At 46.2% G+C, this 288,358-nt stretch overlaps 2 protein-coding genes across 3 annotated transcripts; both read right to left on the bottom strand.

The window, feature by feature from the left end:
- Positions 1–56,699: 56,699 nt before the first annotated feature.
- LOC128406135 (probable helicase senataxin) lies at positions 56,700–61,640 on the bottom strand. The gene is made up of 3 exons (XM_053373159.1): positions 61,327–61,640; positions 59,503–59,590; positions 56,700–56,893 (listed from the first exon to the last, which is right to left on the bottom strand). Exons 1-3 carry the CDS (start codon positions 61,491–61,493, stop codon positions 56,723–56,725), a joined length of 426 nt encoding a protein of 141 aa, XP_053229134.1. The 5' UTR covers positions 61,494–61,640; the 3' UTR covers positions 56,700–56,722.
- A 21,592-nt stretch (positions 61,641–83,232) lies between these two features.
- On the bottom strand, positions 83,233–260,740 carry LOC128406134 (probable helicase senataxin). 2 transcript variants are annotated; one of them, XM_053373158.1, is made up of 21 exons: positions 260,487–260,740; positions 220,293–220,470; positions 196,798–197,002; positions 194,302–194,411; positions 187,778–187,997; positions 186,808–186,927; positions 178,649–178,820; positions 142,415–142,505; positions 136,938–137,040; positions 136,053–136,211; positions 135,364–135,587; positions 124,476–124,643; positions 108,589–108,736; positions 107,569–107,670; positions 105,440–105,555; positions 104,713–104,784; positions 103,544–103,696; positions 100,497–100,604; positions 99,166–99,353; positions 85,700–85,792; positions 83,233–83,467 (listed from the first exon to the last, which is right to left on the bottom strand). In XM_053373158.1, exons 2-21 carry the CDS (start codon positions 220,467–220,469, stop codon positions 83,299–83,301), a joined length of 2,898 nt encoding a protein of 965 aa, XP_053229133.1. In that variant the 5' UTR covers position 220,470; positions 260,487–260,740; the 3' UTR covers positions 83,233–83,298. The 2 variants fall into 2 exon arrangements, with proteins under 2 accessions (XP_053229133.1, XP_053229132.1); XM_053373157.1 differs by lacking the exons at positions 194,302–194,411; positions 196,798–197,002; positions 220,293–220,470; positions 260,487–260,740 and adding an exon at positions 193,481–193,566 and having other exon boundaries at positions 83,234–83,467.
- Between the last annotated feature and the right edge of the window lie 27,618 nt (positions 260,741–288,358).

Genomic DNA, 288,358 nt, shown 5'->3' with positions numbered 1-288,358 from the left:
TTGGCAGCTATGCCAGAAGACAATTATTTGAGGCCCTAAAATTTAATAGACAGTTTTTTACACAACCAACTGTTCAGGACCTGCTGGCGGACAGCGATGATCAAATTACTTTAATAGCGGCTGAATTTTTAAGTGCTGTCCATGAAGAAAGAATGGGCCATGATAAAGAGACTTAGTGGTTTTTAATGGTAGGTGATGTTGCTGTGTTGTATTATATTATTTATGTACATTGATTTATTTTTTGGAGTTAAGAATAGGACTGGGATAAATTGTGTTCGCTGAGCCCGTATTTTATACAGTCTGTATATGATGTTTGTTTGTTAATGTGAGGTGTGATATGCCTAATAAAGGATTTTGAATTGAATTGACTAGAATGCTAGAGCATAAGAATCGTATTTTTAACAAGGCGTTGGAAGCACCTCTTACATCTCACTCACTTTTTAAACCTTTTTGTAAAAGCAGCACTAGAATTTTCACAGTTGAGTCCTCAACCCTTCATTACTGTGCTTTGCTTTCTTCAAGTTGGGCTTTGTTTAAAACTTGCCATTTAGGTTTTCAAACTTTTTTTGTAAATTCAGTATTAGAAACTGTACTTTTGAGTCCTCAATCCTTTATTACTGCGCTTTGCCTTACCTAGGTCAAGCTAGGATTATAATACTTCAGAATTTTGGGGGGTTCTACTATTGAAGTCCAATGGCGTCCGGCACACTTCTCTGCGCGACTCTGATCTTCCCCCAAAGACCTTTGACTCCAGCAGCAAGTAAACACAGCGGAACAGAAGCGGAACGTTCGTGTGAGGGCAATAATTCAGGCTGAAACGCAGGCTGTCTCCTTATCTTTAAAGTCTTTATTCCTTAGCAAAACACAACAACTATAAATCTCCTGCCTGGCGACAGAGCGCTCATGGCTGTTGCTCTCTCGACGGAGCAAACACACACACACTGAAAGAACACAGGAAACCACTCCCTTCAGTGTTCTAAACCCCTCCTCAGAATGTGAGACGTCACTCAGAACTCTTAACCCTGTGAGTTCTGAGCCTCTCTCCATACCCCCTCTCGAATCACGTTCTGAGAGGACTTCTGAGTGTTCAACACCTTTCCCATTGCCTTCCGCCCCTTCCGTATCGTTGTTAGGCACCTGTTGAACCTCACAAACCTTAGGTTCGCACTGTGCGAAACCAACCCACGCATTTGTGACCTGAAACCTCTCAGGTGGAATTCCCTTTGTAGCCCGCGATGACCGCCTGGGCACAAACTGGGGTGCTCCTTTTGACCCACTGGGGCCAGCATGTGTGTCTTCCTCATCAGAAGACTCCCCCTCTGACTTGACACGTCTGTGAGCTTTCTCCATTATGCGCACAGGAGATGAGGGCTCACTCTTGGACACTCCTTTAACAACCTGTGGAGACGCCCTACTCTGTTCAGGGACCTGGTCTCCACCAGCAGGTTCAGGCTCTGGCTCTCCCTCCTCCTCAGAGTCAGACAGACAATCTGAGTGAACATCAGAGCGCACTTTGCGCCTTGCCCAACCATCCTGCTCAAAGAACTCAGCCTGTTTACTGACCAGAAGCTTGGTCTGATCACCTTCTGGATATGCGAATCTCCACCCTTTTGTCGCAGGCTCATATCCACAGAAGATCATTTCCTGGTACCTTGGGCCACCCTCCTGCTGCAGAAACTTTGGTACAGGCACCATGGCTCTGCTACCAAAAGTGCGAAAGAAATGCACAAGCGGCTTCTGCCGATGAAGCAGGAAATACGGGGTGTCACCTACCACTGCATTGTAGCACCTGTTCATCGTGAAATTGGCTGTCTTTACCGCCTCCCCCCAGAAACTTTGAGGCAAACCAGAGTCATCCAGTAGAATCTCTGATGCTTGAACCAGAGCTTTACTCCTAAGCTCTGCCACGCCACTGTCCTGAGGAGAAGTCACCTTGTGACGTATCCCCCTCTGGCGAAAGAAACCCTTTAGAGCAGACCCAGTGACCTCTGAACCTCGGTCACATTTGAACCCCTGCACCTTGGTGGAGAACCTTAGTTCCACCTCTGCAACCCAATCTTTGATAAGTTGTGTTGCCTCCTCCTTAGTTATCAGCGTGTACGCCCATGCGTTCTGCGTATAATCATCTGTCAGCACCATCAGAACCTTGGCCTTGCCCAGACTTGGCTGTGGCATACCAAAAAGGTCTGCATGCACAAGCTCAAAAGGCTTTGTGGTTACTCTCTCCACCCTGGGATGATTAAATCCCTTGTTTCTGGCTTTCCTGCAAGCTCTGCAATTCAAAGGTTGACCACATTCTTTTATCCGGCACCCTTTGGTGCACTCTGATAACATCTGAATGTCCTCACAGGACCCATGTGACATTCTCTTGTGCCACACGCAAGCACACGACACATGAGTGTGACCAGTGGCTTTCCCAGTATTCCCCTCACCCTCCAGAGGTGTTTCCAGAACAAAGAGGTTGTTCTGATCTTTCTCAACACTTATTAGTTTCTTCCCACCTCTGGAAATTGTGCAAACATTTTTTTCAAAACTCACTGAATATCCCTCCTGTAAAAGACAAGGTACAGATAACAGGCAATGTTTTATCTCAGGCACGAAATAGACCTTCAATTCAGCCTGCAAGAAAGAGACAAACACGTTAGCAACATGGGTCACATGTCCCTGTGAACCTGTAGCAAATTTAACTGTTTTCCCAGTTGAAACAGCCTTGCAGTTCCACATTTGTCCATCAGGTGGCGCTGTTACCAGATGGGCATTCGCAGCCGAGTCAACAACCCAACGTAGGACCCTCCCCCCTCCGGAGTTGTCCTTCTTTGTTGCCTTAGCAACCGACTTCCTGCTGCCCCCGACCCTGGGGCCTTCGCTGCAGGTGTTCTCCAAAACTGCCATTGACGCAGTCAGCTGATAAGCGTTTCCTCCCCTCTCTGGAGCGCGTAGCGTCTGCGGTTTCCCACGCCTGCCTGCTCTGTTGCCATGGAAACCCGGCTGGTTCCCATGGGAAGCAACCTTGGAAACATCCTGCCCTGTCTCCCTTGCTCTCTGTGGGCAGCTGCGACGCAGGTGTTCAGAAGAAGCACAAACAAAACATCGCCGAGTGGAAAACTTTGCAAACTTGCCTTTGGTCTTCTCTGGCCCCCCCCAACCTTTCCAGCAGCACTACTTGAGGCTTTTCTGCTGTTGGGGAAATGGCCTTTGGCTTCTGCTGTGGTTTCTCTGCAAACCGCCTCCAGCTCCTGCCAAACAGCCTGGGCACTCTCAAGACCCTTGGAATGGCCTGCACCCCCAATCTCAGGTGCATCTCTCAGCTCTTCGCTAGCACGCAGCTCATGTGTAGGGGCATTCCGGCAGCCCTCCAACACAGTCCCAGCCCCCTCTGGGCCTCTTGGGCGTCCCTCAGCCCCTCCTGGGCTTCCAGCCCCCTCTGGGCTTGGTGCCTCCTTTGTGTAGCTCTCAGCCCCTCCTGGGCTTGGTGCTTCCTCAGAGCAATTCTCAGCCCCCTCTGGCCTGGCTCCCACTGCTTTCTTCAGTGCCTGCCTCCTGGCCCAGGGCTTGCTCCCGTCCACCTTATCAAAAGGGATTGACGATTTCTGGCTGTCTGCCATCTCTCCCCCGGGGCCCGGCCTACTTACAGGTAGCGGTAGTGCCTCCCGGTCCGGCAGATCCCAGCTCCTCCCGGCTGGCTCCAGCTACTCCTTAGCTGGCCTTTGGCTGCTCCTCAGCCGATTCTGACTGCAGTCACCCTTCCCAGCGTCTCATCGGCTGGCCTCTGGCTGCAGTCTCCTCACACGCACGAACGTTGCTTATCTTTATTGCTGATCACCCATAACCTGATCAGCGTGTACGCCCATGCGTTCTGCGTATAATCCATATCTCTCCATATCTACCCCCTTTTTTTGAATTTTGTTCATTTAAAGTTTATGATTTTTCTATTTCCTTCCGAGGAAACTGAATAGTTCAGTGAAACGAGGTTTGTAGCCGGCATCCCGTTAAGGCTCTGTTCAATCTTAGGTTTTTCTAATTTTTTCCTTTTTGATTTTTATTATTTAGTTTATTTCCACAAGATAATATTTCTAGTCGATTACTTCTCGTTTCAGGGATTTTCACGGTATTTCATTTGTTTTGTGCAATTTCTCAGTTCCGTGACTGTCTTTTTTCTATTGCTATCTGGTATGCAGGCTGAGACCCTCTCTGCCCATGGACTCTCTTGCCAGAGTGGTGCATGCTCTGGTTATTTCCCGCTTGGACTACTACAATGCGCTCTATGTGGGGCTAACTTTGAAGGTGACCCAGAAATTACAACTAATCCAGAATGCGGCAGCTAGACTGGTGACGGGGAGTGGCCGCCGAGACCACATAACACTGGTCCTGAAAGACCTACATTGGCTCCCAGTACATTTCTGGGCACAATTCAAAGTGTTGGTGCTGACCTTTAAAGCCCTAAACGGCCTCAGCCCAGTAGACCTGAAGGAGCGTCTCCACCCCCATCGTTCTGCCCAGACACTGAGATCCAGCACCAAGGGCCTTCTGGCGGTTCCCTCACTGTGAGAGGCAAAGTTACAGGGAACAAGACAGAGGGCCTTCTCGGTAGTGGCTCCCGCCCTGTGGAACACCCTCCCATCAGATGTCAATGAAATAAACAACTATCGGACTTTTAGAAGACATCTGAAGGCAGCCCTGTTTGTTTAGGGAAGCTTTTAATATTTGATGAATCATTGCATTTTAATATTCTGTTGGAAGCCGCCCAGAGTGGCTGGGAAAACCCAGCCAGATGGGTGGGGTCTAAATAATAAAGTATTATATTTATTATTATCAGTTAAACTCCTGAACTGGTGCCTGGAAGTGCCTGGAAGCTGTTTTGGGCTAAATGAGGGAGAACAAGCAGAGACTTTAGTCCAGACAAAATGGAGGCACTATAAGTAGGGAAACAGACTGCACGGGATAGAGGTTTTTGGCTGGTCTTAGATGGAGGTTGCACTCTCCCCTGAAGGACCAACCAAGTTTGCCCAGATGATGGCAGCCAAGAATCCTTTATAGGAGCTAGGGAAGGTATGCCAGTTGTCTCAGTTATCTATGCACTAGTGGGATCCTGACTATTGTAATGCACTGAGGCTGCCCAGACAACATGAGGTTGACTTTGAAGACGGCTTGGAAATTTCAGCTGGTGCAAAATTGTGGCCACCTAGGTACTGTTCGGTGCCAGTCAGTCAGTTCACATTATGTTTATAGTGTATTAATTATGCTGTTTGCCAGTGTATTTCCAGTCCCCATTTTAAAATTCTGGTGCTCAGAGTTACAGGTCACAGGGACAGCTGATACATGTTCAGGAGGTTTTTCCACAATAGGCATATCTCTAGCACGCAGGCAGCATTTGTGAGGGAATGGTTTGGGTGTCTAAGCAGAGTCAACATGCACAGACCCACTCTCCCACTCAGGGCTGGCCCAATACATTTTAGCACCTGAGGCAAGCCATAAAATGGTGTCCCCCACACCAGGGAAGAAGGGAGGAGTGAAGATCTACATAGAAAACAAGGGTGAGGGTCAAAGCAACTTTACCTGATGGTTGGACTGGTAATCAAAGGCAGGTGCAGAGTCCAGGAGACCCCAGAGGGCAGTCTCCATAGGAGGAAGACCAGCAGTCCCTCCTATTTGCCAAGAGGCCATTGTGGAGGCAACATTTGGAGCAGCTGCTGAGGAGGCAGCAGATTGGGCCTCCAAGGAACCCTGGCACTGCAGCAGCAACAGAGGCAATGCATTCCTCAGAGGCTTGATTTGCCACTTCTGTGGATCCTGCTGACAGAGGCAGTTGCCTCACCTTGCTATATGAGTAGGCCAACCCTGCTCCTACCTCATGTGAGGCTGGATGCCTGAATAGGCCTTACGTTGCATGTGCACTGTGTTGGGATCGTCCTACTCTCGTGTAGGACCCTGGCAGAGACACATGCCCAACTGGCAAGTTCTCTCCCTCCTGGTCTGTCGTTTGGCAGCTTCAAAAGCTTTCTTCAGCCTGAACATCACAGTGATTGATACCAAAAGGCATCAGCACACTTAGGAACCTGCAGAGTATTTGCAGTTTGCATAACGAAACTCAGTATCACAGCATTTTGGCTAATCTACTTTATTTACATATACACTTGGAGCATTCTACCTTAGCTCCTTCCTCTTTCTCATCAGACAGCAAAGAGAGAAAGAACAAAGGACAATAGTCCCACTTCACGGAACACAGTAACACAAAACATCCTGTCTCTGTCACTTCCCATACTGTGGAATGAAAACATACACCATCATGTGATAGACAACAATCCCATGACTGCAAACACGGAGCAAGAATCCTCTGTCTAGTGGAAAGGTTTAGGATTCCAGTTTAAATTTGGTTGTCAGGTATAATTCCAAGAGGAATCAGTCTAATAAAAAGGTGGACTGAATCTGTGTTTCTTAATATTTCATGTATGTTGATATTACTTGCATCCGCCAGGACCTTGATTCCACTGTTACAGCAGATGAATTTCAAGAGATGTCCAGAGTACTGTTATGTTGGAAGAGTTTCAGTTAGTAAGTTTCAAGGATGCAAACAAGGTGCTTGGATTGGTCAGGGTGACAGTTTGCATTCTGGACCCATGGCCCTCTTGGCTGAGAAAAACTTAACAGGGAAGGGACAGCTGGCTGGCCCAGGGAAGTATTAATGCTTCCTTGTGAGAGGGACAGGGCCCTGTCTGCTTGAAGAAGGCAGTGGCAAAATCACTCATTAAGAAACTCTCCCTGGATTCAGAAAATCTAAGTAATTACCAGCCAGTTGCCAATTTCCCCTTCTTGGGCAAGGTTCTTGAGCAAGTGGTCACGGGACAGATCCAGGCACTGTTGGAGGAAATTGATTTTCTTAAAAATATATATATTGCATTTTTAGGCTGCATTGAGGGTTGTATCCGATCGAGGAAGACAGTTTACCTCGCGGTTCTGGCGTAAACTCATGAGTCTGCTGCAGGTAGAGGTGAGCTTCTCGACGGCAAGGCACCCAGAAACCAACGGCCAGGCCGAAAGAGCGAACGGAATATTGCAGCAGTACCTACGCTGTTACGTCAGTGAGAGGCAGAACGATTGGGTAGAGTAATTGGCGCTAGTTGAGTTTGTGTATAACAACGCTGAACACATGTCCACGGGAATGAGCCCCTTTATGGCCAACTACGGGTGTCACCCCAGAGCCTTCCCAGGGTGCGGAGAGGAGGAATGGAGTGTGCCAGCGGCGGAGCAATTTGCAGAAGAGATGGAGGCTTTGCACCAACAACTCGGGCTAAATTTGGAAAGGGCTAAAGAAGTCTACAAAAGGCAGGCAGACAGGCACCGCAGGCCAGGGGAGGTCATACGGGTGAGGGACAGGGTGTGGTTGTCGTCCCAGGGTTTGCCCCTAAAGGGAGGTTGCAAAAAAATGCAGCCTAGATGGCTGGGGGTTAACCCAGTGACCTTCAGGCTGAAATTGCCAGACAGCATGAAGATACATCCAGTGTTTCATAGGTCCCTGCTTTCGCATTACAGGGAGGGGTGGGGCTTCCCAGGGACGGAGGAAGGGGTGCCTACCCATCCATGGGCAAAGGAGAGGGAACACTGTAATGAAGCAATGGAAAAACTTGATTCCAGGTGGAGAGGGCACCAGGTAGAGTACTTGGTGGCCTGGGACGGAGAACCCAGCTCCGAAAACACGTGGGTTCCCGCAGGTTCCATCACAGAGGATTATCTGGTGGAAGAATTCCATGGTTTGTTCCTGCATAAGCCTAAACCCCCAGCGAGGTTCTTGAAGGAGGAGTTCAGACCCACGGACGACCAAGGGGACTTCGTAGGTTTCCCTGCCTCAGAGGAGGAGGAAGGCCGCAGGGATGAGGTCGGGGAAGTGTCCGAGGGAGAAGAACCAGACTGGGAAGTCCAACCAGCGGGAAGGGACCCAAGAGGATGGCAAGCAGCTTTTGAATCCACGGAGGATGATGACGGGTCTTTCCGGGGTTTTCCTCCATTGCCGGCCGATGCTCAAGAGGAGGAGATGGTTAAAGACCTCACCAACGGGGAGGGGGGTCTTGAGGAGGGGGTGGATGTCAGGGAACTGCCATCGGCTCAGGGGCGAGAGGGGAAAAGCCGGATGGATTACAGAGAGCCCCCAAAGATTGTGGGAAGCAGCACCTCCTCAGCGGAGGGGAATAGCCATGCCTCTAGTGGAGAGGAGCTTCAGGGCTCGGAGGAGGCGAGGCGGTGCCAGGACACCTTGCCTGAGCAAAGTGGGGAGGAGAGAGGTCCTCCGTTACCCACGCCTTCCTTGCGCAGTAGGCTTCCGCGCAGAGAGGGGAGGCGCAGACTGGGCATCAAGCAACTACTCTGCTGGGGAAGGTTTAAGGACCGCCCACTCTCAGATTCTGCCAGTGAATGAGCAAGCCACGGAATAGAGGAGCTCTGCATGGTGAAGGGGTTTTTTTGCACCAATAACAAGGCTTTACAACAGACTAGGGAGGCATTTGCCTGATTGCTCTCGAGCAACCCCCTGATACCTGTAACATATATACCGTAGTTTTCACTCTATAGGATGCACTTTTCCCCCTCCAAAAATTAAGGGGAAATGTGTGTGCGTCCTATGGAACGAATGCAGGCTCCTTGGCTTCAGCGATAGCAACGCAAAGCCTCCGAAGCGCAGAGGGAGCGCTCCCTCCGCGCCTCGGAGGCTTCGCGTTGCTTTCGCTGAAGCCAGGAGAGCAAGACTCTCTCAGCTTCAGCAGAGAGGGAGAGCTGTGCAGCGCCCCTTCAGCCAAGTGGGAGGAGAAATGGAAGGGGCTCCGTTTCTCCTGCCACTTCGCTGAAGGGGCGCTGAGCAGAGAGGGGGAGAATTTTTTTTCGTGTTCTCCCCCTCTAAAACAAGGTGCGTCTTATAGAGCGAAAAATACCCTATACTGGTTTTTCCATGTATACATCCTCTAACAATATTTCTCTAACAATTTTTCATATTTCCCCCCCTCCTCCCCTGGACTTCCCTCATGTTCCCATTTTGTTTTATTTCCATATTACTCACCCTGCGTGTTGTTTCCCAAAATTTTCCCCATACATCTTACTTTTTGTTATATACAATTGTGTTTGTTTATTCAAACCCTGCCAGTGAGTCCAATTCTTTATGTTGCCTCTTCATATATGTTGTAAATGGTTCCCATTCTCTTTTAAAATCTTTGTTATCCTTTTCATGTCATTCCTGTGTTAATTTTGCCAGTTCTGCACATTCCATAAGTTTCCCTTGCCATTGTTCTTTCGTTGGTATTTCTTCTGTCTTCCAAACTTGTGCTAATATAATTCTTGCTGCTGTTGTTGCATACATAAATAATTTCCAATTTTCTTTTTTTAAATATTGAGCTAAAATTCCTAGGAGGAATGCTTCTGGTTTCTTAACAAAAGTCTTTTAAAGCATTTTTTTCAATTTGTTATATATCATTTCCTAATAATTTCTAGCCCTTTTGCACTCCCACCACATATGATAAAATGTACCATCTTTTTCTTTACGTTTCCAACAGGTTTTAAATCCCTTTTTATACATTTTTGCCACTTTCTTTGGTGTAATATACCATCATATTCAAAAAATTCTCTTTCAATAAGATACAATCTGTAAATTTTAAATTCACCTCCCACATCTTTTCCCAATCTTCCAGTTGTATATTATGACCTAAATCCTGAGCCCACTTTATTTGTGCTGACTTTACCATTTTGTTCAGCGTTTCCCCATATAACAGGAGATTATACATTTTTTTAAAGTAATTTCGTATCACTCTCAATTATCTCTTTTTGAAAGTTTGACACAGTAGCTCAAACCTTTCTTATTGTCTTCCTTAAACTGTTTGTTCAGTTGTCTATGATGTAACCAACTTTGCAATGTAGTCTTTAGTTCCTCATATTCTTTCAGCTTTAACCCTTTTTCAGCCCCTATTAATAATTCTCTGTACGTCAGCCAACTGGAGGAAATTGATTTTCTAGATCCATATCAGTCAGGATTTAGGCCCAGTTTTGCACATTTCGCTTTGGCAAGGGAAATGTGTCCCTGTTAATTCTCCCCAACCTCTCAGTGTATTTTGATACCATCAACCATAGTATCCTTCTACTTGGATGGTCCAGAGGGTGATGCTTGGTGAGTGCTCTTCGTCTCCATTTGGAACCCCAAATTTTATCCCCTGTGTTGTTGAACATGTATCTACATGAAACCTCTGAGTGAGGTCAACTGGAGTTTTGGAGTACGTTGTCAGCAATATGCTGATGACACACATCTCTATTCCTCCTTTGCATCTGCAGGTGTGGCAGTGGATGTGTTGGACCATTGTCTTGCCTCTGTAATGGACTGGACGAGAGCCAGTAAAGTGAAGCTTAATCCGGATAAGGCTCAGGCACTGTTAGTGGGTCATTCTCTGGACTGGATAGAGTGGAGGTTGCCCATTCTTGATGGGTTTGCACTCCCCCTGAGGGAATGGGTACACAGCTTGGGAGTACTCCTGGGTCCATTGCTGTCACTTGAGGCTCAGGTGACCTTGGTGGGGCAGAGTGCCTTCCATAAGCTTTGGCTGATGGTCCAGCTGCACCCCTATCTGGACATGGCTAACCTAACTTCTATCATCTGTGCTTTGGCAAGATCTAGGTTAGATTTCTGCAATGTGTTATACATAGGACTGCCTCTGAAGAAAGCTGCTGCAAAATTTGGTAGTCTGATTGCTCACCAAGGCAATTACACTTTGAGCATAAAATGCCAACCCTAACCCAACTGCACTGCGTGCAAGTTAGTTTCTGGGCCCAATTCAGAGTACTGGTTTTGACCTATAAAGCCTTAACCAGCTCAGGAATGCAATAACTCAAGGACCACCTCTCCCTATATGCGCCGTCTCTGATGCTCTTGCTTGTGTGCCTCCACCATGAGAGGTCTGGAGGGCAGCAAAATGAGAATGGGCCTCTTCTGTGGTGGCTTCCCACTTGTGGAAGGCTTTCCCCAGAGAGGCTTGCCTGACGCCATCGTTGCATACCTTTAGGCACCAGACAAAAACATTCCTCTTCTTCCAGGCCTAATTAAACAACCTATGGCCTTTTAAACTGGGGGGGGGGGTACTGTTTTTGCTTATTACTATGTTACATATTTTTGTGTTTTTATATTGTAAACTTCCCTGTAATCCTCAGATGAAGATGAAGATATACATTTAATGATGATGATATGGGACTTGTTTCTTTTTCTGCAGCTTGACATATGGTCCAAGTCCAACTATCAAGTGTTTCAAAAGGCAAGTTTCTTTGTTTCTAAATGGTGTCTGCTTTATGTTATGTTATTTTATTTCATATTTGAATATGACCTTGTATATACACCGTTTTCAAAATGTGCACATACAGTGGAACCTCGTTTTGTGGCTGGGATCCGTTCCGGAGCCCCGGTCCCTAACCAAAAATGATGCAGGCCAAAGTGCATGCACGAGCGGCAAACCTGGAAGTAACCCGTTCCTGTACTTCTGGGTTTGCTGCGGACGTTCACCGGAATGGACGCAAGCGGAGGCAGACGCAGGACGAGGTTTGACTGTACTGTCTCTTAGGTTGCATATGCATTCTGAAGTAAGTGAATGCTTGTTTAGTTAAATGTTCTGGCAACTGTTCTGGATTCCACCTTCCTCAACACACTTGGAGCTTCACAGATGTGCTAGAAGGCAAAGGTGGCCATTTTAAGAACAGGCTGCAGTAATTCTCTGCATATGCAGAGAGCTCACAATTTGGTTTAAAAGAAAACACTCAATTTCATTCTGTCTCCTGTATTACGTCTGTGAAGTATTAGGATGTTGAGTCTATAGATCCAGTAGTCAACTCTTCTAAATTCCCAAGCAAATTATAAAGCATATGTACGTGTGCATGTACTATATATGATTGGTAAAAAGTATTTATCCACCCACATGTCAGAAAAATAAATTAGATGTTTGCTGCATGTGGTGGGAATGTCTGGAAGCAATAAGGTTTTGGAAAACAATAGTCGACTAAAGGTTTTAGAATATGAGACTCCTTATGACTCGGTTTTTGTTTATTTTTGTTGAATCGTATGAAATGTTTTTCAATGGTAACAGCACCTAGAATTTTATATGCAGAAAATAGGGATTGTCAAAAGCACCATTTATTAAGGAAGGGTGTGATAAAATATAGGAACTTGTCTCAATGGGTAATTAACACATTTAAATTATATTTAAAAAATAATCATGGATTTACAGTATTTTTAAATATTACATTTATGTCAAGATTAATTTTGGTTATTCTGTTCCTAGCAGGTGGCCTATATTATCATTTTTGCCTTGAACTTCGTTTGTAAACATTGTAGAGTTGGAAGGGATTCCAAGGGTCATCTAGTCCAACCCCCTGCAATGCAGGAATGTAACATGTAACAACCAGGATTGGTTGGATGGTTCAGTTTTCATGTGAATTTTCATTTTAAGCTTCTGTAAATTTGGGGCATGATTTGTCGTTGCTGTTCTTAAACTTCATATGTAAGCTGAGCTATTGATACATACTCTCTAATACACACACACACACACACACAAATTACAAGACATTTGGTCCATTATAAGAGCTATTGAAACTGTAGTAATTGTATTGTAAATGGCCACTTGCTTGGCAGGGTCACAGTTGGTGAGTAAAGATTACCACGTGTGTACAACATGTTAGGCTTTAGCAGGTGTTGTTTACCACGTCCAAGAAACAGGTTGTCAACCCAAGGAAGGGCAGAGATCTCATCGGCACTGGGACAACAGTAAAGAAGACAGTGCTCAGGACAAAATACTCAGACTCTTGACAAGTTGCTTAGGCCCTAGAAGCTGGTTTTGAGCCTGGGGCTTTATAGGTCCTTGTTGATCCTGTTTGACCTGTGCAGCTAATAATATTCACTCTGTCTGGTTCTACATTCCATTGAGCTTTGTTTGACAGGCTTACCTGGCAAGTTAGAGTGCTGGTGACGAAGGTCCTAGTTTCAGGTGTGGGCAGACACACACATGCATCTACATGTATATGTTTAAACTTACTATTTTTCTTTCAAAATAAGAAAGATTATTATTTTAAGTGTCCATCTTAAATGTGATTTGACACAGCAGGGAGAGAAATGCTTAAATCATTCCCCTATGAACCTATACAATGTTGGTTTCTATGCCTATTTCAAGTTCTAGGGATTGATGAATGACCTAAGAATTACAAGACTTTTGGTGCATTAAAAGACCTATTGATGATGTGGTGTAAGTAACCACTTGCCTAATGGTGTCTGGGGTGTGGAGTAAAAATCACTTCCATAAGGAGACCAGGTCAAAGATGGTAGACACTAGCAGATTTGCCTCAACTGCTTTAATCCCAACCCCAAGGGGATGACTTGACATTCCAAGTTTAAGCTAAACCCATTCTCATTTTATGGGATCCAAACCTGAAGTTGAAGGAACTTAAAAAGTCCAATATACTTTGCATAATTTCCTGTCCCATTTCCCCCCTCTGGTACAGTGGCTTACAAAGTGTTCTGAAGAACCTTGTGATACGTCAGAGTGTATTGATGGTTTCTCAGTAGGAAGTGTTGGCAAGGAAACGGGGGCAGTTGGCAGGTCCCCATCTGGCTCCAGCCCACAGGCCGGTGTGCCGGGCAATCTCCAGTCCTTGGATCAGCATGAATCTGTGACCCGAGCCCAGGCTTTTGAAGACTGAGCATGCTACTCAGCAGCGTAAATGCGCAAACAGAAGTGGCAGGAGAGGTTGTGTGAGCATATTTACAAGCAGTTTATTCAGCATACATCAGGACAAAAGGAAACATGTCTGATCTCCTTTGTGTCCAAAGCAAGACAGCTAAAGCAAAAGCAATGCACAAACGGAAGTTCCCAGCAAGCTGTGCTGGACTGTAAACAGACATGTGACATGCAACAATCCACACGTCTGTTCTTAAGGTGGTACGGAATATCCAAACAGGAAGATCAGGAAGATTACCGATCTTTCCCTCCAATATATGGCTGACAGTGTTATACACTTGCTAAGGAACCTGGTTCACATGGAATGACATTGAGGGGCCTAATAGGACCTGTCCAGCATCCTATGTGACATCCTAGAATGCCACATATGGAGAAGTTCTTCAACAGATGTGGAAAATAGTTCACTAAAAGTTGAAAGTTTCGAAAAGCCATTGCTCAAGTTTGTCAAACAAATACCAGCAGGAGACTCTTGAGCTTGGGCCTGGCCTGGAGGCATTCCACTACAATTCCTGTATAGATATCTCTTGAAACTTTTGGTGCCAGGATTCTGTGTTCACCCAGAAGTAAATAATTTTGACCTGTGATGCCAGCTTCCTCCAGATCATAGAATAGCTTCAGGGAGGTAGGTATCAGCCCATTCCCTGACTAGCATTAAGAGGCAGAATAACACAGTAAGTTAGTCTGTTACCCGAGAGACAAGTGAGAATTAACAGATGATTGAGAAAAAAATGGTCAAGCCGTAAGACTGAGAGAGGGTGAGAGCTTAGCATAAGTTTACCAGACGTCCCCGTTTCCCAGGGACAGTCCCTGGATTTACAAATCAGTCCCCTGACAAAATCCATCTATTTAGTAGGAAGTTGAAATGTGTCCCCGGATTCGTTGAAAAAAGTCTGGTAACCTTAGCTTAGCAGATAAGATGGGAACTCTGGAGTGGAAATAAATGGTGTGCTGGTTAGAGTGTTGGACTAGGACCTGGGAGACCAAGCTTCAAACCCCCACTCAGGCATGTAGCTTTATGGGTGATCTTGGGCCAGTCACCATCTCCCAGCCTACCTATTGCACAAGGCTGGTTGTCAGGATGCTATGGGTTTGGGAAGAGAGAGAGTGAAAGAGAGATGCCACCCTGAGCTTCTTGGAAAATAAGGCTGATGTTTCATTTATTTGTTTGCTTTTCTCTGTTTTTACGCCACCCTTCAGCAAAGCTACCAGGGCAGTATACAAAGAAATAGTAAAACCTTTTCTTTTCTTTTTTACAATGAAATACAAAAACACAGACAAAACAGACCAGGAGCATAGAAATTCCGCAGAACAAGTAAAACCTAACCAGCCACTTTGCACATTCCATTGTGGAAGGCAAATCATCAGCATCAGCATCTTTGCTTAAAACGCAGCATAGTTGGCACTAGGCAAACCTTCTTGGAAAAGGGAAAAAGTTTTAAGGGTGCTTCAGTGCATAGTCAGAGGCTACAGGCGACCACCTCCCTTCAGGGTTACACACAGCAGCTGCTGGGTGCTATATGAATCACCCCTAGAAACACAACATGGGAGGCAGCCCCCATTCTGCATGGTGGGACCAACACAAGTCCAGACATGGGGACTTCCGGTGGAGCGCGATCCCGTCGGAAGCGAGGGATTTTTCGGTGAGAGGAATCCCGGCTATTTCGGAAGGAAAAGGGGGTGCTACAGGGCGCAGTAGCCCCCTATTAAGCCTCTGGAGGGTGTCCAGGGTCTCAGGTTCCTGGCAGTGCCCAAAAAGCTGCCCGTCCGGCCGTCAGGTAGCCTCCAAAAAGGGGTGAAGAGTACGGCGGAACGGGATAGCGGGCTATCGGGAAGCCATTGCTGCATCCGAATAGCGAAGCCCCGAGCTTGCAAGGAACAGTGCTCCGCTCTCAAAACTAAGAAATTTGGACCCAATTAAACTACAAATTAGAAGATGTGGATTTAAGGAAGGCTCCGAAATAACAAGAATTTATTTGAGTTCAGCTGCTATCTGGAATCAGCTTAGACGCAGCAATACATAGAATCATAGAGTTGGAAGAGACCACAAGGGCCATCGAGTCCAACCCCCTGCCAAGAAGGAAACACCATCAGAGCACTCCTGACATATGGTTGTCAAGCCTTTGCTTAAAGACCTCCAAAGAAGGAGACTCCACCACACTCCTTGGCAGCAAATTCCACTGTCGAACAGCTCTTACTGTCAGGAAGTTCTTCTTAATGTTTAGGTGGAATCTTCTTTCTTGTAGTTTGGATCCATTGCTCCGTGTCCGCTTCTCTGGATCAGCAGAAAACAACCGTTCTCCCTCCTCTATGTGACATCCTTTTATATATTTGAACATGGCTATCATTCATGGAACTTTGAAGTGTCAGGCATAGCTCTAATGGCTTTAGCCCAAACGTAGCAGAGTTTTCCTGCACAGCGAAGAAGCTAGTTGAGGTGGAAATGACTAGTCAGCTAGACTCAGAATAACTATTTACAGGATTTATTAAAAGGAAAAATAAAACCAGCAGAGTTTCTGCATACAAAACAAAGCAAAATAAATCCTTTCTTTCTCTCTCTCTCTTAACCATACACAGCACTCCTACTCCTAACACACCTAACCCAAACTGTGCTAGCATTCCTAGATAGCAGAGTTGAGTGCTGGTCGTTAACCAATCAGAGTAAGTAGTTTCTAGGTCAAGAAGACCTTGGCTTTCTGCCAAGAGTAAATTGACACTGCCTTGAGTTAATTGTGTGAAACCAGAATCTGTAAGTTTTCATGAGAATCAATTAACAGAAACTGAAAAATCATATCACCCCTTAACCTCCTCTTCTCCAGGCTAAACATGCCCAGCTCCCTTAGCCGTTCCTCATAAGGCATCGTTTCCAGGCCTTTGACCATTTTGGTTGCCCTACTCTGGACACGTTCCAGTTTGTCAGTGTCCTTCTTGAACTGCGGTGCCCAGAACTGGACACAGTACTCCAGGTGAGGTCTGACCAGAGCAGAATACAGTGGCACTATTACTTCCCTTGATCTAGATGCTATACTCCTATTGATGCAGCCCAGAATTGCATTGGCTTTTTTAGCTGCCGCGTCACACTGTTGGCTCATGTCTAGTTTGTGGTCAACCAAGACTCCTAGATCCTTTTCACATGTAGTGCTCTCAAGCCAGGTGTCACCCATCTTGTATTTGTGCCTCTCATTTTTTTTGCCCAAGCGCAATACTTTACATTTCTCCCTGTTAAAATTCATCTTGTTTGTTTTGGCCCAGTTCTCTAATCTGTCAAGGTCATTTTGAAGTGTGATCCTGTCCTCTGGGGTGTTAGCCACCCCTCCCAGTTTGGTGTCATCTGCAAATTTGATCAGGATGCCCTTGAGTCCATCATCCAAGTCGTTGATAAAGATGTTGAATAAGACCGGGCCCAAGACAGAACCCTGTGGCACCCCACTAGTCACTCTTCTCCAGGATGAAGAGGAACCATTGATGAGCACCCTTTGGGTTCGGTCAGTCAGCCAGTTACAAATCCACTGAGTGGTAGCAAAGTCAAGTCTGCATTTTACCAGCTACTTTACAAGAATATCATGGGGCACCTTGTCAAATGCCTTGCTGAAATCAAGGTAGGCTACATCCACTGCGTTCCCTTCATCTACCAGGCTTGTAATTCTGTCAAAAAACGAGATCAGGTTAGTCTGACATGACTTATTTTTCAGAAATCCATGCTGACTATTGGTGATCACAGCATTCCTTTCTAGGTGCTCACAGACTGTTTGCTTAATGATCTGCTCCAGAATCTTCCCTGGTATTGATGTCAGACTGACTGGGCAGTAATTATTTGGGTCCTCTCTTTTCCCCTTTTTGAAAATAGGGACAACATTTGCCCTCCTCCAGTCTGCCGGGACTTCGCCTGTTCTCCAGGAATTCTCAAAGATGACTGCCAGTGGTTCTGAAATCACATCTGCCAGTTCTCTTAATACTCTTGGATGCAGTTCATCTGGCCCTGGAGACTTGAATACATCTAGACTAGCCAAGTATTCTTGTACTATCTCCTTAGTTATTCTGGGCTGTGTTTCCTCTGCTGAATCCTTTGCTCCAAATTCTTCAGGTCGGGCATTGTTTTCTTTATCGGAGAAGACTGAGGCAAAGAAGGCATTGAGGAGTTCAGCCCTTTCTGTGTCCCCTGTTTGCATTTCACCATCTTCTCCTCTGAGTGACCCCACTGTTTCTTTGTTCTTCCTTTTGCTACGAACATACCCATAAAAGCCTTTTTTGTTGCTTTTAACCTCTCTAGCAAGCCTGAGTTCATTCTGTGCTTTAGCTTTTCTGACTTTGTGTCTACACGTGCTGGCTATTTGTTTGAATTCCTCTTTGGTGGTTTCCCCCCTTTTCCATTTTTTGTACACATCCTTTTTTAATCTTAACTCAGTTAAAAGTTCTTTAGATAGCCACCCTGGCTTCTTTAGGCACCTTCCATGTTTCCGTCTCATTGGTATTGCCTGAAGTTGTGCTTTTACTATCTCCCTCTTAACAAACTCCCAGCCATCATGAACTCCCTTTCCTTTTAGTATTACTGTCCATGGGATCTCACCCAGCACTTCCCTAAGTTTTATGAAGTCGGCTTTCTTAAAGTTGAGAAATTGAGTCCTAGTATGCTTGGCTGCTCCTTTCCGCTGTATAGTAAACTTCAGAAGAGCATGATCACTCGCGCCTAATGATCCTTCCACTTCTACCCCACTAACCAGGTCATCAACATTGGTTAGGACCAGATCTAAAATGGCTGTTCCTCTTGTTGCTTCTCCCACTTTCTGGACAATGAAGTTGTCTGCAAGGCCAGTGAGGAATCTGTTTGACCTTGGCTGAGTTTGACATCCAACAAATATCCGGGTAATTGAAGTCCCCCATTACTACTATCTCCCTTCCTTTTGCATGCTTGGCCATCTGTTCCAGGAAGGCATCATCTATGTCCTCCGTTTGGCTTGGGGATCTATAGTAAACTCCCACAATGAGGTCACTGTTATTCTTCTCTCCCTTAATTTTGACCCAAATGCTCTCACTTTGGCTTTGAGGTTCTAAATCTTGGATCTCTTCACAGGTATACACATCCCTGACATATAACGCCACTCCTCCTCCATTCTTGTCTGGTCTGTTTCTCTGAAATAGATTGTATCCCTCCATTATTACATTCCAATCGTGGGACTTATCCCACCAGGTTTCAGTGATTCCTATTATGTCATATTTAGTTTGCTGTACCAAGAGCTCAAGCTCATCTTGTTTATTTCCCATGCTTTGCGCATTAGTGTACAGACATTGAAGTCCATTAATCATTCCCCCGTGTCTCTTATTTAAGGATTTTTTCCTCCCACCACTAGGTCTGCGTGCTGTTTGCTCCATTCGGTCTATGACATTTGGATGATCATCTTCATCAATTGATAGACTCCTACCTTCAGGAGCACTGTCTCCCTCCCCCACATTAGGCAGTTTAAAGCCCTCCTGATGAGGTTTCTGAGATTTTTGGCAAAAACATTCCTCCCAACCGTTGTGAGGTGCAGCCCATCGCTTGCCAGAAGTCCATCTTCAAGAAACTGCATTCCGTGATCTAAGAATCCAAACCGTTCCTGTTTACACCATTTGCGAAGCCAGTTGTTCACTTCCACTATTTTCCCCTCTCTCCCTGGGCCACGTCGTTCAACTGGGAGGACAGATGAGATGACAATTTGTGCATTTAATTGCTTCAATTTCCTGCCCAGAGCCTCGTAGTCTCTTTTGATCTTCTGGAGGCTATTGCTTGCAGTGTCACTGGTTCCCACATGAACCAAGAGGAAGGGGTATTTGTCAGTGGGTTTTATGATTCCTTGCAGTCGTTCAGTTACATCTTGGATCTTAGCCCCGGGGAGACAGCACACTTCCCGAGACATCTTGTCAGGCCCACAGATCACTGCTTCTGTTCCCCTCAGTAGGGAATCCCCTATCACCACTACACGCCTCCTCTTAGGTCTGGTCGGGGTTCTTCCGTGAGCTGTCCATTCCAAGGTCGCCTGGACATTCCCTGAGGACTGCCTTTGCTGCTCGTCTTCATATACCTGATCGACTGTAATGAGGGAGAGATCCTCAAATGGAGTCTGCTCTTCGTCTTCCATGCTAGGGGAAAGGACCTCAAAGCGATTGCGTATTTCTAAACAATCAGAGCGAACCCTGGGCCTCCTACTTCTTTGAGTCACGTTTCTCCATATATCTGGCTCCTGTGTTGGTGAACTAGCCTCCTTCTCAGGGGAGTCCCCTGTCTCCTCCTTGGTGGAGACGGTGTGCTCTGTTGCTTCCAAGAAGAGCTCCAGCTCTCTAATTCTTTGGAGCGTAGCTACACGTTCCTCCAGTTGCTGGACTTTGTCTTTTAAGAGGGCAACCAACATGCAATTGCTGCAGGTAAAGCTGCCTGCAACCTTTGGCAAGATGGCAAACATTGCGCAGGAACCACAGGCGACTGCAGCTGTTCCCTCACCCTCCATCTTGAGAACGTGTCGTTGGGGGTGACTACAGCGGTCCTCCATCATGCAGAGCTCGAAAATGAAAGTAAGTTGCCGCTAGCGGCTATTGTCTCCGTTTCCCTCGTAACTTTTAGGAACAAAGTAAAGAAGTTAAAAGTAACTTTTGCAGAAGATATAAAGAAGTACAAGGCTACTACAAAAAAGGGGGAACAGAAAGTTATTATTGTGGCGTATAGAGGTCTTGGATGTAAAGGAGGATATATAAAGAACAAGATTCTTTGTCTCTCCACTTTCGCTTTTAAAGACAAAGAATGGAGAAACGGAAGGATAGTTTCGGACTCCATTGTTAATAGTAAAAGCTTCGGAAAGGCTGCAGTTGCAGTGAAGAGGAATTAATACATTTTTCTTTCACTCTCCCTATTAACTAAATTTATAAATTCGGCATACTAAAATTGAAAGTTGGAAATAGTTGGAGTTTGTATATTTGGACTTATTAATTTATGTCGCTCAAATTTGGACATTGATCTCCTAGTGGGACAGTACAACTTGTTTTTCATGGTTCATTTCAAGGTTAGTGGATTATTTATGAAGTGACTTTGGCTTTTTTCCCCTTCTGTGCTGTATTCTTGCGGAACGCTTCCCTTTGGAATAATATTGGTTAATTTTTGCAGATACTTTAATTCTCTCCTGGTTCTTTTTTTTTATCATCACTATTACTATTTTGTAGGGGTCATTTCATTTCATCTGGATTACAACATAATTTGAATTTGGATTTTAATGTTGTTTTTACTTCAATAAGCACACTCCTAAATCCATTTTATTTTCAAACTATAAGTTGGACGTGTTCTGGATTACAATACAAGCCCATCAGGATTACAATTTGATTTATTTGGTTTACAATTCTTTTTGGATTACAAATTTGTTCGGATTACAACCCCATTTGGATTACAATTGATGCAAGCATAAATCCAGAAAGATAACCCAACTAAGGATTAGCCCAATTGGGGGCAAGAAGATTGGAACTTTGGATTTGATTCTGATTTGACTTTTATTTCTCCCAAATTATTGAGGGAGATTAATTAAATTCTATTTTGGGGTTTAAGTTGTGAGATATCTCTATTCGTAAAAAGACTCTGTTTTTGCTATTTCTGACACTCTTCCCTTCATCCCCCTTTTCTTTTTTTCTTTTTCTTTTTTTGTCTTTCCTAAAAGTGATACATTACAATTTAAAATTGGAAAATTGGTTAAATTTTATATTTATCTGTGCTGTGATTTGACTAAGTGGGGAACATGTTACGAGATCAGTGTTAAGTGATATTTTGTCGAAAATGACGCATCAACAGAAGAAAGGGATGGATGGGGGGACGCCAACAGACAGGAGAGCATCTAAACAAGAAACAGATTTTAAAGCAGAAATATTGAAAATGTTTGCAGAAATTAGACAAAGTGAAAACAATTTGGAAACAAAATTAGAACAAGTGGATAGTAAAATTGGGGAAATGGATAAAAAAATTGATGAGACAGTTAATGAACTGAAAGGGCAAACTAAAGAGGTATCTAAGAGAACACAATCACTAGAAGAGGGGTTGAAAAAGACAAAATCGGAGATGAGGGAAGTGAAACGAGAGGAAAAAAGGATGAAGGTGGAAATGATAGAATTAAATAAATCTCAGGAGGAAATCAAAGATGCAATTGCTATGAATGAACTGAGACAGAGGGAAGTGAACCTGAGGCTGAGATCTGTGCCAGAAATACAGAATGAAAATATCAAAGAGAGATTGATAACGGAAATTGCGCAGTGGTTGGAGCTACCAGTGGAAGAAGTTGCAAAAACAGTACAAAATGCATTTAGAATGAGAGTAAGAACAACTAAGGCAAGAAAATTTCCGGGAGACTGTTTAATTATGTTTAAGGACAGAGAGATGAGAAATCTGATACTACAGAAGAATAGAGAGAAAAGACTATATATAGATGGAAACTACATAATCATTTTTAAAGACATCCCTATAAGGCTGTTGAAACGAAGAGACCCATATAAGCCACTGGTGCAGATTCTTAAGAAAAACAAGATCGACTTCAAATGGGAATTTGCAGAGGGAATTTCATTTTTCTACAAAACTAAGAAGCGCTGATTGACAAGCCCAGAAGAAATAGGGAAATTTACAAGAAGGTACAAGGAGTTACAAGTGGAAGAAGAAGAGGTCAAAGGTGCAGAAGGAGGAGTAGGATCTTCAGAATCGGGGGAAGAAGAAGAAGAGAAAGGAAAGAAGTCTGAAGAAGAAGGAGGAGGAGGAGGAGGAGGAGGAGGAGGAGGAGGAAGGTCATAGAGAAACTAAACTAAATTTATTTAATTGGAATTTAACATGGTATTAAAATTATGGAATTGGAATATTAATGGGATGAATGATAAGAAGAAACGAAATAAAATTGAACAATTCTTAAAAAAGAAAAATCTGGACATTATATGCCTACAAGAAACCCATGTGGCAAGGAAACAGGAAAATTTTGATCAACAAAAGACTTGGGAATGAATTTATATCTTCGGATAAAGAGAAAAAAAGGGGGGTTGTTTTATACATCAAAAACAAAATTGAATCCCAACAAATATTTAAAGATGAAGAAGGAAGAATCATAGCAGTCCAGATCAAATGGCAAGGTGAAAATTTAATTATTGTCGGGATCTATGCACCTAATGGAAATAAGACTGATTTTTACAAAGTTTTGGAAGAAAAACTATTTGAATATATGGATCAGAAAATCATAATAATGGGAGATATGAACGGAGTGGTTTCATTGGAAATGGATAGATTAAGAGAAGGAACAAACAAAGAAGGGAAATTACCTAAGACTTTTTTCACAATGACCAAGAATTACAATTTGATTGACATTTGGAGACTTAGACACCCATTGGAGAAGCAATTTACGTATCATTCAGAACCGAATCAGTCAATGTCAAGAATTGATCAAATATGGGTTTCGAATGAATTGACTCCAAGAATCCAACAAATTGAAATACAACCTAAAGTAATCTCAGACCACAACCCAATAAAATTGGAACTAAAAGGTTTTGAAGAAAGAACTTTCAGATGGAGAATCAACGATTATCTGTTGGATGACCAGAAGATCATAGAAAAAGCGCAAAAGAAATTAACCGAATATTTTATGGGTAACATCAATAAAGGTACAAAGATGAACATTGTTTGGGACGCAAGCAAAGCAGTCATGAGAGGATTTTTTATTCAGCAGAATTCATTGAAGAATAAAAACAGGGGAAAAGGGAAAAAAGAAATTTTAAAGCAGATTATGGACAATGAACAAAAACTAATAAAAAAACCCAATAATTTAAAAATTAAGCAAGAAATTAAGATTCTACAAACTCAATTTGCAATGATAATAAACAAAGAAGTAGAATGGAACATCAAAAGGTTAAAACAGAAAAACTTTGAATTCGCTAACAAATCAGGGAAATGGCTTGCGTGGCAAATTAAAAAGAGAAAGGAGCAGAATACAATCAATAATATTATTGTAAATGGTGAAGAGACATCCAATCCGAAAGAAATTAGAAAGTGATTCTTGGATTTTTATAGGCAACTATATAGAAATAAGGAAAGGAACAATATGAAGAAAATAGAAAGATTTCTAAAAGATAAAAAGGTGCAGAAGAAAGAAGACCAGCTGAATGCCCCAATAGAAATTGATGAGATTAAAGAGGTTATAAAAGAATTGAAGAGGGGAAAGGCCCCGGGACCAGATGGATTTACATCAGGCTACTATAAAGAAATGAGAAACGTTTTGATGACACCATTGAAAGAAGTTATGAATAATATTTTAAAAGTAAGAGAGATTCCAGAAACGTGGAAAGAAGCATTTATTACTCTGATTCCAAAACAAGATTCTGATTTAGGATAAGGATTTGCTGAACTAACAATTTGAATTGGAATACAAGAAGGGGAGGTATGAGGAGGTCAGGGAAATATGTTATTGAAAAATATGTATTGTGAACTTTATGTGTTTTTAAACTTTTTTGCTTTTTTCTTTTTGATTCTTTTTTACTGTATTAAATTTGAAAACTTTAATAAATATCTTTTTTTAAAAAAAAAACAAGATTCTGATTTAACACAAGTTAAAAACTACAGGCCTATCTCACTGTTGAATACGGATTATAAAATATTTGCAGGAATTTTAGCAAAGAGAATGAAAAAGATATTGATAAGAATCATCCACAAAGACCAAGCAGGTTTCCTGCCAGGCAGACAAATGAAAGATAACATAAGAAATATAATCAATATTTTGGAATACCTGACTGCCAGGAATGAGTAGCAAGCGATACTAATGTTTGTGGATGCAGAAAAGGCCTTTGATAATATAGTTTGGGATTTTATGCTGAAAAATTTGGAATACATGGATGTGGGGAAAGAGTTTTTCAATGGAATCAAGGCAATATATACAGAACAGAGAGCTAAACTGATAGTCAATAACGTAATTACGGAAGATATAAAAATATCTAAAGGAATGAGACAGGGGTGTCCACTCTCGCCATTGTTATTTATAACGGTCCTAGAGGTCTTTTTAAGTGTGATCAGACGAAACAGATTAATAAAAGGGGTGACAGTAGGTCAGAATGAATATAAACTTAAAGCCTTTGCCGATGATCTGGTAATAACGATTGAAGAACCAATGGAAAGTGTAAAAGTAGTATTTGAGGAAATCGAACAATTTGGAAATGTGGCCGGGTTTAGATTGAATAAGAAAAAAACAAAAATAATGGCTAAAAACATGGAGCAAAATACGATAGAAATAATGCAACAATTGACAGAGATAGAGGTGGTGAAAAAGGTAAAATACTTGGGAATTTGGTTAACTCCTAAAAATATTGATCTGTTCCAGAATAATTATGTACAGGATTGGAAGGGAATAAGGAATGATCTGGAGGTGTGGAGTAGAATGAAATTGTCCTTTTGGGGCAGAATTTCTACGATACAGATGAGCGTGCTTCCAAAGATGTTATTTTTATTTCAGACTATCCCCATTATAAAGGGGGTAGGGATTTTCAAAGAATGGCAAAGAGTGATTTCAAGGTATATCTGGCAGGGGGGAAAGCCAAGAATAAAATATAAGTTACTAACGGATGCAAAAGAAAGAGGAGGCTTTGCCCTGCCAGATATGAAATTATATTATGAAGCAGCATGCCTATGTAGGTTAAATCGAATGGATAAAACTAGAAAACAAGGAATTACTAGATCTTGAAGGTTTTGATAACAGATTTGGATGGCACGCATATCTATGGTGTGACAAAAAGAAAGTCCATAAAGGTTTTGGGAACCACTTCTTTAGGAATTCGTTAATAGAAGTATGGGACAGATACAAAAATTTATTGGAACCAAGAGTACCACATTGGCTATCTCCGTTGGAGGTTATGAGTGTAAAGAAAATTAATATGAGAAGTAAATGGATTATGTATGGTGAAATGGTAATTAAAGAAGGAGGAAAATGGAAATTGAAACCATATGAACAAGTTAAAGAGCATGTATATGATTGGTTACATTATTTCCAAGTAAATGAAATGTTTAAAAAAGATACAAAAGAAAGTGGTTATGGAGAAAAAGAATCAAAGTTTCAAACAGACATTATAAATAATGAATGCAAAATTCTGTCAAAAATGTATAAGATATTATTGGAATGGTATACAAAAGATGAAGAGGTCAAATCGGTAATGATACAATGGGCCAAAGACTTTGGGTATAATATTCAATTTGATGACTGGGAAAAGTTGTGGAAAGAAAATTTAAAATTCACTGCATGCATGACGTTGAAGGAAAATGTTATGAAAATGTTTTATAGATGGTACATCACACCGGTAAAATTAGCAAAAATGTATAAGACATGTAATAAGTGTTGGAAATGTAAAGAAAAAGAAGGAACGTTTTATCATATGTGGTGGGAATGTAAGAAAGTGAAGAGTTTCTGGGAAGCGATATATAATGAATTGAAAAAGATGTTAAAATATACCTTTGTAAAGAAACCAGAAGCTTTTCTTTTAGGGATTACAGGAAAAGAAATAAGAAGAAAGGATTGTAAACTATTTCAGTATGCAGTTACAGCAGCAAGAACTTTATTGGCCCAGAAATGGAAACAAGAGGAAATACCGACGATACAAGAATGGAGAATGAAATTGACAGACTATGCGGAACTGGACAAACTAGAGGGACCACTAGGGGCGCATCAGAAGATGGCTGACAATAACATCTCTCCGACCCACACGAGGTAAATTGGAGGCTGTGATGGGAGTAAATAGCCTCCCTACCCCCCCCTGGATTATGGTGGGGGACTGCCCTTGCCTGCTGTGCCCTATACCACCCCTGAATTTGTGGTGATGGGGGCACTAGGCACAATGCCCTCCTGTGGGATTTCAGCACTCCTGGACGCCGTCTCTGATCCGCGCCACTAGCTGCAAGAACTTCAAAAGAAATAATTTGGATGAAGCTAATGCACATATTTCAAGGAAGAAGGGGGAGTAAAGACTGCTAACAGAAGAGATCTCTGATAAAACAAGACGAGTCGGAGGAACAAGTATAGATCATGAGAAGATACGCCAAGACTCGGTATGGCAAAGGGACTGATGGGGGAGGGGGGAAAACTTTCCTTTCTTTCCTTTATGTGATTAAACAAGAATCTCCCCCACCCACAAGTCAGAAATGTCGTTTTAAGGACTTAAGCTGTGGATTTAAGGCTGTGTGGAGATAAACTTTTGAACCAGAGCATGTTTTAAGAAGAGCGTGGAATGTATAAGGACTTTGGAATGACACAGTTAAAAATACCATCGCCATATTGGGAAGTTCTGTCGGAGGACTTAAGTGTGAGAGGAGAAATAGAGCTGTTTTTATATTGTGGATGAAACTCCTCAGTGGGACTTAAGAACGACAGTTCTGCAATTAATGATGGAAAGAGCGCTGTTATCTATGAAGGCGATGATATATGGAAACCATCTCGATTTGAGGACTGGAAGAACGGAAAAACCCACACAGGATTATTATTGGTGTTTATCGGCTTAAGGAGACTATCAGAAGAGATCATAAAGAAAAAAGAGAAAATATATGAACAAGATGTGATGTGGAAACAGCAAGATAAGTCTGGATAGAATTATGAACTTTGTTTGGACTGATTTGGACATTAACACAGTAGCAAGAAGATGATCAGAATCCCCCTTCGGATCTTGAAATATGGGTTCCCTCAACAAAATTTAAAATTCGGCTTTGTAATTCGGAATTTATGTGATGTGATTTGATATGATGTGATTGGCCGGTTAATAAAAATTATTTTTTAAAAAAAAGGAACTGGACAAACTAACTGGGAAAATTAGATATCTGCGAGAACAAAAGTTCATCGAAGACTGGGGAAAGTTTGTAGAGTATCTGAAAAATGTGTGTGATGTGCAAACAACGCTAGTGGGGTTTCAAGAAGCACTGTAAAAGTTAAGATGTATTGTCAAAAAGAAATAGAAGGGGGAGGGATGCCAAATGGCAATACAATGAAGGGAATGTGTACTGAAGAATAACTATGGATTACCAGAGAAGCTGAAGGAAGTCCAAAAAAGATTTAATTTGTTAAAATTTGGATAAAATTGTATAATTGTATAATTTTGTTGGAAAATTAATAAAAATTTATTAAAAAAAAAACTCTGCAAGACACCTCCCCTACACTCTGCTACTCTGTTCTCCTGAGGAGTTGCCATGTCGGTAAGTCTATGTTTAATCCCTTGGGATCGCAACCAGTTTTTTAGGGAGCTTGCTATAAATTCTCCTCCTCTGTCTGTCTGAAAAGAGCACATCTTTTGGCCAAGCTGCCTCTCTACCCTTCTTACCCAGAACTTCAAAGTTTGGGCAACTTCAGACTTTTGCTTCAGTGGGTAGACCCAGCCGAACCTAGAATAGTCATCCACTAGGATCACACAATACTTGTTACGGGAGACACTTGGTGGGAAAGGACCAGTTACATCAGCATGAATCAACTCCAGTGGTTTTTTGGTTTCTCTCTGGCTTGCTCTTGCTACTGGGCAAGCCCTGCTTTTAACCTCCTTGCAAATATTGCAGTCTAAGTAATTATCACAACTTTTAATGTTTTTCATCCCCCCCCAACTCCAAAGTTTTGTTCAGCACCTTAAAGCTAGCATGAGCCAGACGCCTGTGCAGCAGATGAATGCACATATCATGGGGCGGGACATTTTGCACATTCACAACCTTAGACTCACACTGCAGTACATACATATTAGTTCTAAGGTTAGCATTTGCCAATACTGCCCCATTCTGCTTTATCTGGCACTGATCTCCCACAAAGTTTACTTCAAAGCCTGCTTTTGCCAAGTTATTCCAGAGTATTCCAGAGTCAGGTTATCAGTCTCTACTGTCTTGAGGGAATTGACCAGCATATCATAGCTGTCGTCAAGGGAACTCAGGACTATAAAGACTTTGTCCTCTTCCCCCACAGGCCTCCCTCTTAAGGCTAGCTCCTGGAAACAGCCTGTTAGGAACTTTAGGTGGTTTACCAGGGAGTCACCCGATTTTATCCAACACCGGTACATTCTCCTGGTCAGTGTTATCAGCGAGCCAGCTGTCCCTTGCACATGGACAGCCTTGAGCGCATTCCACGCCTCACTTGCCATCACCTTATCTGCTACGTAGACTAGTTGGCTGTCGTCCACTCCAAGGATGATCGTAGCCAAATCTTTCTCATCCTTTTCTAGCTGGGCCTCTGCTTGTGCCAGCTTTTCTAGCTGGGCCTCTGCTTGTGCCAGCTTTTCATCTTCGTCCTCATCCTCCTCAGGGGGCTGCGGTGGATCTTCCACCACTTTCCACAGTAGTTTGTGGTCATCAGCTTCTCCAGCAACATGCCAGCTCTGGACTGCTCCATACCTGCAGCTCACCTCCAGCAACCACAGCTAGATAACTGCTACCTGTACTCTTGCGCAGCGGAAGCGTGCTGGGCCCGTAACCCTGTCATGAATTCTTTGCGGCGCTTTAGCAGAAATGCTCAGAGTTCCAGGTTCTTCAGTGCAGTATATTTATTGTGAGTTATATATACAAATATCTACAGGCTATAATACACGAGCAGTTCATACAGTCAATCAGAGTACCTGGCTGCACCTTAAGGCAAATAGGAAGACCTTTCTATCTCTCTCTCTTTGACCACACTCTTCTACACCACACCTTTCCTGCTGGACAGGTTTCCCTTTTAAACCGATGACAGCCAATCAACTGTCAGCACATTACTGCTGAGTCATTCTGACCCAGCACTTCCATAGAAAGTATTGCAGGCTGATTGCATCAGCCAGTTGCATCAGCTAGCAAACTCAAGCCTGCAGACTTACTATCTCACACAGCATTCTGCACATCCCGACACCCCTTCCCTCTTGTAGATGGTACAGAGATAGATGGACCAATGATCAGGCTTTGTATAAGGCAGGTTGCTAGGTAACATTGGCTGATGGTGAAATGCCCAAGCCTCCTTGTACATTTTGTATCTGAGCTGCTGTAGCTTAGTGGGTAACAGTTTAAGCTGTGAACATGCCATGTGGCTTTCCTTGTCCCAATCCCACCTCCACATCTGTAACATGGGAATGATAATACTGGCTTACTGTATTGGGTTGGGTGCTTCTGAATGATTGCTGGCCTTTTACGTGAAGTGCCTCATGTATTTGAATTCTGCTTGCTTCTAGAGGGCATTCCGCACCCAGGGATGGCACCTTCCTCTGATCTGGATTAGTCGGGATCCACTCCAATCTCATGCTCTACAGTGGAAGGGGCCTTCCCACCCTTCAGGCCAGCCCTACCTATGACTGGAGTAGATTAGGTCTCTTGGTACTCCAAAAGAGCCCAGTTGACATCACTATTTTTTTTTGTGGTGGAGGGGGGTTGCTTCTTCTGTCTCCTTGTGTATTTTGCCTTCTGTGTTTTTGATGTGACTTGGTTCTCCATTCATTGTTGCTTTCTAGTCTGTGTTACCTTTGATCACATAGGTACTTGTGTTCAAGGGGGTAGGGTGTCATGGTATTACCAGAGAATGCAGGGGAGGAGCAGAGACAGGCAGAGGGAGGGGGGCAGGAAGTGGCGATTGAGGAAAGAGGGGAAAGCCAGGAGGCGGGACGGCTCACAGATGTTGTACCAGAGCCTCAACACCGCACAGGAAGTTTTGGCACAGACAGTGAGACAATGCCTATTCCGTCTGCCAAAGAAAGGAGGGTGTTAAAGAGGAAGGGGGAGAGGCATCACATGAAACTGTTACGATATGGATGCAATGCAGCTGCAAACTGCTAGCTTGAAAACATCACATGATGGGAATGTTGGGACTGTCTGTGGGAAACAGTGGGACAGTCAGTTCACAGGGCAATGCACTGAAATAATAATAATAATAATAATAATAATAATAATAATAATAATAATAATAATAATAATAATAATAATTTATTTATACCCCGCCCATCTGGCTGGGCTTCCCCAGCCACTCTGGGCGGCTTCCAAAAGAATATTAAAATACTGTAATACATCAAACGTTAAAAGCTTCCCGAAACAGGGCTGCCTTCAGATGTCTTCTGAAAGCCTGGTAGTTGTTGTTCTCTTTGACATCTGGTGGGAGGGTGTTCCACAGGGAAGGCGCCACTACCGAGAAGGCCCTCTGCCTGGTTCCCTGTAACTTGACTTCTCGCAGTGAGGGAACCGCCAGGAGGCCCTCGGTGCTGGACCTCAGTGTCCAGGTAGAACGATGGGGGTGGAGACGCTCCTTCAGATATACTGGACCAAGGCCGTTTAGGGCTTTAAAGGTCAGCAACAACACTTTGAATTGTGCTCGGAAACGTACTGGGAGCCAATGTAGGTCTTTCAAGACCGGTGTTATGTGGTCTCACCAGTCTAGCTGCCGCGTTCTGGATTAGTTGTAGTTTCCGGGTCACCTTCAAAGGTAGCCCCACGTAGAGCGCATTACAGTAATCCAAGCGGGAGATAACCAGAGCATGCACCACTCTGGCGAGGCAGTCCACAGGCAGATAGGGTCTCAGCCTGCGTACCAGATGGAGCTGGTAAACAGCTGCCCTGGACACAGATTTGACCTGTGCCTCCATGGACAGCTGTGAGTCCAAAATGACTCCCAGGCTGAGCACCTGGTCTTTCAGGGGCACAGTTACCCCATTCAGGACCAGGGAATCCTCCACACCTGCCCGCCTCCTGTCCCCCAAAAACAGTACTTCTGTCTTGTCAGGATTCAACCTCAATCTGTTAGCCGCCATCCAACCTCCAATCGCCTCCAGGCACTCACACAGGACCTTCACTGCCCTCACTGGTTCTGATTTGAAAGAGAGGTAGAGCTGGGTATCATCCGCATACTGATGAACACCCAGCCCAAATCCCCTGATGATCTCTCCTAGTGGCCTTATGTAGATGTTGAAAAGCATGGGGGAGAGGACAGAACCCTGAGGCACCCCACAAGTGAGAGCCCAGGGGTCTGAACACTCATCCCCCACCACCACTTTCTGAACACAGCCCAGGAGGAAGGAGCGGAACCACTGTATGACAGTGCCCCCAGCTCCCAGCCCCTCAAGACGTTCCAGAAGGATGTTATGGTCGATGGTATCAAACGCCGCTGAGAGATCCTGCGGAACTAGGAAACAGCTCTCACCTTTGTCCCTAGCCCGCCGGAGATCATCAACCAGTGCGACCAAGGCAGTTTCAGTCCCATGATGAGGCCTGACTCCCGACTGGAAGGGATCCAAATAGTCCGCTTCTTCCAGGTGTGCCTGGAGTTGTTCAGCAATCACTCGCTCAATCACCTTGCCCAAGAATGGAAGATTTGAGACTGGGCGATAGATGGCTATCGTGGCCGCATCTAAAGATGGTTTTTTAAGAAGCGGTTTAATAACCGCCTCTTTCAGCGGGTCTGGGAAGGCTCCCTCACAGAGGGAAGCATTCACCACCCCACGAAGCCCATCGCCCAGTCCTTCTCGGCTAGCTTTTATAAGCCAGGATGGGCAAGGATCCAGGAGACAGGTGGTTGGTTTCACTTGTCCAAGCAGCCTGTCCACATCCTCGGGGGTAACAGATTGGAATTGATCCCACACAACTTGACTAGACAGGACTCTAGCACTCTCCCGCCCCGGCCCTGCTCCCACGGTGGAGTCTACCTCTTCTCGAATCTGAGCGACTTTATCTGCAAAAAACTTTGCAAGGTCATTGTAGGAGATCATGTGGCCCCTACTGGGCCCTGATGGAGCAGGTGGTTCCGCTAAATTGTGAACCACCTGAAAGAGTCTCCTGCTGCTGTTTTCCGCAGATGCAATAGAGGCGGTGAAGAAAGTCCTCTTCGCCGTCGCTATCGCCACTTGGTAGGCTCGACATTGAGCTCTAACCCATGTCCGGTCAGATTTGGAATGGGTTATCCGCCAGCGGCGCTCTAGCCATCTCAACGATTGTTTCATTGCCCTCAGATCCGTGGAAAACCACGGGGCTGTCCGGGCTCCATGGAACCGGAGAGGGCGCTTTGGAGCCAAACAGTCAATAGCCCTGGTTAACTCCACGTTCCAGCGGGCCACTAGGGAATCGGCTGAAAGGCCATCAACATGGGATAAAACATCCCCTACCACTCTCTGGAAACCATTTGGATCCATTAAGTGGCGGGGGCGGACCATCTGAATCGGTCCCACCTCCCTGCAGAGGGGAAGGGTTGCGGAGAAGTCCAGTTGCACCAGGAAGTGATCTGACCATGGCACTTCTTTGGTTTCGCTTTTACTTAGTGTCAGGTCACCAACATCCATAGAGGTGAACACCACGTCTAAGGCATGCCCGTGGCTATGAGTTGGGCCAGACTTATTCAGGGACAGCCCCATGGAGGCCATGCTTTCCACGAAGTCCCGAGCGGCCCCTTGTAAGGTCGTGTCGGCATGGATGTTAAAATCCCCCAGGACAACCAAACTAGGTGTCTCCAGGAGGACATCCGCCACGACCTGAAGCAGCTCGGGCAGGGAATCCTTGGTGCAGCGGGGAGGTCGGTACACCAATAGGAATCCTGTACTGCCCCTATTGCCCAACTTCCAGAACATGCACTCAGAGAACTGGGTCTTTCCAATAGGACGCCTGGTGCAAACTAATGACTTCCTAAAAATCACTGCAACCCCCCCTCCCCGCCCAGAAGGCCTGGGTTGCTGTGCGTAAGAGAAACCTGGTGGACAAGCAGCGGCAAGGACAGGCCCATCTGCTTCATCCAACCAGGTCTCTGTCACACATGCCAGGTCAAATCCTCCATCCACAATCAAGTCGTGGATGGCAGTGGTTTTATTCATCATTGACCTGGCATTGCACAGCAACATTTTCAGGTCATGTGGGTTTCCCTTGCTGATTCCAGTATCCTTCCGGTCAGGACCAGACCTGGAGGCAGGGATAGTCCTCAGACAACGACTAAGCCTGCTTCCTCGGTAATGACATGGTCTGGTCTTAGCATAACTCCTCCTCCTACCCATGATCACTGAGATCGGTTGTCCCAGTGCATTCCCCCCTGTGGAACATGCCCCAGCCATTTTGTTTGCTGGGACCCACTCCCAGGCAGCCCTGACCCCTCCCCTTAAAATCAAATTAAAGCCTATACAAAAAACAAACTAACAGAACAATAAAACTATAAAAACAAAAAACAAAGTTACAAACACAACATAATTAAATTAAACAAATTCCCACACCCAACTAAACACCCACCCCACCCCACACACCCGAGGCCTCCCTGGAGCCCCATAAGCTGCGGAGGTGAGTATGGGACCCGCCCCCAGGCCCAAGGTGGAAAATGGGCTTCAAGGGGGAGCGGTCCTCCCCAAGACTCATAGGCAGAGCGGCAGCAGCAATGTCCCGGGCTTCCTTGGAGCCTTATATGCTGTGGTGGAGTATGGGGCCCGCCCCCAGGCCCAAGGTGGAAAATGGGCTTCAGGGGGGAGCGGTCCTCCCCAAGACTCACCGGCAAAGCAACAGCAGCAATGTCCCGGAGACTTCCGGGTTGGCGCCAGCGGTTCATGGCGGCGTCCCTCTGTTCTTCTGAGGGACGTGCTCCATGAGTTTGGGTCCTGTCCGCTACAGCGAAAGCGGGGACCGTCTTAAAACACAGGCGGGAGAAGCCTGTGACGTGGAGACTCGGCCGGCACCTTTTGCGCCCCCTCCTTCTGTAAAGAAACCCCCCTTTTTGGGAGGTTTCAGAGCGGTGAGGAGAGAGCGGCGCGGTGCTACGAGGTGATCGCTACCTCGCGGAGTGAAGCTGCATTGCCGGGACCGGAGAGCGCCAACTTCTTTCCTGAAACTAATTTGGATTATACAACTACCCGTGAGTAGAACAATTTGGAAGACTATTAAGAACATATTAAAGACTGCTTAAATCTTGGGAAGACACATAAATTTTAACCTTAATTCGGAGCTACAGCGGGAAGGCTTAAACAGGAAGTCTGCCTTCCGTTTTTGTAAATAAAACAAAGCAAAGAGGCTGCAAGCAAAGTTTTTGGAAAGTTATTTATAAACGTCAAAACCCAGTTCTTTGAAGGACTTCCCCCCCCTCTTTTGGCAGGAGAAAGAGGGGGTGCTTTTCTTTTATGGACACTTTGAATACCTGCAGGAGTTTAGTTTTTTAAACAGGAAGAAATCCACCATCTTAAACCTGGACTTGGTCTGCTGAAGGTTTGCTATATTTTGTTACTTTGTTACTTGGAATGAACTCTCTCTGGGTGAGAAAGTAAGGACTTTGTTTCCAGTGGTTCATAAACTTATAAAAAAGGCACAAAAGCAACAAATTTGGACTATAATTGAAACTTTAAAACTTTTTTTTAAAGTATCAAAAACTTTGGGAAGTATCAAAACTTTGAGAATAAATTGCAACTATCTCCCCCAAGAGGTTGGTTTTTGAAATTGTTACAAGGACTGGCATTAGGAAATTTCCATTGCCATAAGAGATCTGTGAGGCTGGGGATTTTCCACTGGTAAAACAGACTGTGAGACTGTGAGACCGTGAGACTCTGGTGTGACCTTGAAATTCCTTTTATTGTTATGGCAAAAGAGCTTCGTGAGGGAACTTTGAGATCTGGGAAACAGTGGCAACATACTCGAAGGCAGTCAACAGCAGGTCTTTCGTCATCCTCTAATATACCTCCAGCCCCAACACAACCTAAGGTAATGATTTCTTTTGGAGTTAAGAGGGGACTACTATGATCTAGTAGGCCTCTTGAGGAAGAACAAAATCAACTTTAGGTGGGAATTTCCCCATGGCCTATCTTTTACATACAAAGGAAGGAAAATTAAAATCAAATCGGTGGAGGACAAAATTAGATTTTTGGAGAAACACGAGGAAGATCTACACAAAGAGACAGGACAACAGCCGGGTGTATCTGCATTGGATGTACTGAACCTATCTTTTGGATTGAACAACAGAGTGAAACCAACAGAGGAAGAACAACTTCAAGGCGCAGTTGGAGGAAAAGCAGAATAAGTACACCATGTCGCTACAAATATTAAGTTGGAATATTAATGGCTGTAACGTCCCCGAAAGGAGAAGGAAAATTTTTCATATATTACAAGAAGAACAACTGGATGTGATCTGCTTACAAGAAACGCATGTGACTAGAATACACAGGAAACTCCTCATTAATAAAAAATTAGGACAGGAATTTATCTCATCGGACAAAGTAAAAAAAAGAGGAGTTGTGATTTATGCAAAGGAAAATCTATCACCGAAATTAAAATTTAAAGGTGAATATGGAAGAATTTTGGCAATTGAAATTCAGCCGCAAGGAGAGAGATTCTTAATTGTAGGGATTTATGCACCAAATGAAGAAAAATCGGAATTCTTTAAAAAGCTACATGAGATTTTGCTGGACTATTTGGACTATAATTTGATTCTGATGGGAGATATGAATGGAGTGGTTTCAACTAATATGGACAAAGCACAGAAACAGGTAATTACCAATGATGGTAGATTACCAAAAACCTTCTTTGAAATGACAGATATCTTGGATTTAATTGATACTTGGAGATTTAAGAACCCTCTAGAAAAAGAGGGAACCTTTTTCTCTGAGGCAAAAATGACATGGACAAGGATTGATCAAATATGGGCAACCAGAGGACTGGCTCTGAAAATTACGAAAGTGGAAATTTGTCCTAAAACTTGCTCCGACCACAATGCAGTTAAGATGGATTTGAAATTAATGCCAACTGGATCCTTTAGATGGAGAATGAATGACTCTTTATTCAGAAATGAAGATATGATTAAAAAGGCCCAAAAAACCCTGAGAGACTATTTTGAGATAAATTTGAGTACAACGGTCGAGAAAAGAGTAATATGGGACACAAGTAAAGCTGTTATGAGAGGATTTTTGATACAGCAGAACGCAATCAGGAAAAGACTACAAAATGAGAAAAAAGATAAAATCTTGGAAAAAATAAAAGAAGGTGAAAAGAAACTGAGATTGAATCCAAAATCACAGGAGATTTTGAAAGAGATAAAGTTATACCAAGTACAGTATACGAAATTGATGAATCAAGAAATAGAGTGGAAAATTAAACAAATGAGACAAAAAACCTTCGAGTCGGCAAATAAATGCGGGAAACTGTTGGCTTGGCAATTGAAAAAAAGACAAAAATTGAATACCATAACAAACTTGGAAGTGGAAGGAAAGAACATACAGAACCCAGGAGAGATAAGAAAGTGCTTCCAGAGGTATTTTAAACAGCTATATACACAGGAGCCGCAGAAAGAAATAGACATTGATTGTTTTTTGAAACTAAATGGTTTACCAACAATTTCACAAGAAAATAAATTAATGCTGAATTATAAAATAACGCATCAGGAAGTAGAATCGGCCATTCAGAATATGCAATTGGGCAAGTCACCAGGTCCGGACGGTTTGTCCGCGAAGTACTACAAATCACTGAAGGATTGGATAATACAACCATTAAAGGATGTTTGCAATGAGATACTGGACGGGAAAAGGGCACCCGAGTCATGGAAAGAAGCTTATATTACACTTATACCAAAAACAGAATCTGAAAAGACACAGCTTAAAAACTACCGCCCCATATCCCTACTTAATGTGGATTACAAAATATTTGCAGACATTTTGACTAAAAGATTGAAAAAAGTATTAGCTGAAGGAATCCATAAAGATCAAGCGGGCTTTCTCCCGGGCAGACATTTGTCTGACAATACAAGGAACATCATAAACATTTTGGAGAAACTACAAGAGGACATTAATATTAAAGCTGTTCTTATATTTGTGGACGCAGAGAAAGCCTTTGACAACATTTCTTGGAGTTTTATGAAGAAAAATCTACAAGGGATGGGGGTTGGTCAGGGGTTTGAGAATGGTATAGGTGCAATCTACTCAGAGCAAAAGGCCAAGCTAATTGTTAATAATGTAGTAACAGAAGAATTTAAAATTGAGAAAGGTACATGACAAGGATGCCCAATCTCCCCATTGCTTTTTATATCTGTTTTGGAGGTCCTGTTAAATATAATAAGAAGGGATCAATTGGTTAAAGGTATTCAGGTGGGAGCAAAACAGTATAAATTGAAAGCATATGCAGATGATTTGGTATTGACACTGCAGGAACCAGAGTCCAGTACAAAAAGAGTACTGGAATTAATTCAAGAATTTGGAATAGTAGCTGGTTTTAAACTAAATAAAATGAAAACTAAGGTGTTAGAGAAAAATTTAACAGACAGTGAGAAAGAGAAATTCCAGAGAGAGACAGGATTAACTTTGGTTAAGAAAGTGAAATATCTAGGGGTGAATTTGACAGCAAAGAATGTTAACCTATACAAAGACAATTATGAAAAATGTTGGTCGGAGGTGAAAAGAGATTTAGAGGTTTGGTCGAACTTGAAATTGTCATTGCTGGGCCGAATTGCTGTTATAAAGATGAATGTATTGCCTAGAATGCTATTTCTGTTTCAAGCATTGCAGATTATAGATAAGATGGAGTGTTTCAAGAAGTGGCAGAAAGATATTTCAAGATTTGTCTGGCAGGGCAAGAAACCCCGAATAAAATTTAAGATTTTAACTGATGCTAAAGAAAGGGGTGGGTTTGCCCTGCCGGACTTTAAATTGTACTATGAATCAGCTGCGTTTTGCTGGCTGAGGGAATGGCTACTTCTTGAAAATACGGATGTTTTGGATTTGGAAGGTTTTAATAATGCATTCGGATGGCATGCATATCTGTGGTATGATAAGGTCAAAGTACACAGAGCATTCAAGAATCATATTGTTAGAAAATCCCTCTTCAATGTCTGGATAAGATATAAGGACTTACTGGAAAACAAAACCCCAAGGTGGCTGTCTCCAATGGAAGCAAAAGCTTTGAAAAAACTCAATATGGAGGCCAATTGGCCGAAGTATTGGGAAATTTTAGAACAGGAAGGAGATAAGTTGAAATTACAGAGTTTTGAAAAGTTAAAGAGTAAGGTGCGTGATTGGCTTCATTATTATCAAATAATGGAGGTTTATAATTTGGATAAAAAAATTGGTTTTCAGATGGAAAAATCAAAATTGGAAACACAGCTATTAGATTCCAAAAGTAAAAATTTGTCAAAAATGTATAACTTGCTGTTGAAATGGAATACTCAAGATGAGAGGGTGAAATCAGCTATGATTAAGTGGGCTCAGGATGTTGGACATAATATTATGGCGGCTGACTGGGAACAGTTATGGACCACTGGTATTAAATTTACGGCATGCAATGCCTTAAGAGAGAACATTATGGAAATGGTTTACAGATGGTACATGACACCAGTCAAGCTAGCAAAAATTTACCACTTGTCTGATAATAAATGTTGGAAATGTAAAGAGGCTGAAGGTACATTCTTTCACCTTTGGTGGACATGCCCAAAGATCAAGGCCTTTTGGGAAATGATCTATAATGAAATTAAAAGGGTATTTAAGTATACCTTTCTGAAAAAACCAGAGGCCTTTCTCTTGGGCATGGTCGGCCAATTGGTGCCAAAGAAGGATAGAACTTTCTTTATGTACGCTACAACAGCAGCAAGAATACTTATTGCAAAACATTGGAAGACACAAGATTCACCCACCCGGGAAGATTGGCAGATGAAGATGATCGACTACATGGAAATGGCAGAAATGACCAGCAGAATTCGAGACCAGGGAGAAGAGAAGGTGGAAGAAGATTGGAAGAAATTTAAAGACTATTTACAGAAATACGGCAAAATTAAAGAAGTTTAGAAAGAGACTGGTATTAAATAATTTGACTTTTGCAAAAGTTGTTTTTAAGATTGTGTGTAATATATTATTATGAAAAGGCAGGTAATGTTAAATCAGAAGGATTTGCTAAAATAACAAATAAAAATAGAATGCAAAAAGGGAGGCGAGAGGAAGTCAAAGGAACAAGTTAATGAAAGGACATTTTGGAAAGTTTAATTTTATGTGCTGTCTTTTTCTTTTACGTGTTTGATTGTTCATCTTTCTTTCTTGTTTCGTATTTTTTCTTTTTTGTATTTGTGTAGTGTGTAGTGGTTTTTGTTGTTATTGTTATTGTTGAGTTTATTGTTAAAACCTCAATATTATTTTAAATATATATATATAAATAAAAAATTATTATTATTGTTGTTGTTATTATTTATCTCTGAAATCTTACACTTCATATCTAAATTCTTTTTGTCATTTTTAAAAGTTTTAGTTGGAAATATTGTAACCCATCTATTACCTTTTCTCTTACTTCTTCAAAGTCTGTAAATTTTAATTGGTTGTCAATTTCTGTTAACAGCTCTCTATATGTCGGCCAATTTATTCTCATATTTACTTTATCCAAAGATATTACTTCTAATGGGGAAAGTCACAATGGTGTTTTCTGTTCTAATAAAGCTTTATATTTCTCCAAAACTTTAAGAATCAATTATAATTATGATTATAAAAACTTTTATGAACTTTTGCCTTATGATACCATAGATAAGCATGCCTGGTGTTGCAGTTTTCAGGCTTGGGGACAGGACGGCGACTGGTTTTGGCACCAAGTTCTGTCCATAAGCCCCACTGAGTTCAATGGGATCTACTTTCAGGTCACTACTGTGCAGACCATGCCAGCCTTATGAAGTGGAGTCAGGAGCAAGTGGTTACACTTACACTCCCCAGTGCAGGGCAAGAGGGGGTGTGAGGTTTGGAGTTTACAGGGTTAACATCTCTGTGTGTCCTGCATCTGGGGAGGAGCTATCCCTACATCCAGGAAGCTGAATTCTTTTGTCTGTGAGTTACTTTCACTTTTCTGCCGAGAGACGGAGGAGCCATGTCGGCTGTCTCTGATGGTCTGTTTATTTTATCTGTCTGATGTAAATAAAGCTGTTAGTTTAGAAGAACAACAGTGTGTGGACTCTTCCTTCACTCACACAAGAAGCACTCGCTGTGCTGCTCTGCTACAAGTCCGGGAATTCTGGAGCTGTGGAAATGTACCAGACCCGAACAGAGCATTTGCTTTGAGACGCTGCAACAAATGTGGCTCCCCCTCCCATCTCGTGAGAGACTGCCCGGTAGAGGCACAGGAAGGGCCCAAGGTCATCTCCCATGGCAACCAGATTAGAGGCTCTTCCACAGCTGTGAGACGTGGGAAACCGAAGCCAAAAGCAACTGGCAGGGATGGCCCTGAACATAAACACTTGGCAGCTTCCATGGCAACAGTCAAGAGCTGTAAACAGGACACTGTGCTGACCTTCGTGATTGACTCAGGAGTTTCACACCACCTTGTGCCCTCTGGTGGTTTTTTGCAGAACTGCACCTCTGTAGTCTCTGGAAAATCCGTCTGTCTTGCAGATGGGACTAAACGTGCTCTGACACAGTCTGGCTCACTGTTTTGCTTTTTCTTACAGGACTCGATACAGGCGTTTGTCGTTCCTGGACTGTCCTGCGGGCTGCTATCCGTCACCGCTCTTATCGCTGATAATTATAGAGTCTGCTTTGAGAATAACATGTGCTCTATTTCCAGGGATGAGCAACAACTAGTCAGTATGGAATGTAAAGACAGGCTGTTTGTGCTAGAAGCTTCTCTTGCAGGTCCAGGTACCACGGAAACAGCTCAAGCACAATGTGCCAACGTTCCAGTCCATGATGCATGTGCACATCTTTGGCACAGATGAATGGCTCACGTGTCGTGGGGTTACATGAAGAAGATCCCAGAGTGCACTGAGGGGTGCAAAATGAAGTCATATGCTAATTTTCTTGAGTGCAGAGCGTGTAAGCCTGCAAAGGTGAAAATGTGCACCTACCCAAGGTCTGAAAGGGTGACCACTAGATCTTTTCAGCTGGTGCATGCAAATTTGTGTGGCCCTATGTCAGTAGCCAGTCTGGGCGGGGCCAAATATGTGCTCATGCTGATAGATGATTTCTCAAGAAATTCCTGGGTTTTCATGCTTAAACATAAGAGGCTGCGCCACTGATCAGAAACTGGATTGCGGCAGTGGAACTGCAGTTCTCCACGCATGTGTAGAACTTTCAGAGTGACCATGGTGGGGAATTCACCGGGTCTGCTCTGCAAAGTTTCTTCCAGCAGAAGGGAATACAACACAGGTTGACAGTACCATACAGTCCCCAACAGAATGGTGTTGCAGAATGCTGGAACAGAACACTGCAGGAAATGTTTGCAGCGTTGCTGTTTGATGCCGGGCTTCCCCAGCGCTTTTGAGGGGAATTTTGGAAGACGGCCAACTTCACTTTGAACAGGTTGTTTTAACTCTTGTAGGGGGACACACCCTATTTTCTGCTGCACGGCAAGAAGCCCAAGGTGCATTTCTTCCGTGTTTTTGGCTGCAAGGCTTGGGTCCTTATACCAAAGGCCAAACGCAGAAAGGGTGGCCCTAGGTCTCAAAAGATGATTTTCTGTGGGTATGAGCCAGGGACCAAGGGGTGGAGATTTGCCTATCCAACAGGCAACCAGTCCAGGATTCTGCTCAGCAACAGTGCTGAATTCTGTGAGCAGAGTGGGTGGACACGCATACATGGGAACCCTGATGTTCTTTCAGAGAGTCTGCTCCAGAGAAGCAGACACGGAGCAATGGATCCAAACTACAAGAAAGAAGATTCCACCTAAACATTAGGAAGAACTTCCTGACAGTAAGAGCTCTTCGACAGTGGAATTTGCTGCCAAGGAGTGTGGTGGAGTCTCCTTCTTTGGAGGTCTTTAAGCAGAGGCTTGACAACCATATGTCAGGAGTGCTCTGATGGTGTTTCCTGTTTGGCAGGGGGTTGGACTCGATGGCCCTTGTGGTCTATTCCAACTCTATGATTCTATGACTCTGCTGATAAAGAAGAGGAAGAGGTTGAACCTGCTGCTGAGGCACAGAGTCCTGACCCACAACAGGTAGAGGGGAGAACTTCTCCTAAAGCGGTGAAGCTTGAACAGAGGAGTGCTCCTTCCTCTCCCACAGGTTCAGCTGAGAAGTCTAGACGGTGCCGTAAGTCAGAGGGGGAGCTCTCTGATGCCAAGGACGTTCTAGCTGGCCCTAGTGAGTCAGAGGGGGTACCTGAAGTTGAGTTGAGACTTTCAACTCAGACAACAAAAGGTAAACCTCCTGACAGGTTTGCAGTCACAAGTGTGTGGGTTGGTATGGCACAGTGTGAACCTGAGTGTTTTGAGGATGTTCAGAAACTGCCTCAGGAAGAAGCCAGGAAATGGCATGAGACAATGCAGAAGGAGATGAGCTCAATGGAGTCTCTAGGTCTGTTCTCCCTCACAACGTTGCCGGCTGGCAAACAGGCTGTGAGTAGCCGCTGGGTTTACTGTCTTAAATCCACAGCAACTGGAGAACCGCAGTACAAGGCTAGGCTAGTAGCCAGAGGGTTCACGCAGCGGAAGGGACTGCATTATACTGAAGTATATGCTCCTACTTCCAGAAGTGAAACTCTGCACATGCTCTTAGCCATTGCTGCACAAAGAGGTTTGCAGGTGCATCACTTTGATGTGGATGTAGCCTATTTGAACTCAGACCTCCAGGAGCAGTTGTACATGCTCCCTCCTACAGGGTTTGAGGGCAAGGGGCAAGGCATTGTGTGGAGATTGCACAAATCGATTTATGGGCTAAGACAATCAGCCAGGAATTGGAACTTGTGTCTGAATGAAGCCTTAGAGAAGCTAGGTTTCAGGAAGAGTTTTGCTGACAGCTGCCTGTACCTTAAAGGGTCAGGAGAGTCACAGGAAATGGTTTTGGTCTTTGTTGATGACATCATTCACTTCTCAGGGGCAAACAAACGGGTGCAGAAATTTGCCAAAGACGGTGCCGTAAGTCAGAGGGGGAGCTCAAGAACCTAGGTGCAGTAAAGATCTACCTAGGTGTGCAAATAGTTAGAACTGAAAATGGTAGCTTCTTGCTCAGTCAGAAAGGCAAGATTGAGCAGTTGCTTGAGAAGTTCAGAATGTCTCATTGTGCAGGACTCAGGACACCCATGGAGACAAGCTACGTGAAAGACAGTCAGCTAACAGAACACGCTGAGTTCGAGAACACTGAGCTCTTTCAGTCAGCCCTGGGTAGTCTGTTGTATCTGTCCCAATGGAGCAGACCAGACATTGCGTTTGCTACCAATCTGCTCAGTAGGGAAGCTACGAAGCCCAGTGTAAGTCCCTGGAATGGTATCAAGCGGGTACTGTGGTACCTGCAGGATACCAAGGACTTCAGTCTCAAACTGTCAGCTGCTGGTGAGACGAAGCTCACGTGCTGGACAGACAGCAACTGGGCGAATCTGGATGACGGGAAGTCCGTATCTGGGATGGTAATAAAGGTTGGGGAATCTCTTATTGGGTGGAAGTCCTGGAAGCAAAGTCTCATTGCGCTGTCTTCTACTGAGGACAGCGCACTGTCGGATTTGTGCCGGGAACTGGAGTTCTATAGATGCCTGGTACAAGAGATCTGTGTGGATTGTAACTCTTCAAATGCTGAAATCTGTTTCTTCAACTGCAGCAAAGAGGTAAGCGTTATGATGAGACTGACCAAACGTACATTATCCTTTCAAGTTTGCCTGAAAGCTGGTTGCCCGTGATTAACAGCATGGAGAGTATGCGTCCCTGAGATCTGACCCTTGAGTATGTGGTTGGAAGATTGACCAAAGAAGCAGAAAGGAGGCCAGATAGACAGGCTGAACTCCAAGAGTGAAGGAGTTACAGCCAAGGGGGCCAGCAGCAGAATCTGCCAATGGAGCAACGCCAAGGTTTGGACTTGGCCATGGCATTGAGGAGGTGCTATAGATGCAACCAACCTGGGCATCTCCAGCGTCAATGCAGGGCAAGACTTCCAGGAGACAACATGGAGCAGAGATAGCAATCGACACAGAAATGTAAGCAGAAGGCCCAGGTGGCTGTCACCAATGGAAGCAAAGGAAGTGAAAAAACTTAATATGGAATCCAAATGGCCAAAATATTGGGAAATTATAGAACAAGAGGGGGGAAAAGTGAAACTACAGAGTTATGAGAAATTGAAGTCTAAAGTAAGAGACTGGCTTCACTATTACCAGATAAATGAAGTATTCAAACAGGACAGGAAAATTGGCTTCCAGGTGGAAAGATCAAAATTAGAAACAGAATTGTTAGAACCCAATACTAAGAATTTGTCAAGAATGTACAACTTGCTGTTGAAATGGAATACACAGGATGAAACGGTTAAATCAGCTATGATTAAATGGGCACAAGACATTGGTCATGACATTATGTTTGCTGACTGGGAGCAGTTATGGACCATTGGTATAAAGTTCACGGCATGTAATGCCTTAAGGGAGAATATTATGAAAATGATTTATAGGTGGTACATGACCCCAGTCAAGCTTGTAAAAATTTATCATTTGCCCAATAATAAATGCTGGAAATGTAAGGAAACTGAAGGTACTTTCTATCACCTTTGGTGGACGTGCCCAAGGATTAAGGTCTTCTGGGAGATGATCTATAATGAAATTAAGAAGGTTCTTAAGTGTACCTTTCATAAGAAACCAGAGGCTTTTCTCCTGGGCATGGTAGGCCAATTGGTGTCAAGGAAAGATAGGACGTTTTTTATGTACGCTACAACAGCAGCAAGAGTTCTTTTAGCAAAGTATTGGAAGACACAAGAACTACCCATGCTGGAAGAGTGGCAGACGAAGGTGATTGACTATATGGGACTGGCTGAGATGACGGGCAGAATCCGTGACCAAGGAAAAGAGACGGTGGAAGAGGACTGGAAGAAATTTAAACTTTACCTTAAGAACTGTTGTAAAATTAATGAGTGCTAAAATGTCATGGGTAAGGTAAAACAGATTTGCAGCGGTAAATGAGTGGGTAAGAGAAAAAGGATTAAAGAAAGTGAATTATAAGTAATTGAGATTAGGGGTTGCTGAAAAAGTTTAAAACAGGGATGCAGAAAAGGGAGGTATGGGGAAGTCGTTGAAATTGGGTTTAAGAAAAAGAGGTTATGAAATTATACGTGTTTATATGTTTGTTTGTCTATGTATTGTAAGTTGTAATGTGTCTTAATTTATGTTGGAAAATCAATAAAAAATTTATAAAAAAAAAGAAATGTAAGCAGAAGGGGTTCTCTTCAGGGAAGAAGAACACGCGTTCTGCTCAGTTTGGGTCTGCATTTTCTCGAGAGGAGAGGATACCTCAAGGAATGTGGTTGCTGCACTCTGGCAGCAGCAGGGTTATCTGTAACAATAAGGAGGACTTTAGGACCCTCGAGAAGCCAGTCGACAGAAAAGACTCGATCTATCTTGCTGATGGTCGTAGGAGCAAGATTGATGGCCAGGGAATATGTTTCCTGCAGTGCTTGAACACTACTCTACCAGAGACTCTGTTTGTCAGCAGTTTGGACGATTGTTTACTCTCTGTAAGCTGTTTGATTAATACAGGGTATATATGCAGGACAGATTCTGAAGCTGAGACTGCAATACTTTGGCCACCTCATGAGAAGAGAAGACTCCCTGGAAAAGACCCTGATGTTGGGAAAGATGGAGGGCACAAGGAGAAGGGGACGACTGTTAGGAGAACCAGAACTTACAGGGTTAAGAAGTTCTGAGTGACGTCTCACATTCTGAGGCGTGGCTATGTACACAGAGGGGAGTGTTTCACTGGTGTGTTTTTCTCTTTCGCTTTTGACCGAGAAGCGGAGAGGATGTCTGGTTTTTCTCCGGGCTGAAGTACGATGTTATTCTACTCATTAAAGACTGTTGGAGATAAGAGGAAAGCCTGCGTGCAGTCTGATTTATTGCCCACACAAGCAGCAGTTTCCCCCGCTGTGTAAACTCTGCTACAAAGGCCAAAGAGGCTGGGAAGAGATTATTACCGGCACGGACAGCAGTGACGCAGCTAAGAAGGGTGCCGGACGCCATTGGGCTCCATAGGTTATGGAAGTCAGCCAAGCTTTGGAAGCTGTTGCTGAGATGTGCCTGCGTGTGGGAGAAGCCAGTTGGAGCTGTGCCTAACATTTGAGGCAGAGAGGAGCTCGCTGGGAAGGATCTGCTCTTCAGAACCGGCTGCTGTTATGTGAGTAGGCTCAGCCCCGGGGGAGAAGGAAAATGGCTCAGCTTAAGCTGCCATGCCAGAAACTGACTAGCCATAATTGGCTGCAGTGGAGTTTTCAAGCAGAGTTTTGGCTAGTTGGGGAGCAGCTGTGGGATGTTGTACAGCGCCCACTGAAGGCTACTGGGAACGCAGAGACTGAAAGAGCTGCAGAGCAAAGTGAAGTTGAGAAGCGTGTGCTTGCTTTTTTGGCAGAGAATGTGGATGCACATCTGGTGCCGGTTGTCCTGGATGCTGAGAGGCCTGAGGCTGCTTGGCTAGCACTCCGTGAAGCTTGTGAAGCTGGGGTGGGAAGCAAGGGCCAAGATGGGGCTGCATCCGAAGGGGAGAGGCAAGATGGCGCCGGCCACATTCTTGAGAGCCGACACACAGCTGGGAAGAGCTGTGAGCCCTCACGGGGGGGCGAAGGGACTGTTGCTGTTGCTGTTGCTGGCAATGCTGAGCCTGGGGGCTGTGTGGATGCTGCAACGTGTCTGTGTGAGGAGCCAGGAGAGAGGCCAAGTGTTGGGAGCCCTTTACCCACCAGAGGGGGTGCAGGAAAACGTCCTGGGAGCCCCGTGAGTAGTGGGGGGGCAGTGAGCAGTGAAAGCTCAGAGACGCCTCTGAAAGCTCCAAAAGCTGCCAAGAGCTGTTTACGTCGTGAGCCTAGGAAGCTGCAAAGAGCTAAAGGCTTCAAGGCCGGCCACCTGCAGCAAGGAGAGATAAGAGCTATGGAGTTGTGTGGGAACGCTGAGATAAGTCCGGTCTCCAAGGCAACTGAGAGAGTTGCATCTACGGAAGCTGTGAAGGTCATGGGCAAGTCTTCCTGCCGGGGGGAGTCTGTTGCCGTGACAACCAGAGAGGACATCTGCAGAGGCTCCAAGGATGGGGGCGGCGAAAAGATTGTTGCCATGGCAATGCTTAGGGACAACTCCAGTGAGGAGAGAGTGCTGCGTTGGATCATAGACTCTGGAGCCAGTCATCACCTGATGACAGCGCCACCTGATGGACAAATGTGGAACTGCAGGGCTGTTTCAACTGGGAAAACAGTTGTTTTTGCTGATGGGTCACAGAGACATTTAACCACTGTTGGAAATCTGTTTGTTTCTTTCTTGCAGGCGGAGCTGGAGGTCTACGTCGTGCCTGAGATAAAACATTGTCTTTTATCTGTACCATGTCTCTTACAGGAGGGGTATAAGGTTTGTTTTGAAAAGAATATCTGTACAATTTCCAGAGGGGGAAAGCAACTAGTAAGTGTTGAGAGAAATCAGAACAACCTCTTTGTTCTGGAAACACCTCTGGAGGGTGAGGGGAATGCTGGGAAAGCCACCGATCACACTCATATTTCATGTGCTTGCGTGTGGCACAAGAGAATGTCACATGGTTCCTGTGAAGACATCCAGATGTTACCGGAGTGCACCAAAGGGTGCAAGGTAAGAGAATGTGGTAAATCTCTAGATTGCAGGGCTTGCAGGAAAGCCAAGATCAAGGGATACAGTTATCCCAGGGTGGAGAGAGTAACCACAAAGCCTTTTGAGCTTGTACATGCAGACCTTTTTGGTATGCCAAAGCCAAGTCTGGGCAGGGCCAGGTTTCTGCTGACGCTGACAGATGATTTTACGCAGAACTCATGGGCGTTCACGCTGAGAACGAAGGAGGACGCAATGCAACTGATCAAAGATTGGGTTGCAGAGGTGGAACTACGGTTCTCCACCAAGGTGCACGGGTTTAAGTGTGACCGAGGTTCGGAGGTCACTGGGTCTGCTCTAAAGAGTTTCTTTCGCCAGAGAGGGATACGTCACAAGGTGACTTCTCCTCAGGAGAGTGGCGTGGCAGAGCTTAGGAGTAAAGCTCTGGTTCAAGCATCAGAGATTCTACTGTGTGACTCTGGTTTGCCTCAAAGTTTTTGGGGGGAGGCGGTAAAGACGGCCAATTTCATGATGAACAGATGCTACAATTCAGTGGTAGGTGACACCCCGTATTTCTTGCTCAACGGAGAGAGGCCTCAGGTGCATTTCTTTCGTGTGTTCGGTAGCAGAGCCATGGTGGCTGTACCAAAGTTTCAGCAGCAAGAGGGTGGCCCAAGGTACCAGGAAATGATCTTCTGTGGGTATGAACCTGCGACAAAGGGGTGGAGATTTGCATATCCAGAAGGTGATCAGACCAAGCTTCTGATCAGTAAACAGGCTGAGTTCTATGAGCAGGATGGTTGGGCAAGGCGCAAAGCGAGCCCTGACGTTCACTCAGATTGTCTGTCTGACTCTGAGGAGGAGGGAGAGCCAGAGCCTGAACCTGCTGGTGGAGACCAGGTCCCTGAACAGAGTAGGGCGTCTCCACAGGTTGTTAAAAGGGTGTCCAAGAGTGAGCCCTCATCTCCTGTTAGCATAATGGAGAAAGCTCACAGACGTTTCAAGTCAGAGGGGGAATCTTCTGATGAAGAAGACGCACTTGCTGGCCCCAGTGGGTCAGAAGGAGCACCCCAGTTTGTGCCCAGGCAGTCATCTCGGGCAACAAAGGGAATTCCACCTGAGAGGTTTCAGGTCACCAATGCGTGGGCTGGTTTTGCACAGTGCGAACCTGGGAGTTTTGAGGAGGTTCAACAGTTGCCTGAGACAGAAGCCAGGAAGGGGCAAGAGGCAATGGGAAAGGAGTTGAACTCACAGAGGTCTGTAGATGTGTCCTCACACTTTCCCTCAGGATGCGAGACGAGAGGGGGTGTTAGGAGAACCAGAACTTACAGGGTTAAGAAGTTCTGAGTGACGTCTCACATTCTGAGGCGTGGCTATGTACACAGAGGGGAGTGTTTCACTGGTGTGTTTTTCTCTTTCGCTTTTGACCGAGAAGCGGAGAGGATGTCTGGTTTTTCTCTGGGCTGAAGTACGATGTTATTCTACTCATTAAAGACTGTTAGAGATAAGAGGAAAGCCTGCGTGCAGTCTGATTTATTGCCCACACAAGCAGCAGTTTCCCCCGCTGTGTAAACTCTGCTACAAAGGCCAAAGAGGCTGGGAAGAGATTATTACCGGCACGGACAGCAGTGACGCAGCTAAGAAGGGTGCCGGACGCCATTGGGCTCCATAACGACAGAGGACAAGATGGTTGGACAGTATTCCCGAAGCTACCAGCATGTGTTTGACCAAACTGCGGGGGGCAGTGGAAGACAGGCGTGCCTGGCGTGCTCTGGTCCATGGGGTCACGAAGAGTCGGACACGACTAGACTAAACAACAACAACAACAAATAGTGTTAAGTTCACGCAGGATGGTTGTCTGATAAAGAATGGAACACAGGTATGTGGCCATGCAAAGATGGAAAATGGGTTATATGTAATGCAGGACAAGCCTGTTAAAGCAGCCTAGGTGGTTCAGGATAATTTGCCAGTTCATAAGGGGTGTGTACGTGAATTACATAGCAAAGTGGGTCATGCAAATTTTTGTGTGCTTTCAAAGATGCAAAAGGTGTGCAAGAACCTAAAAGTAAATAGCTGTAACTGTTTCCTAGATTGCAATGTATGTAAAATGGCCAAATCTAAGAGGAAGCCTGTGGCTTCTAAAAGTGACAGAGTATCTAAAGAAGTTTTAGAACTTGTCCATTGTGACATGATAGGTCCTTTCCCACAGAAGACTGAAGGGGGCACCAGATATGCTTTTCTGGTAATAGATGATAAATCACGTTTTAGTTGGTTGCTGTTGTTAAAGCAGAAATCGGAGTGTTTCCCCACATTCAGAGAATGGGTTGCCCAAGCTGAAAAGCTCTTCGCTCACCCTGTTGTGCAGTTGCAAACAGATAGGGGCGGAGAATTTCTGAACAAACAATTTGGGGCATGGTTGCGACGTAAGGGTATCACTCATCATTTGACTAACCCTTATAGCCCTGCTGAAAATGGTCTGTGTGAAAGACGTGGGGCTGTAATAAAGTCAGTAAAGGATTGCCTGCTAGTGGATGCAGGATCAGGTCACAACCATAGGCTGCGGGGTGAGGCTTTCCTCACAGCAAACTTTCTGATTAATAGAACCTGGTCAAGCTCTATAAAGGATTTTCCTTATCGTGTGTTGTTTGGGAAAGAACCAGTGGTTGATGATCATAACTGGGGTTCTTGGGCACATGTAAATATCCCCAAAGCTCAGCACCAAAAAGGGGGTGCTAGATTGCAGAGACTGCGGTTTGTGGGGTATCAGTCCTATGGCAAAGGGTGGTGTTTCAATTTACTCCCAGGATGCTTGGTTTTGTCACGAAGTGCAGACTTCGCTCCATGCCAACCCAGATTACCTACTGCTCCTGCAAGTAAGAGAAGAGGTTTCTTCTCAGCCATTGGCAACACAGGAGCAGGAGAAGGCAGATTTTCCCAAAAGATGTGGCAATAGATAATATTTCTCTAGAGGTAGAGGAAGAAGAGCCAGAGATAAGGGAGCAGGAAGTAGTTGTGGCTAGACACTCTCAGTGTTCAAACAAGGGTGTACCTCCTCAATGTTTGACCCTAGGAGGAGTGAAAGTATGCAATGTGAGTTGTGTGGAACCACAAAGTTATAATGAAGTCTTAGACTTACCCCCTGGGGAACGTGCTTTGTGGGAACAAGCTATGAAAGAAGAAATGGACTCTTTTAAATGTAAGTCTTTGAGGTCATAATGCCGCCACCTGGTGGCAGAGTGGTGTCATTCAAGTGGGTTTATAAAAGGAAAACCCTTGCATCTGGGGAACCATGTTTTCAAGCCAGATTAGTAGCCAAAGGGTTCACTCAGATTAAAGGGGAGAGTTATGATGAAGTGTTTTATCCCACTGTAAAGAGTGAAACCTTTCATTTAATGCTTTCCATTGCTGCTGTAAGACAATTAGCAGTGCACCATTTTGATGTTGATGCTGCATATCTGCATGCAGATTTAGACCATGAAGTGTTAATGAGACAACCCCCTGGGTTTGAAGAGGGGAATGGTGCAGTTTGGCATTTGAAAAAGGCTGTCTATGGTCTCAAACAAAGTGGAAGGTGTTGGAACCAGTGTTTAAATGAAGCCCTTGTAAAACTTGGTTTTAAAAGGAGTGTGGGTGATCCATGCCTCTACACCAAGGGGACAGGCAACAAATATCTAATGCTCTTAGTCTTCGTCGATTATTTGCTTGTAGCAAGGAGTTCCACAGATGAGATCCAGAAGCTAACAAGTCAGCTGGAAAAGAGGTTTAAGCTTAAAGCCTTAGGGCCTGTAAGCAATTACTTGGGAGTAGAAGTAAGGTGGGAAGCCGAAGGAAGCTTCCTATTGAGCCAGAAGGAGAAAATTCTTCATTTGATAGAGCAGTTTGGCATGGAAAACTGCAAGCCAGTTCAGACTCCCATGACACCACATTTCCCAAAGACAGTGTGTGATGATGAATTTGATCAGCCTGAGTTGTATCACTCAAAAATAGGATCACTGTTATATTTGAGCCAGTGGTCAAGGCCAGACATTGTGTGTGCTGCAAATGTTCTGAGCCAACGTGTATCTAAACCCAGTACTGCCGATTGGTGTGCTTTGAAAAGGCTTATCAGATATCTAAAGGGGACATTAAATGTATGTTTGAAGATATCTAGTACAAAAGATGAAAAACTAGAAGTATTTGTTGATGCGAACTGGGAAAGCTGTGTAGCTACCAGAAAACCTACAAGTGGAATGGTTACGATGTTTGCCAATTCCATAATTGGATGGAGGTCAAAGAAACAAGGATTTGTTGCAACCTCATCCTGTGAGGCAGAATATGGGAGCCTGTCGCTAGCATGCAATGAAATCATGTGGTTTATACAGATACTAAAAGAGCTAGATTGTAAAGTAGATTTGCCTATCCAAGCGTATGAAGATAGTCAATTGTGCATTGAATTAGTGGGCTCAGAAATAACGAAGTCTGCATCAAAGCATATTTCTATCCGTCATGCAAATGTTAGAGATTGCGTACAGAATGGGGTAATCAAACTGGAGTATTGTCAATCACAAGATAATATTGCTGATTTGTTTACCAAGCCTTTTCCAGCAACATGTCATAATGAATTGATGACAAAACTGGGTTTATGTATATAGTGTATGTATGTTTTGTTTTCTGTTGGGGTTTTTTGCATTTAAGAAACAGAAGGGGTGTCACGGCTAAAAATTGGCCGCTGTTTCTTTAATGCTAAAAGAACTAAGTCAGCATGAGTCAACGGCCTACAATGACTCATGCAACCTTTCACCTAATTCTACCTGTATATATAGAGTGGTCAAGGTTAGTGTTGTGTTGTGTTGTGGGTTGGTTAGAGAAAGCTGGTAGTGTTGATGTGTGTACAAGCTCATCTCTAACTTGGTTTTGCGGAATTTGCGAGAGAAGCTCAGCAGCTACGGGGGAGTTGCGGTTAAGGAGATGTTGGTAATGTTCTTTCCAGCGCAGTGCAATAGCTTCTTTTATCTTTTAGAAGTGTGGTACCGTCTGTTGAGCATAGGGGGCATATGCCATGATTTATTGGTTCATAGATGGTCTTTGTGGCTTAAAGAAACTCTGTGCATCATGAGTGTCGGCTAAGTGTTGGAGCTCTTGAGCTTTTTTTTATCCAACAGGTGTTCTTTAGTTCTCTGGTTCTTCTTTGAACCTCGGCCTTAGTGTTGGCACGTTTTTACTTAGTGGCATAGTTTCTATCTCTTTGCCAGATCTGAAAGGCTTTCCTTTTCTTGTTCATAAGACGTTCAGTCTCACTGTTATTCTCATCAAACCAGTCCTGGTGTTTCTTGGTTTGGTATCCAATAATTTGTTCACAGGCTGCACTAATGGATGTTTTAGCTTGGCCCAGTGTTCCTCAATGTTATCAGGGAATTCTGAAAACAGATGGTCCTTAAGAGTTGTTTGGAAGCAATCCTGCTTAATAGGATCTTGAAGGGCCTGAGTGTTTATTTTACGCCTTGGTTTCCTTCCTTGAAGCCTGCGTTGAGGTATAATCTTGATAGCCATCATGGAGTGTCACTGGGAAACTTTTTTTTTTTTGCATTGACACCTGCAGTTGTTCTAACCTAATTTTGACGTGCTGTTTTCATATCTGAAGTTGGTTTTGTTCTGTAAGCTCTAGTTTAATTCATGTTTTTCACTTTTCACCATAAGCTTTGTTTTTCACAATGCAAGAATTCAATATTTTATTAAACACATAGCCAAAGTAGTACAATATGAGTATAAATGTAAGTGACTTATATAGCATTGAATATGTATATCTATGTACAGTTGGAGGTATGCAAAAAAATGTATTCCCTTGGGATACACAGTATACTGGGGAACAATTTTTTTTTTCATTTTCTGTTGCATGAGATTTTTCAACTGTTCTTTTATGTTCTTTCAATGCTGATTTCAAATTTGAAATCGATTTTTGTGCACGTGCTATAGTTATCTTTCAATTTCCAACTTTTGCCAATATGTCATATTTACACTGGGGATAAGTGGACACTGACACGTTGATCTAACCTAAGCACATGGTAATTATTGATTTGCAAACTTAATTTTTCTTTATTTTTTATAGTTTTGTAACCTAAATATTTGTATTTTTCAGATCGGACCATGGCTTCTTCAAGTAGACAAAAATGTATAAGCGCTAATGGAATGTGGAAAACGTCACATTGTTTTGGCAAAAACAGTGTGTGCCGGGAACAGTACAGCAAGGAGGCTTGGAGGTGGGCTGCAAAACTTTACACAACATTCAGATAAGAGTTGTGAGATGATGCCAAGGACAAGGATATGAGATGCCAAAAACACGCTAAAAACAAGGAGCAAGGAGTTGTGTAATGCCACACATCAAATGAACAAGGTGTATAAATGACAAAGCTCTCCAGCCTCAGTTGCGTGCCAGACATTTGACAGCGCTGTCGTCTGGTCACCCGTGACTCTTACTGAATCTGGCCCATTCAGTGAAGAGTGGTGAGTATGGGAGATGTATGGATGCGTATATGACTGAGTGCATGTTCCCTGTCTTGTCATGTTTGTTGATCAATAAAGCAATGTTATAGAGAAAATCCAGTATTGGTTGTCTGGGGTTTACTTGTGCCTTCCTAGAGTGTACTGGGTCTCATCTATGCTAAACATGTAAACAGATTAAAAGGACCTAATTGGTCATAACAGGTTTGGGACTGGCTTTTGGAAGGTGCCTGTTTGTGAATTTGTTTTGTGTGTGTAGATCAGTGCACGCTGACCAACGTGCAGTCTTCGCAGTAAGCCTCTATTCTGATGGCCTGAGTAATCACGACAACCAGTAGATTCTTATCTGCTGCAGCCTTCATCCGCCCTCACAGCCATTGTAGCATACCATTATCATCCGCCTGTTCTGCCGTTGAGGACTTATTGGATCATTCTTTGTCTAGCTCCTTTCCTTTGACCTTACCGCCTTGGGTACAGCACACTAAACAGCTGTAAGGCCACTGAGGTTACTTCACAAGTTGGACACAAGAGAGAGCATGAGGGAAATAGCTGAAGGGAACTCCTCTCTATTAAAAATCATCTCTGAGGCCAACACACATACAATTCAGAAAAAGCAGAACATAATGTGAAAACAATTTCTATTTCATTACTTTCGGTTTTATTTTTCTCAAAAAATGTAAATGTACTTTTAAATTTACATTTCAGCTATTACACTGAAGAAGCAGACAGTTGTACCAAAATGTTAATGCTGCTCGAACACTTTGCTGAATAGCATTTTTTGATTTCCTGTTCTATGTGAAGGAAACCAAGAATTAACTGTCAGAGTAGTAGTAGTAGTAATGATTTGATCTATATACTGCCCTTTATCAAAAGATCTCAGGGCGATGTACATTAGAAACACATTCCAAAACATCAGTGATAATCATAACAACAGTCCTCTCCAGCCTGCAAACTTCTCCAACCAGATGCTGTCCAGATGTTTTGGACTACAACTCCCATCAGCCCCAGTCAGTGAAGGTTTTGCGCTCTCACATCAGTTTCAGCGTCATACAGCTGGCCAGGGCTGATGGGAATTGTAGTCCAAAACATCTGGAAGGCACCAGGTTAGATTACAGTCTCTCCTGCCAAAGCTCATCTTGCCAGACTGCTGGATGTCAATTTGTCGGGGAGGCTGCAATGTGAGGATGCACTTGGCCCATAAGTGGCAGCAGATCCAATGCAAAAGGAAATCTTCATCTTTTACACTTGCAGAAATCTGCACAAATCACTTCTATGAAATGCCTGCTATGTTCCCTGTTGCAACATTATGTACACAGCGCCTTCTTTTTAAATTATTATCTATAAATATTTTTATCATGTATACAAAAGAATAAAAATGTGAACTAAGAAATAAGTGGTGTCGCTCTCGCCAAATTAAATTTTAGGGCCAGAAAGAAATATGGCAGCAGGAACAACTTCAGCACTCACCCAGGCGTGCTGGCCCAATGAGGGCTGGACATGCTAACCTGAGACACCAGCAAGCCAAACTCTCATGGTGAGCTGTCTGCATGTGACGAGGCACATGTCAGGACACTCACCCCAGGGGCATGTGATTTAACTGTGGCCACAGCCAGGCCTGTTTCACCTCTAAAAGATAAGTTTCTCTACATGCCGTACAAATATACACTACACCCAACATTTACAGTGTGTGATTTCTTGAAGTTTACAGCACAGGAAGCAGGCTGCCTAACTCTCCATGATATAGAAAACAATCACTCAAAATGCATTATCTTTCAGGCAGATGACCTTGCAATCCAGGAAAAGGCTGTGGAGCAAAGTACACCAGCAGCCACAATAAAAGGTTCTGAGTATACGGGAGGGACTGTGGGGCTACTGCATTGTCCTCTGTCGCTTGGCATTAAGGGGGGCCTAGATTTCCAGCAATTCATCTGAGGCCTTCACTTTCATTGCTGGATCTTTTGGCCAGCTCTTGGACAGGTTTAGCCTGTGTAGGAAAGAATGGCTTTAGGGAAGAGGAATCCTGAGATACTGGCAAGGGCCATGCCTCACTGTTTCCTGGAGCAGGAGCACCAGCTGAGTATTGTCGTCCACCAGCTGAGGTATGTCGTCCAGGAGCTCCATGCAACTCAGATGCTGCACTCACCTGTCCTTGTTTGGCTCTGCTGGACTGCCATGGGCTTCAAGATCTTCTTAGCATCACTTGCATAGCAAGGAACATTGTATTTGGCACTGGAGGTCTTGATGATGGCACCTCTTTTCTGAGCATCTTGAATCAAAGCATTCCAATCTTCATTTTCCTACAATGGTTTTTATTTTATTTTAAGAAACAATAAATTATTAGGTCAGGAGACTGGGCAGGTGCGGTAGTGACGGTTTATAAACAAGAGTTGGGAAAATTCATGGATTCAAAGTTAATCCTGCTGCCTCAAAGTAGAGGCTGTTGTAGCTTGCTCCCAGTTCTCTTTTCTTCAAAGGCAGGGACAGGAACCTGGTGACCAAATCAGTCCCCCCCAGCATTCCCAGTCAGCCCACCACCCTTCAACTTGTCAATCCCACCTGCTCCCTCTAAGGAGATTCTTCTAACTTCTGTTGCACTGCAGGAGAGGGCGAGTGTGATTGTGTGGGTCTCTGGCTCCATCTGCTTTTGGAGTATGCCTCTCAACAGCATTCCACAAGGAAAAATGGAGGAGACCTTAGCTTGAAAAAGACTGGCTAAATTAATCTGAAATACTAAAGACCACTAATAATGGGTGTCTGTCGAAATTAGGACACAGAACTTCCTTTGGATTGCACTCACTGGTAAACAGTGGCTTCTGAACACACAACAGAGAATCCCTCCAATTCATTTGTACATAGGCTACAATTATCCTTCCCTCCCCACTGCAGCTATAGAACCACCAGTGACAGAGAAACAAGTATTGTTTAATGCAAGTCCACTAACAACTCTGCCACTTTACAGGAGCAACAGCAAACCATCATCACCAGGACTTCCAAATGGAGAAATCTGGATTGGAGGCCCTCTAGTGGCAAGGTCATTGCAGTACAAGACTGACAAAAGTGACCATAATAAGACTGAGTGCATACGTATGTGAGTGATTGTGATTTCACACAGAAAAGTGGCAGGATGGGAAAGAGGGTGCTGAAGTCTCCCCCACTCCACCTACTTTTCTCCCGACAGGGCTCACTCCCAGTCCAAGAGCCTGACTGGGAGAAAAGTGTCAGGATAGAGAAGAGTCTGATGGCGCAGAAGCAACTGGCATGGTAGAGAACCTGATCCCTTTCTCTGCTTGAAATAAACCCTCCCCACCACACAGTTTGGCATTTTAAAACACTGAGACGAGTGGAGAACTTCTGTGGCCCTCTATATGCTGCTTAACTACATCTCCCACCATCCCTTGACCATTGGCTATGCTGGCTGTGGCTGATGGGAGTTGTACAACATCTGTAGGGCTGTAGGATTCCCAGTCCCTGCCCTTACAGCCTCTCACGAACAACCTTGGTGGATCAGATCAAATGGTCCACCCCCTGAAGTGCCATGCTTGGTCTTGCATGAAAAATAGCAGTGGTGGGGAAGCTGTGTTGTTGGGTTCCAATTCCCACCAGCCCCAGCCAGCATAGCTAAAGGTCAGAAGACGGGAGTTGTAGTCCAGCAACACTGGGAGGCAGCAGAGCTTCCTTAGCTCTGGAATATAGTTGTCAGGGAACTGCCATCAGTGCCGGAGGGGGAGAGAGAGCTCCAGAGGGATCCCAGAGAGCGTCCCGGGATGGGGAGAGGCAGCCCATCTTCTGGGGAAGGGAATCAGCTCAGCTCCAGTGGAGAAGGGGGGCAGACTGAGAGGGAGCCACATGACTCCTTGCCGGGAACCAGCGGGGGGAGGAAGGGTCCTCCGCTGCCTACGCCCTCCTTGCGCAGAAGGCTTCCGCGCAGGGAGAGTAGGAGGAGACTGGGTGTGAAAGAACTTCTATGTTGGAAGAAGTTTAAGAAACGCCCACTGACGGATTCTCCCAGCGATTGAGACAGCCACGGGTGAGTGGCTGTCCGGACAGGAAAGGTTCACTCAGGCAACCCAGCCAGGTGTGGGCACCGGCTTACGCACGAGCAACCCCTAGAACCATTACAATAGTATTGCCAGTTTAAGCTCAATTGTGGAAAGACCTAAAGTAACCTAATTGTTTTATAATTTATGAAACCTGAGTTTCAGGTTCCTCTGGGCACCCACAAGCGACAGGGCCTTCTCAGTGGTGGCTCCCTCTTTGTGGAATGCCCTCCCTGGGGAGCTATGCCTTTCTCCCTCATCATTGCCTTTCAGGAGGCATTTGAAAACATGTTTGTTTAGCCAGGCACTTTTGGTGGTTGAAGAACACTGTTCCTAGCAATGCTGAGATCACTGGATGAGAGAAAGGTCCCCCCCCCCCGATTTTTAATCGTAGCTGTTTTTAGAATGCTTTAACATTTATTCTGTGTGTGGCATGTTTACCACACTGGGCTCATTTGGGCAGAACATAAATTCAATAAATAAGCAAATGCTGCCCAATATTTTCCCTAACACTGCTGATTCAAAATACATAATTACTTACGACACCTTTTGGCCAGCCTGATGCTTTCCAGATGTTTTGAACTACTACTCCCACTTGCCACAGCCAGCAGAGCCAACGTGTGCCCTCTTTTGCAAGTGTGGGCAGAGGGCCCAATCTATACAGGGTACTGTGCTCAGAAAATCCTGTGGGCACCCCTGAATCCTGTTATGCTCTCCTTCCAAACAACCCTATGAAGTAGGCTTGATTTATAGCTTTTGGAGGTGATATGGGGAGTTTGTGTGTGTGTATAAATCCAGGTGTCTTTGGGCCAAGCCCAGGACATCACCATTAACCCTCCACAAAGGTGTTTATTTCTTCTTCCACGTACCATGAGCGTTTGCAGGTGTCCAAGGATGAAGAGACTGTACTTGGCTCGGGTGATGGTGATATTCAATTGCTGCAGACTCTTCAGAAACCTAGTGTCAGGGAGAGGAAGACGGGAGAAGAGTTAAGAACAGAAACCAGCACTTATAGAGAGCCTAAAGAGATCATTAGCAGCCTGTCGTCTGACAGCGAGTCAGAGGCAGGGGGGGAGGAGGATGAGCCTGGAACAAGTCATTCTGTCCACAGAGGAAGTCAGGGGCGGGGTTTCCGCAGACTTGCATGCTGGGTAAAAAAGAAGGGGGGGAGCAGACGCGGCAACTGTGCCAAAGGGGTCGGACGTTAATTGAAACACTGGAGATGTACTTTTGAACTTTGTCATTAAATCAAATAGATTGGAACTGGCCGTGAGCCGTTTTATCTATGCCGGCTCGACAGCATAAAGCCTCTGACACCTAGAGACGGGGAAAAACCCTGTATGTAAGGCTGGCTCAGGATGGGCAGCTATGTCCACAGTGCCCTACTAGCTACCACTGTGGGGTTCAACTAAATCCCTGTTTAAATTTCAAAGGCATTAAAAAAGTTTCAGGCATTCCCACCAAGGAGGAATAAATCTTAAAATCAGTCCATGCTCTGCTTTTGCAATTTCAGCTGCTCCCTACCCGCCACCATGTGGCTTCCGAGCGCAGACACCCCCACCACCATAAAAAAACCCACATGTGGAAAGGAAGTGGGCTGGTGGTGGAAACCAGCTTCATTCCATGTCAGGACCTTCAGCTGCCTATCCAGCACAACCTGTTGGTGGAGTAATACTATTTGTTGTGATTCAGGTGACTTGAAAAACAGAAATGCATCGTTAGCACAACAGTGAATTTTTTTTCTCCTTCTAACCCCCCCCCCCAAACTTTTAAATAAAATAATAAAAAGAAGTCCAACCCTGCTTGCCTGATTTCAGCCCCTTGTGAGTTATTCCTGACCTGCTCTCGACTCCCACCTTGACACTTGAACAGCAGTTCTTCTGGGGCGCATCTAAAAGCACTGGACCCATCGAAGCCAGGAGCCCTCTGATAGGGGCTCCCCATTTTGTGACCCATCTGAAGCTACAGAAGAGGAGAGGCAAGAGGGTGTCTGCACTCTGCCCTCCATTCTGCCCCAAAGCCCAATGCTTCCTTCTGGCCTTGCCAACCCCTCAACTTCCCTGTTCGCCCACCTCCCAGATATATAGTTCAGTTGTAAGCTGACAAAGTGCCCCTCACCTTCAACACACACTGCACCTCCACTTACAATATGAACTTCTGGCTTCAAGATCTGGCTTTTATTGTGTGCTACCCTAGACTGCCATTAGGTTCCTTCCAGGCAGTCTGACAGAAGGGCACATACACACAGTTTTTGGGTTGTGGGACAGGCAGGCACTTTCATATCCTGCTATTTTTTTCTGGAAGAGCCAGAAGAGTTGCTACCACTGGTTAGAGGCCCCCTCTTCTCCCCCCCCCCAGCTAGACACAGTGGAAGCCCCCTCCCAGATTCGCCAACATAAGGAATTGTAAATTCATTGGGATAAGGGAGGTGAAATGAGGAAGCTAACACAGCCTTGGCCCTGCCAGAGTGCCACACTTTGGGAACTCCTCTCATAAGATCCCTTATGGGCATCACAGGTGGTCAAGAGTGGAGTACAAGACCACCATAGGTGCTCCAACACCCCTTGTTCCAACCTTGAATTGTGGACAGTGGCCCACATACTTGACCACCCCAAGGATCACATCTTAAGTGTCAGAATTGCCAAGTTGAGGCACCTCAGTTGTCACCTCGCACTATGACAGCAAAGTCTTACCCAACTGATCCTTGCATGCTGTTCACTCGAACACAGGACACAATGATACAGTCCTTCTCACGGCCCTGGAACCCATCCACGAGGTCAACTTCCCCGACTCTGTAGAGAAAAGGAATGTCGTATGGTGCCATCCTAAATACACTTCTCTCTTTACCACCACCACTCATCCCCAAAAGAGAGGTGAAACTGATTGAGAAGGAAACAAACCACACTTTTATGAAGTTAAAGAAAACTCCACACTTCTTGTCTGAAATAGAAAACTGTAAACAGTGAGAGAGCAAGCGAGGGAGCACATGGTAGATTGGAGAGATTACTTGAGTCAGTAGGTGGGCTGTTGCGCCTCACTTTTCTCATATGTAAAATGGGAATATAACCTGTATTGGCAACCATTGGGCTAGAGTTCTGTGAAGATTGCCAAAGGAGGGAGTCAGGCTGTGCCCTGGCCAAAGGCCTGGTGGAACAGCTCTGTCTTGCAGGCCCTGCGGAAAGATGTCAAGTCCCGCAGGGCCCTAGTCTCTTGTGACAGAGTGTTCCACCAGATCGGAGCCACAGCTGAAAAAGCCCTGGCTCTAGTTGAGGCCAGCCTAACCTCTCTGTGGCCTGGGACCTCCAAGATGTTTTTGTTTGAAGACCGTAAGTTCCTCTGTGGGACATACCAGGAGAGGCGGTCCCGTAGGTATGAGGGTCCTAGGCCGTATAGGGCTTTAAAGGTTAAAGCCAGCACCTTAAACCTGATCCTGTACTCCACCGGGAGCCAGTGCAGCTGGTATAGCACCGGATGAATGTGATCTCGCAGCGAAGACCCCGTAAGGAGTCTCGCCGCGGCATTCTGCACCCACTGGAGTTTCTGGGTCAGTCTCAAGGGCAGCCCCACGTAGAGTGAGTTACAATAATCCAGTCTGGAGGTGACCGTCGCGTGGATCACAGTGGCTAGGTCAGGGCGAGAGAGGTAAGGAGCCAACTGCTTAGCTTGGCGGAGATGAAAAAATGCTGCCTTTGTTATAGCTGCAATCTGCGCCTCCATGGAAAGGGAGGTGTCGAAGATTACACCCAAACTCTTAACGGACGGTGCTGGCACTAATTGCGCCCCCGTAAGAGATGGGAGTTGCCCCTCCAATCCCATATCGTCCCGTCCCAGCCACAGGACCTCTGTCTTCGAAAGATTTAACTTCAACCGACTCCCACATAACCATCCAGCCACAGCTTCCAAACATCTGATCAGTGTGTCTGGGGCCGAGTCAGGATGGCCATCCATCAACAGATAGAGTTGGGTGTCATCAGCATACTGATGGCAGCCCAGCCCAAAACTCCGGACAAGCTGGGCGAGGGGGCGCATAAAGATGTTGAAAAGCATCGGGGAGAGTATCGCACCCTGAGGCACTCCACACAGCAAGGAGTGGCGCGATGACAATTCCCACCCCAAGTGCCACCTTCTGTCCCCGACCAGAGAGAAACGAGCACAGCCACTGAAGGACTGTGCCCTGGATCCCCACGTCGGCGAGGCGGTGGTCCAGGAGTTTGTGATCGACCATGTCGAAGGCTGCTGACAGGTCTAGAAGAATCAGCAGCCCCGACCCGCCTCGATCCAGCTGCCTGCGGAGAGCATCTGTTAGGGCGACCAGAGCAGTCTCGGTCCCATGACCAGCGCGGAAGCCGGACTGGAATGGATCCAAAGCCGATGTTTCATCCAGAAACCCACCAAGCTGTTCAGCAACCGCTCTCTCAATCACCTTACCCAGGAATGGAAGATTCGAAACCGGGCGGTAATTGGATAGATCTAAGGGATCTAATGAAGTTTTCTTTAAGAGCGGACGCACCACTGCCTCCTTCAGTTCCCCTGGGAATGTCTCCGTGCCAAGGGACAAATTGATGATACCCCCCAGGGGGGCCCGCACCTCGTCTGGACACGCTCTAATCAGCCAAGACGGGCACGGGTCGAGAGGACAGGTGGTGGGCTTTCCAGCTCGGAGGAGTCTGTCCACATCGGCTGGGGATATCCGGTTGAAGTGGTCCAATACTGGACCCGAGGACAGTCGAGGGGCCTCCAGTTCCGTTATTGTATCCAAATTGGCAGGGAGGTCACAGTGGAGCAACAGGACCTTCTCCGCAAAAAAGCTCGCAAATGCCTCACAGCTGTGTGTCAAATTGTTATTTAAATTTGGCTGTCCCTCGAGGGACGTTAAAGACCTAATTATACTAAATAATTGCGCTGGGCGAGAGCTAGCGGATGCAACGGAGGCCGAGAAGTAAGACTTCTTAGCCGCCTTCACTGCCATCTCGTAGGTTTTCATAAAAACCCTATAAGATGTTCTTGAGGCTCCGTCGCGGGCACCCTGCCATACTCGCTCTAGCCGTCTGAAGTCCCGCTTCATTTTCCGGAGCTCCTCAGTAAACCAGGGAGCCTGGTTTCTGTGGGGTCACATTAGATTATTATGGGCACCACTCTGGGCAGCTCCCAACAGATTAAAAACAGAATAAAACATCAAACATTAAAAACTTCCCTAAAGAGGGCTGCCTTCAAATGTCTTCTAAAAGTCAGATAGTTGTTTATTTCCTTGACATCTGATGGGAGGGCATTCCACAGGGCAGGTGCCACCACTGAGAAGGCCCTCTGCCTGGTTCCCTGTAACCTCACATCTTGCAGTGAGGGAACCGGCAGAAGGCCCTCGCAGCTGAACCTCAGTGTCTGGGCTGAACGATGGGGGTGGAGATGCTCCTTCAGGTATACTGGGCCGAGGCCGTTTAGGGCTTTAAAGGTCAACACCAACACTTTGAATTGTGATTGGAAACATACTGGGAGCCAATGTAGGTCTTTCAAGACTGGTGTTATATGTCAAAAAAATTCTCTCCCTGGAGTTATAGAAAAGATTCAAAATTTGGGGAAGTGACAGGATTTAAAGTAAATAGAAATAAAACTAAATTATTAGTCAAAAGTTTGAAGGAAGAAGAGAAAAAAAGAGTTGGAGCAAAATATCGAGATAGAAGTCCATAAAAAGATCAAATATTTAGGGATATGGTTAACATGAAGAAACATAAATATTTACAAAGATAATTATGAAGAAGTGTGGCTCGAGATAAAAAGAAATTTAGAATTATGGAGCAGAATGAACCTCTCCCTGCTAGGAAAAATAGTAGCGGTAAAAATGAATGTTTTGCCAAAAATGCTATTTCTGTTCCAGTCAGTCCCAATAATGGTAAAAGATGATTGCCTTAAAAAATGGCAGAAGGAAATTTCAAAGTTTATCGGGGGGGGGGGGGGGCCAAAGGCCAAGGATAAAGTATAAGTTACTTACAGATACAAAAGAAAGAGGCGGTTTGGCCTGCCCTCCCATACCTTAAATTGTATTATGAGGCTGCATGTTTGGTATGGATTAGGGACTGGATAAAGCTGGAAAAGCAAGAAGCATTGGATTTGGAAGGTCATGATAATAGATTCGGATGGCATGCATATCTATGGTATGGGAAAGGAAAAGTACATAAAGGATTTTATAATCATATAATTAGGAAATCATTAATGAGGGTTTGGGAGAGATATAAAGATTTAATAGAACAGAAGACACCTTGGTGGCTCTCACCACTTGAAGCTTTGCTGCTCAAGCCACTTGGTAAAAAAGGAAAATGGCTTACATACAGTGATTTACTAAAGGACCGAGAAGGAAAATGGAAGCTAAAAGAGTATGAGGAAATAAAAGATCATTTTCAGAGTTGGTTACATTACAGGCAATTACACAAGATATACAAAGAAGACAACAAGAAAGGATTTAGTTATACTACTTATACTACTTCTAGATTTCAAAAGGAAGTGATAGAAGGAAAAGTGAAGTTGCTGAACGGTGCATATAGTATTCTGCTAGAATGGGAAACAAAAGATGAGGTGAAATCGGTCATGATCAAATGGGCACAAGATATAGGACATAATATACAATTTGAAGATTGGGTTAAATTGTGGAGAATAGATTTAAAATTTACAGACTGTTCTCTTTTGAAAGAAAATTATATGAAAGTGATGTATAGATGGTATATAGCACCAGTACAGATTGCAGGAATGTATAAAACCGGGTCAAATGTATGCTGGAAGTGTAAAGAAATAGAAGGGACTTTTTACCAAATGCGGTGGGAATGTAGAGAAATTAAAAATTTGGGGGAAATGATATATAATGAGTTGAAGAAAATGTTTAAATTAACATTTGTAAAAAAACCAGAAGCACTTTTGTTAAGGATTGTAGGGAAAGACCTGCCAAGGAAAAGAAATAACTTATTTATGTATGTGACAACAGCGGCAAGAGTCTTGATTGCACAAGGATGGAAGAATGAGGAAATCCTGACAAAAGAACAGTGGCAAGAGAAACTGATGAACTATGCAGAACTGGCGAAATTGACATGCAAACTACGAGACAAGGACAACTGTGACTTCAAAGAAGAATGGGAACCTTTTACAAATTACCTAAAAAAACAACAAAATGAATTGGACTCCCTGGCAGGTTTTGAATAAACATACACAAATTTATTGAGGGATAACATAGAAGATAGATAATATAAGGATGTATACAGTTTTATAATATGCGAAAGTTAACACTGGATGAGAAATCAGAGAGGAGCTGAGGGAAGTCGTAGGGGGGAGGGAGGGAGGGTTTGTTGGGGAGGTGGGAGGGAAAAAATGGGGGGGATAAGGAAGATGGTTTGTTTTGATAATTTGCTATGTTGAAATTGTTAATAAAAAAAATTCAAAAAAGAAAGAAAGAAAAAAGACTGGTGTTATATGCTCCTGGCGGCCACTCCCAGTCACCAGTCTAGCTGCCGCATTCTGGATTAATTGCAGTTTCCGGGTCACCTTCAAAGGTAGCCCCACGTAGAGCGCATTGCAATAGTTCAAGCGGGAGATAACTAGAGCATGCACCACTCTGGTGAGACAGTCCGCGGGCAGGTAGGGTCTCAGCCTGCGTACCAGGTGGAGCTGGTAGACAGCTGCCCTGGATAGAGAATTGACCTGTGCCTCCATGGACAGCTGTGAGTCCACAATGACTCCCAGGCTGCGCACCTGGTCCTTCAGGGGCACAGTTACCCCATTCAAGACCAGGGAGTCCTCCACACCCGCCCGCCCCCTGTCCCCCCAAAACAGTACTTCTGTCTTGTCAGGATTCAGCCTCAATATGTTAGCCGCCACCCATCCTGCAACCACGTCCAGACACTCACACAAGACCTTCACTGCCTTCACTGGTTCTGATTTGGAAGAGAGGTAGAGCTGGGTAACATTCGCATACTGATGAACACAAAGCCCAAACCCCCTGATGATCTCTCCCAGAGGCTTCAGATAGATGTTAGAAAACATGGGGGAGAGGACAGAGCCCTGAGGCACCCCACAAGTGAGAGCCCAGGGGTCCGAACATCCATCCCCTAACTCCACTTTCTGAACACGGCCCAGGAGGAAGGAGAGGAATCACTGTCTAACAGTGCCCCCAGCTCCCACCCCCTCTAGACGGTCCAGAAGGATGTCGTGGTCGATGGTGTCAAAGGCCGCTGAGAGATCCAGCTGAACTAGGAAACAGCTTTCACCTCTGTCCCTAGCCCGCCGGAGATCATCGACCAGCACGACCAAGGCAGTTTCAGTCCCATGGTGAGGCCTGAATCGCAAATGGAAGGGATCCAAATGGTCCGCATCCTCCAGGCGTGCCTGGAGTTGTTCCGCAACCTGTTGGAAAACGCCCTGGGGAGGCTCCTTCAGATGGCAACTGAATGATGATCTGTTGAGAAGTTCATTAATTGTTAATAAGGCCCAAAAAACCCTAAAGGATTATTTTGAACTTAATATGAATCAAGGAACGGAAATAAGGGTTATTTGGGAGGCCAGCAAAGCGGTAATGAGAGGGTTTCTGATACAACAAAACACAATTAGAAGAAAGTCACAGAATGAGACAAAAGATAAAATTATGGAACAACTAAACGATAAAGAGAAGAAGCTTAGAGGAAACCCAAAGAATTTGCAGATCCAAAAAGAAATTAAAGCCCTACAGGTTCAATATTCACAGTTAGTAAATCAAGAAATTGAATGAAAGATAAGAAGGATGAGACAAAGAAATTTTGAATCTGCAAATAAATGTGGGAAATTATTACCCTGGCAACTAAAGAAGAGACAAAAACAAAGTACTATTACAAACATTGATGCAGAAGGAAAATCTGTAGAGAACCCTGCAGACATTAGAATATGCTTTTACAAATATTATAAACAACTGTATAAAAAGGATAAAGAAGATATAGGGAAAATCGAGCAATTTATAAAGACTAATGGGTTGCAACAGATTCCGGAGGATAAAAAGAATCTACTAAAAGGTTTAATTACAAACCAGGAAGTGGAACAGGCAATAAATTCAATGCAACTTGGTAAGACACCAGGACCTGATGGTCTATCAGCGAAATATTATAAGACATTGAAAGACTGGCTCATACAACCTCTGGTAGAAGTATCTAATTCGATTTTGGGAGGGGGCAAAGCACCTGAAACCTGGAAGCAAGCTTATATTACTCTGATTCCTAAACAGGGTCAAGATAGATCCAATGTTAAAAACTACAGACCAATCTCCCTACTCAATGTGGATTATAAAATTTTTGCAAACATACTGGCCAACAGGCTAAAGAAGGTTTTATCTGAGTATATTCATAAAGACCAGGCAGGATTTCTGCCTGGAAGACATATGAAAGACAACATTAGAAATGTTGTAGATATTTTGGAAAAGTTAGAAGCAAGAAAGAGTTGTAAAGCAATGTTAATGTTTATTGATGCAGAGAAAGCCTTTGACAATGTTTCTTGGAGTTTTATGTTACATAATTTAGAGAGTATGGGGATAGGTCATGATTTTTTAAATGGTATTAAAGCGATCTATCTAGAACAAAAAGCCAACATTATTGTAAATAATGTGGTTTCAGAGGAAATTAGAATTGAGAAAGGAACCAGGCAAGGGTGCCCACTTTCCCCTCTGCTGTTTGTTTCAGTCCTGGAGGTCTATGATTAGAAAAGATGAACAAGTCAAAGGTATTACAGTAGGTTCGAAACAATATAAATTCAAATTCAAATTCAAATTCAAAATCCTTTATTAGGCATATCACACCTCACATTAACAAACAAACATCATATACAGACTGTATAAAATACGGGCTCAGCGAACACAATTTATCCCAGTCCTATTCTTAACTCCAAAAAATAAATCGATGTACATAAATAATATAATACAACACAGCAACATCACCTACCATTAAAAACCACTAAGTCTCTTTATCATGGCCCATTCTTTCTTCATGGACAGCACTTAAAAATTCAGCTACCAATAACGTAATTTGATCATCGCTGTCCGCCAGCAGGACCTGAACAGTTGGTTGTGTAAAAATCTGTCTATTAAATTTTAGGGCCTCAAATAATTGTCTTCTGGCATAGCTGCCAAAATCACAGGAAAAGAATATATGCTCTAGAGTATCGGGTTCCTGTTTTCTGCATTTGCAGAGACGCTCTGATTCCGGGATAGCTAAGTATCTTCCTCTCACTACCGCCGAGGGAAACATGTTAAATCTGGCCAACATAAACAGCCTACACGATTCATGTTTCTTCAGATTTGTCATGTATCCCTTTTGGAAATCTCTACACAAAGGGAGATTTAGGTGGATAGGAGAGCAGGTGCTGTGCTTTGCAACCTCAAGCATGGCGAGAACCCTTTTTTCTGTGAGGGTCTTCCTGATAATTTCCCATATATCTTTGGGATCAGAGATTTCAAAATCAGTTAGAGTGAGCCCTATCAAATCCAGTTTTCTCCTACAAATCACTGATAGATTGTAGATTGCACTATCACTTAAAAGATCGTAAAGTATAGTATTAGGGGATAGGGCTCTATAATGGAGGAAGATCCAATATTTCAAGGTCCTCAGCCATGCTCTTACTGATAAAGGCAGTATTCCCAGCTCACAACATATTGTTTCATATTTTACAGAGTTTGCAAGTCCTAATAATGACCTCAAAAGGGATGCGTGAAATTTATCCAACCTCTTGAGGTCACCTGAAATCCACACTGGTGTGCCGTATAGAAGTTGGGCACAGAGTTTCATGTCAATCACTTGCAATACAGCTGGAATAAATCTGTTTCCTACTGCAGAAAAAAAATAGGATTTAATATGGTGGGCTGTCACTTTGGCCTTAACTATTGCAGCACATATATGTGTATTCCAATTCATATTATTTTTGAATGTGATTCCCAGATAATTGAAGTGCTTAACTTCCTGTATTAGATGTCCATTAATTATACAGCCTTTTGGGTTCCCTCTCTTTCTGAATTGCATAATCTTTGTCTTATCATAATTAATTTTGAGATTATTGAGAGAGCAGTAGTTTGAGAAACTCTTAAATAATTTTTTTAAACCCAAAACAGAGAGTGAAATAATTACAGCATCATCTGCATAAAGTAATAAAAAGAGTGGGCTATTGTTTAAATAAGGAGTATGAGTGGTTGCGTTTTGAAGAAATAATGGTAGGTCAGATAAAAATAGATTAAATAGGGTAGGGGCCAAGATACAGCCTTGCCTAACTCCTCGATTATTCAGAATAGGACCTGCAAGTCTACCATCTTTTGATACTTTAACATATATTTGGTTATTAGAATGTAAACTTTGAATCAGTGTAAGTAGATATGGGTCGATACCAAGGTGTTCTAGTTTAGTCCATAGTTTATTGCGGTCGACCGAATCAAAGGCACTTTTTAAATCCACAAATGCCACAAAGAGTTTTCGTTTATGTCTCATGACATATTTATCCACAAGATGACTTAACACTAGACACTGGTCAAGAGTTGACGAGCCTGCCTTAAAACCAGCCTGCTTTTTACCAGGTAGACCTTTTGTCAGCATCCATTCTTCCAATTTAATAAGCAGAGATTTGGCATAGATTTTACTTATGCATGGTAACAAACTTATAGGCCTGTAGTTCTCTTGGCAATTCCTATCACCTTTTTAAAAGATCGGTACCACTATTGAGTTGTTCCACGACTTAGGTACAAGAGCTGAGTGATAGATAGAATTAAAAAGCGGTACAAGTTTATTGGCCCACCATTCTACATCTAATCTCAACAGGTCTATTGGAATGCCATCCATACCAGGTGATTTCCCTTGCTTAAACGAAAAGATTATCCTTTTCATCTCCTCAACAGTAATTTGAAATTGTGTGGTTTTTGCCAGAGAAAATTTAAAATTTTCCTTTTTACAAACTTGGTGATCATAAAAAACAGCAGTAAAATGTGAAATCCAAGCCTCATCGCTTATATTAGGGAAATCAGTGATATCTTTTATTGAGAGAAGTGACCAAAAAGTTTTGGTATCTTTAATTTCTAATGCAGTAACAATTTTAGACCATTTGGCTAGTGCGAACTCAGATTTTTTTTCCAGGAGCATGTTCTTAAAAGCTTTTTTCATTTCAAAATAAGTCTTCCAGAGACCTTGAGAGTTGGTAATATAGGCTTCTTTTAGACAAGTTCTAAGTTCTTTCTTATAGTTAATACAATCTTTATCAAACCAGTTATACTTATTTGAAGGTTTGTTGCTGAACTGAGGGTCTAAAAAAGAAGAAAATAATTCCTGGATAGTCTTATAATAACAGTCATTATCCTCCAAGGGAATCAAATTATGGTTAGCCACAGGTTCGAGAATAACTGGGTTATTTTCAAATACTGCTAATAGATCCTCCCTATTTTTATCACTTATATAAATTCTTTTGGCATAGATAGTCTTATCAATACTAATAAGAGGACTAATATCATTATTTCTAGGATTCCTGTGCATCTCTAAAACTATTGGGAAGTGGTCACTTTCTGAGCGAGGTACAACTGTAAAAGAGGCAACTTCATTTAACATTTCAACGGAAACTAGAGAATAGTCGATTACGCTCCTACCCCTTTTGGAGCTGAAGGTAAAATTTCCTGGAATATCCAGCCACATTGAGCCATTCAAAAATGAGAGGTTAAATTCTAAAACCAATTGTAAGAGTTTTCCTCCCGCTTTATTAATAATGATGTCCTTTGAATTCCTCCCTCTTCTCAATGGAAGTGGGGCATCTTCAGCTAGATTTGAGACATAGTGTTTATAGAGAGCTGTATTATCTGATCCAATTCGAGCATTGGTGTCTCCCATTACAATCCGGGGGATATTTGGGGATTTACTACGTATTAAATACAACTCTTCAGAGACTATATTCCAACCATAATCTGGTCTAATTTCTAACTCTAAGGGAGGAAAATATATATTTAAAAGAAGAATTTCCCTGTAAACAATGGAAAATGATAACAGTTGTGCATACTGTCCAATATTTCTGATATAATTAATTTTAAGGTTAGAAGACTGTTTGATACCACAGATCAAACCAGCTTTAGGGCGACCTTTTGTAGACATTTTAGTAGCAGGTAAATTATAAGTAATAAAATTAGGAATATTTAAAGGTTTAAGAGACCAGGTTTCCTGCAGAAGTATTATATCATAAGACTCAAGAAAATTTATAAAATCAGAATCAGCTAATTTACATGAGAGTCCAGCTACATTCCAGGACATAATAGAAAGAGTTTGGAGAGATCTTTGATTTAAGGGTGCTAGTGAGGTATGCGTGGTGCATTCCGGATGTCACACCAAGTTCCTCTGGTTCTTACTATTAGCCCTTTCAGCAGGTTCAGATAGTTCAGATGCTAATTCGATGATGTTTAAAGATGTATTCAGTATGCTCACATTTGAGGAGGGTGGAATGCTAAGATTGCAACCTGGTGCACCCATGCTGGGGACTTTATTTGGGGAGCCCAATTCAGTCTCATTTAATTCTCTCATTTTATCCCATGCTAATGTAGTGACCAGGTTTGCCTCTGAGATGGGTTGCATGCGAGCTGGGTTATAGGAGGGGCGTTTCGATTCCAAGATCTGAGAGGAGGGATTCATCTTCGCAACAACCAATTGGCCTGGGGTGACGGAGGGTTTCCCGACCCATAAATCCAGCTCGTGACGATAGAAGCATGAAGCCTGATCTGGGACATAATCAGATATGTTTTGGTTGTGTGGTCCCAGTTGGTCCTTCGTCAGATTTGTCAGACAAGAACGAAGGTTATTCAGTCTATAGAGTATTTTGCTCTGAGTTTCTTGGGGGAGAGCGCAGTAGGAGTTAATTAAGTTATTTTCAAAACTTTCGAACCCGTTACCTTGGCTCGCCTCATATAAAGTCCCAGGAGAGTCTGGTCTTTGAAGATCATTAGTAAGTAACTCTGGGTGGTGATTAGGCGAGTCCTCAGTGGCTTTTATATCAATTAAAGTGTGGTATTCAGCCTTTTGATGAGGTGCTGCAGTCAAGGTTGCAGGACTGGGGAATAGTGGGATAGGAGAGGCCTCATTTTTAAAGTATCTTGATATTTTTACACCACTTGTCTTTAGGTGTTCTCTGTGTTTATATATCAGTTTTGCCAATCTCCGATCATGGAATGTAGCCACCGCCCTGGCAAGCAAGCCATCAAAATATAGATATTCCACTTTGTCCAACTCCGAGGGATTACTCAAAGTACCTGGCATGTATGCCTTAAGGAAGTTCAGTAAATGGACTTTGCGATCCTCTTGTGATATAAATCCTGGAGGCTTAGGATAGCTTGAAAAAACAAGCTTGTTTTGAAGCAACACCAGCTTCCAGTTCTTATTTGTTGGAATGCTCTCCTTATTGGATTTGGAGTTGTCTATGGTTAAAACGTAGGACCATGGGTCTTGGGGCACTAAATCTTGCTCAGAGCTGGGTGGTGGAGCATGCGCTGAAGGTTTTAGACAATCCAGAGCTTTATCAGCACAGACGTTTGAGGGCAAATCCTGTTTAACTGACTTCTTGGCTAAAGACTTCACCAGGTTCCCTCTAGTCCCAGAGGCTGTTGTGCTCTCAAGTAGGTTAAAAAGCTTTTTAAAAACCATTTTTTTATAATGCACTGTCTTAAAAAAATTTATGTTTTTACTTTTTTTAACATTCTTTACAACTATGGATCTCCTTTTACAAGCATTAGCTCTGCAGGCTTTCTTACCCTTCCTTAATGGGCCACTCCTACAGAGGGTGGAGGCGAGGCCATGGTTACTTTCCGATTCTGCAGGCATTCCGACGGGTTTTCTCCAGAGAGTTTTACAGGAATCAGCCATGATGGTAAGAATTTTTGTGCAAATGTCCAGGTAGGACTTTATGGATTCAATGTCCTCAGTAAGGAGCACTAGCCATTTGATGATTGAGAGACCCTCTTCATTTGTCTCATGGGAATGAGGATAAGAGTCTTTCGAAGGTTTAATATTTCCTGAGGCCAATTCCGAAATTTGTTTTAACATTAGTTCCTCCATTTTTTGATCTAACGATGGTTCGGGGGGAACTTGGGATTTGGCTTTCAGTTTCGGGGATGCCTCCTCGGCTGTATTGAGGATATTTTGTGTTGCTTCCAATATATTCAGGCTTTTATCACTGCTTTTAGTACACTCCTTTCTTTGCATAACCAGTCCTTCACTATGGCTGTAAGAGAGATTGGTAGGAGAGAGTAGAATTTCTCTTCCCTTCTTGTTCTTGTTCTCACTCATTTCAGTCGTTTCCTCATTTGTTCCACATTTTGCTTTGTTCATGTAGAAGCGAGTGATTTTTGTTTGCGCATTCTTTAGAGTGGTTCTTTTAAAGGTGGGTCTTACAGCCTTCAGAGAAAAGCCTGAGGTTTTGCAGCCACTCCTGGTCATCACCATTGTTTCTTTAAAGTTGTAAATTATTTCTTTATTGTTGTAATAAACACGCTACAATGCTCAGCTGCAGTAAAAGTTCACAGCAGGTTTCCTTCAGCTATTAGCCTTCCTTATCACTTAAAACAATGATAAAACACTCAGTGTATCTTCTTAAAAAGTTACTTTTTAAAAAGTTAGTAGGGGGAAAGAAACAATGGCCGCTAGGGCAACTCACTTTCCTTTTTCCGCTCTGCATATAGCTTTGCGTCTGTGCTGATTTCGGCTGTCAGCTGAACTCGAAACAATATAAATTAAAAGCCTTTGCTGATGATCTAGTTCTGACATTACAAGATCCAGATTCCAGTGCAGTCAAAGCACTGGAGCTGATACAAGAGTTTGGTCAGGTAGCAGGATTTAAATTAAACAAGAGCAAGACCAAAGTAATTGAGAAAAATCTGGATAATGAAGAAAGAAAACTATTACAAGAAAATACGGGCCTAGATTTTGTGAAAAAAGTTAAATATTTGGGCGTGAACCTGTCTGGGAAAAATCTGAACTTGTACAAAGATAATTATGAGAAATTATGGAATGAAATTAAGAGAGATTTGGAGATATGGTCACATTTAAAATTGTCATTAATGGGCCAGATTTCTGTGATTAAGATGAATGTGCTGCCAAAGATGCTCTTCCTGTTTCAAGCCCTCCCAATTATAGATAATGCGAAATGCTTTAAAGAATGGCAGAAAGCACTCTCTAGATTTATCTGGCAGGGGAGGAAACCCAGAATTAAATATAAATTAGTTACGGATTCTAAAGAAAGAGGGGGATTTCCCCCGCCAGATTTAAAAATCTATTTTGAAGCTGCTGCACTTTGCTGGATTAAAGAATGGATGCAACTAGAAGACACAGATCTATTAGATTTGGAGGGATTCAACAATGTGTTCGGTTGGCATGCATATTTATGGTATGACAAGGTAAAGGCCCATAATGCATTTAAAAACCATGCAATTAGGAAATCGTTGTATAATGTTTGTATAAAATATAAAGAACTCTTAGAAAGAAAGACGCCCAGATGGCTTTCACCAATGAAGGCAAAGGCCCAGAAAAAACTAAATATGGACACCAAATGGTTGAGATATTATGATTTATTAATAGAAGAAGAAGGAGGTTACAAATTAAAACCATTTGATCAAGTTAAAGATAAGCTAAACTGGCTACATTACCACCAGATCAATGAATTGTATAAAGTGGATAAGAAAAATGGTTTTGCTTATGAAAAATCTAAGTTGGAGACCGAGTTGTTGGATACTAAAGATAAAAAATTATCTAAAATGTACAAGCTATTGTTGGAGTGGCACACAAAAGATGAACAAGTTAAATCTGTGGTGATAGATTGGGCAAGAGATGAAGAAAATAATATGTTTGAGGACTGGGAAAGATTGTGGAAGAAAGGGGTCAAGTTCACCGCATGTAAAGGAAAATATAATGAAAATGATGTATAGATGGTATTTGACTCCTGTCAGGGAACTGCCATTGCAGCCAGGAGTGGAGGAAGGGCTCCCAAGCGATGCCGGAGAAGGGCCCAGCAGGGAACGAGGGGACTCAGCGGCCGGGGAAGGAAATCAGCGTTACACCAGGGAGAAAGGCGGGCAGAGGCGGGCTTCGGAGAGATGGCTCCAGGACTCTTCGCCAGAGACCAGCGGGGAGAGCACAGGTCCCCCACTGCCCACACCCACCCTGCGCAGAAGACTTCCGCGCAGGGAGGCTAGGCGGAGACTATCCGTCAAGGAACTTTTATGTTGGAAGAAGTTCAGGAAACGCCCACTGACGGATTCTGCCAGTGACTGAGACAGACGCGGAATCAGGACTGTCCAGCCAGGGAAAGGTTTATCCAGGCAACCTCGCCGAGAGTGGCGGCAACTTACGCACGAGCAACCCCCCAATTCCCATTACAGCAATCCGTCAGTCCTTGACGTTGCTTGTGCACAACGACCAGACAGGCAGCACCATGAGTCAAACCGGTGGAGCAGGCGCCCAGCAGGGAGCAGCGGCAGTGCCAAGTCTGGAGGAGAGAAACCGAGATTTGGAACAGCAGGTTGCTCTGTTGATGGCGCGGCTAGACGAAAGGAGGACTCAGGATGCCCAGGGGAGGCCCACCCCCATCGCAAGGAAGGTACCAGGACTGGTGCACAAGTTTGGGGGGAACCCCCGTGACTATAATGCGTTCAGAACGGAGGTACAGTACGCTTTGGAACTGCAGTATGATGACTTTGCTGACGATGGCGAGCGGGTGGCTTATGTTGTGGGGCATCTTCAGGATGCGGCCAGGGAATGGATCAGGCCCTTAATGGCAACGCAGAATGCTGCCTTAAAAGACCTTAGGAAATTTTTTGGCGCCATGGATACTATGTTTTCCAGTCAGGTGGAGCAAAGTGTGACTCGCCGAGAACTGATGGCTTGCAAGCAGGGGAGCCAAACAGTTAGGGAGTACTGGTCACGTTTTGCGATGATTATCCACAGACTGGGGTGGGATCTGGACTCGGAACCTGTGCAAATGTTATTTGAGGAAGGATTAGCCCCATCGGTGAAGGACAAACTTTCCCGCGCGCCCCGCCCGCAGTCGATGGATCAGCTGACCAAGACTGTGCTTGCGATTGGAATACGCCAGGAAGCGCGGGCTCAAGAGAAGCGGGAGGGGAGAGGAGAGCGTTGGCATGACAACCGCATTCCTGAAATACCGAGGCAGCCTTCCCAGCCAGTGGAGCCAATGGAAATCGATGGCGCGCGCGCGCGCGCAAAGGGTTTCAAACTCCAGCGAAGTTCGAAAAAAGGAGGGAAGGGAGGGGAAAACAGCCAAGAAGTGTTTCCTCTGCCAACAGCCAGGACACTTTGCCAGAGTCTGCCCTCAAAGAAAGGCTTGGCAAGGGATGGTGGGAGCAGCTGGCTGTGAGGAGGAGGGGGACAAGGAGCAGGAGCAGGGAAACGCCAACGCTTGGCTGCCAATCATCGGGCACAGCAGCCAGGCCAGCAACCACTAAAGGTGCCCCAGCCAGACACCCCCCCCCAAGGCAGCTATAGCCATAGAGGTGGAACTAGAACTCCCAAACGGGCACCAAGTTAAAGTGAAGGCGCTGCTGGATTCAGGCAGTTCTTGCAATTTCTTCAGCAAGGACTTCGCGCTAGAGCACCAGCTCCACCTACTGCCCCTAGATTTTCCCTTGCAGGTGACAACTATTGATGGAAGAGAACTGCTGGGGGGGGGGAGTGACGCACCAGACGCCACCAATGAGAATGAAGGTTTCCAGACACACAGAAACCATTGCCTTTCGCGTAGCCACACTGGCAGGACCCCCAATCATATTAGGGATGAGCTGGCTGGCGCTACATGATCCAGTGGTGGCATGGCATCAGCGGACAGTCACCTTTGGGTCAGCACACTGCTTAGAACACTGCCTAGGGGGGGAAACCCCGAGAATGGCCGTGGCCAGGGTGGCTGGGATGGCTGTGGATCAGAAAGGGGAGGTACCACCTCAATACGCTGATCTGCAGGAGGTCTTCAGTGAGAAGGAAGCGGATAGACTACCCCCCCATAGGCCCTTTGACTGCCAAATCAACCTGATCCCAGGGGCTCAGCTGCCGGTGGGTAAGCTGTACGCCATGTCGGACCGGGAAATGCAGGAGTTAAGGAATTTTATTGACAAAAACTTGAAAAGAGGTTTCATAAGAGAATCAAAGGCGGTGGGGGGCAGCCCTGTGTTCTTTGTGGACAAGAAAGACACTAATGAGCCCAGGCTCATTGTGGACTATAGGGCCGTCAATTTGGTGTCAGAACCTGTGACCTTCCCAATGCCCAGGATTGACGACATTTTAACACGAGTAAGGCAGGGAAAATTTTTTACTAAGCTGGACCTTCGGGGAGCATACAATTTGATTAGGATGAGGGAGGGGGATGAATGGAAGACCACCATGTTCACCCCTTTGGGGGCCTTTGAGTACTTAGTTATGCCATTTGGATTACAATCAGGCTCCGCCTGTTTTCAAGGTTTCATGCACCACGTGTTGGGTCCCCTGCTGTACAAGAACTGCGTAGCCTTTTTGACGACGTGTTAATCTATTCGCACGACGAGGAGCAACATGTCAGAGACGTCAGGGAAGTGATAAAGAGGCTACAGAAGCACCAGTTATGGGTCAAGTTGGAGAAGTGCCAATTCCACGCCCAAGAGGTCGAGTTCCTGGGGTACAGGTTGTCGGACAAGGGCCTAGCTATGGACCCCGGCAAGGTGCAGGCGGTGCTGGAATGGAAGACCCCCAAAACCCGGAAGGACGTGCAGAGGTTCCTAGGGTTCAGCAACTTCTACCGGAAGTTCATCAAGAACTTCGCCCACTTAACCGCGCCCATCACAGATTGTCTCAGTAGCAAAAGGAAGTTTGTCTGGACGGAAGATGCACAGCAATCCTTTGAAAGGCTGAAGAAGGCTTTCGCTTCGGAAGAGCAGCTCCTGCACGTAGATCTGCAGAAGCCAATGAGGCTGGAGACCGACGCGTCAGACCGAGCCGTCGGAGCGGTACTGCTCCAGCTGGGGGACCAGTCCAGCTGGAGGCCGTGCGCCTTCTTCTCAAGGAAGCTGAGCAAGTCGGAGCAAAACTACACGGTGTATGACGCTGGAGCGCAGCACAAGATCCAGGTGTGTACGGACCATAAGAACCTGGAATACTGGAGGACAGCGCGGGTGCTCAACCAGAGACAGGTGCGATGGGCACAAGAGTTTTCCAAGTTTTTCTTCGAGATTCAGTACGTGCCGGGAGAGGAAAACATAAGAGCAGATGCTCTCTCCCGGAAGCCGGAGTACATGGAAGGAGAGGGACCGCCAGAAGTTAGACACGTGATCCCCGAGGACGGATGGGTGTGTGGGGGAGTGTTGGTCGGGGGACGAGAACTAGCCGAACTTACGAGAGACGACGAGTTCGCTCAAACCAAAATCAGGGAACTCAGGGACACAAGGGAAAACCATGGCGGTTTTGAGGAGAAGGAAGGGGTGCTGTATTACAAGGGAGCACTGTACATACCGGGGGAGAACTTGAGGGGTAGGGTACTCAAACAACTCCACGACAACCCGCCGGTGGGGCATTTTGGTCAACACAAAACCATGTTGCTAGTCACCTGGCAGTTCTGGTGGCCAAGAGTGAGGGAAGATGTACGGGAATATGTACGGGGGTGCGACTGCTGCCAGCGGGCAAAGGGGGAGAGGGCTGCACCCGCAGGGTTACTGGAACTCTTACCCACGCCGGAAAGACCATGGGAGGTGGTGTCCATAGATTTCATGACCGATTTACCCAAGTCAAGGGGGAAAACAGCAGTCATGGTGGTAGTCGATCTACTAACAAAAATGTGCCATTTCATAGCCTGCTCGCATGCGGTGACGGCAGAGGAAACAGCCAGGTTGTTTGTGGATCACATATTCCGGCTGCATGGCGCCCCCTTGAGGGTTTTATCCGACCGCGGGAAACAATTTACTTCCCGGTTCTGGAGGAAGCTCATGAGCCTGCTGCAAGTCGAGGTGAGCTTCTTGACGGCGAGACACCCGGAGACCAACGGGCAAGCAGAAAGAGCGAACAGTATACTCCAACAATACCTACGCTGCTACGTCAGCGAGAGGCAGAACGATTGGGTGGAGAAACTAGCGTTGGCCGAATTTGCATACAACGCTGAACATGTGTCCACGGGAATGAGCCCGTTCATGGCTAATTATGGGTGTCATCCCAGGGCCTTCCCGGGGAGAGGGGAGGAAGGGTGGAGCGTACCGGCGGCTGAGCAGTTTGTGGAAGAAATGGAGGCCTTACACCAGCAACTCAAGATGAACTTGGAACGGGCCAAGGAAACTTACAAGAGGCAGGCAGACAAGCACCGTAGGGAAGGGGAAACCATACGGGTTGGGGATCGGGTGTGGTTGTCAACCCGAGGGTTACCCTTTAAGGGAGAGTGCAAGAAATTAAGGCCAAGGCGATTAGGACCTTTTGAGGTAACCCAGCAGGTGAACCCCGTGGCATTTAAGCTCAAGTTGCCGGCCAGCATGAAATTACACCCGGTGTTCCATAGGTCTCTCCTCTCACCATAACAGGGAGGGACGGGAATTTCCGGGGCGAGAGGGAGAAGTCCCCATACACCCACAGGTGGAGGAGAGGGAACTTCGCAGTCAAGCCACGGAAATACTCGACTCAAGATGGCGAGGGCGCCAGGTGGAGTACCTGGTGGCTTGGGAGGGCGAACCCGAGTCAGAAAACACGTGGGTTCCCGCGGAGGCCATCAGGGATGAGTATCTTAGGGAGGAGTTTCACAGCAGGTTCCCAAGGAAACCCAAACCACTAGCGAGATTCTGGGAGGAGCAATTTGGAGTCACAGAAGGTGAAGAGGATTTTGTGGGTTTTTCGGCCTCTGAAGGGGAGGGAGGAGAGGTGTCAGAGGGAGAGGAATCAGACTGGGAAGGTTACCCCGCGGGAGGAGATAGGAGCAGGTGGGAAGCAGAGTTTGAATCATCAGAGGATGGGAGCAGTTCCTTCAGGGGATTCCCCGCATCATCGGCCGAGGAAAGGGACGAGATTGGGTCAAAGGAGAGGGCCGGAGGTGGAGGGGGTCCTGGGGGGGAGGTGGATGTCAGGGAACTGCCATCGCAGCCAGGAGTGTAAAATTAGCAAAGATATATCATAATTGTGACAATATATGTTGGAAATGTAAAGAAAAGAAAGGAACCTTTTATCATATGTGGTGGACCTGTCCCAAGGTGAAAGACTTCTGGGAAAAGATTTATAATGAATTGAAAAAAATGTTGAAATATACATTTATAAAGAAACCAGAGGCCTTTCTTCTTGGAATAACAGGTTTGGAATTGCCCAAGAAAGATGTTAAATTATTTTTGTATGCCACAACTGCTGCTCGTATTTTGTTAGCTAAAAAGTGGAAAACTCAAGAATTACCAATGATAGAAGAATGGCAGATGAAGATGATGGATTTTTCGGAGCTAGCCAACCTAACCGGAAGAGTCTGCGACCAGAAGGAGGAGGAGTATCAGGAAGAGTGGATTAAATTTAATGATTATCTAGTTAAATTTGTTAAGTTAAATTAACTGAAAACAGCTTGCAGATACTTGATTGGCTTAGGATTTTATTTATGTTAAGTGATGAATTAATATGTTTAATTCCATAAGGCGAGGATTTAAGGATGTTAATGTTGAAGTTAAATTTCATAAGAATTGGGATTTGGAAAACCGTTAAAAGGACATGCAATGAAATTCAACCAAGGGGAAGCGAGGAAGTCACTTAACAAAGTTAATAAGTGTAATTTTCAATAAGGCTATGATTTATGTTTGTTTGTTTATAATATTGTGAAAACCAATAAAAAAAAATTTGGGGGGGGGGGAAGGAAAACGCCCTGGGGATGTCTGCAAGCCCCCGTATCCTCCGATGTGTGCAGCACTGGAAAAGGCATCTCCCTTCATCTCCAGGGAACTCAGCGACATATACCAGCTGGCATATGCACACTAATCTTCTGGCATAACACAGCAAGAAGCATGAAACAACAGAGATCTAATCTACTATTTATTTACACACTATATACAGACTACAGCATAATGGTGTCCGTTCCCTTCCGAGAGAACAGAAGAAGTGAAAGTACAGTCCAAAGTACATACAACGAAAGAGAGATAAGGATGTCTTCCGTTCCCATAGTCTTCTCAGACAGGCATGTGATTTACAACAATCTCAAATGCAGCGACGGTGGAGTGAAATGCTAACGCAGCCACCCGCTCAATCACCTTGCCCAAGAATGGAAGTTTTGAGACTGGGCAATAGTTGGCCATATGGGCTGGGTCCAAAGATGCTTTTTTAAGAAGCGGTTTAATAATTGCCTCTTTCAGTGGGTCTGGGAAGGCTCCCTCACAGAGGAAAGCATTCACCACCCATCTCCCAGCCCAGCACTTCCCGGCTTGCTTTTATGAGCCAGGATGGGCTGTCAAGGAGACAGGTGGTTGGTTTCACTTGTCTAAGCAGCCTGTCCACATCCTCGGAGGTAACAGATTGGACTTGATCCCACGCAACTTGACTAGACAGGACTCTAGCACTCTCCCGCCCCGGCCCTGCTGCCACGGTGGAGTCTACCTCTTCCCGAATCTGAGTGACTTTATCTTTCCTGGTGTCCCCTTTAATCCCTCTTCAAAGAATAAAGACACAAGAGTCTTTCTGAGTAAAGTAACAAAATGTTTACTCACATTTCAGTTCATTTGATCCCTGAAAGGCAGGCTTTACTTGGTAGTTACACAATCAAGAGTCTGAGTTCATCTCATATGGAGACTGAACTCATGTGCTGCTGGCTGAGAGCCAGCAGACAGCAAAATTACATTAAGACAACAAAATGGATGGAGGAGAGCAGCATGGCAGCAAAAGATAAACAAGAGAATAGAAAGCAAGTGAAGCAAGACAAACAAGACTGAGAAAATGGCTGCATGACCCGGCACTTTTATGGAGTCAGCCAGAGCGATGCCCATCTCCTAGGTCACATGCAGGGGAGGGATGCTCCACACCAGTGGAAGAGGACGTTACCCTGACTGGATGTCCCCCTGACTGTGCCCACGCTAGGGAAATAAGGAATGTTGCATTTGACTGCACCAATGGATTACATCCCACAGGGATACTGTGCTGAGCTATCAGTATACAGACGCTTTACCGACTACCATCAACAAATAAGGAAGATCCCTGCCCCAGGGAACCAACAATGTACCGTACATTTTAGCAACAGGGAAACAACAGAGGGAAGTTTTTATTTTATTAAATAATAAGTTCAGGGAAGTGAGAGATAAGGCTAACGAGGGATGACTACGCACAAGCGTAGTCTCATTTGCTTGGGATGTACTTCAGCAGCATGCAAGGCCTCACAAGCGACATCACTTTTGGAGGAAGACAGGGGGGATACTTACAGTGCTTTTGTACACCAGGAATGAGAAACCCATGGTCCTCCAGATGATGCTGGACAGTATCCCGCATCATCGCTGCCAACAGGCCATACTGCCTGGGACTGATGGGAGCTGAAGTCCAGCAGCATCTGGAGGGCCTATTGCACACTGAATGCAGTATTTCAACAGCTTAATCATGATTCAATTGAGAGTAAACTTCACCTCCAGTAACTTGACTGACACTCTGCTGAATCAAGAGGCCCAGTTAAAGGGATTTTAATGCCATTCAAGGCTTGTGAAATTCTTACCTATTTTCTCCAAATTCTTTCTCCAGCTGGCTCAGGATCCTTCTTTTCTGAGCACTGCATGGGGTGATGATCCCAATGTTGCGAAAGCTGATGTCTCTCTTTTTGCTCTTAATTAACTTCATTAATTCTATTACCAGCTTAACTTCCTGGAGATTAATGAAGGAACTGAACAAGAAAGAAATAGAAGGGGAGGGAGAAAGGGATGAGCTGAAGGCCTTGTATTTGGATGTGTGCCTCATTTTAAAAGTTATCACAGATTCTCTCTCTTAGGGTTCTTTTGGGACATACACTCAAAGAACTGTAGAGTTGGAAGGGACCCCAAGGGTAATCTAGTCCAACCCCCCTGCAATGCAGGAATTCCAACTAAAGCACTCATGACAGATGGCCATCCAACCTCTGCTTAAAATCCTGCAAGGAAGGAGAGTCCACAGTCACCTGAGGGAGTCCATTTCACTGTCAAGCAGCTCTTACTGTCATAAAGTTCTGCCAGGTATATAGTTGGAGTCTCCTTTATTGTAACCTGAAGCCATTGGTTTGAGTCCTACCCTCCAGAGAAGGAGAAAACAAGCTTGCTCCATCCTCCACGTGACAGCCCTTGAAATATTTGAAGATGACGGTCATATCTCCTCTCAGTCTCCTCTTTACCAGGCTAAACATACCAAATTCCCTCAATGGTTCCTCATAAAACTTGGTTTCCAGACCCTTGATCATCTTGGTCACCCTGCTCTGCACATGTTCCAGCTTGTCATCACCCTTCTTAAATTGTGGTGCCCAGTACGAGACATTGTATTCCAGGTGTGGTCTGACCAAGGCAGAATAGAGTGGTACTATTACTTTCCTTGATCTGGACACTAGACTTCTGTTGATGCAGTTTAGAAGATCATTATATTTTTTTGCTGCTGCATCACACTGCTGACTCATGTTAAGCTTGTGATCTACTAAGACACATACTACTAACAATGCCTTGTTAGTAATATAAGATGGTGTCCCCCATCTTATATTTGTGCCCTGAACAGTGCTAGATGACCTCAAAGATTGCTTCAATCTTAGCTTTTTAAAAAACTTTTAAGTGTGCCCACCCACCAACAGCTAAGGAGAACATGGCCACAAAAGCTGCCACATGCTCTTATTGTGGTGGAAAGTGGGAAAACACCAGATCATGATTGCTGCAGCCTTCCCATTGGGACATCTGGTTGCTCACTGTGAGGACAGGATGTGGGATTTGATGGGATTCTGGCCTGATCCAGCAAGCAAGCTCTTCTTATGTTCTTGATCAAATCAATCTGTGGCAGGTAAGTTACCCAAAGATCAGATCGTGAAGCTGAGGCTCCAAGACTTTGGCCACCTCATGAGAAGAGAAGACTCCCTGGAAAAGACCCTGATGTTGGGAAAGATGGAGGACACAAGGAGAAGGGGACGACAGAGGACGAGATGGCTGGACAGTGTTCTTGAAGCTACTAACATGAGTTTGACCAAACTGCGGGAGGCAGTGGAAGACAGGAGTGCCTGGCGTGCTCTGGTCCATGGGGTCACGAAGAGTCGGACACGACTAAACAACAACAACAACAAGTTACCCAAATTGTCCACCAAGCCAGAGTTCCACACCACACAGCAGACCTTTCAAATGTAGCAGGGATGACACCATATACCTGTAGTCCAGCAACAATCTGGGTTTATAACAGCACCTCTGGGAGGGAAACAGGTTCCCCCATTCCTGTCCTACAATAGAGTTCAGGACTAAATCAGGGGTGGTGCACCTTTTGTTGGGACTCCCAACTCACATAGCTCAGGGTGGAGATGGTAAGAGATTGCAGACCAGCCATGAGCTCCTTACTCTAGGATGAGAGAGGGACCCTTGGGGTGGGGGGCTAAGCAGGGCTCTTTAGCTTTTTCTGAGGGCTGGATTAGATGGCCAGTGTGTGGCAGCTGTGAAAATGCTATGCTAGGGAACATTAGGAAAGGAATGAAAAATAAAACTGCCAACATCACAATGCAGTTACACAAATCTACAGTGAGACTGCATTTGGAATACTATGTAGAGCTTTGGTCGCCTCCTCAAAAAGGAAAAGGTTCAGGAAAAGGGCAGCCCAAATGATGAGGGGGATGGAGTGACTCCCCTATGAGGAAAGGTGGCAGCATTTGGGACTTTTTACTTTAGAAAACAGGCGACATGATAGAAGTGTATGAAATTACACATTGTGTTTTAAGTTTTCATTGTTTTTATCTGTTAAGTTGCTTTGAGATTTGTTTGTGTAAAAAGCAGCTAACAAATGTAATTAATAAAAAACGGTGTTGGCTTTATGTGGGATTTTAAATTTTGTTTCTTTATTTTACTCCTGCTAGCCACTTTGAAAAGTGCGACTACAAATTCACAAAGCAAATAAATGAAAAACTTACTTGCTCTCCTGTTCTTCCTGGCCATCCAAAACATCAAAGAGGAGGTACGGTAGGAAGGGCCATTCCAAAGAGAATCGTCTCTCTTCTGTCCATCTATAATGCAATGAGAAATCATGATAGCTTTTAAAAAGCAGTGTGCTGAGGTCTATTTGCTCAATTCTTCACTGCAGGAGGAAACACTATCCGTCACATAATCATTCACATGATGTTCCCCACATAGAGAAAACTAGCATGTCAGGGAGGTGGTGTGAGGGATGACAGAAACTGTTCTCCCTGATGTCATCGTTTTCTACATGAAGGGGAATATTCAAACAGCATGACAAACATATTCAGTGAATAGCAGTGGAAGGGCAAAAAATCCAGAGGCTTATACAGATTTTCCCTGGCGATGGCTCAATAAGTTTTGGGGACCCTGGGAGGCTCTTTCAGCAGTCAGGGATTGAGACCTTAACACCTTGTTCTTTCCAAAGATTCTCATTCCGTGTTCCTAATATATCTGGGCTTCCTGCCCTTTGAATTGCAACAGGCTTGTTCCAACAGGCTTTTGAGAACTGATTGCTTTTAATGAAAGGGCCGGTGTCATGCTGTTGTTATTGTAATTATGTGCATGTTTTAAACAGTTTTTATATATGTATATAGTTTTAATTATATTAATGTTTAATTGTTTTAAATTATTGTTTCTATGTTTTTAGAATTTCTTGTTTTTATCTGTAAGCTGCCTTGAGTCCCATCAAAGGAAAAAAGCAGGGTGTGTTGTGTGTTTTATATTTTAGAAGTGTGGGAGGCAGGTGCCAGTGTCCTTGATTTTTCCTGGGCTAACAGAAAACCCTACCTAAGAAATTATGTCAAGTAAGATAAATTACAAAAATAATTCACAAGCTGTATGCATAATTAATACACGTTACAGAAACCAGCTTTTCTTGGCACATTTTTTTTTAAAAAGCTCATCATTATCAGCTTGGCGTACTACAGCTATTTGCCATTATAAAAGATCAGCCATGTATCAAAACAGCAAATAATTCAACATTAACATTTCAGAAATGGGGGAGGAGGTGTGCTCAGCCAGTAATCAAGATGGCTGCATAACTCTGAGCTCCTGCCCGAGAGCACACAATTTATGTTCAAAACAGTCGATAAATTAGGAAGACTGGAAAGCTTTTACTCCCACTCGGAAGGGGAATGTCAACAAATATGCCGAGACAAAAACAAGGGAATATACTGAATTTTCTCAAGCTGCAGGGTTAGGGAGAAGCCAGGGCAATGAGTCAGCAGAAAGATAACATGGCACCTGGCCCAACTAAGACTGGCCCAAGCATGGCAGGAAAAGATACAAATGCACTACTGAGAAAGGAATTTGCAGCTCAACATGAAGAAAAAGCTTTAAAAATTGCTTCAAGAAAATATGGATATGAAATCAAAGCTGGATGATTATCAAAAAAATACTTAGAACAGGTTAATTTTCATTTCAGAGGCTTTTCAGAAGGGACAGAAAATGACACTACTGTGCCAGGGAGAAGAGTCGGTGGAAGAAGATTGGAAGAAATTTAAAGACTATTTACAAAAATACTGCAAAATTAATGAATGTTAGAATGATGTTGGATAAGAAGTTAAGTGGTTTTTAGCTATAATTCTATAAGGAATATGAAAAAATGGGTTATTAACAGGTACAAATTTAATGTTACTATATTTTAAGATTAAAGACTAGGATAAACAAAGAGTGAAAGGATTTGCTGAACTAACAAATTGAATTGGAATACAAAAAAGGGAGGTGTGAGGAGGTCCGGTGTAATGAGTATGGGGTTGCTCGTGCGTAAGCTGCCGCCTCTCCAGGCCAAATTGCCTTGTTAAACCTTTCTGTCTGGACAGCCCTTCTCTTCGTGGCTGCCTCAGTCGCTAGCAGAATCCGTCAGTGGGCGTTTCTTAAACCTTTTCCAACATAAAAGTTGTTTGACGCCCAGTCTCCTCCTACTCTCCCTGCGCGGAAGTCTTCTGTGCAGGGAGGGCGTGGGTAGCGGAGGACCTGTGCTCTCCCCACTGGTGTCCAATGAAGAGTCCTGGAGCCCTCTCACCGATTCCCCCATCTGCCCCCCTTTATCCCTGGTGTTGCGCTGATTTGCTTCCCCCTCTGCTGAGCTGCCTCTCTCCCTGCTGGGCCCTTCTCCAGCATCATTTGAGAGCCTTCCCTCCGCCTCTAGCTCCGATGTCAGTTCCCTGACATCCACCTCCCCCCCCAGGAACCCCTCCACCCCCGGCCCGACCTGTAGATCCAACTTCGTCCCTTTCTTCGGCCGACGAGGCGGGTAACCCCTGGAAGGAGCTGTCGCCATCCTCTGAGGATTCGAAACCCGCTTCCCACCCGTTCTGATTCCTTCCCGCGGGGTGGGCCTCCCAGTCTGATTCTTCTTCCTCCGAAACCTCTCCTCCCTCCCCCTCGGAGGCAGAAAAACCCTCAAAATCCTCTTCATCGTCTGTGGTTCCAAATTGCTCCTCCCAGAATCTCGCTAGGGGTTTGGGTTTCTCCGGGAACAGGCGGTGGAATTCCTCCACCAGATACCCGTCATCGATTGCCTCCGCGGGAACCCACGTGTTTTCCGACCCGGATTCTCCCTCCCAAGCTACCAAGTACTCCACCTGGCGTCCTCGCCACCTTGAGTCAAGTATTTCCGTGGCCAAGTGGTGGTGCTCCCTCTCTTCTACCTGCGGGTGTGTGGTGACTTCTCCCTCTCGCCCCGGGAATTCCCGCCCCTCCCTGTGCGGTGAGAGTAGGGACCTATGGAACACTGGGTGTATTTTCATGCTGTCAGGCAACTTGAGCTTAAATGCCACGGGGTTCACCTGCTGTGTTACCTCAAACGGTCCCAGCCTCCTGGGCTGCAACTTCTTGCACCCCCCTTAAAGGGTAACCCTTGGGATGACAACCACACCCGGTCCCCCACCCGTATGGTCTCCCCTTCCCTGCGGCGCTTGTCTGCCTGCCTCTTGTAAATTTCCTTGGCCCGCTCCAAGTTCATCTTAAGTTGCTGGTGCAGGGCCTCCATTTCTTCCACAAACTGCTCTGCCGCAGGTACGCTCCAACTTTCCTCCCCACTCCCCGGGAAGGCCCTGGGATGACACCCATAATTGGCCATGAACGTGCTCATTCCCGTGGACACGTGTTCAGCGTTATTGTACGCAAATTCAGCCAGCGCTAGTTTCTCTACCCAATCGTTCTGCCTCTTGCTGACGTAGCAGCGTAGGTATTGCTGTAGTATACTGTTCGCTCTTTCTGCTTGCCCGTTGGTGTCCGGGTGTCTCGCCGTCGAGAAGCCCACTTCGACCTGCAGCAAGCTCATGAGCTTCCTCCAGAACCGGGAAGTAAATTGTTTTCCGCGGTCGGAGATAACCCTCGAGGGAGCGCCATGCAACCTGAAGATGTGCTCCACAAACAACCTGGCTGTTTCCTCTGCCGTAACCGCATGTGAGCAAGCTATAAAATGGCACATTTTTGTCAGTAGATCGACCACTACCATGACCGCTGTCTTTCCCCGGGACTTGGGCAAATCGGTCATAAAATCAATGGACACCACCTCCCAGGGTTTTCCCGGCGTGGGTAAGGGTTCCAGTAATCCTGCGGGGGCAGCCCGCTCCCCCTTTGCCATTTGGCAGCGGTCGCATCCCCGTACATATTCCCGTACATCCTCCCTCACCCTGGGCCACCAGAACTGCCTGGTGACGAGCATCATGGTTTTGTGCTGTCCAAAGTGCCCAGCTGTGGGGTTGTCGTGGAGTTGTTTGAGTACCTTCCCGCTTAGGGTCTCCCCCGGTACATACAGCGCCCCCTTATAGTACAGCACCCCTTCCTTCTACTCAAACCCTCCTTGGGTTTCTCTTCCATCTCAGAGTTCCCGGATTTTAGTTTGTGCGAACACGTCGTTTCTAGTAAGCTCGGCCAGTTCTCGCTTCCCCACCAAGGTTCCCCCCCACGCCCATCGGTCCTCGGGGATCACGTGTCGTATCTCCGGCGGCCCCTCTCCTTCCATGTACTCCGGCTTCCGGGAGAGAGCATCTGCCCTTACGTTTTCCTCTCCTGGCACGTATCGGATTTCGAAGGAAAACTTGGAGAACTCCTGTGTCCATCGAATCTGTCTCTGGTTGAGTACTCGTGCGGTCCTCCAGTATTCCAAGTTCTTGTGATCTGTACAAACCTGGATCTTGTGTTGCGCCCCTATTAGTAGATGGCGCCATCGACGAAACGCCGCATAGATCGCAAGCAGTTCGCGGTCATACACAGTATAGTTTTGCTCCGACTTGCTCAGCTTTCTTGAGAAAAAGGCACACGGTTTCCATTCCTGCTTGCTCCTCCCGGGCTGCAAAAGGACCGTCCCAATGGCTCTGTCGGACGCGTCGGTCTCTAGCCTCATGGGTTTCTCCAGATCTACGTGCAGGAGCTGCTCTTCCGATGCGAACGCCTTCTTCAGTCTTTCAAAGGATTGCTGGGCCCCCTCTGTCCAGACGAACTTCCTTTTGCTACTGAGACAATCTGTGATGGGCGCTGTCAAGTGGGCGAAGTTCTTGATGAACTTCCTGTAGAAGTTGCTGAACCCTAGGAATCTCTGCACGTCCTTCCGGGTTTTGGGAGCCTTCCACTCCAGCACTGCCTGCACCTTGCTTGGGTCCATCGCTAGGCCTTTGTCTGACAACCCCAGAAACTCGACTTCTCTGGCGTGAAACTGACATTTTTCCAGCTTGACCCACAACTGGTGCTTCTGCAGTCATTTTAGCACTTCCCTGACGTCTCTGACATGTTGCTCATTGTCCGAATAGATTAAGACATCGTCCAAGAAGGCTACGCAGTTCTTGTACAGCAGAGACCCCAACACGTGGTGCATGAAAGCTTGAAAACAGGTGGAGCCCGACTGTAATCCAAAAGGCATAACTAGGTACTCAAAGGCCCCTAGGGGTGTGAAGATTGTGGTCTTCCATTCATCCCCCTCCCTCATCCTAATCAAATTGTATGCTCCCCTGAGGTCCAGCTTGGTAAAAAAATTTCCCTGCCTCACCCGCGTTAAAATGTCGTCAATCCTGGGCATTGGGAAGGTCACGGGTTCCGACACCAAATTGACGGCCCGATAGTCCACAACGAGCCTGGGTTTATTAGTGTCCTTTTTGTCCACAAAGAACACCGGACTTATGGAATGTTTGATTTGTAGCTTTTCTTTCTGGAGCCCACACGCTTCCGTCTCAGCGCTCTGCTCCCACAGCTACTTGTAGCAGAGTGTACGCTGCGTAGAAACTGTTGCTGTGTGTGTGCGTGTAATAAATCAGGCTTAACGCACGGTGCCTTCCTTATCTTCCAAAAGTCTTTATTCGTGTAGAAAAACAACTCAGAACCCTCCTGGTGACAGAGCACTCATTTCTGCCCGTCTCTCCTCCAGTAACGGAACAACACTGAGACACAGGAAAAACACTCCCCTCAGTATACTAAACCACGCCTCAGAATGTGAGACGTCACTCAGAACTTCTTAACCCTGTAAGTTCTGATTCTCTCCACACCCCCTCTCGTATTGCATTCTGAGAGGAGTTGTGAATACACATTTACAGACCTCTGAGAGTTCAACACCTTCCCCACTGCCTTTCGCTCCTTCCTGGCATCAACGTCAGGCAACTGTTGAACCTCCTCACAAATCTCAGGTTCGCACTGTGCGAAACCAACCCACGCATTGGTGACCTGAAACCTCTCAGGTGGAATTCCCTTTGTTACCCGAGATGATCGCCTGGGCACAAACTGGGGTGCTTCTTCTGACCCACTGGGGCCAGCAAGTGTGTCTTCTTCATCAGACGACTCCCCCTCTGACTTGACCCATCTGTGAGCTTTCTCCTTTATGCTAACAGGAGATGAAGGCTCACTCTTGGACACTCCTTTAACAACCTGTGGAGACGCCCAACCCTGTTCCTGACCCTCATCATCAGGTTCAGCCTCTGGCTCTCCCTCCTCCTCAGATTCAGACAGACAATCTGAGTGAACGTCAGGGCTCGCTTTGCACCTTGCCCAACCATCCTGCTCACAGAATTCAGCATGTTTACTGATCAGAAGCTTGGTCTGATCACCTTCTGGATATGCAAACCTCCACCCCTTTGTCGCAGGTTCATACCCACAGAAGATTATTTCCTGGTACCTTGGGCCACCTTCCTTCTGCTGAAACTTTGGTACAGGCACCAAGGCTCTTGCACCAAACGCACGGAGGAAATGCACCTGCGGTTTCTGTCCGTGGAGTGCAAAATACGGGGTTTCACCTACCACTGAATTGTAGCACCTGTTCATCGTGAAATTTGCGGATTTAATCAATTCAGCCCAAAACCTCTGAGGCAAACCAGAGTCACACAGCTGAATCTCTGATGCTTGAACCAGAGCTTTACTCCTAAGCTCTGCCACGCCCCTCTCCTGAGGAGAAGTCACCTTGTGACGTATCCCTCTCTGGTGAAAGAAACTCTTTAGAGCAGACCCAGTGACCTCTGAACCTCGGTCACACTTGAACCCCTGCACCTTGGTGGAGAACCGTAGTTCCACCTCTGCAATCCAATCTTTGATCAGTTGCGTTGCTTCCTCCTTCGTTCTCAGCGTGAACGCCCATGCGTTCTGAGTAAAATCACCTGACAGCGTCAGCAGAAACCTGGCCCCTCCCAGACTTGGCTTTGGCACGGGACCAAAAAGGTCTGAGTGCACAAGCTCAAAAGGTTTTGTGGTTACTCTCTCCACCCTGGGATAACTGTATCCCTTGGTCTTGGCTTTCCTGCAAGCCCTGCAATTTAGGGGTTTACCACATTCCTTTACTTTGCACCCTTTAGTGCACTCCGGTAACATCTGGATGTCTTCACAAGAACCATGTGACATTCTCTTGTGCCACACGCAAGCACATGAAACATGAGTGTGCATGGTGGCTTTCCCAGCATTCCCTTCACCCTCCAGAGGTGTTTCCAGTACAAAGAGGTTGTTCTGATTTTTCTCAACACTTACTAGTTGCTTCCCCCCTCTGGAAATTGTACAGACATTCTTTTCAAAACAAACCTTATACCCCTCCTGTAAGAGACAAGGTACAGATAAAAGACAATGTTTTATCCCTGGCGACACGTAGACTTCCAGCTGCGCCTGCAAAACAGAAACATAAACATTTCCAACATCAGACAATGGCTTTTGTAAACCATCCGCAAAACACACTGATTTCCCAGCTGAAACAGGTTTGCAGTTCCACATCTTGACACCAGGTGTCTCAGTTATGAGATGCCTATTGGCAGCAGAGTCCACAACCCAACGCATCACTTTGTCTTCACTGGAGCTGTCCTTCATTGTTGCCTTAGCAACAGACTTCCCGTAGCCCCCGTCCTTGGGGCCTTGGCAGGTGTCCTCTAAAACCGCCATGGATGCAGATAGCTGATAAGCGCTGTCTTCTCCCTCTGAGCCACGTACTCTCTGCGTCTTCCCACGCCTGCCTCCCTTGCTGGACTGGTTGCCATGGAAACCCGACTGGTTCCCATGGGAAGCGACCTTGGAAACATCCTGCCCTGTCTCCCTTGCTCTTTGGGGGCAGTAGCGACACAGATGGTCAGGAGAATTGCAAACAAAGCAACGACGAGTGGAAAAAGCCTGAACGGTGCCTTCTGCTGGCTTGGCCCCCCCTCTGCAACCGGATGGGCTCCCTGTGCCAGCTCGGCCCTCTCTTAGGCGGCGTTCCTCCTCGTCACACAAACAACTGGTGGAAAACTTTGCAAACTTGCCTTTGGTCTTCTCTGCCCCCCCAACCTTGCCAGCAGCTCTCCTTGAGGCTGTACTGCATCTGGGGACGTGGCTTTTGGCTTCCGCTGTGGTTTCTCGGCAAACCCTCTCCAGCTCCTGCCAAACAGCCTGGGCACTATCAAGACCCTCCACCAAAGGTAGCTGCGAGCCCTCCAAACTGAGCACTATAGCTCCCAGGGCTTTCTGGTTCCTCCTCTGCGACGCGTGTGTGTTTGCAACATCTGCTGCCGAAGCTCTGGCCGCCGCTTGCTGTGGAGGCCCTCGGACCGCCTCCCACAGACCCTTGGCTACCAGCCAGGCCTTCAGCTTCCTACTCCACTCCTCCCAGTTCTTTCCGTCCAATTTTTCAAATGGGACTGCGTACGATTCATGGCTGTCTGCCATCTTCTCCCCCGGGGCCCAGCGTACTCACGTAACAGCAGTAGCACCTCCGGCACCCGGTTCAGCATACCAGATCCTCCCCAGCGAGCTCCTCTCTGCCTCAAACGTTAGGCACAGCTCCAACTGGCTCCAGCTTCTCCTCAGCTGGCTGCAACACACACACCGGCACGTCTCTGCTTCAAAGCGTTTGCTGACCACCCATAACCTATGGAATGTTTGATTTGTAGCTTTTCTTTCCGGAGCCCACACGCTTCCGCCTCAGCGCTCTGCTCCCACAGCTACTTGTAGCAGAGTGTACGCTGCGTAGAAACTGTTGCTGTGTGTGTGCGTGTAATAAATCAGGCTTAACGCACGGTGCCTTCCTTATCTTCCAAAAGTCTTTATTCGTGTAGAAAAACAACTCAGAACCCTCCTGGTGACAGAGCACTCATTTCTGCCCGTCTCTCCTCCAGTAACGGAACAACACTGAGACACAGGAAAAACACTCCCCTCAGTATACTAAACCACGCCTCAGAATGTGAGACGTCACTCAGAACTTCTTAACCCTGTAAGTTCTGATTCTCTCCACAGGACTGCCTCCCACCTCTTTTGATTCTCTTATGAAGCCTCTTTTCAGGTTCTTGTCAATAAATTCCCGCAACTCCTTCATCTCCCTGTCCGACATGGCATACAGTTTACCCACCGGCAGCTGCGCCCCCGGGAGCAAGTTGATTTGGCAAAGGGCCTATGGGGGGTAGTCTATCCGCCTCCTTCTCGCTGAAGACCTCCTGCAGGTCAGCATATTGTGGTGGCACCTCCCCTTTCCGCTCCACAGCTATCCCAGCCACCCTGGCCACGGTCATCCTTGGGGTTTCCCCCCCTAGACAGTGTTCCAAGCAGTAAGCGGACCCAAAGGTGACTGTCCTCTGATGCCATGCCACCACTGGATCATGTTGTGCTAGCCAGCTCATCCCTAATATTATTGGGGGCCCTGCCAGTGAGGCGACGTGAAAGGCGATGGTCTCCGAGTGCCATGAAACCCTCATTCTCATTGGTGGGGTCTGGTGTGTCACTTCCCCTCCCAGAAGCTCCCTGCCATCAATGGTGGTTACTTGCAAGGGGAAATCCAAGGGCAGCAGGTGGAGCTGGTGCTCTAGTGCAAAGTCCTTGCTGAAGAAATTGCAGGAACTGCCTGAATCCAACAGCCCTTTCACCTTGACTGGGTGCCCATTCGGGAGTTCTAGCACCACTTCTATGGCTATAGCTGCCCTGGGGGGGTCTGGTTGGGGCACTTCTACTGGTTGCTGGCCTGGCTGCTGTGCCCGCTGAGTGGCAGCCAAGCGTTCCCGTTTCCCTGTTCCTGCCCCTTTTCCACCTCCTCCTCACCCCCTGCAGCTCCCACCATTCCTTGCCAGGCCTTTCTTTGAGGGCAGACTCTGGCAAAATGTCCCGGCCGCTGGCAGAGGAAACACTTCTTGGTGGTTTTCCAATCCTTTCCCTCCTTCTTGCGACCTTCGCTGGAATTTGAAACTTCCCCCGCGCGCGCCCCATCTATTTCCATTGGCTCCGCCGGCGGGGAAGGCTGCCTTGGTATTTCAGGAATGCGGTAGTCATGGTAACGTTGCTCTCTCCCTTCCCGCTTCTCCTGGGCCCGCGCTTCCTGCCTTACACCAATCGCAAGCACAGCCTTGGTCAGCTGATCCATCGACTGCGGGTGGGGTGCACGGGAAAGCTCATCCTTCACCGTTGGGGACAACCCCTCCTCGAACAACATTTGAATGGGTTCAGAGTCCAGTTCCCACCCGAGCCGGTGAACTAACATGGCAAAGCGTGACCAGTAGTCTCTAACTGACTGGTGCCCCTGTTTACAGTTCATCAGTTCCCGCCGAGTCACACTTTGCTGTACATCACTGGAGTACATTGCATCCATTGCCTGAAAGAATTTCCTCAGGTCCTTCAAGGCGGCATTCTGCGTCGCCATTAAGGGCCTGATCCATTCTCTGGCCCCATCCTGCAGATGTCCGACAATATAGGCAACCCTCTCCCCATCGTCTGCAAAATCATTCTGCTGCAGTTCCAACGCGTACTCTATTTCCGTTCGGAACGCACTATAGTCCTGGGGCTTCCCTCCAAATTTGTGTACCGGTCCCGGTACCTTCCTTGCTACGGGGGTGGGTCTGACCTGTGCATCTTGAGTCCGCCTTTCGTCCAGCCGCGCCGTCAGAAGGGCCACATGCTGTTCCAAATCTCGGTTCCTCTCCACCAGATTTTGCCCTCCAGCTGCTCCCTCCGTGGCGTTCGCTTCTCCGGTTTTGCTCATGATGCTGCCTGCCTGCTGCTGTGCACAAGCAACTTCAGAGACTGACGGATTGCTGTAATGCGTATGGGTTGCTCGTGCGTAAACTGCCGCCTCTCAGGCCAAATTGCCTTGTTAAACCTTTCTGTCTGGACAGCCCTTCTCTTCGTGGCTGCCTCAGTCGCTAGCAGAATCCGTCAGTGGGCGTTTCTTAAACCTTTTCCAACATAAAAGTTGTTTGACGCCCAGTCTCCTCCTACTCTCCCTGCGCGGAAGCCGATTCCCCCATCTGCCCCCCTTTATCCCTGGTGTTGCGCTGATTTGCTTCCCCCTCTGCTGAGCTGCCTCTCTCCCTGCTGGGCCCTTCTCCAGCATCATTTGAGAGCCTTCCCTCCGCCTCTAGCTCCGATGTCAGTTCCCTGACATCCGGGAAACATGCAAATGAAAGATAAGTAATGGAAAGATTGAATTGTTTTTAACTATTTTTATTTTGTATTTTTCTTTTTGTAATACTTTGAAAATCTTAATAAATATCTTTTTTAAAAAAAGAAAATGACACTACTGTGGACTTTATATGGTTTAAATTGCTAATACCTGCCTTGGAACTATCTCCCGAGGATACTGAAAGAGCCCACAGAGCCCATCAATTCATCTGCATGTTTCAGCTCCTCCAAGATACATTATTATATGTTTCCATAGATTTATGAAAAAAAGATGAGCTCTGGAGAGCGCTTAAGAATGTGGAAAAGATAACTTTTAAAATTCAGCTAATTATGGTTCTCTGGGACCTATCTCAGGGCACATTGTAAAAAGGAGAGAATTTTACCCAATAACATCTAGATTACAAGAAGTAGGAATCAGATAGGAAATTATTAAAAAATCTTCATTTCAGTAAAAAAAAATATCACCACCTTTAGCAAGTCTCTCACTTGACATTGTTTAAGCATTTGATTGCGCAGAACCAAATTTAATGGAGGCAGTTAAGAAATTTCAACCTGGTCCAAAATTGGTAAAAGCTTTGGAAGGCGAATATGTTCTCAGTTGTTCTCAGTTGTGAAACAAAACAGGGATGTCCTCTGTCACCCCTGTTATTTGTCTTAATTGTAGAACCATTAGCAATCAAATTATGCAGTCCCCTCTCTGGTACGGGAGTGGTTATAAAGAAAAAAGAACAAAATTTAAGCCTCTATGCCAATGATATAATTTTGTGCACCTCTGACTCTATCACAGCACGTAAAATATTATGTACAGAATTGGAGCGATTCTCCAGGGACTCAGGATTGCAAGTTAATTTTCAGAAACCAGAAGTAATGTTTTTTCATACACCATCCCTTAGACAACAGACTTATGGCCACATCTAAAATATGATTGTATCTAAATTACTTTTTTTGTTCCAGACACTGCTAGTTTGGCTACAAATAGCTCATCTGAACAAATGACAGAAAAAATTAATAAGTTTATATTACAATTGGACCAACCAGATATTAGCATACTGCTCTATACCCACAGGTCTCAGAGTGGTTCACTGTATTATACCACTACTGGTTGGTTAATGGTTGAGGCATTCTGAATTTAAGTAGCTATTATGAAACAACCCAACTTAGCCATATGGTGGAATTGATGTCATCCAGTAAGCAAACCCAGTGATCAACACTGGCGGATATAGAAGTTGATGGTGTTCCTACAGAGGTATTAGCATGAATGAAAAATAAGCTTTGCTTGTTGAGTTGGCTTACTAAGCCCTATGTACTCATGTCATTTAGAATATGGAAAAAATGGCCCCAAGTTTTAGCTCCAGGACTGTCACCTATAATTTCGATCCAACATCATCCTTTATATCAAAATAAAAACAGTTTATCTAATGTGAAGCTATGGAAAGAACGCCATTGATGTCACTTGAAAGATTACTATAGGATAGGACAACCTCTTAAAAAGGTAAAAGGTAAAGGACCCCTGACAGTTAAGTCCAGTTGCGAATGACTCTGGGGTTGCAGCGTTCATCTTGCTTTACTAGCCAACAACCTCTTACAATAGCAGAAATACAAGTACGTTTAGAAAATAATCAAATTTCATGGCTGTTAGGATATCAGCTGAGATCATTTCTTACAAATACACAGATTAAAAATGAAGCTACAAGTAAACTAACAGAATATGAAAATATAGTAATAAGAGATAGCATTTCCCTTTTATACAAAACACTTATTGAGAACCAATTTTGCCCCCAACAAAATCTAAAAAGCTGGTGGGAATTAAATTGGGATATAAACACTGAAGAGGTTAAACAGAACAATTTATGGACAAAAGCACCATATAAATTTCTGTCAGCAACTACAGTGGTGCCTCGCAAGACGAAATTAATCCGTTCCGCGAGTCTCTTCGTCTTGCGGTTTTTTCGTCTTGCGAAGCACGGCTATTAGCGGCTTAGTGGCTATTAACGGTTTAGCGGCTTAGCGGCTTTAAGAAAAAGGAAACAAACTCGCAAAAACTCGCAAGACATTTCGTCTTGCGAAGCAAGCCCATAGGGAAATTCATCTTGCGGAACGACTCAAAAAACGGAAAACCCTTTCGTCTAGCGAGATTTTTGTCTTGCGAGGCATTCGTCTTGCGGGGCACCACTGTATTAGGGAACGTTCACTAAAAATTGTACATGGATGGAACTTAACACCATCATTTTTAATATACAGTATATTAAAAAAGAAAGAACAAGAAAGTGGTTAGAATGGAAGAAAAAAATTAAAGTATCAAATTAGGTTGCTGGAAAGAGTCAGGTTTGAGGCCTATGATCATGCACAGAATTTTCATTCAACTAAGTACTCACCAGTAGTGTCAGAGCAAGTACATTCATTCACACAAACACACCAGGTATGATGAGCTAAAGCAGGGCCCTCCAGGTGTTGCTGGAATACAACCCCCACCATCCCTGACCACCAGCCAAAATTCCAGGGTAATATGGAACCTATGTCCACACTTAGGTCACCTTTTCATGAAATGCCTGTTGCCTTGAGGCAAGGTAAAAAAATTAGTAAGATGTCTACACACCGGTCAGTTTTCAGGGCATGGTCGTAGATGTAATTGGAAGGGAAGAGGCAGATCTCTGGGTGCATCCTGTACTGAGTCCTCAAGCACAGGACTGGAAGCCTGTCACTGTGTTTTTCTTGGATTTGCCCATTCAGGTGTCTGCAGAGTCGGCCCATCAGAGACTGCCTGTAGCCGTAATCCTCAGCTTTCTGCCAAAGCAAGGGAGGGGAGGAGGAGTAAAACTTTCAGGGAATGGGTTAAGCACAGGCAGCAACAATTAAAGAACAAGAGATGAGAAGTAGAAGCATGCATATGTACTCAGTACTTGGTCTGGGCCCCTTTTGCATCAATTACTGCCTCAATGCGGCGTGGCATGGATGCTATCAGCCTGTGGCACTGTTGAGGTGTTATGGAAGACCAGGATGCTTCAATAGCAGCCTTCAGCTCTTCTGCATTGCTCGGTCTCATGTCTCAAAGGTCCAATATTGCTCTATTTGCAATCCTTGTTTTGCTGATTTCATTTAATATTCTAATTTTCTGAGATTGTTAATTTGGGGTTTTCGTCAGCTGTACGCCATGATCATCACAATTATAACAAATAAAGGCTTGACATATCTCGCTTTGCATGTCATGAGTCTATCTCATATATTAGTTTCACCTTTTAAGCTGAATTACTGAAATAAATGAACTTTTCCACGATATTCTAATTTTCCGAGTTTCACCTGTATTTGAACTAGAGATTAGGAATGAGTGAACTATTCTGGGCTACCCAAGAGGCTTGGGAAACAGTCCCACAAAATAACCCAATCTTTTATTTATTTGAAAGTGGGAAAGATGGCAGCGTAAGAGGGTGCAGGAACTTCTCCCCTCTCCTTATGCTCTTTGCAGCATATCAGAACTAAGAGAAATGGTGGTGCTTGAGAAAAATAAAAGTCTCTCAAAGACTACTGCTGTGGGAATATCCCTTGATATACATATAAAAAAATACATTCTTAAAGCATTGGCCCTATCTACTCTTGCCTCTGCCCTACCAGCCATTGGAGTGTCTCCCAGAAAAACAGTACTTGGTATATACACTCCTTTTTAACCAAAAGGGATGTTGTCTACTAACATGGTAATCACACAGGCTGATTTCACAGAAACTCACAGAATTGTGTAAATAATTTGATCAGATAAACTAATTGAACCTTTTTCACCGTAGGCAGCTCATACACCATTAAGGACCTGATAGATGTTTTACTTTATTTATGCCAAAAGCAGGGTCATTAGATGCTTATAAACAGCCTGTCAGTTTTCAGCTCTACAACTTTTTTCTGGGATAGTCAAAACACCTTAATTGTTGACATACTCACCATAGATTTAACTGTAGGAGGGAGCTGCTTTGGGTCTCCAACCAGGACCAGCTTTTTGCAGCCATGAATGAGTGGGATGATAGTTTCAACCTCACAAGCCTGCATGGCCTTTTAAAAAGACAAAGGGACCAGTTTAAATGAGAGAGATCGAGAGAGATCTTAAGATCTCGCCGCACAAGTCGCCTTGTATCAAATCCTGCTATACCACATCTGCAACTCACCCATTCTGACATAATAGCCTCCCCTGACCCTCTGGATCCAGTTTTCAGGAGTCTGGGGTGGAAGGGAAGAGGCCAGGATCTTTCGATCCAATCCATAGCAGGGAGCTACTCAAGGATCTTGCTTAAAAAAAATAAATTCCTAGCTCTCCAACATTTATTTGGTTGCCTCCAACTTCAATACAATTTGCTTTCCCTGTATGATTACTTTGATATAGTTCAGCTTTCCCACCCCAGCTGGTGCCTTCCAAAAATGTATCACATAATGCTAAACCACACATCTTAATGTTAGCGTGCAAAAAAGACTAGTAGAACACTGGCTGAAACCCCCCCCCCCAATGGGGTAGATCACTGCCAGTTTTTAGCTCTGTGAGTAGATCGCAGTCTCTTGGGAGTTGGCCACCCCTGGACTACAGCAACTGAATTCTGAAGTGTGTGTGTGTGGGGGGGGGGTTCTGTTTCTGTTTTTTGTTTTTAAAGGGTGGCAGCAGCGTCTTCAACTTGAGATTTAAGTTACCTAGGCATGGAAGTCAAAATTTCCACCCTCAAAATGTGCAAAGCACTCATGACCAGGGCTAGGGATGGTGTCAACTTTTGCTAAATGGTACAACTGGGAACCTGCATGGTTGAAGACCGAGTGCTTTCAACTGATGGCCTACATTTATAATGCGGACACTTAATTTAGGCATCAGGCTGTCAGGTGAGAAGCGTGTCTTGGCAGCCTACAGCTGTTCATATAATTCTATAAAGCTGTTAATATAGTTCTATAAAATTCCATGCTCACCCCTTCCTGCCCCAGGTATCTTTGGGTATGACTCCTCTGGAAGAATTTTCAATGAGGGGCATGCTGCTCAGCACCAACATGCTTGGGCTGGATGAACAGCAAAAGGAAGGCTTTCAATGTAGTGATTAGGCCCAGGGTCAGAGAAAGAGGAGGCAAGCTACTGTGCTTACTGATTAAAGTTTAAAAAAACAAAACCAAAAAAACCCCAACAACAAACTGTAAACCTGATTCATTGTAGAGGTGCAGAAAGAAAAAAAGGTTGCTTCATAGATTATTCAGAGCCGTTTTCTGAGCTCAGGTTTACAGAAGAGAGTGTTTCTGGGTCTAAGGAATTTGTAAGCATTTAAAGCTCCTGAAGGGAGTTATGTACTCTGAAACGTATAGAGCAGCAACAGTAAAAATACATTTAATCAGTAAGCACAGCAGCTTGCCTCCTCTTTCTCTCTTTTTGTCTTCATGCACACACCAGGCCCACGGTACCAACCACTACAGAACAAGTGCCAATCAGGGATTTAGGTGAGATGCTTTCCCCACTGTGACATGCTATTAGGGTTAGGCTGGTCAGGTGAATTAGCGGGTGATCATCTGGTTGGATCAAGTGGTTCATGGCCTCCCAGGCTTAGAGCTTGACTGGAGCTGCTTCGCTGACATAAATGTTATTTAGTACTTATGTAGCAATTTTCCATAAGCATGCAAAGAGCTTTCTGTAATTTTGTAAAAGGTTCTTGCAGAGAGGGGCTTGCCTAAGGCTACTCATGGGTAGCTGACATGATGTCCTCCAGAAGGCAGCTGTCTTGTGTGCAGAAGGTCCCAGGTTCAGTCCTTGGCATCTCCAGGTAAGGCTGGGAGAGATTCCTGCCTAAAACCTCGGAGAGCTGCTGTAAGTCAGTGTGGACAATACTGAGCAAGATGGACCAACGGTCTGATTTAGTATAAGGCACATTCCTATGTTCCTAAGGAGTCCCCAACCTTTTTGGGCTCAAGGGCAGATTTGGAAATCTACTGTATTTTTCGCTCTATAGGATGCACTTTCCCCCCTCCAAAAATGAAGGGGAAATGTGTCTGCGTCCTATGGAGCGAATGCAGGCTTCAGGCAGCTATCCGCAAGCCTTCGGAGCGCAGCGGGTGTTCCCGCCGGGCTCCAAAGGCTTGCGGATAGCTGCCTGAAGCCGGATAGCAGCCTGCAGCCTGAAACCCAGGGAGCGCAGTGCCAACTCCCGCTGTGCTCCCCCGGCTTCAGGCAGCTATCCGCAAGCCTTCGGAGCCCGGCGGGAACTCCCGCTGCGCTCAGAAGGCTTGCGGATAGCTGTCTGTTCTGGGGGCTGGGGTCGGGGGAAGCTCGATCTTCCCCTGCCCCCAGCCCAGCAAGCTCCAGGAGTGGCGGCGAGGTTGCGCACAATCTTGCCGCCGCTCCTGGACCTGTTTTGGGGGTTCCCCTGCCCCAGCCCCACGGCTAAAAACGAAGCCGCGCACAGCCTCTCCCGGCTGGAGAGGTTGCACATGGCTAAAGAGGAAGCCAAGACAGCCAGCAGGATGGATCCCACTCGCTGTCTTGGCTTCTTTGCTCTTTGGAGCTGGGGGGGGGGGGAAATAATTTTATTTTTTCTTTATCCCCCCCCCCAAAAAAACCTAGGTGCACCCTATGGTCTGGTGCGCCCCATGGAGCGAAAAATACGGTAAGTAACAGTTAAGGACACAAGAAAATACTTATTTCACAAAAGAAAAACTGGCAATGATCTGACTCCCCCGTCTGCCCACCCACCCCCCTTTGGCAAACCACCTATGCATGCCTTGAAATAAAAAAGAGGAAAAAAGCAGGCAACACCACAAAAAACAGTCAAAACACATCAAACAAAAAAGCTGCCTTGAGGGCTTTTAATGTCAGAAGAGGGTCTGGTGGTGGGGAAACATTTGTATAAATACAAAACAAGGCAGCCAAAGTGAACAGGGCTGTTTCTGCAATCTGTAAAAGGTACTAAAGACACCCTCCATCCTCCTGCCCCAAATATGCCCTTGCTACTGTAGCGCCTATATCCCCCACTAACCATGTCCACGATGACGCAGCTCAGAGGATCACAGTCCAGCCGCTGGAATACTGCACCCAGCAGGCTGCTCCCACTGGTGCTCAGTGTGCAGCAGATGATGTGAGACTCCAGGATGATGTTCGTTTTCATGTCGCTTTGCAATCGCCCACAAACCTGGGAAAGACAAGAGCCAGGAACTTCCTTTTTAAGAGCACCTAATTTTTAGACAGAGACCAGTTTTCTTTCAGCTGCCTGTTTTGTTTTTGCAACAGCAGCCATGGTCAGGCAGGCAAAACAAGTCCATGCTCAGTGTGTGGTTGAAGATGAAGTCAGCTGCTTTTAGAAGAAGAACTGGATTGGATGCTAAAATGACAGGCCATAGTTCTGTGAAGGGGTGCCCATTTTGCATGCAGGAGGTGTCAGCTTCAATCGCCAATATCTCCAGATAGGGCAAACAATACTGACCAAGTTAGATCAATGGCCTGACTCAGTATAAAGCAGCTTCCCAATGCTCCTATGACTCAGGATAAACACAGCCAAATACCTGCTTAGAGTCCGTATGAAGGTGTATGTGTTCACCCATGTGGTGCTCAGGAATGCAACAGTGCCCCTTAGAATTTCTCTCGGTGCCCACCAAGCCACAGCCTCACCTTCTATGGCATGAGGTGGTGAGGAAAGTTACCCTAACCCAGCTTGGAAAGCACATAGGGTTGTATCCAATCCAGTGAATGAACATGACGAGCCCATTAGGCTCATTAATCTAAGTGGGTAAAAATTAATTGTATACAGTCCATAGAGCTGAAAGAGGAAGTGGGAGAAAGCCACCAGCGCCCAAGCCTCCCATGCCCAAGCCAAACACAAACAAACAAACAAGCAAACCAGCCCCCCCCAACCCAGACATTTCCTTTAAAATGTAAAAATCCCCCGGGGTGGGCATGTTGGCCCAACAAAAGATGACATGTCCAGGATTTCCCAGACCTATGGCAACCCTAGTCTATGATTTGGCTGAGATAATGGCACGTGGCTGATGTGCAACAGAGTAGCAGCACAATCAGTGATCTGTACTAACAGGAGAGATATTCTGATTTCCTAGCTGGAGCTAATCCAAGACACAAGCACTTTTTTGCATGATGAGATGAAGCAGTTCACCAAGGTTGTTTTTAAGAGCATCTTAGTGATGAAACTCATACCTCCTTCAGTTGAACAGTGAGCCTCTTGCTCTCTTCTGCAAGCCTGCGAGTTTCCTGCTCTAACTGTTGTTTCTGAAAGAAAGATGAGGTGGGTGGGAATTTACTCGTTTTTGACATGAATACTCAACCAATCATGGGGAAGGGCATAGCTCAGTGGTAGAGCATCTACTTTGGATGCAAAAGGTCCCAGATTCAATCCCCAATGGTATCTCTAGGTAGGGCTGCCAGGTAACCCTGTCTGAAACCCTGGAGAGTTGCTGCCTGTCAATGTTGACAATAATGAGCTAGATCAGGCTTCCTGAACCTCAGCACTCCCGATGTTTTTGGCCTACAACTCCCATGATCCCTAGCTAGCAGAACCAGTGGTCAGGGATGATGGGAATTGTAGTCTCAAAACATCTGGAGGGCCGAGCTTGAGGAAGCCTGAGCTAGATGGATCTATTTTCTGACTCAATATAGGGCTGCTTACGGAAAGAAAGAAAAAAGTTCTGAACAGCCTCCCTGCTACTTGATCCCCACTTTAACTGAAGACTGAGCATTTGAGCAAGTAAAACATGTGTCTCCCCACTACCCCACAGCAGGTTTCGGCCCATCCGCTGTGCCTCCAAGCCTTCACACTTTTAACTGAAGAGCATGTCTGAACTACAGTTTCAGACCACAGCCTACTGGACAGACTGAGTAGGATATAATAATCCTGGTCAAATTACACATGGCAACTAACAAGTACCTTCTCTTTGCTTTGACTTTCGTCTATAGCACACTGGCAAGAAAGAGCATCCAGTCGTTGATCTATCTCTTTCTTCCGCTTGTGGATGTCTTGATCTTTCCCAAGGGCTGCTCGGCCTAAGGAATCCAACCAAATGCTTTTAATTTAGAAATTGATATCCCACTTTCAAAATGGAACTTTGGTTGCTTACCATTCTCACACTGAAATTCAATGCTTCTGACATTCATTAAACTGTGGGTTTATACTGTTATATTGTTATATGGTGGGGGGGATCCCTAGAAATTAATAAATGGTAAGGTTTTGATTATTTGGGATATGAAGGGAATATACAAGCTGCAGAGGAATTCCTGGGCTAGCCTATGCAAAGCCAAGCTATGGCCATTAAGAAACAATTGTTGTTGTTTAGTCATTTAGTCGTGTCCGACTCTTCGTGACCCCATGGACCAGAGCACGCCAGGCACTCCTGTCTTCCACTGCCTCCCGCAGTTTGGTCAAACTCATGTTCGTAGCTTCAAGAACACTGTCCAGCCATCTCGTCCTCTGTCGTCCCCTTCTCCTTGTGCCCTCCATCTTTCCCAACATCAGGGTCTTTTCCAGGGAGTCTTCTCTTCTCATGCGGTGGCCAAAGTATTGGAGTCTCAGCTTCAGGATCTGTCCTTCCAGTGAGCACTCAGGGCTGATTTCCTGAAGAATGGATAGGTTTGATCTTCTTGCAGTCCATGGGACTCTCAAGAGTCTCCTCCAGCACCATAACTCAAAAGCATCAATTCTTCGGCGATCAGCCTTCTTTATGGTCCAGCTCTCACTTCCATACATCACTACTGGGAAAACCATAGCTTTAACTATACGGACCTTTGTTGGCAAGGTAATGTCTCTGCTTTTGAAGATGCTGTCTAGGTTTGCCATCGCCTTTCTCCCAAGAAGCAAGCGTCTTTTAATTTCGTGGCTGCTGTCACCATCTGCAGCGATCATGGAGCCCAAGAAAGTAAAATCTCTCACTGCCTCCATTTCTTCCCCTTCTACCTGCCAGGAGGTGATGGGACCAGTGGCCATGATCTTCGTTTTTTTGATGTTGAGCTTCAGACCATATTTTGCGCTCTCCTCTTTCACCCTCATTAACAGGTTCTTTAATTCCTCCTCACTTTCTGCCATCAAGGTTGTGTCATCTGCATATCTGAGGTTGTTGATGTTTCTTCCGGCAATCTTAATTCCGGCTAGGGATTCATCCAGCCCCGCCTTTCGCATGATGAACAATACAGGGCCATTAAGGGCCATTGGCAATGCAAGAGAGCTGTCCTTCCCCACTGTCCTGAGGTGTGAACAGTAACCAGGGATTTAGAAGGCTTCCCTGGGTGACTGTATTTGAGGTAACATGAAGAGAGTGCCTTTAGCAAGGTGTGCTGGGAAGAAGAAAGGGAGGCGGAGAGAGAAAGTTCCATCTTGAGCAGGCAGGCTGGGAGAACAGGGAACAAGCCCTTCTTGAGATAACCATGCTGTAAGATCTGGACTCCCTTTATCTAAACTCAGGTGTAAATATGTGAATAAATCATATTTCTTAAAGCTACACAAGCCTCTGCCACACCTTGATTCTCAAAAGAACACAGATCCTGGGTGAGCACCTGGAACACCGCCTAGAATTTTGCTACTGCTTAGCAGAGTGGGGGGTGACACCCAATCTTTATAAGAATATCCAGTGTCAGTCAGCTCCATTGATTTCAATGGGTCTACTAACATTACAACCCAGAGGTTCCTGTTATACCCCAATTACGAAACTGATTTAAAACTGCTGGGAATGACTTTTAAGAAGACTTTATAGCTGAAGTGATTTCAGTTATATTTTTTGTTTTGTGTGTGATGCTTTCTTGTTGAATTATGCTTAGATAAAGCCAGAGTAAAAGCCAGAGTATATATTTGATAAAATAAACATCTTTGGCTGCAGACCAGGATAGGATGGGAGGGATAGGATGGTGTTACGGGATTTCATCCCTGCTCACAATCTGGGAAAGGTCTGTCCCAGATAGAACAGAGACTGGGGGCTATGAAGAACCAACTTTTGAACCCCACTGTTAAGCAGACTAATTAGGAGAGAGCAAATGGTGTGAGGGAGGAACCCTTTACAAACTACTCACTCATTCTGCGATTGGCCTGGGCATCCAGACTGAATTTCTGTACGTCCTTGCTGATCCATTTTTCTTCCCCCAGCCTCACCAGGTTGATGTCACCACAGTTTCCTGGGTGTGAAGCAGACACTTAGAGCCCTGCTGAAGTACAGCTAGCTTTTTTAAACTAGAAAGACATTTGGCAAATAAATACTTTTGATCTGCTTAGCAAATCCTGAAATCTGTATCTTGCACATCCTCAATAACAGTTAGAAAAAGTTCAAGAAATGGCAACCAAAATGACCAAGGGGATACAGCAACTCCCCTACAAGGAAAGGTTGTAACATTTGGGACTTTTTGGTTTAGAGAAAAGGCAAGAGGCAACAAGCCAGATGTTTATAGAATTATGCAAGGCATGGAGAGAGTGGCTACAGAAAAGTTTCTCCCTCTGTCTCATAACACTGGAACTCGTGGGTATCTTAAAATGCTAAATGCTGGAAGTCTTAGGACAGATTTTAAAAATTACTTATTCACACAGTGCACAGTTAACTAGGAAACTCGTTCCTCGTCAAGGTTCTTTGGCTGCAGACACCCTTAGGGCAGCTTACAGAAAACAAGACAAAACAACAAAATAAAAATACAACACTAAAACCAGTAAAAATAAGTGCAGCAAAGCTTTTAGTAGGTAAGTGCAGCACTAAAAGGATCCCAAAGAACCTTTAAAAAGTGTAAGGATGTACAAGAAAGGCTTTGCTTGGAGTCTACAGGATAAACAGAGGGCATCAGGGAGATTAGATTGGGGGCCTTCAGCATTCCAAACACATGGTCCACCACCAAGATCCAACCCTGTCCCAAAGGATTTCAGATGGATTCTCTGCAAGGACAAATGCCTTAGGAAAAGCAAAGCACCCACTACCTATACTGGCAGTGGGGGGGGGGGCTAAGTGACTTAAACGCGGAATAATGTCTTATTCTTCAGTTATGACCAAGCCAATTGCTCCCTCCAGCTATGAATTCCACAGATGAGAACTGGCCAAGAACTCATCATACCCAAAGGCTTTTCCTTGTCCTGACATTTTTCCTTGAACTCAACAATCATTATTTTCATGAGGTGATCTAGAGCAGCGTTGGACGGAGCACAGACCAGCACACGGTTCCTCTTGATCTTGCTTTCTACAGGATTCTCTTTCCCAGATCTCTGGAGATTTAAAGGGGAGGGAAAGTCATAGGGTTGTAAAATATACCTAGAATATACCCATTGAAACAAATCAACCATATAGTCATGCCCAGACTAGGAGTGCATACGGTAATTGAAGTTGGGTCTTTCAGAGGTCATCTAGTCCAATCCCCTGCCGGACAAAGGGTCTAAAATGCAGGCTGCAACCACAACATCCCTGAAAAAATAGCTGGGTAAAAGACCCACTGTAATGGAAAGCCTGCCCACCTCCAGAGGCAGTCCTGTGCACTTTTGAAAAGCTCCTGCCCCTGTGAAGTACCCTCTAATATTTAGCCATTAGTTCTAGTTCTGCACTCTGGGCATAAAGAAGACTGAGAAAAAGTTAAGTGCAATAATGCAGGGCAGTCGTCTTCCACCTTTTCAGATCAAAGTCCCTTTTTAAAGCCCAAGGGTCATATCCAACTGAAATATACTCGGAGTCGAGTGTGGATTTCATGCTCTTTATTCAGCTCATAGTGGTGAGGAGGAATGGAAGTTCCCCCAAACTGTCTGCTTTATATACATTATTTCAACAATGGGTCGCACGTGATTGGCTAATTCCGGGATTCTCCTGTAGGCCAATCAGGTTGCGGATTCACTTCCACCTGGAGCTGGATTGGGTGGCTCCTGCGGACCAATCAGACTGCTGCATTTTGGATCCTATTCAACTCAGTACATAGCACCAACTAAGTTTTATTCAAAGTGCACACATTAAAATTATGGGGCCTACGGTATGTTACTCATGCACAGTAATTTCAAAGGGTCTATTCCAAGTAGGACTAAAAAGAGCCTGCTGGACTACTCCAATGACCCATCTAGTCCAGCATCCTGTTCCCATGGGGGCCACCCAGATGCCTGTGGGAAACCAGAGAGCAAAACATGAGCATACGAGCACCTTCCCCTCCTGTGGTTTCAAGAAACTAGTATTCAGAAGGATTACTGCCTCTGACAATGGAAACAGAGCATAGCCTAGCCATCATGGCAAGAAGCCATTGATTGCCCTTCCATGAATTTATCCAATCCTCTTTTAACATCACTGCCTCCTATAGATACACCCCAGATGTGCACTCTGAAATTTATTTTTAAAGGAAAATGACACAAAAAAGGAGTCCTTAACCATTTAGAGTTGTCACTTCCCCCCCCCCTTGCATCTTTTGTGTCCTTGTGTGACCCAATACATAGCAATTTAGAAGGCTTAGTATTCTCCAGCATTTTACAGTGCTACCTCTGGTTACGTACTTAATTTGTTCCGGAGGTCCTTTCTTAACCTGAAACTGTTCTTAACCTGAAGCACCACTTTAGCTAATGGGGCCTCCTGCTGCCGTTGCGCTGCCGGAGCACAATTTCTGTTCTTATCCTGAAGCAAAGTTCTTAACCTGAAGCAATATTTCTGGGTTAGCGGAGTCTGTAACCTGAAGCGTATGTAACCTGAAGCGTATGTAATGCAAACCACTGCATTTCTGTCCAAAGAAAAACAGTGCCTGCACATTTTCTGTTTTTTTATTTAACATGTTTTATATACTGCTTAATTAAAAATATATACATAGAGTGAAATAAAACATTCATACAAAATAGCAAAAAAATCAGACTTTAAAAATAGTAAAATAATAAAGCAATAAAAGAAAGAGCTAAAAATCAGCATTTCACTCCACCGTCGCTGCATTTGAGATTGTTGTAAATCACATGCCTGTCTGAGAAGACTATGGGAACGGAAGACAGCCTTATCTCTCTTTCATTGTATGTACTTTGGACTGTACTTTCACTTCTTCTGTTCTCTCGGAAGAGAACGGACACCATTATGCTGTAGTCTGTATATAGAGTGTAAATAAATAGTAGCTTAGATCTACAATGTCCCACGCTTGTTGCTGTGTAACGCTAGAAGTATAGCGTGCATAAATCAAGCTGATTTATGTCGCTGGAGCACCCTGGAGAAGAAGGGAGATGCCTTTTCCAGTGCTGGGAAAGGGTCATCGCACTCTGGAGCAGCGACGCCGGTTTTGCGTCCGGGGGGAGCCTGCCGATCGGCACAGAAGCACGGTGTGAAGCTGCAATGAGCCATGAGAAAGAGACCTGCATTCCAGCCAGGAGTGGGGAGCTGCGAGTACTGTGATTTACGAGGCAATTAAAACCTCGGGAAGTGAGCGCTGCCACTGGAATTAGCGAGCTGCTTGTTGAAATTTATGGCTGCTGACTGCTAGCTGCTGTTTGATGCTGCAAAGGCTTTTGGCTATAAAGTAAAAGCCAAGATGGATTCCAAGCACGGAATCGGAACGATGTCCTGTCTGCTTCTGATGGGCAATAATTATTCAGGATGGTGTGTAAAAATGGAAGCGCTTTTGCTTCGACAAAGACTGTGGTTTGTTATAGATGACCCAATGCCACAGGTACCAACCAGACGGTGGTGTGATGCCAATAAACAGGTGAGGGCTGTGATCATGTTGCATGTATCAGATAACCAACTGATCCATATCCAGGGTTTGGTGACAGCACAGGCAGTCTGGCTTGCTCTAAGAGAAGCGCATCTTCGCATCGCCGCAGGATCCGCCCTATTATATTTCCAGAAGCTTTCCAATATGAAGCTGAGAACTGGGGGAGATTTGCAAAAACATCTTACACAGATGAAGTTTCGGTGTGACCAGTTGGAGCAGAGGGAGGTCCTGCTTCCGGAGTCCCTTTTCTGTTTTATGATAATCAACAGCATGGATACGTCATATGCGGTTGTTGCATCGCAGCTTGGAGCTCTGCCAGCTGCTGATTTAACAGTCCAGAGAGTCTGTTCAATGCTTCTGAATGAGTCTGACCGCCAAATGGCGCTTGTAGCTGATGAGGGGGAGGCCGAAGCCTCAAAAGCACCCCTGTCGGCGGTGCAAGGTGCAGAGGGGGCCGTTGCTTTGAAAGCCCTGTCGTGTTTCAAGTGTAGGGAGAAAGGCCACCTGCAACGTGACTGCAGGAAGCGCCAGAAGCCCAAGGAAGCTACAAGGAGCGGAGGGGTCGGAGGCAAGAATTGTGCCAAGCCCAGCTCTACCCAGGCACTTGCTTTGATCATGCAATGCACCACCTCACCTACTCATAATGCTTTTGTGGTAGATAGGGGGGGCGACATTTCATCTCTGTAGTCAGAAAGGTTTGTTTGTTACCTTTAAGGAGCAGAATGACACCATCAAACAGGCAGATGGACGTTGTCTGCGAAGTGAAGGCATTAGGAAAATATACCTTGAAAGCATCCAGACCTCAGTACAAAATGTACTATATGTTCCGGGACTGACTTATAATTTGCTCAGTGTTTCTCAGCTAACTGCACAAGATTTCTGTGTTTCTTTTGACAGGGAGAAGTGCATCATCGCAAAGGATGGAGATGATCTTCTGTTTGCCTACAATGAAGATGGGCTGTATTTACTTTCATTTGACGGTAATAAATGTAATGATGATGTTGATAATAATGATGTGACACGTGTGATGTGTAGAAACAAAGGTCACTGTGGCTCAAAAGGGCAGAAAGCCTAGTAAAATAGTCAAAAGAGCTTTTCAGCAGGTGCATGCTGATGTAATTGGTCCTCTATCACCCTCTAGAGGCAATGCCAAGTACTACCTGATTGTGGTTGATTCCTATTCTGAATATGCATGGATTTATATGTTAAAAAGGAAGAATCAGATTCTAGGTTTCAGGTTCCAGCTTCCCTTTGGCTTCCCTGCCAGATATTTTTATCCCACTCCCTAAGTTACGTAGAGGAAATGGGAAAAGCTGCTTTTCGACAGAGAGAGAAAAGCTGCTTGGTGCTGCAAGCCTTTGCCAAGAATGTAGCCCTGATTTATGTGCTACAAAGGGAGGACATTTCCCGATGCTTCTGAATCATTCCCTGAGCAGAGAATGGGTAGTGGCAGAAAGTGAAAGCTGGAGGAGTGCTGCGGCAAGACTTGTGAAGCTATGGGGGAGTAAGTCCCCCGATGAAGCTGCATAATAGCAGACAAGGCAAAAGGCCTGGGAAGAATTGGGGGGGGGCGGGGCGGGCGGGTTGTTTTGTTCCCAGAACTGAAAAGGCAGTTTGAGACAAAGGCTGTGTCTTATGCCAGACAGTGTGTATGTTCAGCAGGAATTGAAGCTGCGTCACACGATGGACACTTCAAGATGGCGGGGGCTGCTAAACGGGATGCCAGAGAGGTTCAGAGGGCTAGATTTGCTGTCTCCGACGCCCACACGCAGTGGGAGGCAATTGCTGAGCGGACTGCCAGAAGTAATACCCCAGGGAAAGCTGATACAGTATCCCAGAGAGGGTTGCGTTCCTGACACTGAAAGCTTCACAGAAGAGAGGCTTTTGAAGGAAGAATGCACAAGGGGGGTGTTTCCTGTTCCTGTTAAGGGCGAGAAATCTCCAAAGCAGGAGTAGCAAGGGGAGTTGACTGCCATGTCATCCCAATCTTCACTGCAACCAGCAGGTGGCACTGCTGTGTTTGAAGCAGTGGAAAGTTTTTCCTGTGAGAAGTTTGGACAGAGTTCAAAAGTCAGGAACATTTGCAGCGTTTCCAACAGGGGACATGAAGCAAGGCCAGAGATGCAAAGATGCAGCGCAGATATGGTGACTAGCTGTTCCAGTACAGAGATGCAAGAATCTTTTGTGCTAGATTCTGAGGCAAAGAAACACCTTTGTGGAAGATGGAACTGGTTCACCGCGTGTACACCACAGAAGGGTCTGATCCACCAGTCGGGTGGAGACTTCTTGGAGGTACATAGCACCGGGATCGTGGAACCGAAAAGCTGTAAAGTTGTGATGTCTAATGTGTTTTTCATTCCAGGTTGAGAAGCCCAGCTGATGCAGCCTGGATGTTCTGTTTATGTCAACAAACAGCGTGCAACCATCCAGAAGAACGAAAGCGACATTATAAATGGCTTGTTCTTACTATGTTGTGATGTTAACATGGGGGATGGTGGGAAAGTTGGAGAGACAAGTGATGCCATGTCTGATAACCATCTTTTTCATGCAGGATGTGTGCATGGGTCTTCCAGGTTGCTGGTGTCTGACACAAAGATGGTCAGGTGTACCAAATGTGCTCAGGACAAAGCAAAGGAAGGAGGCGATATGGGTATCTTACAAAGGCACCCTATTGGTAATGGAGATTCTGATGTATGGATTCAGAGGCAACAGAGTGACACGCTCAGCAAACATAGTTTGCAAGGCCTTTCCCTGGATTCAGACAAAAGTTCTGCTAGGGACTGCGACAAGGTAAACCCAAGATGTGCAAAGGGACCAACAGATGGGTCTGACATGTGGGTGCAGACGTCACAAGGCAGGAAGCATAGATTCTTCCTCGGGTATGGTGGCTTGTACAAAGTACTGAGACCTCATGCCAAGATGATTTTACTCACGAGGGATGTTGAGTGCAGTGAAAAATGGGGAGGAAATGTGTGTGTTTTCCAAGGCAACCCCATTGCTTCAGACTCAGATACTGAGTCTACTGCTGATGCTGAAAGTGAGGCGAGTTCCACTGATACAGTGAAAGACATGCGCCTGGTGTACAGATCTGAGACAGCTACCACCAGGTATGCTCAGGAGTTTGCTAACACAGCTATTGCAGTTTTAGCTGTGGCTAGTGGCTCGACACAGGTCTTGGAATCCGAAGTCTTGAAAGGGATACAGGGTTTGTCCTCAAAGGACGGGAAACCACACCCAAAGGCTGTAAGGGTAGACACTGTTTCCTTGGAGAAGAAAGCTGAACCATGTCCAAAGGCCATGTGTGCCAACACCGATTCCTCAGAGAGGAACGAGGCTAGGGTTCGAGTCCCAACAAAGCCAGGTGTGAAACTTCTTGATAGTCAGGAGAACTATGACGCCAAGACTAGTCAGAAGTGCAAGATGGTAAGGCCCAAGGCCAATCCAGTTGCATGTAGTTCCAAGGGTGGAACGGATGGTACAGGGGTATACTGTGTGTATGACATCTGTATGGTTGTTGCAGTTACACTGATGACTACAACACTGCTCATGCATCGGGGGAGGATGTTAGGATTCTTGCTCCGTGTCTGCAGTCATGGGATTGTTGTCTATCACATGATGGTGTACGTTTTCATTCCACAGTATGGGAAGTGACGGAGACAGGATGTTTATGTTACTGTGTTCCGTGAAGTGGGACTATTGTTTTTTGTTCTTTTTCTTTTTGCTGTCTGATGAGAAAGAGGAAGTATTATATGTAAATAAAAGTAGATTAGCCAAAATGCTGTGCTACTGAGTTCTGTTATGCAAACTGCAAATACTCTGTAGGATCCCTAAGTGTGCTGATGCTTCTTGGTATCAGCCACTGTGATGTTTGGGCTGAAGAAAGCTTTTGAAGCTCCCGAACGACTGACCAGGAGGGAGAGAACATGCCAGTCAGGCATGTGTCTCTGCCAGTGTCCTACACGTGAGTAGGACGATCCTAACAGTCTGTATATAGAGTGTAAATAAATAGTAGCTTAGATCTACAAAGTCCCACGCTTGTTGCTGCGTAACGCTAGAAGTATAGTGTGCATAAATCAAGCTGATTTATGTTGCTGGAGCACCCTGGAGAAGAAGGGAGATGCCTTTTTCAGTGCTGCACACATTGGAGGACACTCGGAGTTTCAGGGGCTTGCAGGCGGCCCCAGGGCAACTTCCAGCAGTTGAATCCCAACACTAAGTAAAAGCAAAAACAAAAGAAGTGCCATGGTCGGATCACTTCCTGCGATCCTTCACTTTTCTGCGATCCATCACTTTTCCTTTTTTTTTATTAAAGATATTTATTAAGGTTTTTAAAGTGTTACAAAATGAAAAAAGAAAAAAAGAAAAATACAAAAATAGTTAAAAACAATTCCATCTTTTCTTTGCTTATCTTTCATTTGCTTATTTCCTGGACCTCCTCACACCTCCCTCCTTTGTATTCCAATTCAATTTATTAATTCAGCAAATCCTTTCCCTCTTTATTTATCCTAATCTTTCATTACATTGCCTTAATCTATTATCATCTTATCTTGTAGAAAACCTTCAAACTTAAAGCTTAAGTCTTATTTTTACCAACTTCTGATAACCATAATATTCTTTCCTAATTCTTTAAACATTTTTGCTAGGGCCAAGCCATTTCATTTCAACATCCTTCTAACATTCATCAATTTTATAAAACAATCCTAGTAACAAAAAAAAAGAAATAAAGACAATCCAATCTTCATCCAGCGTCCCTTCCTCCTGGTCCCGGGTTTTGTCAGTCCTTTTTATCCCATTGATCTGGCGCATTAACCTGGTAACCTTATATCCGAGGCCCTTAAGTCTCTTCCATGTCCCTTCCGCGGCTCTTCTTCATATTCTCCTTTCACTCGTGGGAACTCCAGCTCAGTGATGTTTTTGACCCTTTTCAACAAATCAGCCCCTTTTCTATAGTCCAAACTAAACTCCGTGTGGTATTTAAAAACGTGTTTCAAAATCCTTCCAAAATTGAGAGCCCCCACAGCTCCAAACCTCTCACGGCCCATTGCCAGACTCGGGAAGTCCAAACATCCCCCCATTTCCAAGCCAGTCCAAGCTTTATCTTCCCAAGTCTGGTTTTTTCCAAGTTCATTTGTCAAGTCCAAAGGCTCATGTTCCTGCAGGTCCGCAGCTCCCTCCATCTCTGGCGCCCAGGATTCAGCAGCATCCTCTTCTCTCAGCTGTTCTGTCAGGACACACTCCTGATTTAATTCCTGGGTGGGCTCCATATATTTTCCCACTGCCTGATCCAAATTTCCCACTGCCTGTTTAAAATTTCCCACTACCTGTTTAAAATTTCTGATCGAGTCAGACATCAAATTCGTCTTCTCATGTAATTGTTCCAGTAGGGCATTTGTTTTATAAAAAGCGCACAACAGAGCTTCTGAATACATTGTCCTACAAGGTCACAAGTCTATTCCCACGATTGTAATCTATGACAGCTGTAAGCTCCCTGGAATTAGTTACAGTTTCACAGTCTCCCTCTAGGGGGAAAACTTCTATTTGTTCTTTCATTTGAGGACAAATCTAGCAACAAAGTTTCTTTTTTTTGAGATATTTTGTCGATATTTGTTCCTTTAAAATGCGGAAGGAAACAATGGAATCACTATGTTTCTCTTCTTTTGGCTATCTGTCAAAATTTTTTTGTCTCTGGTCAATGAGCTTCAAACGTCAGTCCTGACACCCCGCTCCAGGATCAGGACGATGGAAAGTTACTTTACTTTAAACTCACTTCTGCAGGTTCTCCTGCTACCGAAGGGGGGTTCAACAATTTTAGATGATAAAAGCCAATCCTTTAGAGATGATTTTCTGAGCTCTAGTTTACGTTGTCTTTGCTTTATTCAATCTACAAAGAAACGGAAGGCTGACTTCCTGTTTAGACCTTCCCGTCTCAGTACCAAATTGAAATAAATTTTAAGACCGATTCCTTTCTGCTCACAAGTCCTTATTTAAAGTCCAATTGTTCCAAGTTCAAGTACTCACGGGTGCTTATTTTAGAAGCCAAATTGTCCCAAGAAGAAGGCAGCGCTCTCCGGCAACGGCTATGCGGCTTCGCTCCACAGAAATAGCAGTTGACTCACAGCACCGCGCCACTTCCCCCTCTTCGCTTCGGAGCCCGTTAGTGGGTTCCTTTGCAGGTTGGGGGGCGCTAAAGGTGCCCGCCGAGTCCCATGGTCACAGGCTTCATCCGCCTGTGATTTTTAAAGGGTCCCCGCTTCGCCGTAGCGGGAAAGACCCGTTTTGCGCGGAGCTAGTCCCTCCAGTTCAGAGGGAGTCCGCCATTGCCGATGGCACCACCCCGGAAGTCTGCGATCCATCACTTTTCCGCGACCCTTCCCCTCTGCAGGGAGGTGGGACCGATTCGGATGGTCCGCCCCCGCCACTTAATGGATCCAAATGTGTCAGGGGTCTGCCTTCAAGGGAGGGGAGAGAGACAGGAACGTACAGACAGCCTCCTCCTTTGTTGAGCAGCTGCACCTTGTCAGAGTCTGGTGAAAGCGAGCCTTTAGGAGAAACGGATGGCAAGAGAAAGGGGGGGGGAGGATGCAAAGGCTCAGTCAGGCTGAGATGAGCCACGACACCGCTCCCAGGGAGTTGGAAGTGCCTCTTCTGTCGCATAGTTTTTGCCAGGGAATTACACGTAAGGAATAGAGGGGGAGAGGGGTTTTCCCGGGCTTTTATGCTGGAGGGCAAACAGGAAAAAGGCACTTCCGGAATCTGCTAGTGATTGAGGCAGACATTGATTTTGGACCTCTGGACTGTACATAGTTTTGCACTCAATAAAACCTGTAAAAGACAGGTGGGAGTCCTGGCTGTTATCTTCGTGAGCAACCACACACACTCCTCACAAAATGGTTTCCAGAGAGTGGTAGGGAATGTTTTATCCCATGTTGATGGCCTTTCAGCGGATTCCCTGGTGGACTGCAGAGTTAACCAGGGCTATCGACTGTCTGGCTCCAAAGCGCTCCAACTGAATGGAGCCCGGACAGCCCCGTGATGTTCTCCAGAGCTGAGGGCGATGAAACAATCACTGAGACAGCTAGAGAACCAGAACCAGTGAAGGGGGTGAATGTCTTGTGTGAGTGTCTGGGGGCGGTTGGAGGATGGATGGTGGCTAACAGATTGAGATTGAATCCTGACAAGACAGAAGTACCGTTTCAGGGGGGCTGGGGGACTGTCACCACCAGTGTTTCTGCTGGGTTTGCATCAACCAAATTCAGCCTGGTTAATACACCAGCAATTTTCTGTGTTTGGTGTACCAGAAAATTACCTGTTTGGTCCTTCTCCACCTGCAGAGAAAGATAGTTGGATACCACACCAAGATCCTTCATGTCAAAGTGCTCCTTCAGCTAAGCTAGGGTGCTTTGGTACAAAGCCTGATTCTTCCAAAACAAAAGAAGGTCATCAAAAAAACATAAACAATACCGTTTGTTTTGCCCCTCCTCTTTGACAAACACACATGCCTTGGTGAAAACCTAGAGAAAGCAATGTCTCAGTGAGTTTTGTGTCGCAACACCTGGCACTCTGCTTGAGGCCATATAGGGACTTCCGTAGTTTACAGACCATTCCCTTCTGTACCTGCACTCCATCAGGTAGAAGCATATACAGCTCCTCCCCCAAAATCCCGTACAAAAAAAGCTGTGTTCACATCGTGATGAGAAACGTGCAGTTTCTCCTCTGCAACAATCTTGAGCATTACAGTGGTGCCTCGCAAGACAAAATTAATTCGTTCCGAAGCACGGTGTCGGGAAAGTTTTGGAAAAGCTTCAAAAATCACCAAAGTCTTCAAAAACCTCAAAAAAGGGGGGTGCTTGGGAGGGAGGGAGAGGCGGGTGCGGGGCGTGGGGGGAGGTGGGGCGGAGGTTGCTGCCTGAGCCCCCGGGATCGGTTCGGCTCGCCTTGCTCCGACCCTTTGCACTACAGTCGGCGCCGTCTTGCTGCTGCTGCTGCTGTCGCCGCGGTAGTCAAAACTCCTACCGGCCTAAAAGTTGTCTGCCCGCCGCGGGCAGGAGGGAGGGAGGGAGCGTCAGCGACGGTGGATGCCTATTGCCCCTGTTGCTGCTGCAGCCGGCCAGCCAGCCAGAAGCGCGCGAGCGGAGAGGGGCGCATCCAGCCCCAGCCAGCCAGCCGCCCGCCGCGGGAAGGAGGGAGGGAGGGAGCGTCAGCGACGGTGGATGCCTATTGCCCCTTTTGCTGCTGCAGCCGGCCAGCCAGAAGCGCGCGAGCGGAGAGGGGCGCATCCAGCCCCAGCCAGCCAGCCGCCCGCCGCGGGCAGGAGGGAGGGAGGGAGCGTCAGCGACGGTGGATGCCTGTTGCTCCTGTTGCTGCTGCAGCCGGCCAGCCAGCCAAAAGCGCGCGAGCGGAGAGGGGCACATCCAGCCCGTTGGAGAGGAGCGCGGGGACGCGTCCCCGGTGGCTCCCAAGCTGACCTTGCCTGGCTCCCAAGCTGACCTTGACCTTCCGCGCTGCCAAAGGGCGATTCACCTGCTGCCTGCGCTGCGCCGGGACTAACTTGAGCGGGGCGAGGAGAACACACACTCGCACGCACACACACCGAGAGGCAAACTTGCCACAGCCGTCGACGTCGCGGGGTTGGAAAGCGCGGAGATGCAGGTAGGGGGCGCCCCTCGCAGGGCGAGTGCCGGAGGGCCCGGGCAGGCGCTCTTGTCACTGCCGGGGCGCTGGGGGGGAGAAGGAAGGAGCCCCGTCTGAAGAGCCCCGGAGCCTGGCCTCCCTAACTGGGAGTTGTGGGGAGGGAAGTGTGCGCGCCTTGCTATTTTTCGCCGAAACAAAGCTCCCTCTTCCTCAGAACCCGCCTTCACGCATTCTTGCCCCTACGGAGACGCACACCGCGTGCTATGGGTTGCTCCTCGAAGTCAAGTCGCAACTGTATTAACGGTTTTAAGAAAAAGGAAACAAACTTGCAAGACGTTTCCGTCTTGCGAAGCAAGCCCATAGGGAAAATCGTCTTGCGAAGCAACTCAAAAACGGAAAACCCTTTCGTCTTGCGACTTTTCTGTCTTGCGAGGCATTCGTCTTGCGAGGTACCACTGTAGTCTAATGCTCTCATACTTGACGGTGGGTGAGTAGGTCTCGTGGTATTCCTGTCCTGGTATCTGTGAAAAACCTCTGGCGACCAGTCTGGCTTTGTGCCTGACAACCTTGCCATTCTGGTCTGTCTTGGCCTTGAAGACCCATTTGCTGCCAACCAGCCTCATTCCTGGGACTGTTGGCACCAGCTCCCAGGTTTGGTTCCTATTCAAGGAATCAACTTCAGCCTTCATGGCATTAAGCCATGGTTCAGCATCCTTCGAGGTTAACTCCTGGACCTCTTTGAAGCTTGAAGGTTCCCACACCTTTTCTGAGCTACCAAGAACAGCAGTTGCTGTCTTAGCAAACTCATCAGCAAATCCCTTTGGAGGTTTGCCTTTTGTGGCCCTTTCAGATCTGCGTGCTAGACGCAAGTCTTCTGCACTCATCACCTCCTTCTTAGGAGAAAAGTGGCCAATGGTGAACAGTGGTTCTTCCAGTCCAATGTCAGACGCATCAGATGGTCTGACTGAGGCCTTTGCGCTCTTGTAGTCTGCTGCGTCATCACTGTCGCTGACAGCAGCACCAGCGCTGCTCACTGAGCTGGAATCCGAATTCTGATCATCATCCTCAGCTTCCTCTTCTACCTCATCATCTTCATCCTCCTCTGAGTGACTCTGAAAAAATCCCACATTCCTCCCCCCCATTTGGGATTGTACTCAACACGCTTTGGGACCCTAATGGTCTTAGAGTCAGTCATGAATACCCTGTATGCACCTTTTTCGTACCCCATGAACAAACTATGTGCCCCACGCTTCCCAAGCTTGCTGCTCTGTGGGGTGCGGACCCACATGTCAGAACCAAAGATTCTCATGTGCTTGACGTAAGGTTTCTTACCAAACATCTTCTCATAGGGAGCACAACCAATAGGCGATGACAGTCTCCTATTATACGTATAAACAAAACTATTCAAAGACTCCGCCCAACATTTCTCAGGGAGATTGGCATCATGCAACAAGGTTTTTAGGCCTTGCAGCAAAGTTTGGTTTGCCCACTCGCAAAGTCCATTCATCCATGGAGATCTGGGACTTGAGAGGTCGTGCTGGAGTCCCTTCTCAGTCAGGAAAGCTTCAAACTGCTGAGAAGTGAATTCACCGCCTCGATCAGTAAACAAACAGCCAATGCGTTTACTGTGAGCATTCTCCAACCAAGCACAGAACGCCTTGAACCTAGGAAACACTTCTGACTTCTGCTGGAGCATAAACACATGAATGTACCTAGAAAAAGAATCAATTAAAACCATGAAGTACCTTGCTCCACCCAAAGAGGGAGCAAGTGGACCAACCGGGTCTGTGTGGACTAGCTGGTAGGGTTTGGAAGCCTGTCTGCTAGACACCTTGCCTTTTGGAGCAACCTTCACCTTGTTCTCTGCACAAGATACACATTTCATGTGAAACTTACAGGGCTTGATGTTCACACCCTGAACCAACCCAGGCATTTTGGCCAGTGCCTGCCAAGACATTTGACCAAATCTTCGGTGCGCCTCGTCATCATAAGTTATCATCCTGCATGAAGAACTTTGTTAGTTTGTGCAACACAACAAGATTCAACATTAGACACACCAACAGCTTTGTCATCATAAGTTATCAAGAACAAGCCATCAACAAACTTTGCATGCAAAATGTCCTCTTTGCCCTTCCTGATGACACAGATGCCCTTCTTGAAAGAAATCTCAAAGTCTTGCTCAGTCAGCTGTGGGATGCTGAGCAAATTGTCTGCAGAATCTGGAACAAAAAGTACTTTGCTGATGATTGTATGCAGACTTGCCAGTTTCACTCTCCCGACTCCTGCAACTCTCAGAGTCTTACCATCAGCCTGCTGAATTTCCCCATCCTGAGGTGTGAAGGAAATAAACAGATGCCGATCCTTCGCTACGTGCGTCAACGCTCCTGAATCCACAACCAATCTGCCTTTGGCCTTTGGAGAAGCAGTTCCAGCAAACAAAGCCTTGTTTTTCACCAGCTTGGGTTTCTTGCCCCCCTGCTTCTGGCCATCTGCAGGCTTCTTCTTTTGTTTCCCTCCAGCCTTTGGGCAATGACACTGAATGTGACCTTGATTTCCACAGTTGCAGCACTTCACAGCTGCCAACGCCTTGGCTCCCCCTGGAGGCTGGAATGCTGTGCCACACTGCTCCCCCTGAAGCACACAAGCTGGTTCAGCTGCATTCCTCCAATCATATTCGTTTTGCAAGGTCACCAAAACTTTTGAAGCAGTGAGCTCCTGCACAGGAAGAGTTGCCAGCGCGGCAGCTCACATCTAAAGAATCCAGGATAAGGATTGCAAACAGAGATTCTGGCATGTTGAAACCTCTTTGAGTCAATTCCTGTCTGAGTTTCTGTAACTCTAGGACATGACTTCTGAGGTCCCCCCCCCCCCGGCTCCAAGCACTTCTTCTGCAGCTTTTTGAAGTAAAGCAACACAGACCTAGCTTCTTGTTGGAGATGTGAGGCCTGAAGCCCCTCCCACATCTCACGCGAGCTGGTCTTGCCAGCCAGGGTAATTAACTCTTCTGGAGCTACTGAGAGCAGAATTACCCCCATGGCTCTTGAATCTTGTACAACCCATGCATCAATCAGAGGTGCTTGGGGGTCCTCAGAAACAGTGTGCCACACACCAAGCCTTCTCAACTGGCCCTTGCAGTACCTTGCCCAGGTCTGATAACTGTGGCCATTAAGCTTTGGGCACGGAACCCCATCTGAGGCTTGTAAAAGATCCATTCCTGCTCTTCATGCAAGCCTTGGAACTGGATACAATTTACAATCAGCCTTATCTTAAGCACGTCGTAAATCAGACATAGCGTGCTTCTCTCTCCGGCCTAATTGGTTCTTGGCACAGACTTCAAAAGCCTTCTAGCTGTGGCCGGGACAATCAGCTTCACATACCTCTGTCTCTGCTGGGAGCCATCAGCAGTCTTACTCTCCTGTAAGCGCCATGGATCTAGGCCCGAAACCCTTTTGTTGGGATACTGCCAGGAGTCGGGGGCATCAGGCAGGCATCAGACAGGCCCCCAGCTGACTCCAGCCACCAGTTGGCAGCCGGTCTCCCTTGGAACAGCATCAAACAGTGACACAAGCCTCAGATACGTTTAGAGACCCATGCACGCTCTGTCAGCAGAGTGTGTAAATCACCTCACAGCAGAAGAGGCAGACAGAGAGATGTGCAAGCATAATGTACAGCATTTATTCAGCATAGTTCAGGAACAAAGGAAAACATGTCTGCATCCCTTCGTGTCCAGCAAAACAGCAAAGCAAAAGCTATATGCAAATGGAAGTTCCCAGCGAGTGCTGAAAGTAAACAGGCATGTGACACACAACAGCCTGTTCCTGAATGGGGCAACTGTGCCCCTGAAGGACCAGGTGCGCAGCCTGGGAGTCATTTTGGACTCACAGCTGTCCATGGAGTCCCAGGTTAATTCTATGTCCAGGGCGGCTGTCTACCAGCTCCACCTGGTACGCAGGCTGCGACCCTACCTGCCTGCGCACTGTCCCACCAGAGTTATACATGGTCTGGTTATCTCCTGCTTGGACTACTGCAATGCGCTCTATGTAGGACTACCTTTGAAGGTGACTTGGAAACTACAACTAATCCAGAATGCAGCAGCTAGACTGGTGACTGGGAGTGGCTGCCGAGACCATATAACACTGGTCCTGAAAGATGTACCTTGGCTCTCAGTATGTTTCCCAATACAATTCAAAGTGTTGGTGCTGACCTTTAAATCCCTAAACACCCTTGGCCCAGTATACCTGAAGGAGCGTCTCCACCCCCATCATCCAGCATGAACACAGAGAAGCAGCACCGAGGGCCTTCTGGCGGTTCCCACTGCGAGAAGTGAAGTGACAGGGAACCAGACAGAGAGCCTTCTCAGTAGTGGCGCCCCGTGGAACGCCCTCCCATCAGATGTCAAGGAGATGAGTAACTATATTACCTTCAGTAGATATCTGAAGGCAGCCCTGTATAGGGAAGCTTTTTAAGGCTTAATGTTTTACTACGTCTTTATATACGCTGGAAGCTGCATATGGAAGGCAGGGTACAAATAAATTATATTATTATTATTAATTATTATTATTATTATTATTACTGGAATGCCATTTGTTGTCCAGCCTTCTCGATATTCTCACACATCTTACAAGGACCAGCACATGCAGGGTGTTACCAACCTGACCTACCTTGCTGAGGATTCGGTAAAGGAGCCCAAGGATAGTCTTAGATTTCCCAGTCCCAGGTGGCCCATGGATCAAGCAAACTTTGGGCAATGAAGGCAGCTTCATCACAAAGGTGTAAGCAGTTTCAATAGCTGTCCTTTGATCTTCATTAAGCTCCTTCATGTACGAAGACTGTGGGGCAAAGGAGAGGACAAAGGTGCATCTCTCACCAGAACGGACCGTTCCAAGATTTCTGTGACCTAGTTCACACTAATACAATGCCAAAACATGGCTTAGTGTGAGCATGTGGGTTCGCAGAACAGGAGACTGTGATGGCTTTGCTTACAGTATTCTACTGCTGTGAGCTAGGTCTTGGTTTGGGCTACAGCAAGTTTTCCAAACTTAAGCCTGTGGTTTGCCTCTCTTAAAGTTTGAACCACATGTCCAAGTCCAGAAGACACATGCAAGCCAAACCATGGTTTAGCTCACAGTAGCAGGACCTCAAGGCGAATCAAACTAGCCACCATCTCCTCTTTGAGCACCTGCAAGTTTGCACTAAGCCATGGTTTGGTTTAGCATTTTGTGCAAACTGACCCTGCGTTATCTGTCCTCACTTCAGAGGTACAAAAGCCCCAAGGATTTGGAAGTCTCTCTTCAATGGACCTCTCATTTTGCAGAAAATTGCCACAGGAATGTTATCACAATGTCATTCTCTCCTAAGGCCCAAGTTCAACTTTCAGGAGGAAGAGTGGGATATAAATTGAATAAATAAATGAAGACGAAGGAGGAGACTGTGGAAGACTGCTGCTGATGTTCATCAGCTTTGTGCCAACCAGATGTTTTGGACTACCAGTCCCATCAGCCCTGGCCAGCACGGCCAATGGTTGGAGGTGATGGGAGTTGTAGCCCCAAACACCTGGGGAGTGTCAGGCTGGGGGAAGGTTGGCTTAAGACAGGTAATGTGCGCTCAAGCTTAATTTTGGCTATGGAAAGACAGGTGGGACTCAGTGAATTTCCCAAGCAGCTAAATTTCACATCCATGTGAGATACAGCCAAACAGGAGACAAAAAAGGTGTAGATGGAATTATGCACTGGGTAGTGGCAGGGGGACCTTTTCAGTCCAAGGGCCACATTCCTTCCAGAACAACATTCTGAGGGCCACATGGCAGGGACAAAAGTGAGCAACGCAAACATGGTGGCTTTTACCTTTCCTCACATTCAAGACACCACTCTCCTCCCAAATTCAGGCAAGCAAGAGGCTTGATCAGAGCTCAAGGACACATCCCAACCAGGCAGATAACACCACCACCACTCAAGGAGGGTGCAAAGCAAGGCCAGTGAAGGGCAAGGCCTGGGTGTCTCTAATTCATTCTCGCATTGCTGGATCATGTGATCCTTATTTACATTCCACACTGCTGGAAGTGTGGGAACAGAAACTCAGACAAGAGAACTTCCGTTCTCTGTGTTTTTATTTTTCTGCTCTTTGTTCTCTGCTTTCGGACAGAGAAGACGTGTGTGAGAGACACTGCTCACACCAGTCATGTTTTGTTGTTTTGATTTGCTGTAAATTAATAAATTTCGTGATGCCACACGCCTACACAGCCTCGCTTCTTGCAGAACTCTGCTAAGCATGCATACAGCTCCACTGGATGTATGTCGCAGTTCTCCTGCGTACAGAGGAATGTACGCACACTGGGGACAGTGTGTGTGGCCTAGGCAGACTTGCAAGTGCCAGTCAGAGAGGCCTGGAGGGACTTCCGGTGGAGCGCGATCCTGCCGCAAGCAAGGATTTTTCCGTGAGGAGAATCCTGTGCTATTTCGGGCGAAAAGGGGTGCTACAGGGCGCAGTAGCCCCCAAATTTAATCTCTGGGGGGTCACCCGGAGTGACAGGTTCCCAGCGAAGCCAGGAGCAGCCCGCCCGGCCGTCAGGTAATTCCAAAAGGAGCGAAGAGAACGGTGGAGCGGGGTTGCAGGCTACAGGAAGCCATTTTCTACACCCGAAAAGCGAAGCCCTGAGCTTGCAAGAGAAGCGCTCCATTCTCAAATAGAAGAAATTCGGACCTAATTGGATTATAATTTCATGGTAACAAATCAAGGAAAGATTCGAAATATAAAGAGAAAAATCTGGAGTTCAGCTGTCATCTGGAATCAGGATAGACGTAACGCGGCGCGCAGAGCTGGAAAGGGAAAGTGAGTTGCCACTGGCGGTTACTGATTTCTTTCTCTCCTAGAACTTTATTTAAAAGTAACTCTTTAAGAAGCTACAAAGTTTTAAGACTGCTAAAGTTAGAAAGGGAGAGCAGAAAGTTAAGATTGAAGAAGTTTGTGGTCTTTGATGCAACGGAGGGAAACATAGAAGTGCTTTGTTACTTTCACTTTTAAAAGAACAAAGAACATTGAAATGGAAAAGGAGCTTCTGACTCCATTATTAAAACTCTATTGGAACGACGGTTAGGTGGAAACAGTGGATAAAGGTCTTTTTAGACTTTATTATGGGAATCCTTAATGCTAAATAGGATTATAGCTGTCTCTGTCACTTAAGCATATTAATTACAATTGGGAACCCCCTTTTTTTCCTTTCCTTTTTTTATGTATTGGGAACTTTTAAGTCTAAAACTGTGTATATTAAAGGAACTGTCTGTTACCCTAGTGGAAGGAACGAGATACTACAATTTGTTTTTCTCTGATTTTTTTCATGGCGAAGGAATATAATACTGAGGGATATAATACTGAGAAGTGACTTGTGCCTTTTTAGTCCAGTGAAGGGTTCTGCGTTTGTTTTTATTGTTTTTTTCTTCATCTTTTTGGGAATTTTGCCTCTGAGATTTTGTCACTTGGATATAATTTTGGACCTTTGTCATTTGGATATAATTTTTTTGGAACGTGATTGTCAGAGGCTCAGGAGCAGAAGCACAGGGGAGAGAGCAAATAGAGAGCGGAGGAGAGGAATCAGAGGGGAGCGTAGGGGAGTATGACAGTGACCCGAAAGATTCCATGAGCTTCTCCAGCGAATCAGAAGATTCCCAGAAGGGGGCGCCTATGGTAAGGGCAAGGGGGGTCCCAGGGGGGACGCTCCAGAAACAAGGGACCAGCGGGGACTCCCAAGGGAGCAGCGGAGGATCAGTACCAGTTCCCCCACCAGAGCACAGTGGGGGGGAAGAGTCACATGAGTCAGGACCAGCCTCTCCTCCAGCGGGGAGAGAAGATGAGTCAGGGGTAACCACGCCCCCATCGGGAAGTGGGGAAACGGAGGGAAGACCAGGTCCAGCTAGCCTCCCCGAAAGAGGGAGCAGTGACACAAGTGTAACGGTCAGAAGGAAAGTGGGAGGCTGCGCGCGCGCGCCAAGTTCAAATGTGGAGGAGCGCGGGACAGCAGAAAACCCGGATTGGGAGCCAGGTCCAAAAGCCCGAAGGAGGGAGGGGGAAGAGTCAGGGGACTCAGCGTCAGAGGAGTCTAGGAGGGCTGAGACTCCGACTAGCAGGCGGACCCAGAGAAGGAAGGAACAGAGGAAGAGGTGGAGTAAGGCTAGAATCTTAAACTGGTGTCAGGGGGGAGGAGATTCAGATGGAGCTTCGACGGTCTAAGGTATAGACGTAGCGTTGCGCGCTGCGCGTCTGGAAGTGAAACTGAACTTCAATAAAGACTTTTATACTAGAGAAAGAAGCAGCGTTGGTCTTGTGTGAGCTGGGACCTTGGGCAGCGCTGACAGTGATTAATTGGATATACTGTATTTTTCGCCCCATAGGACGCACCGGCCCATAGGACGCATCAAGTTTTTTTGGGGGGGAAATAAAGAAAAAAAAATTATTTCCCCCCCAGGCGCTTGTGGGGAGCGCTCTTCTCCCCGCAGTCCGCCTTCAGACCAGGTCCGGGGACAGCGGGAAGACGCGCTGCGTCTCCCTGCTGTCCCCAGAGATTGCGGGGCAGGCAGCGAGGAGAAGCGCTCTTCTCCCCGCCGCCCGCCTTCAGATCAGGTCCCGGGACAGCGGGAAGACGTGCTGCGTCTCCCAGCTGTCCCCGGAGCTTGCGGGGCAGGCAGCGGGGAGAAGCGCTCTTCTCCCCGCCGCCCGCCTTCAGATCAAGTCTGGGGACAGCGGGAAGACGCGCTGCGTCTCCCAGCTGTCCTCGGAGCTTGCGGGGCAGGCAGCGGGGAGAAGCGCTCTTCTCCCCGCCGCCCGCCTTCAGATCAGGTCCGGGGACAGCGGGAAGACGTGCTGCGTTTCCCTGCTGTCCCCGGAGCTTGCGGGGCAGGCAGCGGGGAGAAGCGCTCTTCTCCCCGCCGCCCGCCTTCAGATCAGGTCCGGGGACAGCAGGAAGACGCGCTGCGTCTCCCTGCTGTCCCCGGAGCTTGCGGCGGGGTCTCCCCGCCGTCAGCCTCCAAACCACTTCAGGAGACAGCGGGATGGCGGCGTTCCGCCTCCCTCTGTCCCCCGACCTTGTGGGGCTGGCGATGGGGCTCTCCTGAAGCCTGGAGAGCGAGAGGGGTCGGTGCGCACCGACCCCTCTCGCTCTCCTGACTTCAGTGAAAGCCTGCATTCGCCCCATAGGACGCACACCCATTTCCCCTTCATTTTTGGAGAGGAAAAAGTGCGTCCTATAGGGCGAAAAATACGGTAATCTTGGAAAGTGTTTTTTATGGGAAGATTTCTGGGAAGCCTTGTGGGAAGATTTTTGGAAATTTTTGGAAATTCCTTTTCCTTTGGGCGAGGTATTGGATTTATCTGGGAAGCAATTTTTTCTGAGGAATAGCCTAATTGGTGGCAAGAAGATTTAGTTTGTTTTGTTCCGGTTTCTACTCTGATCTTATACTCTTCATCATCCTCATCATCCCCAAACTACGGTTGAACTATATGATATAATTAGAAATTGGAAAATTGACAAAGTGTAAAAGTGTAAAAATTGGTTCAATCAATATTTGAAGATTGTTTGAATAATAAGGAATAATTAATAAAGATGTCACACCAGCAAAAGAAAGGGGCAGATGGGGGGACACCAGTAGAGAGGAAGGGGTCCAAACAAGAAACAGAGTTTAAAGCAGAAATTTTGAGAATGTTTGCCGAAATAAAACAAAGTGAAAAGAATTTAGAATCAAAACTAGAATCAGTAGATAATAAGATTGGGAAAATGGATAAAAAAATTGATGAGACAGTTAATGAACTTAAAGGACAATTAAAAGGTATCTAAGAGAACTCAATCGCTGGAGGAAGGATTTAAGAGGACGAAACAAGAAATGAAGGAAGTGAAGCGAGAGGAAGAGAGGATTAGAGTGGAGATGTTGGAATTAAATAAATCACAAGAAGAAATTAAAGATTTGATTGCTATGAATGAATTGCGACAGAGGGAAGTTAATCTGAGGTTGAGAGCTATTCTGGAAATACAGAAGAGAGACTGATATCGGAATTAGCCCAATGGATGGAATTACCAATAGAAGAGGTAGCTAAAACAGTACAAAATGCATTTAGAATGAGAGTAAGAACATCAAAAACAAGAAAATTCCCAGGAGACTGTCTAATCACCTTTAAGGACAGGGAAATGAGAAATTTGATATTACAGAAGAACAGAGAGAAAAGATTGTATATAGATGGAAGTTATATAATCATCTTTAAAGATATACCAATAAGATTATTGAAACGAAGAGACTCATATAAACCACTGGTGCAGGTCCTTAAGAAAAACAACATTGAATTCAGGTGGGAATTTCCGGAGGGAATTTCATTTTTCTACAAAACCAAAAAGCGCAGATTGACGAGTCCAGAAGAAACAGGGAAGTTTCTCAGAAGGTATAAGGAACTAAAAGTAGAAGATGGAGAAATTGGAGAAGTCAAAGGAGCAGAAAAAGGAGCAGGTGCCAAGGATGAATTAGAATTGGGGGAAGAAGAAGAGAATGGGGAAAAGGTAGAAGAAGAAAAAGAAGAGGAAGAAGAAGAGTCAGATAAATTATAAAAGCGTAAAAAGCAAACTAAATTTATTTAATTGGAAATCACCATGGCACTAAAGTTATGGAATTGGAATATTAATGGGATGAATGAGGGGGGGGGGACGGGATAAAATTGAACAATTTTTTAAAAAGAAAAATCTGGACGTCGCAAGGAAACATAGGAAAATTTTGATTAACAAAAGATTAGGAAACGAATTTGCATCTTCAGATAAAGAGAAAAAAGAGGGGTAGTTCTATATATCAAAAGTAAAATTGAATCACAACAAGTCTTCAAAGATGAAGAAGGAAGGATGATTGCAGTACGGATCAAATGGCAGGGCGAAAATTTGATAATTGTCGGGATCTATGCACCTAATGGAAACAAGACAGATTTTTATAAATCTTTAGAAGAAAAACTATTTGAATATATGGACCAGAAAATCATAGTAATGGGAGACATGAATGGAGTGGTCTCATTGGAAATGGACAGAATAAGAGATGGATCAAGCAAAGAAGGAAAATTGCCTAAGACTTTTTTCGCAAAAAAGAAATTATAATTATAATTATAAAAGAATTGTAAAGAATTATAATTTGATCGATATTTGGAGACTCAGATATCCATTGGAAAAACAATTCACTTATTTCTCTGAACCGAATCAGTCAATGTCAAGAATAGATCAAATATGGGTGTCGAATGATTTAACTCCAAGAATTCTTCAAATTGAGATCCAACCAAGAATAATTTCAGACCATAATCCAATAAAAATGGAATTGAAATGATTCGAGGAAAGAACCTTTAGATGGAGAATCAATGATTACCTCTTCGACGATCAAAAAATTGTTGAAAAAGCACAAAAGAAACTAACTGAGTATTTTGTGGACAACAGCAATAAAGGAACGAAGATGAGTGTAGTATGGGATGCAAGCAAGGCAGTGATGAGAGGTTTCTTTATCCAACAGAATTCTTTGAAGAATAAGAATAGAGAAAAAGGGGAAAAAGAAATCCTAAAGCAGATTATGGACAATGAACAAAAATTACCGTATTTTTCGCCCTATAGGACGCACTTTTCCCCCTCCAAAAATGAAGGGGAAATCTGGGTGCGTCCTATGGGGCGAATGCAGGCTTTCGCTGAAGCTTGGAGAGCGAGAGGGGTCGGTCCCGCAGGGCTGTCTAGGCTGCGGATAGCAGCCTGCTTCTCGGAGCGTCGGGCACCCTGAAAGCAGAGCGCCCGGTGCTTCGGGAACACATCCGCAGCCTAGCAGAGCGCCCCTCACGCCGGGCAGACATCCGCAGTTCCCCGCAGGGCTCCCCACGCTGCGGATAGCAGCCTGCCGCCCGGCGGGCGGGGCGCCCTGAAGCAGGGCGCCCCTCGCGCCGGGCAGACATCGGCCAGCCCCACAAGCTCGGGGGACAGCAGGGAGGCGCAGCGCCACCATCCCGCTGTTCCTCGACCTGGTTCGGTTTCCCCGACCTGCTTTTGGGGGGGGGGAAATAAAGGGGGGGAAATTTCCTTTATTTCCCCCCCAAAAAACTAGGTGCGTCCTATGGGACGGAGCGTCCTATGGGACGAAAAATACGGTAATTAAAAAACCAAATAATTTAAAAATAAAACAAGAGATTAAGACTTTACAAACACAATTTGCAATGATCATAAAGAAATAGAACGGAATATTAAAAGGTTAAGACAAAAAAACTTTGAATTTGCGAACAAATCTGGTAAATGGCTTGCGTGGCAAACCAAAAAGAGAAAAGAGCAAAATACAATTAATAAAATTATTGTAAACGGAGAAGAGGTTGACAATCCGAAAGGAATTAGAAAAGGATTTTTGGACTTTTATAGACAACTATATAAAAACAGAGAAAGAAATAATATGAGGAAAATAGAACGATTCTTGAAAGAAAAAAAGGTGCAGAAGATCCCGGCAGAAAAGAAAGACCAACTGAATGCCCCAATAGGAAACGAGGAGATAAAAGAGGCCATAAAGGAAAAGGGGGAAAGCCCCTGGACCAGATGGATTCACACCAGGCTACTATAAAGAACTGAGAGATGCTTTAATGACACCATTGAAAGAAGTCATGAACAATATTTTAAAAGAAAGAGACATCCCTGAAATGTGGAAAGAAGCATTTATTACACTTATCCCTAAACAGGACTCAGATTTAACACAAGTTAAAAATTACAGGCCTATTTCACTGCTTAATACAGACTATAAGATGGATTTTAGCGAACAGATTGCAAAAGATATTGCAAGAAATTATTCACAAAGATCAAGCGGGTTTCCTTCCAGGCAGGCAGATGAAAGATAATATAAGAAATGTAATTAATATTTTGGAGTATCTAACTGCCAGGAATGAGAAACAAGCTATATTAATGTTTGTAGATGCGGAAAAGGCCTTTGACAATATTGCTTGGGATTTTATGTTGAAGAACTTGGAATATATGGATGTGGGGATAGAGTTTTTTAATGGGATAAAGGCAATTTATACAGAGCAGAAAGCAAAATTAATTGTTAATAATGTGATTACAGAAGATGTCAAAATAACAAAAGGAACTAGACAGGGATGTCCACTCTCACCACTGCTATTTATAATGGTCCTAGAGGTTTTTTTGAGGTCGATGAGACAAAATGAATTAATAAAAGGGGTAACAGTTGGTCAGAATGAATACAAAGTGAAAGCCTTTGCAGATGATCTAGTAATTACGATTGAAGAACCATTAGAAAGTGTAAAAGAAGTATTGGAAGAGATTGAGAAATTTGGAAATGTGGCAGGGTTCAGACTAAACAAGAACTAAAATAATTGCTAAAAATATGGATCAAAGTATGATAGAAATAATGCAACAAAGAATAGAGATAGAGGTGGTGAAAAAGGTAAAATATTTAGGAATTTGGTTAACTCCTAAAAATATTGATTTGTTTCAGAATAATTATACACCGGTCTGGAATGGAATAAGGAAAGATTTGGAGATGTGGGGAAGATTGAAGTTATCTTTTTGGGGTAGAACCTCTATGGTTAAAATGAGTGTTCTTCCAAAGATGTTATTTTTGTTTCAGACTATCCCCATAATAAAGGGGGTAGTAATTTTTAAAGAGTGGCAAAGAGTGCTCTCAAGGTATATCTGGCAGGGTAAGAAGCCGAGAATTAAATTTAAGTTCTTAACAGATGCAAAGGAAAGAGGAGGCTTCGCCCTGCCGGACTTGAAACTATACTACGAAGCAGCATGTCTTTGCTGGTTGAAAGAATGGATAAAATTAGAGAATAGGGAGTTATTAGATTTAGAAGGATTTGACAACAGATTTGGATGGCACGCGTATTTATGGTGTGAAAAGAATAAAATTCATAAAGGTTTCAGGAACCACATATTTCGGAGCTCACTAATAGAAATATGGGATAGGTACAAAAACATATTAGAACCCAGAGTTCCACACTGGTTGTCTCCATTAGAGGTTATGAGTGTAAAGAAAATAAATATGAGAGGTAACTGGATTACATATGATCAATTGATAATCAAAGAAGGAGGAAAATGGAAACTAAAGCCATACGAACAAGTTAGAGAACATGTTTATGACTGGTTGCATTATTTTCAGGTTAATGAAATGTTTAAAAAAGATATCAAAGAAAAGGGTTATGTAGAAAAAGACTCAAAGTTCCAGACAGAAGTGATAAATAATGATTCTAAAATTCTGTCAAAAATGTACAAAATATTGTTGGAATGGAATATGAAAGATGAGGAAGTTAAATCGGTAATGGTACAATGGGCCAAAGATTTTGGTTACAATATACAGTTTGAGGATTGGGGAAAAACTGTGGAAGGAGAACTTAAGATTCACTGCTTGTATGGCACTAAAAGAAAATGTTATGAAAATGTTTTACAGATGGTATATCACACCGGTAAAATTAGCAAAAATGTATAAGATTTGTAATAAGTGTTGGAAATGTAAGGAAACAGAAGGAACGTTTTATCACATGTGGTGGGAGTGTAAGAAAGTGAAGGGATTTTGGGAGATGATATACAATGAAATGAAAAAGATGTTAAAATGTACATCTGCAAAGAAACCAGAGATATTTCTTTTAGGGATTACAGAAAATGAAATAAGAAGAAAGGACTGTAAACTTTTCCAATATGCAGTTACAGCAGCAAGAATTCTACTGGCCCAGAAATGGAAACAAGAGGAAATACCGACGGTAGAAGAATGGAGACTGAAGCTGACAGACTATGCAGAACTGGACAGATTAACTGGGAAAATTAGATATCTTCGAGACCAAAAGTTCATCGAGGACTGGGGGAAATTTGTCGAATATCTGAAAAGAACGTGTGATGTGCAAACAATGCTAGTGGGGTTCCAAGAAGCACTGTGAAAGTTGAGATATATTGTTTGAAAGAAATAGAAGTGGGAGGGAAGGTTAATGGCAATATAAACAGAAGAAATGCGTAACTGGGAGGCAAATATGGATGATTGTCAGAGAAGCTGAAGGAAGTCCAAATAGAGTTAAATTTGTGGAAATTCTGATATGATTGTTTATTTGTGTTGGAAAATTAATAAAAATTATTAAAAAACAACAACAGAGAGGCCTGGAGGGTGGCAATTGGCCCCTGGGACTGAGGTCCCCACCCTTGTCTCACATCTAAAAGACCATGTTCCCAAGAGATGCAGATTTGTGGCCACATGTTACGGGCAACACTTGAAAAGCGGCAGTGTGTGAACCATAATTCCGAAGGCTTCCCTGGAGATGGCAGGAGAAAGCTTCCATCTGCTGCTAATCTTAACAGCTAACTGTCTCTCCTCCTATCCCCCGCCTCCACCTCCGGAAAGTTGGCTGCTGGAGTAGAAATATTCTCTTGCCTCTCTCTGGTCTTCTCTGCCCATCTCTGAGGGAGTTTCAGCTTAACACCTGGCTCATTGGCATACGATTTGTGTAATGGGTAGCAAAATATCTTATACCTCCCCAAGTCAGAACTGGGTTATATTGCCTTGTAAAACAAACACTTACAGAAGTCTCCAAGTCCACAGTTGAGCCTGTCAGACAGAAGTCAGAGTTTTGTGGGCTGATTATGGCTTTGGCTAGAGGGCTTCGGTTCAGAAGAAGGAGGGCCTTGAACATTTGCTCCGTTGTCACTAAAGAACTGACCACCACACACCTGACATTCTTATCAACACCGGACAAATTTCCTTGTGTCTTGACAGACAGGAGACAGGCATCCTGCTCTTTCATCTCTGAGAGAGAGAGAGAGAGAGAGAGAGAGAGAGAGAGAGAGAGAGATACACAGGGGTACAATTCAGAAACCACAGTGTGGCATTCAAATCATGATTTGAGAGCTTTTCTAGCATACATATTAACAGACTGTACATTGTTTAGAGTTCTTTGCCTGCTTCCATTTCCCAAAACCGTGGCTTGTAACCCCACTTCAAACAATGGCTTCTGATCTCAATCCATGGCTTCTTGGCTTGCCAGTGGATGATAAACCATGGTTTGTCAACTCAAAACTTCATGCCAAACTATAGTTAAGCTTTCTTAACCACAAAGCTTGGTGCAATACCTGGACTGAGCCAGAATTTCATGCTGAAATAGCAGAAATGGGTCCCCCATCCCAAATCAAATAACTTACTGACACCAAGGGTTGGCTAACATAATTGTTTTGTACACTTACTTATTAGTTTTTTTTAAAAAAAAACACCTACCAGTATAAAACCGAGTCACATAGCCCACATGGCGTAATGGACAGCTCTCTGCCTTGCCTTCTTTGCTATAGAAGCTTTGCTTTTCAGACAATATTAAGAACACCAAGTCACATTCCTTTGGGTGCAGCTGTTTCTCTAAATTGCTTCTTGAGATGTTAACTGGAGAAGTAATTTGAACGCAGAACAAAAATATGCAAGCATTTAGCCACATACAGATACAACTACGTTGTTACCAAAAGCTCTTAATTAAACAGTAGGCATGTCGAGCACAAGTTGCTACAGCTGAACTTTGAATTCCAGATGTTTTTGGTTACCCAGTCACACATTCTAATAAATAATTCACTCAATTTAGTTGTATGAGCTTTTTCATTGGTGAGACCTGCTGAGGTCCATTTTGGAGAGAGAAAGCATTCTGGGTACTGAGATAAAGCAGGCACACCTTGCCTCAATCCTCGTTTTTTTTCTTTTTAATCAAATAAAATTGATTTTTATTCATTATTCATTTAATCATTTGCAGCACCTGGATATCAGTTTGTTTGTCACAGATATTGGTTTATTTTATTTCATAAAATTTATACACCGCTTGTTTGGTTTTTCACAACTTCAAAGCAGTTTACCAAAAGATTAAAACATTTTTTAAAAATCAAATCAACGAGAAACTGAAAACAGGCTAAAATACACATCAACATTCTGTGTTGGGCAGAAAAGCAAAAAAGATACAGGCAGAATAAAGTATAATAGCCCTTGACTGCTCACCCCAACAGTCTAGTGTTAACACAAGCACTTCTGTTATCTACTACAACCACCATTAAAAACAGGAGTGCATTTCTACTTCCCATTTGTTTATATGCAGTGAAATTCTCACTCACTCACTCACTCACTCACTTGTAAAATCTGCTTCATTTGTGTCTGCATTGAAGTTCAGCAAATTCAACTCAAAAGGCCTTTGCTCTTTTGATTTCTGGTTCTCTAGCCACTCCTGTGCCATCTGCAGGGAAATGGAAGCATAGGCTTAAGAGACTGCTCTTCCACCACATGTGGGCTGCTACAACCATTGGGCAGGATTCCCTGCTCATAAATGGGGCCCAGAGAGTCTGTGGCTCACCACAGTTAACTTTATTGACTGATTTTCACAGAGAGCAAAAGGAGTTACAGTCTAAGGAAATAATAAAATCCCTGCTTGCAGCAGCCCAACAACTGGTGGCACAAAACTTAGCAAACTTGCAACTTTTCTTATGAGGACAAAAGATATGGACAGTGATATTAATGAAGAAACTTACCAAATATATGAAAGCTCTATATTGAACATAAGACTCCAACCATTTTATGGACATATGATGTTCTGTTATTACTTTCCTGTTTGGGAATCCATCGAATTAGCAGCCTCCATCTACTCATGGACAATTGTGATGCAATGTATTTTGTTAAATACACATGCTCTTGCTCAGTGGGATTGGGAGGGAGGACTGTATTGCTTAAAAAAATGTCTATTGATGTATTAGCATAATTTTGACGCGTACATTTGTAAAACTAAATAAAAACATTCAACACCTGCCCCATCCAAAAAAAACCCAAATGGGACACTTTTAACCCCGCTCCCCCTTGCCAAAAAACCCTAGAGTCCACTACTACACTAGTGCAACAGTTAGGCTTACAAAAATCCCTTTTGCATGAACGAGACACGCCTTTCAAAGGCTGGTGTGGGGAATCTGTTTAGGGAAGTTTTTAATGTCTGATGTTGTATTGTATTTTTAATATTTTGTTGGAAGCCGCCCAGAGTGGTGGGGTGGTAATTATTATTTTATTATTATTATTATTATTATTATTATTATTATTATTATTATTATTATTAATTTAACTTTTGGCCTTCCAGATATTGCTGGACTACAATGCCCATCCATCCATCCATCCCTGGTGCCACTGGCCATATACTAGGGCTGATGGGAGTTGTAGTTGAGTAACATCTGGAGGGTCACAGATGTTCCCCCACCTCCTGTCCTAAGACAACATCCACACCCTACATTTTAAAGCACTGCTATACCACTTTAAACAGCCATGGCTCCTTCCCGCATAGGCTGTAATGGTCTCAGACAGGCAAGCAAGCCTTGATAAGATTTAATGACTCCCTGTCAGTTTTATGGTACATTTATAATAAATTACATCCAGAGTGCAGCTCCCAGCCTGACACTCTTGAAACAAGTTAGTCACTCTAAGTCTCCGCCCTTGTCACACCAAGAAGGATGCCAAAGTCCAGCCTTTCCCCTTTTGCACTTCCGTTGCATTCTAACCTTTTCAGCTCTCAAAAGAAGAACTCCCTGTCCGCTGCCTTTCTGCTGGTTGCTTAGCAACCCTCCCACTGCCGTCTATCTCTCCCCCTCCCCTTTCTCTAGCTGAGTCAGGGAACTCTTGATGAAAGGGGGTCAAGCCCACCTCCTCCTGCTCTGTCTGCGATCTTTGGTCTCCAGAGTCGGACTCTTCCCCGGCATTCAATTCAGCCATGTCCCTGACATAGGCATCCTGGGAAATGGAGTTTGTCAAGGATGCTGAGAGTTGTTAGGAGAGCCCTTTTCCTCTCACACAGAGCTACAATTTCTAGAGTGGTTTAACAATCAAGCAATAGGAGCCTCTTCTTGACACCGTTAATGAACTACAGTTCCCAAGATGCTTTGGGGGAAGCCAAGACTGTTTAAAGTGGTACAATACTGATTTAAATGTATGTGCAGGTGTGGCTTAAGTTTAATTGGGGAGGACGAAACTTTCATTTTTAGGAAGGATTCAGCCATAAAGATGAATATTTTACCTAAGATGTTATTCTTATTCCAAACAATACCAATAATAAATAACACAAGCTGCTTTAAGGAATGGCAAAGAGATATTTCAATATTTGTCTGGCGGGGAGAAAGCCAAGAATAAAGCATAACATTTTGATGGATACTAAAGATAGAGGTGGCTTTGCAATGCCAGACTTTTGATTGTATTGATAATACACAATTGCTAGATCTAGAAGGATACGGTAATAAATTTAGCTGGGACGTATGTTTACAGTATGGTAAAGCGACGATATATAAAAAGTTCTCAAATCATGTACTCAGGAAGAACTTATATAGAGTCTGAGAGAAGTATAAAGACTTACTGGAAATGTTATTGTACACATGTAAGTTCATTAGCAGGATTAACTTAAACCAAACAGACTGGCGCGGCTCCCTAGGCTTGCGGATAGCAGGCTGTTCTGGGGGCTGGGGTCGGGGGAAGCTCGGGTTTCCCCCGCGCCAGCCCTGTGCCTGGGGGGGAATTTTTTTCCCCCTTTATTCCCCCCCCAAAAAAAACCTAGGTGCGTCCTATAGGGCGGTGCGTCCTATGGGGCGAAAAATACGGTATTTGTTTGAAAATATTGGATCTGTATTTTTGTCAAAATATTTTTGAAAAATGTAATTAAAAAAGCAATTTCACAGAAAAAAACAAAACATGGAAAAGAAATGGGTGACCTATAGGGACCTACTGGACCTCACAGAAGAGGGTGTGATGCTTAAGAACAGGCATAGGCAAACTCGGCCCTCCAGCTGTTTTGGGACTACAACTCCCATCATCCCTGCCCACTGGTCCTGTTAGCTAGGGATGATGGGAATTGTAGTCCCAAAACATCTGGAGGGCCGAGTTTGCCTATGGCTGCTTAAGAAGTTAGAGGATAAAAAGGATTGGTTGATCAATTAGTTGCAATACTATCAACTGATTGAAGTATTTAAACAAGGTAAGAAGCATGGGTTTATTAATCAAAGCTCTCAGTTTGAAAAAGAGTTATTAGAGAACAGAGAAAAACTAATTTCAAAGATGTATAAGAGGCTTTTAGGATGAGAAACTAAAGATTGAAATAGATAAATCTGCTATGATCCACTGAACTAGCGATGTGGGCACAATATAGAGATGAAGGCATAGGAAAAACTGTAGAAATTGAATATAAAATTCTCAGTGTGTTATGTTTTGAAAGAAAACTTTATGAAAATGACTCACAGATGGTACTTGGCACCGAGTAAGCTAGCAAAAATGTACAAATCAGAGTCAGGCTTATGTTGGAAATGTAAAGAAGCAGAAGACACTTTTTACCATATGTGGTGGACATGTAAAGTGGCTAAGAGTTTTTGGGAGCTGGTTTATAATGAGGTTAAAAAATTACATAAGGTGATGCTCCCAAAAAACTCCAAGGCATTTCTCTTAGGGATAACTGGGTCAGATGTTTCAAGAAGACAGACGACCCAATTGTATGCTACAACAGCAGCAAGAGTACTCTATGCACAAAAATGGCGAAATCAGGAGACACCTACTAAAGAAGAGTGGCAGTTTAAACTGACAGAATATGCCGAATTGGCAAACTTAACTATGGAAATTAGAGATCAAGAAGAGGTAGGTTTTAAGGAGGAGTGGAAACCTTTGGTTGAATATTTAAAGAATTATTGTAAACATGTTAAAACGTAGGTAGGATTTGAATGAAGAACAGCAACTGAATACTTGTTGTTGAGTACAGTGTGGAAAAGACAAGGTATAGAATATTGATAATATGCAGCAAATTTAAAAATTACGGGGGAAACCATGGAGGGGGGCGGGGAAGTTGAACACAAAATGGATGTGTATTTGGAAACATGTGTCAACTTTTGAAAGAGAGAGAGAGAGAGAGAGAGAGAGAGAGAGAGAGAGAGAGAGAGAGAGAGAGAGTTTAATTGCAGCTAGTGGGAGGATTTCCTTTGAGGAGGAAAGAGAAAAATGAGATGGTCTGTTGCCAGCTTACCGTTTCAAATGCATTTAGCATCATTAAGGGGAAGAAAGTATTGAAGTAGTCATTGTAATCCTCAAACTTGGCTGTGACAGGGGCAACAATAGACTGAAGGAGATGGCTTGGTGGCCCAAACAGTTTAAAGTTTGCAAACATGTCATAGTTCCACTTCAGCACCTCTCTGGTGAAAATCCCATGGTGTCTCTGCTGGGCATTCACAATGTTTGCTTGTGCAAAGGGTTGGTGCACTTTGTTCCAAGAACCAACTCTGGGGGTGGGCAGCGCCATGACAATATGGTTATTTTGCACATTCAGCAACTGAGGGGTGTTGTTTGAAATCCGAGGCTGGAGAATGCTGCTCAGCATCGGGGTCTTGAACTGCAAGTCATCATTACTACCCTGCAGTGGGCTTGCAGATATATTGACTTCCATGTTTGAGAGGTAACTGCCATCTTCTATTTGTGAACACAGTTCCATGTCCACTGGATCCAACTGTGTAAGAAAGAAGCCGTCACCATCTTTGTTCTCATTCAATTGGGGCTCTCTCTTTTTCAAAGCCACATCCTCGTCACATGGGCTAGAGGAGGGATCTGGAAAGGTCAAATGACTGGTTTTACTAGCTCCAGCAGAACTTTCCTTCTGATTTTCCACCCCCACCATACTGGCAGACTGCACAGGTCTTAGCTCTGCCGCCTTGGGTTTTTTGGCTGGCTGAGCCTCCTGAGTTTCTCCGTGAGTACACTGACAATTCTCTCTCTCTTTGGGGTTTGTCTGCCTATAGAGCTGACGTTTTTGGCAGGCAAAATTGTTCTTATTTCTAGTAGTTAGTTGCTGAGCATTTACTAATTGTGATGTCCTTTCCTGGGGAACATCCACCTCGCCAACAATTTCCCTGTAACTGCGCGACTCAGCAAGACTGTCCTGTGTGCACTGAGCAAGTTCAGCTGCTCTTTGGACTTTCTCTGATAGGCCATGTTTCTCTGTCACTAAGGTTGGGGCTGGCATATGTTGGATTTCGTTGGGTGGGACCAGAGCAGGAGTAGATCTTGCCAGTTTTGCCAGCAGTGGTTTTTTACTGTGCATGCTTGGCTTGATGCTTCCCTTGGGACTTTCTCTAGCTGTTTTAACCTGCCCATATTCTGCAGAGCTCTTCCCTGGCTGAATAGTGGATTCTTTGACAGCAGGTGCTGACCCTGAAGGACTGGCAGATGCTGATGTACTGGGCAGAACTGGATCTGTGCACCTGGAACAGCTTCCATTGCCAGCACATATCCCTGTGAAATTTGAGCATACCACTGCATTTCCCTTGACGATGTGGCCTTCACGAGCTGCTGTATGATGTATGAGGTCTGGAGTAGTCAATGGCTCTTGCTCTGGGGCACTGAATTTCTTCTCAAGGCACACGTCCACTTGCCCTTTCCTGCTCTCTCTACCAGCTTTCATTTTGTTTTCATCCTCATCTGAAGAAGGAAAACTGCTTCTGTTCTAGAGGACAGATGTGATTTGATACTTCTCTATAACTATAATCCAGAACCGTCCACATAGCCATGTTTCAAGCATGGAAGAAGACAGTAAGATAGATCAACAAGCAAGTTACCTTGTGGGGCTTTTCAATGTGGTAGTCATACGCCAGTTGGCTGCAAGTGACAAATTCATCTCCATAGTCCGACATGGGCTCAGATTTAGTCCTTCAAAAATATTAAGAAAGCCAAGGGTTTTGTCAGGAGCCAGTCATGTGAAGGTCAGCAATAAAAAAACACTGGTGTCAGTGAAGTTAACTCTTTATTCAAAGAAACAAAAACAGTGCAGGCCTAGTGATCCCAGCAACTCTTCCCAGTAGGTCTTGGCCCAATGCAGAAGTTGCAAGGACTGAAGGTCCCTGCCCTCCCACAGCTGCCTATGGTCTCTCCTCTCCAGGGGTTTTTCCAAGCAGTCGGAGACTACGTCTGCACGCAACCAATCTCTCCTCTGCTCTTTTCATTTCTCTGCATGTTCTGGGAGGCCGGGGGGAGCGGAGCTGGTCATAGAAGGGAGACACTCCTTAGTCCTTCAGCAGCCTGCCTCTTCTTGGTCTACTGGCCCCCTTCCTCTCCAGCCTCTGAATTATGACTTTCTGCCCCAGCTTCTTCCTGTTCACTAAACCCTGTTACCTCTTCAGCTTCCAACACCACCTACTCCCAGTCCGCTCCCTCTTCTTCCTCTGACCACTCTTCAGCATCCCACCATCAGTCCCCTGGCTCTGAGCCTTCTTCCCCTGGAGGATCCCTTGGGGGTTCTCCAGCTGGCACCTCCCACCACTCCCCCGCATCCAGACAGTCCATGACAGGTTTAAACCATTAGCTACTTATTTAAATGTGTAGTACACACTATTCTGAAAGCTCAAGATGGGGGGGGGGGCGGGGCGGGCAGAAAAGAACAGAATAAAATGTAATTAAGCTCAGTGTTATTTCCTCACTGACTTGGAGTCCCAAGGCTATGGGAATGATTATGGTCTTACAACGTAATTTGTCACAAAGAACACTTAAATTATTCTCAAACTTAAATTGAGACCCAGGTTCTGCTCAAATGCCTGCTTCAAATGTAACACTAAGATATAGTTTACATGAAGGAGAAATTTCCATTTTCCTTCATCTTGTCAGGATCCATTTTGAGCCTTTAGGACTCCATATGCTGTATTAGTTTTATCATCTGTGTATGAACTTTGACTAACCTATTCTAACAGAGAAAAAGCATTATTTTTAACCAAGAAGTTATGTGTGCCCAGTGTCCTGGTACACTGAGAGAACTAACTCTGACGGAATGTAATGTCACGGGACTGCCAAGGGACGCCTTGGAGTCAGGGGGAAGAAAAGAGTCAGAGGGGGAACAGTCAGAAGGAAACGGTGAAGGGGAAGAGGGGGAGAGCCAGGAGGAGGCAAGGCTCTCCGGTGCTGAAGCAGAGCCCCAGCACCGCACAGGGAGCTCAGGGATCAGAGACAGCCGCCTCTTCTGTTGGAGGAGAAGCAGGACAAGACCACTCCCCGAATCTGAACCAGACGATTCGGATGCATGATTGTACTGTGCTGCTTTTACATATGCAAAATAAAGAACTGTAAATACCTCTCTGAGTGAGCAGAGGGTGCTTATTGCGAATAGCATACACAAACCATCACATGTAAGCATATAATCACTGTGACAATGGATAAAAGAATGCTAGGCATAACAGAACTTGCATTTAACCTTAGGTCAATAGGACTGATGTATTAATCACAGATAATGGAAAGCAGATGTTGATAGACAAATGATAAACAGAGTGATTAACCAAAAGACATTGATAAATGATTAATGAAGACATTGTTAAAAGGAGGAGTTTGGGGTGGGCTCTCTCACTGGTCTAGAACAGGTTTTCAACCTTTTTGAGTCCATGGATCCCTTGACCAACTACATTCTTTCTGTGGCACCCCTGTGGGGCTCAGGAGCCCAGTTACATTTCCCCTTACCTGCAGAACTGGCAGCCTCTCACCCTTTTTCAAACACCCTCCCTCATGGAGTGTTCCCTCAGCCTCCTCTCCTCTTCCCTCTCATTGGGAGTCCTCCAGGTAGCTGCTGCAGTCCCTGGTCTGAGCTGTGCCCCCTGCCCCAAAGAGAAGTGTCTCCTCACACTGTCCATTCCCAACAGCAAGAGCTGGTGGACTGACTGGCTGGGCCCCTTGAGTCTGCTTGCTTACTCCGAGGCTGCCTCAGCTCCTGGCAACCAGCACCCCCTGACCAGCCCCAAAGGCACCACTCGCCTGGGGAGCTTGTAGCCAGGGCTGCTGCAACAAACAGCTGTGCAAGCCATTGGGAGGCAGAGATGCGAGGGAGTGAAGGAAAGAGGGACAGAGGCCCATGTTGCTCGCTGCACCCCTGACCATCATCCAAGGCACCCCAGGGTGTCACGACACACAGTTTTTGAAACCACTGGTCGAGATTGATGTCAGTGGGTTGCAATAGTTGTGGGAAAGTTTTCTATAATCCTGTGATTGGTGAAGTAGAAATCACATGTTAGTTTAGAAGTGTATAAGAGATTATGTTTGAGAGCACCAAAACACAGGAATTTTTTAGGAGACTGACCCTATGATGTTGTTGTTGGCATCAGTCTGTCTTGAACAGTGCTTTTTTTCTAGAAAAAGAGGTGCAGGAACTCCCACTTTTTTTGATGGACAATACTAAATTGTTGAGCTTATTTTAGGGGGGAGCCAAAGTTGCTAAGCCTTTTTTTAGGGAGAAAACACTTTTTGGGGGGCACACTTCTCTGCCCCACTGCCACATTACAAAGTCGCCTCTGACGTGCTGCCCCACAGCCTCCGACACAAAGCCACGAGTGGCAGGATGCAGCCCAAAGCCTCTGACACGCAGCTCTGGGTGCCGTGACGCTATACAGCTGCCAGTATGCTATGAAGAGGTGGTGGAACTCAGTTCTGGCTGAAAAAAAGCCCTGGTCTGGAGAGACAAGGGTGTGCGCCTCTGGGGATTAAGCCAAACCACTGTGTTAGCAGCACCAAAGTGACTTGGAGGAGTCTTTTTCCATTCTTGAACTAACCCCTTCAGATCTAAGGCTGGTGATCATGGATGAGTATGCTGATAACCCAGATTAGAGGCATTAAACTCCTACCCTGCTAGAAGTCTATTTTCTGATTCTGAGCCAGTGGATCAAGTACAGCAGTTGCAGAATTCAAAACGCACCAAGTTGGCTGTGGATGGTACAGTGTACAGAATGCTTCCTGCCACTGAGATGTGTGATGGTGGTACTGAGGGGGACAGAGTCAGCAGTGTGTGGAGGTATGTCCTGGGGGGGGGGTGCTGTTTTCCAGGTGTAGTGATTCATGATGTGATAGAGAAGTTGCCAAGTCTTATACAGCCCACTGACCACTACCCCTTCCTTCTGGTTCATGTGGGTACAAATAAATAATGCCACACAAAGCCTTCAATGTATAGCATAGGACTATGAGACTCTGGGCAGGAAGCTGAAGAGCCTTGGGGCACAGGTGGTCTTTTCATCACTCCTTCCTGTTGAAGGTTGTGGCCCAGGAAGAGAGAGGGAAATACTGGAGGTAAACCACTGGCTGCACAGGTGGTGTCATCAGGAAGGGTTTGGCTTCTTGGATCATGGTCTCCACTTTCTTAAGCAAGGACTTCTGGCAAGAGATTGAGCTGCATCTCACAGTGGTTTGCAAAAATGTGTTTGCTAAGACTCTCACAAACCTGATCAGGAGAGTATATGGGTAAAACTTGTAGGAGAGAGAAACTACAGTGACCTTATTTTGGGTGTCTGCTATAGACCACCATGCCAGACTGAAGACTTGGATGACTAGAGCAGATTACCAAACAAATAATAATAATAATAATAATAATAATAATAATAATAATAATAATAATTTTATTATTTATACCCTGCCCAGTCACTCTGGGTGGCTTACAGCATATATAAAAACATAATAAAACACTAAAAGCTTCCTGATACAGGGCTGCCTTCAGATGTCTTCTAGAAGTTGTGTAGATCTTTATCTCCTTGACATCTGAAGGGACATTCTACAGGAAGGCATCACCTACTGAGAAGGCCTTCTGACTGGTTCCCTTTAACTTCATTAAGACACCCTGGTGGATTTCACCCTTAGGAGCGATAACGGTAAAAAAGAAAAACATGGAATTAAATTGGGCTACATATAAGGATTTACTAAAAGAAAAAGATAGTAATTTGATATTAAAAGAGTACGAGGAAATAAGACATCACCTAAAGGGGTGGATTCAGTATCACCAACTTAATGAAGTGTTTAAGGCAGACAAGAAAAACGGTTTTAAAAATGAAATCTCATTAGTAGACAGAGTTATTACAAAATAAGAACAAGGTGATCTCAAGAATGTATGGAACATTATTGGCATGGGAGGTTAAGGATGAAAAAGTAAAAGACTCCCAGGCTGCGCACCTAGTCCTTCAGGGGCACGGTTACCCTGTTCAAGACCAGAAAGTCCCCCACACCCGCCTGCTCCTTGCCTCCCCCAAACAGTACTTCTGTCTTGTCAGGATTCAACCTTAATCTGTTAGCCGCCATCCATCCTCCAGCCGCCTCCAGACACTCACACAGGACATTCACTGCCTTCACTGGTTCCAATTTAAAAGAGAGGTAGAGAGGTATAGTAGTCATGGGAGACTTCAACTTCCCCAATATCTGTTGGAATTCAAATTGTGCCAAGAATGTAAAGTGCTGATGTGATCCAAAGTAAAGGAGAGCAATACGGAGCTGGCTTTCACTGGCCAGCTGAATGAGGTAAGGGTAGCTGATGGGTCTCAAACCCAGAGTGAGTAAGGGACTTCCCTTGCATGCAAAGACAGGCTGCAACAGATTGCGCGGACAAGACAAATAGTAGGTCCAATGGTCAAGAAGGCAATTTCTGCATGTGCTGTAGAGGGAAGTGAGGGTCAGATGGGGCTTGTCAACCTGGGAAGGTAGCCCATCTAGGAGAAGGAAAACTCTGATCCTAAACCTCTGCTGCCTTGCAGAACATCTTCAGGAGACGAAAAGGCCTACACAAGTCCAGAGTGGAGTTCTGTTTTAATTTTTTTTTAAGCAACAACAATTTTTTATTAGTTTCCCCCAATTATACAAATACCAATTAATATCAAATTAATTCCAATTATTTCCAGATTTAGAAATTTTAATTAGTGCTTTCCCGTGCTCTGTGATCAATGTGTTTATCCAGTTCTTATATTACTGTGATTCGTGTTCTTATAACTTATATTAAAGATTTAAATAACAGCTGTATTCTTTGTAATTTCTCTGCGTGTCATTATTTAACTTTTCATAGGCTTTCAAATGAGAAGCTCTAATTATTTTCTTTTTCACTACATGTGTCAGTCTAATTAGGTCCAGTTATGGATTCCTTGGCCTTTATCTGCTGTCCCATCCTTGAATTTCTTCCACGGTTGCTGTTGTCTCCCAGTGTAGCTGGGGTGGAGATGTATTCTCAGAGATTCTTGAAAGTTCTCATTAGCTCCTTCCCATGGTGCTCCCATCTTACTTGATGTTTCCAGACAACTGTTTCCAACAACCCACTTTTTCTCACTGCTCGGTCAACCCACTCTTTCTCACTGCTCAAAGTTTCCACAGCCTGAGAAAGGGGGTCATTTCCAGGGAGTCTTCTCTTCTCATGAGGTGGCCAAAGTATTGGAGCCTCAGCTTCAGAATCTGTCCTTCCAGTGAGCACTCAGGCCTGATTTCCTTCAGAATAGATAGGTTTGATCTTCTTGCAGTCCATGGGACTCTCAAGAGTCTCCTCCAGCACCAGAATTCAAACGCATCAATTCTTCGGCGATCAGCCTTCTTTATGGTCCAGCTCTCACTTCCATACATCACTACTGGGAAAACCATGGCTTTAACTATACGGACTGTAATGGTTCTAGGGGCTGCTCGTGCGTAAGCAGGTGCCTATCTCCCTGGCTGGGTGCAAACACCTGGCTGGGCTGCCAAAGTTAACCTCTTCTGTCCGGGCAGCCACTCACCCGTGGCTGACTCAATCGCTGGCAGAATCCGTGAGTGGGTGTTTCTTAAACTTCTTCCAGCAAATAAGTTCTTTGACGCCTAGTCTCCGCCTACCCTCTCTGCGCGAAAGCCTTTTACGCAGGGAGGGCGTGGGCAACGGAGGACCCCTACTCTCCCCGCTGGTCCCAGGCAAGGAGTCATGGGACCGCCTCGCCACTTCCCCCACCTGCCCCCCTTCTCCACTGGTGCTACGCTGATTCTCTTCCCCAGAAGATGGGCTCCTCCTCCCGATCCCTGGACGCTCTCTGGAATCCCTCTGGCTTTTGCGCTCCCCCTCCAGTACTGATGGCAGTTCCCTGACATGGACCTTTCTCGGCAAGGTGATGTCTCTGCTTTTTAAGATCATAGAATCATAGAATCATAGAGTTGGAATAGACCACAAGGGCCATCGAGTCCAACCCCCTGCCAAGCAGGAAACACCATGAGAGCACTCCTGACATATGGTTGTCAAGCCTCTGCTTAAAGACCTCCAAAGAAGGAGACTCCACCACACTCCTTGGCAGCAAATTCCACTGTCGAACAGCTCTTACTGTCAGGAAGTTCTTCCTAATGTTTAGGTGGAATCTTCTTTCTTGTAGTTTGGATCCATTGCTCCGTGACCCCTTCTCTGGAGCAGCAGAAAACAAGCTTTCTCACTCCTCTATATGACATCCTTTTATATATTTGAACATGGCTATCATATCACCTCCTCTTCTCCAGGCTAAACATGCCCAGCTCCCTTAGCCGTTCCTCATAAGGCATCGTATCCAGGCCTTTGACCATTTTGGTTGCCCTACTCTGGACACGTTCCAGTTTGTCAGTGTCCTTCTTGAACTGTGGTGCCCAGAACTGGACACAGTACTCCAGGTGAGGTCTGACCAGAGCAGAATACAGTGGCACTATTACTTCCCTTGATCTAGATGCTATACTCCTATTGATGCAGCCCAGAATTGCATTGGCTTTTTTAGCTGCCGCGTCACACGGTTGGCTCATGGCAAGTTTGTGGTCAACCAAGACTCCTAGATCCTTTTCACATGTACTGCTCTCAAGCCAGGTGTCACCCATCTTGTATTTGTGCCTCTCATTTTTTTTTGCCCAAGTGCAATACTTTACATTTCTCCCTGTTAAAATTCATCTTGTTTGTTTTGGCCCAGATCTCTAATTTGTCAAGGTCGTTTTGAAGTGTGATCCTGTCCTCTGGGGTGTCAGCCACCCCTCCCAGTTTGGTGTCATCTGCAGATTTGATCAGGATGCCCTTGAGTCCATCATCCAAGTCGTTGATAAAGATGTTGAATAAGACCGGGCCCAAGACAGAACCCTGTGGCACCCCACTAGTCACTCTTCTCCAGGATGGAGAGGAACCATTGATGAGCACCCTTTGGGTTCGGTCAGTCAGCCAGCCAGTTACAAATCCACTGAGTGGTAGCATAGTCAAGACCGCATTCTACCAGCTTCTTTACAAGAATATCATGGGGCACCTTGTCAAATGCCTTGCTGAAATCAAGGTAGGCTACATCCACTGCGTTCCCTTCATCTACCAGGCTTGTAATTCTGTCAAAAAACGAGATCAGGTTAGTCTGACATGACTTATTTTTCAGAAATCCATGCTGACTATTGGTGATCACAGCATTCCTTTCTAGGTGCTCACAGACTGTTTGCTTGATGATCTGCTCCAGAATCTTCCCTGGTATTGATGTCAGACTGACTGGGCGATAATTATTTGGGTCCTCTCTTTTCCCCTTTTTGAAAATAGGGACAACATTTGCCCTCCTCCAGTCTGCCGGGACTTCGCCTGTTCTCCAGGAATTCTCAAAGATGACTGCCAGTGGTTCTGAAATCACATCTGCCAGTTCTTTTAATACTCTTGGATGCAGTTCATCTGGCCCTGGAGACTTGAATACATCTAAACTAGCCAAGTATTATTGTACTATCTCCTTAGTTATTCTGGGCTGTGTTTCCTCTGCTGAATCCTTTGCTCCAAATTCTTCAGGTCGGCCATTGTTTTCTTTATCGGAGAAGACTGAGGCAAAGAAGGCATTGAGGAGTTCAGCCCTTTCTGTGTCCCGTTTGCATTTCACCATCTTCTCCTCTGAGTGACCCCACTGTTTCTTTGTTCTTCCTTTCGCTACGAACATACCCATAAAGGCCTTTTTTGTTGCTTTTAACCTCTCTAGCAAGCCTGAGTTCATTCTGTGCTTTAGCTTTTCTGACTTTGTGTCTACACGTGCTGGCTATTTGTTTGAATTCCTCTTTGGTGGTTTCCCCCCTTTTCCATTTTTTGTACACATCCTTTTTTAATCTTAACTCAGTTAAAAGTTCTTTAGATAGCCACCCTGGCTTCTTTAGGCACCTTCCATGTTTCCGTCTCATTGGTATTGCCTGAAGTTGTGCTTTTACTATCTCCCTCTTAACAAACTCCCAGGCATCATGAACTCCCTTTCCTTTTAGTATTACTCTCCATGGGATCTCACCCAGCACTTCCTTACGTTTTATGAAGTCGGCTTTCTTAAAGTCAAGAAATTGAGTCCTAGTATGCTTGGCTGCTCCTTTCCGCTGTATAGTAAACTTCAGAAGAGCATGATCACTCGCGCCTAATGATCCTTCCACTTCTACCCCACTAACCAGGTCATCAACATTGGTTAGGACCAGATCTAAAATGGCTGTTCCTCTTGTTGCTTCTCCCACTTTCTGGACAATGAAGTTGTCTGCAAGGCCAGTGAGGAATCTGTTTGACCTTATGCTCTTGGCTGAGTTTGTCATCCAACAAATATCCGGGTAATTGAAGTCCCCCATTACTACTATCTCCCTTCCTTTAGACATATGCTGTCTAGGTTTGTCATTGCTTTTCTCCCAAGAAGCAGGCGTCTTTTAATTTTGTGGCTGCTGTCACCCTAGCTGCCTTTAAAAATGCTGTAATATTGTTCCTCCCATCTCAGCCTCTCTCTGAGGTCATGCCAAAGGTAATTCCATTGCCATCGGCACCTTCATTTGCCTGGGTAAATGCCATGTCACCTACTTATTTAGTGGGCAATGCTCCATAAAGGGCTCAGACTACAGTGCAAAAATTGACTATTCCAAATATGGCAGAAGGAAGCAGTGAAGAAGAAAAAATAGCTGTTACATTGCCACTATTAGCAGTCTGTCCTGTTGCTCAGAATGCACAGGGACAGAGAGCCCATGAATCATTGCCCTTTGCAGTTTTTAACAAATTGAAGCGAAGTGTGACAGAAAATGGCTTGCATGGCATTCTTGATGGGCTAAGAGCAGCCAGTACTTTAATTCCAAACCTTGAAGCCTCTGAAGTTTCAATGAAACAATTGTCTTATGAAAATGCTGATTGCAAGACTGCTCTTAAAGTGATGTACCAGAAGTCAGAAACAGAGATTGCTCAAATGAGTAAGCCTCATTGACACCGAGACTCACAAATCTGCCCTCCTAGCAGCAGCTTTGTCTCCTTCAGCTCATCCTGCTAAAGACAGGCAATGCCACGACCGACCGACCGACCGGTGGCCTTCCAGCCTGAGTCTAAATGGGAGAACAAAGACTGTTGTGCCAGCTGATTGTCAGTCTTTTACTGAAGCTAAATTAGAAGCAATAGCTGGCTCTTCTAACACACTTGCTTTTAACACACACGTCTCCTGTGACAAATCTGCGCCATGCCGCTAAGGGCAGTGCTGGTTTGAATCTACTGACAGCAGAACTTGCTACTTTTCAGTTCCAGTTCCCTATGGTGGTTTATAAAATTAAGACACAGCATACAGGTCTGATTTCCACCTCAGACAGTGAGACTCATTCTTCATCACTATTGCAGACTGTTTTTTCTCCTTTCCTCCCTGAACTTAAAATTCCTAATGAATTTACTTTACAGCAGTTGCAGAGTTTTGGGGTCACTTCATACGCGTGATTTTCCTTAAATACAATGTTTTCACCTACAGGACTCCTTTTCCCCCCAGACACTGCTGACAGAATAGTGATTTTAGAGTGGCTACACTCTAAATTGCCTAACACTGGATTTGATATTGCTGCTTGTTATTTGCTTTTTTCTAAACAGGAACACGAATCCTTAATGAGTTCTTCTCTTTCCTATCAGTTTGCATTTCCTGATTATATTTGGGATAGTTTATTTTAACCCTCCTAAAAGATTCATGCCTGGTTTTGATTCAAACAGGTTCCTATTCAACACCTTTAGAGCGTTTCAACGTATAAGGACTCTGAAAATAACTGGCAGCTAATCAGAAAACTGACAGAGACCAGCCTACACGTCCACTGCATTTTGTGATTTTGTGTGAAGTGGGATATCTTTTTATCACATTTGGCTAATTCCGATCTTTCTCCGATGCTAGATTTTAATTCTTGACACTGAAATATCTCTTGACAAATAGAACTATGCCTTTCTATGCTGCTCATGTTTACTCTCACGTTTGCTCCCATACAGGATGCAAAGATGCACTTTCAGAAGGTAATCAACATGCTGATTCTGCTCTGAAATCTCTCTGACCATTATTTTCTAATGCAATTGACAGCCATACATTTTTTCACCAGAGCTAAGCAGCTGCATAAAACATTTTTTCCATTCCTCTGACACGAGCTAAGGATATTGTTGGTGGATGTCCTTCATGCGCTTTAACTCCTGTTAACTTTACCTTAAATCAATTAACTGTTTCCTTTCTTAATAAATTTTCTCCTATGAAATGCCATTGTAGGAAAGAGGTACTGCTAGAACACCTTCTAGTGACGTACCAGCAGCTCCCCAACCCGTAGTGAAAGGGACCCATTCCTTTGATTACCTGGGGGCAGGGATACCCTACTGTTCTTACTTCCTCAGGTCCTGTGTGGATTCCAAGTCACTGTATCTATCCCTATCGGCCCAGACATGCGCTGGTACCAAGGCCTGCAGAACCCCATTCTGGACTTTGCAAGGATCATGACCCCGACTCCGCCTCTACAGGCTCAGCAACCCCATGCGAAAGTCCATCGCACCTGTCCTCATCCTTGAAAGGCTGAGGGTTGCCCGAAGGTGACATGGGGAATGCTGAAGACCTTGACCTCTGATGCCAGGACACAATTTCAGCATCATGATGTTTCAGCAGAATCGGAGACTTTTTTCATAGCCTTGATTACTCAGCTAAATATGAACTCTATGCTGATTTTATATTATTTGTTTTCTTGATACCTTAGTACTCAATGTATCTATCTTCCCCCTGAAACTTCTTCTAGTCATAGCTATAACTGGTGGATGCGTTTAGCTAAAGTGGCTAACGTCTCTCATTTTTGTCTGAGTGAAACATATGATATGCACACTACCTTAGGAAATTGTATACTCCCTGTTTGTACACCGCCTTTCCATATGGCACATGCCACAAACATGGGAAAGTGGTTTTCCGGCTGGCTTTCTAAAGGTATCATTGGTTATACTAATCTCCATGATTGGGGAACAGTGACACAAAAGTTACCCCTCAATGCAATCTCATTATACACACCTAGAGTTGCAGCACCACCAGACACCTCTTGTGCTCAGATTGTGAATTGCAGTGAGAAAGCAACTCGCTGTCTGGACACAGGAAGGCCAACTTGGACTTGCTCACGTGTTCAACAGATTACTTTTAATTATGCTCATGTGCGCTTACCAGATAGCTGGTTTTTCACGTGTAATCAAAGAAGTTATAATTACATTCCTGCAAATTTATCTGATACTCAGTGCTGCCTCAGCAGACTGACATGGGTCCTGCCTCGTTGCTCAATTTTAGAAAAGAATAGGCAGAGGATGTTACGCTCTCCTTTAGGAATATCTGCTAGACATCGTTATGTGATACAAGAACACATACATGAACATGAAGAGAACACAGTACCCCTGCTACCTTAACCTCTACTATCTTAAACTCTTCTTACAAAAAAAAATTAAAATTAAAAAATAAATAAATTTTAAATACATAAAAAACGGTGAGATACACACTCCTCCCAGAGTCTTGCTGGTTCAAGCCTCTGTGTGTATTTTATTATCAGAGTCTAATCCTTCCTTTGCTTTGGGAACGCCTCATCCAATAGCATATTTAACCAATCTTGAAATACCAAAACAGCGAAGAGCTTTCACTCTGACACCTTACGAGGAGAGAAAATGCCCCTGCAGTTCTGGACACAGAGAAACAATTGACCATGTTTTCCTCCACTGCCAGTATTACACAAACATACGTGTTAGTTTTATTCTGCTGATCATACACAAATTCCCAGGACACACAAGGCAGTTCAATATCTCCTTACTGCTCCTTACATACGTCAGAGGATGGTATGTGCCCCACAGGTCTAAAACAAAGGGCTTGATTTACATGTTTTATGTGTTTTTATCTACTGTTTTTATCTGCTTCTATGTTGGTCTGTGATCCATGAAGGGGTGTTAAGATGCTACACTCAATATGCCAGCAAGTTTGGAAAACTCAGCAGTGGCCAGAGGATTGGAGAAGATCAGTCTACATCCCAATCCCAAAGAAGGGCAGTGCCAAAGAATGCTCCAACTACTGCACAATTGCACTCATTTCACACGCTAGCAAGGTTATGCTTAAAATTCTACAAGGCAGGCTTAAGCAGTATGTGGACCGAGAACTCCCAGAAGTGCAAGCTGGATTTCGAAGGGGCAGAGGAACCAGAGACCAAATTGCAAACATGCGCTGGATTATGGAGAAAGCTAGAGAGTTCCAGAAAGGCATATACTTCTGCTTCATTGACTATGCAAAAGCCTTTGACTGTGTCGACCACAGCAAACTATGGCAAGTTCTTAAAGAAATGGGAGTGCCTGATCACCTCATCTGTCTCCTGAGAAATCTCTATGTGGGACAAGAAGCTACAGTTAGAACTGGATATGGAACAACTGATTGGTTCAAAATTGGGAAAGGAGTACGACAAGGCTGTATATTGTCTCCCTGCTTATTGAACTTATATGCAGAATTCATCATGCGAAAGGCTGGGCTGGATGAATCCCTAGCCGGAATTAAGATTGCCGGAAGAAATATCAACAACCTCAGATATGCAGATGACACAACCTTGATGGCAGAAAGTGAGGAGGAATTAAAGAACCTTTTATTTTATTTTTTATAAGATATTTATTAACTTTTTCACACATTATAAGCATACATATCACAACAAAAAACAAAAACATAAACCATAAACACACACAAAACACACAAAACACCACATGTATAATTTCAATCCCTTATTTTCATAAAACTTATTTTCCCGACCTCCTCATACCTCCCCTTACTGCATTCCAATCCCTAATTAATTTTGATCAACAAATCCCTCCCTAATTTCTAGTAAATAATTTTGACCTTTCTTTTCACATTGCATAATGATTACAGCATACAACCTCGTATTTTCCAAATCCACAACGTCTTAGCATTCAACAATTTTACAATGTTTCTTAAGATAGTCTTTAAATTTCTTCCAATCTTCTTCCGCCGTCTCTTTTCCCTGGTCTCGGATTCTGCCGGTCATCTCTGCCAGTCCCATATAGTCTATAACTTTCATCTGCCATTCTTCCACGGTGGGTAGTTCTTCTGTCTTCCAATACTTTGCGATGAGTATTCTTGCTGCTGTTGTAGCATACATAAAAAATGTCCTGTCCTTCTTTGGCACCAACTGGCCGACCATACCCAGGAGAAAGGCCTCTGGTTTCTTCAGAAAGGTATATTTAAATACCTTTTTTATTTCATTATAAATCTTCTCCCAGAAAGCCTTAATCTTTGGGCACGTCCACCAGAGGTGAAAGAATGTACCTTCATTCTCTTTACATTTCCAACACTTATTGTCAGGCAAGTGGTAAATCTTAGCAAGTTTGACTGGGGTCATGTACCACCTATAAATCATTTTCATAATATTTTCTTTTAAGGCGTTACACGCCGTGAACTTTATACCGGTGGTCCACAACCGTTCCCAGTCTTCAAACATAATATTATGACCAATGTCTTGTGCCCACTTGATCATGGCTGACTTAACTGTTTCATCCTGTGTATTCCATTTCAGCAGCAAGTTATACATTTTTGACAAATTCTTAGTTTTGGACTCTAACAATTCTGTCTCCAGTTTTGATTTTTCCACCTGGAAGCCATTTTTCCTGTCTGACTTGAAGACCTCCATTATTTGATAATAATGAAGCCAGTCACGCACTTTATCTTTAGTTTCTCATAACTCTGCAATTTCCATTTGTCCCCCTCTTGTTCCACAATTTCCCAATATTTCGGCCATTTCAACCCCATATTGAGTTTTTTCACGGCCTTCGCCTCCATTGGAGATAACCACCTAGGAGTTTTATTTTCCAACAAATCCTTATATTTGATCCAGACATTATATAATGCTTTCCTGACAATATGATTTTTAAAAGCTTTGTGAGCTTTAACCTTGTCGTACCACAGATATGCATGCCACCCAAAAATGTTATTAAACCCTTCTAAATCCAAGATATCTGTGTTCTCAAGTAGTAGCCATTCCTTCAACCAACAGAAAGCTGCTGATTCATAATAAAGTTTTAAGTCTGGCAGGGCAAATCCCCCCCTTTCTTTTGCATCAGTTAATATCTTAAATTTTATTCTGGGCTTTTTGCCCTGCCAGACAAATTTGGAAATATCTTTTTGCCACTTCTTGAAACAGTCCATCTTGTCCACAATCTGCAATGTTTGAAACAAAAACAACATTCTAGGCAATACATTCATCTTTATAACTGCAATTCGACCCAACAAGGAAAGCTTCAATTTCGTCCAAATTTCCAAATCTTTTTTCACTTCTATCCAGTATTTTTCATAATTATCTTTAAACAAATTCAGATTTTTAGCTGTCATATTTATCCCCAAATATTTCACTTTCTTAGCCACCGTTAAACCTGTCTCATTCTGAAACCTCTCCCTTTCCATAGGTGTTAAATTTTTCTCCAAAACCTTAGTTTTAGTTTTATTCAATTTAAATCCTGCTACTTGACCGAACTCTTGGATTAATTCTAAAACCCTTTTTGTACTAGATTCTGGCTCTTGTAAAGTAAGTACCAAATCATCTGCAAATGCTCTCAATTTATATTGTTTTACTCCGACCTGGATCCCCCTAACCAACTGGCCACTTCTAATCCTATTTAGCAAAACCTCCAGGACCGATATAAAAAGTAATGGAGAGATTGGGCACCCCTGACGTGTTCCTTTTTCTATCTTAAATTCTTCTGTGGTCACATTGTTCACAATTAATTTGGCTTTCTGTTCTGAATATATTGCACCAATACCATTTTCAAATCCTTGGCCTACCCCCATCCCCTGAAGATTTTTCTTCATGAAACTCCAAGAAATATTGTCAAAAGCTTTCTCCGCATCAACAAATATAAGGACAGCTTTAGTGTTTATGTTCACTTCTAGCATTTCCAAAATGTCAATTATGTTCCTTACATTAGCTGACAAATGTCTTCTCGGGAGAAAGCCCGCTTGGTCCCCATGGATCACCTCTGTCAAAACCTTCTTCAGTCTGTTAGCTAAAATGTCAGCAAATATTTTGTAATCCACATTCAACAGCGAGATGGGACGATAGTTCTTGAGCTGAGTCTTTTCTGTCTCCGTCTTTGGTATTAGTGTGATGTAAGCCTCTTTCCACGAATCCGGTGCCCTTTTCCCCTCCAAAATTTCGTTGCAAACTTCCTTCATTGGTTGTACAATCCACTCCTTCAACATCTTATAGTACTTGGAAGTAGGTCCGTCTGGTCCTGGAGATTTGCCCAATTGCATCTTTTGAATGGCTCCTTCTATTTCCTGTTCAGTTATTTTCTGATTCAACACAATTTTATGTTCCTGAGAGATTTTTTGTAATCCATACTTTTCAAGGAATTGGTCTATATAATAATAATAATAATAATAATAATAATAATAATAATAATAATAATAATATCCTCTTCTTTCTGCGGCCCTTGTGAGTATAGTTGTTTAAAATATCTTTGAAAACAGTTTCTGATCTCATTGGGCTTATGAATGTTCTTTCCTTCCACTTCTAGACTTGAAACCATATTTAATTTTTGTCTTTTCCGCAATTGCCAGGCTAGAAGTTTACCACATTTATCAGCTGATTCAAATGTCTTTTGTTTCATTTGTTTAATTTTCCACTCTATTTCCTGATTCATCAGTTCCATATATTGTGTTTGGTACAACTTAATTTCTCGCAAAATCTCTTGGGACTTTGGTTTTAATCTTAATCTTCTTTCTCCGTCCTTTATCTTCTCCAAAATCTTATCTTTTTTCTCATTCTGCATTCTCTTTTTAATTGCATTTTGTTGTATCAGAAATCCTCTCATTACGGCTTTACTTGCATCCCAGATTACTCTTTTTTCCACATTGGTATTCATATTTATTTCAAAATAATCTCTCAGGGTTTTTTGGGCCTTTTTGTAAACCTCTTCATCTCTAAACAAGGTGTCATTCATCCTCCATCTAGAAGTGCCAGTTGTTGTTTGCTTCATTTCCATTTTTACTGGATTATGGTCGGAGCAAGTTTTTGGGCAGATTTCCACTTTTTTTATCTTTGATGCCATTCCTCTAGTGACCCAAATTTGGTCAATTCTGGTCCATGTCAATTTGGCTTCAGAAAAGAAGGTTCCCTCTCTTTCAAGAGGGTTCTTTGTTCTCCATATATCAATTAAGTCCATATTGTCAGTCATTTCAAAAAAAGTTTTTGGTAATCTTCCATCCTTGGTCAGTATTTGTCTTTGAGCTTTATCCATGTTCGTAGAAACTACTCCATTCATGTCTCCCATCAATATTAAGTTATAGTCCAAATAGTCCAACAAAGTCTCATGCAACTTCTTGAAGAATTCCGATTTCCCCTCATTAGGTGCGTATACTCCAACAATCAAAAAATTTTCTCCTTGGACTTGAATTTCAATTGCCAAGAATCTTCCTTGTTCATCCTTAAACATAAATTTTGGTGACAGTTTTTCTTTTGCATATATCACAATTCCTCTTTTTTTAACTCTATCAGATGAGATAAAATCTTGTCCCAATCTCTTATTCACTAATAATTTCCTGTGTAACCTTGTCACATGTGTTTCTTGTAAACAAATCAAATCCAATTGTTCTTTCTTCAAAATATGAAAGACAGCTTTCCTCTTTCGGGGCATGTTGAGACCATTACAATTCCAGCTTAGAAGTTGCAAAGCCATGATGAGGCTAATTAGTTCCTCCTACCGCTCCGAGCTGTTGTTCTTCCTTTGTCGATGGCGGCAGTCCAAATGATAAATTAGCTATGTCCAGTATTCCTTTCTCTGATGTCACCAACCCTCCTCCAGATTCCACCTCCTTTTGTAGGTCTTCTTCGTGGTCTCTCAAAAATATATCTTTTTCACTCAATGATCTTATTCTTATCTTCCTTCCTTTGTACTTAAAAGATAGGCCTTGTGGGTATTCCCACCTGAAAAATATCTTGTTTTTTTTCAGTAAAATGGCCAGATCCTTGTAGTTCGCCCTTATATCCAAGATATGTTTCGGAATGTCTTTGTAAATCTCCACATGGGAGTTCTCAATCTCCAAAGATCTTTGGTAATGTAAATTCAGAATCTTGTCTCTTTCTTCTTTAGTTCTTAATGTTATCAAACAGTCTCTTGCTCTATTTTTCCTTTGTCTTGTACCAAGTCTGAATGCACTCACTATTTTGAATTCATCCTGCTCCAAATCCTGTTGCCAGAAGTCCAAAAATTCTTTTGTTAAAAACTCCACCAGGTTGTCCTTCTCATTTTCTGGAATAGATCTTAGCCTTAGATTCCTTTCTTTCCTTTGTAACTCGATCATAGATAAAGTCAGGTCATGATCCTCCAATCTCTTGACAACCGGTGGTATCTTCTCCTGGGCTGCCACGGCAATTTCCTTCGCTTCCTCTGCAATCTTTCTAGTTGTAGCTGAATCTTCCAAAAGTCTTGTAATAGTCTCAGTGTTAGAATTCACTTTCCTTCCAAGGTCATCGATGCTTTTCGTATTCAAATCAATTTTTTTTGCAAGCTCAGCCACTTGTTTATTAGTTTCCACAACTTGTTTATTAGTTTCCACCACTTATTTACTAGTCTCAATCCCCTGCCTGGTCAAATTTTCCAAAGATGCATTTATTTTATTAAGTGCCTGGGCCAGGGGATCTTCTGCAGACATTGCTCTAGCTTTTATTTGAGAGGCAACAGCTGCTCCTGTGCCTCCAGACGTTGAGGCCCTTCGTTGATGGGAACTGTCAGTTTTGTATTGTCTACCAGATCTTAGGCTTGCTTTTTCTTCAAATTTCCCCTTCTCTTTATCCATAACACTCTCATTCAGAGCCAAGGTCACTTCCCACGCTTATACTTTCGTTTCTTAAAGGAAATTTCCACTCAGCTTTACTATAGTGGCTCAATTACTAGTATTGCTGTCAAACGTCCACTAGGGGGTAAAGACTTCAGCTTCCCTTTATATTTTTATAATTTGTATCCTATAATAGTCCCCCTTTCAGTTTGCCACAATTTCAAGCTGTTTACAATGCTATTTTGTATTAAAGTCTCTCCTGAAGCAGTGTATCTTATGCAGAGTTAATGTAACAGTTGTTTCTAGTGCACTGACAGCCCTTCATTAATTCCCTTGTCTAGGCAGTCCGACTCCAGAGAATCAAGACAGCGGTATCTTTTTCCCTTTAAGGTCGTACCTTTCTTGCAGATACACAAAAGTTCAATTCCCCCCCCCTTCACACCTGCCCAACAGGGGGGGGGGGTATTCTTCATACGGTAGATTTTCAACTTTAAAAGAGATCTTATCTTTAGTTGCAGCTTACAGTCCCTTTGTTTAACAACTTTACAGCAGGGAAAGGCAGACTTCCTTTTTGTACCTTTCCCATGTTAGTTCCGTTTTTTTTTTTTAAGAGCAAAATTTTCGCAGGTTCAATCTGTTAATCCTACTCACGAGTAGTTGCTTTTAGTCCGAATTCCTTAGAAGAAATCAGCGCTCTCTGATCATGGCGATGCGGCTTCACTCCACAGGCTGTATCCGACCCTCAGCACCGCGCCGCTCTCCCGTTGCCGCTCCGAAGCCTTTAAAAAGGCTCCTTTGCGGTTCAAGGGGGGGCGCAAAAGGTGCCCACCGGGTCTTCTTGCTCACAGGATTCCGCTCCTGTGATTTTTAAGGGTCCCCGCTTCGCCGTAGTGGCAGGACCCGAACCCGCGGAGCAGACCTCCCTCGGAGCTCCGAGGAAAATCCGCCATTAATCGCTGGCGCTAACCGGAAGTCCCCTTAAAGAACCTTTTATTGAGGGTGAAAGAGGAGAGCGCAAAACATGGTTTGAAGCTCAACATCAAAAAAACGAAGATCATGGCCACTGGGCCCATCACCTCCTGGCAGGTAGAAGGGGAAGAAATGGAGGCAGTGAGAGATTTTACTTTCTTGGGCTCCATGATCACTGCAGATGGTGACAGCAGCCACGAAATTAAAAGACGCCTGCTTCTTGGGAGAAAAGCAATGACAAACCTAGACAGCATCTTAAAAAGCAGAGACATCACCTTGCCAACAAAGGTCCGTACAGTGATGCCTCGCAAGATGAAATTAATTCGTTCCGCGAGTTTTGTCGTCTTGCAATTTTTTTCGTCTTGCGAAGCACGGTGTCGGGAAAGTTTTGGAAAAGCTTTAAAAACCTCAAAAAAGGCTACCACACCGCGTTCTATGAGTTGCTCCTCGAAGTCAAGTCGCAACTGTATTAATGGTGTTAAGAAAAAGGAAACAAACTTGCAAGACGTTTCCGTCTTGCGAAGCAAGCCCATAGGGAAAATCGTCTTGCGAAGCAGCTCAAAAAACAAAAAACCCTTTCGTCTAGCGAGTTTTTTGTCTTGCGAGGCATTCGTCTTGCGAGGTACCACTGTATAGTTAAAGCCATGGTTTTCCCAGTAGTGATGTATGGAAGTGAGAGCTGGACCATAAAGAAGGCTGATCGCCAAAGAATTGATGCTTTTGAGTTATGGTGCTGGAGGAGACTCTTGAGAGTCCCATGGACTGCAAGAAGATCAAACCTATCCATTCTTCAGGAAATCAGCCCTGAGTGCTCACTGGAAGGACAGATTCTGAAGCTGAGACTCCAATACTTTGGCCACCTCATGAGAAGAGAAGACTCCCTGGAAAAGACCCTGATGTTGGGAAAGATGGAGGGCACAAGGAGAAGGGGGCGACAGAGGACGAGATGGTTGGACAGTGTTCTCGAAGCTACTAACATGAGTTTGACCAAACTGTGGGAGGCAGTGGAAGACAGGAGTGCCTGGCGTGCTCTGGTTCATGGGGTCACGAAGAGTCGGACATGACTAAACGACAAAACAACAACAACAATGTTGGTCTACTGCAGTGATTTCAAACAATGTGCTGTGACACCCTGGGGTGCCTTGGATGATGGTCAGGGGTGCAGAGAGCAACATGGGCCTCTATCCCTCTTTCCTTCACTCCCTCGCATCTCTGCCTCCCATAGGCTTGCAGAGCTGTTTGTTGCAGCAGCCCTGGCTACAAGCTCCCCAGGCAAATGGTGCCTCTGGAGCTAGCCGGGGGGTACTTCCCAGGCCTCTGTGGGGCAGTGTGAGAAGGCATCTCTCTTTGGGGCAGGGGGGCAGCTCAAAGACCGGGGCGGCAGCAGCAGCTGCCTGGAGAACTCCCAAGGAGAGGGGAAAGGAGGCTGAGGGAACACTCCACAAGGGAGGGTGTTTGAAAAAGGGTGAGAGGCTGCCGGCTCTGCAGACAAGGGGTGACATAGCTGGGGTCCTGAGGACTTCTGGTCTTGGGAAGGAGGCGTGAGCAGGCACGCTGAGAAGCTCCGCAGCGTGAATGCAAGGAGAAGTATAAATTAAAGGTGATTAAAACCTATTTAAGGATTTATGGACTGGAGGAAGGTTTTGGAGGGAACTTAAGAAGAATTATATCTGAGCTTATCAGCATTTTAGCAGCTGGGCAATATCAAACGTCAAAAAGACGCGGAGGGCTTGCTGAGGGCTAGAAGAGCATGTCAAAAAAAGAATACAGTCTCAAAACAAACGAAGCGAGACGCTTCAGCTCTAACTTCCCCAAAAGCCACAGAAAGAAAGAAAAGCTTTGACAAAAGAGCAACGGAAATGCAGGAAGGCCAAATAATGTCAGAGTCACATGAGATGATTCACTTATTACGGTCTATTAAAGAAGACATTGGGGAGCTTAAGACAGAAATGTCAGTGATTAAACAGGATACATCACAAATGAGAATAGATCTACAAGTTTTAACATCTCATATGAACACACTTGAACAGCGTGTTAATGTCTTGGAGAAACTATCATTTGCAACACAAAGCCTGATGGACAAATGCTTACTCCAGTTGGAATCTGATATCGAAGGAAAAACCTTAAAATTTTAGGTCTTAAAAACCTTCCTCCTGAAGGAATTCAGGTAATTGAATATATAGAGAGCTGTTTAATGGAAATGCTGGAGCTACAGCTGGATTTAAAGGTGGAGAAAAATGGTGTTAAAAGTTTTCCACTGAAAACCAAGAAAGCAAGAGGGGAAACATATATAACAATAATTCAATTTGCGTGCACAAGGGTGCGAGATTATATCCTTAAAACTTTCCGGGAAAAGTCGAATGCTAAACCCCTTGAATGGAGGGGACATATCATTTCTATTTTCCCGGACTATGCTCCAATGGTGGCAGAAAAGAGACGATTATTTGCTCCTGCTCACAAGCTAGCAAGGGAATTAAAAATACAACACTTTACAATATACCCAGCTACTTTCTGCTTAAAGATAAATGATGAACTGCGCCGTTTTAAAAACCATGATAATGCGATATCCTACCTCCAAGCAATAAATTGTGGATAAAGAGCCATGGTGAAGGGTAGGGGGGCTTTTCCTTTTTCTCCTACTCTAATTGAAAATGGTGTGGGGTAATGTCCTCCATTTTGAAGCTCTTCTTTGACCTTTCTGCTTGAAGAACCTCCAACTCATGTTGACTCACCATCTGAACAAAGTATCTTTGGCATAGAGCCATGAAACTCTAGATATATTAGTAATTTAATAATGGTGGAATTCTATATACCCTCGGGTTAATAGTCAACTGGTTTTATACCACTATTAAAGTCGAAATGCCGTGGAAATATTGATTTGTCATTCAATAAGTCTCAAACCGTGTAATTATATGTTGTTTACTTATGTATATACCGTATTTTTCGCTCCATAGGGTGCACCGGATCATAGGTCGCACCTAGTTTTGGGAGGAGGAAAACAAGAAAAAATTATTCTGAATCCCAGAAGCCAGAACAGCAAGAGGGATCCGGCTTCGGGGATACCGTGTGGCTGTTCTGGCTTCTGGGATAACCGCGCCAAGCCTCTTCAGGGCAGCGGGATGAAGGCTTCCCCTGCCTGAAGAGGCTGTGCAGGGCTAAGACAGAAGCCAGGACAGGCGTGTCGCTGAAGGGGCACTGCCCCTTCAGCGAAGCTGGAGAAGGAACAGAAGGAGTCCCTTCTCTTCCTCCTCCGGCTTCACATGACAGGCGCGTCGCTCAAGTGGCGCTGCGCAGAGAGGGAGAAGGCGCAGCGCCCCTTCAGCGAAGCTGGAGAAGGAACAGAAGGAAACCCTTCTGTTCCTCCTCCGGCTTCCAGGTCAGGTGCGTCGGCCGCGAAGCCAAGGAGCCTGCATTCGCTCCATAGGACGCACACACATTTCCCCTTCATCTTTGGAGGGGAAAATGTGCGTCCTATAGAGCGAAAAATACGATAAGTTGATAATCAAAAGGGGGAAATGAAGCAAATCGACAATTCCTTTAAATCCTTATGTGCTAAGTCAAAAGCTCCCAACCATTATATTGGTGAAATTAGGAGCTCAAAGGGGTGAATGTTTGCATTTTTTCTTTTGTTATCTAGTTGTGTTTTATTGTTAAGTGTACTAAGTGTGAGGAGAACCTGAGCTTACAGGGTTAAACAGCTCAGTTCGTATGTCCTGCCTTCTGAGGGGGCGGAGAGATCCTACGTCACACATCCGGGATCTGTTTCTTTGTTCTGTTATTCTGGTTTCGTTTTTGTACGGAACAGAGATGTACTTTTTACCAGACACTGGATGATGATTTATACTGCTGTAAATAAACGCTTCTAGATTAGAGAAGCTGACTGGACTTTTGATTTATGCACACTAAAGGCAAGCACAGAGGGCAGAAGGCTAAAAGGCTAAATATGCTGTGTTTACTCTGCTGTGCTCAGAGGTCCGGGGAAAGCAGATATGAACCACGGAAGCCTGCAGGACCTTTACCCTGAGCAATATTTCACACTAAGTAGTTTTCTTTGTCCTTTTTTATCGTTAGTACTGTTACTATTATTATAAATTGTTGGTCATTTGTGCCTACCTTTTCAGAACTCTTCCTATTTGTAGCTAGAGCTATTTCCTAGTTTCCTCTCTTTTCTCTCTCTATCCCTCTTTGAATATTTTCAAATACTAATTATTTGATTGGAAATACTTAAAATTTAATTACAAGGTGTATTAAATTGATTGGGTAGTATCTGCTCTATATATATTTAGATATGTAAGAAGGTGAATTAACTTTGTTTCACAATCCATATGTTAAATACAAGCACAGTTAATAGATGTCTCTAATTAGAGTGATAATAATTTGCAATATATTTGGTTCATACTAAGCCTTCCCAAGACTCTGCCAAAGATAAAAATAGAGGACAAGAGACCCTATAGATAAAAGCTGCAATTTATAATATGAGAATTATAGGTATGGATGCCAAGGGATTAAAGGAAAGGGAAAAAACAGATCCTAACACTTAACTATTTTCAGTCATTAAAGGCTGATATAGGACTATTACAAGAAACACATTTGACAGAACAAGGGGCACAAACTTTGAAAAGTCAATGGGTAAAAGAAGTTTTTTCAACAAATCTAGATGAAAATGCAAAGGGAGTCACGATTCTATTTAGGAAAGGCTGGTCTTATGAAACGCAAGATATAAGAAGAGAGGAAGATGGTCAGTGTTTAATAACTGTAATTAAAACAGAAGGGATAGAAATAGCAATAGTCGATGTCTATGCCCCTAATACTGATGTCCATTAAGTTTATTCACAACTGTTTTAAGAGATTAAGCTCTTTATTGTATCAGTATCTGATAATTGGTGGAGACTTTAATGAAATTTTAGACCCGCAGATGGACGCCACTTCTACAGCTAGGAAAAAAATGACGAAGGTTAGAGAGAGACAATTAATTATTATATGATATACTGGAATTTAGTGGATTCATGGAGACTACACCATCCTAAGGAAAAATCCTATACATATTTTGCAGGAATTCACAATACCCAGCACAGAATTGATTTTTTTTTAACATCAGCATCACTACACTTCTTTACTAGCCGATGTGACATTGATATTCCCATTATAGCTGATCACTCAGCAGTAATATTGGAATGTAATCTATCCAATACCCAGGAAGGTATGAGGAGATGGTATCTTAATATATCATTATTAAATGATAAAAACTTCATTCAATATATAACGCAAGATACGCAAATATATTTTAAAAATAACTCCAAATCATTAACGCCAAGACTGAAGGAATGGGAAGGCTACAAAGCTTATATCAGAGGGAAGAAAATATCTTTCTCTGCCAACAAGGTCAAGATGCAAAAATTAAAAGAAAATAACCTAAAAAAACCTTTTAAAACATTATGGGGCAATATGGCAAATAACCCATCTAGGGTTACATATGAAAGAATACAACAACAAACACTAGAACTGGATAATATACTAGCTCAAAAAATTGAGTTCAGCTTATTATGTCTAAGACAAACATATTGGGAACAGGGAGAAAGACCGACAAAAATTCTAGCTAATCATCTAAAGCAGAAGAAAATGAACCAAATAATACCTTTAATAAGAAAGGGGGGGAAATCACAGCGACCTCATCAACAGATATAAATAACGATTTTTTTAAATTCTACAAAAAGCTATATGAAGGGCCAGAAAATATACCAGAGGATGAGGTGGAAAACTTTTTTCAGGATATTAAACTACCAACCATTGAAGAATATCACAAAGATATGCTATCAGCCCCCCTGATATTGAGAATGAAATAGAAACAATGGGTAATGGAAAATCACCTGGACCAGATGGTTTTCCTATAGAATAGTATAAAATATTGAAAAAATTATTAGTCCCCAGACTTCTAGAGGTTTATGAGGAAACAATATGAGTTTATGAGGTATAAAGGTGTCTATGCTGCAACATTTAATGAAGCTTTAATAATAATTATACCAAAACCTAACAAAGACCCCACTGAATGTGCAAATTACAGACCAATTTCATTAATGAATGTCCATGCAAAGATTCTGAATGCAATACTGGCTGAAAAATTACAAAAAGTCATCCAAGACTTGGTACTTAATAATCAAACAGGTTTTATAAAAACAAGACAAGCCACAGATAATGTAAGATTAACAATAGATTTGATAAATTTAAAGAGCAAGAGGAGTTTATGATAATGTCACTAGATGCAGAAAAGGCTTTCGATAGAATCTATAAAGAATTCATAGGGATCGTGTTATGTAAATTTGGCTTCCCTACAGAATACTGTAACTGGATTAAAATGATTTACAAAAATCCAACATCTCGGACTGTTACAAATGGTAGAATATCTAATGTGATTAATCTAAAACGAGGAACAAGACAAGGATGCCCTCTGTCTCCGTTACTATTTAATCTATGCCTGGAACCACTAACAAGAGTAATAATTCAAGATGAGCATATCAAGGAGGTAAAACACAACAAAGAAAATTACAAAATTGTATTATTTGCAGATGACATCCTTCTATTTATTACAAAACCAGAAGATACAATTCCAATAATTATGGAGAAAATAAAAACCTTTGGCTGAATATTGGGCTATTCCATAAATTGGACAAAATCAGAGATTTTGCCAATAGGGCATTGTATACAAATAGGCTACATTGTATAAAAACCATCAATTTTGGATGTGCAAAGACTTTATTAAATATTTGGGCATAATGATTTCATCAGATGTTAACCAAATCGTAAAATTACATTTGAATCAAATTATAAAAGAAATTTATTTTGATATTGAAAGCTGGGGACCTCCAAACCTTTCCCTTTGGGGAAAGGTTAATGTCCTTTAATTAATGTCCTTTAAGGACTATTGTTCCAAAGCTTTTATACATTCTTAGAGGATTACCAATATATATTCCCAACTTATATTTTCAAAAAATAAATCAAATATTTAGATTGTGCCTGTGGGGTACAAAGCCACCAAAATATCATTACATAAAATGCAACTTCCAACTAAGGAAGGTGGTTTTGGACTCCCAAATCTGGAATTATATCACCAGGCCTACCTGCTGAGCAAGACAAATTGTTGGAGAGCAAGCAGGAATCCCAGTTGGGCTACTCTCAAATATAGTTTCATTGAATCTCTTGTGGGGTGGACCAATCTCAGCTACAACTATAAGAAATATCCCATTAATCTGGAGACTATTAAAGCACCCATAAAAATTTGGATGAACATATATAAAAATAATAAGGATGACCCTTACCAGCATGAGAAATTAACAATATGGGCCAACCCAAAACTAAAAATTGGAAATCAAGTACAGTGGTACCTCGGGTTACAGACGCTTCAGGTTACAGACTCCGCTAACCCAGAAATAGTACTTCAGGTTAAGAACTTTGCTTCAGGATGAGAACAGAAATCGTGTGGCGGCAGCGAGAGGCCCCATTAGCTAAAGTGGTACCACAGGTTAAGAACAGTTTCAGGTTAAGAACGGACCCCCAGAACAAATTAAGTTCCTAACCCAAGGTACCACTGTAATAATTTGGCAAAACTGGATGAAAAAGGTATTTTGACACTGAATCAATTAATTGATGAGAACTACAAATTTGTGGAATATAAGACTTTGCAGGTAAAGTATGGATTAACCAGTGAAATACACTGGCAATATATCCAATTGAAACATATGTTGGAAAAGCAGTTTGGCCCTGATGCTATAGCAGCATCGGAAACACCCACGCTGTTACAAGATTTAATCTCTGCAACAAAAACAAAAAATCCTATACTTGCCCGATATAAAACTTTACTTAACAGGAAGAAATACGATTTAGGACTTCCGGGGGCGGCGCGAACGGCAATGGCGGTCCCCTTTCGTTTGTGAAGGGGAAGCTCCGCAGAAACGGGTCGTCCGCTACGGCGAAGCGGAGACCCTCGCTGGAAAACCCACAGGCGGAGATAGCCTGTGGTCGTGGGACGCGGCGGGCACCTTTAGCGCTCCCCGATTGCGTAAGGGGCTCCGGAACGTGTCGGGGCTGGCGCGGTGCTGTGAGTCGAACGCTCTTTTTGCGGAGTGAAGCCGCTAAGCTGCTGTCGGTGAGCGCTGACCCTTTTCCTGGGGACCATTCGGCTGCAAGAAAACTACCACCCGTGAGTAGGTGACTGAATCAGGATTAAAAAATAATTAATTTGGCATACCAGCGGGAGACGCAACCAGGAAGTCCGTCTCTCGGCTTTTGTTTTAAGATCAAAGCAAAGACTTTCAAAGAACCCAAGCCTTTGGAATTTTGGAGTTAACAAGATCCAAACTTCCACATTAAGCAGATGATCTCACCTCAATTTATTTTGGGGTGGAGAAGGTGAAAATCAGCTTTTTCCTACTTGTTTCTTGGACTTTTGGACTTGGGAAAAAAAAACTGAATCCCTGGTTACTGAGCTGTCAGTGTTGGAACTAGAAGGCTGTTTGGAACTGTCACTTTGTATCTCGCATTTTGTTGGGACATGTTAACTTTTAAAGAGTAACTCTGTGAAAATTTAATGGACTTAAAAGGAGTCTGAAGGTTTTTTGGCAATTGGACATTGTTTAACTTGTCGAGGGCACTTTGTAACTTTTACAAACTGCGACATTTCTGAACATTCTTGAACATAGTGTCCCTCTAGTGGAATATCTAGGTTTGACAACTTACTGGGGGAATTTTCCATCTGTGGATTTGGGGATTTCCATGAGAAAGACAGACTGTGGGACTGACCTTGACGCATAGATAAGAAGGGGGATGAGTGGAAAGACAAGATCAGCCAAAGCTAAAACATTGCAGACTACTTTAACTTCTCAGCTACGCAGATCATCTGTTCCCACGATTCCTGTGGCACAAGAGGAAGATTTAGAACAACCTAGGCCGGAAGGAATGGCCTCAGGAGGGGACTTCACTACAGTGCTAAATAAAATTTTTGAAAAATTGGAGGGTCTAAGCAAACAAGTGACTGATCAGTCAGCCAAGATAGACCAAAATACTGCCAGTATTAACAATTTGACCCAGCAAGTAAACTTAAATGCGCAAACTATTGGAAAGCTTGTGGAAGACACCACTGCAAATTGTAAAATAGCTGAGGAGGCAAAGCAGAAAGTTGAGGAAGTTCAAGGAGAAATTAAACCTATGCGTAAACAGATAGGGGAACATCAGGCACTTCTGTCTATGATTGAGTTAAAAAATAAAGAAAATAATCTGAGAATCAGATCAGTTCCAGAAATTGAGAGGGAAGATTTAATTGTTTACCTTACAAAAGAATTTACAGAATTTTGGTCTCTGGAAGAAGAAAAGGACTTTAAAATTGTAAGTGCATTCAGACTGGGAAAGGGAGGGAGGAAGATCAAGTCGAGAGACTGTCTGATCTCCCTTAGAACGAAGGAAGAAAGAGATAAGATTCTGAGTGCGCACTTCAAGACGCCTTTAGAGATCCAAGATACAAGGGTGGAAATTTATAAGGACATTCCGAAACATTTGCTTGAGCTTAGAGCGAACTACGGAGATCTGGTGACACTATTGAGGAGCAACAAGATCATCTTCAGATGGGAATTCCCCCAGGGGATATCCTTTACCTTTAGAGGGAAAAAAGTTAAAATCAAATCTGTGGAAGACAAGGAAAAATTTTTGAAGGACTACGGAGAAGACCTTCAGAAAGGGATTGAAGAAGAATCAAGTGACTTAGGACCTGGACTACTAAGTTTAATACCTACACCTGGGGGATTGAAAGATCCTGAGAAAGAGACGCCACTTTTGGGAGCAACAGGAGGAAAATAGTGCTATTTCGAAATGTCTCTGCAACTAATAAGTTGGAATATTCATGGTTTGAATTCCCCTGAAAAGAGGAGGAAAATCTTTCATCTATTAAAAAAGGAATTGGACATAATTTGTTTGCAGGAAACACATGTGATTAGGCTTCACAGGAAAGTGTTAATTAACAAAAAACTAGGCCAAGAATTTATTTCATCAGACAAGGTGAAGAAGAGAGGAGTGGTTATCTATGCAAAAGAAAGCCTATCACCAAAATTTCTTTTTAAAGATGAACAGGGAAGAATTTTGGCAATTGAAATCCAAACACAAGGAGAAAAAATTTTGATTCTAGGAATTTATGCACCAAATGAGGGGAAATCGGAGTTTTACAAGAAGTTGCATGAGACAATGATGGACTTTATGGATTATAATAACATCATTATGATGGGAGACATGAATGGAGTGGTTTCCACGAATATGGACAAAGCACAAAGACAGACTGTAACGAAAGAGGGCAGACTACCAAAAACTTTTTTTGAACTGACTGACAATATGGACTTGATTGACATCTGGAGGACCAAAAGCCCCCTAGGTAGAGAAGGAACGTTCTTTTCTGAAGCCAAAATGACATGGACTAGGATTGACCAAATCTGGATAACTAGAGGACTGGCACCTAAGATAAAAAAGGTGGAAATCTGCCCAAAAACCTGCTCCGACCATAATGCTGTAAAGATGGAAATGAAACTAACACCCATCGGTTCCTTCAGATGGAGGATGAATGACTCCTTATTAAGAAATCAAGATATTGTAAGGAAGGCCCAAAAGACTTTGAGAGACTATTTTGAAGTAAATTTGAAAACTACGGTCGAAAAAAGAACAATCTGGGACGCAAGCAAAGCGGTTATGAGGGGGTTCCTGATCCAACAGAATGCAATAAAAAAGAGATCTCAAAATGAGAAAAAAGGGAAAATTTTGGAGAAAATAAAAGAAGGAGAGAAGAAGCTAAGAGGTAAACCAAACTCAAAAGAGATATTAAGAGAAATCAAGCTATATCAGGTACAATATATGAAATTGATTAATGAGGAAGTAGAATGGAAAATTAAGCTAATGAGACAAAAGACTTTTGAGTCAGCCAATAAATGTGGAAAATTATTGGCGTGGCAGTTGAAAAAAAGACAGAAGTTAAATACGATTACAAATCTTGAGATTGATGGGAAAAATATTCAGAACCCGGTGGAGATTAGAAGGTGTTTCCAGAGATATTTTAAACAACTTTATACGCAAGAATCTGATATAGACCAATTTTTAAGAACCAATGGATTACAAAAAATATCTCAAGAAGATAAAATAATATTGAATCATCAAATTACAGAACAAGAAATTGAAGGTGCCATTCAGAATATGCAATTGGGCAAATCTCCAGGACCGGACGGATTAACCTCCAAATATTATAGGACTTTGAAAGACTTCTTAATTCAACCATTAAAGGAGGTCTGCAATGAGATTATGGAAGGGAAGAAGGTGCCTGAATCGTGGAAAGAAGCATTCATCACATTGATACCTAAGACGGAAGCTGAAAAGACACAACTAAAGAACTACCGTCCCATCTCCCTTTTAAATGTGGATTACAAAATTTTTGCAGATATTTTAGCTAACAGGCTTAAAAAAGTATTAGCTGAAGTAATACATAAGGACCAGGCAGGCTTTCTTCCAGGTAGACATTTATCCGATAACACAAGGAATATAATTGACATTTTGGAGTTGTTGCAAACGAATATTAACACGAAAGCAGTGTTAGTTTTTATTGATGCGGAGAAAGCCTTTGATAATATTTCTTGGAGTTTTATGAAGAAAAATCTTAAAGGGATGGGAGTGGGACAGGGGTTCGGAAATGGTATAGGAGCAATCTATTCAGAACAAAAAGCAAAACTGATTGTAAATAATGTGGTGACTGAAGATTTTATGATAGAAAAAGGAACACGTCAGGGCTGCCCTATCTCTCCATTATTATTTATTTCGGTCCTGGAGGTGCTGCTGAACATGATCAGAAGGGACCGGTCCATTAAAGGAATACAGGTCGGAGCCAAACAATACAAATTGAAAGCCTTTGCAGATGATTTGGTTTTGACTGTACAGGAGCCGGAATCTAGTATGAAAAGAGCTTTGGAACTGATTAAAGAATTTGGTCATGTGGCAGGATTTAGATTAAATAAGTCAAAAACTAAAGTATTAGAGAAGAATTTAACTCCAATAGAAAAGGACAGGTTTCAGAATGAAACAGGTTTAACTGTGGTTAAGAAAGTGAAATACCTAGGGATCAATATGACTGCGAAAAATTTGAACTTATTTAAAGATAACTATGAGAAATGTTGGTCAGAAGTTTAAAAAGATTTAGAAATTTGGTCTAATTTGAAGCTTTCCTTGTTGGGCCGAATCGCAGCTATAAAGATGAATGTTTTGCCAAAAATGTTATTTTTGTTCCAATCTTTGCAAATTTTGGACAAGATGGATTGTTTCAAGAAGTGGCAGAGAGATATCTCTAGATTTGTCTGGCAGGGCAAGAAACCCAGAATAAAGTTTAAAATTTTAACTGATGTAAAAGAAAGAGGTGGATTTGCCCTGCCAGACCTTAAATTGTACTATGAATCAGCAGCATTTTGCTGGTTAAAAGACTGGCTGCTTCTTGAGAACACGGACATTCTGGATCTAGAAGGTTTCAATAATGTTTTTGGGTGGCATGCATATTTGTGGTACGACAAGGTTAAAGCACATAAGGCATTTAAAAACCATATTGTCAGGAAAGCTCTGTTTAATGTCTGGACAAGATATAAAGATTTGCTGGAAAGTAAAACCCCAAGGTGGTTGTCACCTATGGAAGCTAAGTCTCAGAAAAAGCTCAATATGGAGGCCAAATGGCCAAAATATTGGGAAATTTTGGAACAAGAATGTGACAGACTGAAACTGCAGAGTTTTGAGAAATTAAAAGACGAAGTGCGAGATTGGCTTCATTATTATCAAATAAGAGAGGCCTACAATTTGGACAAAAAAATTGGCTTCCAGGTGGAGAAATCAAAATTGGAAACAGAACTGTTAGAACCAAAAACTAAGATTTTGTCAAAGATGTATAACTTGCTGTTGAAATGGAATACACAGGATGAAACGGTCAAATCAGCGATGATTAAATGGGCGCAGGACATAGGTCATAACATTATGTTTGCTGACTGGGAGCAGTTGTGGACCACCGGTATGAAGTTTACGGCATGCATTGCCTTAAAGGAGAATATTATGAAAATGATTTACAGGTGGTACATGACCCCAGTTAAGCTTGCAAAAATTTATCACCTGCCTGACAACAAGTGCTGGAAATGTAAAGAAGCTGAGGGAACATTCTTTCACCTTTGGTGGACATGCCCAAGGGTTAAGGCTTACTGGGAAATGATATATAATGAACTGAAGAAGGTATTTAAATTTACCTTTCCCAAGAAACCAGAGGCCTTCCTTTTGGGCATAGTTGACCAACGGGTGCCAAAGAAAGACAGAACATTTTTTATGTATGTAACAACAGCAGCAAGAATACTTCTCGCCAAGTATTGGAAGACACAAGATTTACCCACCGTGGAAGAATGGCAGATGCAAGTGATTGACTACATGGAGATGGCTGAAATGACTGGCAGAATTCGGGACCAGGGAGAAGAACTGATGGAACAGGACTGGAAAAAGTTTAAGGACTATTTACAAAAATATTGTAAAATGTTTGAGTGTTAACATGATGTGGGAAGTGAAGGTAACAGGGCATGTGGGATTTGGTTAAATGTGAATGAAAAGAAGAATCTCAAAAAGGAGAAGGGGGTTATGAACAGAATAAAATTATGTCCTAGTATATAAGATGAGGATTGGGCTAAGATAACGAAAACTTGGGACATAATAATTAGAAAAACATAATTGTAAGTATGGTTTGAATAAGGGTTTGAACTTGCTGAATCAGATTGGAATAAAGAGGAACACAAAAAAGGGAGATGTGAGGAGGTCAGGACAGAGGGATATGGAATTTTGTAACTTTTTAAAGTGGATTTTTCTTTTTTCTATTCTTCTTTTTTGCTATATATTTTTGTTTTTTGTTTTTTCTGTGGGCTTTAATTAATGGAATGATCTATGTGAAATGATGAACTTTTTGTTTTGTAAAACTTTAATAGACATTTATTTTTTAAAAAAAGAAATACGATTTAGAATATGAAAGACAAAAATGGAGTAAAGAGCTAGGAGTACAGATAGCAAATGATATAATAATAGTAATAAATTTTATTTATACCCTGCCCTCCCCGGCCAGAGCCGGGCTCAGGGCAGCTAACATCAATAAAATTTCAGTAAATAATAGGGGGGAAAAGAAAGAAAAAGCTTCTGGTTGGCCGCGCGATTAATGGCGGACGGGAGCTCTTTCGGAAGAAAGAGCCCCAGCGTTTTGAAGATTGGGGCGACCGCGAGAGTGTCGCGGAGCCCCTAAAAAACCTCAGATCGGGCTTTCTGAGGACCTGGTGTTCTGGCAGGTACCCTTAGTGACTCCTCTGCTCCCCGGTAAGCTCTAATAAGAGCCCCGAGAGCGAGCGGGGTTGGAGACGCAGGTACTGTGGAATTTACTCACTTTCTTCATAGCGCAAAGCTCCAAGTCCGGCAATTGTGAGCGACCAATTTCTCCGACCAAATTATCAAGCATTGGACAATTGTGAGTAAAAAAGATTTTAATTTGGACAGTTAATTGGAACGAAAGGGATTTAAATTACGGAGGTCAATCCCTTTCCGCTGAAGTAAAAGTGAAAGCAGTTACCGCTGACCGAAGCCGTAACTTTAAAAGACCTGTCAAAACTTCCAAGGAAATATGTCAAACCCCTCTTTCTGCAGGGGGAAGGGGGGAGAATTTGATTGATTTGAGACCCTGCTTGAGATAGACTTGACAGTGGATTAGACTCTTTCTTTTTAGAAGCGGTTCTCCCGGCAGGGGAAGGCTAGACTCCATTATTATGTCACAAAGGGAGCAGTTACATTCAACTTTTGTTTTCCTCTTTGGGGATTACAAAGTAACTGCTGCTATCTGAGATTGTTAAAATAGCACACAGAGTTTCTTTTACCCTCCTTGAACTGGATATAAGTGTTTGAACTAATTTTGTGGTTCCAATAAAATAAAATAAAATAAAATAATAAAATAAGGAAAGAGAATAAGACTTTGAAAGAGGGAAGCTGTTGGGCTGCCTGCTGCTGCCTGCGCACTAAAAATCTGGTGGACTCTGACTGGGTGAGCTGACCTTGGAACTTTGGAATAGCTATGGCTAATGGGGTAGATAAGTCTGAGAAAAGTAAAAGTAAAGATAGAAGACCTTCTAAAGCACCAACTTTTGAAGAGTCGGTGATGCAAATGTTAACAGACATAAGAGCAGGTGTGAGAGGAACTCAGCAGACTGTACAGGAGTTGAAACAAGAATTTGTAGATGTGAAAAAAGGCATTCAAGAGGTCAGGGAGGAAGTTGCTGTCCACGAAACAAGATTGAGGGAATTGGAAACAGTGAGAGTGCTTGACGTGGAGAAGATTCAGCAGGATGCGCTCAATGCAATTGCTTTTTTACAGATGAAGGAACGGGAGAATCAACTGAGAGTAAGAGGCGCACCCCAATTGGAACAAGATAATCTTAAGGATTGACATTGGGTCTACATTACAAAAAAAGCTTGAAGATTAAAGATAAGCCAATTGTTTTGTTTAAGGAGATTCCAAAGCATTTTTTGAACCTAAGGAATAACTACGCAGACTTGGCTGGAACTCTGAGAAGGAAGAACATCTTTTTTAGGTGGGAATTTCCAGAAGGCCTCTCCTTTAAATTTCAAGGAAGGAAACAAAGAATTAGGACCGTCGAAGAAAAAACAGGGTTCCTGGAAAAAAATGCCAAGGATCTGGGATTGGAAAGTGAGCAGACGCCAGGGGCAGGCGCAGGAGCTCCTGAATAGTTTAAGATGGTATTGAGAATATATTCATGGAATGTTAATGGTTTGAACTCACGACCAAAAAGGAACCAAGTATACCATGTGTTAGCAAAACAGAATTTGGACATAATTTGTTTGCAAGAAACTCATGTTACTAGATTACACAGAAAAGTCCTTCAGAATAAGAGACTTGGTCAAGAATTCATTTCATCTGACAAAGTGAAGAAAAGAGGAGTGGTCGTTTACGTGAAAGAAAAATGGAATCCCAAAATGATGTTCAAAGATGAGGGAAGATATATTGCAGTAGAAATCAATGCACAAGGCAAAAAATATTTGCTGTTGGGAATTTATGCACCAAATGATGGCAAAGCAGATTTTTTTAAGAACTTGGAAACAAGACTTCTGGACTATTTGGATTATCAATTGATTTTGATGGGGGACCTGAATGGAGTTGCATCAACGCTTATGGATAAAACACAGACACAGAAAGTAATGAATGCTGGCAGATTACCAAAGGTTTTTGTTGAAATGGTGGACAAATTTGACCTGTCAGACATATGGAGAGTGAGAAATCCAACTGAAAAAGACTTCACATTCTATTCAGATACAAATCTGGGTGCTTCTTGCCCCCATCTTTGGACAGTGTCCTTCTGGCCCCATTAAGACTTCCTCTAAGTCATTTCTAAAAAGATTAAACAACGGGGGGGGGGGCAGAATACAATCCTATCTGACCCCTCTTAACATTGTGGTTTTGTTAGAGAGTTGCCCCAGCAACCTACATGTTCCTATCACTATATAAGGCTTTTATAAGGTATAGGAGTCTCTTGTCCTCCATCACTGAATACAACTTTGACCATAATTTGGATCTAGGGATGGAGTCAAAGGCAGATTTTAGGTCCATAAAGGCCATATATAAATGGCCTTGAAGTGGTCCTAGTATATTTCTCTGCTAGGTGTGACAGCACAAGACAGTGGTCAGATGTTGAGTACTTCGTACGGAAAGCAGCCTTGGCTTCAGAGGTTATGTTATTATCCTCAAGAAATGTTGCCAATTTAAAGCAAAGGAAATGGGCATATAATTTCCCCATTATGGAAAGCAAACTAATTGGCCTATAGTTGCCAAGATCTATAGGTTGTCCTTTCTTGTAAACTGGGACCACAATTGTATACTTCCAGCTAACTGGGATTTTACCTGAGTTATTAACCTCTGTGAAAAGAGAATGTGCAAACTGCTGTATTTTAAAAATAATAATAAAAGGATAAAGGACCAACCTGATGCAACTTTGGCGAACAGTCTCTCTTGCTTTCTGATAGCTCGCATTGTTGACAATAGTTTGAAATGCCTGGATTGGATCAATGACCTGTCCCCATACTTTAGACCCAAGCTTATCCAGGATCACCATGAAACAGTGGAGCGCAGGCCAGAAAGGATTGATGCTTTCATCTAAAAAAACAGCAACAAACAAATCAAAACATGCTTAGATGGGAAATAGCACTTTGAAGACAATAAAAACATGTAAATTTAAAAACAGTAAAGAAAAACTTGTTGGGTACAAGAGAAAAAATGTAAAAATCCAGTATCAGGCAACACCTTTTATCCAGACCAACCAAAACTTCCAAAAAATAAGTGAACAAGTTCTTTGGAAGGCTCCATCAGGTTGAATTTCAAGCGAGGATCATTCCACGCCAAATCACAAATCACCTGATTTTAATATTTGACCGTGCTCTCACGACTCAAAACTTCAGTTTTCTTCAGTTTTTTTAATGTGTCATGGTACTGCCGGAGAATGCCAGGGAGGAGCAGGAACAGGCAGAGGGAGGTGGGCAGGAAGTGGCGATTGAGTGATCAGAGTGATCTGATCTCTGAGTGATCAGAGGTATTTATTGTGAAGAGCATTCACAAGCCATCACCACTATGAGATAACCTCAAAAAAAAATTTAAAGATTTTTTGGTCCAAAATTGGGCACAGGAGAATTTTTTGAAAATTTCAATTTTTGTGCAATTTAGGCTAATGCAATTTCTCTGTCAGTTTAGAAAAAACCTCCTGTTTCGCTTATTTTTCAACCGATTGGGCTTATTTTGGTATCAAAATAAAGCTAATTGTGGTCTCTTTCAAAATAAGGTATAAAAATGGTATTAGGTGCCACAGAAAAAGGTCACCAACCATTCAAAGTGAATTTTTGTCATTTTATTCCCGGTATGTTCAATAAGCCATAGCGTACAAACCACAACTAACACGTGTATCATACTTTTGTTGTAGAATGGGCTAACCATGTACTTATTATGCTGTAAAAATAAGGAGGGTGTTTTTTGTGGTTATAAAATAAATTGATTTTGAAGGGGTTTTTTTACAAAAAAATATATTACTTTTTTGGACAGGTTTAAGGTCTCTTTGAGCCTGAAATAACTCACACATTCGTGAGAATAGTTAAAATTGTACCCTCTGATGTTACAATGTCATCTGATGTATTAAAAAAAATAAGTTTTATTGATTATTTAATAAAAACAAAATATGTCTCAGAGCCCTTGTTCATTTTATTGTATAAAACACTTTTGCAATGTTATGGTCAAAGCTGTTTTGTTTCCCATACATGTAATATGGTCAATGATGCTGTTTTTTTAAAATAAATTTTATTGGATTTTACAATTTTATATTCAACCAAATAACACAATAACTCAGAGAAGCTATGAACTATGCCGAGCAGGGCACCCAAGATGAACAGGTCATAGTGGACAGGTTTGACCAAACGTGATCCACCTGGAGCAGGAACCGGCAAGCCACTCCAGTATCCCTGCCAAGAAAACTCCATGGACAAAGACAACAGGCATATAAAAGCTATGATGCTGGAAGATGAGCCCCTCAGGTCGGAAGGTGTCCAACATGCTACTGAGGAAGAGCGGAGGACAAGTACAAGTAGATTCAGAGCTGATGAAGCGGCTGGGCCAAAGCCGAAAGGACGCTCAGTTGCGGATATGCCTGGAAGCGAAAGGAAAGTCCAATGCTGTAAAGAAAAATATTGCATAGAAACCTGGAAGGTAAGAACCATGAACCTGGGTAAGTTGGATGTGGTCAAAAATGAGATGGCAAGAATAAATATTGACATCCTGGGCATCAGTGAACTAAAATGGACGGGAATGGGCGAATTCAGTTCGGATGACCATCATATCTACTACTGTGGGCAAGAATCCCGTAAAAGAAATGGAGTGGCCCTCATAGTCAACAAAAGAGTGGCAAAAGCTGTACTGGGATGCAATCTCAAAAATGATAGAATGATCTCGATACGAATCCAAGGCAGACCTTTTAACATCACAGTAATCCAAGTTTATGCACCAACTACTGGTGCTGAAGAAACTGAAATTGAGCAATTCTATGAAGACTTACAACACCTTATAGAAGTGACACCAAAGAAGGATGTTCTTCTCATTATAGGGGATTGGAATGCTAAAGTAGGGAATCAAGAGATAAAAGGAACAACTGGCAAGTTTGGCCTTGGAGATCAAAACGAAGCAGGGCAAAGGCTAATAGAGTTCTGTCAAGAGAACAAGCTGGTCATCACAAACACGCTTTTCCAACAACACAAGAGACGACTCTACACATGGACATCACCAGATGGGCAGCATCGAAATCAGATTGATTATATTCTCTGCAGCCAAAGATGGAGAAGCTCTATACAGTCAGCAAAAACAACAACAAAAAGACTCACTCATTCCTGTGATTCAATGCAAGACTGTTAAGTAAGTAAACACTATATTTTAAGTTTACTTTATAAGATTATAAGTTGTTCCCCTATTCTTTTTTTAAGAGGGAAACCAAAGGGAAGACAGTTTATAAGCTGGAATTGCTCAGAAGAGATAAGGTTTTGCAGCCTAGTTCCAAAGCTTCTACATTTTGCTGCCAAATACGGGGTTTTAATACTCTGCTTAACCCCCACACAGGAGATTGGATGGATAAATTGTAATAAATATAATACATATAATGGGGTGGAGAACTGACTTGATGCTGAATTCATGGGCAACTTGTAACCCCTGCAAGTCTTCCATGCTGCCTACTGCAGGTGATCAAGCTGTTGCCTGACTGCAAAAATTTGCTGCCTGTGGAGGAGAAGTGTCCGGGTGTGTAGAGCAGGAGTATTAACCATGTATTACCGGATGATGTTTTACAGCGCCAACTTTCTGCTTTTTTCCCATTTGTCTTATGCTTTTACAGTGATTGTTTTGCCGCAATGCCACTCTTAAGTGGTTTTCAACTTTACTTTTCATGTTAGCCGTTTTCATTCCAGAACAATGCCCGTCTTGTTTTGGAAATTGGGGAGAACTGAACTTTGGTTTAATTAATTTTGAAAAGGTGAAGGCTGCCAAAACACATCCAACTTTTGACTTGATAGGATTTCTAATCACCAGCAAATTTCTGCCAAACAGTATCCATATTTATTTCACACAGCGGTTTAGCAAACTGCTCTGTGAGGGGGATAAGGGAGGGAGGGGTGAAGGGAGGTGTGGTGGTCAGGTGTATGGGAAAGGCAAAGGGGTGGTAGCCATGTGTGTGTGTGTGTGTGTGTGTGTGTGTGTGTACACATACACACATGGATTCTAGAAGATGCCACAGAATTTTCCATAATGGACCATACACTATTTAACAGGACATGAAGGGTGAATCTGGCGCCAGGTCAATGGGGAAAGTTGAAGGTAGAAAGCTTGAAAAGAACTCACTTGAGATTCAGAGCTGTACCGTATTGGCCCGAATATAAGCCGCACCCGCAAATAAGCTGCACCTTTAAAATTGAAGGGTGGGGGGAGAGAAAAAAAGACAATACCCGGGCTGCTTCCTGGGGGGGGGGGGAGCCACGCTGCTTTGTTGACGATGTAAAGTCGTGAATATAAGCCACACTTTAACTTTTCACTGTCAGAATTTGGGTGGAGGGTGGTGCAAGGCACTTGTATTTTAGTGAGCTGCATCGAGTCATGATTATGAGTCATGGAGGTGGGGAGAGTGTTTGTATGAATTTAACAGTGCTTAGTTTATCTTTTGATTGCGATATTTTTATTGTTAATAGTGTTTTTTATTATAAATGCTGCATTGATTTGTTAAGCATATAATATGACTTTTGCTTTAATTGTGATGTTTCACTGACAATTTGTTAATTATTCTGTATGATTTATCCTGTTCTTTTATGTTCTATCATGTTGTTATTATTTATTGTTTGTAAGCCGCTTTGGGATTCATTTGAGTGAAAAGCAGGATAGAAATATAATCAATCAATCAATTTTAACACTCTCCTTAACCGGATGTTGCTATATGTCTTGCCTTTGCTTGGCTGGCTTCCTTATCTCTGTGTTTTAATATGTAACGGCCTCCTCCCACAGAGCTGGCAAACTGACAAAGTAAACAGATAATAGGAAATTTTTCACTGTTATGACTGCATTTGAATGGTTATGGTGCTCCCAAGTGGTGAATGCAATACAACAGCACTGCTTAACAAACAGTAAGAAATGAAGAAAGTCTGAAAACCTAATGATTTTAAGAATTAACTGTGCTGACAGAAGATTTTAAGCAGAAGTAAATATATATGAGGCAATGTTATAATGGGGGGGGTTAATGTTGCTGAACTGGATGCTTTTCTCATGGAGCAGCTACAACAAATGTACTATGGATAAATGAATGTGAGTTGCAGAAATTAATTCATAGAATAGCAATCTGAAGAAGGTGCAACCAAATTGATTTCTGCTCCTTGGGGCTTATCCACACTTACCTTGACAACCAAGAAGGAATAACCAATTCTTTTTTAGGATACTTTTGAAATTTATATAAGGCAGGAATAGCGGAAGAACAGGACATAATAAAGTATTTCCAAGGGAAAGAAATTCCCAAAATACCAGAAGAGAAGATTGACCAACTAAATTCGCCAATTACCATGATGGAGATACACCAGATTATTTCGCTTTCAAAGTTGGGCAAATCACCTGATCCAGAGGGGCTACCAGCAATCCATTATAAGAAATCGGAAGAGACATCAGCCATACCAATGAAATCACTTATGAACAAAATAATCTAAGATGGTAAAATCCCAGATTCATGGCAAGAAGCGAACATAATTCTAATCCATAAACAAGGATCGCCTTGTGAATCTGTTACCAATTATCGGCCTATCTCACTTTTAAATGACAATTACAAACTGGAAGCAGGAATTCTGGCCAACAGACTGAAATCGGTACTAAAGGATGTAATTAATCAAGATCAGGCCGGATTCCTCCCAGACCATCACATGAAAACTAACGTGAGAGTAGTGATAGATTTAATTGAGTATTTAGACCTAAAGCCGAATAAGAAAGCTGCTTTCATGTTAGTGGATGCCAAGAAGGCTTTCGATAATTTATCATGGAAATTTTTAAAGAAAGCTATTGACCTAGCTATAATGGGAGAACAATTTACCAAAGGCATAAAAGCTATTTATGAAAAACAAAAAGCCAACCTAATAATCAATAATGCAGAAACAGAATATATATCAATAGAAAAAGGCACAAGACCGGGCTGCCCACTCTCCATAGCTGTCAACATTTTCCTTTTTTTAAGGGAAATTCCCTTATTCCGAATAGGATTCCTTGCAAGAAAAGGGAAAAGTTGACAGCTATGCCACTCTCTCCTTTATTATTCATATTGACTTTGGAAATACTAAACTCGGTATTGAGGAATGAAGAAGAAATTAAAGGAATTACCCTGGGCCAAAAGGCTTTCAAAGTGAAAGCCTTTGCAGATGATTTAATCATTACAGTAGAAGACCCAGAATCGAGTATACCTAAAGCGTTGGAAAAAATATCAGCATTTGGTGAGGTTTCTGGATTGTACTGGATTTAAACTCAACAGATCAAAAACAAAACTAATGATTAAAAATTTAAGGGGTTAGGAGAAAAAGGAGCTACAGGATAAAACGGGTTTGATGATAGTGAAAGAAGCAAAATATCTCAGAATTGAAATAACAATGTAAAATATTAACCTTTTTTGATGATAATTATAATAAATTTGGGAAAGAATTTTTTTAAAAATTGGAAATTTGGACCAGACTAAAACTTTCATTTTGGGGGGAAATCTTGGTAATAAAAATGAATGTGCTCCCCAAAATGATCTTCCTTTTTTCAAATGATCCCGATTATAAGAAGAAGAAGAAGAGTTTGGATTTGATATCCCGCCTTTCACTCCCTTTAAGGAGTCTCAAAGCGGCTAACATTCTCCTTTCCCTTCCTCCCCCACAACAAACACTCTGTGAGGTGAGTGGGGCTGAGAGACTTCAAAGAAGTGTGACTGGCCCAAGGTCACCCAGCAGCTGCATATGGAGGAGCGGAGACGCGAACCCGGTTCCCCAGATTACGAGACTACCGCTCTTAACCACTACACCACATTGGCTCTCAATATAGGGAAAATTGAATGTTTAGATAGGTGGAGAAAAGATTTGACAATGTTTATCTGGCTGAGTAAGAAATCCCGTATAAATAACAAATTACTGATGGGTAAGAAAGAGAGAGGGGGCTTTGCACTTCTAAATTTAAGAAAGTATTACGAGGCAGCGTTCCTGACGTGGATTAAGGATTGGATCTTGTTAGAGAAGACAGATTTACTGGACTTGGAGAGTTACAACAACAGATATGGGTGGCTTCTTCTTTTTCTTCTTTGGCGATCACTCGTAGCAGAGTAAGATTGTCTTCCATAGACACGGTTTTAACAATGAGTCCGTAAGTGACTGTGGAGGCCAATTCTGGACCCACACGTCCTTCCACAGTGGGGACATTGATTTCCGGGCAGGAGTTGATCACAGTGTGGATTTGCCAAGCGTGCCTTCCTCTTAGCACGTTTCTCCCTTGCATCCTGAGTTTGAGTGTCTTCAAAGCCCAGGACACCTTTGGTAAAGGCTGTTCTCCAACTGGAGCGCTCACAGGCCAGTATTTCCCAGTTGACAGTGTGCATGCCTACCTTGGCTACAATAAAGTCAAAGTCCACAGTGGGTTTACTAATCATATAGTTAGGAATGCCCTCTATAAGGTGTGGACTGATACCAACCATTACTTGAACCTCAAACGCCATGGCGGCTGTCCCCATTAGAGGCCTTCGCAGTTAAAAATATAAATATGAATAGCAATTGGGGAACTTACAGCCAACTACTAAAAGAAGATCAAGGGCAAATGAAATTGAAATCATTTGAAGAGATAAGGCATTATCTCACCGATTGGCTACAATACCACCAGTTAAATAATGTATTTAATTCAGATAAAAAAATAGGTTTCGGAAAAGAAGAATCCAAATTACAAATTATATTATTAAAGAACAATAAGAAATTATTATCTAAAATTTAAGATCTATTACTTGAATGGGACCTGAAAGATGAGCAAGTAAAAGATGTTATGGTAAAATGGGCTCAGGACATCAGCCACACAATGCAGATGGAGCAGTGGGAAAAACTTTGGAGACCAGACATCAGATTTACCGCCTGTTACACCATTATGGAAAATCTGGTAAAAATGTTGTATAGGTGGTATATGACACCCTCTAAATTAGTCAAGGTATATAAACTAAAATCCAACCTGGGTTGGAAATGTAATAAAATTGAGGGGACAATGTTCCATGTATGGTGGGGATGTGAGAAAGTTAAGAACTTCTGGGGATGTATCCATGAAGAATTAAAGAAAAAAAAGTTTGAAATTTCTAGAGAGAAGAAACTGGAGGCGTTCCTATTGGGTATTTTAGGAAATGACATCCCACAGGATAAGAAAAGGATGTTTTTATATGCCACAGTCACAGCCAGATTGCTACCTGCTAGAAATTGGAAAGGAGACATCATTCCCACTAAAGAAGACTGGATAATTAAATTATGTGAATTTATAAGATTGGCCAAATTAACGGCAGCCATAAGAAATCAGTCCAACCAAATTCTAAGGAAGGAATGGCAATGTTTTGAGGACTATATGAAAAAACACTGCTCTAAGAATAATATATTGCTATGCGTAGAATAAGTATGTAAAGATGAATCAAACTAAGGTAAAATTAATAATGGATATATATTGGACAATACAAGACACAATGTTAAACTATTTATAGTATAAAGGATGTCAAGTTGTGGTGGAGGGAAGCTACACAGGTGAAAGTTTTAGTATTTCTTTATTTTTGTGTATATGGGTTTTGTTTTATTTTTTTCCAAAGTATGATATGCAAAATGGAATAATGATTTTTCTTTTACTTTTTCATTTTGAATAAATAAAAAAGTTTTTTTAAAAAAGAAACTAGCTGTCAGCCATCATATACTATACCATAACATTTCCACATTAAGTAAGTTACTTGGCGTACAAGTTCTGTGAAAGGAATGATTTTACCTTAAGAGAGTGGACACTCAGACTGTTTTTAATTTGCTTGTATCACTGCCCCCAATGATTATTAGTTACTTACCCTCCGTTGGTTTCTTCATGGCCTTCATTATGCACGGCATGAAGTCAATCTGCTTGTCTGGGCCAAACAACAACAAATCCATGGCTTGTTCTTCCAGCACCATCAACAACATACAGATACCTACAACAATGAAAATGAGAAAGTTCAGAAGCTATCACTGGGTGTTGGCTTAACTCCCGATCTTAATCCACAACCAAAACAAAACCTACTTTTGTAATTGCACCTGCTAGCATGCCACTCAAACTTCTAATCTCTGGAGCCCTCTAGAGCTTGGGAATACAACTCCCATCATCCCTGGCAGCAGACCATATTGACTGATGGGAGTTGGGAGTCCAACAACATCTGGAGGGCATCATGTTAGCTTCCCCTGTTTTTCATTACACATTTCTTTGAACAGGTTGCAGAAACATAGTTGAGATGGTGTGATTTTTAAAAATGATATATGCAACAGTTAAATGCCACACAAAAAATGTGTGATACAGGTAAAGGAAGGAAAGTTTTCATTCTACAAGGAACAGGAGAAAAGGAGCCTCAGGGCGCAAGCCTGCAGCCCTCTAAATTCTATTAGACTACAATTCCCATCAGCCCCAACTGGCAAGCTAATAGTCCAAGATTATGAGAAACATATTCCAGCAACATCTAAGACCACAGGTTAGTAAGCTTTTAGCTATATGGACCAATGGTCAAATTCAGTGTAAGGTAGCTTTCCGTGTGTGTGTGTGTGTGCGTGCGTGCACGCACTGGAGGGGAAGACACACAGACTGAGTGTGGGGTGGTTGTACCCATGCTCACCCCATGCCCATTTGGGGGGCACACACAGTGCTGGCATGAAGCCCTCAGAGGTTTTGTTATGAGCCAACGTTGCCCATGCGCCAAAAGACAAAAAGGTTTAGCCATCTCTGCTGTACTACAATGCTACCGCTCTCTATAGAATGGTTCATGCCTAACATCTCAGCTTGCTTCTACTCACCTAGCCAGTAGTTTTTGTAACTGGTGGTATCATACAGATGGCGAGGCAACAAGATAAGATTCCCCTTCTCGACTATTGCAAGGTTATAAGTATCAGAGTTTTCAAAGTGGTCCAGCTCTATGACTCTGAACAAGCACGTCAACACTTCCTGGATGTTGTAATAGTCGTCCCTGTCCACCTTCCCCAGGCTCCTGGCTTTCAGGATGGCCCACTGGCGAATCTGTGGGTTTGGAGGGACACTAGGAATTACTACAGTAAGGAATCACAACAGTAATTGTTAAGACAAATTGGGGCAGGAAGCAAGTTGGCATGAAAAGCAACTATTATAAAGCATAAGATAAAGGTTCAAATTCCAAACCAGACAGCCTAGATATCTATTTCTGGTAATGCTTATTTGAAGGTTGTGAACTTCCTAGCCTCCTCACTTCCCAACCACCCTAGACACTGAGGGACAAGAGACCACCTTTTAACAACAACCTTTTAAAAAAAAGATTCTGGGCAGAATTACTAAAAATAGAACTGTGTTAATAACAATGTAGAACAGTTTGGATGTTACTTTGGGTTGTATCCTGTGTCAGTCCTATGCAGAGCAGGCCCACTGAAATTGATGGGCGCTGTCAAGGATGCGTATGGTTGCTCACGAGTAAACAGCCAGGACTCCGACCTGCCTTTTTATAGGTTTTATTTGGTGCAAACTATGTACAGTGCAGAAGTCCAAAGTTCATGTCTGCCTCAGTCAGTAGCAGATTCCAAGAGTGGGTTCTCCCCCCCCCCATAAGAACCTGGACACCCCCAATCTCCTCCTCTTGTCCTTATGTTTGATTCCCTTGTGAAAACTAGGCGACGGAAGCTGCATGTCTGTTTCCCTATCGTTCCTGCCTCCCTCCCCCCTTTTGATGGCAGTCCCCTGACAGGCACGATCAACTTAGGTTTGTTAACTTCAATGGGTGTACTCTTAAGTATAAGTTAGTTCTCAATCAATCTCCTTTATTGGCATAGTAAGAGTATGTCGTATACATGGATTGGAAAACAACACAGGTAACAAAACATAGTAGGAGGCACTTTAGGATAAAACTGTCCAGACGTTGTGAGATACAAAGGTGGCTCTTAGGACCTATGGTGACGTAATTTCATGGCGTCACTCCAAAATCTTGCCGCATTCTCCAAGTCATTCCTACAGTTATTCAACAGATAGGTCACCCTGGAAGATCCCCTCCTTCAATAAGGGGGCCAAATACTAATCATTTATTTTTGCATAAACTGGGCAATGAAATAAAACGTGTGTGATAGATACAGCCTGTTTTGTGCCACAAGGGCAGTACCTTTCAGAATAAGGGATTTTCAAGAATCTAACATCTTACTAGATGGCAAGATGTGAAATCTTGAGAGGGAAATAGCTCTGCTTAGGTGGGGAGCATAAAGGCAATGTAAATATGGAGGGCCCTGGCCAAATGAGGGTAGAATTCCCAACCCCAATGGGGAACAGGTTTTATTGGCTGTACTGCTAAGGGCTTGGAATTCAATCTCTAGGATTCTGCACTTGATTGTCTGGAATGCTTCCAATTATGGGAGCATAAGCAGCGACTCGAGTGATAGGCCACAGGTTCTGATTCTGCTTTCAATGCGAGCCAACCATTTGGAGTGGTGGGATTCCACCAGCATATGGAAAGTTAAAGAAGATGGGTCAGACTTCTTTATATGCAAACTCGGCCAAGAGGAGCAAGGCCACCCAGTCATCCTGCTGGTAACTGCCGTAACAACACAGGTACTGCTGCAGTGTGTTGTTGGTTCTCTCTGCCTCTCTGTTGGTCTCCGGATGATGAGCTGAAGAGAGGCACAGTTCCATGTCCAGAAGTTGCATGACCTTCTTACAGAACTGGGAGGTGAACTGGGTTCCTCTTTCAGACACAATTCGCTGTGGCAGACTGTGCAGCTTGAAGACATGATCTACGAAGAACTGGGCTGTCTCTTAGGCTGTTGGAAGCCCCTTGCAAGATACAAAATGTGCCATCTTGGTAAACAGGTCCACCACCACCCAGATCACAGTCTGCTGTCACGAGGACAGCAGTTCAGTAATGAAGTCCATGGCTATGGTCTCCCAGGGCCCCTGCGATGTAGGCAGGGGTTGCAGTAGCCCCATCAGGGCTTCTTGTGGCCACTTGGCACGCTGACAGGTTTTGCAGGCGTGAACCTACTCCTTGACGTCCTCAGGCACCCACGGCCACCAAAACTGCCGCATCTGAGATTGTCAGCTTGCATCAAGGTGCAAGCGGCAGGACACTGGGTCCCAGAGCACGACACGGCTGGCACTCTCCGATGTCATTCTCATAGCCGGAAATATCTGTTCGATAAAATGATTGGAATTGGACAATAAACAGACATAGCCTGCACCGAAGAAGACTAAAGAAAAATCTGCAGAACTGTACAGTTCCTGGTGTTTAAGAGATTCTTCAAAGAGATTCTCATCATGGCGTGTGGATTACGGAGGTGTTTGGTGTGTCTTTTTTCTCTTCTTAACATCTACAGTTGGTTTTCAATGCCAAGCCTCATTAAGAAACTTTAAAAAAAAAAAAGTACAGATGGACTTCTATTTATAATTAAGTATTCAATTGCACAGCTTTACTTAGACTTGAAAGACTTGATAAAGATGAAAGAAGAAACAAGACAGCGCTTGTTAATATGACGCAGAACGGAAAAATGAGAATTCCCCCCTTTTTGAGAGAAGCGGGAGATACTTGCTGGCTGGCTTTGTAATGACTGGAGATAACAATTTGGGACTACATATAGTGCAGCTGTTTGCAGAAGTTTTTCATTATGAGCGAGAGAGAAGGCTGATGGATGTCTAGCAGCCCCCCTTCTAGGGCCCGGAGGGGGGGATTGTGTGGTCTCTGAGAGGCTGATCAATCGCCAAATGACTTATATCTGTGGAATACAGCTCATTTACATTGCATTATTGCAAACAGTATGCTTAACAATTTACAGTAATAACATAACAATGTGGAAACTACTATGTTATTAAATCTCAAACGAAAAGCTTGGACAACAGCCCGGATTGGAAGATTGGAACGGAGTCAGGGAAAGCTGTGCTAGCAAATAGACAGTTGAAAAAATATATGTTGTTGTTGCTTAGTCGTTTAGTCATGTCCGACTCTTCGTGACCCCATGGACCAGAGCACGCCAGGCACTCCTGTCTTCCACTGCCTCCCGCAGTTTGGTCAAACTCATGTTAGTAGCTTCAAGAACACTGTCCAACCATCTCGTCCTCTGTCGTCCCCTTCTCCTTGTGCCTCCATCTTTCCCAACATCAGGGTCTTTTCCATTGAGTCTTCTCTTCTCATGAGGTGGCCAAAGTATTGGAGCCTCAGCTTCACGATCTGTCCTTCCAGTGAGCACTCAGAGCTAATTTCCTTAAGAATGGATGCGTTTGATCTTCTTGCAGTCCATGGGACTCTCAAGAGTCTCCTCCAGCACCATAATTCAAAAGCATCAATTCTTCGGCGATCAGCCTTCTTTATGGTCCAGCTCTCGCTTCCATACATCACTACTGGGAAAACCATGGCTTTAACTATACGGACCTTTGTTGGCAAGGTGATGTCTCTGCTTTTGAAGATGCTGTCTAGGTTTGCCATCGCCTTTCTCCCAAGGAGCAGGCGTCTTTTAATTTCGTGACTGCTGTCACCATCTGCAGTGATCATGGAGCCCAAGAAAGTAAAATCTCTCACTGCCTCCATTTCTTCCCCTTCTATTTGCCAGGAGGTGATGGGCCCAGTGGCCCAGGGAGACAATATACAGCCTTGTCGTACTCCTTTCCCAATTTTGAACCAATCAGTTGTTCCATATCCAGTTCTAACTGTAGCTTCTTGTCCCACATAGAGATTTCTCAGGAGACAGATGAGGTGATCAGGCACTCCCATTTCTTTAAGAACTTGCCATAGTTTGCTGTGGTCGACACAGTCAAAGGCTTTTGCATAGTCAATGAAGCAGAAGTAGATGTCTTTCTGGAACTCTCTAGCTTTCTCCATTATCCAGCGCATGTTTGCAATTTGGTCTCTGGTTCCTCTGCCCCTTCGAAATCCAGCTTGCACTTCTGGGAGTTCTCGGTCCACATACTGCTTAAGCCTGCCTTGTAGAAATTTAAGCATAACCTTGCTAGCGTGTGAAATGAGTGCAATTGTGCGGTAGTTGGAGCATTCTTTGGCACTGCCCTTCTTTGGGATTGGGATGTAGACTGATCTTCTCCAATCTTCTGGCCACTGCTGAGTTTTCCAAATTTGCTGGCATATTGAGTGTAGCACCTTAACAGCATCATCTTTTAAAATTTTAAATAGTTCAACTGGAATACCATCACTTCCACTGGCCTTGTTATTTGCAGTGCTTTCTAAGGCCCATTTGACTTCACTCTCCAGGATGTCTGGCTCAAGGTCAGCAACCACACTACCTGGGGTGTACGAGACATCCATATCTTTCTGGTATAATTCCTCTGTGTATTCTTGCCACCTCTTCTTGATGTCTTCTGCTTCTGTTAGGTCCTTTCCATTTTTGTCCTTTATTATGGTAATCTTTGTACGAAATGTTCCTTTCATATCTCCAATTTTCTTGAACAGATCTCTGGTTCTTCCCATTCTGTTGTTTTCCTCTATTTCTTTGCATTGCTCGTTTAAGAAGGCCTTCTTGTCTCTCCTTGCTATTTTTTGGAAATCTGCATTCAATTTCCTGTATCTTTCACTATCTCCCTCGCATTTTGCTTGCCTTCTCTCCCCCGCTATTTGTAAGGCCTCGTTGGACAGCCACTTTGCTTTCTTGCATTTCCTTTTCATTGGGATGGTTTTCGTTGCTGCCTCCTGTATAATGTTACGAGCCTCCATCCATAGTTCTTCAGGCACTCTGTCCACCAAATCTAAATCCTTAAACCTGTTCACTTCCACTGTGTATTCATAAGGGATTTGACTTAGATTGTATCTTACCGGCCCAGTGGTTTTTCCTACTTTCTTCAGTTTAAGCTTGAATTTTGCTATAAGAAGCTGATGATCTGAGCCACAGTCAGCTCCAGGTCTTGTTTTTGCTGACTGTATAGAGCTTCTCCATCTTTGGCTGCAGAGAATATAATCAATCTGATTTCGATGCTGCCCATCTGGTGATGTCCATGTGTAGAGTCGTCTCTTGTGTTGTTGGAAAAGTGTGTTTGTGATGACCAGCTTGTTCTCTTGACAGAACTCTATTAGCCTTTGCCCTGCTTCGTTTTGAACTCCAAGGCCAAACTTGCCAGTTGTTCCTTTTATCTTGATTCCCTACTTTAGCATTCCAATCCCCTATAATGAGAAGAACATCCTTCTTTGGTGTCACTTCTATAAGGTGTTGTAAGTCTTCATAGAATTGCTCAATTTCAGTTTCTTCAGCACCAGTAGTTGGTGCATAAACTTGGATTACTGTGATGTTAAAAGGTCTGCCTTGGATTCGTATCGAGATCATTCTATCATTTTTGAGATTGCATCCCAGTACAGCTTTTGCCACTCTTTTGTTGACTATGAGGGCCACTCCATTTCTTTTACGGGATTCTTGCCCACAGTAGTAGATATGATGGTCATCCGAACTGAATTCGCCCATTCCCCTCCATTTTAGTTCACTGATGCCCAGGATGTCAATATTTATTCTTGCCATCTCATTTTTGACCACCTCCAACTTACCCAGGTTCATGGTTCTTACCTTCCAGGTTCCTATGCAATATTTTTCTTTACAGCATTGGACTTTCCTTTCGCTTCCAGGCATATCCGCAACTGAGCGTCCTTTCGGCTTTGGCCCAGTATACCTCAAGGAGTGTCTCCACCCCCATCTTTCAGCTCCGAGGGCCTTCTGGCGGTTCCCTCCTTGCGAGAAGTGAGGTTACAGGGAACCAGGCAGAGGGCCTTCTCAGTGGTGGTGCCCACCCTGTGGAATGCCCTCCCATCAAATGTCAAGGAAATAAACAACTATCTGACTTTTAGAAGACATCTGAAGGCACCCCTGTTTAGGGAAGTTTTTAATGTTTGATGTTTTATCGTGTTTTCAATATTCTGTTGGGACCCGTCCCGAGTGGCTGGGGAAACCCAGCCAGATGGGGGGGGTATAAATAATAATAAATAATAATAATAATAATAATAATAATAATAGTAATAATAATAAACTGTTGTTGTTATAACCTCTTCTCAGAGTGTCCAGCCAGATGCCCCAGTGGGAAACCCACAAGCAGGACCCAAGCACAAGACCATCCACGTTCCTGTGGTTTCCAGCAACTGGCAATCAGAAGCATTATTGCTTCAGACTATGAAGGCACACATGTTGAAAACCTCTGATTTAGGTTACTAGCCTAGTCCCCCATGTCCACTGACCACATGCCACTGTGTGGGAGCAAGTTCCATAGTTTAACTGTGCACTGTGTCAAGGAGGATCTATTTCATCTGTCATCTGTTTAGGACAGCTTAATCCTACGTAGCAAAACTGAAAAGGAAGAAAAGAATAACCGGAAAAAGGAAATTAAAGCAGCTCACCACTTCATTAGGATGTACCATGAGCAGATAGATCCCAGGGTGTTTCCCAGCCACCTGGTAGGAGCAGTTGATTTCCTCCATTTTACAAAGAGCCTCCACACACAGCTCACCTAACAATTTAAAAAAGAGAACGCCAAATGTTAGGGCTGTTGGAACCACCATAATATGAAGGCAAATGATCCCTGCATAAGATGAAAGTCATCCTCAAAGAATCATAGAACAGGAACAGTCACTATGCAGATGGTTTTATCCTATAAAGCGTCTTAAGGGAGATACCTGACTCGCCTTTTCATGAAGTTCAGAAAGGAGTGTGTTTAGCTTAGCTTTGTTTTGTTTGCAAAATGAATCACATGGTCAGGCATTTGGGGAAGGGGGCTTTCTTTGTTTTGATCCACTACCTTTTTATTATTAGTGTTTTGTCCCAAAAGCAGCAGCTCTGGTCTGTGTGAATACAAGTGATCACTGATGTCTTCTGTTAATCCTGGTGTCCTCTATTAATCCTGCCAATTAATTGTTTTTGAAAGATGCTTCCCCCCGCCCTTCTCACACACAGAACTAAATGCATATTTTATGATGGCACATGTCGCCTACAATTGTTAGAACTGGTTGTGGGGTTTTAAAAAAGTCATCATTTTTTTCAGCACTTCTTATACCCCTGTATTGCAGACCAACCTTGCTACCCCTTAGATTACAAATGGAGGAAGAGGAAGCAGAGACTGGCAGAATCGCTAGAACTGAGTTACTTTCCTCTAGACAAATGGTGAAACTCCAAATGGTGACCTGCTTAGGGAAGCTATTCCTGTCTGTTTAAATAGGCAGGACTTGGTTTGCCCAATACAGTGGTACCTCGGGTTACAGAAGCTTCAGGTTACAGACGCTTCAGGTTACAGACTCCGCTAACCCAGAAATAGTACCCAGCTCTACTGATACCGAGCTCTACCTCTCTTTTAAATCAGAACCAGTGAAGGCGGTGAAGGTCCTGTGTGAGTGCCTGGAGGCGGTTGGAGGATGGATGGCGGCTAACAGATTGAGGTTGAATCCTGACAAGACAGAAGTACTGTTTGGGGGGGCGGGCGGGTGTGGGGGACTCCCTGGTCCTGAATGGGGTAACTGTGCCCCTGAAGGACCAGGGGCGCAGCCTGGGAGTCATTTTGGACTCACAGCTGTCCATGGAGGCGCAGGTTAATTCTGTGTCCAGGGCGGCTGTCTACCAGCTCCACCTGGTACGCAGGCTGAGACCCTCCCTGCCCGCAGACTGTCTCGCGAGAGTGGTGCATACTCTAGTTATCTCCCGCTTGGACTACTGCAATGCGCTCTACGTGGGGCTACCTTTGAAGGTGACCCGGAAACTGCAATTAATCCAGAATGCAGCAGCTAGACTGGTGACTGGGAGTGGCCGCCAGGACCACATAACACCGGTCCTGAGAGATCTGCATTGGCTCCCAGTACGTTTCCGAGCACAATTCAAAGAGTTGTTGCTGACCTTTAAAGCCCTAAACGGCCTTGGTCCAGTATACCTGAAGGAGTGTCTCCACCCCCATCGTTCAGCCCGGACACTGAGGTCCAGCGCCGAGGGCTTTTTAACAAATATGTGACAAGAAAAGATGTAACCCTAGTGGTTGGATGAACTTGTCTGACTATGAGGCATGTGTGTGTGTGTGTGTGTGTGTGTGTGAATGAATTGACATTAGCAGCTATATAGAAAGGGACATTGGAGGCAAAGCTCTGTTAGGAAGAGAAACAGAATTTGTTGCTCTCTTTCTTTCTTTGGCTGGGGTTCTACATTTACCATTCATCTGACAGGCAGAAATTCAGCATGTGTGGAGGATATGAGTCATTGAAATTAATGTGCGTTGCTAACTTAGATCTATAAATTTCATTGGGTCTTCCCTATGAGTATGACCAGCATTGGAAATGTAGCTAGATTTTATGCAATAGCCATAAGTCAAAGAAAGCAAAAGATTACACAGCTGCATAAAATGTTATAAACTGCTACAGTTCTTAGTTAAAATTCCTATTCTTTTAAACTTTTATGGTATTTTATTCCTCTAAACACACATTTTAAGTACATTCAATTAGTATATTGATTGTTAAACCCCATATTTATCATTTTTATTGCTTATGTAGAGAATTATGCAGAAATTCTGGTTTAGTATGCTGGCTGTTTGCCGTAATAACATTGATTGATTGATTGCTTTGAAGTCATTTCATTCTGCATCAGGTAAAGTAATTTTAGCCCCCCCCCCCAGTCCCATATTTTGCCCAACCAAAGGTGACAACCCTAGATGAGCAGCAGAATATATATTCTATAAATAAAAATAATACTCCTTTTGTAATAGGTTTTTTTTGGGGGGGATAGTAAAACAAAAAAAAAACAAATCCCAGTCAACATATCACCTCCAGCTGTATTCTGAGAAGACTTTCCATAGCTGCTTTTATTGAACTACTAATGCAGGGGGAGAACTGGATCATGTTCAGGTGCCACCAGATACTCACTGAGACGTTCATGAAGTAACAGGTAGGGGTACTTCAGCATTTCCAACAATGGCACTCTGAGGTTCTCCTCAAAGTTGGAATCCGTATAATGGCACAGTTGCGTTTCCCCATCTTTGTCTACAATGAAGAGGTCACTGTCATCTTCCTCCTGCATTGATTTCTCAAAGTGGGTAATAAGGCGAGTGATTTCAAGCTTGCACAGGATCTGCAATTGGGGGGGGGGGGGGGAAACCGTATAAAATTCTAGAACAGAGAGAGCAACTGACTCTGCTGTCCTAAGAAGACACCAGCTGAAAACAACAGAATCTGTAGATTATTATTTGTTAAATTTATATCCCCCTCTTCCTCCCAAAAGGAACGCAGGGCACCAAACACACAAGTGATAAAATAATTAAAAGATCTAAAAGCTATTCCAATAGAGATGCAGACTGAGGAAGATCTCTGTTTAAAAGCCTTAAATGGTCAAGTGGCAACAACCAGAGAGAACACGTCAGTTTTAAGAAGGAATAAATCAGAATCATTTATTTTATATATATATAAAAAGACACCACAACAGATAAAAAATGACTGCATTCATTTTTTTAAATGAATATTTATTAGCATTTCCAAAGTAATACAAAGTACAAAAACAAAAACAAAAAACAAAAAACCCCCCAAAAATTAAAAACACATAGAATTTCCATTACTTACTTTTCTTTTAACTTGTTTCTCATACCTCCTCACATCTCCCCTCTCTGTATTCCAATTCAAATTATTAGCTCAGCAAGTCCTCACCTGATTTAATTCACCTTAGAAACCAATTTTACTTTATCTAATCTTTGCTCTCATCCAAACTTGTTCATCGATACTTATTCTTAAAACATTTTCTAAGATCGACCATAATTCCCTTCCACGAATTTCCCAATTTTCATACAAATAATAATGCAAAAAAAAAAAAACAAATTATAATTATATACCCTTTAAATTCCCAATTTCTATTCCACCCATACCCCCTTCCCGGTTTCAGTCCCCAACAAATGTCTATCAATCTCAATATACAGTCAGCCTGGAGATCTAACATCCGAGGCTCTTAATTCTCTCTCACTTCCTCTCTGCCGGTTTTTTTGATAGTCCTTAATGTTAAAAGGCGAAAGATTTATACGATCTAAAGAGAAACCAGAGTTGACTTCCGGGTTAGCGCCATCGACTAATGGCGGATTCCCTCTGAGCTCCGGAGGGAATCGGCTCCGCAGGATCCGGGTCTTGCCGCTGCGGCAACGCGGGGACCCATAAAAATCACAGGCGGTGAAGCCTGTGAACCTGGTGACTCGGCGGGCACCATTTGCGCCCCCCCCGACCCGCGAAGGAGCCTTTTTAAAGGCTTCGGAACAGGGGACGGGGTGAGCGGCGCGGTGCGGAGAGTCGACTGCTTCTCCTGCAGAGTGAAGCCGCATTGCCATGGTCGGAGAGCGCTGACTTCTTCTTTTGAACAATTGGACTCTAAAAGTAACAACCCGTGAGTACTACGGAAATTGGTACTGTAAAGAAAATTTTGCTTTTAAGAATTAGGCACGATCGGGGAAGGTGTAAAAAGGAAGTCTGCCTCCCCGTCTTGTAAACAAGTTAAAGCAAAGACCTGCTAACTAAGGTCGAGAGAACCTTTTCTTCTTTCCTTCTTTGGTAAAAGACTTTAATTTCACGATTTGGCAGTATAAGAAATTTTGCTGGAGAATAAAGAGCTAATTTTGGGAAGCGAAGTACCACCCTCCCGGACCCGGGAGTGTTCCGCGAGAGAGCCTGTCGATGAGGTACTAAAGAGTTTGACAGCTGTCAAAGTAGCTGTCAAAACGGAAAAAGAGAACTTTGTTTCTGTTGCTTCTGCTGGTTATATATGTTACAAATTTTGTTATAATTTGTTGAAAACAAGGAAGAACTGATACAAACTAGTTGGATTTTTGGACCTGGATTGGAATGAACACTAAGAAACCAAAATCCCTCTAGAGGGGGATTTGGGACATTACAAGAATGGCTGGAGAAGGGAGAATTCAGGCTGAATTGGACAGAGTCTTTGTTCTCTTGGGAAAGTTGCAAGGCGAAATTGATGTTTTGGCTATAAATGTTACAACTCTGGACTCAACTGTAAACAATATCATTGAAACTGATAAGGAGTTGAATCTGGAAGTTTATTCAACTGAACAGAAAGAGAAACTTGACAACTTTGAGAATTTGGAGAAGGAGACATATGTTGTCCCTGAAGAGCTGCAGATGATGAAGGAGGACTTGAGGCCTGACATGATGGTAATGAAGGAAAATAAGAATTTGATGTGGAAAATCTGGCCTGAATTGGAGATTGAAGAAAGGAAAGATCTCCTTATGTGGAGATCCAAAGACCTAAGGATTATAAATTTGTTCAAGGTGGAGGTTGGAGCCTTGGGGACATTTGGACTTGAAAGGAGTAAGAAACAAGATTTGGGTTCCACCTTTAAGTATAGAGGACTGGTTGAAAGAAACATGGATCCTGAAGGGCCAGAGCTTCTCCGAGAGTTGGTGTTTAATTTTAAGGACTATCAAAAAAACCAGCAGAGAGGAAATGAGAGAGAATTAAGAGCCTCGGATGTGAGATCTCCAGGCTAAATATTAGATTAAGACTGATGGACATTTGTTGGGGACTGGAACCGGGAAAGGGTGGGATGGGGTTTGGGAATCCAAAGGGTACATAAGTATAATGTGTTTTGCTTTTATTTTTGTTTTTGTAATGTTTATGAAATTTAGGAAATTCGTGGAAGGGAATTTGGGTCGACTTTAGAAAGAATGTTTTAAGAATATGTATTGATGTATAAGTATTGATGTTTAAGTTTGGATAAGGTAAAATTGGTTTTTTTAAAAAAAATGAACTAAATTAAAGGAAAATAAGGTTAGCAAAAATAAATTGAGGAAATGGATGAAAGAGTAAAAGTAAAATAATAACATGTTAATTTATATGGTTAAGAATTATGGTTAAGGATTTGCTGAATCAATAACTTGAATTGGAATACAAAAAGGGGAGGTATGAGGAGGTCGGGAAAATATGTCAATGAAAGTAAATTTTGGTGAACTTAATGTGTTTTTAATTTTTATGTATTTTTTTCTGTTTTTTCGTATTTTTTTTCTTTTTCTTTTTGACTTTTTATATTCTTACTGTATTAATTTTGAAAATTTTAATAAATATCTTTTTTTAAAAAAAAAAAGATAGTCCTTAATGTTAAACACCAAATCTCGGAGAAGCTCCGGCTCAACACGATCCATATTTCTTCCGTCCAAACCTCCATCCTTAAAGGTGAAGCCTATGGGGTGTTCCAAATCTTGTTTCATGTTCAAGTCCGTTTATCCCCACAGCTCCAACCTCCACCTTAATCAAATTTGTAATCCTTAGGTCTTCAGATCTCCACACGAGGAGATCTCTCCGTTTTTCACTCTCCAATTCAGGCCAGACTTTCCACATCCAATTTTTATTTTCCTTTGTTGCCATCTCCCGCCAGGAGAGCCGATGGAAGTTGGAACAGCGCGCGCGCGCGCGCAGTTTCAAATCCCAGTGAAGGGAGGAAGAAGGAGGGAAAGAGCGTCAAGAAATGTTATCTCTGCCAGCAGCCAGGTCACTTTGCCAGAGTCTGCCCGCAAAGAAAGGAATGGCAAGGGATGGCGGGAGCTGTTGGGGGGAAGGAGGAGGGAGTCCAGGAGCCAGTAAAAGCCAACACCTGGCTGCCACCGTCAGGGCACTGCAGCCAGGCCAAGGAGCAGTAAAAGTGCCCACTCCGGAACCTCCAAGACCAGCCCTAGTAATAGAGGTGTTGCTAGAGCTGGCAAACGGATACCCACTAAAGACAAAGGCGCTGTTGGACTCAGGCAGCTCCTGTAATTTTATGAGTAAGGAGTTTGCAGCTGAACACCAGATACAGACACTCCCTTTAAGCAACCCCCTGCAGGTGACCACGATCGATGGGAGGGAGCTGTTGGGAGGAGAAGTTAGCCTACAGACCGTCCCAATGGTTATGAGGGTGGCCAGGCACACCGAAAGGATAGCGTTCAATGTGGCCACCCTGGGAGGGGCTCCCGTCATTTTGGGAATGAGCTGGCTAGCGTTGCATGACCCGCTAGTGGGCTGGCATCAGAGAGTGGTTTCCTTTGGGTCAGCACATTGCCTGGAACACTGCAGAGAGGGAAAGGTGCCAGAAGGGGCAAAAGCCTTTCTAGCAGGGACGGAAGTGGCGGACAAAGGGAAGGTGCCCAAACAATACGCTGACCTGAGCAAGGTCTTCAGCGAAAGGGAAGCAGATAAACTACCACCGCATAGAGCCTTTGACTGCCAAATTAACCTGGTCCCTGGGGCCCAGCTCCCCGTGGGCAAGCTGTACGCCATGTCAGACAGGGAAATGCAGGAGTTAAGGGAGTTTATTGATAAAAACCTGAAGAGGGGCTTCATCAGAGAGTCCAGAGCGATGGGGGGGAGCCCAGTGTTTTTTGTGGACAAAAAAAACACGGATAAACCCAGGCTTGTAGTGGACTACCGGCGGCTAAATGCCGTGTCAGAACCAGTGACTTTCCCCATGCCCAGGATTGATGACATTTTGACCAGGGTGAGGAAGGGAAAGATATTCACGAAACTGGACCTGAGAGGGGCATACAACCTGATACGAATAAAGAAAGGGGATGAATGGAAAACCACCATGTTCACCCCTTTGGGGGCTTTTGAATATCTCGTTATGCCATTCGGATTGCAATCAGGCTCCGCCTGTTTTCAATCGCTCATGAACCATGTCCTGGGACCTTTGCTCTACAAGAATTGCGTGGCCTTCCTCGATGACGTGCTGATATATTCAGAGAATGAGGAGCAGCATGTAAAGGATGTCAGGGAAGTGCTGAGCCAGCTGCAAGCAAACCAGCTGTGGGTGAAATTGGAGAAGTGTCAGTTTCACACCAAGGAGGTGGAATTCCTGGGGTACCGCTTATCAGACAAGGGATTAGCCATGGATCCAGGCAAGGTCCAGGCGGTGCTGGAATGGAAGACACCGAAAACGAAAAAGGATGTGCAAAGGTTCTTAGGGTTTGGGAACTTTTACCGTAAATTCATCAAGAACTTTGCCCACTTAACGGCTCCCATCACGGACTGTCTAAGCAGCAAGAAGAAATTCGTTTGGACGGCGGAGGCGGAGCAAGCATTTGAGGAATTGAAAAGGGCATTCGCTTCGGAAGAACAACTCCTGCATGTGGATTTACAAAAACCCATGAGAGTGGAAACTGATGCCTCAGACCGGGCGGTGGGGGCGGTGCTGCTTCAGCCAGGGAGCAATAAGTTGGAATGGAGACCGTGTGCCTTCTTTTCGCGTAAGCTGAACAAATCCGAGAGGAACTACACCGTATATGACCGAGAACTACTCGCCATTCACGAAGCGTTCCGGAGATGGAGACACTTACTAATTGGCGCACAGCATAAGGTGCAAGTGTGTACGGACCACAAGAATTTGGAGTATTGGAGAACGGCACGAGTGCTCAACCAACGACAAGTGAGATGGGCCCAGGAGTTCTCCAAATTCCATTTTGAAATCTGCTATGTGCCAGGTCCAGAAAACATCAGAGCGGACGCTCTCTCTCGCAAACCTGAATATTTGGAGGGGGAGGGAGCGCCTGAAGAGAGACATATTATCCCAGAGGACCACTGGGTGTGTGGGGCGGCCTGGGTGGGGCAAAAGGAACTGGTAGAGGGAACGGTAAATGATGAATACGCCCAGGATAAGCTCAGAGGTTTAAGGAGAGAGGGAGAAGACCCCGGAGGTTTTGAAGAAAGAAACGGGGCATTGTATTACAAAGGGGCACTATATATACCCGAAGGGGAATTGAGGGGGAGAGTACTCAAACAGCTGCACGACAATCCCACAGCGGGGCATTTTGGGCAACACAAGACCATGTGGTTGGTGACCAGGGAGTTTTGGTGGCCCAAGGTGAGGGAGGATGTACGGGAGTATGTGAGAAGGTGTGACCAATGCCAGAGAGCCAAAGGAGAAAGGCGGGCACCAGCGGGGTTATTAGAACCGTTACCCACACCAGAACGACCGTGGGAGGCGGTATCGATAGATTTTATGACTGATCTGCCTAAATCCCAGGGGAAAACCGCCATACTAGTCGTAGTAGACCTGTTAACTAAGATGGGTCACTTTGTAGCTTGCTCACATGCAGTCACGGCGGAAGAGACAGCGAAATTGTTTGTAGAACATATTTTTAGGCTGCATGGCGCCCCCTTGAGGGTGGTCTCCGACAGAGGGAAACAGTTCACGTCCAGATTCTGGAGGAAACTTATGAGCTTGTTGCACGTAGAGGTCAACTTTTCGACTGCCAGGCACCCTGAGACCAATGGGCAGGCGGAGAGGGCAAACGGTATCCTCCAACAATACCTGAGGTGTTATGTCAATGACAGAGAGAACGATTGGGTCGAAAAGTTGGCGCTAGCGGAATTTGCTTACAATAATGCAGAGAATGTGTCCACCGGGATGAGCCCCTTTTTGGCTAATTATGGGTGCCACCCCAGGGCGTTTCCAGGGGGAGGAGGGGAGAGATGGAGTGTCCCGGCCGCTGAACATTTTGTAGAAGAAATGGAAGCGATCCATCGTCAACTCCAACTCAACTTAGAAAGGGCCAAAGAAGAATATAAGAGGCAGGCAGACAAGAGCAGAAGGGAAGGTGAAACCATTAGGGTGGGGAGTCAGGTCTGGCTGTCAACCCAAGGGTTGCCGTTCAAGGGGGGTTGCAAGAAATTGAGACCCAAAAGATTGGGACCATTTGAGGTCATCCAACAGGTCAACCCAGTGGCTTTCAGACTCCGGTTACCGAACCACATGAAACTGCACCCAGTATTCCACAGGTCATTACTGTCACCGTATAGGGGGGAAGGTGAAGGGGTCTCCACACGGGGGCCAGTCTTAGAAGAAAGGGAAAGCAGCAACCATGTGGCGGAAATCATCGACTCCAGGTGGAAGGGTAATCAGGTGGAGTATTTGGTCGCGTGGGAAGGGGAACCGGAGTCGGAAAACACCTGGGTGACGGCAGAGGAGGTCCGTGACGAGATCTTGATCGAAACGTTCCACCAAAGGTTCCCCAGGAAACCTCAGCCAGTAGCGAGGTTCCGGAGGGAGTACTTTGGCACCACCGACGATGAGGAGGAACTGGAAGGATTCAGGGAATCGGAGTTGGAAGGAGGAACAGACTCCGATGAGGAGGAGTACTTGGAAACCGGAAACAGCAAGAGGTGGAGGGAAGTGTTCGAAACTTCGGAAGATGAGGGAGGTTCTTTCAGGGGTTTTGCTCCCTCGCCTCCCGCAGAGGAGGGGAGGGAAGGGGGTGAAGGGGGCCCTGGAGGGGAGGTGGATGTCAGGGAACTGCCATCTGAGACGCAGGAGGTGAAAGGGCTCACGGAGGGTGAGAGAGACCATTCAGCTGAGGAGGGGACCAGCAGGGGGAGAAGTGGAGTTCCAAGGGAAAGTGAGTCGGAGGGAGGGCTCAGAGACACTTCAAGCGAGAACAGTGGGGAGGTTTCACGACCTCCTGTAGGGACACCCACTCCTCGCCGGAAACTGTCACGCCGAGAGTCCAGAAGACGCGTTTCCGTTAAGGAGCTTTTATGCTGGAAGAAGTTCCGTAAACGCCCACTGTCCGATTCAACGAGCGACTGATGGAGCCATGCTTAAGGAGCTCCGTCACAGACAGAGGTTTGTGGACTTAGCCAAACTCTGAGGGACAAGGATTTTACGCACAAGCAGCTCACCATCCCATCACAGGAAGGTATCAGGGTTTAAACTCAACAAAAACAAGACGAAAATGCTAGCAAAAAATCTGAAGAAAGAAGAGATGGAAGAATTACAAGTAGACTCAAGAATTGCAATAGCTAAAAAAATAAAATATTTAGGAATTTGGATGACAACAAAAAATATAAACCTGTACAAGGACAACTATGAGGTGGTATGGAAAGAAATTAAGAAAGATATGGATATATGGAGCAGACTAAAATGGTCATTATTAGGCAGAATCTCTATGATAAAAATGAATATACTACCTAGACTGTTATTTCTATTTCAAGCAATACCAGTGGTAAAAGGGATAAGACAATTTAAGGATTGGCAAAAAAATTTAGCAAAATTTGTCTGGCAGGGGAAAAGGCCAAGGATAAAAATGAAGATACTAGTAGATAAGAAAGAGAGAGGAGGTTTTGATTTACCAGACCTGACTTTATATTATGAAGCTTCATGCTTGGTATGGTTAAAAGATTGGCTGACTTTAGAAAACACTGACCTATTAGATCTAGAGGGCCACGACAATAGATACGGTTGGCATTCGTACCTATGGTACAACAAAGTAAAGGTACATAAAGGTTTTCTAAACCATGTGATTAGGAAATCTTTATATGAAGTATGGGATCGGAATAAAAACCTCCTGGAAAGAAAGACACCGTGGTGGATATCACCAATCGAGGTGTTGACAACAAAAAAAGTAAACATGGAAGGGGAAAGAGTAACATATGAGGATATTACTAGGAAAACAGACCAAGGGATAAAGCTCAAACCATATGACCAAATTGAAAAGATGTTAACAGGGTGGCTGCAATACCACCAGATCAGTGACTTATTAAAGGAAGACAAAAAGAGAAATGGGTTCGAAGATAAAAAATCGAAATTCCAAATCGAGTTAATAGACTGTAAAGATAAAATTTTATCAAGAATGTATAGTTTATTGCTAGAATGGTATACAAAAGACGAAGAAGTAAAGGAATCAATGATAAAATGGGCAATTGATATTGGGCATAACATTGAATTGGATGCGTGGAAAAGGTTATGGAAGGAGGGTTTGAGATTTACAGGATGCATGGCTTTAAAGGAAAACTTGCTAAAAATGATGTATAGGTGGCATTTGACGCCAGTAAAATTAGCTAAAATGTATAGGAAAAAAGAAAGAAAATGTTGGAAATGTAAAAAGGCAGATGGGGACTATTTCCATATGTGGTGGACCTGCGATAAGGTAAAAAAATTTTGGGAATCAATTTATAATGAACTCAAAAAAATATTTAGATATACTTTCCCCAAAAGACCGGAAGCATGTCTATTAGGCTTAATAGGAACAGAAATTAAAATAGAAGATCAAAATTTGTTCATGTATGCTACAGCTGCCGCGAGGACCCTTCTGGCCCAAAGATGGAAAGTACAAGATATACCAACGATTCAGGAGTGGCAGGCGAAGTTGACAGAATATGCAGAACTTGCCAAACTGTCAGGGAGGATCCGGGACCAGGGAGATCAAAGATACCAAAATAACTGGAGTAAATTTATTGAATATTTAAAGAAGAATTGTAAAGAGGTCAAGACACTAGCAGGATTGACATAATACCTCCAATGAATAATAGTACTAATATGAGAATGATGTGCGTGATGGAAAGAGGATAAATATACCAGTTGTGGGGAGGGAGGGGGTTTGCGACTCGGCAGAGTCAAAGGGAATGTATGGTGCTATTACAATTTGTTGGAAAAGAATATGTAAGGAAAACAATAAAAATTCACTTGGGGAAAAAAAACAAAAATGCTGCAAATGGAAGGGTCAAGACAGAATGGAGCTCAGCACTGGCAAATGGTGCTGTGTACTTTATTTACATGGAGTCTATTCAGCAGCCACACAAACATATCCCTGGCCATCTTGTAATTCAATCACAGTCTTCAAACACACGTTTGGACTCTCAATAACTGTCAGGGAACTGCCATCGGAAAAACAGGAGGTGAAAGGGCTCACAGAGGCTGAGAGAGACTTATCAGCTGGGGAGGGAACCAGCAGGGGGAGAGGAGGAGCTCCAAGGGAAAGTGAGTCGGAGGGAGGGCTCAGAGATACTTCCAGCGAAAACAGTGGGGAGGTTTCAGGACCTCCTATAGGGACACCCACTCCTCGCCGGAAACTGTCGCGCCGAGAGTCCAGAAGACGCGTTTCCGTTAAGGAACTTTTATGCTGGAAGAAGTTCCGTAAACGCCCACTGTCGGATTCTACAAGCGACTGACGGAGCCATGCTTAAGGAGCTCCGTTACAGACAGAGGTTTGTGGACTTAGCCAAACTCTGAGGGACTAGGAATTTCACGCACAAGCAGCTCATCATCCCATCACAGCAATCCGACAGTCCCTGAAAGCAGCTTGTGCAGAGAGGCATCATGAGCAACCCAGCCGGAACCGGAGAAGCGGCAGGAGCTGGAGCGGGTCCAAGCCTGGAAGAAAGGTACCGGGTGTTGGAGGTCCAGCTAGCGAGGCAAACAGCGAGGCTCGAGGAGAGGAGGGCGCAGGATGCAGAAAAGGCAAAAGGCGCCCCACTGGCAAGAAAGATGCCAGGATTGGTGCAGAAGTTTGGGGGGGGGACCCCAGGAACTATCAAGCCTTTAGGACAGAGATGCAGTATGCTCTCAATCTGCAGTTTGACGACTTTCCCGACGAGGAATCGCGAGTGGCGTTTGTGGTTGGCCATCTCGAAGGGGGGGCGAGAGACTGGGTTAGACCCCTGATGGCAGGGAATAATGAAATCCTGAAGGACACGAGGAAGTTCTTTCGCGCCATGGACCTGATGTTTTCCAGCGACATTGAGCAGGGAGTGGTGCGCAGACAGTTGATGGCTTGTAAACAGGGGAACCGATCTGTCCGTGAGTACTGGACTGAGTTTACCATGTTGATACATAAATTGGGGTGGGATCTATCGGCGGAACCCATTCAAATGCTTTTCGAAGAGGGGCTTTCTTCGGCGGTGAAAGACGAACTTTCCCGGGCGCCCAGGGCGGAGTCTATGGACCAGCTGACCAAATCAGCGCTGACCATTAGAGCGCGCCAGGAGGCGAGAGCCTTGGAGAAGCGGGAAGGGAAAGGAGAGCGTTGGAGGGATTTCCGCATTCCAGAGATTCCGGAGCCAACTTTCCCGCCAGGAGAGCCGATGGAAATTGGAACAACGCGCGTGCAGTTTCAAATCCCAGTGAAGGGCGGAAGAAGGAGGGGAAGAGCGCCAAGAAATGTTATCTCTGCCAGCAGCCAGGTCACTTTGCCAGAGTCTGCCCGCAAAGAAAGGAATGGCAAGGGATGGCGGGAGCTGTTGGGGGAAAGGAGGAGGAAGTCCAGGAGCAAGTAAAAGCCAACGCCTGGCGGACACCATCAGGGCACAGCAGCCAGGCCAAGGAGCAGTAAAAGTGCCCACGCCGGAACCTCCAAGACCAGCCCTAGTGATAGAGGTGTTGCTAGAGCTGGCAAACGGACACCCACTAAAGATAAAGGCGCTATTGGACTCAGGCAGCTCCTGTAATTTTATGAGTAAGGAGTTTGCAGCTGAACACCAGATACAGACAATCCCTTTAAGTAACCCCCTGCAGGTGACCACGATTGATGGGAGGGAGCTGTTGGGAGGAGAAGTTAGCCTACAGACCGTCCCAATGGTTATGAGGGTTGCCAGGCACACCGAAAGGATAGCGTTCAATGTGGCCACCTTGGGAGGGGCTCCCATTATTTTGGGAATGAGCTGGCTAGCGTTGCATGATCCGCTAGTGGGCTGGCATCAGAGAGTGGTCTCCTTTGGGTCAGCACATTGCCTGGAACACTGCAAAGAGGGGAAGGCTTCGGAAGGGGCAAAAGCCTTTCTAGCAGGGACGGAAGTAACGGACAAAGGGAAGGTGTACGGGAGTATGTAAGAGGGTGTGACCAATGCCAGAGAGCCAAAGGAGAAAGGCGGGCGCCGGCGGGGTTATTAGAACCGTTAACCACACCAGAACGACCGTGGGAGGCGGTATCGATAGATTTTATGACTGATCTGCCGAAATCCAAGGGGAAAACCGCCATCCTGGTCGTAGTAGACCTGTTAACTAAGATGGGCCACTTTGTAGCTTGCTCACATGCAGTCACGGCGGAAGAGACAGCGAAATTGTTTGTAGAACATATTTTTAGGCTGCATGGCGCCCCCTTGAGGGTGGTCTCAGACAGAGGCAAACAGTTCACGTCCAGGTTCTGGAGGAAGCTCATGAGCTTACTGCACGTAGAGGTCAATTTTTCGACTGCCAGGCACCCTGAAACCAACGGGCAGGCGGAGAGAGCAAACGGTATCCTCCAACAATACCTGAGGTGTTATGTCAATGACAGAGAGAACGATTGGGTCGAAAAGTTGGCGCTAGCGGAATTTGCCTACAATAATGCGGAGAATGTGTCCACCGGGATGAGCCCCTTTTTGGCTAATTATGGGTGCCACCCCAGGGCGTTTCCAGGGGGAGGAGGGGAGAGATGGAGTGTCCGGCCGCCGAACATTTTGTAGAAGAAATGGAAGCGATCCATCGTCAACTCCAACTCAACTTAGAAAGGGCCAAAGAAGAATATAAGAGGCAGGCAGACAAGAGCAGAAGGGAAGGGGAAACCATTAGGGTGGGGAGTCAGGTCTGGCTGTCAACCCAAGGGTTGCCGTTCAAGGGGGGTTGCAAGAAATTGAGACCCAAAAGATTGGGACCATTTGAGGTCATTCAACAGGTCAACTCAGTGGCTTTCAGACTCCGGTTACCGAACCACATGAAACTGCACCCAGTATTCCACAGGTCATTACTGTCACCGTATAGGGGGGAAGGTGAAGGGGTCTCCACACGGGGACCAGTCTTAGAAGAGAGGGAAAGCAGCAACCATGTGGCAGAAATCATCGACTCCAGGTGGAAGGGTAATCAGGTGGAGTATTTGGTAGCGTGGGAAGGGGAACCGGAGTCGGAAAACACCTGGGTGACGGCAGAGGAGGTCAATGACGAGATCTTGATCGAAACGTTCCACCAAAGGTTCCCCAGGAAACCTCAGTCAGTAGCGAGGTTCCGGAGGGAGTACTTTGGCACCACCGACGAGGAGGAGGAACTGGAAGGATTCAGGGAATCGGAGTTGGAAGAAGGAATAGACTCCGATGAGGAGGAGTACATAGAAACCAGAAACAGCAACCGGTGGAGGGAAGTGTTCGAGACTTTGGAAGATGAGGGAGGTTCTTTCAGGGGTTTTGCTCCCTCGCCGCCCGCAGAGGAGGGGAGGGGAGGTGGTGAAGGGGGCCCTGGAGGGGAGGTGGATGTCAGGGTACTGCCATCGGAAAAACAGGAGGTGAAAGGGCTCACAGAGGCTGAGAGAGACTTATCAGCTGGGGAGGGAACCAGCAGGGGGAGAGGAGGAGCTCCAAGGGAAAGTGAGTCGGAGGGAGGGGTCAGAGATACTTCCAGCGAAAACAGTGGGGAGGTTTCAGGACCTCCTATAGGGACACCCACTCCTCGCCGGAAACTGTCGCGCCGAGAGTCCAGAAGATGCGTTTCCGTTAAGGAACTTTTATATGCTGGAAGAAGTTCCATAAACGCCCACTGTCGGATTCTACAAGCGACTGACGGAGCCATGCTTAAGGAGCTCCGTTACAGACAGAGGTTTGTGGACTTAGCCAAACTCTGAGGGACTAGGAATTTCACGCACAAGCAGCTCATCATCCCATCACAATAACTGTGCAAGGTTTTAGAAAAGATATATAGCCAAGATCCTGGAAGATCCAGGCAAGGAAGAACAAACTGTTTTATGAGTCAGGCTAACTGGCCAGACAAAATACTGAAAAGACGCTTAAGCATTAAACCAAACAGGAAAGGAAGCAATACAACAGAAAGGCAAAGAGGTGGCAGACAAAAGAAAAACAGAAAACTGCAGTAACCCAGAAAGCCCAGTGGCACCTAAAGACCAAGAAATTAGTTGCTTAGGCTGCAACAGAGTAACATGGCTACCTCTTTGAAAATTGTTAAAATAACGAGGGCATAGTGTTAGTCCATTAAGAGAAAAAAAATTCCAAGCACACCAATACAAATCTATGGAGCAACCACATTCCGAATACAGTGTTACCCTGGTTTACGAACTTAATCCGTTCTGGAAGTCCGTTCTTAAACCAAGGCGTGCTTTCCCATAGCAGCAGGGGACTCAATTTACACTCAACAGGAAGCGGAACATGTTCTGCTTCCAAAGCAAAGTTCACAAACCAAAACACCTACTTCTGGGTTTGCAGCGTTCTTAATCAAGCTGTTCATAAATTAAGCTGTTCTTATTATTTTTTAATAGATATTTATTGAAATTTTCAAAATATTACAAAATGCAAAAAAGAAAAAAAAGAAAAATACAAATTAAAAATAGTTAAAAACAATTCCATCTTCCTTTACTTAACTTTCATTTGCTTATTTCCCGGACTTCCTCACCCCTCCCTTTCCTGTATTCCAATTCAATTTGTTAATTCAGCAAATCCTTCCCCACTTTATTTATTCTAATCTTTCATTACATTACCTTACTCTATTTTCCTCATTATCTTATAAAAAACCTTATAATTCAAAACCTAAATCTTATTTTTAATAACTTCTCATAACCATTATGTTCTTTCCTAATCCTTTAAACATTTATACTAAAGCCAGGCAATTTCGTTTCAAACATCCTTCTAACATTCATCAGTTATGTAAGACAGTCCTAGTAACAAAATAAAGAAGAAAAAATAAAGCAATCCAGTCTTCATCCAGCGTCCCTTCCTCCTGGTCCCGGGTTTGTCAGTCCATTTATCCCATTAAACTAGCACATTAACCTGGTAATCTTATATCCGAGGCTCTTAAGTCATGAGTGCATGTTCTGGAAGTTGGGCAATAGGGGCAGTACAGGATTCCTACTGGTGTACCGACCTCCCCGCTGCACCAAGGATTCCCTGCCCGAGCTGCTTCAGGTCGTGGCGGATATGCTCCTGGAGACACCTAGCTTGGTTGTCCTGGGGGATTTTAACATCCATGCCGACACGACCTTACAAGGGGCCGCTCGGGACTTCGTGGAAAGCATGGCCTCCATGGGGCTGTCCCTGAATAAGTTTGGCCCAACTCATAGCCGTGGACATGCCTTAGACTTGGTGTTCACCTCTATGGATTTTGGTGATCTGACACTAACTAAAAGAGAAACAAAAGAAGTGCCATGGTAAGATCACTTCCTGGTGCAACTGGACTTCTCTGCGACCCTTCCCCTCTGCAGGGAGCTGGGACCAATTCGGATGGTCCGCCCCCGCCACTTAATGGATCCAATTGGCTTCCAGAGAGTGGTAGGGGATGCTTTATCCCAAGTTGATGGCCTTTCAGCTGATTCCCTGGTGGCACGTTGGAATGCGGAGTTAACCAGGGCTATTGACTGTCTGGCTCCGAAGCGCCCTCTCCGATTGCATGGAGCCCGGATAGCCCCGTGGTTTTCCCCGGAGCTAAGGGTGATGAAACAATCGTTGAGACGGCTAGAGCGCCGGTGGCGGAAAACTCATTCTGAATCAGACCGGACACGGGTTAGAGCTCAACGTCGAGCCTACCAAGTGGCAATGGCGACGGCGAAGAGGGCCTTCTTCGCCGCCTCCATTGCATCTGCAGAAAACAGCAGCAGGAGACTTTTTCAGGTGGTTCACAATCTATCGGAACCACCTGTACCACCGGGGCCTGGTAGGGACCCCAAGATCTCCTGCAATGCTTTTGCAAAGTTTTTTGCAGATAAAATCGCTCAGATTCAGAAGGAGGTAGACTCCACCGTGGGAGCAGGGCCAGGGCGGGAGAGTGCTAGAGTTCTGTCTGGTCCTGTTACATGGGATCAATTCCAATCTGTTACCTCCGAGGATGTGGACAGGCTGCTTGAACAAGTGAAACCGACCACCTGTCTCCTTGATCCTTGCCCATCCTGGCTGATAAAAGCGAGCCGGGAAGGACTGGGCGATGGGCTCTGCGGGCTGGTGAATGCTTCCCTCTGTGAGGGAGCCTTCCCAGACCCGCTGAAAGAGGCGGTCATTAAACCGCTTCTTTAAAAAACATCTTTAGACCCGGCCAATTTGGCCAACTATCGCCCAGTCTCAAATCTGCCATTCTTGGGCAAGGTGATTGAGCAGGTGGTTGCTGAACAACTCCAAGCACGCCTGGAGGAAACGGACCATTTGGATCCCTTCCATTTGCGATTCAGGCCTCACCATGGGACTGAAACTGCCTTGGTCGCGCTGGTTGATGATCTCCGGCGGGCTAGGGACAAAGGTGAGAGCTGTTTCCTAGTTCTGCTGGATCTCTCAGCGGCCTTTGACACCATCGACCATAACATCCTTCTGGACCGTCTAGAGGGGCTGGGAGCTGGGGGCACTGTCATACAGTGGTTCCGCTCCTTCCTCCTGGGCCGTGTCCAGAAAGTGGTGGTGGGGGATGAGTGTTCAGACCCCTGGGCTCTCACTTGTGGGGTGCCTCAGGGTTCTGTCCTCTCCCCCATGCTTTTTAATATCTATATGAAGCCGCTGGGAGAGATCATCAGGGGGTTTGGACTGGGTGTTCATCAGTATGCAGATGACACCCAGCTCTACCCCTCCTTTAAATCAGAACCAGTGAAGGCGGTGAAGGTCCTGTGTGAGTGCCTGGAGGCGGTTGGAGGATGGATGGCAGCTAACAGATTGAGGTTGAATCCTGACAAGACAGAAGTACTGTTTTTGGGGGACAGGGAGCGGGTTGGTGTGGGGGATTCCCTGGTCTTGAATGGGGTAACTGTGCCCCTGAAGGACCAGGTGCACAGCCTGGGAGTCATTTTGGACTCACAGCTGTCCATGGAGGCGCAGGTTAACTCTGTGTCCAGGGCAGCTGTCTACCAGCTCCACCTGGTACGCAGGCTAAGACCCTACCTGCCCGCGAACTGTCTCGCCAGAGTGGTGCATGCTCTAGTTATCTCACGCTTGGACTACTGCAACGCGCTCTATGTGGGGCTACCTTTGAAAGTGACCCGGAAACTGCAATTAATCCAGAATGCGGCAGCTAGACTGGTGACTGGGAGTGGCCGCCGGGACCACATAACACCGGTTCTGAGAGATCTGCATTGGCTCCCAGTACGTTTCCGAGCACGATTCAAAGTGTTGGTGCTGACCTTTAAAGCCCTAAACGGCCTCGGTCCTGTATACCTGAAGGAGCGTCTCCACCCCCATCGTTCAGCCCGGACACTGAGATCCAGCGCCGAGGGCCTTCTGGCGGTTCCCTCATTGCGAGAAGTGAGGCTACAGGGAACCAGACAGAGGGCCTTCTCGGTAGAAGAAGAAGAAGAAGAGTTTGGATTTGATATCCCGCCTTTCACTCCCCTTCAGGAGTCTCAAAGCGGCCAACAATCTCCTTTCCCTTCCTCCCCCACAACAAACACTCTGTGAGGTAAGTGGGGCTGAGAGACTTCAAAGAAGTGTGACTGGCCCAAGGTCACCCAGCAGCGGCATGTGGAGGAGCGGAGACACGAACCCGGTTCCCCAGATTAGGTGACTACCGCTCTTAACCACTACACCACACTGGCTCTCAGTGTGGCGCCCGCCCTGTGGAACGCCCTCCCATCAGATGTCAAAGAGATAAATAATTACCTGACATTCAGAAGACATCTTAAGGCAGCCCTGTTCAGGGAAGTTTTTAATATGTAACGCTGTACTGTTTTTAACACTGATTGGGAGCCGCCCAGAGTGGCTGGGGAAACCCAGATGGGCGGGGTATAAATAATAAATTATTATATTATTATTATTCCATGTCCCTTCAACGATTTTTCTTCATATTCTCCTTCCACTCGTGTGAACTCCAATTTAATAATGCTTTCGCCCCTTTTCAACCAATCAGTCCCTTTTCCACAGTCCAGACTGAGCTCCATGTAGTACTTAAAAGCATATTTCAAAATCCCTCCAAACTTTAGAGCCCCCATATCTCCAAACCTCTCACGGCCCATTGCCAGACTCGGAAAGTCCATATATCCCTGCTCAGGGGGGTCAATCCAACCCCCCATTTCCAATCCAGTCCAAACTTTATCTTTCCGAGTCTGATTTTTTCGAAGATCAGTTGCCAGATCCAAAGGCTCGTGTTCCTGCAGGGCCGCAACCTCCATCTCTGGCTCCATTTCTGACTCCCAAAATTCAGCAGAATCCTCTTCTTTCATCTGTTCTGTCAAGGCACACTCCTGGTTTGATTCCTGGGTAGGCTCCATACCTTTTCCTACTGCCTGTCCAAAATTTCCCGCTGTCTGCTTAAGATTTCCAACCAAGTCAGTCATCAAATTCATTCCCTCATGTAATTCTTCCAATAGAGCATTTGTTTTGTAAAAAACGCACAACAACATTTCTGAATGTATTGTCCTTCAAGGTCACCAGTCAATTCCCATGGGTTATACTGTAGCGGCTGGAAACTCCCTAGAATTAGTTACAATTTCACAGTCTCCCTCTAGGGGGAAAACTTCTGTTGCAAATCCAACCCCAAAGTTTCTTTTCCCCCCCTTTTTTTCTTTTAGATACTTTGTCAATCGTTGTTATTTTAAAATGCGAAAGGAAACAGTGGAATCACAATGTTTCTCTTCTTTTAACTATCTGTCAAAAGACTTCTGTCTCTGGTCAATGAGCTTCAAACGTCAGTCCTGACACCCCGCTCCCGGGTCAGGACGGTGGAAAATTACTTTACTTTAAACTTACTTCTGCAGGTTAAAACAGTCCAAAGAAAGCTCCCCCTTCTCCTCCTGCTGCCGAAGGGGGGGTTCAACTATTTTAGATGATGAAATCCACTCCTTTAATGGTGATTTTCAAAGCTCTAGTTTACTTTGTCTTTGCTTTGTTCAGTCTACAGGGAAACGGAAGGCTGACTTCCTGTTTAGACCTTCCCGTTTCAGTACCAAATTGTAGTAAATTTTTAAGTCCGATTCCTTTCTGTTCCCAATTCCTTATTTATAGTCCAATTTTTCAAGGTTTAGGTACTCACGGTGATTATTTTTAGAATCCAAATTGTCCCAAAAAGAAGGCAGCGCTCTCTGGCAACGGCTATGCGGCTTCGCTCCACGGAAAGGGCAGTTGACTCACAGCACCGCGCTGCTTCCCCCTCCGCATCAGAGCCCGTTAGTGGGTTCCTTTGCGGGTTGGGGGGGGCGCTAAGGGTGCCCGCCGAGTCCCATGGTCACAGGCTTCATCCGCCTGTGATTTTTTAAGGGGTCCCCGCGTCGCCGTAGCGGAAAGGACCCGTTTCGCGTGGAGCTTGTCCCTCCAGTTCAGAGGGAGTCCGCCATTGCCGATGGCGCCACCCCGGAAGTCCAATTAAGCTGTTCTTAAACCAAGGTACCACTGTACTGTGCACAGCTCTGGTTGCTTCACCTCAAAAAGGATATTGTAAAGTTTGGAAACCTTCAGAAAAGGGCCACCAAAATGATGAAAAGAATAGAGTGACTCCCCTATGAAGAAAGGCTGCAATGTTTGGGACTTCTTGGTTTAAAGAAAAGGCGAGTAAGGGGTGACATGGTAGGAGTTTATAAATGTTTGCATGACATGGAAAAAGGTTTTCCTACCTCTCTGATAACACTAGAATTCATGGACTTCCAATGAAGCTGAACGCTTGAAGATTTAGGACAAATAAAAGAAAGGTCTTCTTCATGCAGCACATAGTTAAACTATTGAACTTGCTCTCACAGGAGGCAGTGGTTGCCACCAACCTGGATGACTTTAAAAGAAGGATTAGATAAATTCATGGAGAAGGATATCAATGGCTCCTAGCCATGATGACTATGATCTGTCTCCACAGTTGGGAGGAAGTAATGCTTCTGAATACCAGTTGCTGGAAACTACAGGAGGGTAGGGGGCACTGGTGGAGGAAGAGGAGTGGGGGGGGAGCGCACCGCCCCCGGCAGCGCGATCCCGGCAGGGTGCCATCGCACCTGCCCCCCCGCCTGCACTGGGCATACCACACCACTGCGAGTGGCGCATGCCAGCCCCACCCCCGCCTGCTCTCCGCTCCGCCACTGGTAGGGGGTTCTTGTGCTCGGGCCCTGCTGATGGCTTTCACACAACTAACTGTGAGAACAGGATGTTGGACTAGGTGGGCCCCCTTTGGCTTGATTCATCAGGCTCTTCTTATATTAATTACAACTTTAATTAGTTTTTTTCTTGTTGTTAGAAGAAGCTGAAATGTCAGAATGTAGGCAGCAAGTCTTGGCACTCCCCGGAACTCTTTTTCAGAGTTAGATAAGTATTAAAATGTGTATGCCAGAAGAATGAGACAGAGGAGAGGAAAAAGCTGGGCATGGTGAAAAAACTCCTCCAAAGTTTGCAGCTGGTAATAGCTTTTTGTATAGTACACTTAAGCAGACTTAATTAGTTAGATCATGCTTCGTGCAATTCAGATTTTGAGTTACACCAAGGGTGACTGGGACAAAACAAAACTAAGCAGCTGCTCCCACTTGAAAGTCTAAACAGCAACAGTTAATTTGAGCTCTGTTTTCAAAGCAAAGAGGAACTCAGGTGTTTCTTTTTAAGGAGAGGGAGAGAGGAAGAGAGACAGACAAACAAACAGAGACAGAGAAACATTAGGGTTGCAAGGGGAAGAAAAGGACTTGCAGGCAATTTTATTTTTCACACAAGGAAAGACTTATTTACAAAGTGAGTTAAATGCAGAAAATTTACTTGCATAATTGCTGCAGTCAGCTTATGAGTGCAACTTTTAAAAAATGCAGTTGATTGTATCTAGTGTTCTCTGAACTGAAGTCCAATTTAGATTAATGGGCATGACTAATTTAGGCAGATATATATTTCAATGGGTCTACCTGGAAAACATTGTTGGCTAGAACCCAGCAAGCTATATAGCTAATGTGCTTCTGACACACAACTGAAACAATATTAAATGTATGCTATGTTATGTATTAACATTAACAGATTTCTGTCCACTCACAGATCCCTGCCCTCCTTTCACATTGCTGTTCCCTGGTCCAAATCCCTGTGTTTTCCCCTCCATTAAGTTTAAGTGAGCAAGTGCATCACCCCCAGAAAAAGCTACACCACACTTTTATTCTGTGCCAATGGTCAGATCACTTCCTGGTGCAACTGGACTTCTCTGCGACCCTTCCCCTCTGCAGGGAGCTGGGACCAATTTGGATGGTCCGCCCCCACCACTTAATGGATCCAAATGGCTTCCAGTGAGTGGTAGGGGATGCTTTATCCCATGTTGATGGCCTTTCAGCTGATTCCCTGGTGGCCCGTTGGAATGCAGAGTTAACCAGGGCTATTGACTGCCTGGCTCCAAAGCGCCCTCTCCGATTGCATGGAGCCCGGACAGCCCCGTGGTTTTCCACGGATCTGAGGGCAATGAAACAATCGTTGAGATGGCTAGAGCGCCGGTGGCGGAAAACTCATTCTGAATCGGATCGGACACAGGTTAGAGCTCAACGTCAAGCCTACCAAGTGGCGGCGGCGAAAAGGACCTTCTTCACTACCTCTACTGCATCTGCAGAAAACAGCAGCAGGAGACTCTTTCAGGTGGTTGGCAATCTATTGAAACCACCTTCGTCACCGGGGCCTGGTAGGGACCCCAAGGTCTCCTGCAATGCTTTTGCTAAGTTTTTTGCAGATGAAGTCGCTCAGATTCGGAAGGAGGTAGACTCCACCGTGGGAGCAGGGCCAGGGCGGGAGAGTGCTGGAGTCCTGTCCAGTCATGTTATATGGGATCAATTCCAATCTGTTACCTCCGGGAATGTGGACAGGCTGCTTGGACAAGTGAAACCAACCACCTGTCTCCTGGATCCTTGCCCATCCTGGCTTATAAAAGCTAGCCGGGAAGGACTGGGCGATGGGCTTCATGGGGTGGTGAATGCTTTCCTCCGTGAGGGAGCCTTCCCAGACCCGCTGAAAGAGGCAGTTATTGAATCGCTTCTTAAAAAACCATCTTTAGATGCGGCCACGATGGCCAACTATCGCTCAGTCTCAAATCTTCCATCCTTGGGCAAGGTGATTGAGCGAGTGGTTGCTGAACAACTCCAAGCACGCCTGGAGGATGCGAATAATAAATAATAATAATAAATTTTATTTATATCCCGCCCTCCCCAGCCGAAGCTGGGCTCAGGGCGGCTAACAACAATAAAACAATACAATACAATAAAACAATTGGAAGGGAACCATTTGGATCCCTTCCAATTGGGATTCAGGCCTCACCATGGGACTGAAACTGCCTTGGTCGCGCTGGTTGATGATCTCCGGCGGGCTAGGGACAAAGGTGAGAGCTGTTTCCTAGTTCTGCTGGATCTCTCAGCCGCCTTTGTTACCATCGACCATAACATCCTTCTGGACCGTCTAGAGGGGCTGGGGGCACTGTCATACAGTGGTTCTGCTCCTTTCTCCTGGGCTGTGTCCAGAAAGTGGTGATGAACATGAACATTCAGACCCTTGCGCTGTCACTTGTGGGGTGCCTCAGGGTTCCGTCCTCTCCCCCATGCTTTTTTATATCTATATGAAGCCGCTGGGATATCATCAGGGGGTTTGGGCTGGGCGTATGCAGTATGCAGATGATACCCAGCTCTACCTCTCTCTTAAATCAGAACCAGTGAAGGCGGTGAAGGTCCTGTGAGAGTACCTGGAGGCGGTTGGAGGATGGATGGCGTCTAACAGATTAAGGTTGAATCCTGACAAGACAGAAATACTGTTTTGGGGGGACAGGGGGTGGGCAGGTGTGGGGGACTCCCTGGTTCTGAATGGGTTAACTGTGCCCCTGAAGGACCAGGTGTGCAGCCTGGGAGTCATTTTGGACTCACAGCTGTCCATGGAGGCGCAGGTCAATTCTGTGTCCAGAAGGAGCGTCTCCACCCCCATCGTTCAGCCCGGACACTGAGATCCAACGCCAAGGGCCTTCTGGCAGTTCCCTCACTGCAAGAAGTGAGGTTACAGGGAACCAGGCAGAGGGCCTTCTCAGTAGAGGTGCCTGCCCTGTGGAACGCCCTCCCATCAGAGGTCAAGGAAAAGACATCTGAAGGCAGCCCTGTTTAGGGAAGTTTTTAATGTTTAATGCTGTATTGTGTTTTTAATATCCGATTGGGAGCTGCCCCGAGTGGCTGGGGAAACCCAGCCAGATGGGCGGGGTATAAATAATAAATTATTATTATTATTATTCTAAGTGAGCTGGAACTGCACAGTGCTTACATTCCTAAGGGCACCTTTACAGATCCTATTTCTTACATATAAACCAGCTTTGTATCACTGGCCCATTTATCCAAGTATTGCCTGCTCTGCTTGACCATCAGCTCTCCAGGGGGCAGTCATGTGGGCTGTCTTTTTTTAATTGGAGATCTTATTTTAAGCCAGTTCTTAGGATCATACACCAGGGTGGGTGGCTACCACCCACTTTACAGCCCAAAGCAGATTTCAGCAGGCGGGAGGAAGGTAAGGAAGAGATTTGTTTGGCACCCCCAATATTTTGTGGTTGTTGCGGCTTCAAAGTGCTGCACATCACATAGGGGAGGGGGGAATGAGTCACCTGATGACATCACTGCGACTTCAGGTGAGCAACCCCACCAACCTCTACCACCAGCTGAATCAAGCTACCCACCCCTGAAGCTATCAAATAACTACTGGCCTTCTGCCTGCCCAAATCTGCTATGACTGTCTCTGTCATCAGCCAGCCCCAACACAGCCAGGATATAGTGGGCTATCAATCAAAGCAAATTACCTCATGGAAGGATGGCAACTCATCCTTTGCTTTGTGGTACTCATCCACACACTCTATGCAGTAACAGAGGTCATTATTGGCTGAAGCAAATTCATTTGCAGGCAATGTAGAGGAAGCATAACTTTTTAGCAGGTTGACGACTGAATCATCAGAGGTGCACCAACGACATGCACCCATTCTGCAGATAAACACAAAAATAAAAAAGAGAAAGAGAAATAATTATTTGTAATTATTTGAAAACACGAACACAGAAATGTTCTGAGTAAAGTTCAACAACATAGAAAGCTGCTTTATATCGAGCCACACAAAAGAACACAGATGAGCCTGACATATCAGGCCAATCACCCATCTAGTCCAGCACCCTGTTTTCAGTTGCCAACCAGATGCCTGTGGGAGACTGGCAAGCAACACCCAAGCACAACTGCACTCTCCCCTCCTGCTGTTTCCCGAAACTGGCATTCAGAAGTATTATTGCCTCCAACCATGGAGGCAGAGCATAGCTGTCATAGCTAGTAGTCATTGACCGCATTATGCTCCTTGAATTTGCCCAAACCTCTTTTAAAGCCATCTGATTTGGTGGCCATCATTGCCTCCTGTTGGATCGTTGTGTTCCATCTAAGACAATATTGTCTGCACTGACTGGCACCAGCTCTCCAGCGTTTCCTACAGAGGACAACACCCAGCCCTACCTGGAGATACTGAGAACTGACTCTGGGACTGTTTAAATTCAAAGCAGATGGTCCACCACTGAGCTACAGCCCTTCCCAAGTTATCTCAGGGAGAAGCTCCCACACACAAACCCATACTTGTACATACAAGAACTACCAATACAGTGGTACCTTGGTTTACAACCATAATCCGTTCTGGAGGTCTGGTTGTAAACCAAAACAGGTTCCGGGTTTGACGTGGTTGTAATCCAAAATGGTTGTAATCCAAAGCGGTTGCAATAATAATAATAATAATAATAATAATAATAATAATAATAATAATAATAATAATTTATTATTTATACCCCGCCCATCTGGCTGGGTTTCCCCAGCCACTCTGGGCGGCTTCCAACAAAGTATTAAAATACAGTGGTCTGTTAAACATCAAAAGCTTCCCTAAAGAGGGCTGCCTTCAGATGTCTTCTAAAAGTCTGGTAGTTGTTTTTTTCGTTAACATCTTGTGGGAGGGCGTTCCACAGGGCGGGTACCACTACCGAGAAAGTGAACAAGGAATCTGCCAATGCTTGAAGATAATATATGCACAACCCTCCTATGTTCCCAGGGGAAATTGGGCAGTCTCATACTATAGTTGCACCCAGGAAGATTGTTAACACTTTTTATTATTATTTCTCAAGGCCTTTGAAATGCAGTTTAGGGAAGTTTTAGAGTGAATGCATTAACAGCTATAGCTTCCTGTGGTTCAGTTGATGTCTTCCAGGTTTTTACATGTAGCAGTTTGATGGTTGTTAGCTCCCCAGTTTCCTTTTGGAGAGGAGAAGCAGTTTAGAAATTTGAAGTGATAAATAAATTCCACAAGATCACAAGAAATGGGATGTGCAAACTTCAGCTTTAGCTATGGATCCTTAATACGCAAACTGTTCTCTGCTTCTTGGATAGGCTTGTTTTAAGACCATTCAAAATTTCTCTCTAATAAAATATAAATATTTACCTCAAATACACATTAAAGCAGATAAAGGCTAGTGAAATTTTCACTTTCACTTTTCCCATGTTTGCATTTACTCTTGGCTTAATCACAGATAACTTTCTAGTGACACCACCCTGTGTCACTTGCTTCCTGTTCTTTGTAACCAAATAATAGTAATCATAATTTTATTATTTGTACTCTGCCCATCTGACTCGGTTTCCCCAGCCACTCTAGGCAGCTTCCTGCAGATAAAGAACACTACTTTCTTTATATTTATTTTACAGGCAAATATACTGCACAAATCAACTAGGTGGTGGACACATTTGTAAAGCAGCATAAAAGTACTTAGCACCTGGACAGAGGTATGCAATAGTAGGGCTGGGCGATATGTGGGTTTCAACCAGAGGACTCCTCTGCTGAGTGCCTGAGGGCCCCATTCCTGCCTCTCTCCACCTGGCCTAGAGCGGGGCCTGACAGGCCCATGAGGACTGCTGCTCAGCAGAGAGGACCTCTTTTTTAAAAAAACTGTTTTTAAACTGTTTCGATAGCCTTTTAAATTGTTTTTTTTTTCAACAACCTCAGATATGCAGATGACACCACCTTGATGGCAGAAAGTGAGGAGGAATTAAAGAACCTTTTAATGAGGGTGAAAGAGGAGAGCGCAAAATATGGTCTGAAGCTCAACATCAAAAAACGAAGATCATGGCCACTGGGCCCATCACCTCCTGGCAAATAGAAGGGGAAGAAATGGAGGCAGTGAGAGATTTCACTTTCTTGGGCTCCATGATCACTGCAGATGGTGACAGCAGTCACGAAATTAAAAGACGCCTGCTCCTTGGGAGAAAGGCGATGGCAAACCTAGACAGCATCTTAAAAAGCAGAGACATCACCTTGCCAACAAAGGTCCGTATAGTTAAAGCCATGGTTTTCCCACTAGTGACGTATGGAAGTGAGAGCTGGACCATAAAGAAGGCTGATTGCCGAAGAATTGATGCTTTTGAATTATGGTGCTGGAGGAGACTCTTGAGAGTCCCATGGACTGCAAGAAGATCAAACCTATTCTTCATTCTGAAGGAAATCAGCCCTGAGTGCTCACTGGAAGGACAGATCCTGAAGCTGAGGCTCCAAGACTTTGGCCACCTCATGAGAAGAGAAGACTCCCTGGAAAAGACCCTGATGTTGGAAAAGATGGAGGGCACAAGGAGAAGGGGACAACAGAGGACAAGATGGTTGGACAGTGTTCTTGAAGCTACGAACATGAGTTTGACCAAACTGCGGGAGGCAGTGGAAGACAGGAGTGCCTGGCGTGCTCTGGTCCATGGGGTCACGAAGAGTCGGACACGACTAAACGACTAAGCAACAACAACATAGAGATTCTCTATCTCCAGGCTCTGTGTCCAGTTTTTTGGGGGGGGACCTAGAGTGTTTGTTCCCGGTGTTGGGCAATCAGGACAGATTAGGGATTCTGCTAGTTTACCACCCGCCTCACTGCCCAGCAGGCTCCCTGCCTGAGATGACAGAGTTGGTCTTGGAGGCAGTGTTGGGGACTCCCAGACTACTGGTTCTGGGAGACTTCAACATCCATGTTGAGACAGCTGGCTCTGGGGCGTCTCAGGACTTCATGGCTGCCATGACAACCATGGGGCTGTTCCAACATGTCACCGGCCCAACACACAAGGCAGGCCACACTCTGGACCTTGTTTTCTGGACTGGACAGGAAGAGGGTGAAGGTGGGGGACATGGACATCAGTCCCTTGTCGTGGTCAGATCACTTCCTGTTGAGATTTAGGATGTCAGCACCTTTCCCCCTCCGCAGAGGGGGATCTATTAGGAAGGTCCGCCCTCGGAGGATGATGGATCCAGTGGGATTCCAAACAGGTCTGGGGGATTTTTCGGCTGATATGACTGTCAAAGCCATTGTTCAGCCCAGACACTGAGGTCCAGCCCAGAGGGCCTTCTGGTGGTTCCCTCACTGCAAGAAGCCAAGTTACAGGGAACCAGGCAGAGGGCCTTCTCGGTAGTGGCACCCGCCCTGTGGAATGCCCTCCCAGCAGATGTCAAAGAGAAAAACAACTACCAGACTTTTAGAAGACATCTGAAGGCAGCCCTGTTTAGGGAAGCTTTTAATATCTGAAAGACTATTGTATTTTAATAGTTTGCTGGTGCCACAATCCTCCCCAAGGGCCGATCTCTCTCTTTTTTTAATTAATTTACATCCATACACGATCTTAGGTACATGTACAGCCTGAAATAGTTATACCATTAAATATTGATTTAAACTTGTATTTGTACATACTCTTTTCTTAAAATTTCTAACTAAACAAAAATAAGCCAAAGTAAAAAATCCAATAAACTAAATTATATGAAAACAGACTTCAGTTCCAGCTGCTGCAGAGAAAAATGTCGGTGTGCTGAGTGTCGTCTGTGACACGGAGCCGGCGGAGAGGCTTTGAGGGCAGCGCCAGAGCTCAGCGCACCCCCCAAAAAACCCCACAGGAGTGTGGGGACCCAAGGGTTCCTGCAGAGCAAGAATTCTTCCCCCCCCCCAAGCACCCCCCGGCTGTTGTTTAGCACACGGGAGGAAAGGGGAAGAGGCTTGAGAACGCTCCAGGCACAACCTCCTGCTGAAGCTACGATCTGTCACCAGAAGCAGCAGACCTTCCTAATTAGAGGTAAAAGCCAATAAAACAATTCAAAGGCACAGTTAGACCATAAAACTTCAATTTGGCGAAACGGAAACAAAATAGGAAGCCAGTTTCCGATCTTTGCGGACAGGCTCTGCAAGGGAACTTTTTTGTGAATGGGACTCAGACCTTGTTTATTGCTATGGAGAATTGCTACAGCTAACTTTGACTGGAAGGATGGTTACATTCTAATGGCTTGCAACTTTAACTGTATCCAGTTACCCAGTGAGATATAAGTGAAAATCTACACAGCTGGAGGTTTAAGCAACTTTATAAAAAAATTTGGAAGAGCTAAAGAAGAAAGGGGGAAGTAAAGACAGGAAGCCTGCAGGGAACTCTTGCACATTTGGAGGGCAACCTCCAAAATAAAAGTAGAAAAGAGCCTGGAACAGCTTCCCAAGTACTCTAAAGTACCCCAAAAAGAAATGGGTAAAGGTACCCCTGCCCGTACGGGCCATTCGTGTCCGACTCTAGGGTTGTGCGCCCATCTCACTTAAGATGCCGGGGGCCAGCGCTGTCCGGAGACACTTCCGGGTCACGTGGCCAGCGTAACGAAGCTGCAGCTGGCGAGCCAGCACCAGCACAGCACACGGAAACGCCGTTTACCTTCCCGCTATATAGCGGTACCTATTTATCTACCTGCACTTTTTAGGGGTGCTTTCGAACTGCTAGGTGGGCAAGAGCTGGGACCGAAAGACGGGAGCTCACCCCGCCGCGGGGATTCGAACCGCCGACCATGCGATCGGCAAGTCCTAGGCACTGAGGTTTTACCCACAGCACCACCCGCGTCCCTTTAAAAAGAAAAAAGAAATGGGAGAGTTCTCCAAATAAGATTTGTTAATCAAAGCCTCAGCTGCTTGATAATTGGAACTTTAGTTGCAGGTGAATTTGCAATTTGGAAAACAAGACTACGGCCATGGGATTAAAAATAAGAACTAACTAAAAGGACCTACAAGTTATGGAAATATTGCAAACCACCACCATTTGAGAGACTATAAGTAGATAAGTATAATTTAAAGAATAATTTCTTCTCTGCTGGTTTTTTATTTGTTTTGTGCATGCCTTTTGTTCCAAGACAATATTGGAAATTGGACTGGCCTAATATATTTTTTAATTTACCTCCCTTGTTCTTGGAATATTAACTGGTCCCCCCCCTTATTGTTAAATATTGTATTTACATATTCTATGTTACATGTTTTATTGACAGTTTCCCCCTTTTTTTTCTTCTTTTTATATCTTCCTTTGCTTAGGGGATAAAAGTGAATGTGAAATGTGACGGGGAGAGAGATAGCTGACAAAAGGGAAAGGGAAACCGGGAGAAAGCTGGGAGGGGGTGATAGCTGTACAGCCGAACAGATTCAGAGCTGGCAGGTGTGACCTTGAACAACTCATACAATACTTGGAACCAACAGATAAGAAATGTCGGGGCCAGGCAGAATAACAACACGTAGAACAGCAGCTTCGGTTGCTGCTGCAGCTGCAAGATGGGCCAGTGCACAGGGCGATAATGGGGAAAAAGGCGACAAAGAACAGACAGACCCTTTTGCACTGCAGCTTTTAGAATTTAGGAAAGAGATGATGAAATCAATGCAAGAATTTACACAACAAGTCCGTAGTGACATGGAAAAATCTAATTTATCATTGAAGGAACAAGTACAGTGGTGCCCCGCAAGACGAACGCCTCGCAAGATGAAAAACTCGCTAAACGAAAGAGTTTTCCGTTTTTGAGTTGCTGCGCAAGACGAATTTCCCTATGGGCTTGCTTCGCAAGACGAAAACGTCTTGCAAGTTTGTTTCCTTTTTCGTAAAACCGTTAATACCCAGGGTGCACTGCTTGAAGAGGTGAAGTTGCGACTTGACTTTGAGGAGCAACACATAGCACGCGGTGTGGTAGCCTTTTTGAGCTTTTTAAAGACTTTGCTGAATTTTTGAAGCTTTTCCAAAACTTCTTTTGCAGCCATTTGGTAAGTTAAACTTTTAAAACTTTTTTGGGGGTTTTTGGATTTTGGGTTGGGGTGTTTAGAATTCAAGGACTTGGTGTTGGGGAGAGGTTTGCAAGAATCTGGGAGCTTGTGTGGTTTTTTTCTGCATTTTTATGATTTTTTGTGACCATTGGGGCACTCTGCTGTTTTTTAAAAAAATTTTCTGGGTTTGAATTTCTGTGTGCTGGGTGGCTGGGGGAACAGTTGAGGAGGGGTTTGCAAGAATCTGGAAGCTTGTGTGGTTTTTTTTTTTTGAATTTTTATGGTTTTCTGTGACCATTGGGCAACTCTGCTGTTTTTTTTAAAAAAAATCTGGATTTGAATTTCTGTGTGGTGGGTGGCTGGGGGAACAGCTGGGGAGGGGTTTGCAAGAATCTGGGAGCTTGTGTGGGGTTTTTTTGAATTTTTATGGTTTTCTGTGACCATTGGCTCATGTTGTTTTTTTTAAAAAAAAAAATCTGGTTTTGAATTTCTGTGTGCTGGGTGGCTGGGGGAAGAGTTGAGGAGGGGTTTGCAAGAATCTGGGAGCTTATGTGTTTTTTTTTTATTTATTTTTATGGTTTTCTGTGACCATTTGGGCCATGGTTTTTTTAAAAAAAAAATTCTGGGTTTTGAATTTCTGTGTGCTGGGTGGCTGGGGGAACAGTTGGGGAGGGGTTTGCAAGAATCTGGGAGCTTGTGTGGTTTTTTTTTTTGAATTTTTATGGTTTTCTGTGACCATTGGGCCACTGCTGTTTTTTTTTTTAAAAAATCTGGATTTGAATTTCTGTGTGGTGGGTGGCTGGGGGAACAGTTGGGGAGGGGTTTGCAAGAATCTGGAAGCTTGTGTGGTTTGTTTGTTTTTTGAATTTTTATGGTTTTCTGTGACCATTGGGCCATGTTGTTTTTTTAAAAAAAAATTCTGGTTTTGAATTTCTGTGTGCTGGGTGGCTGGGGGAACAGTTGGGGAGGGGTTTGCAACAGTTGGGGAGGGGTTTGCAACAGTTGGGGAGGGGCTGGGGGAACAGTTGGGGAGGGATTTGCAATTTCTGTGTGGTGGGTGGCTGGCTGGGGGAACAGTTGATGTTTTTGAAGACTTTGGTGATTTTTAAAGCTTTTCCAAAACTTCTTTTGCAGCCATTTGAGGATTTTGAAGACTTTGGTGATTTGCAGCCATTTCGTAAGTTAAACTTTTAAAACTTTTTTGGGGGGGGTTGGATTTTGGGTTGGGTGTTTGGAATTCAAGGACTTGGTTCTGGGTTTGAATTGCTGATTTCTTTTTCTTTTTCTGAGTTTATGAAGGTAAGAGCTGTGCTGCCATGGGACCCAAGAAGACTGCTGCTGCGGAGGCCGGCGAGAGGAAGGAGAAGGTGACGCTGGAAATGAAGAAGGAGATCATCTGGAAGCACGACGGTGGAATGCGTGTGACAGACCTCGCCAGGGAGTACGGCAGGAACCCATCGACCATCGGCACCATCCTGAAGATGAGGGAGAAGATCGTTGCGACTGATGCAGCCAAGGGAGTCACCAGGATCGTGAAGAACCGCCCAGCTGTTCTGGAGGAGGTCGAGAAGTTGCTGCTCATCTGGTTAGAAGAGAAGCAGCGTGCAGGGGACACAGTGACTGAGGCCGTCATTTGTGAGAAGGCCAAGGCCTTGCACGCAGACCTCGTCCAGCAACATCCAGGAACCTCAGGCGAGCCAGAAGTCTTCAAGGCAAGCAGAGGCTGGTTTGACCGGTTCAAGGCAAGATCTGGAATCCACAGCGTGGTCAGGCATGGAGAGGCTGCCAGTTCTGATGTTCCTGCGGCTGAAGACTTTGCAGCGGAGTTCCTGGAGGCTGTGAAGGCGGAGGGCTACGTTCCACAGCAGGTCTTCAACTGCGACGAGACCGGGCTGTTTTGGAAGAGGATGCCCAAAAGGACTTTCATCACACAGGAGGAGGCCAAGTTGCCTGGCCACAAGCCCATGAAGGACCGTCTGACCCTGCTCTTCTGTGCCAACGCAAGCGGCGACCTGAAGATCAAGCCCCTGCTGGTGTACCACTCGGAGAACCCACGGGCCTTCAAGAAACACAAGGTCGACAAGGAGCAGCTGAGTGTCATGTGGCGATCCAACAGTAAGGCTTGGGTCACACGTGTGCTGTTTGTGGACTGGGTCAATCTTGCTTTTGGCCCTGCTGTCAAACAGTACCTGCTGGACAGCGACCTGCTGCTGAAGGCTTTGCTTCTGATGGACAATGCTCCTGCTCATCCTAAAGGCCTTGAGGTGGACTTGTTGGAGGAGTTCAGCTTCATCAGAATCATGTTCCTGCCGCCTAACACCACGCCACTGCTCCAGCCGATGGATCAGCAGGTCATCGCCAATTTCAAAAAACTCTACACCAAGGAGCTTTTCAGGCGATGCTTCGAGGTGACTGATTGCACCACCATCACCCTGCGGGAATTCTGGAAGGACCACTTCGACATCGTCACCTGCTTGAAGATGATCACCACGGCCTGGAACGGGATCAGCCAGAGAAATTTGAATTGCGCTTGGCGCAGCCTGTGGCCGGACTGTGTGGCACCAAGTGACTCTGATGCACCAGAGTCAACAGTGGTGCAGGACATTGTTGCCTTGGGGAGGACCATGGGCCTGGAGGTCACAGAGGAGGACGTCAGCGAGCTGGTGGAGGAGCACAACCACGAGCTGACCACCCAGGAGCTGGTCGAACTGCAGGCAGAGGTTGCGCAGGAGCAGGCCTCGCTGGAAGAGGAGGAAGCAACTGAGGAATGGCTGTCCTCCAAAGAACTGAGGGACATTTGCCAGAAGTGGAAGGAGGTGCAGGCTTTTGCACAGCGGCACCACCCTAACAAGCACGTGGCACATGACCAGGCGAACACTTTTGATACGACGGTCATATCGCCTTTCAGGGAGCTGCTGAAAAGGCGGATGAAGCAGCAGACCATGGACAGGTTCCTCAGCAAGAAGCAAAGAGTGGAAGAGGAACCTTCTTCGAGTGGTCCCCCAGAGTCTTAGAAAATGTATGTACAGTACACTTCGTTGATTTTTAAATGTTTTTCTGTCATGTTTAGAAACTTAATTTATTGTTCCTTCAATTTTTGAAATGCTCTTTACAGTATGTGTGACTTTAAAGAGCAGTTAATAAACTCTTGTTGTACCAAATTTGGCTTTGTTTTGACTTTTTTTGACCATAGGAACGCATTAATTGATTTTCAATGCATTCCTATGGGAAACCGTGCTTCGCAAGACGAAAAATGCGCTAGACGAAAAAACTCGCGGAACGAATTAATTTCGTCTTGCGAGGCACCACTGTACATAGAGATATTGAGAACTCAAACAAAGTTCTAAAAGAACAGTTTGGGATATCGGGAGATAAGGTTAGCAATTTGGAGACAAAAGTAGAAAAATTAAGAGAGGAAGTCACAGAAGTAAGGGAGGAACAAAAAGGGATGTCAGGATTGGTACAAGGGGTTCAAGAGAAACAGAGTGATTTAGAAGATCAGCTTCCTGCTTCGGACCTCGCCCCGCTCCTTGCGAACTGTTTCCAGGCTAGTGACCCAGGACCGGACTTGGACTACGTCAACGGTAACCTTCCCCCCGGGACCAGCACATACCGGTTTTGGACAACGGCTCTTAGGCGAGCTGACATCAGATACAAATGGGAATTTCCTGAGGGTATCTCCTTTACATACATGAAGAGGAGAAATAAACTGACATCAGAATTTCAGGCGAGAGAATTCCTGGATAAAAATAGGAGAGACTTAGACCCCAAAGAAGACAGGGGAGACTCCCAATCTGAGCAAAAGAAAGCCTTGGAACAGGCTTTCAGGGAAAACAGATATTGTAACTGACTCTGGAAATGCCCAATCTTAAATTACTGAGTTGAAATGTTAACGGTTTAAATTATGAAGCCAAATGACATCGGATTGAACATGTAATAGCAAAACAGAAATTGGATATAATGTGTTCCCAAGAGATTCCCTGCTGAGGGGAACAGAAGCAGTGATCTGTGGGCCTGACAAGATGTCTTGGGAAGTGTGCTGTCTCCCCGGGGCTAAGATCCAAGATGTAACTGAACGACTGCAAGGAATCATAAAACCCACTGACAAATACCCCTTCCTCTTGGTTCATGTGGGAACCAATGACACTGCAAGCAATAGCCTCCAGAAGATCAAAAGAGACTACAAGGCTCTGGGCAGGAAATTGAAGCAATTAAATGCACAAATTGTCATCTCATCTGTCCTCCCAGTTGAACGACGTGGCCCAGGGAGAGAGGAAAAAATAGTGGAAGTGAACAGCTGGCTTCGCAAATGGTGTAAACAGGAACGGTTTGGATTCGTAGATCACGGACTGCAGTTTCTTGAAGATGGACTTCTGGCAAGCGATGGGCTGCACCTCACAACGGTTGGGAGGAATGTTTTTGCCAAAAATCTCAGAAACCTCATCAGGAGGGCTTTAAACTGACTAATGTGGGGGAGGGAGACAGTGCTCCTGAAGGTAGGAGTCTATCAATTGATGAAGATGATCATCCAAATGTCATAGACCAAATGGAGCAAACAGCACGCAGACCTAGTGGTGGGAGGAAAAAATCCTTAAATAAGAGACACGGGGGAATGATTAATGGACTTCAATGTCTGTACACTAATGCGCAAAGCATGGGAAATAAACAAGATGAGCTTGAGCTCTTGGTACAGCAAACTAAATATGACATAATAGGCATCACTGAAACCTGGTGGGATAAGTCCCATGATTGGAATGTAATAATGGAAGGATACAATCTATTTCAGAGAAACAGACCAGACTAGAAAGGAGGAGGAGTGGCGTTATATGTCAGGGATGTGTATACCTGTGAAGAGATCCAAGATTTAGAACCTCAAAGCCAAAGTGAGAGCATTTGGGTCAAAATTAAGGGAGAGAAGAATAACAGTGACCTCATTGTGGGAGTTTACTATAGATCCCCAAGCCAAATGGAGGACATAGATGATGCCTTCCTGGAACAGATGGCCAAGCATGCAAAAGGAAGGGAGATAGTAGTAATGGGGGACTTCAATTACCCGGATATTTGTTGGATGTCAAACTCAGCCAAGAGCATAAGGTCAAACAGATTCCTCACTGGCCTTGCAGACAACTTCATTGTCCAGAAAGTGGGAGAAGCAACAAGAGGAACAGCCATTTTAGATCTGGTCCTAACCAATGTTGATGACCTGGTTAGTGGGGTAGAAGTGGAAGGATCATTAGGCGCGAGTGATCATGCTCTTCTGAAGTTTACTATACAGCAGAAAGGAGCAGGGATATGAGTTTTTAGCGAAATTCCAGATTATGGCTATACAAGAGACCTGGTGCCTAGAATCGTCACCCCCCCCCCATCCCTACTGGGCTATGACGCCTTTGTGATTCCTGCGACCAAAACACATTTGTATGGGCGCCCTAGTGGTGGCCTGGTAACATTTGTTTCGCAGGAGCTTCAACTTAATATCTCTCCTCTCTTTTGGTTAGAGAGTAATTCCATTCAAACTTTACATATCACTAACAGCCCGGTTGGGGACTTCATATGCGTAAACTTGTACAATCCATCTACCTCCTCCCCTTCTCATTCAAATCAGCTTTGGGAGGATTTAAGATTTATCCTCGATAAATCGGTGGCTGAATTTCCAAAGTCAGAGATCTTTATAATGGGGGACTTTAATGCCAGAATCGGAGCAGATATAAGCTCATTCACCCATAAGTCGCAATTATTCATAGAAGAGGAGTGGTTTCCTACGTGGAATTCACATGATAAGACCATCAATAGGGCTGGCATCATACTACTGGAGCTTACCATAAACTGCGGGCTGCACAGCTTGCATGGCACACCCAAAGACTGGTCCGGGGGATTCTATACTTTTCTAGGTTCGAGAGGGGCAAGCGTTATAGACTACATCTGGTCCTCCTCTGCATTTAATGATAAGGCATATTGTTTCAATGTGTTCAACAGAACCGAAAGTGACCACCTTCCAATCGCCATCTCCTTCCCCCACACACAGCTGGGGCTTCCCAGCTCATTCCACCTCCAGGACCCACTGATCTTAGCCCCCGGACGTAAGAAGTGGGATATCTATCTGGAGCAAGACATAAAAGTCCTCCTAAATTCCCCTGAGATCCTAGCCTTGAAAGCTCAGCTGTTAACAACGAATGTGAATCATTTCTCAACTTTCCAGCAAATTCTAGCCTACTTGCTTCCCTCACTCACGAAACCTCCCCGTGCGATTCTAACCTGGAAGAATCAAACTTGGTTCGACCAAGAATGCAAACAGTGCAGAAGTTGGCTTAGATTTCTTCAGTCTGATATGAAATCAGACAGCTCCCAGAGTAAAATCAGGGAGTTAGCCCAATTCCGTTCATACTACAAGAAGTTGCTTCAACATAAGAAATTGCTCTTTGCGAAAGAACGCTGGACGGCCCTGTCAGTGGCCATTAAAACCCGTGACGACAAGAAATTCTGGAATTTAATTAATGCAGGTTTAAGACCCCACTCATTCATCGTTAATAACATCACAGCAGCCAGTTGGCACTCTCACTTTGCTCAGCTGTATTCCACCCCAGATCCTGAAGTAAACGTAGTCTCTTCTCTTCCAGCATCTGCCTTGCCCACCTGGGAACCAGTTTCCTCAGAGAGATGTTTACAACTAATTAGCATGCTATCAGGGGATAAATCCCCGGGGGAGGATATGATACCACCTGAGGTATTTTTATCGAACCAGACGTGGTGGGCCCCTATTTTAGCATCTCTCTTTACCACTATTAATGCTACTCTTAAGATTCCACCTAACTGGAAACAGAGCATAGTCATCCCAATACATAAAAAGGGGGACCCACAAGATCCGCGTAACTATCAACCTATTAGCCTGCTGGACATATCATACAAGGTTTACTCTAGATTCTTGTTAGAGAAATTAATCGAGTGGGCAGAAGAAACAAAGCTATTCCATCCGGAACAGGCTGGCTTCCGTAAAGGTCATAGTACATCTGGCCAATGTCTTGTTCTATTTACATTGATTGATAAATACCTAAACAGGTTCAACTGCAAACTACACGCGGCTTTTGTGGACCTGACCTCCGCTTTTGACTCCATCCCTAGAGATAGGCTATGGCAGAAGCTTAGTTACACCAACATAGATAAGAGACTCCTCCACCTTCTTATGGAAATTCATAATGACATATCGGCCAGAGTAAAATTTGGCCCTCTGGGAGCTCTTTCTGATTCTTTCCCTCTGAATAAAGGGGTCAAACAGGGCTGCCTCTTGGCCCCTTTTCTATTTAATTTCTACATTAATGACATCGTTACAACCATGAAGGCCCTAAACCAATCTGCCCCCTCTTTACAACAGCTCAAGATCCCCATATTACTCTATGCGGACGACATGGTGATACTGTCTTTAACCAAGCAGGGCTTAAACAACATGCTCAGAGGACTCATGACATATTGTGATACCAACTCCCTCAAAATCAATTTCGCCAAAACCAAAATTCTTACTTTTGGCACGAAAACTCGGAAACCATTCTGGAATTTTGAGGGCCACTCTATTGAATATTGTTCAGCATTCAAGTATTTGGGCATCACTTTTCAGCACGGGCTTAGTTGGTCAGCTCACCTAAATATGACCATCCTGGCTGCCCGTAGAACCATCAAAGCCTTGGAGAAATTCTTCTATGCAAAAGGCGGCCAGTTGGTTCCTCCAATCAGAAAAGCATTTATCAGCAAAGTCCTCCCGATGTTACTGTATGGGGTTGAAATCTGGGGGTGGAATTTAAAAACACTACAACGGCTCGAGATTCTACAAAACTCTTTTGCACGAAAGTTACTGGGCCTCCCCAAGGGCTCGGTTGCTGCACAGTTAAGAACAGAACTGGGCCTCCCCTCTATTGTTGCGAGAGCCCACATTAGAATTATTAGTTTTTATTGTAAATTAATCAAAGCCCCAGGCTCCCTACTAGCCAGGCAAGCCTTTTTAACTTGTGCTCATAACAACAAATGGTCCAAGGCCATGGAGATTATCACGGCACGCTACTCCCTCCCAGATCTTGACACGCTGTCATCTTGGGACCATCATAATATCCGGGCCTGGATTCTTACAAGAGACGAGGCCATGGACCGGGCACAGTCGACCACAGCTCGCCTCTCCAAGTGGCTCCCTAAAGTGAAAGTGGTAAGATCACTTGCCAACTACTTGATAGACCTGACGGAGCCCAATTTGAGAAGAGCGTTTACCATGGCCCGTTTCCATTCTATACCCACGGCCTTCTTGCAGGGGATTTACTTTAAGACCCCCATTACTCAGCGTCTATGTCCATGCACAATGAATGAAGTAGAGGACTTCATACACTTCTTTTTCTACTGCCCTATTTATGAGCTAATAAGAACTAAGCTCCTCCTCTTGATCCCGCCCACCATCACATCTAAGGAAGACTGTTTGAAATCGCTTCTTGTGGACGCAAATCCCCAAATTTCACGCGGGGTGGCAATCTTTATAGTGCAGGCTTTGAAACTCAGGGCTACACTGACTGGGTAGTGTGTCCCAGACCTGGACCTGTTTTAATTCTTTGTATTACCTTTTTAACCTAATGTGCCGAGCCTATTTTGGGGCCATTATATGTTTTATATACATCTGCATTTTAGATTCCCGGCGCTGGCAACTAAATTTTTACATTATTGTTTTAGGGTAATTTAAATGTCACAATGCCAGTAATATCGTTTTCAATTTTGTTAGGTTGCTTCTCTCTAGCATTTTTGTCTTATCCTGCTATGGCTGTATGCTAATGCAATAAAGGTTTGATGATGACGTGTAGACACAAAGTCAGAAAAGCTAAAGCACAGAATGAACTCAGGCTTGCTAGAGAGGTTAAAAGCAACAAAAAAGGCTTTTATGGGTATGTTCGTAGCAAAAGGAAGAACAAAGAAACAGTGGGGTCACTCAGAGGCGAAGATGGTGAAATGCAAACAGGGGACACAGAAAGGGCTGAACTCCTCAATGCCTTCTTTGCCTCAGTCTTCTCCGATAAAGAAAACAATGCCCGACCTGAAGAATTTGGAGCAAAGGATTCAGCAGAGGAAACACAGCCCAGAATAACTAAGGAGATAGTACAAGAATACTTGGCTAGTCTAGATGTATTCAAGTCTCCAGGGCCAGATGAACTGCATCCAAGAGTATTAAAAGAACTGGCAGATGTGATCTCAGAACCACTGGCAGTCATCTTTGAGAATTCCTGGAGAACAGGCGAAGTCCCGGCAGACTGGAGGAGGGCAAATGTTGTCCCTATTTTCAAAAAGGGGAAAAGAGAGGACCCAAATAATTACCGCCCAGTCAGTCTGACATCAATACCAGGGAAGATTCTGGAGCAGATCATTAAGCAAACAGTCTATAAGCACCTAGAAAGGAATGCTGTGATCACCAATAGTCAGCATGGATTTCTGAAAAATAAGTCATGTCAGACTAACCTGATCTCATTTTTTGACAGAATTACAAGCCTGGTAGATGAAGGGAACACAGCAGATGTAGCCTACCTTGATTTCAGCAAGGCATTTGACTGTTACGAAAAAGGAGCAATGCAGAAGCAAGCACCAGGTGGCTGGAATGGTAAACAGGATGTGGGTGTTATTGGATTGTACCGTGGGAACCAGGGACAGTTTGTAAAGTGCTCTGAGAGCCGGATGTTACCTCAGAGCAGCACATGACCCTGTACTGGAAGTACATGGGTGGAGTTTATTCTCTCTCTGCAGTGGGAAGCAGAGTGTGCAGACATGTTTTCTCTGTACTGCTGAAAGACAGAAATAAAGACATGTAAATATATTTCTGTCTGTCTCTTTCCCCCTCCCTGGGGGAGGAGTGGTGTGTTCTTTTCACGTTTGAAAAGGATCGCCGAAGAGACCTCCCTTGATCTTGCCGGCAGACGCTGGCAGGGGAGGTCACAAGGATTCAAGCCGGGCACCTGGAGGGTGGCCAAATTCCTAAGAGCTGGAGGCTCTGCTCGCTTGAATTCCGACAACTGGTAGCAGACCGATGGTTATCTGATCTATGAGAATCTGCATGAGAGGTGAGAGGTCGATGAATCGTTGCCATCCTCTGCACCTAAGGAGATAAAAAAAAGCGTCTGCCTGCAGCCAGAAAGCTGAAACAGACGGCTGGACACCGAGAGGAGTGTGTTTCAAGGCAACGGCACCAAGAAAAGGTATGCTGCATTTTGGGCTAGTGAGAATGAACGCAGAAAGGCTTATTTTCTGGTTCACAAGAGCTGCGTTTGAAAAACAAGCTCTGAAGGCAAGCTTGCATACCAGGAATTCCTGTGGTGAGATAAGGAGTTCCGTCCTGAGCAGGTTGCTAGGCAACGTCTGCCAGTTACTGAGTGGGCTAAAAAGAGCCTGGGAAATCGAAAGTGTATCTGCGCAGCTGTGCAAGGGTTTTGAAAAAACAGCCCAAAGGCAAGCCTGCCAGTGAAGCAGTAAACAGAGACTTTTGGAGTTTTACTGGCTTGAAAAGTGAAAGCTGGCTTGAGATTGAGTGTAAAGCTGACCCTTGGATTCAGCATGGATGCCAAGAAGGGGGGAGTGCCCCTGAGTGCCGTGGTTCTAGATGAACACAGCCGGCATGCTGCACTGGAAGAAAAGGACAGGGGGAGGGAGGAACGGAGTTCTAATTCCCCCACCGATGAGGCTACTGGAAAAGATGCTGTAGCTTTGAATGCTGTGCAGTGTTACACTTGTGGACAGGCTGGGCATCTTCAGCGGAGCTGTAAGAAGCCACGTCAGCCAAAAGGAGCGAAGGGCCGCTCAGCAAAGCCTGAGGCGTCAGGCAAAGATCATACCAAGCCTATGGTGGAACCTGCAAAGGCTTTGATGGCGAAAGGAACCACGCCAGATGTTGGGAACGCGTTTATTATCGACACTGCAGCGACGGTTCATATGTCCCCACACAGAGGACTCTTTTCAACGTTTAAGAAGCAAAGCTTCACTGTGACACAGGCCAACGGTCAGGAGCTGAAAGCGGCCGGCGTGGGGACTGTCTATCTTAAGAGTCTGGACTTGACAATAAACAATGTTTACTTGGTTCCTGAATTGAAGTTCAATCTGCTGAGTGTTTCGCAGATTGCAAAGAGAGGACTGAAACTGTCCTACGATGCTGAGAGCTGCGAGATCTACAAAGATGGAGAGTTATTTCTTTCAGCCAGGGAGAAGGATGGACTTTATTTGTTGACTTTTGCACAAAGTGATTACATGGAATGTAATTCATCTGTGTCTAACCTAGTTTCTCTTGCAGGTGTGAGCAAGAAGAAGACCGGAGTCAACAGAGCATTTCAGCGGGTGTATGCTGATGTGATTGGTCCTCTAGAACCATCTAGAGGCAATGCAAGATATTATCTTGTGTGTGTGGATCATTTCTCTAACTATGTTTGGGTTTATGTGTTGAGAAAGCCAAAGGAAGCCTTGGAGAGGTTTCAAGAGTTTTGTGACAAAGTTAAGAGTATGCATGATGCTAACATTGATTGTCTATTCACAGATGAAAAGCAGATTTTTCTTTTACAGGATTTCCAAAGGTTCCTGCAGAAGAAGGGAATAAGACACAAGGTTTCTGTTTCAGCGGAAGCGTGGAATAGGGGTGTCTGTGTACGGGTGAACAGAGAATTGCAAAAGGGAATGGAAGCGCAATTGCTAAGTTCACATCTGCCACATGAGTACTGGGCCGAGTCTCTAATGTCGTTCTGTTATACGAAAGTGAGAAAGGTTTCAAAAGAGTTGGGAAGTTCTCCTTTTGAGAAACTGTTCCACAGAAAACCTTCTGTTGCCCATTTCAAGGTTTTTGGGTCTCATGTGAGAACAGAAGCTCCAGGTGGAGTAAAGAATGCCAGAGGCATTTTTGTGGGGTATGAAAAGGGTCTCTACAGAGTAATTTTGTCTGAATCTGGTCAGGTGATTCTCACAAAATTTCTAGAGAGTGCTCCTGAACAGGAGAGAGTGATAGTACACACATTTCCCACTGAGGACGATTCAGATGATGATGATGATTTCACTGATTTCAGCTGTACTGAAAGTGATGACACTGATAGCTCGGAGAGCTCAGTTGTCACAGTCATTGAGAGGAAGTCTCACACAATGGATAGGCCTTCACAACTGAAGGATGAACCACTGTTTACCATTGGAACTAGTTCTCCAAAGAGTCCTGAGACTGGACCAGTGAGCAGAGAGGATCAGCACCTCATACGTAGGTCTGAGAGAGTTACAAAGGGTCAACCACCCAAGAGGTACTCAAAAGAGTTTGCTAACTTAGCTGTTGCATGTGTTGCTGTTGTAAACAACCGAGGACAGGTTGGAGCTGTGTCTAAGTCAGAGACAAAGACACAACAGAGAGTTGCTAGCCAAGGTAATGCAGATGCACTCATTCCTTGGAAACCAGACAAGCAGAGAGGTACACTGGGGAAACCAGTGGCGGGGAGTTCCAAGGGTGGAACTGAAACAACAGGGGAGTGTTATGTGTATAACAACTGTTTGTTTTCTTCTCTGGATCATGCTTTGCTTGCTGCAACACGCATTGATTCTTTTGGGGGAGGATGTTACGAAAAAGGAGCAATGCAGAAGCAAGCACCAGGTGGCTGGAATGGTAAACAGGATGTGGGTGTTATTGGATTGTACCGTGGGAACCAGGGACAGTTTGTAAAGTGCTCTGAGAGCCGGATGTTACCTCAGAGCAGCACATGACCCTGTACTGGAAGTACATGGGTGGAGTTTATTCTCTCTCTGCAGTGGGAAGCAGAGTGTGCAGACATGTTTTCTCTGTACTGCTGAAAGACAGAAATAAAGACATGTAAATATATTTCTGTCTGTCTCTTTCCCCCTCCCTGGGGGAGGAGTGGTGTGTTCTTTTCACGTTTGAAAAGGATCGCCGAAGAGACCTCCCTTGATCTTGCCGGCAGACGCTGGCAGGGGAGGTCACAAGGATTCAAGCCGGGCACCTGGAGGGTGGCCAAATTCCTAAGAGCTGGAGGCTCTGCTCGCTTGAATTCCGACAACTGGTAGCAGACCGATGGTTATCTGATCTATGAGAATCTGCATGAGAGGTGAGAGGTCGATGAATCGTTGCCATCCTCTGCACCTAAGGAGATAAAAAAAAGCGTCTGCCTGCAGCCAGAAAGCTGAAACAGACGGCTGGACACCGAGAGGAGTGTGTTTCAAGGCAACGGCACCAAGAAAAGGTATGCTGCATTTTGGGCTAGTGAGAATGAACGCAGAAAGGCTTATTTTCTGGTTCACAAGAGCTGCGTTTGAAAAACAAGCTCTGAAGGCAAGCTTGCATACCAGGAATTCCTGTGGTGAGATAAGGAGTTCCGTCCTGAGCAGGTTGCTAGGCAACGTCTGCCAGTTACTGAGTGGGCTAAAAAGAGCCTGGGAAATCGAAAGTGTATCTGCGCAGCTGTGCAAGGGTTTTGAAAAAACAGCCCAAAGGCAAGCCTGCCAGTGAAGCAGTAAACAGAGACTTTTGGAGTTTTACTGGCTTGAAAAGTGAAAGCTGGCTTGAGATTGAGTGTAAAGCTGACCCTTGGATTCAGCATGGATGCCAAGAAGGGGGGAGTGCCCCTGAGTGCCGTGGTTCTAGATGAACACAGCCGGCATGCTGCACTGGAAGAAAAGGACAGGGGGAGGGAGGAACGGAGTTCTAATTCCCCCACCGATGAGGCTACTGGAAAAGATGCTGTAGCTTTGAATGCTGTGCAGTGTTACACTTGTGGACAGGCTGGGCATCTTCAGCGGAGCTGTAAGAAGCCACGTCAGCCAAAAGGAGCGAAGGGCCGCTCAGCAAAGCCTGAGGCGTCAGGCAAAGATCATACCAAGCCTATGGTGGAACCTGCAAAGGCTTTGATGGCGAAAGGAACCACGCCAGATGTTGGGAACGCGTTTATTATCGACACTGCAGCGACGGTTCATATGTCCCCACACAGAGGACTCTTTTCAACGTTTAAGAAGCAAAGCTTCACTGTGACACAGGCCAACGGTCAGGAGCTGAAAGCGGCCGGCGTGGGGACTGTCTATCTTAAGAGTCTGGACTTGACAATAAACAATGTTTACTTGGTTCCTGAATTGAAGTTCAATCTGCTGAGTGTTTCGCAGATTGCAAAGAGAGGACTGAAACTGTCCTACGATGCTGAGAGCTGCGAGATCTACAAAGATGGAGAGTTATTTCTTTCAGCCAGGGAGAAGGATGGACTTTATTTGTTGACTTTTGCACAAAGTGATTACATGGAATGTAATTCATCTGTGTCTAACCTAGTTTCTCTTGCAGGTGTGAGCAAGAAGAAGACCGGAGTCAACAGAGCATTTCAGCGGGTGTATGCTGATGTGATTGGTCCTCTAGAACCATCTAGAGGCAATGCAAGATATTATCTTGTGTGTGTGGATCATTTCTCTAACTATGTTTGGGTTTATGTGTTGAGAAAGCCAAAGGAAGCCTTGGAGAGGTTTCAAGAGTTTTGTGACAAAGTTAAGAGTATGCATGATGCTAACATTGATTGTCTATTCACAGATGAAAAGCAGATTTTTCTTTTACAGGATTTCCAAAGGTTCCTGCAGAAGAAGGGAATAAGACACAAGGTTTCTGTTTCAGCGGAAGCGTGGAATAGGGGTGTCTGTGTACGGGTGAACAGAGAATTGCAAAAGGGAATGGAAGCGCAATTGCTAAGTTCACATCTGCCACATGAGTACTGGGCCGAGTCTCTAATGTCGTTCTGTTATACGAAAGTGAGAAAGGTTTCAAAAGAGTTGGGAAGTTCTCCTTTTGAGAAACTGTTCCACAGAAAACCTTCTGTTGCCCATTTCAAGGTTTTTGGGTCTCATGTGAGAACAGAAGCTCCAGGTGGAGTAAAGAATGCCAGAGGCATTTTTGTGGGGTATGAAAAGGGTCTCTACAGAGTAATTTTGTCTGAATCTGGTCAGGTGATTCTCACAAAATTTCTAGAGAGTGCTCCTGAACAGGAGAGAGTGATAGTACACACATTTCCCACTGAGGACGATTCAGATGATGATGATGATTTCACTGATTTCAGCTGTACTGAAAGTGATGACACTGATAGCTCGGAGAGCTCAGTTGTCACAGTCATTGAGAGGAAGTCTCACACAATGGATAGGCCTTCACAACTGAAGGATGAACCACTGTTTACCATTGGAACTAGTTCTCCAAAGAGTCCTGAGACTGGACCAGTGAGCAGAGAGGATCAGCACCTCATACGTAGGTCTGAGAGAGTTACAAAGGGTCAACCACCCAAGAGGTACTCAAAAGAGTTTGCTAACTTAGCTGTTGCATGTGTTGCTGTTGTAAACAACCGAGGACAGGTTGGAGCTGTGTCTAAGTCAGAGACAAAGACACAACAGAGAGTTGCTAGCCAAGGTAATGCAGATGCACTCATTCCTTGGAAACCAGACAAGCAGAGAGGTACACTGGGGAAACCAGTGGCGGGGAGTTCCAAGGGTGGAACTGAAACAACAGGGGAGTGTTATGTGTATAACAACTGTTTGTTTTCTTCTCTGGATCATGCTTTGCTTGCTGCAACACGCATTGATTCTTTTGGGGGAGGATGTTACGAAAAAGGAGCAATGCAGAAGCAAGCACCAGGTGGCTGGAATGGTAAACAGGATGTGGGTGTTATTGGATTGTACCGTGGGAACCAGGGACAGTTTGTAAAGTGCTCTGAGAGCCGGATGTTACCTCAGAGCAGCACATGACCCTGTACTGGAAGTACATGGGTGGAGTTTATTCTCTCTCTGCAGTGGGAAGCAGAGTGTGCAGACATGTTTTCTCTGTACTGCTGAAAGACAGAAATAAAGACATGTAAATATATTTCTGTCTGTCTCTTTCCCCCTCCCTGGGGGAGGAGTGGTGTGTTCTTTTCACGTTTGAAAAGGATCGCCGAAGAGACCTCCCTTGATCTTGCCGGCAGACGCTGGCAGGGGAGGTCACAAGGATTCAAGCCGGGCACCTGGAGGGTGGCCAAATTCCTAAGAGCTGGAGGCTCTGCTCGCTTGAATTCCCCATGATATTCTTGTAAAGAAGCTGGTAAAATGCGGTCTTGACTATGCTACCACTCAGTGGATTTGTAACTGGCTGACTGACCGGACCCAAAGGGTGCTCATCAATGGTTCCTCTTCATCCTGGAGAAGAGTGACTAGTGGGGTGCCACAGGGTTCTGTCTTGGGCCCGGTCTTATTCAACATCTTTAACAACGACTTGGATGATGGACTCAAGGGCATCCTGATCAAATTTGCAGATGACACGAAACTGGGAGGGGTGGCTAACACCCCAGAGGACAGGATCACACTTCAAAACGACCTTGACAGATTAGAGAACTGGGCCAAAACAAACAAGATGAACTTTAACAGGGAGAAATGTAAAGTATTGCACTTGGGCAAAAAAAATGAGAGGCACAAATACAAGATGGGTGACACCTGGCTTGAGAGCAGTACATGTGAAAAGGATCTAGGAGTCTTGGTTGACCACAAACTTGACATGAGCCAACAGTGTGACGCGGCAGCTAAGAAAGCCAATACAATTCTGGGCTGCATCAATAGGAGTATAGCATCTAGATCAAGGGAAGTAATAGTTCCACTGTATTCTGCTCTGGTCAGACCTCACCTGGAGTACTGTGTCCAGTTCTGGGCACCACAGTTCAGGAAGGACACTGACAAACTGGAACGTGTCCAGAGGAGGGCAACCAAAATGGTCAAAGGCCTGGAAACGATGCCTTATGAGGAATGGCTAAGGGAGCTGGGCATGTTTAGCCTGGAGAAGAGGAGGTTAAGGGGTGATATGATAGCCATGTGCAAATATATAAAAGGATGTCACATAGAGGAGGGAGAAAGGTTGTTTTCTGCTGCTCCAGAGAAGCGGACACGGAGCAATGGATCCAAACTACAAGAAAGAAGATTCCACCTAAACGTTAGGAAGAACTTCCTGACAGTAAGAGCTGTTCGACAGTGGAATTTGCTGCCAAGGAGTGTGGTGGAGTCTCCTTCTTTGGAGGTCTTTAAGCAGAGGCTTGACAACCATATGTCAGGAGTGCTCTGATGGTGTTTCCTGCTTGGCAGGGGGTTGGACTCGATGGCCCTTGTGGTCTCTTCCAACTCTATGCTTCTATGATTCTATGACACATATTGCAAAAAAGCATAAAAGGGTCTTAATTAACAAAAAATTAGGTATGGATTTCATCTCATCAGATAAAACAAAAAAGAGAGGAGTTGTTTTTTATATTAATCCTGCACTTGAACCCAAATTGATTCAGGACGAAAAAGGCAGAATTTTAATAATACAAATTAAAATCCAGGGAGAGAAAGTGATATTGGTTGGTATTTACGCCCCTAATGATAAAAAAGCAAATTTTTTCAGAAAACTAGAAACAGAACTACTTGAATTTGCAGATCAAAAGATTATATTAATGGGAGACTTAAATGGAGTTCCAACTTTAGACAAAGACAGATCAGCCAGGAAAAAAGAGACCAAAGATGGTAAACTGCCAAAACCTTTTTTTGACATGACTCAAAATCTAAAGCTGATAGATATCTGGAGAATGAGACACATGTTTGATAGAGAGTATACTTTTTACAGCCATGTACATGACAGCAGAATAGACTCTGTATGGATTTCCAAAGAATTGGAAACAAGAGTCAAAAAAATTGAAATCAATACCAGAACCTTTACAGACCATAATTCCCTGACTATGGAATTACAAAAAGAAAGCCAAATCTCTTTTAGATGGAGATTAAATGATGATTTATTAGATGATCACAAATTTGTTGAAAAAGCAAAAAAGACCTTGATGGATTATTTTGAAATAAATAGTCAAGGGCAAACAAAGTTACAGACGGTCTGGGATGCAAGCAAGGCTGTAATGAGAAGACTCTTTATACAACAAAACTCATTTAAATGGAAATTGAGAGAGAAAAAGAAAAAAGAAGTATTAGAGGAAATTATGAAAAAGGAGAAACAGCTGCCAAACAAAGCAAATAAAGAGGCAGTAAAACAGGCAATCCAAACATTACAAACCCAATATTCAATGATTATAAACGAGGAAATCAGCTGGAAAATAAAAAAAGTAAAACAAAAATATTTTGAGCGTGCAAATAAACCGGGGAAGTTGTTAGCCTGGAAGTGAATAAAAATGAACAAAGGAACTCCATAAATAAAATTAACATAGAATCATAGAGTTGGAATAGACCACAAGGGCCATCGAGTCCAACCCCCTGCCAAGCAGGAAACACCATCAGAGCACTCCTGACATATGGTTGTCAAGCCTCTGCTTAAAGACCTCCAAAGAAGGAGACTACACCATACTCCTTGGCAGCAAATTCCACTGTCGAACAGCTCTTACAGTCAGGAAGTTCTTCCTAAGGTTTAGGTGGAATCTTCTTTCTTGTAGTTTGGATCCATTGCTCCAATTGCTTCATTTGTTTTCTTAGCAGGAAAACAAATGAAGGAGAATATAAGGAATATTTTGAATATAATAGAATATTTGGAGGCTAAAAATGAAAAGAAAGTGGCAATGATGTATATAGATGCTGAAAAAGCCTTCGATAATGTTTCTTGGAAGTTCATGATAAAGCTGTTAGAAGAAATCAGAAGCGGTCCTAAGTTTTTAAAAGCAATAGCAGCAATCTATTCAGAACAAAAAGCCAAAATAATTATAAATCAGGTGATAACGGATGATTGTAAGATCCAAAAAGGAACAAGACAAGGATGCCCATTGTCACTATTATTGTTTATTCTGGTTTTGGAAGATCTTGCAAAAAACGTAAGAGCAAATGAAGAGATTACAGGTGTAAAAACTGGGAAAAGTGAATTCAAGTTAAAAGCGTATGCAGATGACCTAGTGATAACAGTGGAAGAACCTAAAACTTTACTCCCTAAAGTAATAGAAAAAATTCAGAATTTTGGGGAAGTGGCAGAATTTAAGCTAAATAGGAATAAAACTAAATTATTAGTTAAAAACATGAAAGAAGAAGAAAGAACTGAATTAGAACAAAACATTGAGATTGAAGTCCATAAAAAGGTTAAATGTTTAGGGATTTGGTTAACATCAAGAAATATAAACCTGTCTAAAAATAACTATGAAAAAATTTGGCTTGAGGTAAAAAGAAATTTAGAAATATGGAGCAGAATGAATCTCTCAATGTTAGGAAAAATATTGGCGATTAAAATGAATGTGTTGCCAAAAATGCTATTTCCTTTTCAATGGAGGCACAGGTCAATTCTGTGTCCAGGGCAGGTGTTTATCAGCTCCATCTGGTATGCAGGCTGAGACCCTACCTGCCCGCGGACTGTCTCACCAGAGTGGTGCATGCTCTGGTTATCTTCTGCTTGGACTACTGCAAGGCGCTCTATGTGGGGCTACCTTTGAAGCTGACCCAGAAACTACAATTAATCCAGAATGCGGCAGCTAGACTGGTGACTGAGAGCGGCCGCTGAGACCATATAACACCGGTCTTGAAAGACCTACATTGGAGACTTCTGGGGAGGTGCCTCCGGGTAATGGCGGAATTCCTCTGATCGGGAGGAATTTGCCCCGTGGGAATTGGGTCTGGCCGCCACGGCGAAGGCGGAGACCCGCAAAAAATCACAGGCGGGAGAAGCCTGTGAGCGTGGGATTCGGCGGGCACCTTTTGCGCCTCCCCTACTCGCGGGGAAACCCGGTTTTGGGGATCCGGAGCGAAGTGGGGTGAGCGGCGCGGTGCTTCGAATCGTCTGCTTCTTCCACGGAGCGAAGCTGCATAGCTGTTGCTGGGGAGCACTGACTTTTTCCTGTGGACAATTTGACTTCAAAGTAATTACCCGTGAGTAGAACTGAAGCGGGAGAATTGGCTTTTAAACGTTTAATTTGGCATCGAGACGGGGAGGTCCAACACAGGAAGTCCGCCTTCCCTATTTGTAAATAGACTGAAGCAATAAGGCTGCAAGCTAAAGTCTTGGAAAGCCTTTTGTAAAAGACTAAATTTCCATCGGTCAAGAGTATAAAACCCCCCCTTGGTGGCAGGAGAAGGGGGGGGAAGCTTTGGACTGAGCATGCCTGCAGGAAAGAGTGAAGAGAGTTAAAACACCGCCGCTCTGACCCTGGAAACGGGCTGCTAGCAGGACTGAGGTTTTGGAATGTTCATTGACAGCGCTTAGAACGTTCTTTGACAGCTAGCAAAATAAGAGAAAATACATTGTTTCTTCTGTCTCCGGTTGATTCAAGAAGGAGCAAAAGTAACTGAAAAATTGAAACTAACTTTGGATTTGTGTTTAAAAGAGGATACTAATTGACTATCACCAATGGAAGCGAAGGCACAGAAAAAACTCAATATGGAAGCCAAATGGCCAAAATATTGGGAAATCCTGGAACAAGATGGAGACAGAATAAAATTGCAGAGCTTTGAAAAATTGAAAAATAAAGTGCGAGATTGGCTCCATTATTACCAAATAATGGAGGCATACAAATTGGACAAAAAAGTTGGTTTCCAGGTGGAAAAATCAAAATTGGAAACAGAATTGTTAGATTCAAAAATCAAGAATTTGTCAAGAATGTATAACTTGCTGTTGAAATGGAACACGCAGGATGAAACGGTGAAATCAGCTATGATTAAATGGGCACAAGATGTTGGACATAACATAATGATGGCTGACTGGGAACAGTTATGGACCACAGGTATGAAATTCACAGCATGCAATGCCCTAAGAGAAAATTTAATGAAAATGATCTACAGGTGGTACATGACACCAGTCAAGCTTGAAAAAATTTACCATTTGCCCAATAATAAATGTTGGAAATGTAAGGAGACTGAAGGTACATTCTTTCACCTTTGGTGGACATGCCCAAGGATTAAGACATTCTGGGAGATGATTTATAACGAAATGAAAAAGGTATTTAAATATACCCTCCTGAAGAAACCAGAGGCCTTTCTCCTGGGCATGGTCGGCCAATTGGTGCTAAAGAAGGACAGAACTTTTTTTATGTATGCAATAGCAGCAGCAAGAATACTCATCGCGAAGTATTGGAAGACACAAGATTTACCCACCAGGGAAGAATGGCAGATGAAGTTGATGGACTATATGGAATTAGCGGAAATGACTGGCAGAATCCGAGACCAGGGAGAAGAGTCGGTGGAAGAAGACTGGAAGAAGTTTAAAGATTATCTACAGAAACATTGTAAAATTAATGAATGCTAGAAGAATGTTGGAATGAAGTGATACGGCTTTAGTAGAAATGTTATAAGGAATTAAGTATAAATAGATTTATAGAGTATTAAAGGAAAAATAAGGTTAAAATGTGTTAAGATAATTACAGTGGTGCCTCGCAAGACGAAAAGAATCCGTTCCGCGATTCTCTTCGTCTAGCGGTTTTTTCGTCTTGCGAAGCAACCCCATTAGCGGCTAAGCAGATTAGCGCTATTAGCGATTTAGCGCTATTAGCGGCTTAGCGGGCTTAGCGGCTAAGCTGTTAAAAGGCTATTAACGGCTTAGCGGCTTTGAAAAAGGGGGGGAAAGCGGGGGGGGGAAATGGCGAGACTCGCAAGACGTTTTCGTCTTGCGAAGCAAGCCCATAGGGAAATTCGTCTTGCGAAGCGCCTCCGTGACGGAAAACCCTTTCGTCTAGCGGGTTTTTCGTCTTGCGAGGCATTCGTCTTGCGGGGCACCACTGTATAGGATAGAAAACAGGGGAAGATGGAAAGGAATTGCTGAAATAATTAATAGATGTGGAATACAAAAAGGGAGGTGTGAGGAGGTCGTGGAAATATGTGAAAGAAAGAAAGATAAGATATTGGAAAAAAATTCTTTTTTCCTCTTTTTTCTTTTTTGCTTTGATGTGTTTTTAAACTGTTTTTGTTTTGTCTTGTTAGTTTAATGTTTTAGTGTTTCTTTGTATTGTAATGTATTGTTTTTTCTGTGCTTTTTCTTTTTTGTTTAAATTGTTGTAAAAGTAATAAACATTATTAAAAAAAAATAAAAAAAATGAAAGACCTACATTGGCTCCCAGTACGTTTCCGAGCACAATTCAAAGTGTTGGTGCTGACCTTTAAAGCCCTAAACGGCCTCGGTCTTATATACCTGAAGGAGCGTCTCCACCCCCATCGTTCTGCCTGGACACTGAGGTCCAGCGCCGAGGGCCTTCTGGCGGTTCCCTCGCTGCAAGATGCCAAGTTACAGGGAACCAGGCAGAGGGCCTTCTCGGTAGTGGCGCCCGCCCTGTGGAATGCCCTCGCACCAGATGTCAAAGAGAAAAATTACTACCAAACTTTTAGAAGACATTTAAAGGCAGCCCTGTCCAGGGAAGCTTTTAATGTTTATTGTATTTTAATGTTTTGTTGGAACCCACCCAGAGTGGCTGTGGGGACCCAGCCAGATGGGCGGGGTATAAATAATAAATTATTATTATTATTACAAATGAAAGTCAGTACACCAGTGGCTGCTAAAACCAAGGATTAAGATCGGAATTGTGGAAGAGAATTGGAGCAGGACCAAGGATTAACATCAACTCCAGATAACCGGAACACGGGAAGTCATCCAAAAACATTGAATTCGGAATTGATTGATTGGCTTTTTTGAGTGTATGTGATTTGGCATGATTTGGTATTGTATTGATTGTTATTAATGAATTTTTTTTTTTAAAAAAAAGGTACATTTACTGGGGAGGAAGCCCTCCTGAACACAGTGTGAAAACATATATAGAAATGATCTGCGAGGTGGTATAAGGGGAGAAAAACTGAGGCATGTGTGAGGCAGGAGCGCAGGAAATGGAGGCAGCAATGAGAAGCAGGTGGGGCGAGGGAGGGACTTCATCCAGGCACGATGAGGAGCCGCATCTCTGCCAAGGGAAGGCAGGATCAGGACCAGAAGCAGCATCAGCTGCACGGCTCCCTTTGACAGGGAGGAAGGGAATGGACCTTGCGAGATACATACAGGCACCTCAAAAGTGGTGGGTTTCTGAGTCCTCTGCCAAGTTCATTCATCTTCACAGACAATACTGAGCTGCAAATGTCTTGGAGGAGGAAGGGAAGGAGCCCTGCCTGCAATGAGCCCACCACATGTAAAAACAAAGTAGTGCTTTCTTTGGCAAGTGTCAGAAAAAGGTGAAGAAATTCATCAGGCCACAGAAGTTTGGGTCTCTCAGACTTGCAAATGTCTTTATTTAATGCACTCACTGCAACCTTTGTAGCTTGTGCACTTCTGCCTTAAGGCAGCCTTCCTCCAGGCAGGACACTGGCTGGTGAGTATTGTGCTCCCAAGCAGCTGGGTGGCAGCAGGCTGGGGATTCTGCCTCAAGGCATGGCACACTTCCTGGCAGAAGTGAAGCATACCTTTGCTCCTGCTATCTCAGGGCACTGATAGGTAATGGGGAACCAAGGAGTTATCTTAATATCATTCAGGAACTAGTATTACATCTCAGCTTTTACTCCTCTCTTTTCAGTGTTTTTAAAATCCTTCAAGTTATCTTGGTGCTATAGGAGCTGGCCAGAGAAGGTCACCTCCCCCCACAGCAAGCCTAAACCTCAGGAAAGTGGGTCAAACTGTGGCACAGTGGGAAGCCACAGCATGGGCTCTTCCCTGGGCTTTCTGGGGTGAAGTGGGAAGGAGCATTGCTGCTGTGTCTCTCACACCTCCAAGGTAATGATGTTTGAACCCAGCCTAAGTGGTGGAGAAAATAGAACATAAGAAGAGCCTGTTGGCTCAGGCTAAGTACCCACCGAGTCCAGCATCCTGTTCTCACAGTTGAAGAATGCCAATGGAAGAGTGTGGTAGATCACTGCCAGTTTTTGATAATGGATGGTAGATGTAGATCACAGGCTACTTGAAGTTGGACATGCCTGCCATATATCAACAAGCACCATAATAGCAGTGTTCAAAATTAGCCGGGCGCCAATCGCATTTTGCAACTGGCAACCGGCCTTTTGTGACTGGATGGAGATGTCCGGGTGCCACCCTTGGGGCCTAGTATCTCCACCTGCCTGGCTACAGTCAGCTGGTTTGCCGGGCACCACAGCAGCAAAATACGCAAGATGCCTCTTTTCTCTGATGCAGCGCCTCTTTTGTGGGTTAGCGTGGCTGCAGATCACCTGATTCTATGTCTTGGTTAATTAACAGAGTATTGTGTTTGTAATATTTGTATCTCTTGTTCTAACTCTATTACCTGATTTCTTACTAATCTCTTTCTTTCTTTTTGTTAGTTCCTTTAAAATACCTTGAATAATTGCCTCTCTTATTTTTTGGTATGCATTCTGTTGGATCATATATCCCCTTCATGACCACCGTGCCTGTGTCCCACACCACATTTGCATCTACGTCTTTGTTGAGATTAAGTTCAAATTGTTATCTTAGAATCGCCTTCCCTTTGGTTACTACTTCTGAATTATTTAATACAGCCTCATTTATTCACCATCTGTAACCTTTTTGCTTCTCCCCCAATATTCCTGAAACCAAATCAGGTGTTCTGCGGGGTGGCACGGCAGTAAAAATAAATAAAAAATAAATGGCACCTAGACATTTTGTTTTGGCACCCACAACCTAGGTCCCAGAAGCCACATGGCTCCTAGCTTTCCTATCCCAGTTTCTAACACTGTTGCTGGGACTCCAGTATCCATTAGCCCCAGTCAGCATGGCCAATGGTAGGAAAGGGCTGTATCTCAGTGGTTAGAGCACATGCTTTGCATGCAGAAGGTCCCAGGTTCAATCTCCAACATCTCCAGGTAAAACTGCCAGGTAACCCTGCCTGAAACCCTGGAGAGCTGCTGCCAGTCAGTGTAGACAATACTTGGCTAGATGGACCAAAGGTCTGATTCAGTATAAGACAGCTTCCTAGGTTTCCTATGGTGGGAGTTATGGGTTAGTGAACCCTGCACTATGACGACCACAGGATGTTTATTTTTTACAAGCACATATATATATATATAATTATATATCAATGGAAAGATAATTTTAGGAAGAATGCAATACAAGAAAGTTTGTTCAATTATCTGTATTCTATCAAAGGTTATAGCCAAATAACCAGAAAAAGGAAGCACAACTTGCTTAGGTTGATATGCTGCAGCTTTCCTTCATTGGAAGGTAGCCAATGAGCATGAGTGTTTAGATAGCATCAACAGTGTCTCCGAAAAATTTTACACAGCAAAGATCACCAGTCTTGAAGCAATGATTCTTCAACATCAACTTCGTTGGACTGGTCATGTTGTGTGGATGCTTGATTATCGTCTTCCAAAGCAACTACTCTATTCTGAACTTAAAAATGGAAAGCGTAATGCTGGTGGTCAACAAAAGAGGTTTGAAGACTGTCTCAAGGCAAATCTTTAAAAAGTAGTATAAACGCAGACATCTGGGAAACACTGGCCTGCAAGCGCTCCAATTGGAGAACAGCCTTTACCAAAGGTGTCCTGGGCTTTGAAGACACTCGAACTCAGGACGCAAGGGAGAAACGTGCTAAGAGGAAGGCACACCTGGCAAATCCACACTGTGATCAATTCCCGCCCGGAAACCAATGTCCCCACTGTGGAAGGACTTATGGGTCCAGAATTGGCTTTCATAGTCACTTACGGACTCATTGTTAAATCCGTGTTTATGGAAGACAATCTTACTCAGCTACGAGTGATTGCCAAAGAAGGAGGAGGAGGATTCAGCTATTGATGTTATGTACTGGAGCTGAGAGGAGGACATTTGCCAGTGTTTTTATGTGATTGCTATCAAGTTGATTATTTTTTTGTGTGTTCTTTCATTTAGTGAGCTTGTAAAATGTAATAAAATTAAAGGAATGGCACAAAGAGTTGACTGGTCACCCAGAAAGTGATGTAAAATAGTACTATCAAGTGAACAGTTATGAAGAAATTAGAATAAAAAATGGTGAAAACTTAACCAAAGGTGGCATTCCTAAATTTTTGATGAGGTGTAAGGAGACTTAGACAAGGAGAAGGGGACGACAGAGGATGAGATGGTTGGATGCTGTTCTCGAAGCTACCAGCATGAGTTTGACCAAACTGTGGGAGGCAGTGGAGGACAGAAGTGCCTGGAGTGCTCTGGTCCATGGGGTCACGAAGAGTCGAACACGACTAAACGACTAAACAACAACAAGGAGACTTAGGCACTACAAAATCAGACTGGTAAAGGCAGGAAAAGGTGCACAACAGCAAGTGACGATAGAAGAACTGAGAGACTGTACCTACGTGACAGCAGAAAATCATCTGGGTGTATACAAGATGACATGGCGCAACGTAATGTGAAGTTGACTGCTAGCACTGTTCAGCGCAGATTGAAGGAATATGGTCTAAATGCTAGAATTCCATGGAATAATAATAATAATAATTTATTATTTCTACCCCGCCCATCTGGCTGGGTTTCCCCAGACACTCAAGGAGGCTTCCAACAAAAGATTAAAAATACATTAAAACATCAGTCATTAAAAACTTCCCTAAACAGGGCTGCCTTCAGATGTCTTCTAAATGTCAGATAGTTGTTTATTTCTTTGACATCTGATGGGAGGGCGTTCCACAGGATGGGAGCCACTACCGAGAAGGCCCTCTGCCTGGTTCCCTGTAACTTGGCATCTCGCAGTGAGGGAACCGCCAGAAGGTCCTCTGGGCTGGACCTCAGTGTCTGGGCAGAACGATGGGGGTGGAGACGCTCCTTCAGGTCTACTGGACCGAGGCCGTTTAGGCGGCTTTCAAGGTCAGCACCAACACTTTGAATTGTGCTTGGAAACGTACTGGGAGCCAATGTAGGTCTTTCAAGACTGGTGTTATGTGGTCTCGGCAGCCGCTCCCTGTCACCATTGTTTTTTAAAAAGTCATTGTTATCTCTCAAACAAAACCCATGTTAACTGGGTAAACCCATGAGCTAAAACCCATGTTAACTGGACAGCGGAACAATGGGACAGTGCTATTTGGAGTGATGAAACCCAAATCTCTTTGCTTAGTAGTGATGGCATGAAATATGTGAGAAGAATCAGAGGAGATTTACATCCTACTTGCATTACACCTACCATGAAACACCCAGTTAGTGTTATGAACTGGGGTTGTGTGACAGCAAAAGGTGTGAGCAGAATTTGCATCATTAATGGGAATGTAAATGCCCCAAAATACATAGCCTAGAGACCTTAACCCAGGGCTCAGCAAACTTTTTCAGCAGGTGGCCGGTCCACTGTCCCTCAGACCTTGTGGGGGGCCGGACTATATTTTGAAAAAAAGGAATTAATGCATTCCTATGCCCCACAAATAACCCAGAGATGCATTTTAAATAAAAGGACACATTCTACTCATGTAAAAACATGCTGATTCCCGGACCACCCGCGGGCCAGATTTAGAAGGTGATTGGGCCGGATCTGGCCCCCGGGCCTTAGTTTGCCTACCCATGCCTTAACCCAATCCAAAATCTATGGAGCCGACTAAAGAACCTTGTTAGTCAGAAGCAACTCAGCAATAAAACAATAATTCAATCTGGGTTTCACATTATTACAGCTGCAGAACTAAAGAAGCTTGGTTCACTCCATGGGAAGGCGTTGTAAGACCGTAATTAAAGCTAAAGGTTACCCAACTAAGTATTAACTGACATGGTGAGAATTTTTGTATATCTCATTTTTTCTATGTGTTTCATGTTTCTTCTTGATGACTGCTGTTGTAATAAATAATCCTTCATAAAATTTATTGCATTACATTCTTCATTAAATTATCTTTCCATTGATATATAATTTTATGGTATTACTCCAAAAAATAGTGGTGTTATGAGCCATCAAACCTCGGAAATACACTTTTTCCAAAAGGTTTCCACAATTTTGGCCACTAGTGTATACAGAGTGCCTCCTACATTCCTCACAGAAAGTAAACTTTTCATTCAAGAAAAGCTTGCTTTGCTGTGTGTAACTATGAATTTCACATTGGGCAGCATGGGCACCACAGAGTGCAGACATCATATGGGGACAGATAAAGGGAGAGCAGCATTAAAGAAAAGAAAACCAGATTCTGTAAGTGAGAGCAATTAACATAACGGGGAGACTTGTTTGGAACAAACAGTGACTGATTCCCTACACCGGCAAGCAAGCACCATCTCGCCTGAACTTGTGAACTGCAGGGAAGGCAAGGGAGGGAAAGTAGCAAAGTGATTGGAAGACCCAGCCCCAGAAATCTTTTTGTCTTTGCAGACAAGTTGTTTATGATTTACTGTACAGAGAACACAGACAGGCAAAGCAGCAAAAGCTTCCCACAAAGGTGATAAAGGATTTGCCCATCTGCCACACACCTTTGCTTTGGGCAGTGTACAGAGAAGAGACAACATGCAGAGCATCCCAGAATGGCTTCCCAGAGCCCATCACCAAGAGTATCCTGCTACTGCTGCCACTGTCCACTCCACACCTGCTCTTTCAATCTTCCAGGGCTCATCCAGATGGTGAACACAGGAGCAGCCACCTCACTGCTTCACCGGAAATTTATAGGTGCCACAGTAACACTCACTTGCCTTGTATGGAGGCAGTGGCCCCCTTTTTCTCCCAGAGTCCCACACGAACATTAGGAAGGCATTCTGCTTCCCACGTAGGGGACTTGAGAGGGTGGTGAAGGGGAGGGGGAGAGACATGCTCTGCTGCTATGGGGGTAGTTAGGAGGGTGAGAGCCCAGACAGAGGCTGGTGGGAATGCAGTAGCAGAGGAAGATACTCAGAGGCAGCGGGGAGCAACCTAGAAACCAAGTCAGGACTGGGGCTCAATTTCATATACTTGTCTGTTTGGAAGTATAAGTGACAGAGAGGACATAGGAAGTTGCTTTGTGCTGCTGAGGACCATTGGCCCAACTTTCTCAGTATTGCATACCCTTGCACACCCTTCAAGTATCCCTATTTTCCAGGGAGAGTCCCAGAATTACGAAAGCCATCCTGGCTTCTGATTTGATCTGGGAATGTCCCTGTTTCCCCATGTCAGTGCTGCCGCCACCAAACTCAGGGAGGAGCTGCGGCGGTGAGGGAGCATCCTGTGGACTCTCCATGGCCATTGCCGCCGCCACCAACCCCCTCCCTTGGGTAGCTCATAGCGGCTGCTGGAGAACGGGTGAGGATGTGGAATGTTGGAGGGCAGAGTATTAGCTACACTGAACCACTTCCCTGAGGGCACCACTGAAAACTACAAAGGCTTACATCTCCAGAAGCACTGACGTCCATATCACATTCACTTGGGTATCACTCATTGGAGCCAACTCCTTGGGGTCGAGGTACATTCGGCCCAGGGTTCAAAACGAACACGTGCTTTTTGCAATTCAATAGCGCCACCTTGCAACCAAGTTTAGATTTCCTGTTGCAATGTTGCGACTAAAATCTCCAGCAAGGGCAACATCCCTAAGAGCAAGCACAAAAGCTGAAAACCTGTTACCAGGTTGTTGAGCTTAAGGCACTCTGCAAGAAGCCTTTAGATACGCAGGAAGAAAAAATCTGATTCCATTGTGCTACTGTTTGCAAGAGCTGCAAAGCAAATTGTCTGCTGGTCTGCTGTAGAAAAAACAGCAGAGCAGCTGGTTTTTACAGCCCACCCCCACACCTCCCCTCCAGAGCTGCTTGTGTTTAAGCAATGACCTTGGTGAGATAAAGAGCTCAGCCAAGAACAGCAAAGCCAGAGGAACAGAGGCTCCGTCTCCATAGCAACAAGACCAGATTTACATACCTCACAGAAAAAGGGGGCTCTGACTCAGTTGAGGGAGTCAGTAAGTAGACCTACAAGACTCTCCCCAGACTTCAAAAAAGATCCAGAATAAACGGTCCTTAGAACAGAAGATGGACCAACAAAACAAAGATGCTGCAGATAGTGTGGAAGCTATGGGACTTAGGGAAAACTTCCCACTGACAGGCACAAAGGCTCATAACGTAGTATCATGCTGCTCCTTTGCCTCTATGCTGACCCTGGAATCCTCACACATGTTCATCAGTGGATGAACCATCAGGAAGACTTGATCCACTAATTCAACTTGGCTCAGATAGAGAGAATTTATTAAGAGAGACTCTGAATACAGTCCTGGATGAACATCAGACAGACCATAATGGTGACATGAAAGAACTTACACCACATATGCATACAGGCTGTGTGGACTATGAAGTAGACCTGCACACGTTATACAAATCACACCACAGCAGCGAGCATCAGGAATCTGCAAACCTTAAATATCTGGCACAAGAACTTCTAGAGAATGGTGAGCAAGAAACTGCTGTGCAAATATTTCCTGCTCGGCAAGAACAGCTACATGGCCAAAAGAAAAACTTGCATCTACCTGATGTTTCTTCTCAGGAGACTCTTCAAGAGTTCGACCTTCCAATATTATTAAAAGAGTCAGAGCAATTAAATAAAGATGTTCCAATTGAAGGATTTTACAAAAGCCAATCATTTTGTCAAATGACACAACCCGCATAGAGACCCCAATGGAATGACTATTATTGTTATTCATTCATCCAAGGTCCATGGACTGTTACAACAGTTAAAACACAATTATTTAAAAGCAATTTGAAACAATTTACTGTCACAGAAATAAGGTGGCTTCTAAAAATATGCCCAAGCAGGCAAATGCATAATTTTGCAGCCAGCCAACCCTTGTTGATTTTTTTTGGGGGGGGGGGTGGAGGCAACCAGATGGGGAGAAATGGATTCAAGCCCCTTTTTAACTTTAAAAATTCAGAGTAACCCTGGATCGGTCACTGTTTCTGAGGCCAATCAATCTCACAGAGCTGTTTGGTGGATAAAAAGTGGGGTGAGGAGGGAATAAACCTTCACCAGCACTAGGTACTACTGTTGCTAAGATTGGTGGTGGGGCTAACCTGCCCCCCCAATGTGAAATACACCTGCCCCCCCCAATGTGAAATACCTTCTGCATGTGAAATACTGGATATGCTCTACCAGGAAATTATTTCAGCCTAGGTGGTTGCAGTGGGGATGGGGTTGGGGAAATATAAATGGGCAGTTCTCTGGTGGGTTGAAGTATGTGTCATAGGAGGTCAAACACACAAGAACCCTCTCCTGTGTGTGTGCAGATCAAGAAGGAAAGTCACATATTTGGGGGCTCTCCCCAGGTGTGTATTAGAAGGGAAGCAGCAAATGCATGGGGTGTTGTTTTTGTGTGTGTGTGTGTGCCCGTGCAAGAGAGATAAAAAAAAGGGCGGGGGAAGAAAATGCGGAAAGGGGGGCTCCTGTGTGCCTGCTGTGAGGGGGAAACTGAGTCGCATGGAGAACAAATGAGGTGAGAAAATATGTCCGTTGAGGGCATGGGCGTAGCCTGTTGGGATATGAGTACTACGCAGCTGCGAACAAGCAGTTCAATGTTTACATCACATGATGGGTCTAACCGTGGGACAGGATGTTCCAAGCAATTCTCAGGAATTTGTTCTCTGTCTAATATGCGACCTTCCTGTTGTTTGTGTCGAGGAAGTCTAACGCAGTTGCTCGGAGGAGACTGAGTGAGCAGACATGCTTTTCGTACAGTGTACAGTCATGAATAAAGTAGAGGTGAAATAGTCTACTTTCTGACTGTTTTCTTTCTCCTGCTGCTATGCAAGGGGGAAGGGGGTGTGCACCTTTCATCAGGGAGGTGTCGCCTATCAAGATCTCCCTGGTCTGCCGGGATGCCAGCCAGGGTAGGTCACCGGCAAACAGGCCCCAACAAGCCTGGGAAGATGAGCCAGCCTTCCCAAGGGGGCCAGTTTCCAACAAGTGGTAGCACGTGGATGGTCGAGGCAACAAGGCACAGCTAAGGGGGGCAGCTGTCCCCCTAAATCAAGTAAGTCCATACAAAATACTTAGATGAGGTTCCGTGCCCCCCCCTAAATCCTGGCTACACCCATGGTGAGGGGCAAAAAGTCAAACACATGCAGTGGGGGGACAGGGTCTCTGCATGTCCGTCAGGAGTAGAGATGTAAAATTTCCGGAAATTTTGAAGCCACGAGAAAAAAACGTTTTCCCTCTGTTTTTTCCCGGGGAAAAAATGAAAATTTTGGAAAAATTGAAAAAAAGGTCAGTGTGGAGTAGTTTTACAAATTGCATAAAACACAGTGTAGATAAAAGTATTATGCTTGCAATAAAACAGGTAACCAACCCCTTTTCCTCAAAAGCAACAAAAAAAGCAAGAAACCATCAACATTAAAAATAATCAGATTTGCCCCTTAGAACCAACAGCAAATAAAGTTAAGGTCCACCTCAATATTTAAGCTCCATAGAAGGTCTACCCTTTGAGTAGTGCTTTTAAAAAAAATCCAAAACAAAATCCAAAACAAAAACAAAACCAGAAGAAACAACATATACAGTTTATTCTATCACATTTTTTGAACTACTGCTATCATTTTCCATTTCTTCTTCCTCTTCCTCTTTGTCATTTTTCTCATGGACTTCTAAAAAAAGGCTTTGGGGGAAAATGGGGGGGGGACACATGTTTTTCCCCCTGTTTCCCCCCAGGTCTTTCAATCTCTACTTGACCACAGGCAGCGCAAAGCATAAGGCAATTTTTCTGCATGCCAGGCCAAGAAGTAACCAACATCCAGTTACTGAATAGTACGTTGCACTATGGCTTAAACTCTGAAAGGAAAAGGCGTGTACGTGGTTTTTTAATTGAATTTGTTATTATATATTATAAACCGGACGCGGGTGGCGCTGTGGGTTAAACCACAGAGCCTAGGACTTGCCGATCAGAAGGTCGGCGGTTCAAATCCCCGCGACGGGGTGAGCTCCCGTTGCTCGGTCCCTGCTCCTGCCCACCTAGCAGTTTGAAAGAACGTCAAAGTGCAAGTACAGTGGTACCTCGGGTTAAGTACTTAATTTGTTCCAGAGGTCTGTTCTTAACCTGAAACTGTTCTTAACCTGAAGCACCACTTTAGCTAATGGGGCCTCCCGCTGCTGCCGCACCGCCGGAGCACGATTTCTGTTCTCATCCTGAAGCAAAGTTCTTAACCCGAGGTACTATTTCTGGGTTAGCGGAGTCTGTAACCTGAAGCGTATGTAACCCAAGGTACGACTGTAGATCAATAGGTACCGCTCCGGCGGGAAGGTAAACGGCATTTCCGTGCGCTGCTCTGGTTCGCCAGAAGCGGCTTACTCATGCTGGCCACATGTCCCGGAAGCTGTACGCCGGCTCCCTCGGCCAGTAAAGCGAGATGAGCGCCGCAACCCCAGAGTCGTCTACGACTGGACCTAATGGCCAGGGGTCCCTTTACCTTTATTATAAACTGCATGATGGTAAGAGAGCTTTCTAAACAGTTTACAAAAATATACAACAGAATATTAAAATGATTGATAAAACACAGTTAAAAGCAGGTATTTAAGAGTATTCAAAAGATCTTTAAAGTCAGCAGTGGTTAAAAGGAAGTAAATCACATGCAGCTTCTACGTGTTCAGATGGGCTGGCCCTAACGAAAATGTTTTGAGCAGCACCCAGAAAGAGTACAGTGAGAGCACCTGCCTGGTGTCAGGTGGAAGGCCTGGGGGGGGTGTGGAAAAATTGGGGGGAGGGAACAGTTTTTTTCAGTTTCCCCCCCAAGCCATTTTTTTTCAGGAAAAATTGGGGGGAAAGAGTGTGTGGAATATTCAACCTATATCAAACTTTTTCCCCCAATTTTTCCGGAAAAAAGGGGCTTTGGGGAAAAACAGAAAATACCTGGGGGCTTCCCCCATTTTCCCCGGTTCCCCCCCAGGCCTTCCCCATCTCTAGTCAGGAGAGAAACAGCCATATATAACGAGAGCACCCCTCTCCTGGCATGGGGGAGAGGAGGAGAAGCAAAGGCACCTTCTAGGATGTGATAGAAGTGACGGGAGAGTTGTGAGGAGTAGCCGAGAGAGAAGGAGAATAGAAGTACCAGCACCCCATAACAATAATTCATGATAATTAACTGTTGTTGTTATGATGATGTGTTTTTGTACTCCCCCTTCACCACCGCCCCTTACCTGCTTCTCCGGGCAGGAGTCTCCGGGGCAGTCAGCTGCGCTCTCTCACTCCTTCCCAACCCTCACACCGCCAGCCCGTTCTCCTGTTCTGGGGCTTTGCCTCGCTCCCTCCAGGCATTTCCGGTCGGAGTGGCCCATGCCACTCCGCAACAGAAAATACTCATCCTAGGAGGTGGCCGCGCTCTCCTTCTGTCCCGCCTCTGACCGGAAAGAGTAAATTTTAGACCAGTATTAGGAAGAACCCCGGAGCCACTTCCGGCTCTGCTTCCCGCTTCTCGGTCTCCTTACGGACTCTGCATAGACTTAGAAATCTATGATTGTTCTCATTCTAGAGACGAGACTTCCGAGTTATCTAGGAAATGCCTTGCTCACACACTGCGGCTGCGCGATATGATTAGACTGAGCAGAAGTAAAGCGAGGCGGCAATACGGGACTTGAGCACGGTGGTGATTGGGCGGCAGAGTCCTCACAGGAAAAGGGTTAAAGGCGGATCCAGCTGATTTTAAACGGATCCTCATGAATTCATATGATTTTTTGCATTCAAATTAAATAAAAACACCATGATACTGGAGGCCATGTCTTACTCTGTAGGGGGACTGGGTTAAAGGCGGATCTACACGGATCCTCATGGATCCTCCACTTTTTAAAAAATAACTCCAACAAATCCAGTGTCAAATCACACCTGGAAGGCACGCCTACAGACTGGACTATAAAAAACGTGGATCCAACACTTTGCCGCGCTGCAGCACCACAAAAACATGGATCCACAGCATGGATCCTCATGAATTCATATGATTTTTATATTGAAACAAAATAAAAACACCATGATACTCCAGACCACATCTTAGTCTGTAGGCAGAACCAAACAAATCACGCATCCACTGTTTCATGGTGCCGCAATGGCGCAAAAACATGGTTAAAAACACGGATCCTCGTGGATCCTCATGGTTTTTGCACTAGATCAGCTCGAAGTCACCATCAGATCAAACATCATGGCCATGGGCCCAACATGCACCACAAAAATCACAGATCCACGGCTTCCTGGCGTCACTGTGGCCCAAAAACGTGGTTCTGAAGCACGGATCCTCATGGACCCTCACACTTCTAACATTGGGCCACCACAAACTCACCGTCAAATCACATGTCATAGCCGGGGGCACATCCTGCACCAGAAAAAACTCAGATCCACAACTTCCTCGCCACTCCATAGCCCAAAAACGTGGTTTCGAAGCATAGATCCTCATGGATCCTCACGCTTTTTTCAAACTGGGCCACCAATAACTCACCGTAAAAATCACACGTCATAGCCAGGGGCACAGCCTTCACCACAAAAAACAAGAATCTACGGCTTCCTGGCCAAACCATGGCCCAAAAAACGTTGTTTCGAAGCATGGATCCTCATACATCCTCATGTTTTTTGCATTGGGCCCCCCATAACTCACCGTCAAAACACACATCATAGCGAGGGGCACAGCCTGCACCACAAAAAACTCAGATCCATGGCTTCCTTGCCGTTTTAGGCGCAAAAACGTGGATTCGAAGAACGGATCCTCATGGATCCTCACGCTTTTTTCATTGGGACACCCTTACCTCACCATCAAATCACACATCATAGCCAGGGGCATAGCCTGCACCACAGAAAACTCGGATTCATGGCTTCCTGGCTACTCTATGGCCCAAAAACATGTTTTTGAAGCACGTATCCCCATGGATCCTCACACTTTTTACATTGGGCCAACCCAAAATCACCGTCAAATCACACATGATAGCCAGGGGCACAGCCTGCACCAGGAAAAAAACAGATTCATGGCTTCTTGGCCGTTCTAGGCCCAAAAATGTGGTTTCGATGCACGGCTCCTCATGGATCCTCACGCTTTTTGCATTGGGCCAACTGTAACTCACCGTCAAATCACAATCAAATCCTCATTGATCTTCATGCTTTTTGCATTGGGCCCCTCCCTAACTCACCTTCAGATCACACATCATAGCTAGGGTCACAGCAGCACCACACACACAAAAAAATATTTCCACGGCTTCCTAGCCGCTCCATGGCCCCAAAACGGGGTTTCGAAGCACTGATCCTCATGGATCCTCACGCTTTCTGCATTGGGCCTACCCAACTCACCGTCAAATTACAAATCATAGCCAGGGGCAGAGCCTATACCACAAAAAACATGGATCTACAGCTTCCTGGTGATACTGTGGCCCAAAAACATGTTTTTGAAGCACGTATCCTCATGAATCCTCACGCTTTTTACATTGGGCCAACCCAAACTCACCGTCAAATTACACAAGATAGCTAGCGGCACAGCCTGCACCAGAAAAAACACAGATCCATGGCTTCTTGGCCCTTCTAGACCCAAAAACGGGGTTTCGAAGCACGGCTCCTCATGGATCCTCACGCTTTTTGCATTGGGCCACCCATAACTCACCGTAAAAATCACACGTCATAGCCAGGGGCACAGTCTGTACGAGAAAAAAAATGGATCCACGGCTTCCTAGCCATACCATGGCCCAAAAACATGTTTTTGAAGCACGTATCCTCATGGATCATCTTGATCTTTGCTGCTGCTGCTGCTCTAGTGAGTGCTGTGTGGGCCGCTCCCTTTCCTGCCAACTCCATCTGGCCTAGGGGGCGGAGCCTGCACTCACCGCCACAGCTTAAGAGGCCTGAGGGAGGCTTCCGGGACACTGCTGCTGCTGCTGCTGCTCTAGTGAGTGCTTGGTGGCCCGCTCCCTTTCCTGCCAACTCCATCTGGCACAGGGGGCGGAGCCTGCACTCACCTCCACAGCTTAAGAGGCCTGAGGGAGGCTTCCGGGACACTGCTGCTGCTCTAGTGAGTGCTGGGTGGGCCGCTCACTTTCCTGCCAACTACATCTGGCCTAGGGGGCGGAGCCTGCACTCACCGCCACAGCTTAAGAGGCCTGAGGGAGGATTCCGGGACACTGCTGCTGCTCTAGTGAGTGCTGGGTGGGCCGCTCCCTTTCCTGCCAGCTACATCTGGCCTAGGGGGCGGAGCCTGCACTCACTGCCACAGCTTAAGAGGCCTGAGGGAGGCTTCCGGGACACTCCTGCTGTTGCTGCTCTAGTGAGTGCTCGGTGGGCCGCTCCCTCTCCTGCCAACTTCATCTGGCCCAGGGGGCGGAGCCTGCACTCACCGCCACAGCTTAAGAGGCCTGAGGGAGGCTTCCGGGACACTGCTGCTGCTGCTCTAGTGAGTGCTGGGTGGGCCGCTCCCTTTCCTGCCAGCTACATCTGGCCTAGGGGGCGGAGCCTGCACTCACCGCCACAGCTTAAGAGGCCTGAGGGAGGATTCCGGGACACTGCTGCTGCTCTAGTGAGTGCTGGGTGGGCCGCTCCCTTTCCTGCCAACTACATCTGGCCTAGGGGGCGGAGCCTGCACTCACCGCCACAGCTTAAGAGGCCTAAGGGAGGCTTTCGGGACACTGCTGCTGCTCTAGTGAGTGCTGTGTGGGCCGCTCCCTTTCCTGCCAACTCCATCTGGCCTAGGGGGCGGAGCCTGCACTCACCGCCACAGCTTAAGAGGCCTGAGGGAGGCTTCCAGGACACTGCTGCTGCTGCTGCTCTAGTGAGTGCTGGGTGGGCCGCTCCCTTTCCTGCCAACTACATCTGGCCTAGGGAGCAGAGCCTGCACTCACCGCCACAGCTTAAGAGGCCTGAGGGAGGCTTCCGGGACACTGCTGCTGCTGCTGCTGCTCTAGTGAGTGCTTGGTGGCCCGCTCCCTTTCCTGCCAACTCCATCTGGCACAGGGGGCGGAGCCTGCACTCACCTCCACAGCTTAAGAGGCCTGAGGGAGGCTTCCGGGACACTGCTGCTGCTCTAGTGAGTGCTGGGTGGGCCGCTCACTTTCCTGCCAACTACATCTGGCCTAGGGGGCGGAGCCTGCACTCACCGCCACAGCTTAAGAGGCCTGAGGGAGGATTCCGGGACACTGCTGCTGCTCTAGTGAGTGCTGGGTGGGCCGCTCCCTTTCCTGCCAGCTACATCTCGCCTAGGGGGCGGAGCCTGCACTCACTGCCACAGCTTAAGAGGCCTGAGGGAGGCTTCCGGGACACTCCTGCTGTTGCTGTTCTAGTGAGTGCTCGGTGGGCCGCTCCCTCTCCTGCCAACTTCATCTGGCCCAGGGGGCGGAGCCTGCACTCACCGCCACAGCTTAAGAGGCCTAAGGGAGGCTTCCGGGACACTGCTGCTGCTGCTCTAGTGAGTGCTGGGTGGGCCGCTCCCTTTCCTGCCAACTCCATCTGGCCTAGGAGGCGGAGCCTGCACTCACCGCCACAGCTTAAGAGGCCTGAGGGAGGATTCCGGGACACTGCTGCTGCTCTAGTGAGTGCTGGGTGGGCCGCTCCCTTTCCTGCCAACTACATCTGGCCTAGGGGGCGGAGCCTGCACTCACCGCCACAGCTTAAGAGGCCTAAGGGAGGCTTTCGGGACACTGCTGCTGCTCTAGTGAGTGCTGTGTGGGCCGCTCCCTTTCCTGCCAACTCCATCTGGCCTAGGGGGCGGAGCCTGCACTCACCGCCACAGCTTAAGAGGCCTGAGGGAGGCTTCCAGGACACTGCTGCTGCTGCTGCTCTAGTGAGTGCTGGGTGGGCCGCTCCCTTTCCTGCCAACTACATCTGGCCTAGGGAGCAGAGCCTGCACTCACCGCCACAGCTTAAGAGGCCTGAGGGAGGCTTCCGGGACACTGCTGCTGCTGCTGCTGCTGCTCTAGTGAGTGCTTGGTGGCCCGCTCCCTTTCCTGCCAACTCCATCTGGCACAGGGGGCGGAGCCTGCACTCACCTCCACAGCTTAAGAGGCCTGAGGGAGGCTTCCGGGACACTGCTGCTGCTCTAGTGAGTGCTGGGTGGGCCGCTCACTTTCCTGCCAACTACATCTGGCCTAGGGGGCGGAGCCTGCACTCACCGCCACAGCTTAAGAGGCCTGAGGGAGGATTCCGGGACACTGCTGCTGCTCTAGTGAGTGCTGGGTGGGCCGCTCCCTTTCCTGCCAGCTACATCTGGCCTAGGGGGCGGAGCCTGCACTCACTGCCACAGCTTAAGAGGCCTGAGGGAGGCTTCCGGGACACTCCTGCTGTTGCTGCTCTAGTGAGTGCTCGGTGGGCCGCTCCCTCTCCTGCCAACTTCATCTGGCCCAGGGGGCGGAGCCTGCACTCACCGCCACAGCTTAAGAGGCCTGAGGGAGGCTTCCGGGACACTGCTGCTGCTGCTCTAGTGAGTGCTGGGTGGGCCGCTCCCTTTCCTGCCAACTCCATCTGGCCTAGGAGGCGAAGCCTGCACTCACCGCCACAGCTTAAGAGGACTGAGGGAGGATTCCGGGACACTGCTGCTGCTCTAGTGAGTGCTGGGTGGGCCGCTCCCTTTCCTGCCAACTACATCTGGCCTAGGGAGCAGAGCCTGCACTCATCGCCACAGCTTAAGAGGCCTGAGGGAGGCTTCCGGGACACTGCTGCTGCTGCTGCTCGAGTAAATGCTGGGTGGGCCGCTCCCTTTCCTGCCAACTCCATCTGGCCTAGGGGGCGGAGCCTGTACTCACCGCCACAGCTTAAGAGGCCTGAGGGAGGCTTCCGGGACACTGCTGCTGTTGCTGCTCTAGTGAGGGCTGGGTGGGCCGCTCCCTTTCCTGCCAACTCCATCTGGCCCAGGGGGCGGAGCCTGCACTCACCGCCACAGCTTAAGAGGCCTGAAGGAGGCTTCCGGGACACTGCTGCTGCTGCTCTAGTGAGTGCTGTGTGGGCCGCTCCCTTTTCTGCCAACTACATCTGGCCTAGGGGGCGGAGCCTGCACTCACCGCCACAGCTTAAGAGGCCTGAGGGAGGCTTCCGGGACACTGCTGCTGCTTCTGCTCTAGTGAGTGCTGTGTGGGCCGCTCCCTTTCCTTCCAACTCCATCTGGCCTAGGGGGCAGAGCCTGCACTCACCACCACAGCTTAAGAGGCCTGAGGGAGGCTTCCGGGACACTGCTGCTGCTGCTCTAGTGAGTGCTGGGTGGGCCGCTCCCTTTTCTGCCAACTACATCTGGCCTAGGGGGCGGAGCCTGCACTCACCGCCACAGCTTAATAGGCCTGAGGGAGGCTTCCGGGACACTGCTGCTGCTTCTGCTCTAGTGAGTGCTGTGTGGGCCGCTCCCTTTCCTTCCAACTCCATCTGGCCTAGGGGGCAGAGCCTGCACTCACTGCCACAGCTTAATAGGCCTGAGGGAGGATTCCGGGACACTGCTGCTGCTCTAGTGAGAGCTGGGTGGGCCGCTCCCTTTCCTGCCAACTACATCTGGCCTAGGAGGCGGAGCCTGCACTCACCGCCACAGCTTAAGAGGCCTGAGGGAGGCTTCCGGGACACTGCTGCTGTTGCTGCTCTAGTGAGTGCTGGGTGGGCCGCTCCCTTTCCTGCCAACTCCATCTGGCTTAGGGGGCGGAGCCTGCACTCACCGCCACAGCTTAAGAGTCCAGAGGGAGGATTCCGGGACACTGCTGCTGCTCTAGTGAGTGCTGGGTGGGCTGCTCCCTTTCCTGCCGACTCCATCTGGCCTAGGGGGCGGAGCCTGCACTCACCGCCACAGCTTAAGAGGCCTGAGGGATGCTTCTGGGACACTGCTGCTGCTGCTGCTGTTGTTGCTCTAGTGAGTGCTGGGTTGGCCGCTCCCTTTCCTACCAACTCCATCTGGCCTTGGGGGCGGAGCCTGCACTCACCGCCACAGCTTAAGAGACCTGAGGGAGGCTTCCGGGACACTGCTGCTGTTGCTGCTCTAGTGAGTGCTGGGTGGGCAGCTCCCTTTCCTGCCAACTCCATCTGGCCCAGGGGGCGGAGCCTGCACTCACCTCCACAGCTTAAGAGGCCTGAGGGAGGCTTCCGGGACACTGCTGCTGCGGCTGCTCTAGTGAGTGCTGGGTGGGCCGCTCCCTTTCCTGCCAACTACATCTGGCCTAGGGGGCGGAGCCTGCACTCACCGCCACAGCTTAAGAGGCCTGAGGGAGGCTTCCGGGACACTGCTGCTGTTGCTGCTCTAGTGAGTGCTGGGTGGGCCGCTCCCTTTCCTGCCAACTCCATCTGGCCCAGGGGGCGGAGCCTGCACTCACCGCCACAGCTTAAGAGGCCTGAGGGAGGCTTCCGGGACACTGCTGCTGCTGCTGCTGCTCTAGTGAATGCCGGGTGGGCCGCGCCCTTTCCTGCCAACTCCATCTGGCCTAGGGGGCAGAGCCCGAACTCACCACCACAGCTTAAAAGGCCTGAGGGAGCCTTCCGGGACACTGCTGCTGCTGCTGCTCAAGTGAGTGCTGGGTGGGCCGCTCCCTCTACTGCCAACTTCATCTGGCCCAGGGGGCGGAGCCTGCACTCACCGCCACAGCTTAAGAGGCCTGAGGGAGGCTTCCGGGACACTGCTGCTGCTGCTGCTCTAGTGAGTGCTGTGTGGGCTGCTCCCTTTCCTGCCAACTCCATCTGGCCCAGGGGGCAGAGCCCGCACTCACCGCCACAGCTTAAGAGGCCTGAGGGAGGCTTCCGAGACACTGCTGCTGCTGCTGCTGCTCTAGTGAGTGCTGGGTGGGCCGCTCCCTTTCCTGCCAACTCCATCTGGCCTAGGGGGCGGAGCCTGCACTCACCGCCACAGCTTAAGAGGCCTGAGGGAGGCTTCCGGGACACTGCTGCTGCTGCTGCTGCTCTAGTGAGTGCTGGGTGGGCCGCTCCCTTTCCTGCCAACTCCATCTGGGCTAGGGGGCGTAGCCTGCACTCACCGCCACAGCTTAAGAGGCCTGAGGGAGGCTTCCGGGACACTGCTGCTGTTGCTGCTCTAGTGAGTGCTGGGTGGGCCACTCCCTTTCCTGCCAACTCCATCTGGCCTAGGGGGCGGAGCCTGCACTCACCGCCACAGCTTAAGAGGCCTGAGGGAGGCTTCCGGGACACTGCTGCTGCTGCTCTAGTGAGTGCTGGGTGGGCCGCTCCCTTTTCTGGAAACTACATCTGGCCTAGGGGGCGGAGCCTGCACTCACCGCCACAGCTTAATAGGCCTGAGGGAGGCTTCCGGGACACTGCTGCTGCTTCTGCTCTAGTGAGTGCTGTGTGGGCCGCTCCCTTTCCTTCCAACTCCATCTGGCCTAGGGGGCAGAGCCTGCACTCACTGCCACAGCTTAATAGGCCTGAGGGAGGATTCCGGGACACTGCTGCTGCTGCTGCTCTAGTGAGAGCTGGGTGGGCCGCTCCCTTTCCTGCCAACTACATCTGGCCTAGGAGGCGGAGCCTGCACTCACCGCCACAGCTTAAGAGTCCTGAGGGAGGCTTCCGGGACACTGCTGCTGTTGCTGCTCTAGTGAGTGCTGGGTGGGCCGCTCCCTTTCCTGCCAACTCCATCTGGCCTAGGGGGCGGAGCCTGCACTCACCGCCACAGCTTAAGAGGCCTGAGGGAGGATTCCGGGACACTGCTGCTGCTCTAGTGAGTGCTGGGTGGGCTGCTCCCTTTCCTGCCGACTCCATCTGGCCTAGGGGGCGGAGCCTGCACTCACCGCCACAGCTTAAGAGGCCTGAGGGATGCTTCTGGGACACTGCTGCTGCTGCTGCTGCTGTTGCTCTAGTGAGTGCTGGGTTGGCCGCTCCCTTTCCTACCAACTCCATCTGGCCTTGGGGGCGGAGCCTGCACTCACCGCCACAGCTTAAGAGGCCTGAGGGAGGCTTCCGGGACACTGCTGCTGTTGCTGCTCTAGTGAGTGCTGGGTGGGCCGCTCCCTTTCCTGCCAACTCCATCTGGCCCAGGGGGCGGAGCCTGCACTCACCGCCACAGCTTAAGAGGCCTGAGGGAGGCTTCCGGGACACTGCTGCTGCGACTGCTCTAGTGAGTGCTGGGTGGGCCGCTCCCTTTCCTGCCAACTACATCTGGCCTAGGGGGCGGAGCCTGCACTCACCGCCACAGCTTAAGAGGCCTGAGGGAGGCTTCCGGGACACTGCTGCTGTTGCTGCTCTAGTGAGTGCTGGCTGGGCCGCTCCCTTTCCTGCCAACTCCATCTGGCCCAGGGGGCGGAGACTGCACTCACCGCCACAGCTTAAGAGGCCTGAGGGAGGCTTCCGGGACACTGCTGCTGCTGCTGATGCTCTAGTGAATGCCGGGTGGGCCGCGCCCTTTCCTGCCAACTCCATCTGGCCTAGGGGGCAGAGCCCGAACTCACCACCACAGCTTAAAAGGCCTGAGGGAGCTTTCCGGGACACTGCTGCTGCTGCTGCTCAAGTGAGTGCTGGGTGGGCCGCTCCCTCTCCTGCCAACTTCATCTGGCCCAGGGGGCGGAGCCTGCACTCACCGCCACAGCTTAAGAGGCCTGAGGGAGGCTTCCGGGACACTGCTGCTGCTGCTGCTCTAGTGAGTGCTGTGTGGGCTGCTCCCTTTCCTGCCAACTCCATCTGGCCCAGGGGGCAGAGCCCGCACTCACCGCCACAGCTTAAGAGGCCTGAGGGAGGCTTGCGGGACACTGCTGCTGCTGCTGCTCCTCCAGTAAATGCTGGGTGGGCCGCTCCCTTTCCTGCCAACTCCATCTGGCCTAGGGGGCGGAGCCTGCACTCACCGCCACAGCTTAAGAGGCCTGAGGGAGGCTTCCGGGACACTGCTGCTGCTGCTGCTGCTCTAGTGAGTGCTGGGTGGGCCGCTCCCTTTCCTGCCAACTCCATCTGGGCTAGGGGGCGTAGCCTGCACTCACCTCCACAGCTTAAGAGGCCTGAGGGAGGCTTCCGGGACACTGCTGCTGTTGCTGCTCTAGTGAGTGCTGGGTGGGCCGCTCCCTTTTCTGCCAACTCCATCTGGCCTAGGGGGCGGAGCCTGCACTTACCGCCTCAGCTTAAGAGGCCTGAGGGAGGATTCCGGGACACTGCGGCTGCTCTAGTGAGTGCTGGGTGGGCCGCTCCCTTTCCTGCCAACTCCATGTGGCCTAGGGGGCGGAGCCTGCACTCACCGCCACAGCTTAAGAGGCCTGAGGGAGGCTTCCGGAACACTGCTGCTGTTGCTGCTCTAGTGAGTGCTGGGTGGGCCGCTCCCTTTCCTGCCAACTCCATCTGGCCTAGGGGGCGGAGCCTGCACTCACCGCCACAGCTTAAGAGGCCTGAGGGAGGATTCCGGGACACTGCTGCTGCTCTAGTGAGTGCTGGGTGGGCTGCTCCCTTTCCTGCCGACTCCATCTGGCCTAGGGGGCGGAGCCTGCACTCACCGCCACAGCTTAAGAGGCCTGAGGGATGCTTCTGGGACACTGCTGCTGTTGCTGCTCTAGTGAGTGCTGGGTGGCCCGCTCCCTTTCCTGCCAACTCCATCTGGCCCAGGGGGCAGAGCCTGCACTCACCGCCACAGCTTAAGAGGCCTGAGGGAGGATTCCGGGACACTGCTGCTGCTCTAGTGAGTGCTGGGTGGGCCGCTCCCTTTCCTGCCAACTGCATCTGGCCTACGGGGCGGAGCCTGCACTCACCTCCACAGCTTAAGAGTCCTGAGGGAGGCTTCCGGGACACTGCTGCTACTGCTGCTCTAGTGAGTCCTGGGTGGGCCGCTCCCTTTCCTGCCAACTTCATCTGGCCTAGAGGGCGGAGCCTGCACTCACCGCCAAAGCTTAATAGGCCTGAGGGAGGCTTCCGGGACACTGCTGCTGCTGCTCTAGTGAGTGCTGGGTGGGCCGTTCCATTTCCTGCCAACTTCATCTGGCCTAGGGGGCGGAGCCTGCACTCACCGTCACAGCTTAATAGGCCTGAGGGAGGCTTCCGGGACACTGCTGCTGCTGCTGCTCTAGTGAGTGCTGGGTGGGCCGTTCCATTTCCTGCCAACTTCATCTGGCCTAGGGGGCGGAGCCTGCACTCACCGCCACAGCTTAATAGGCCTGAGGGAGGCTTCCGGGACACTGCTGCTGCTGCTGCTGCTCTAGTGAGTGCTGGGTGGTCTGCTCCCTTTCCTTCCAACTGCATCTGGCCTGCGGGGCGGAGCCTTCACTCACCGCCACAGCTTAAGAGGCCTGAGGGAGGCTTCCGGGACACTGCTGTTGCTGCTGCTGCTCTAGTGTGTGCTGGGTGGGCCGCTCCCTTTTCTGCCAACTCCATCTGGCCTAGGGGGCGAAGCCTGCACTCACCGTCACAGCTTAAGAGGCCTGAGGGAGGCTTCCGGGACACTGCTGCTGCTGCTGCTGCTGCTGCTCTAGTGAGGGCTGGGTGAGGCGCTCCCTTTCCTGCAAACTGCATCTGGCCTAGGGGGCGGAGCCAGCACTCACTGCCACAGCTTAAGAGGCCTGAGGGAGGATTCCGGGACACTGCGGCTGCTCTAGTGAGTGCTGGGTGGGCCGCTCCCTTTCCTGCCAACTACATCTGGCCCAGGGGGCGGAGCCTGCACTCACCGCCACAGCTTAAGAGGCCTGAGGGAGCCTTCCGGGACACTGCTGCTGTTCCTGCTGCTCTAGTGAGTGCTGGGTGGGCCGCTCCGTTTCCTGCCAACTCCATGTGGCCCAGGGAGCGGAGCCTGCACTCACCGCCACAGCTTAAGAGGCCTGAGGGAGGCTTCCGGGACACTTCTGCTGTTGCTGCTCTAGTGAGTGCTGGGTGGGCCGCTCCCTTTTCTGCCAACTCCATCTGGCCTAGGGGGCGGAGCCTGCACTTACCGCCTCAGCTTAAGAGGCCTGAGGGAGGATTCCGGGACACTGCGGCTGCTCTAGTGAGTGCTGGGTGGGCCGCTCCCTTTCCTGCCAACTCCATCTGGCCTTGGGGGCGGAGCCTGCACTCACCACCGCAGCTTAAGAGGCCTGAAGGGGGCTTCCGGGACACTGCTGCTGTTGCTGCTCTGGTGAGTGCTGGGTGGCCCGCTTCCTTTCCTGCCAACTCCATCTGGCCCAGGGGGCAGAGCCTGCACTCACCGCCACAGCTTAAGAGGCCTGAGGGAGGATTCCGGGACACTGCTGCTGCTCTAGTGAGTGCTGGGTGGGCCGCTCCCTTTCCTGCCAACTGCATCTGGCCTGCGCGGCGGAGCCTGCACTCACCTCCACAGCTTAAGAGTCCTGAGGGAGGCTTCCGGGACACTGCTGCTGCTGCTCTAGTGAGTGCTGGGTGGGCCGTTCCATTTCCTGCCAACTTCATCTGGCCTAGGGGGCGGAGCCTGCACTCACCGCCACAGCTTAATAGGCCTGAGGGAGGCTTCCGGGACACTGCTGCTGCTGCTGCTCTATTGAGTGCTGGGTGGGCCGTTCCATTTCCTGCCAATTTCATCTGGCCTAGGGGGCGGAGCCTGCACTCACCGCCACAGCTTAATAGGCCTGAGGGAGGCTTCCGGGACACTGCTGCTGCTGCTGCTGCTCTAGTGAGTGCTGGGTGGTCTGCTCCCTTTCCTGCCAACTGCATCTGGCCTGTGGGGCGGAGCCTTCACTCACCGCCACAGCTTAAGAGGCCTGAGGGTGGCTTCCGGGACACTGCTGCTGCTGCTCTAGTGAGTGCTGGGTGGGCCGCTCCCTTTCCTGCGAACTCCAGCTGGCCTAGGGAGCGGAGCCTTCACTCATCGCCACAGCTTAAGAGGCCTGAGGGAGGCTTCCGGGACACTGCTGCTGCTGCTGCTCTAGTGAGGGCTGTGTGGGCCGCTCCCTTTCCTGCCAACTCCATCTGGCCTAGGGGGCGAAGCCTGCACTCACCATCACAGCTTAAGAGGCCTGAGGGAGGCTTCCGGGACACTACTGCTGCTGCTGCTGCTGCTCTAGTGAGTGCTGGGTGAGGCGCTCCCTTTCCTGCCAACTCCATCTGGCCTAGGGGGCGGAGCCAGCACTCACCTCCACAGCTTAAGAGGCCTGAGGGAGGCTTCCGGGACACTACTGCTGCGGCTGCTGCTGCTGCTGCTCTAGTGAGGGCTGGGTGAGGCGCTCCCTTTCCTGCAAACTGCATCTGGCCTAGGGGGCGGAGCCAGCACTCAGTGCCACAGCTTAAGAGGCCTGAGGGAGGATTCCGGGACACTGCGGCTGCTCTAGTGAGTGCTGGGTGGGCCGCTCCCTTTCCTGCCAACTCCATCTGGCCTTGTGGGCGGAGCCTGCACTCACCACCGCAGCTTAAGAGGCCTGAAGGGGGCTTCCGGGACATTGCTGCTGTTGCTGCTCTAGTGAGTGATGGGTGGCCCGCTCCCTTTCCTGCCAACTCCATCTGGCCCAGGGGGCGGAGCCTGCACTCACCGCCACAGCTTAAGAGGCCTGAGGGAGGATTCCGGGACACTCCTGCTGCTCTAGTGAGTGCTGGGTGGGCCGCTCCCTTTCCTGCCAACTGCATCTGGCCTGCGGGGCGGAGCCTGCACTCACCTCCACAGCTTAAGAGTCCTGAGGGAGGCTTCCGGGACACTGCTGCTGCTGCTGCTGCACTAGTGAGTGCTGGGTGGGCCGCTCCCTTTCCTGCCAACTTCATCTGGCCTAGGGGGCGGAGACTGCCCTCACCGCCACAGCTTAAGACGCCTGAGGGAGGCTTCCGGTACACTGCTGCTGCTGCTGCTGCTCTAGTGAGGGCTGGGTGGGCCGCTCCCTTTCCTGCCAACAACATCTGGCCTAGGGGGCGGAGCCTGAACTCACCTCCAGAGCTTAAGAGGCCTGAGGGAGGTTTCTGGTACACTGCTGCTGCTGCTGCTGCTGCTCTAGTGAGTGCTATGTGGGCCGCTCCCTTTCTTGCCAACTCCATCTGGCCTAGGGGTCGGAGCCTGCACTCACCGCCACAGCTTAAGAGGCCTGAGGGAGGTTTCTGGGACACTGCTGCTGCTGCTGCTCTAGTGAGTGCTGGGTGGGCCGCTCCCTTTCCTGCCAACTCCATCTGGCCTAGGGGCGGAGCCTGCACTCACCGCCACAGCTTAAGAGGCCTGAGGGAGGCTTCCGGGACACTGCTGCTGCTGCTGCTGCTCTAGTGAGTGCTGGGTGGGCTGCTCCCTTTCCTGCCGACTCCATCTGGCCTAGGGGGCGGAGCCTGCACTCACCGCCACAGCTTAAGAGGCCTGAGGGAGGCTACCGGGACACTGCTGCTGCTGCTCTAGTGAGTGCTGGGTGGGCTGCTCCCTTTCCTGCCAACTCCATCTGGCCTAGGGGGCGGAGCCTGAACTCACCTCCAGAGCTTAAGAGGCCTGAGGGAGGTTTCTGGGACACTGCTGCTGCTGCTGCTGCTCTAGTGAGTGCTATGTGGGCCGCTCCCTTTCCTGCCAACTCCATCTGGCCTAGGGGGCGGAGCCTGCACTCCCCGCCACAGCTTAAGAGGCCTGAGGGAAGCTTCCGGGACACTGCTGCTGCTGCTCTAGTGAGTGCTGGGTGGTCTGCTCCCTTTCCTGCCAACTGCATCTGGCCTGCGCGGCGGAGCCTGCACTCACCACCACAGCTTAAGAGGCCTGAAGGAGGCTTCCGAGACACTGCTGCTGCTGCTGCTGCTCTAGTGAGTGCTGGGTGGGCCGCTCCCTTTCCTGCCAACTCCATCTGGCCTAGGGGGCGGAGCCTGCACTTACTGCCACAGGTTAAGAGGCCTGAGGGAGGCTTCAGGGACACTGCTGCTGCTGCTGCTGCTGCTCTAGTGAGTGCTGGGTGGGCCGCTCCTTTTCCTGCCAAATCCATCTGGCCTTCGGGGCGGAGTCTTCACTCACCGCCACAGCTTAAGAGGCCTGAGGGAGGCTTACGAGACACTGCTACTGCTGCTGCTGCTGCTCTAGTGCATGAAGGGTGGGCCGCTCCCTTTCCTGCCAACTCCATCTGGCCTAGGGGGCGGATCCTGCACTCACCGCCACAGCTTAAGAGGCCTGAGGGAGGCTTCCGGGACACTGCTGCTGCTGCTGCTCTAGTGAGTGCTGGGTGGGCCGCACCCTTTCCTGCCAACTCCATTTGGCCTAGGGGGCGGAGCCTGCACTCACCGCCACAGCTTAAGAGGCCTGAGGGAGGCTTCCGGGACACTGCTGCTGCTGCTGCTATAGTGAGTGCTGGGTGGGACGCTTCCTTTCCTGCCAACAACATCTGGCCTACGGGGCAGAGCCTGCACTCACCGCCACAGCTTAATAAGCGTGAGGGAGGCTTCCGGGACACTGCTGCTGTTCTAGTGAGTGCTGGGTGGGCCGCTCCCTTTCCTGCCAAATCCATCTAGCCTTCGGGGCGGAGCCTGCACTCACCGCCACAGCTTAAGAGGCCTGAGGGAGGCTTCGGGGACACTGCTGCTGCTGCTCCTCAAGTGAGTGCTGGGTGGGCCGCTCCTTTTCCTGCCAACTCCATCTGAGCTAGGGGGCGGAGGCTGCACTCACCGCCACAGTTTAAGACGCCTGAGGGAGGCTTCCGAGACACTGCTGCTGCTGCTGCTGCTCTAGTGAGTGCTGGGTGGGCCGCTCCTTTTCCTGCCAACTCCATCTGGCCTAGGGGGCGGAGCCTGCACTCACCGCCACAGCTTAGGAGGCCTGAGGGAGGCTTCCGGGACACTGCTGCTTCTGCTGCTCTAGTGAGTGCTGGGTGGTCTGCTCCCTTTCCTGCCAACTCCATCTGGCCTAGGGGGCGGAGCCTGCACTCACTGCCACAGGTTAAGAGGCCTGAGGGAGGCTTCCGGGACACTGCTGCTGCTGCTGCTGCTCTAGTGAGTGCTGGGTGGGCCGCTCCCTTTCCTGCCAACTCCATCTGGCCTAGGGGGCGGAGCCTGAACTCACCGCCACAGCTTAAGAGGCCTGAGGGAGGCTTCCGGGACACTGCTGCTGCTGCTGCTGCTCTAGTGAGTGCTGGGTGGGGCGCTCCCTTTCCTGCCAACTCCATCTGGCCTAGGGGGCGGAGCCTGCACTCACCGCCACAGCTTAGGAGGCCTGAGGGAGGCTTCCGGGACACTGCTGCTGCTGCTGCTCTAGTGAGGGCCGGGTGGGCCGCTCCCTTTCCTGCCAACTCCATCTGGCCTAGTGGGCGGAGCCTGCACTCACCGCCACAGCTTAAGAGGCCTGAGGGAGGATTCCGGGACACTGCTGCTGCTCTAGTGAGTGCTGGGTGGGGCGCTCCCTTTCCTGCCAACTCCATCTGGCCTAGGGGGCGGAGCCTGCACTCACCGCCACAGCTTAGGAGGCCTGAGGGAGGCTTCCGGGACACTGCTGCTGCTGCTGCTGCTCTAGTGAGGGCCGGGTGGGCCGCTCCCTTTCCTGCCAACTCCATCTGGCCTAGGGGGCGGAGCCTGCACTCACCGCCACAGCTTAATAGGCCTGAGGGAGGCTTCCGCGACACTGCTGCTGCTGCTGCTGCTCTAGTGAGTGCTGGGTGGGCCGCTCCCTTTCCTGCCAACTCCATCTGGCCTAGGGGGCGGAGCCTGCACTCACCACCACAGCTTAAGAGGCCTGAGGGAGGCTTCCGGGACACTGCTGCTGCTGTTGCTGCTGCTCTAGTGAGTGCTGGGTGGGGCGCTCCCTTTCCTGCCAACTCCATCTGGCCTAGGGGGCGGAGCCTGCACTCACCGCCACAGCTTAGGAGGCCTGAGGGAGGCTTCCGGGACACTGCTGCTGCTGCTGCTCTAGTGAGGGCCGGGTGGGCCGCTCCCTTTCCTGCCAACTCCATCTGGCCTAGGGGGCGGAGCCTGCACTCACCGCCACAGCTTAAGAGGCCTGAGGGAGGATTCCGGGACACTGCTGCTGCTCTAGTGAGTGCTGGGTGGGGCGCTCCCTTTCCTGCCAACTCCATCTGGCCTAGGGGGCGGAGCCTGCACTCACCGCCACAGCTTAGGAGGCCTGAGGGAGGCTTCCGGGACACTGCTGCTGCTGCTGCTCTAGTGAGGGCCGGGTGGGCCGCTCCCTTTCCTGCCAACTCCATCTGGCCTAGGGGGCGGAGCCTGCACTCACCACCACAGCTTAAGAGGCCTGAGGGAGGCTTCCGGGACACTGCTGCTGCTGTTGCTGCTGCTCTAGTGAGTGCTGGGTGGGGCGTTCCCTTTCCTGCCAACTCCATCTGGCCTAGGGGGCGGAGCCTGCACTCACCTCCACAGCTTAAGAGGCCTGAGGGAGTCTTCCGGGACACTGCTGCTGCTCTAGTGAGTGCTGGGTGAGCCGCTCCCTTTCCTGACAATTCCATCTGGCTTAGGGGGCGGAGCCTGCACTCAGCGCCACAGTTTAAGAGGCCTGAGGGAGGCTTCTGAGACACTGCTGCTGCTGCTGCTGCTGCTGCTGCTGCTCTAGTGAGTGCTGGGTGGGCCGCTCCTTTTCCTGCCAACTCCATCTGGCCTAGGGGGCGGAGCCTGCACTCACCGCCACAGGTTAAGAGGCCTGAGGGAGGCTTCCGGGACACTGCTGCTGCTGCTGCTGCTCTAGTGAGTGCTGGGTGGGGCGCTCCCTTTCCTGCCAACTCCATCTGGCCTAGGGGGCGGAGCCTGCACTCACCGCCACAGCTTAGGAGGCCTGAGGGAGGCTTCCGGGACACTGCTGCTGCTGCTGCTCTAGTGAGGGCCGGGTGGGCCGCTCCCTTTCCTGCCAACTCCATCTGGCCTAGTGGGCGGAGCCTGCACTCACCGCCACAGCTTAAGAGGCCTGAGGGAGGATTCCGGGACACTGCTGCTGCTCTAGTGAGTGCTGGGTGGGGCGCTCCCTTTCCTGCCAACTCCATCTGGCCTAGGGGGCGGAGCCTGCACTCACCGCCACAGCTTAGGAGGCCTGAGGGAGGCTTCCGGGACACTGCTGCTGCTGCTGCTGCTCTAGTGAGGGCCGGGTGGGCCGCTCCCTTTCCTGCCAACTCCATCTGGCCTAGGGGGCGGAGCCTGCACTCACCGCCACAGCTTAATAGGCCTGAGGGAGGCTTCCGGGACACTGCTGCTGCTGCTGCTGCTCTAGTGAGTGCTGGGTGGGCCGCTCCCTTTCCTGCCAACTCCATCTGGCCTAGGGGGCGGAGCCTGCACTCACCACCACAGCTTAAGAGGCCTGAGGGAGGCTTCCGGGACACTGCTGCTGCTGTTGCTGCTGCTCTAGTGAGTGCTGGGTGGGGCGCTCCCTTTCCTGCCAACTCCATCTGGCCTAGGGGGCGGAGCCTGCACTCACCGCCACAGCTTAGGAGGCCTGAGGGAGGCTTCCGGGACACTGCTGCTGCTGCTGCTCTAGTGAGGGCCGGGTGGGCCGCTCCCTTTCCTGCCAACTCCATCTGGCCTAGGGGGCGGAGCCTGCACTCACCGCCACAGCTTAAGAGGCCTGAGGGAGGATTCCGGGACACTGCTGCTGCTCTAGTGAGTGCTGGGTGGGGCGCTCCCTTTCCTGCCAACTCCATCTGGCCTAGGGGGCGGAGCCTGCACTCACCGCCACAGCTTAGGAGGCCTGAGGGAGGCTTCCGGGACACTGCTGCTGCTGCTGCTCTAGTGAGGGCCGGGTGGGCCGCTCCCTTTCCTGCCAACTCCATCTGGCCTAGGGGGCGGAGCCTGCACTCACCACCACAGCTTAAGAGGCCTGAGGGAGGCTTCCGGGACACTGCTGCTGCTGTTGCTGCTGCTCTAGTGAGTGCTGGGTGGGGCGTTCCCTTTCCTGCCAACTCCATCTGGCCTAGGGGGCGGAGCCTGCACTCACCTCCACAGCTTAAGAGGCCTGAGGGAGTCTTCCGGGACACTGCTGCTGCTCTAGTGAGTGCTGGGTGAGCCGCTCCCTTTCCTGACAATTCCATCTGGCTTAGGGGGCGGAGCCTGCACTCAGCGCCACAGTTTAAGAGGCCTGAGGGAGGCTTCTGAGACACTGCTGCTGCTGCTGCTGCTGCTGCTGCTCTAGTGAGTGCTGGGTGGGCCGCTCCTTTTCCTGCCAACTCCATCTGGCCTAGGGGGCGGAGCCTGCACTTACTGCCACAGGTTAAGAGGCCTGAGGGAGGCTTCCAGCACACTGCTGCTGCTGCTGCTGCTCTAGTGAGTGCTGGGTGGGCCGCTCCCTTTCCTGCCAACTCCATCTGGCATAGGGGGTGGAGCCGGCACTCACTGCGACAGCTTAAGAGGCCTGAGGGAGGCTTCCGGGACACTGCTGCTGCTGCTCCTCAAGTGAGTGCTGGGTGGGCCGCTCCTTTTCCTGCCAACTCCATCTGAGCTAGGGGGCGGAGGCTGCACTCACCGCCACAGCTTAAGAGTCCTGAGGGAGGCTTCCGGGACACTGCTGCTGCTGCTGCTGCTCTAGTGCATGAAGGGTGGGCCGCTCCCTTTCCTGCCAACTCCATCTGGCCTAGGGGGCGGAGCCTGAACTCACCGCCACAGCTTAAGAGGCCTGAGGGAGGCTTCCGGGACACTGCTGCTGCTGCTGCTGCTCTAGTGAGTGCTGGGTGGGCCACGCCCTTTCCTGCCAACTCCATTTGGCCTAAGGGGCGGAGCCTGCACTCACCGCCACAGCTTAAGAGGCCTGAGGGAGGCTTCCGGGACACTGCTGCTGCTGCTGTAGTGAGTGCTGGGTGGGCCGCTCCCTTTCCTGCCAACTCCATCTGGCCTAGGGGGCGGAGCCAGCACTTACCGCCACAGCATAAGAGGCCTGAGGGAGGCTTCCGGGACACTGCTGCTGCTGCTGCTCTAGTGAGTGCTGGGTGGGGCGCTCCCTTTCCTGCCAACTCCATCTGGCCTAGGGGGCGGAGCCTGCACTCACCGCCACAGCTTAAGAGTCCTGAGGGAGGCTTCCGGGACACTGCTGCTGCTGCTGCTGCTGCTGCTCTAGTGAGGGCTGGGTGGGGCGCTCCCTTTCCTGCCAACTGCATCTGGAATGCGGGGCGGATCCTGCACTCACCACCACAGCTAAAGAGTCCTGAGGGAGGCTTCCGGGACACTGCTGCTGCTGCTCTAGTGAGTGCTGCGTGGGCCGCTCCCTTTCCTGCCAACTCCATATGGCCTATAGGAGCGGAGCCTGCACTCACCACCACAGCTTAAGAGGCCTTAGGGAGCCTTCCGGGACACTGCTGCGGCTGCTCTAGTGAGTGCTGGGTGGGCCGCTCCCTTTCCTGCCAACTCCATCTGGCCTAGGGGCGGAGCCTGCACTCACCGCCACAGCTTAAGAGGCCTCAGGGAGGCTTCCGGGACACTGCTGCTGCTGCTCCAGTGAGTGCTGGGTGGGCTGCTCCCGTTCCTGCCGACTCCATCTGGCCTAGGGGGCGGAGCCTGCACTCACCGCCACAGCTTAATAGGCCTGAGGGAGGTTTCTGGGACACTGCTGCTGCTGCTGCTGCTGCTCTAGTGAGTGCTATGTGGGCCGCTCCCTTTCCTGCCAACTCCATCTGGCCTAGGGGACGGAGGTTGCACTCACCGCCACAGCTTAAGAGGCCTGAGGGAGGATTCCGGGACACTGCTGCTGCTCTAGTGAGTGCTGGGTGGGCCGCTCCCTTTCCTGCCAACTCCATCTGGCCTAGGGGGTGGAGACTGCACTCACCGCCACAGCTTAAGAGGCCTGAGGGAGGCTTCCGGGACACTGCTGCTGCTGCTCTAGTGAGTGCTGGGTGGGCCGCTCCCTTTCCTGCCAACTCCATCTGGCCTAGCGGGCGGAGCCAGCACTTACCGCCACAGCTTAAGAGGCCTGAGGGAGGATTCCGGGACACTCCTGCTGCTCTAGTGAGTGCTGGGTGGGCCGCTCCCTTTCCTGCCAACTGCATCTGGCCTGCGGGGCGGAGCCTGCACTCACCTCCACAGCTTAAGAGTCCTGAGGGAGGCTTCCGGGACACTGCTGCTGCTGCTGCTGCACTAGTGAGTGCTGGGTGGGCCGCTCCCTTTCCTGCCAACTTCATCTGGCCTAGGGGGCGGAGACTGCCCTCACCGCCACAGCTTAAGACGCCTGAGGGAGGCTTCCGGTACACTGCTGCTGCTGCTGCTGCTCTAGTGAGGGCTGGGTGGGCCGCTCCCTTTCCTGCCAACAACATCTGGCCTAGGGGGCGGAGCCTGAACTCACCTCCAGAGCTTAAGAGGCCTGAGGGAGGTTTCTGGTACACTGCTGCTGCTGCTGCTGCTGCTCTAGTGAGTGCTATGTGGGCCGCTCCCTTTCTTGCCAACTCCATCTGGCCTAGGGGTCGGAGCCTGCACTCACCGCCACAGCTTAAGAGGCCTGAGGGAGGTTTCTGGGACACTGCTGCTGCTGCTGCTCTAGTGAGTGCTGGGTGGGCCGCTCCCTTTCCTGCCAACTCCATCTGGCCTAGGGGCGGAGCCTGCACTCACCGCCACAGCTTAAGAGGCCTGAGGGAGGCTTCCGGGACACTGCTGCTGCTGCTGCTGCTCTAGTGAGTGCTGGGTGGGCTGCTCCCTTTCCTGCCGACTCCATCTGGCCTAGGGGGCGGAGCCTGCACTCACCGCCACAGCTTAAGAGGCCTGAGGGAGGCTACCGGGACACTGCTGCTGCTGCTCTAGTGAGTGCTGGGTGGGCTGCTCCCTTTCCTGCCAACTCCATCTGGCCTAGGGGGCGGAGCCTGAACTCACCTCCAGAGCTTAAGAGGCCTGAGGGAGGTTTCTGGGACACTGCTGCTGCTGCTGCTGCTCTAGTGAGTGCTATGTGGGCCGCTCCCTTTCCTGCCAACTCCATCTGGCCTAGGGGGCGGAGCCTGCACTCCCCGCCACAGCTTAAGAGGCCTGAGGGAAGCTTCCGGGACACTGCTGCTGCTGCTCTAGTGAGTGCTGGGTGGTCTGCTCCCTTTCCTGCCAACTGCATCTGGCCTGCGCGGCGGAGCCTGCACTCACCACCACAGCTTAAGAGGCCTGAAGGAGGCTTCCGAGACACTGCTGCTGCTGCTGCTGCTCTAGTGAGTGCTGGGTGGGCCGCTCCCTTTCCTGCCAACTCCATCTGGCCTAGGGGGCGGAGCCTGCACTTACTGCCACAGGTTAAGAGGCCTGAGGGAGGCTTCAGGGACACTGCTGCTGCTGCTGCTGCTGCTCTAGTGAGTGCTGGGTGGGCCGCTCCTTTTCCTGCCAAATCCATCTGGCCTTCGGGGCGGAGTCTTCACTCACCGCCACAGCTTAAGAGGCCTGAGGGAGGCTTACGAGACACTGCTACTGCTGCTGCTGCTGCTCTAGTGCATGAAGGGTGGGCCGCTCCCTTTCCTGCCAACTCCATCTGGCCTAGGGGGCGGATCCTGCACTCACCGCCACAGCTTAAGAGGCCTGAGGGAGGCTTCCGGGACACTGCTGCTGCTGCTGCTCTAGTGAGTGCTGGGTGGGCCGCACCCTTTCCTGCCAACTCCATTTGGCCTAGGGGGCGGAGCCTGCACTCACCGCCACAGCTTAAGAGGCCTGAGGGAGGCTTCCGGGACACTGCTGCTGCTGCTGCTATAGTGAGTGCTGGGTGGGACGCTTCCTTTCCTGCCAACAACATCTGGCCTACGGGGCAGAGCCTGCACTCACCGCCACAGCTTAATAAGCGTGAGGGAGGCTTCCGGGACACTGCTGCTGTTCTAGTGAGTGCTGGGTGGGCCGCTCCCTTTCCTGCCAAATCCATCTAGCCTTCGGGGCGGAGCCTGCACTCACCGCCACAGCTTAAGAGGCCTGAGGGAGGCTTCGGGGACACTGCTGCTGCTGCTCCTCAAGTGAGTGCTGGGTGGGCCGCTCCTTTTCCTGCCAACTCCATCTGAGCTAGGGGGCGGAGGCTGCACTCACCGCCACAGTTTAAGACGCCTGAGGGAGGCTTCCGAGACACTGCTGCTGCTGCTGCTGCTCTAGTGAGTGCTGGGTGGGCCGCTCCTTTTCCTGCCAACTCCATCTGGCCTAGGGGGCGGAGCCTGCACTCACCGCCACAGCTTAGGAGGCCTGAGGGAGGCTTCCGGGACACTGCTGCTTCTGCTGCACTAGTGAGTGCTGGGTGGTCTGCTCCCTTTCCTGCCAACTCCATCTGGCCTAGGGGGCGGAGCCTGCACTCACTGCCACAGGTTAAGAGGCCTGAGGGAGGCTTCCGGGACACTGCTGCTGCTGCTGCTGCTCTAGTGAGTGCTGGGTGGGCCGCTCCCTTTCCTGCCAACTCCATCTGGCCTAGGGGGCGGAGCCTGAACTCACCGCCACAGCTTAAGAGGCCTGAGGGAGGCTTCCGGGACACTGCTGCTGCTGCTGCTGCTCTAGTGAGTGCTGGGTGGGGCGCTCCCTTTCCTGCCAACTCCATCTGGCCTAGGGGGCGGAGCCTGCACTCACCGCCACAGCTTAGGAGGCCTGAGGGAGGCTTCCGGGACACTGCTGCTGCTGCTGCTCTAGTGAGGGCCGGGTGGGCCGCTCCCTTTCCTGCCAACTCCATCTGGCCTAGTGGGGGAGCCTGCACTCACCGCCACAGCTTAAGAGGCCTGAGGGAGGATTCCGGGACACTGCTGCTGCTCTAGTGAGTGCTGGGTGGGGCGCTCCCTTTCCTGCCAACTCCATCTGGCCTAGGGGGCGGAGCCTGCACTCACCGCCACAGCTTAGGAGGCCTGAGGGAGGCTTCCGGGACACTGCTGCTGCTGCTGCTGCTCTAGTGAGGGCCGGGTGGGCCGCTCCCTTTCCTGCCAACTCCATCTGGCCTAGGGGGCGGAGCCTGCACTCACCGCCACAGCTTAATAGGCCTGAGGGAGGCTTCCGCGACACTGCTGCTGCTGCTGCTGCTCTAGTGAGTGCTGGGTGGGCCGCTCCCTTTCCTGCCAACTCCATCTGGCCTAGGGGGCGGAGCCTGCACTCACCACCACAGCTTAAGAGGCCTGAGGGAGGCTTCCGGGACACTGCTGCTGCTGTTGCTGCTGCTCTAGTGAGTGCTGGGTGGGGCGCTCCCTTTCCTGCCAACTCCATCTGGCCTAGGGGGCGGAGCCTGCACTCACCGCCACAGCTTAGGAGGCCTGAGGGAGGCTTCCGGGACACTGCTGCTGCTGCTGCTCTAGTGAGGGCCGGGTGGGCCGCTCCCTTTCCTGCCAACTCCATCTGGCCTAGGGGGCGGAGCCTGCACTCACCGCCACAGCTTAAGAGGCCTGAGGGAGGATTCCGGGACACTGCTGCTGCTCTAGTGAGTGCTGGGTGGGGCGCTCCCTTTCCTGCCAACTCCATCTGGCCTAGGGGGCGGAGCCTGCACTCACCGCCACAGCTTAGGAGGCCTGAGGGAGGCTTCCGGGACACTGCTGCTGCTGCTGCTCTAGTGAGGGCCGGGTGGGCCGCTCCCTTTCCTGCCAACTCCATCTGGCCTAGGGGGCGGAGCCTGCACTCACCACCACAGCTTAAGAGGCCTGAGGGAGGCTTCCGGGACACTGCTGCTGCTGTTGCTGCTGCTCTAGTGAGTGCTGGGTGGGGCGTTCCCTTTCCTGCCAACTCCATCTGGCCTAGGGGGCGGAGCCTGCACTCACCTCCACAGCTTAAGAGGCCTGAGGGAGTCTTCCGGGACACTGCTGCTGCTCTAGTGAGTGCTGGGTGAGCCGCTCCCTTTCCTGACAATTCCATCTGGCTTAGGGGGCGGAGCCTGCACTCAGCGCCACAGTTTAAGAGGCCTGAGGGAGGCTTCTGAGACACTGCTGCTGCTGCTGCTGCTGCTGCTGCTGCTCTAGTGAGTGCTGGGTGGGCCGCTCCTTTTCCTGCCAACTCCATCTGGCCTAGGGGGCGGAGCCTGCACTCACCGCCACAGGTTAAGAGGCCTGAGGGAGGCTTCCGGGACACTGCTGCTGCTGCTGCTGCTCTAGTGAGTGCTGGGTGGGGCGCTCCCTTTCCTGCCAACTCCATCTGGCCTAGGGGGCGGAGCCTGCACTCACCGCCACAGCTTAGGAGGCCTGAGGGAGGCTTCCGGGACACTGCTGCTGCTGCTGCTCTAGTGAGGGCCGGGTGGGCCGCTCCCTTTCCTGCCAACTCCATCTGGCCTAGTGGGCGGAGCCTGCACTCACCGCCACAGCTTAAGAGGCCTGAGGGAGGATTCCGGGACACTGCTGCTGCTCTAGTGAGTGCTGGGTGGGGCGCTCCCTTTCCTGCCAACTCCATCTGGCCTAGGGGGCGGAGCCTGCACTCACCGCCACAGCTTAGGAGGCCTGAGGGAGGCTTCCGGGACACTGCTGCTGCTGCTGCTGCTCTAGTGAGGGCCGGGTGGGCCGCTCCCTTTCCTGCCAACTCCATCTGGCCTAGGGGGCGGAGCCTGCACTCACCGCCACAGCTTAATAGGCCTGAGGGAGGCTTCCGGGACACTGCTGCTGCTGCTGCTGCTCTAGTGAGTGCTGGGTGGGCCGCTCCCTTTCCTGCCAACTCCATCTGGCCTAGGGGGCGGAGCCTGCACTCACCACCACAGCTTAAGAGGCCTGAGGGAGGCTTCCGGGACACTGCTGCTGCTGTTGCTGCTGCTCTAGTGAGTGCTGGGTGGGGCGCTCCCTTTCCTGCCAACTCCATCTGGCCTAGGGGGCGGAGCCTGCACTCACCGCCACAGCTTAGGAGGCCTGAGGGAGGCTTCCGGGACACTGCTGCTGCTGCTGCTCTAGTGAGGGCCGGGTGGGCCGCTCCCTTTCCTGCCAACTCCATCTGGCCTAGGGGGCGGAGCCTGCACTCACCGCCACAGCTTAAGAGGCCTGAGGGAGGATTCCGGGACACTGCTGCTGCTCTAGTGAGTGCTGGGTGGGGCGCTCCCTTTCCTGCCAACTCCATCTGGCCTAGGGGGCGGAGCCTGCACTCACCGCCACAGCTTAGGAGGCCTGAGGGAGGCTTCCGGGACACTGCTGCTGCTGCTGCTCTAGTGAGGGCCGGGTGGGCCGCTCCCTTTCCTGCCAACTCCATCTGGCCTAGGGGGCGGAGCCTGCACTCACCACCACAGCTTAAGAGGCCTGAGGGAGGCTTCCGGGACACTGCTGCTGCTGTTGCTGCTGCTCTAGTGAGTGCTGGGTGGGGCGTTCCCTTTCCTGCCAACTCCATCTGGCCTAGGGGGCGGAGCCTGCACTCACCTCCACAGCTTAAGAGGCCTGAGGGAGTCTTCCGGGACACTGCTGCTGCTCTAGTGAGTGCTGGGTGAGCCGCTCCCTTTCCTGACAATTCCATCTGGCTTAGGGGGCGGAGCCTGCACTCAGCGCCACAGTTTAAGAGGCCTGAGGGAGGCTTCTGAGACACTGCTGCTGCTGCTGCTGCTGCTGCTGCTCTAGTGAGTGCTGGGTGGGCCGCTCCTTTTCCTGCCAACTCCATCTGGCCTAGGGGGCGGAGCCTGCACTTACTGCCACAGGTTAAGAGGCCTGAGGGAGGCTTCCAGCACACTGCTGCTGCTGCTGCTGCTCTAGTGAGTGCTGGGTGGGCCGCTCCCTTTCCTGCCAACTCCATCTGGCATAGGGGGTGGAGCCGGCACTCACTGCGACAGCTTAAGAGGCCTGAGGGAGGCTTCCGGGACACTGCTGCTGCTGCTCCTCAAGTGAGTGCTGGGTGGGCCGCTCCTTTTCCTGCCAACTCCATCTGAGCTAGGGGGCGGAGGCTGCACTCACCGCCACAGCTTAAGAGTCCTGAGGGAGGCTTCCGGGACACTGCTGCTGCTGCTGCTGCTCTAGTGCATGAAGGGTGGGCCGCTCCCTTTCCTGCCAACTCCATCTGGCCTAGGGGGCGGAGCCTGAACTCACCGCCACAGCTTAAGAGGCCTGAGGGAGGCTTCCGGGACACTGCTGCTGCTGCTGCTGCTCTAGTGAGTGCTGGGTGGGCCACGCCCTTTCCTGCCAACTCCATTTGGCCTAAGGGGCGGAGCCTGCACTCACCGCCACAGCTTAAGAGGCCTGAGGGAGGCTTCCGGGACACTGCTGCTGCTGCTGTAGTGAGTGCTGGGTGGGCCGCTCCCTTTCCTGCCAACTCCATCTGGCCTAGGGGGCGGAGCCAGCACTTACCGCCACAGCATAAGAGGCCTGAGGGAGGCTTCCGGGACACTGCTGCTGCTGCTGCTCTAGTGAGTGCTGGGTGGGGCGCTCCCTTTCCTGCCAACTCCATCTGGCCTAGGGGGCGGAGCCTGCACTCACCGCCACAGCTTAAGAGTCCTGAGGGAGGCTTCCGGGACACTGCTGCTGCTGCTGCTGCTGCTGCTCTAGTGAGGGCTGGGTGGGGCGCTCCCTTTCCTGCCAACTGCATCTGGAATGCGGGGCGGATCCTGCACTCACCACCACAGCTAAAGAGTCCTGAGGGAGGCTTCCGGGACACTGCTGCTGCTGCTCTAGTGAGTGCTGCGTGGGCCGCTCCCTTTCCTGCCAACTCCATATGGCCTATAGGAGCGGAGCCTGCACTCACCACCACAGCTTAAGAGGCCTTAGGGAGCCTTCCGGGACACTGCTGCGGCTGCTCTAGTGAGTGCTGGGTGGGCCGCTCCCTTTCCTGCCAACTCCATCTGGCCTAGGGGCGGAGCCTGCACTCACCGCCACAGCTTAAGAGGCCTCAGGGAGGCTTCCGGGACACTGCTGCTGCTGCTCCAGTGAGTGCTGGGTGGGCTGCTCCCGTTCCTGCCGACTCCATCTGGCCTAGGGGGCGGAGCCTGCACTCACCGCCACAGCTTAATAGGCCTGAGGGAGGTTTCTGGGACACTGCTGCTGCTGCTGCTGCTGCTCTAGTGAGTGCTATGTGGGCCGCTCCCTTTCCTGCCAACTCCATCTGGCCTAGGGGACGGAGGTTGCACTCACCGCTACAGCTTAAGAGGCCTGAGGGAGGATTCCGGGACACTGCTGCTGCTCTAGTGAGTGCTGGGTGGGCCGCTCCCTTTCCTGCCAACTCCATCTGGCCTAGGGGGTGGAGACTGCACTCACCGCCACAGCTTAAGAGGCCTGAGGGAGGCTTCCGGGACACTGCTGCTGCTGCTCTAGTGAGTGCTGGGTGGGCCGCTCCCTTTCCTGCCAACTCCATCTGGCCTAGCGGGCGGAGCCAGCACTTACCGCCACAGCTTAAGAGGCCTGAGGGAGGCTTCCGGGACACTGCTGCTGCTGCTGCTCTAGTGAGTGCTGGGTGGGGCGCTCCCTTTCCTGCCAACTCCATCTGGCCTAGGGGGCGGAGCCTGCACTCACCGCCACAGCTTAAGAGTCCT

This window comes from Podarcis raffonei, chromosome W, assembly GCF_027172205.1.
Source record: "Podarcis raffonei isolate rPodRaf1 chromosome W, rPodRaf1.pri, whole genome shotgun sequence".
Lineage (NCBI taxonomy): Eukaryota > Metazoa > Chordata > Lepidosauria > Squamata > Lacertidae > Podarcis > Podarcis raffonei.
This window is presented reverse-complemented; position numbering and strand designations above follow the sequence as displayed.

Bases quoted from the DNA above. Each gene is read 5' to 3' on its own strand.
- LOC128406135 (XM_053373159.1), bottom strand. From the start codon at position 61,493: ATGAGTGGTGGTGGTAAAGAGAGAAGTGTATTTAGGATGGCACCATAC. The intron at 59,591-61,326 runs GTAAGACTTTGC...CCCTGACACTAG, and splicing joins AGCATGCAAGGATCAGTTGG to GTTTCTGAAGAGTCTGCAGC. The intron at 56,894-59,502 runs GTACGTGGAAGA...AAACCATTGTAG, and splicing joins GACACCTGCAAACGCTCATG to GAAAATGAAGATTGGAATGC.
- LOC128406134 (XM_053373158.1), bottom strand. From the start codon at position 220,469: ATGGGTGCATGTCGTTGGTGCACCTCTGATGATTCAGTCGTCAACCTG. The intron at 194,412-196,797 runs GTGAGTATCTGG...TTAAATTGTTAG, and splicing joins GTTACTTCATGAACGTCTCA to GTGAGCTGTGTGTGGAGGCT. The intron at 142,506-178,648 runs GTTGGTCCTTTA...ATATTTTTGAAG, and splicing joins GTTCGCCAAAGTTGCATCAG to GACTAAATCTGAGCCCATGT.